The sequence below is a fragment of the Gavia stellata genome, chromosome 5, assembly GCF_030936135.1.
Source record: "Gavia stellata isolate bGavSte3 chromosome 5, bGavSte3.hap2, whole genome shotgun sequence".
Taxonomy (NCBI): domain Eukaryota; kingdom Metazoa; phylum Chordata; class Aves; order Gaviiformes; family Gaviidae; genus Gavia; species Gavia stellata.
This window is the reverse complement of record NC_082598.1, coordinates 55,473,737-55,762,094: the sequence shown is the minus strand read 5'-3', so window position 1 is coordinate 55,762,094 and position 288,358 is coordinate 55,473,737. Positions and strand designations below refer to the sequence as shown.

The 288,358-nt window shown below is 41.4% G+C and overlaps 1 protein-coding gene across 1 annotated transcript; it reads left to right on the top strand.

Moving 5' to 3' along the window:
* Positions 1–51,752: 51,752 nt before the first annotated feature.
* Positions 51,753–243,774, top strand: PPP3CA (protein phosphatase 3 catalytic subunit alpha). Its single transcript, XM_059817411.1, has 14 exons — positions 51,753–51,855; positions 130,966–131,166; positions 185,485–185,609; positions 194,634–194,745; positions 196,042–196,187; positions 198,461–198,600; positions 208,482–208,559; positions 210,799–210,893; positions 220,635–220,760; positions 223,408–223,482; positions 233,948–234,032; positions 237,368–237,465; positions 240,202–240,231; positions 243,462–243,774. Exons 1-14 carry the CDS (start codon positions 51,798–51,800, stop codon positions 243,653–243,655), a joined length of 1,563 nt encoding a protein of 520 aa, XP_059673394.1. The 5' UTR covers positions 51,753–51,797; the 3' UTR covers positions 243,656–243,774.
* Positions 243,775–288,358: the final 44,584 nt, after the last annotated feature.

Sequence of the window (288,358 nt, the reverse complement as noted above, 5' to 3'; positions counted from 1 at the left end):
GTATCTGTCTATAAAAGATCATCATTGCCTACTATAATGCAAAAATTAGAAGGAAAAAAATAGTTCCTTTTTTCTATATTTCATAAATATGAGCTAAAGGTTATGGATTTATGTTGTACCTATTGAAAACATTTTTCCAGAGTACCAGGATATCATTCTAAGCAGTTTAAACATGTGGCTACATAAATCTATGAAATTCTTCTGAGAGAAGATTAGATGTAACAATTTTTTACTTTTCAAATCTCATGTGCAGTCTTTCCAAGCAAAAGAGTTTATCTAAATCAATAGGACTTCTTGCATTACAGGCGTGCTCTGGAGAGAAATACATGAAGAACCTGAGGAGAACAGATGAAACAAATAACTACTTTCATTGCCAGCGCTAGGTCCAAATTCACATTGCAATAGTTTTGTAATCATCTAAAGGCTTCTATGATCATATGGAGAGCCTCTAGGCAGCTGCTGAACCTGAGATGTGTGACAGAGAGTTAGACCAGTGGGTGGACTCAGTCAGAAGAGTCTTTTTCTGGTGACATGTATAGTTTCCTAAAATATCTGCATCACAGCTTAGAGTCAACAAATCCTTAAGAGAGAAATTCTAATGTGTTCAGATAAAGAGAGAAAAAAGCAGACAATCTGTCCTAATGATATCTCATAATGATCAATAAAAGGCAGCCTTCGACCCTGACATTCATTTGCCTCTTTTTCTCATGAAGAGGGATTGATGGAAGAAATTACAGACCGGACTGAAGGTATTGACACCACCATGTTTTCTCTGCAAGGTCATATCCACAGATATCTGAAGGAAGAAAAAAGTTAATTAAAAAAATGAATATGAGAGAAGTCCTGAAGATGAAGCTAGGAAAGCCACTGAGGAATATAATGCAAAATTACAAAGAGAATACAGAAATATCCCATATTCTGCTTTGACTTGCACCCCAAAAAAGCAAAATGATTTAGCGGAACATGAGTGGCAGGTTTGTCCCTAGAAGTAAAATTTATTTCAGCTCAGAAAAACATGTATAAATATTATGTAAGAATTCAAGAAAGAATAGGAAGTTGTTTTGGGTTTTTTCTTTTTTCCTTAAGCTGCCATTTTGTGCTCTGTAGCAAAGGAGTACCTTCAAAAAAGAAACATGCTCTAACAAGCAGGAATCAGTTTAAAAATGAACTTAAGTCATAGCCTCAGTTTTAATAGGGTTCTGATTTAAAGTACTTTGACATTTGCTGTGTTTCCAGATGAAATATAAATACAAAATGTTATGAGATGCAAAAGAAGATTGACCATGGGTCCGTCAACCAGATCTGCTACATTTTTGAGGTTTCACAGTGCTCACCCAAATCCCACTTACAGCTGAGCAACACTTAGTACATGTATTCCTTAAAGTAACTTGCTAAATATTCAAACTCTCCCTTTGGTTTTCAAATGCTCTGTACTTCCTCCAACTTCTATGACCACTCCATCAGTTCTCAAATCCGTGTTTTCAGCCTTTTTGTACTTCCACTTTTCATCACTCTTTTTTGTGAATCAAATATTCACCAAGTCACCTGACTCTTGTCAGATGAGTTCATTACTTGTAGGATCAGTAGAGTATGGAAACTCCAAATGCCGACCATGGTACAGATCACAGAATCACAGAATCACTAAGGTTGGAAAAGATAAATTGAAAAACTTCAGAAGATGTGCATGACTGGGTGGATGACAATTGGAGAGGGTGCTGGGTTAGGAAAAGAGCATGGGAGAGCAATGGCCAGCAGATCCATCCTCTTATCTTTCTCCCATGACGGAATGCAAGACACTGCAGCTCAGAAGAGGTTCACATAGAGTATTTGATCATATAGAGTCATTGGTCATATAGAGTATTTGTGGCTCTACCAAGCCTCTAGGAAGATAATCCCTGATGGTTATACCACCAATCTTCTGCAGACCAAGCATTAATGGAGGAACATAAAATGCGTGGGGAAAAAAGGTGCATTATTGTGACAAAAGAATTGGAAAAATCTGAAGTAGATAAATATAGACTCAGCGCTGCAGTGGAATAATAAGTGTCATTCTAGGATGATGAACAGCTACGCGGGATGTTGCTTAAGCTCAGAAAAAGTAGAAGAAACTTGCATTGTGTTTGTCATATCCAAGAGGACATCAAAGTATGTGCTTGGATGTAATCCAATCAGCAATAAAATCATTACAGTTCTTTTTTAGCAAATCCAGTCAATATGTCGATCATACAGATTAACACTCCTACGACAGCAGATGACAAAGATGCAGTTGACGAGTTCTATCAACAGCTCAAAGAGACATTCATTAAAAATGAAGCAAAGCTATCACCCTTGCAACTGGGGACCTAACTGTGAAAGTTTGCCTGTTGCATGTATAAGCTCTCCAAAAGAAGTAATGGGAAATGACTACTCGTCTTGGTTTACTGAATGAAAGAGGCATCTGTTTGAACTTTGTTGCTTTCATGTTCATTCATTCTTCATTTAACACCTAAATTGAATGTCCAGGATATTTCTACAAATGGGTATGGCATCATGACTAAGAGCCAAGTGATGCTGAAGGTTGACCATATAGCAAGCAAAGAACACCCTGAGTCAGAAGAACAATTGTTGGCTTTTAGAACATCAAAAGACAGGTATTCAGCAGCATATTGCTTCTTGTCCATAGGCAGAAAAATCTATGGAATGTCTATCCAGAAGAGGTTGGTGGTATTGGCATGGAGGAGTAGTCAGTTAACCCAAATGGGCTATGGAGTAAAACTTGCCAAGTGCAAGCTACCAATAAACACATCCTGGTAAGTCAGTATTGGGCTCTGAATGTCTGTGAACAGCAGCAAGCAACCATAAATAGTGGGGTTTTTTCATTAGACAGTGTGTAAAACAGTAACATATGCTGCCCAGAATTTTTCAACGTGTATAGAGAATTTGCTTTGAGAGAAGCTCTGAAAGGATTTGCAAACTAAAAAGGAATGGCATGTCCCACCCCCCCACACCCCCCCACCCCCACGCCCCGGGGAACAAGTCAGATGTGCCGATGAGATAACAAGGCAAGCTGCAGTCCTAGGTAATAGGCAGCAAATGTTGGAGTTAGTGAAAACTACGAGTGAAGGACCTTAATGTGGGAGGGAATGAAATGCCTGTACACTGACTCAGTTACCACAGATAGGATGCAAGCAAGCATTACCTAGTGATCAACTGCAGAAGCAATAGAGAAATTCAGTTATCTGGAGACTTTTGTATCCAACCACAAAGATACTCAAAGGGAAGTGGAGGCAGAATTCCAATTCAGCTGTATCTTCTCACAGAGAAAAGCATGAGAAACCCTAGAAACATTTAGAAAAGTACAAAGGTTCAACAGGTGAAAAGCTTCATTTTTTCCAGTGCTGGCTTGTAGAAGCAAATTGTAGGAAACTAAGCCTGATCACAGAAAGAGAGCTGAGATGTGTAGGCTTTATGCATATTGTAAATAGAAAAGAATAAAAATGCTTGTTAGAAATACTGAACTATAGAAGTGATCTCCTGTAAGAAATCAGCAGGAGCAACTTAGATATCTTGGTGCTTAAGACATAAAGAAGAGAGAATGAGAGATTTACAAAGGAGGGAACGACTGTGCTTTGTACCAGATGGGAACAACTAGAATGATAGGGAAAGGTGGGGTGTACTGTACTGCACTCTGCATTTCAACAATGCATTCTCTCAAGAAGGCTTCTAAAAATTCTGTCAGAAATGTTCCCAGCCAAATCCATTGCTTTTTCTTTTACTGTTCAATCAGAGTTGACCGTCCTGAATTCTGTTGCATTTCTTGTGAGACCCTCAGTGGTTTACTTTAAATGTGACTTTAAGAACTGCTGTTTACAGTTGAGTGGTCTCTGAGCAAGGCACATAGGGAAATAGACCATATAGCGGTCTGTAAGCAAATGAATGTAAGAAAAGCAGCTTATTGTAACTTCAGTATTTTGGAACAATAAAAGGTTAGTGACTGTTCTACTTAAAATGTTTTTCAACACATTTTAAGTCCAAGGTAATGGAGAAAAGAAAAGCAGATAAAAGCTTATTCTTCACCTAATTTTCTTTCCATCGTACATGGATCAATACTTTGTTAGCTTAGCCTGTGTTCCAGGCATATCTTCTAAAACATCAGCAAAAGCATTGCCACCAGCAGTATCTGCACATAATTTATGTAGATCTCATTCCAAATTACTTAGGCTGGTACTAGAAGGAAGTATCAATGTCATTAGTGTGCAGTATCCACCTTTTGGCAACTGTCCTCCCTAAGAAGATCAAGTTAGTTATATGCTACATGACTCCAATGAAGTAATACTGAGAGACAAACAGTAGTTAGCCTTAATATGGATAAATCTTCTGTAATTTTAGATCTTTGAAATCCAGTTATTCTGTACTTTTTACCTCACTGCTTTCACAGCCTTTCTATATTGCCCACTTGTATTTTTCTGACTCATGCCTACAGTAATTGAAAACCAGTTTTGCTTACTTGATGAAAAATCTAGACAGATTGAAATACAGCACATTGTGTCTCTGCTTTCTGCTGCTCTTATGTCCAAACTTTGAACAACAGACACGCAGTTTATCATGCTCATTACATTTTATTGTGTCTACTGCCATTCAGTTCTTTTCTTCAAGACTTATTATTTTAGAAGAAAATGTAGGTTATCTAACAGTTTCCTGGACCATTTGCAAATACTAGGTTGCAAAACACTGTATGTAAGTGCAAGGAACCACAAAGATATCTGCACTCAGAACAACAGATTCAATAGGATAACTGGACTTTTTAGGCCTCTTTTCCCTTATTTTTCCCCCCCAAAATAAATCCCCCCAAATGCCTATCCTACTTCTGACTCCTGCAGTATCTCCATCCACCATTTCTATCTTTTATGTATTTAATTCTACCGTTTCTCTCCTTTTGATGCACAGAGCGATCAATTTAAACTGGTCAGTATGTAATCAAGATAATGCTGGACTTTTTTCTATATTTTTCAGTTAAAACAGACCCCACATTCATCATTTATGGTCTGTTTTAGATTGTTACTGTTATTTTTCTTTAATACAAACTGTGTTTTCATGCTGTGAGGAAGAAATTTGGAGATTGGCATTCTCCCTTCCAATCCTTGTTTTCTAGATTCTAAATTGCAAGTTTTGTGCTGATGTTACAGAAATAGTTGGAGAAGGCTTCATGGTATCCAGAACCTAATGCAGGAGATTAATTCTCTCCCCCTTCCTCTTCCATTTATAATTTTTGCAGTCTGTGAAATACAATGCAGCTTTGCAGTCATGCTGATACTGTTCAGCCTCCCCTCTTGTGTATTTTATAGGAAAAAAACCCAACTGCTTTTTCTGGATTTATTCTTAAACAATTAAGAACAATGTAAGACCAGAAAAGGGAAAAAAAGATGAAGTTTGATGAGCAGATCAAATGCACAAAATGATAACTTGGGGTTTATCCAAAGGACATTTTCTTTTACCCAGACATGCTTTTTCTCCTTGTTGCTGTCATGATTGATTAGTGAAGCACCAAACAATCCATGTAATTATTCACCAACTGCAGACCATCTGGAGTTAGGAATTTGCAGTCTCTTTCTAGAAATGTATCTGCGCTGGGTTTGCTGTACGTTTTTGAGCCTAGTACTTAATCACCACATGTGGGAGGTGTTAACTAGGGAATTGCCTTTCCAGTCTAACTACATTATCATTTATATTGTGCTGTAAATGTCTGTAACATTTAAGATGCTTTACAAAGGGTTAGAATTGCAACACACATAACAGCTTGTACCCCAAAGAGCATAGAGTTGAAGTGCGCAAATGGGTACCATAAAATAAAAGGCAAATGATGAGGGGAGAGTGGCTGCTAGAGAGGTAAAGGAACAGATGTCAGAAATTTTTTGGAGGAGGAGGTGAGTGAGGAGGAGGGAAGCTGTTCCCATGTGAAAGATGATCTAAAATGGGGAGTGGGCGAAGGAAACAATTTGGAGTTTCTTACAAGTATGTCTGCTGTCCTATCAAGAAGTGTTTGCGCTTTTCAAAGCATAGCTAAATTTGACAGGAAAAATAAACATTTTAAACATACTAGCGTAAAAAGAAACATAAAAATCCTGCCCATTGCATGTTCTAGACATACTATGCATTAAAAAAGTAACTCTGTCACCAAAATAATGCACGTCTTAAAACCAGAATCTCTCAAAAAATTTGTAAACTCGTCATGAACTGCATCTCTTCTCCTCCAGAGAGCAGGCAAAACAACCTGGCCTGAAGAAAGACCTGAAGGTCAACAACTTGGACAGCAAGGTCAACAGTCTGGCTTTGTGGACATGAGGCAGGAAGGCAGGAGGCTTGTTCCTCAGCTGGGGGTAATGCAATGGGTGCTGGACTCTGGCCGTCTTATAATTAAACCAGGCATTGCCCATATTTTTCACTGTGGTGCTTCACACATGCCCAGTGATGACTGGGAATGACACACCTTAGCGATATGGTCTTTTTGGTTGAGACTTCAGAAATGTATTGTTTCAAGATCCAGCAGAGACAGGTCTATCATTATTATGGAAGCTACAAATATGTGTTCATAAGGAATCATTAAATATGAAAAGACATCTGTGTTTGGGATAATGTTTCCTGGCTGGGGGAACATCCATACTGCTTCATGCACTAGTTAGTTTCTGCTGAGCTAGTTTCTACAGCTCTTATGACACATATAGTGAGGCTATTTTCTGTGTAGGCTGGAGTAACAAAAGCCAACTCATTTGTCAGTATTTCTGTACAATATCTGGCCCTCCTTCCAAGACACAACAACAACTTTATTTTAAAAAGAGGGGAAATTGATAGATTTGTTGCATATGCAGTTTTCCTCCAAAGGCATGCCACAATGCAAACATATGGGCTGCATATCTTTATGCTAGTAAACATTATAATGCCATGGCCTGTTCTCTGGCAGAGGCATGTCAGAGCTTATAACTGTATGACTAAGGTCTTCTCCTGGTATAATCTGTTCTTGCTACTTACAGAAAATGGACCTTGTCCTACTGCTGAGCCATGCTGTGGCATTGTCTGGGGGAGCACTAACTGGTATGGGTCAAATTCATGCCAGGCAGCATGCTAACAGTTAAACAATACAAATGGTCATGATCTGGTGCTGAAATTCAGGCCCTTTTTAGACACACGGTACACTTGTACAGACATAACAACAGCATCTAGCTAATTCAGAACCATTTTTAGGCAGCAGATAAGGACCAGAAAGCCTCCCTAACACACCTGACTTTCTCTGATTTCTCACAAACTGTACCTGAGGAATAGGAGCCACTGAGCAAGCTGGAATGCTCCATCTCCTATTGGGATGTCAGCTACTACACATATTTTGCCCCACTGATTGTGCCTGGTTCTCCTATTCATTCACTGTGATGCACTTTAATCTTATCCTTTAATAATTTGTCATCCCTTCCCAGCTTATAGCATCTTTAGTTTGTTCTCAACAATCTCCATCCTATACCAAATTAATTAAAAAGTCATTAATATTAATCTCAGATCCCTGTGGAATCAGTCTTGATGCTGGGCCACAGATAGTTACTTAGTGAGCTGATATTTGTAACCAGTTGCATACGGCAAATGAAGGGGCAGGAAAATTAGGTGAGGAATGATTCTCTCTACTGAGCCTGTAATTAAGAAAAGGTGAGAAGCAGTAAATATCACCAAAGTTGTCATCTAGACTTAGCAATGTTTTACATTCTATCACATCACACTTATTCCCATTCTGTCTCTCTGAGCAGGCAGCTGCTAGACTTAACTACAGTAAGATAATGTCAGAAAACAGACACAAAATATTTTGATCTGGGGACTGCAGAGCTGTGGGTGGTGTAAACTGTGGCCTCCTTGTAGATCAGAGACGAACCAGGAAGAACTTGTAGAAGAGTGAGAAGCTAAACTATGCTGTTACCAAATTAATGTGCTATCCTTGCTTAAGTCAATGGGACGTTCCTCATAGTCTCCAGTGGAGTCAGAATTTCCTTCTCAGTACTTAAAGCTCTACCAACTTAACAGAAAAAGACTCAAAAATCATTTGCTGTACAATTTTGGAGACTAGATACATATAGTTGGTGTTATCGCACTTAGCCACATCCCAGCTGCATATTGGTTAAGACTCAAGCATCCATTAGGATCTCCACTCCTTGGTGCCTTGATTTCTGCTAAGTAGGAATATTGGCATGTGGAATGGATAGAAATTCTGGTCTGCTCTGAGTTTGTCTCTAGTCTGGATGATCACAGGACACCTGAGAACATCACGGCATGTGTCCACACATCGCTTTAGATGCAGCCTAAGAAAATCTTTCCTAATGCAGTCTTCAGAATAAAAGAGATAGATACCAATACATGGAGAAGCCCATGTACTTCCAGTAACAATTCAGTCTTTTTACCTGGAGATACTGCTATTTTGTAAATGGTCTAATAATGTTCATTGTCTTAGATATCACAGGAAGGTATTAATTCAACACATTAGCAAAGTGCTTTAACCAAGCTGAAGAGTGAATTGTAGAATGATGTGCAGTAGAAGGATAGTGGGAACCATCTGGTGATACCTTGTCTGATTCAGACCATTCTTCCTTTGTAATTCATACTATTTTTTCATTAAATTAACACAGGTCCGCCATGAAAAGGAAAGAGGGGAAAGAGAAGGGGAAGTGGAAAGGGAGGAGAGTCTTTGCCTCAATCTGCCAGGTAAGAGTTCCACCTCTGTTACTTACCCCTCCAGGATGTTTCTTCCCTAACGCATTTAAAAGTCCCCTATGCCAGGGAAACAGACTGCTGTTGGTGCCATGTTCGGGTTGTGTATCTGCCAACTTGTAAGAAAAGGGATTTTATAACCAGCTCTACCAAAAACATGTTTTAGAGGAAATCTTCATTACAAGAAAATAAGGTAATGATGGGGAAATGTCCTCATGTTTTCCAGAAGCACACAGCACAGTCCTTAAAGCAAATCCCTCATTCATAAAGGATGATTTTTCTTCCCAGCACACAGTAGTATCCCTGGGAAGAAAGATGAGTTTGTAAGCTGACCTGAAGTCAGTAGGTCTATACCGCACCTTTTGTGTACCCACCTCGGCAAGCCATGATGAAGCTGTATGACCACTGACATTCTGTCTGTGCAGGCTCTTGCAGGAGTCTTGTAGTTTTCTGTGCCATGCTGATATTGACACATCAGAGATGATTTCATGAATAAGGGGGCAAGGAAGGCAAGGAAAGGTTTTTAAATTGGGTCATTTTCCTGCTACAGTCTAAATGAAGAGTAGTTATCAAGTTAATTCATACACACCACCAGCCCCTGGCAGTTCTTTGCTGCTTCCAGATTAAACAGAATTCAGACCAGTGATCAAGAGGCAAAGGGTCTCTCACTCATTAACAACCCCGTGAGCCATCAGTTTCCCAAGAGCACTAGGTTTTATAGGAATGTCAGGAAATATGCAGTAGTTGTGGCGTAGTGTATGCTTAAAATGTTAATGACCTTTCTAGCTTAAATGTGTTTGAGTTACTGTAATTAGACAGCAGAAGACTTTTTAAAGATGCGTTCCTGCAGCAAGTTAAGCACTGTTTCCGTTACATGTCATTATTCAAAGACAGCGTCAGAAATATGTATCTGAAATGTAGCATCTGAACACTGTTTAGTTTAACCCAGACTTTACTGTAGCAGTCTACCCTGGATTTAATCAGGCTGCATTAGAATGAGCAGTGCCCAGGGTAACCTGAGTCAATGAAAAGCAATTTAATTCAGTTTATGGAAGAGGCACATTGTGTCTCTCTCCTCCCTCCCCCCAGCCCCCCAAAGTACATTAAATGAAAATCTTTCTTAAGTATTGAATGAATGCTTTCAGGACTGTGTATGATATGGTGATCTTTATAAAATCTTGTGTAAATTTGTATATTTGGATCACTGTGTATTTGGTCTAAGATGCAAAGGTGAGCTGAGCATAAATGAATACACTTCTTTAAACATACATAAAGGCAACTATTTAATTCACTGAAATAAAAAAAATAGGAACAAAACAGATGAAGCACAACTGGTGTAAACAGGATGGCTATGATAGTCTATGTGTATACACTTTTATTCTTTGCAGTTCAGTAACACCTCCAATGCCATACATACAGGGCACACACTAGGAAATCCTGTCACTACTGCACAGAGTTTGGCTCTTTGGTGACATGGCACAGTGAAATATCCAGGGTTAGTGTCCAAAACTACAAAAGGGTTATGTCCCATGCCATGTGCTGATTTGAATTTCACACTGATGTCAAGGGCCAGTGAATGTGATGATACATTACATGTTGGTAATGTGGAAAGTGACGACATCCCAGAGACACCCTAACCTCTCAAGCTAAAGACTGACCTCATTAGGCCACAGAGGAAAACTTTGAAAAGACTTCTGCATCCAGGATCAGAGTCCAGATAGATACATGAGACATGTTATTTAACATAACAGTAAATACTGTCTTTGAAGACTGCATTAATAAAGACAATGAAGGGTGGGGCTGTACATCACCATACAGGCATATGGCACAGCACAAATTAGTGTTTACAGCAGAGGTCACTAACAGAAACCATCCTTTGCCACAGGTACAGAAGCTGTGTTTTAGTCTCCTTTGAACTGTAAATACTCAGAAATTGCACCAGGTTATATGTTGCACTTTTTAATTTCATGTTTGTATTTGATCTCATCTTTCATGTCTATTTCATATATTCTGGTTTTCATGTTAATGTTTTTGCTAGCAGTTTGAATCTTCTTGAGGTGTAGATGTTAAAATCAAATGCCTGAGTGTGGAGGTCAGCATTTGTTATTCTCTGCTTTGGACTGTATGTGTTAACATTTAACAGCAAAAGTTATGTGTACAGGATGCAGCATTATTAAGAGTTTTAGTTCTTCTGGCCTAGAGGGCATCTGTACTTCATTTTTCGCTACCGAGGCAACAGTTTAGCTTCAGGCAACAACTCATAAAGTAACTGTATAGGCTAATAAGAGATCAAGCTTCTTCAGAAAATAAAACTATGTCACCCTGTGATTAGTTGTAAGAATGAATTAATACCAGAATTGCAAAGCTAAACATAATCTCTGTAACACCAAATTTACTTCTGTCTCTAATAAACTGAGTTCATATTTGAGAGAGAAATTAAAAACCAACAAGCTTAATGTCTCTAGAAGTAGAAAAAAGGTCAGGAGGAAAGTGAGATTTATTCAAACAGATGTCCATACTTTTCTTGTAAGTAGGCTTAGAGGGACAATGTATCACAACTATATTCAATGTTTGATCATCAGAAATTATGTCACAATTCAGAGTACGTAATTCCAGGTGTTGTTAACATCTGTACATATTACAAACAACTAATATAACTAAATATATAGTTTAATGATACCTTCTGCTGTTTGGAATTGCTATGGATTGAGTTTGATCAGCCGTTTTGGAAGACATACAAGTTTCATGCATCAGATATGTTTGGCCTGATTCTCTGCTCCGCTGTGAAATTCACTTATAGAAAATGGCAAAAAAAATGTACAATGTGCTGGGAAAAGGTAAATGAGTTAAATAAGAAATAATGGGCTAGAATACTGCACTGTGTATGTGCATGAAAAAGATAGCACTACTTATCGGGGGAAACAGATCCCAGTAGCTATTTACTGATGAAATTGGTTTGTGAGTCGATCAGAGCTTTTATTGCTAGCATGCTGTACAGCCACACTGCTCTTGAGTCTCTGATATTTTTTTTTTCCATTTTGTTTGTGAAGATGACCTTCCAAACCAGTCCTATGTGTCCTGCGCAGGACTTGAGCAACGTTTGAGAGATGCTGTGGGCAGCCCTTAGGGAAGCCTGAGTACTGGGCGGGGCACAACAGTGTTGGTGTGTTTGGTGGTGGTGGTTTGGGGCTGCTTGTTGTGGGATGTGGCAGGATCCTGGTGCAGTGGCAAAACCCCAGGCAGTGTGCTGGTGGGGACTTGGAGCTAGTGCTGTGCGCTGGCTGGATTCTGGAGACAGGAGGCTGTAAGGCCAGGGCACGGCAGGGCTTTGGGCCATGCAAGTCACAGTGTAACATGGAGAGCTGCAGGGAGCACTGGGAGGCTGGACTGCAGGGAATGGGGAGATAAGACCGAGACATAGCCTTATGGTTGATCTGCAGAAAGGTACTTGAAATTCCTGTTTGGTCTCCACTGAGGAAAATATTTCCCAACCCTGCTTTAAAGAGTGTGTATTTCCATGGCTAGACGTAAGCATTAATGAAGAGGTTTCAAATTTCTGAAGCCTAGTTGTATCATTCTAATAGCCACCAAGGGTTATATTAGCAGCTATTCTGTGTGAAGAAGCGACTCTCAGTAAAAGAAGGCCATAGTACAAACAAACTCACATCCACCTCAAATTACACAGGAGCAGAGCAGTGACATCCTCTTAGGATTAGCAAGTACCTCAGAGTTGGAAGGCTTCTTGTGAGTGCAGATTTGGTAGAACTTCCCATGAAAAAGGCCTTTAAACCATCACACCAAATGTGATGGTACAGTCATTTCGTAAGTCAATGACTCCTTGGCCTCTTACACAAAAATTGCAGTGCCACTGCCTTCTCCTCTTTTACCCCCGCTGCTGCTTCCTTTTACATACTTCTGCCTGCATATCCCATGGAAGAAGGTCTTTGTGACTTGTATTTTTCATATGTTGTTTCAGGTAGAGCTAAGGCAAAGATAGCAGTCATAAAATGAAAGAACATTGCTGTATATATGCGTATATATACATATAGAATATGTTTTTCTTTTTAGACTCTCTGTATCGAGCTACTGTTGTCTAGAACTAGTACTCAGCTTAATGGCTCCCATCCTCTCTTACATTGCCCCATGTCTTCTGCGATGAAAGAGCAAATTCTTTCAGACACAAGCAATATTCCCATCAGTAAAACAATTGGGACAACTCTTCAGTATGCTGAATTCTTACCCTGGTTTACTGGCTACTAGAAAAAAACCAGGAAGACAACTCTGGGTCACCCCCTTTGGAGCTCTTTTCCCATTCTGTTTTGTCTAAGAAACCTAAGTAGAACTTTGTAGGAAGAGGTAGACAAATCTAATAAAACTTGATAGCACAGATACAACAGGGACAGATGATGCAGAGTGTGGGCTGAATGTTCATGCTCCCTTCCTTCTTTGTGGGAAAATCTGTAACAGTCACCAAATAGCAGAAAAGTACTAAGAAAGTTCAACAGCAAAATAGTGGCAACCAACTTTTGAAAATACACTTGAAATTTATAATTACGTTCAACTAGCATCTCAGTATACATACTCATCCTGGGAGCCATACCATATTACTTCCTGAATAAACATCCATCTCAGCCTGGCCTCTACAGAAGGATCCAAATGCTGAATAATTCCCTCCTCATTAAAGTTTGTGCTAATGTTTTCATCATGATGTTTATATGAGAACATCTGTATAGAAGATCCACTGCTCTCCTCATCTAGGATTTGCCGTGCAGAACCTTCTTTATTCAATTCAGCTTACAAACATATTTTCCAACTCAGAAGCCTATCCTAATTTGATTTGTGTTTCCTTCTGGTCAAAGAACAGTTCTAGGAGAGATATTCATTAAAGACTCTTTGCACCAAATGCTGTCTCCATTCCATCAGATGCAACTCTGTGGACCATACTATGCGACAATTTTTTTCAGATTCCTTCTGCTGTCCTTCCAACCTTTCCTTCTTTTTGGAGTGGAGTTTAAGCACCACCTTTCATAAGTACTCCATGAAGACCCGGACACTTTCAGTGTACTGTAGTAAACAGAAAGTATCCCACTTTTTAATCCCTGAAATGAATCCAGGATTCTTAGGTTTGATTCTTCTGAAAATTTTCATAGTCACTGAGTCCTACACAAAATTTTAACAGGAAGTGTGTGACTAGGATAATTTACAATGCCCTTTGGTCCTTGATAAAATGTGACTACAGTAGGAAGATCATCAAAACATTTGCCTGTGTTTTCTTCTGTTTTACCCCACAGTAACTAGATTAGAGGAATTTGTCTTTCTTATTAGATCCACCTTAGTAGCCAAATCAGTTGTTCCAGATACAGCTGCTCTGAGGATCATAAGCAATGATTCAATTAACCTTCCTTTGAAAAGTTTGTTGGTAGCATTTGAAATTAACCTATAACAGCTAAATTAGTATTTCTTTTCATCCTATTCTAGTTTTGACTTCTAATGAGTCAGAAGTGGCTCCTCTAAAATAAACCTATGGATTCTGGATGAAGAAAATACTAAAGTATTTATTTTTCCTCTTTTGGGGAAATACATATTTCACCTACCTTTTATGACAAATCCTTTGCTAAAGAAAATAATGCTTTCATTTCGGTAGAAAAAAGAAGATAGCTTCAGAGAGGGGACATGAAGTTGAATATCAGAAGAAAGCTAATTACTGAAATAAACAAAAAAAGTCCTCATTGAGAAGCCAATTTTTTTTTATAATATGTTCTATTGAGTAGGGTTGGCTTGGGGTTTTTTTGGTTGTTTACTCTGTCTTGATTCCAAGACTCTGGACACTATGTGTCTGTTACATACAATGTATTTATACCTAATTTTTTAACTGAGGGGGAGTGATTTTCCTCATTTGATTCTTTATGTATATATTCCTCTTAATATATGATAACATATCTGTTGTTGTTTTTTTTTTTTTCGAGAATTAAAATTTCCCATGATGTTAAGCAAGCGTCTTGTTTTTTGCATCATTGTCTGGTTCAGAATTGGACCAGCACTGAGTAGTCCTGTTTAGAGATGTGAAGAGTGTAGAATTCTGGACATGAAAGTTTTAGTAATTTCAGTTGCTACTGATTTGCATGCAGAGACAAGATTACTAGAGAAATGAAAATTTGACATTCATCTCCTCATATAAACAGAATGATTTATTCTTTAAATCAAAGTAACCTACTTTAGTTACTTTTAAAGCCTTTTTTTCATTTTTTTCAACATTTGATTGAGGTGTTTTTTTCTTTAGCAAAGGAATTTTACATTCAGTGAGTTCAAATTTACTCAGTCCTGACCTTAGAAACTGCAATTTCTGCCTAGAAAGTTATATTTCTGAAAATAAAGGTTGACTGCCAGTAGAAACCATGGGTAAATCTTAACAGATGGCAGTACATGCTGCAATTTTATGAAATTCCTGCCCATGACTGTGTATACAACTTATTCTGCATAGTTGGTGGGATCTGTGCAATTAGGTATGAATATGTATTATGTGGGATTAGTTCTGCCTAAAAAGAAGAGCTTTTGCGGACTGACATGGTGACACAAATGCATATTTTCTTACATGTGTCTGAACCTTGGACAAAATTCCATTAAGCCTGATATTCAATACAAGCAGTGTTAAGTGTACAATGCTCCCTGACATGGCCCTGGTGATAGGGGCTGACGTGTCTCTGAGATGATTCATGTACACATGTACATGAGCTAAGCCTGTTGCAAAGGTCATTTATACTGAGATATATATACAGATGGACAGAAGCATCTATGGAAAATTTGGTCAACAAGAGAGCAAGTAAAGACCAAGGGATAATTTGGTACCGAGTTATTTTCCCTTTTTAAGGAATGTGACTTGTTCTGTGCTGCTAGGATTCTGTTATATTCTGTGTCGCCAACACAAGGTTGGGGTAGTGTAAAATTACCTTATGTGGCCTCTGAAAAGATTCTTTTGCAACAGCTCTGCTACCTGATTCGTTGGCAAGATCCTACTCTACCTAGTATTGTGGTAGGTGGACCAGAACGACTGTGTTTCACTCGCTTTTGTTCTTTGGGAATGATTTCTATCTGGCCACGGAAGGAGTTGGATCTGACTTGCCAAGCTAAAATATAACCAGTCTTGAACTGCAGAGGAAGCTTGGGTGGATTTTCAGAATATTCTCAATTCAGCAGAGCCAACTTCTTTGTTTCGTGAAATATGAGGGAACACTGGATACAGAAAAACACATATTAGTTGAAAATAGCATGAAAATTCTAATGTGTACGGAGGATAAAAGGTTTGAAGTGTTTAAATAACCCCTCCGCAAACTAAATAGTTGATGGCTAGCATAAAAGAGTTAATTACAGCTTGCTTTCCAGTAAGTAAGACCTTTTTAATACCTGCAGGTGTCCAGTAGATTCTTTTGTATCAGCTAGCCATAAGGGGTAACATGATCCTCCACCATTTCCTTTTGAGTGGAAGTAGACACATTTTGTAAGGTAATAGAGAAGATGAATAGCTAGATCTTTATTGAAAAGAAAACGAACACCATGCTGAAATGCCTTTCAACTTTTTGGAAGTTCAAACTGGGCTCCAGCAGGGCTCTAATCTGCCTTTGAACTCAAACTGAAACACTCAAATCAGAGCTGCTTTATATGCTCGGATCATTGCTTTACAGCTGGGTTTCAGCCCCATCCTGTTGGAAATCCCCATGCCCCATTGCTCTCTGCCTGGCGAGGTCAGGCATGGGATCCTCACTGCCAGATACGGCAATCAACCTTTTCTTGGCAGCTCTCAGTAAAAGCTAGCTACCAGCTGTTTCCTGTGACTGAATGAAGCCAGTGCTTGCTGCTGCTGCTTTCTTTCGGGCTTTATTGCCTTTTATCAAAAGTTTTCTTTTTATTAAAAAGACTACTATAGCAGTGCACATAAAAAATTCAAAAAGCTTTAAGGAAGAGACTTCAAATATTTGGTGTCTCAGTGTCATAATGTGGACAACAATGGCCAATGCATTCAGAGGCTACTCTGAGGTAATGCTTTTCCTGTTCTGCTTGTGGGCCCATTAAATCAGTCGCAGGGGACTTCATTCCCTCTGCTGTATCCTCACTTACACTTTTGGAGAAAGAAGGGGTTGGGTGAAAGAGGCCCTCCTCCCCCTCAGTTACACTTTTTATACTGCGATATCTCTGAACAACCTTTCTGTTGTAGATATTTCTGACCACAAGAAACTCTTCTTGAGCCTTCAGATGCCCAGCGTTCTTAGAAAATGGGATAATAGCACTAAAATGCTGCCAGTACACTTTGATTCAAAGATATATTCAGATATAGCATTGCTAAATTGTACTATAAGACTCAGTTCGAGAGCCTTCTATCAGCAAATAGCTTGATGTAGAAATCATGGACCTAAAAGCTACAAAAAATAATTTTATCAGTCATTAAGCACTTCTAGGAAGTGATCACATAATGAAAAAACAGCAATGTTAGGATAGCCATCCTACATGACAGTGTGGAAAATTATTAAATTTATTCCTTATGAAAAGTGCAAACTGAAAGCCAAAAACAGAGGTGCTCTTTTACTTTGGGGGTCCGCTATCGTTCTGCATTGATTTTTTGGCCCTTGTTCAGACAAGATACTGTTAATTATCTTGTCTTATCTGAAAAGTATATACTGAAATACAGAAGCTCCCAGAAGCACTTTGTAAAATACAACGTTTTATGTCATTAATAAGCTAGACTTACTCATTCTAATGCTGTGTGTATACATATAGGCATTGCAAAACACTTCAATGAAAATGGGACCTATGTTCAATACCCCAGTGTGTTCTCTTTATTGACCTAAAAATCTACCATGAAAAGTCTCCAGACAAATCTACAGCAACTCTCCCCTTTTTGAATGTTGCAGTACCATTTAAAGACAGGAAACCTATGAGTAACCAGGACCTGACCCACAGAAGGCATCTAAACAAAGTGTCGTACCAAGATCTAGTTGATTCTTTAAGGTAAATACAATGATCTGTAGATTACATCAGAAGTGGTCACAGAGACTCCAGCTTGTCTTCTTCCATAACACTGGTCTTAGAATTTCCCCAAAATAATTGCTATTAGAACCAAAGCGTAACTCCTTTTTCAAAGACTGCCAGCCGTGTTCACCACAACCCTTGCCAAGTTGTTCCAGTGCTTAACTATCACCACTTACAGAAAAAGCACTTTCTTCCCCATCTAGACCGGTCTATCTGCACCTTTTAGCCAGTTACGCTCATGTCTGCTAATCCAAAGGGCCTTTTACGCCTCATGTTATCACTCAGAAAGAGAGGTTAAATTGGTTCTTAACCTTTTCCATTGTAAGCTAAACAGACTAAGCTTTTAGTTTTTCACTGATGCAGGACTTTTTGCCATCCTTTAAGCATACTCATGGCTCTTCTCTATATTTTTTGGATCATTTTCATTATCCTCTTTGAATTGTCAATACCAGTATAGGAAATATTCAGCCCATAACCGCAGCAGGAATGCCAAGTGAAAGGGTTATGCAAGCTTTCTGCTCCTACTAGGTTCTCCTTTTTATTTATCCATTATTTTGCACCGGGTGATGCTTTTTGACAGAGGGAAGTTAGAAATATGGAGCTTTGTGTTTCTGTCTGGAAGATGTCCCTCTTCCATGTATACTGAAAGCTCTCAACGTGCCTGAACCACTGCTACTTAGTGCTGCATGCTTTGCTCGTAAAATGAGGCAGGGAGTCACAGGCGCTTGCAAATGGAAGCCACCAACGCGGAATGTCCCATTTCTGGCATGTTTTAAAGAAACAGTTGTTTTAGGGACTGACGATTTATCTTTTTCTTTTCCTGTTAAAAAGCCTGATGACAAATATGTATTAGGCACCTAAGGATCTGATGGAGCTTTGATAAGGTCTCACACCAAGCAACGCTTGGATCGATGGGCTGAGGCCAACCGGATGAAGTTCAATAAGGCCAAGTGCCGGGTTCTACACTTCGGCCACAACAACCCCAGGCAACGCTACAGGCTTGGGGATGAGTGGCTGGAAAGTTCCCCTGCAGAAAAGGACCTGGGGGTGTTGATCGACACCCGGCTGAATATGAGCCAGCAGTGTGCCCAGGTGGCCAAGAAGGCCAACGGCATCCTGGCTTGCATCAGAAATGGTGTGGCCAGCAGGAGCAGGGAGGTGATCATGCCTCTGTACTCGGCTCTGGTGAGGCCGCACCTCGAATACTGTGTTCAGTTTTGGGCCCCTCACTACAAGAAGGACATTGAGGTGCTGGAGCGTGTCCAGAGAAGGGCGATGAAGCTGGTGAGGGGTCTGGAACACAAGTCTTATGAGGAGCGGCTGAGCGAGCTGGGGTTGTTTAGCCTGGAGAAGAGGAGGCTGAGGGGAGACCTCATCGCTCTCTACAACTACCTGAAAGGGGGTTGCAGAGAGGTGGGTGTTGGTCTCTTCTCCCAAGTGAATAGTGACAGGACTAGAGGAAATGGCCTCAAGTTGCGACAGGGGAGGTTCAGGCTAGACATTAGGAAAAAGTTCTTCACTGAGAGAGTGGTGAAACACTGGAATAGGCTGCCCAGGGAGGTGGTAGAGTCACCCTCCCTGGAGGTCTTCAAGGAGCGTGTGGATGTGGCATTGTGGGATGTAGCTTGATGGACATGGTGCTGTGTGGTGTTGGGTGGGTTGTGGCTTGTTATTGTTGTTGTGTGGCGTGGGTTTTGTGGTTGTGTTGTGGGTTTTTTTTTTTTTTTTTTTGTGGGTTTTTTGATGTTGTGTGTTGTGGGTTCCCCCCCCCACCCCCCCCCCCCCCCAAGGTTGGACTCGATGATCTTACAGGTCTTTTCCAACCGTACTGATTCTGTGATTCTGTGATTCTGTAACGCATTGCAATAATGTGAAAGGTCAAGCTTGAAAGCAGACAGTGAAGAACAAACGCTGGAGCCAGCCTTGGTTCACCCCACCATGCAGGGGGGCAGCCGGCCAGGCGTGCCAGACATGAACATCCAGTGTGCCTGCCGTGTAGGGAGCTTGCCACTAGACGGATTGTGGGGTCAGCTGGGGTTGCCTTTCAGCCTCAACTGGGCATGTGTCTCTCAAGGTTGTAAGTCAAACATAGATTCCTAAACATGTATCTCACATGCACAAGCTTGCAGGCCAGTAATGCTAACGAAAAGTCGACAGCTGTTAACAGATAAACCTCACACATTTAGAAACAGGGATAACAAACCCATACTGTGCACTGCCATGTTCTCATAATTAGGCTTGGAGATGGGCTGTACTATTATCCTGGAGCAGCCTATATACTGGTCTGTTTCAAATTGTGCTGATGCTTTGCGGATTCAGAGCTTTTGGAAACGTTCTTGAAGCTGGAGCAGAGCCTGTGTTTTGAAAGGAGGCAGTGGGAAACTAAACAAAAGATGGAATAAAGTAGATTTTTGGTTGAGTTAGCAGTTTGGGGGGTTTTTTTGTTGGTTGATTCACCCTTTTTTTTTGGAGCCCTTTTGCCTTAGTTAATTTTTTATGCCTCCTACAATGTGGCATCTTCACAAACATAAGAGAAATTGTTAAGCATAACACAGCAAAATTATGTGGCAGTTTAGACATCAGACAAGGCGTAGAAATTAAAAACTACTGAAATTACTCATTTTGTAGCACATATATGCATGTGTCAACAAGGGATATAAGTAAATGTGTGTGCGTGGTTTTAAACAAGTTCCAGAATCTTACTTTCAACTTCCCTTCTATCATTTTCTGTAGATGCATGATTGTTTTAGCAAGATTTGGGAAATGTTAACTTATGTTATTTGGGAAGAAGCCACGAAAATAATGTGATGCATCTAGAGCACAAATAGGAAGTCCAGTACTCCTCTGCAGTTAAACTGGGCTGAGGTGATGGTCTAAGAAAAAGAGTTTAAAAACCCTATGGAGATATAATAGGACATCTAATCCCTGCAGTAAAAGTGACTAACACTAAGTTTGGGGAATGAGGCTGAAATGAAAATCAAGAGGATAGGTTCAGTCTTCTAAGAGGATAGTACTCAGGAGTTGAAATTAATTCAAATAAACGGATCAGGTGGGAATTAATTAAAAAGAGAAACAGATACAGATCATACTTATGAAGGGTGATGGCTGTATAAGCAATTTAGAAGTTTCTATTTCTCTTTCTAATAGGGAGGGAATGGGTGAAACTGGCAAGAGAATTGCTAGAATGAAGCCATTTGGAAAGGGAGAGAGATACAAAAATAATTCTTCAGCCTTTATCACAGAAATTGGCAAAAAGTCTGGGAAAGTGTCATTGTAAATAACCTGAAAGCTCCAGAGTAGATTGTTTTTCTCATGGACTTATGGATTTTAGAATTTCCTTTCATACTTCCAGTTCTTGGTCATCCCATAAGCATTTTGGTTTCTGGTTTCCCTGTGATGACATTCACACCACGTCTGAGTAGGAGATTTTAATAATGAGTTTTCTCTTGAATTGTGCAAAGAGTCTTTGAAGAAATATTTAAAAAAATATCAATGTAGGTGTCTGACTGCAGTAAATTAAAGAAATTGTGATATGAGAGAGGCACAGAGGAAGCGTGTGGAGTAACCACCCTCCTTCTGTATGTCCGATTTGTCATTCTGATGCTAGATGTCTTTTAAGAAAGATGTTTATTAAGAATAAATTCCTTCTCCCTTTCCACATCCACAGCAAACCCAATGTGTTTACATTCTGTTGCTTGCATATATGTGCTGAATGTGCTTGAATGAGCATTACTGAACTAGTGCATAATCTTTGGGAGCTCTTGCTGTAAAGAGAGACAGGCCTTTAACTTCTACATTGCAAAGACAGCCTGAGTGTGAGTTCAGGGAGAGTTTCAGGAGGTGAGTTCTGCCGGCACAGAGCAGAAGCAGGCTCTGCAAAGGTGAGTGCAGGGAAAAGTCAAAGCAGCTACTGCTGCTGCTGCAGAAATCTTGAGGTGATCCATGTGCGTTGGATTCAGTCCATCGTGGAAGGGCCCCCAGTTCACCCCATTCCCTGTCTGTGGAGGAGGGCTCCTTAGACTCTCTTGCCACGTGGAAATCTTGCTGGACTTACCATTGAGGACTCTGCAGTCAACTTTTTTAAAAAAGTCCCTATTGAGCAAAAATGCAGACTGCGGGAGTAAGGCTGAGGAGACTGGGAAAAGAAGTCCTGAAATACCTTCAACATGTTAGTTTTTTATTTCTTCCGGTTCAAATCGCAGAAAAGCTGTTGCCATTTTTTTATTTAGAATTGGTTGTTCTTTTTTTAAAAATGAGTGAACTTCCACAGAAAACTACCTGCATGCATAAAACCCATTAGCACTGCTAATGTAGGTGCCTGTCGGCAGCCTCAGTGAGAGGGTCTAACGGCAGAGCTGCGGTCTCAGTCTGACCATGGTTCTTCCTCAGATGTTGTCTGTGCTGCTTGTGTTGTACCCACCTGATGAACAGCATTCTCCAATACTCTCAAACCAACCTCTGCCAAAAGCACTATGTTTAAGTCTAAAAATGACATGGAATTAAATACAACCAAATTCCAGCACTGTACAAAATATACGCTCTCACAGTTATAACCCAAACCATTCCAGATGTGTATAAAGTTTGATTTTAAGTGGCTATAAGTTCAAGAAAGTTGATATGGTTTGGTTTGTTATGTTATTTTAGAAAACAAATGCAAAATGTTTATTTAACTTTAAGCAGCTCTGAAACTTGCCTACTGGAACCCATAATCCTCTGATATTTTTAGAGAGAAGCTTTTAGACCAGACACCATAAATGCAACAGATTCTACATAGCCTTCTGTGGTTTCTTAGTGTAAAAATAATCTAGGACTAAACAAACAGTAAGGGAAAAAAAACAAAACCACAGAACAGAACTATTTCTACAACTTGAAGAATTGTGTCATGACGTTAAAAAAAGTTCATGCTTTCATTTTTATTTGTCATATGGAACTTTTCTTAGCAAGCATCGTCTAACACTAGAACTAATGTGCCATCTTGCCTGTATGATATTAAAATATCCCTGAGTAGATAAGTACAGCTGCTTCTCACAGAGATTCACAAAAATCCCCAAGTGTATCCTTTATCCACCTTACATTTTAAAAAGGCCGGACTTGCTCCCTTGAATAACAAGAAGAATATCTAGCAAAATAGGACAAAAATTTATGAAAACATTCTCATCGCTTATAATGCCAAAAATCTGGAGATGCCATCAATAACTCTGTCATCACTGACATGAATCAACAATTCAGAATATTAAAAGATACATTTTATACATTTCTGATCATCAGTGTTCTATGCCCTGTTATGTATTTTTCCTTTCTTGAAATTTCCATTCTTTTCCCCTCTGCTTCGCAGCTCTCAGAAATGATCCAGTCATCACAACATGCACCTTTTTTTTTTCTTTTCCTAAAACTTGCATTTCTACTACAAGTCTCCTGGATCCCTGTATCTATATAATTAGCTGGAAGTCTCATTTTTCATTTATGAAAACATCTTAAGAATATAAACCCCAAAGGCTATGAGTCCAAAAAGAATATTAAAAAAAAATTCCAAAGCTCAAGAATTCTCATGTTTTTAAGCCAACCTTTGTATGTTAGGCACCATTTACACACGTTTTGAACGTTCGTATTTAGTGGTACTGCACTTAGCAAAATTAAAGGTTATCAGAGGAGCAGCTCTATGAGTAAATGTGAAAAAAATGTAATACAGAAACATATAGCTAGGGTTATATTAATCCTGGGACCTGGAAAGGAGTTTCTTTTTCCCCTCTAGATTTCTGTTTGGGAATCTCCATCCTCCAGAAAAAACAGGTGTAGAAACAGAAGGCACTCTATGCAGAAAAAATTGCTTTCTAATCTAATACAACTATTTATCTTTTGTAAATTTAAAAGCTACCAAATATGTGGATCAGTACATACTAATACAAAAGAAAGTCCAATAATATATACTCCAAAAAGGGAGTGGAAAGTTTTCCTTTGAAAATAGAAAGTATGAACAACTTCATCAAGTATGTAAAACTGAGCAATTGTTTTATTACTGTCTCATCATAGCCTATCTGCATGGCATATTATGCATCTGTACATAACTGCACTTATACTGCTATTGTATATTGCCTATTTATGTTGAAATGTCCCTAGAATAGCCACACAGTTTTTCTGCTTCACTGTCTAAACCATGCATGATTTCATCTTTCAGTAACATCTACAGGAAACACACAATTTCAGTATAAAATGGGCCTAATGTACCTCTTCCATGCATGGAAGAAAAATATAATTACAGACTTCAGATCTATCATATAAAATACAGTAAAGCATTTTAATTTCAATTAAAATATATTGGAATGTAATTGTAAATTAGGTATAAATGCAAATTAAATGCATATAAGAAATCTTAGGTAGGATGATCATACAGTAGCATGTTCCAATTTTTATACGGTCAGGTATTCATGGTCTAGTTAGCAAAGACCTGTAACATGGTAGCTGATTAAGCTGCCAGTACTTCAGTACAGTGTCACGCATCCCAGAGAACTGTAAGGTACTTCACAAGCTACTCAGATGCAAAAACCTAATGAAATATACTTGCCCCTGGCAAAAGAGAAGGCAGTGAGTGACCATGCAGCACAGGCACGACCCTTCTTGTTCCAATGCTTACAATGTTGTGCACAACATCAAAAGGCTTTAATTTTGATTTCCCTGGCACAATTATTTTTCCTCATAATTAACTCCGCTGGCTATTTAAAAGTTTAGCTTGATTTACTCTGGCACAGATTCAACACAGATTACTCCCTTAGTTACCCATCTGGATTACAACAGTGTAAAACACCAGCTGAATATGGATCAATACTATACTCAAGTCTATTCTGATGCCCAGCCTGACGACACGATGTACTGATTGAGCAGAAAACATTGACAAAATAATGCAATATGTTAGTTTAAATCTTGGAATAAATTTTCCATTGTCTTTCCTCTCATCACTCCCAAACAACTCACTTGTGCGTCTTTGCTGTGGAATAGGCTCTGATTCTCCAAAGTGTTTAGGTGATAAAGTCATCGTAAGAAAATACAGAGGAGCTCTGGGCCCTGGAGCTCTTTCCTGAGCTCTTCCTATTCATAACCAAGCATCTACACATAAAATATTAGATACCCAAATAAAACACTTCCAGTAGTCATATTTTGATTATGCCTAACTGAAAATGTACCACTGTAAGTTTGATCTGTAGAACTAAAGTCCAGCTCTTGTCAGGTCAATGTTTGGTTTACTAGTTATTTTTTCAACAAAATGTTCACATGACATTCTTAGAATGGTTTTAGGCAGTAGAATAGGAATTCCAGTGTACTCTGAAATACTGGTGAGGCATGTAAATGCCATTAGTAATGCTCTTACACTTATGCAATGTATTAAACTTAAATTCAAAACAATACACAAATAAATCGTAAGATTGTTTATTATGAAATTACTTGTTGGCAAAGCATAGAATCATGTAATTTTTTACCTATTTTTTTCTCAGTTGACTGTGGAATTCACATCCTTTGAGTTTGAAGTGGCACACAAAATTGCCTCAAAGCATTTAACACTTTATAAGACAAGGGTAAGAAAAAAACCATGATACTTTCTAATATTTGTGCATCTTCCAAGAAACAAGGAAAATAATTATTCACAATTTGGAGAGGGTGATGGCAAAATCCACCCTCAGTATCTCTTAAGATTTGACCACATACTTTCAGTTCTACTAGCATTACCTTTTTTTGGCTGTGTTGGAGCAGGCTAGCTCCATGACATACCCTCCAGTCCTGCCTCTGTCACCAAGCTCCTTTTGGTTACTGCCTGCCACTTGCACCTAGGTTTCCTCTGCAGATAGTCAGGGTGTGAACGGCCAGGAAAAGGTTGTGAGTCTGAACATCATATTGGGTGAGCGCACTGTTAGCCCTTGCAGACGTGGTGGCTGGGGAATACCCTGGTTCCAACAGGAGAGAGGGAGACTTTAGTCCATTTATACAAAGGCTGACATTTTTAGGACAAAGTAGCATCAAATTAGGAAGGAGAGGGCTGCAGTGATACTAAGAGTCAAAGACTCAATGAATTACCAAAAAGCAATTAAGAAATGATGACAATTATTATCTCCTATTACTGAGAGACTATAATGGCCTAAAGACAAAGATTAAAAAAAATTTTCAGAGACATCTTTCCTCGGTGGGATGGTGATTTTGCTGCATAGATCTTACTGGCTCTAGTAGGAGTTAGGCAGCTCTGGGGTGTGGAGCTCTTTGAAGCAGTATTTCACAGTCTCTCTTGAAATGTGTATAGAAATGTATACTACAGAAATCTTGCTCTTGTTACATAATTTTAATGTAAAATTTAGCAGTTACCCTTCTCCCAAATGCAACGTGACTGACTGCTCTTTGATGCCTACAGACCATCAGGCAGACCAATGCACTCAGATGCTTTGTGTGAAGAATTCCTTGGCCACAGAGCCTTCTGTAATTACCGCCCTGCTGTAAAATGAGATTGTGCACACCTGTCTGACACGTGAACCACACACAGTCTTCTTAGACTTTTCTAGGCCCTGATGAAAAGAGAGACACATACTGCTCCAGTTCCCATATCTAAAGGATTAATGAGGTTATTTAGCAAGTGTTACACAAGTTATGATTGATCTGGAAAAGTAGCATAGAAGTATCACCTTATTTTGCAAGGAACAGGGTAGGGCAGGAGCTGGGCTTGCATTTACAAATATTATCTTTATTCTGTTGGAAATTGTCTTTCAGTTGGAAATATATCTCTATGATCAAAAAAAAAAGGGAAAACTGACCTCATCAACAGTTGTAGCTTGGTTGCCTTCATTATGAAAAGGAGGTGACTAAGGGAGGTATGACACAGGTCTCTAAAACAATAGATGGTTCGGAGGAAGCAGGTAGGCAGTGATTACTCATTATTTCTTACAGTACAAGGCTTCTTCTACACTCACACAATCAAGTGACTTCAAAACAAACAAGGTAGTTGTGCAGGCAATGCTGAGTGAATCGGTGCAGATTGTTGATTCATGACTTTGTGAAGACAAAGAACTAAGAGTGACAAAGAAAGGACTAGACATCCCTATGGGAGACAGGTCAGTCGATGGCTATCAAAAGTTCTTTCAGGTGCAGTTTTCAGCTTGGGAAGTTTTTTAACGACTGGTTAGGAAGGTAGTTGAGTATTTAAAAGAATAGGTAATTTCATAACTGTTCTTCTTGCATTTCTTCCCTAGATAAGTGCTAATAGCCACTGGCAAAGTGTGGAGCTGGAGGGATTTGCAGCTTAATGTAGCTGCCTTTATGTTCCATTTTCCTGAACTTTGTGGTTTTCCATAACATAAGCTGTTCATAACACTGAGAAATTACTAATTTTCGTGGCTTTTTCTTGGCTTTTACCATCTGATGGGATTCTCATTTAGACCAGCACATGGGTTCTCATTTTGCCTATGCGCTGGCATTTGTGATGAGGTAGAGGGACTGTCCTGTCAAAGTCACTCTTACCTTGAGCAACTGTTGGATACCTGCAGTTCTAGAGTAAGTCTTCTCATAGAGTGAGAGCTGTGTTTAGTAGCAGGAAACACTGACTCAGATTAAAAAAGCCCACCTGAAGTGGGCTTAAATACCAAACTTTCTGCAGACACCATGATTTTTAAATTTGTGGTATAAACTGGAGTCATTTTGTCATTAATTTTAATCTGGGAAGGACTTCACGATTCCTTCCTGTGATGGTGACCTGCTAGTGACGGATACATATTCTAGTGCTAACACTATGTTGCTAGAGTGGATGGAATATTTTTCCCCACTTCTAACGACTGCTCCATTTGCAGCTTAAAGAACTCTTTCAAAATGAACTGAATCACTTAGTAGTTAATAATAGCTTGGCAGTAGGTAGTAGTAGGTAGTAGTTTTTAGAATGAGCAATGGCAGAAAAACTGAAGGGAAACTTATTTTCACCTATAGGGCTTCTGCTCCCTGCTCCTTAATTTAGGTATAGAAAATTAAATGTTGACTGACCATGAAAATGTATGGTACAAGCTAAATATTGGGTGCAGGCTGGACAGAAGATATGTTAAGTACTTACTTCCTGGAAGGTCGATTTTTAGTAAGTATGCATGCTTAAATATGAAAGTTAATTCCTCAGCATCATACACTTTAATGCGTGGCTGACCTTCCTCAAAGCTCCAAAAGCCGCTCTGGGTAGCTTTATTAGGTACACATTCCCCAGCTTCAAGGTTTAACGTGAACCTAGCAAATGATAAATCTATGTAGTTACATCTATTTTGCATGGCCATTAAGCATTAAACGGGTACAAGTGACTATAAGTCATTTGCTGCCCAATTTATACACCCTGTATACAAAGTCTTTTACTGCATTTCTGTCACTACTGTATTTCTCCAAGCTTACGCTTACATTTCACCAATTTCAAAAACATGCCAATAGAACAGAGCAGAGTGGAATTCTATCTGATTTTGTGCCTGAGAGTCTGAAGACGCATTATATTAGAAAGCCATGGAAGAAAATCAATGCTGTGATTGGTAACTATACACCGTAGATTAATTAAGGCCAGAGGCAAGGGATTAAGCCTGGCACAATCCTTTATGCAGTTTGATTGCAAACATAGTTGTAAGCAAACTTCTTTAAGAGTGCTCAAAGTTGAAGGTCATGTTGTATGGCATTGACAAGCCTTTTTTTCCCCGGAATTTTAGAGAGGACTCAAATTTCTCTAAGTCTCTGTATGTAACAAGGTACCGGTGACGCTGTGGCCATGTGAATGAAACCTTCAATGTTCCTTCTGCTGCTGTGATGCAGAATGGCATGTCATTTGTTTGGTCATTTTCTCCAGATTGGCAATTACATTTCGCATTTTTTCCCCCCAGATTTATATCGTGATAAATCATTGTTATCAATGCACAGATTCCTTATGAGGTAACCTTTGCCTGTTTGACTAAGTTCTACATTATTACTTGTCTGTGTGACTTCCTATGATAATTAGAAGAATAGTGCTAATTAAGTAATACCAAAAGTGACAGAGGTATTGATTTGGTTCTGCCTTGGACTGTAATCAACATAATCTCTCCTTCTGCACCCTACATGGAGTGTCCTACTCTCATCATGTTGCTCAGATGTGGCAAAACTACTTGCAGCATTGTAGCCCAATGATCAATAATATTTTTAGTTAACATAGCAAACTTTTGAGGTTAGAAGCTTGAAGCTATTTTTTTAAATTAAAACCAAAAAAGACTTCAAGACTTTTCCCAACTTCAGTCCCTTTGAAGCAATGCTCCGTTGGCAGAGTGGCCAGAGTCACTAGAGTAAGGAAGAAAACATATGGTGAGAACATGAAAATTCTGATAAAGCAAGTAAAATCCCAGCTGCAAACACATAGCAAACCCTTCATTACTGACCAATCATCTTCATTTCATGGGAAACACCAATTGCTACATATCTAATGAATTATTGTTATGGCAAATCAAAGTGCGTAAAGTAATCTATTGTTATAATCCCAACACAATTAGGAGTAATTCTTCTTTGGTGCTCTGTGTATGTAACATATTCAATGTACCACTGAAAATGATGCATCTCAAAGCAAATGCAGTTCCTTAATGCTTGAAATGCAGCTTTCCAGAATTGTGTTCTCTGCTGAAGGTTTTCCTTAATCGTGGAACCAAGATCTCTGATTTGAAGAACTTTCTTTATCAGCACATCCCTGTGCAACTTTAGTGCATTGCTCATCCTCCATATAAAGTAGAAGCACTTCTATCTTTACACATCCCACACCTACAGTAGGTCCAAAATATCTCCCAATTTACAGAGTTTCTGTAACGATTACTCTTTGTACAGCGTTTTCCAGGTCAAACAGTTCTTTTTAAATAATTATTTAGCTCAGTTATGGTTAAACAATTATTCATGACCCAGTCTCACTGATTTTTTTCACTATTTGTAATGCTTACCCAGGTAGTCCCACTAAAAAACTATGGTTTGTTTGGGCATCACTCACCTTTGCTGTGCTTTTTTATGTTATCATGGCTAGTCACCTAAATGTTGGGGGATTATTTTTATTTTCTGATTAGGTAGTTGACACTTTTTATGCAAGTGTTTCACAAATGAGCTCTGCTGTGAAAGATGGGGATATAATTATGCTACTGTAACTATGGGGAGACTAATAGTCACAAGCATTTAATTAGCATCCAGAAGTAGCTTGAATGCTTCGAAATAAGTAATTATTGCACGGCTTACTCTAAACAAAATACATGCTTTTGCTAAAAATGCATTAGCAAATTGAGGATTAGATTTGTGCTGTCGGGGGGAGGTTAGGATTGTCAGTCAGACCTGTGACAGACACTGGTATCACAACATTACTGTGTTGCCCAGTGATGTCTGAGGACAACACAGAGAGTACTGAACAAATTGTACCTGCAGCACAGAAGGTGCCAGAAGCCACTCTCAGCGTAACTGAGTGCATAAAACCAGAAATTCTTGAATATATGGGAAAGAAGCAGCATAAATAAAATGTTATTTCCTAAGAGAGAAAGTGGAATACATCAAACAGACTTTGAGTGAGAAAGAAACAGTCATATTGTGGAATCTCCCAGGAAAAGAAAGGGAATTTAGCTTCCCAAGATTGTTCCAGTATGTAGTGTTAAACTTTTATTACGGTACATTGTTTTACCCAGCTCTCTTCACAAGTGAAGCAGTTCTATAGCTTCTTTGTATCCTGTCTGACTGATCTAGAAATACCCGTCTCTCACGCTCTGTCTTTTTTAATTACACGACATGCTTGGCAGTAGTCATCTTTGTTTACAATAGCTCACTGGAGATCAAGCACCATTAACATCCCTCCGTGGTTTGATTCCTGGAGCTTGTGTCTGTCAGTTTGGTTATATAGGCTTTGCTGTCACTTTTGCAGTTTTGTTGGGCTGTGGCTCCAGGAGCCCCTCCACCTCTCTGCCCCTTTGCCTTGCCAGTCTCCAGCCACTGAGGAGCCTCTGGACTTCAGAATTAACTTTGCTGTGCCCCATTAAATGCAGTTATTTTATCAGTCTTGTAATGTTTTTACTAAGTTTGTTTGCAGCTAATGTAGAAGGATCTCTTCAGATACTTGCTGATTATGTCCCTGTAGCTTTTGTTGGTTTGTTTAAGTCTTAATTGTAAAATCCTAATGTCGGGCCATGCAGATGGTGCAGGGCAGCTCAGGGATGCCTCAGGAAAGCAGGCTGCAGAGCCTGTGCCTGGCCAGGGTGGGGTGGCCTTTGCAGCCAGGGAGCACAGCTTTCTCCTGGGTCTGTCACCAGCCACAGTAACCAGTGCATGTGTGCACCTGGGTATCTCTGTGTAAGGCCTAAAGGGCATTTGCTTTTCCTAATAGAGTGAAGGGCCCTTTTATGCTATGGAAAACACAGATTTTGCAACATTAGGCACTTGTCAGAAGTGTGAGGATGAGACCCAGTTTGCATGTTCATGAACATAAATGTGCATGCATTTTCTACTTGCATGTACAATAATGGATACATTCAATTAAAGCTATTTAATGGCTTTCTTTGGAAGGTACCATCTGCTTCAATGTAATATTTAACATTCAGGACTCTATTTATAAACAGGAAGAGGTGTAGACTTCAAAGCGGAATTTGCTCATCCCAGCACTATGGCCACCTCACAAGCTATATATATATATATATTTAACATGATACAGATCTACATACCAAGCCCTGTATGTTTAAGTGAAGGAACAGAATGTGAAAGTGAAGGCTTATACACCCTCCTCCCCAAGCTTAAACTAGAAGCAATCAGTGGGCGACAATTCTTATTATTATTCTACTTTCATTAAATAATCAGCAGCATGTGAAAATATATTAGAGAAATAGAAATTGCATAACTGCTTTGCTATGATACAGATGTGTTTATAAATAGATACTGCAAAAGAATACCTATCATATTGATCTAACAGTATAGCTTTAGTCTTGCCACTAAAATTGTTCTTTACTAATCAAAAGATAAAATTGGTTGTCCATGATGTGTTTGCACATACGGTCTTTGGATTTGATCCAGTTTCTGCCTGAACCAAGTAGCCGAACCCAGGCATATGAAAGAGTGAAGGAACAGTCCAGAGAGGTTTGTGGCTATCTGTCTGAGCTAACCCATGAAGCAAAGAAAGCCAGGGTTTGTCTGTTTTCTACACGAAGGCAAGAGAGGAAACCAGTTAAAGCCAATACTTATCAGTTGAGTAGTTTTGGTTTTGTATTATGTCTTTGTATTCAAACGATAAATTGTTCTGTGAAGCAAGGACCTTTAGAGGACACAGTCATGGTGTTTGCTTTCCTACTTTGGGAAACAGCCTGCCAGGTTACAAAGTGGTTTACAATTAAAGGCAGGTTAACATACCCACTGAAATAGTTAGCAAATTCTTTATTTTTTTTAGTAATAATGATGATTTCTCAGAATCTACTTTTGCTTTTTAATATACTAGCTTTGAATTGGGAAACATAGCTATGAATTCATGTTTCAAATATGATCCAAAGAAAAATCAGTAACTTGCAAGATACGTTTACAAATAAAAAGTTGAATCTTTCATAACTGTGCTCTCATGGTTGCCAGCAGTATCAGCTGCCAGCAGTATTGATTTCAGCCATCTTTAGTCAGACAGAACTCCTGGATCCATTTGAAAAGTTTAAGCTGTCTTTATTATAAGTTCAAATGTGTTCCAGATGTGAGAAACCCCCTACCTTTTTGACACACCCACAAACAAACTTGAGATGAAATCTAAGTGCAAACAAATAGAGAACTTTTTGTGATAGAGAATATGAAAGCACAACTACCCGAATTGCAAATGGATTTATTTTCAGAACTTATGTTTGACATTCTGGGCTGACAATGAAAAGTCATTTTGACATTTCACATTGAAAAACTACATTCACTTCCTGTCCTGGTTGGCTTACACTGCCATCAATGTGTACTGTATTTTCCCTCAGGAGGCAAGGTACCGTGCAGACTTTCTGCTCCAAACCTCCCTTTCATTAGACCCAAGAATTTGGGCATTTATGTGGATTTGTGGAAATGATGTAGAACTTCTTTGTTAAAATATTATATTTTGATGGGTGTTTCATCAAAAACATTATATGGACATTTAATCAAAAGTTTAAAGGGGAGAGGAGGAGAAGGCTATAAACTTACTTACTCATGTGTGTGCTTGTTTTGAATGTCACTGGATTGCAAGCCAGAGAAGAACATATCTGTGTTCCTAGGAGTTCAGATGTCAAGTAATGCAGAATTTAATCATTAAGATGAGGTAGCCTCTCCACACTGCATATACTCTCTCTGCCCTGACTGAACCATGATATTTGACCAGGAACACATCCAGCTGTAAAAGTGATTTCCTTCAGCATGTTAATAAGATGTGTATCTTAAAGACAATTGTGACATAATTAAAGATGATAAAAACATTGCTAAATGCGAAGATAATTGCCACCAAGCTACAAGATAGAAATACTCATAGCCTGAAACACTTCAGACTTACTTTCCATACATTTGACAGCACAGGTTATTTATTTATCTCCTATTTTATATGCCAGAATCATGCATGTGCATATGTTTATAGGTATGTACTTATCTGTTTATGAAGAACGAAAGTTATTTATTGCCACTAAGATGTACATAAATAAAGATGAGATCCCTGCTCAGTGACTCATAGGTTTTATCCTGCAAGGTTTTGAATACACAGAAGAGATGATGAGTGTCTCAAAGTCCCTCCCATTGAATCAGTGGGAGGGGATTTTTTAACCTGTCTTGGAATTTGCTCAGGATGTTGCAGACGCTAATAGCAAAGACATTAAGATCCATTCAATTCCACAGGTGTATTAAGTCTGTAGATACACTGGCTGAGGAATAAACCTTTGCACAGGTTGTTTTTTATTTGTCTGGTGATAGACATTAGTGAGACAAGGTAGGTGGTTGACTGGATTATTACAAATAATTTCTGAAGGAGATTTGAGTCTGCTGAGTGACAACTGGGTACAGAAAATTTTTGAAAGAACGTTCTGCATACTATACAAAATTTTGGGGGAGGGTTAGAAATGTTCTTTTAATGAAAAAATAAAAAGCAACAAAGAAAATGTTGATTGCATTTGGGTAAGACATTTGTACTGCCTTTGCCTTGTCATTGCTAGAACCAGTGGAGAGGCAGAATGTTTAGACTTGAAACATTTATATTAGAGAGAAAACAAATGCATGGATGTGTAATTAAAAAAAAAGGTCTACAGAAGGCCGATAAAATAACTTCAATTAGCCTGGCCAAGGCATGAGCAGGGTTCATTGTAACTGAACAATTTTAAATGCAGAACTGATGGTAAGACTGTTCTTCCCATGTAAATATTTAGACTATTGGATTCAGTACTGGAAGCTACATTTGGGGTCAGCCTCTTTATCTGGGTACAGAAGAGAATCGTTTAAAGTACCTAGAAAACAAATATATCCAGAGTTGTAATATTAAATGCACAGAAAGTACATAATCAACTCTCAAGTTTCAGAGAACCAATGAATTTCAAATAATTGAATTTTGGGAGGAAATTTTTTCTGGAGACATATCTCAGAAAACTGTCCACTGTGTACTTTTGAGTCTGTATTAATAGCAAAATACTAGACTAGGTGGACAACAGTATTTCTTGATTTCTCATGGCCCAATGTTTTGAAGTAGATGTGTGCCTCAATGTTTCTAAGTACTTGGGAGTCTAAGACTCTGGTAAGATTTTCTGAACTGCTGGAGCATCCAGTTAATACCAAAATCAACAAAAATAAAAGGAATTGTTTTCTGCAGGTCTTAATGTTACACCTCTGGGAATACACAAAACCAGATTAAAAGCTGATGTAAATTACCAAAATACTATAAATTGGCCATGATTCCTGCTAGAGCTTGTAAATTACTATTGTTTGGTCATGGTCCTATTGTATCTAGATTTAAGCCTAAGGTATCCACATCCATACAAATGTCATACATCATTTTAGTCGATTCAGCCCTTTTCAAATGGTGCGTGAAATCCTTTCCCCTTTCTGAAGCCTAGGGAAAAACTCTGACGCCAGTAGACAAGGCATTTACCCAGTTCATCAGTGTAGGATTGCTACTGAATGTGTAAGTTCTATTAAAAAAAAAGTAACTAACTTAACTTTACCATGGAGAGCACTTAATTTGTCTCACCTGCAAACTTAAACCAGGGACTATCAGCTCAACTTCATGGGCAGAAAGCTCAGTTTCTTGAGGGCAGAAGGAAGAAATTGGTACCCAGATAAAATTCTGGGGTTAAGGGACTGTATCGATGCTGTGGTCTTCTCCAGTGCTACTGCCAGAGTAAGCCCCTGCTCCCTTCCAGACTTAGACATGCACATGCAGACATAAGTATCACACATAGGTAGAGATACATGCAAAAGGTTTTGTATAATTTGTTTGTATACCCAGCTTTTTCTCTTTTAATTGATACTTGATCATGAGGCAGATATTACAAAAGTTGTATGGTTGTAAATAATGATCAACTTATCTCAGTTCCACAATGATTAAACTTCTAGGGTCTACGTACAGAAAGCACGTATAATTTGTCTCCATAATCACTTCTCCTTGCATCCATAGCTATCCTTTTTACAAGTTTTGGCAGCTGGGTAGCTGAGAGTAATTTAAAATGAGGACTAAGAAGAGGTCCCATGTACAAAGAGACGTTGACAGAGATTTAAATCCGAAACACAAGCAGAACAATGGATAATTCTGGCCATCTATAATTCCTTATTTTAAAATTAAATCAGTTACTAATTCAGTTTGACACAATAGGCCCAATCTTACCTTCCTTATTTATCCCATAGATGTGAAATCTGAGTAGCAATGAATGGAGAAAGAATAAGTTCTAGGTGAGATATTGTGCAGTGGTTCAATCCACCTTTACCTGAGAGAGATGGTTATGGGTATTCTATGGAATAACACAGATTTATGAACACTGTACTTGAATTTATAAACTTATTCACATGTTTATAAACCATATTAGTCAATAAGCATATTTATGAACCATATTAATTGATAAAAATGTTTCCTTGGGACAATAATATTTGCTCCATCATGTAATATGTTCAGCTGTAGCTCATGGTTTCTTTGATCAGTTGACAGTCACTAGCATGGGAGTGGACTGTAGCAGATGCACATTTAATTTAGTTGTATAGCTGCACACTCTTTGATGTACAATTGGTGAATCTCCATTAAAAACTCCTGATTGCTAAAGTTGTAATACTATCTGATCCTGACAATTATTTTTGCAAACACTGGCCCTCAAAGCCAGTCAGCCTCCTCTGTCCTATCCTTTCTGGCTGCCAAGTCCCTGTTCTTTACAAAATGTTGACAAAACACTGGTGCTACTGAGTATCTATTTAATTTTTGACTGATTTTCCTGCTGCCTGAGATCACTGGCAACTGCTAGAACACACTCTTGCTTTCTAAAACTTTTGTGTTTATTTCCCTGAAGATCTTGCCATCTGCTGTGCTCAGCTGCCCACATAAGTACAATTTTCCATGTCTTATAATTTTTTTCCTGAAAACATTATCTGTTCTCTCAATGTTTCCAGTTTTCATCAGGTTCTTTATGATCAGTTCATCTTGAAATAACATGTATCATAACAGGCCATGTTACCACAAACAGGAGTATTGATTCTGGCAGCAGGACAGAGGTTGCTGAAGCAATGTTCAGTAAGTAGCATTCCAGATACTATCTAGAGGTCAGCCAACAGATCCGTGGAGAACAGATTCATGTATGATGCTCTTCATGCAGTGTATATTTTGTTGGCCTTACTTAGCATTTACACTTCATTTGTTCCAGCTTGCTTACTGTTGCCAACCCCAAGTGTTCAAAATCATGAAATTGGCTTGAAAGTGATAATGCTTTAAGCAATAATGCATTTAGAAGTTCTTAACCCAGAGTGCTTGCACTTTCAAGCATTTTCCCTAGCTAGCAGGAAATGTGCTTTCTTGCGGGGAGGGCAGAAGTGACAGTAGATGTTCACACAAAATATTGTGACCGCCTCAGAGCTGAGAAAACATCAGATATCTCATTTTTGAGAACTCCTTCTTGCTGGCTGAGTGACTGAGTTACTGTTGATTTATACTAGCATAAGTAAATGAGAATGCTGCATAAATAACTTATAAAATGATTGTGTGCAACAAAAATAATGTATTTTTTCGCCTTTTAGAACTTACATGATCACTGTCCCTCCCTACTGGTTCCATATAATTTCTCTTTAAGAATCAAGTAAACAAAAGCTCTTAGAGATGAAAGAGCATGCTGTGCAATTAAATACAGAACTGAAGCATTGAAGACATCCACGCTGCCAGACTGGTTAGTTCTCCTGTCAATCGGTTTATCTCTATCATCTGAACCGCTCTACAATATCACAAGAGCAGTCTGAACATACCTTGGGTCAGCCTGAGCCTCACCAGAAGTCGTTGCATTATCAAATAAGAATTGGGCTTGATTGCATGAAAGTACTCTCTTCCTTTGCCTTGAAACGTGTTCAGAAACAGAAATGTGGCAAGGGAAAAAAAAAAAAAAAAAAAGTTCCCAAAAGCTTGAATACCTTACAGTCAGCTGTTTGAAAACTAGAACTGGGACACAGAGCAGAGATTTCTTGTGAATTTTAACTCCAAATCTGTTTTGTCTATAGCTTCACCATTTATTTTTCTCTCTTAGGTGATTTATAGTGGCATGAGAGTTGGAAGTTGAGGAAAAGAGCAGAATGAAGAATGAATGAGTGTTGCTTGCATGTGGATCCTGGGGACTCCCATAAAATCTAAAAAGGAAACAGTGGAGGAGGATGTGGCTGGCTGCTGAAATGCTCTGTGGGCTACATCCTGCCTGTGGCTAGGCCAGAACTTGCACACCCTTTTTGTCTGTTTTTCCGTGTGTGCGCTAGGTCCTTAGACGACGCTTGCCACAATGGCGTATGTATCTAATATAAAAAGACACTGTGCCTTGGGACCATATCCTTACTGTCAGTATGCACATGCTGTGCACACTTGGTTTGTTAATTATCTGCTTTATACGGATAGGAAGCTGAGGTGAACTAGCGCAATGTTACAAGGACGAACTTTCACTATGGGAACCATGTTAGGGTTTTTTCTCCAACACAATCTGAATTTTTGTCCCACAGTGCAGTGTTTTTCCCCAGCTCTGTAAAACTTCTCTGAAATGTCTTTATATCACTTCATGTAGTTCAGCAGAGTGTAAAATAACCTCTTGGCATTTGCTTTAGTTCTGTCATACTCTGTTTACAAATTCAAAAGGACCTAACATAAATAGCTGTCAACACTTACATATTTCTGTGATTCACTGACTTCACCACAAGAATTTCGGTACAGCGGCAGAAAGAGCATCAGTATAAAAATCTTATCTTGAAAGCCATTGCAGTTGTTCATCTCTCTTTCAGTGAGTGTGCACAGTGAATCTAATTGTGCTACTTGAGATGCTACTTGAGATGTAATTGCACAGTTGCCAGAAAAGGACATCAAAATGGTACCTCAGCATTAGTGTGTGGGCCTGAACCACCTAGAGTGAAGGGCTTTCTTTTTCTTGTTCTGCTACAATAGGTACTGCTTTGATCATCAGATTTAAAACCTCATGTAAATAGGGGAAAGAGGGAGAAAAGAGAAAAAAGAGAAGAAAACAGTAAAATCAAAGCATGTATGTCTCTTCTTCTTCTGTAACTTTTGCTTATTCATAGGTTAAAATTTCCTAAAATTCTGTTGAATTTTGGGGGGAAGATAAACTCTGACAGAAACCTACTATGCAATTTACAGGCCTAAGGAGTTCAGCTTTATGGAAAGACTATTTGGGGTCTCTTGTTTCTTATAGCTATTTAATATCTAGCCATAGACTAGGAAAAACTTGCAGCACTAATATCTAGCTGCCTAACTGTGGTCCTGTGGCCTATGAAATCTCAAACCTTTCATGTGAAAAGCCATCAGCACATAGCAAACATTGCAGACTGGGATTTAAATCATGTCTGTTGTGCCATGGGAAAGGTGAAGCAAAGAGACTTGTTGACCGACTCCTACATAACCATGTGGTGGACAAATATGCGCCTGTCGTATAACATTTTGAAAAAGTACTAAGCTCCAGGCTTTCCTTCTCAATTCTCAATATCAAAAAAGCAGAAACACTAGAGGAGAGTTTGTGTTGCAAAATGACAAACAACTAACGCATTTGTGGCTACAGGAGGTCTATGCAGGCAAGACTGTGATGTCCCCAGCTGGTTCAGTTTAGCCTTACTGTCTGGAAATGCAGTCCTCGGGACCTCAGTTTGACATCTCACCACAGAGGCCTGATTTCTCTGAGATGACCATGTTACCTCGCTTTGGTGCTGGCTCAGGGGGCTCTGAATTGCACAAGGACTATTCTGGGCAGTAAAAATATCCTAGGAGACATATTTAGCTCTTGTGGAAGTTTGTGGAGCTTCACTGAAATAAATGGACTAATTGAGGAGTAAAGTAAAACCACTGGCTTTAGTGGTTTTCATACACAGGCTGAATGGACTGAGCGTTGTCTTCCTTTTTTTTTTTTTTTGATAAAATTGTAAACAAGGTGCATTTTAGGGCACAGTTCTGGCTAAAATGTTGCATCTAGCTAGTCCGGTTGATGAAATTCATCTGGCAATCAAATGGATAACTGGATAAAGTTGAGCAAAGTAATGATGGACTATGAGCAATAACTTGCACTAGTGTCACTAGAAAGGTGTCCAATTGTGTCAGTGCCATGAAGAAGTCAGGTAAGATACTTTATCACTGAGCTTCTAAGAAAAACAGTTTTGTGTTTTCACACATGGCATATTTTACTTGCCTACAGGTACTCAGTGTGGAGCATTTAGGAAAAAGACTCGCATAGTCAGCAGGCTGGATTGAATAAGTTTGCTGGCATAAAATGCCATAAAGAACGTTCTGAATTAATTGGAGGTGGCAGGATGACACAGGGCATCCAGCATTCAAATATGTGATTCCTAGGAATGAGAAGCTGCCATGGATTCTAGCTCTTTGGATAGAAACCAAATTTTTATGCAAACCAACAAGGCATGAGCTGTGGAAACAGCTTCACTGCTTTCTTTCTGCCTGGTCTGGGTGACCAGTGCTCCAAGGGAAAGCTCCATCAGTGGGGGCTGAAGTTTCTTTCTAGCAATAGCTGGTGAGAGCAGAGTGGAGTTTTTCCTTTTACTCTTTCCGACAAGGATTTTGCTTTGCAGGGGCTAAGACTGTCTAACAGAACTGTAATTATGCTCAGGTTTACTGGCTTATACAAATTAAATGATGAAGACATATAGGTGTATCAGAAGAAATCCAGACTGCAGTGCCTTGGGAGTCTCAGCAGCTCGGTCTTGGTCAACGCACAGTTAAGCGGTGTGACTTTGGTGAGCTGCTACCCTTTTGTTCTCTAGCTGTAGCCGGTCACTATGTTATTCTTACTGGAATACAGTTCTTCATTTTCAGGCTATTAAAAAGAACTGATTAAAAAAAAATAAATACATGAACAAAAATGTGCAAACACAGGGTTCACATTTTATGGGAATTTTGCTTCGGCTGCACTTGAAGCCACGCTCTCTTCCACTTCTACACATTCTGTTGTATATATCGCATGTTCCAGTAGGACTAGTACATACACAGAAAGCTAATTTTAAGTTCAAGTGCTTGATATTCTCAGCAAAAGTGAATTCGTAAATAGTGTGCATTACCAGCATTTGTGCGAATTGTTTTACACTGGGCTGTGTTTCTGAGTATATTTCCTAGCCACTAAAGCCCTTAGGACCATCTAGTCTGACTTTCTGCATAACAAGGTCAATGGTTTCCACACCAAGTTCAGTATCTTGCAATTGAAGCAGACAGCATCTTTTTATAGACATCCAGACTTGATTTAAAAGCTCCAAGTGTCACAGCATATTCCAGGGCAAGCAATTCCAATAGTTAGTTACCTGCACTGTTAAAAATGTGTGTCTTGTCTCCAGTTTGAATTTTGCTGAGTTCAGCTTCCAGGCTGTGCATCTTTGAATGTGAAACTCTCTTGTTGTTGATTACTTATACAGCTTATCTGCACAAGGAAAGGAAATGATTCTCTGTGGTTGATGAGTAGGGTGGACAGAAGGGTGTTAGCGTTCCTGCCCTTCTGCACAAGCAGTTATGAAAGATGCCAAGCAGTGGCTTTTAAAGCCCTAAAAGGATAAGCCCTAGCAGGAAGTGGCAGAAGCAATACGAGAGGCCTTGAATTAAAATAAATATATACTTTTAGTCTAGCATGAAGTAAGTGAAAGGCTAGGAAGCATCTGTCTACTGCTAAATACCAGGAGATTATAAACCTTCTCTCTTCTTCCTCCCTCATTTGGGAATTCAGCATACTCTTAGGAGAAAGTCAATGTAATTTTTTTAGCATTAATTCATACAAGTTTTCCTATATGATCTTCATATAATGTGAACATTATATATGAATGATACGCAAAATACGCAGAACTTCAGAGTAAAAGGCTAGTGTCTGTCCCTAGTGGGTCAGCAGCTTCTTCTTCCTCAGCTTTGTGCTAATATTTATTTCATTGGCCTGCCTGATTAACTTTATCCAACGTATCTGCAGTGTCTCCCCACCAATCCTTTGATTATTGCCAAAGCTTAGCAGTTTCTGGTGTGATATTGTACAGCTTGTCTGGGAAATCTCAATGCAGATGGAAGCTGGCTGCTATGTGTGTTACTGTTGGCAGTGACTATATATTTGAAAAGTATTAGCAATTTCTTTTTTTTTTTATGGGAAAACAATAGATTTACTAAGCTCACCTCTGTTTGAGTGACATAGTCAGATTTTACCCAAATGTGTTTAGGTAGATACTTCAAATAACGGTGGCCAGAGAAAGCTTGAAGTCATTCAAAGTACACACTCTGATGGGGAGAAATTGGAGACCACTTGCAATAATGGAGTTTAAGATTAAGAATCTCCAGAATACTTTGGAAAGTGTTTCTGGACACTATGACAGTATATTCTGGGAACGCTATGAAATGGCTCCTTCCTGGGAAAGAATCACTGGAAAATGTCGCAGCAGGGACTTATCCATCCCTCCCTATCACTGCTCACCATGGGCTACAACAGAGCTAAGAAGATGAGGGGAAAGAGAAAAAGGGAGGGAGGGAGGAAGGGAGGGAGAAAGAGAGAGAGAGAAGGGCTAGTAGCTCTAATTGGGTATTACAAAGGTTCTTCTAGGAGAAAGGAATGTGTATGGTACTGCAAGGTGCAATCTACGTCATTAAGAGGAAACATGGCGTTATAAAACTTTTCTGAAATATTATTACAGATACTTCTGAAATGAGGGGGTAGGGGGAATAAAAAATCCAGAATAAAAAGAGAGAAAAGAAGAAAGGAAAACAAAGGAGGAAAATTTTGAGGACACAGAAATGGAAGGAGGTGAACGAATCATTCCCCACTGCATATTCTCCATCTGAGCCCATGAATATGCAAATGAATATCTGAGCAAACATTATCACTGACACAAATTCCCTTCCACAGCGTATTTGTGTTGCCATGCGTATGAATAATTGCATTAGTAAGACAGAAGGTCTGGTTCCCATATTTTACATGCATCTATATTTTATCTGTGGCCATGCTTTGCACTCTAATTATATGGTGCTGGAAACATCCATTTGTCTTGTTTCTTTCCGATATGAACAAGACCTTTTTTTCTGGCTGACACAACGCCTAAAAGAAATTGGAGCAAGAATAAAAGGTGTCAGCTCAAGCTAAGTCTGGACAAGACAGAGGCAAAAGGGAAGCATTTTAGTGAAGTGACGGAGGTCAGGTCATCTGCCATCTGGTAGGATCTCAGTGTATCGGTAGACCACGTTTAGTGTATCTGCACAGCAGCGATCACTTTCTTCTGTCTTATCTCCTGCCCCTTTCTCTTTGATGAAGCTTCATTACTAAAATAGACGGATACATAGATGAGATGACTACATCCTCCGGCACCCTGTTTCCCACCTGGGGGGGAACATGACGCAAGCTTATGGTGCTGGCACTCTCTGTGACTCTTGTGTTTGGCACCAGTCATGGTGTCAGAGCTGCTCCCGGCCTTCAAGTCTCCAGGGACTGATGTATTGCAATGGCATCCAGATCCTCCACTGATGCAGTTGTGATCAGCTCTCTGCCAGCTGATGTATTTAAGTGGAAAACTCCTGAGAATCTGGCAGAATGTGCATCTCCTGGGCTACTCAGTTTCGGAAGTCTCACCAATCCCACTCTGAGGCCAGGATAAGCCCTTGTTAATTTTCAACTCAGAGCAAACCCATTTTTGCAGGTATTAGATGAATTCACTACTGAGCAGAAGGCCAGCACTGTAGTACTTAAATATTACTTAGCCTTATCTGAAGATTTTAATGGGACTTATTTGGTATATGATCTTGGCCTGGCCTCGGCACAAGGGTTATTTTCACCCGAAATGAACTACTGAGGGGCTGACAACATCCTTTGGAAGACAACCAGCAAGAAGTCATTACTCTTGGGATAGCTGTGAACTCCAGGAGAGTTAGAGAAATATTTCCTTCTTAGGCAGAAAGCAGTGTCATCTAAAGCAACTAACGCAAGTGCTGGGCTTATTTGCAATGCTAAGATAGCAAGAGTAACTGAAAAATATTTACTTACACTCAATAAGCAACATCTTCATAGTTTTGAATAATGTTAATGTCTGTTCCTTGCTTATGGTTTAAATTATTTTCACAAACCATTAAAGTCAGGATGATGAAATTGTCCCATCCTGTAGAGCACATCTATTTATAGAATGGATGTGCCCTGTACCAATAAGGATCTTTTAAAAGGAAAACACATTATCTGAGTGCTTTTCAACTGCGTTCTCCAGCCCTGTGCACTTGATTGTCATCATCTAGAGCCATACCAGCCTCTGGGTAGCACTTTTTAGCAATTCAGAGGATTCATATGTCTGTTGCTGTGCTGAATGCCGTTCTTTGAGGAAGCACAGAGCACTGAAACTTTCTTTTGAGGAGTGAGGGAGGAGGAGGAAGGATTAAAATGGCTCATGTGCTTCTTACATAAAACTTGAGAAGCTGAAAAGCACTTTGATTAAAATATGATTGAAAGAATGTTCTGTGGCATGTCTGAGGCTGATGTTTTTAAATGACATACATAGGTGCATGGGTGAGAAGGGGGGAGTTTGGTGGTTGATATTTCTGTTGGTTTTTTAAGGATATTAACACCTAATCTTGCAAGCTGCCCTGCAGGAAAGCCTTGTGGGACTAGTAGGGCATTGCTACAGTGAAGGAGTCCCTTTGCAGCAGTTGGTTAAGACGGCAGCCCTGAATTTGCATCCTTGGTTGAGAATGTTTGTAGTCAATTAGAAACCTGATTCTGCCTTACATTAGGGCTGCCTTTCATCACCCCGGCAATATAAAATGGATTTTAAGTGAGTGTAAGTGTAACTTATAATCATTATAAAGCAGCTTTGCATCTTACAGCAGTTTAAAGCCTTGGGGTAAGTGAGAATCTGGATTCCCAATGTATAAATTATGACCAGTCTGACTGAAAATTAATTGAAGATTTTTATATTTTGTAATGTTACCATTAAGCCAACTTGAATAAGTTAGTTACATTTAATTCAATATAGCAATTGTATTCATTAGAGCTCCTTAAACTGTATGGTAATCTCCAGGTTTCAGTGTTTTGCTTTGTAAATGTTTGGGAATTTTACAGACACACATTCAGAGATCAGGTTGTTCTGTCCTTTTTTTCCATTCCAAAGTTCCTAGAAAAAAACATAGCACAGGATGTCAGTATGGAAAACACATTCTAGTCTATTGTTTCTTTTCATATTCACTATGCTTCTTTAAATAATACATCACAAGACACTTTATATTCTGAGAGTTTTTGGCAATTAAAGTTTTCAGTGTTTGTTCCTTGGGTATTAACTTATTGTGATTAATTATCTCACCCCTAACACCAGTTATGGTCTGTTTGTTACTATTGAGCTCTCAGTTGGCACTGATGGCACTTGAATAAATCATTTACTTCAGGATATGTTCCACGCATGTTACCTTTAAAGTAGCAGGGATTTAATCTATACTGTTTTCTGGACGTAAAGGCAGGAAAAATAATTAATAAATCATGGCATCTTTATGAAAACAAATAAGGCTCCACCTTTGCAAAAACAATTACACACATTCCTCTTTGTTCTTGTGTCTCTGACAACAGCATTGCTCCTGAAAAAGGAGACAGAAAAGCATCCTGGGTATTAAACATACTAAGCACCACATCTTACTTTAGGATCTCTTCAGCTGCTCCTGCCACTAGTAGTTTTTAATACCACACCATAAATTAGCTATATATTAGATACTTATAATACAAAATGATCATGTATCTTGTTATTTTGCTGTTCCCATTTCCTTCAAATATTGTTCCTTTCTCTTTAAACAGGCATCAGTCCGTCATGACATTTGCTACTGCAAGAACATCTTAAAAAAGGAGTGAACTTCCCTTCCATTCCTTTCTTAATTTATATTTTCTGGAAGATTTTAATATTCACTGGGATAACATCTTAAGGCCCGTTGTGAAATCTGTATTCTGTAGTCTCCCATTAAAAGCAATGTCTAATTAAGAACCAAAGCCTGCAGGATAAACTCTCTGGGAGCAAATGACTAATTCTTGATAGCAGGACTGTGGTTTTAAGCTGTTGCCAGCATCTTGAGAACAGTTCGATGCTGGAAGCTGCTCCCAAGGGTCCTTTTTTGCAGTTTCACACAGTACTGGCACAGGGGAAGCGGACGAGGTAGATGCTCCTCGTCACTCTGCAGAGGCTCGAGGATGTGCACACCAGTAGCGGGGGATGAGGGGATTTCTTTCCACTTCTGGGAACCTTGGCACTGTTGCCTGCCTTCAGATACATCCATTTCTTCTACACTAAGGCATTTCCACTGCACAAACTTGCAGTGCTTAATTAAAGCTGTAATTTTAAACACATTTAAGCAAATCAGCGCAGTGCTCTACTGGATATGTAAGTTGAGTTAAATTTGCTGCTTGCACCAGTAAATTTACAGGGACAAGCTACTCCTGCAGGTTCGAGTTTTAAACCAACGCACATTTATCCACACTGTTGGGCTCTGCCTGGGCTACTGGCCCTGCAGCTGGATGCAATAGGGCAACTGGGACTGTGGCCCAGCTGTGCAGGAGCTAAGGCTTGGCTAATTTCCTCTAATAGCAGATGTGTCAGGCAACTCCACCAGTTGCTCTTGGCAGTCTGCAGTGCCATTTGGCTGTAGTTTTGCTTCTGACTCTCTTGCTTTTCATTCTTGTTTGCTTAGTCTTGATCCCTGGTTCCTGTCTCCTTTGTGTTATGCTCCTATACCTCACCTTGTTCCAGCCCTGACTTCTCTTATAATAGGGACTCTTTGGTTTTCAAACTTCTGGCTCTATGACTTTCTGACTATGGTGTTCAGTTTCATATGACTCTTCGAATCTCTGTGTCTTGATTTATTCTTATGCTGGCTTCAGTACTTGTCTCCAAACTTAATTCTAACCTGGTCTTCACCTTTGGGCTTACTAGGGTAGTCCGGTGAAAGCACGCGCCTCTTAAGAGATCTGAAACTGCCGTGTAGGAAACTTGCATTACCTGGCTTCTCGGCAGTATTGGAAAGGGGGCAGATGTGGAAATCCCTGGCATGATTACTTTTGAGTCTGCATGGTGCTAGGGATTACAGGCATGACTTGTGGATCAGTTTTCCACCAGAGGCTTAATCTGAATGCAAACATTCATTCACAGCCTTAGATGACCATAGTTATGCTTCTTTTATATTGAAACCTGTTGTAAGCAGGCCAGTTTTGGCAGAGGGTATAGCTATTTCCAGGGTTCAAGGTTATTTTCTTTCACCTTGTTCTTTTCTTCTACTATCTGTTAACTTTTCAAATGTCAGTCAAGCTCTGTATAATGGCACCATTTGTTACTGTTTTCCATGTTGATTCAGCACCTTGGAATTTGGAGCTAACCTGCTTTTCCTCTCCAGTATTCCTGATGCCATTGCTTGCATTTTATTCCAACGCAATTCATTTTGGTATCATCCATTACTCTCTGTAGAATTATCTATTTTGCTTTGCTTTCTAAACCAGGCACAGTGTCATTAACAGTATGTATAAATTCTGCTAAAAGCTTCAGGACCAAATCCAGAACCTGTATAAATAGCTGAGCCAAAAGCCTAACAGATGTATGCAGGGGGAAAACATGCAAAGCTCCAGAGAGGCTGACGATGCAACAGGTTAAGTGCCCACCGTGGATGCATGAGGATCACACGTGGGGAAAGGAGAGTATACATTTGGTTATGGATTATGTAGCTATGTTTTGCCATCTGAACTTTCCATCCCTTTGCAAGCATAGCCAGAAAGCATTTGGATGATACAAAGAATTGTTACCTACTACAGGCCCTTTATCTAGCTCCCTCTTGTGTACTGAGGTAGAATAAGTGTGGGAAACCATTTGTCAAGAAAATCCTCAGACAGTGCCCTTTAATGGTGATTTAAATTGGTACATGGTCCTTTGTATAGGCTCTCTACGCTGGGGTGAATTTCCTCTCTTGGGTATGATGGAACCAAATGGCATGTGGAGTACTGATAAACTATATTGGCTTTCCAAGGCTAGTATACAGCAACTTGCTATCAAATTTATTTTGGTCAGATGTAGATGAATGCAGTTCTTCTGGAAGTTTTAGGTGCTTGTAGTCAGCACTGTGAGTGTGGGCTGTAACAGAACATTGATTCCACTATGAGCATCTCCTGAAGATGCACTGACAACATAGACTTGTACGTAGTGGTTTTAATCTTGTAGACAACTACGTTACAGAGATTATGGCCTAGGCAATGGGCTTGGATACAGAGATGTGTAGAATCCCCATTATTTTTTATATTGAAGGGAAGTAAACTGAAACAATTACAAATCTGTCTTAAAAGAAAAATCAGGAAAAGAATCAGTTAAGGCAGCACCTAGATCCAGACTAACCTCGTTGCACATATTTTCCATGCAGCCATCAAAATGCTCAAGAGCATTCTCTAACTCCCCTTTACTTCCAAGATACTGTCAAACTTACATTTATTACATGTGAAGCCAGAAATTCCAGGGGCTGAAAGCTAATGCGTGAAGGACAGACTCCCTGTAGTTAAAACTGTTTTTCTCTAATAATAATGATAAAAATTTTAAATGCTATCTCTTAAAATCAATACTTTAAAACAGTATCTTAATTGGTTGAGTCAGTGTGCAAACATATGGTTACTTTTCTAGAAGATAATCTTCATCTTGTTGCTGAAATACAGTCCAGGCAACTTAATAGCTAATTTTTCATGGGACCTGCAACAAAGTTTGGAATCCATTAGTCTGTATGTCTTTATGAAACTCTGGCTTAAAATTACGGCCTTATTGTATGGGCATTTATTCTTTCTTCCACTTCAGCTGGATGCTGCTGCTTTCTGGAGCTGCTGTGTGCTTAAAAGAATTGTCATGTCTCAGCTAAAATGGAAAAGAATTGCTCATCTGAGGCAAAGAGGTGGGGACTGACTTATTTCAGACTTGAAAAAATTCTCTCTCCCCCAGCTCTCGCAGACCTTGTCTCCAAAATCTGTGATCAGAAGTGACTGCTCTTCAGAAGATCAGAGCTTCCAATGTGTCATGCTGGGATTCTATTCTACTAGGGGATGAAATGTCTAACGACGCTACTAGGGATTGGTGATGCAAGAGGTCAAGTGTGTTAGAATTTTCCGAGAATCCATGGACTGTGTTCTTTCCATTCAAAGATGGGATCTTCATGTTCTCCTCCTACTGTTAAATGAGAAAAAGGAATCTAATAGGATTCAGAGCCTATGAAAAAGAAATCCCTCTATGGTAAAGGAAGTCTTTGTGAGAAAAAGCTGAAGAACCACCTGTGTAGATGGGGGAAAAGGACAGATTTAAGTAATAAGGAATGGTTTTACAACCTTTACTATTAACATAGATCTGAAATACAGAATTTTTCTAGTCTGTTACCACTACGAGAGAACAAAGAAGGTGTTCGGTGATTTCTCTCTTTTCCTTTCCCTCCCTTGTAGCAAGGATAAGGGTTTTGCAAACGCTCCTGAAACAAGTCATGGGGCTAAGATTGCACCACACCACGACACAGTAGTCATGAGGTCTTACACCTGCGATATAAATCTTGGCTGTAGCACGCCTTGTAGAAGCGGCAATGATACATGGTATTTGGCAGTGGTACTCACCTTTGTCTTACGAAAGCTTATCTGAAAACTCCTGAAGAAGAAATTACCTGAAATGGGGATTCTACCTTGGAAGGGAAGACTAAATGCATTCAAAAGATGCATAATCAAGACCCTCCACAAGATAAAATGAAAGAACTTTACCTAGCCTGGATGGCATACAATAATCAAAAACTTAGAAGCAAAGAAAAACTGTTAAAAAAAAGTCCTAGATTGCTTTCAGAATTAATACAAACATCCTGGAGTTGTAACACTGAATGTCCTTATACAGCAGCAAGAATAATCATACTTTCCTGTTAAAAAATCAGAGCTGAAGTCTTGTCCTGTGACTAACGGGGGAGTAAGTGTAAGCTGGAGGGACCCAGAGCCTCTGTTATTGCAGCCTATCAAGAAGAATCCAGATGACTCATGCAAACAGCCTGCAGTCACAGAAGAACGGATCCAAACTGGTCCTCCACGTCTCACGAAGTTGCAGCCCACAAGGTGTGGGCAATACCTGAATTTACTGGCCATACTGCATTCCTAACATGCTGCTTCTCCTTCCATCTCCAAGCACCGAGTGCCGCTAAGCAGCGCTTCCCGGCAGTGGGGATGAAGATGTAGGGTTTTCTCTGTCCAAATTCTTGTGTGCACTTGATGCTTCTTGAAGTATGCCTAACATATGGGGAGCCTTCTGCATACTTGTCATGGGCTTCAGGATTTCTTCGGGCATGTATAAAATGCCCTTGCTTGAGCACTAGCTCTGTTTCATATTCTTGTGTTACCATCGTGATAGGAATCTCAGATGGGAACTTTATTACCCAGCTAGTTTGTGCTCATGGGACAAAAGGATGGTCACACCACATGGAGCGCACCACGGTTGTCGGAACAAGCTGAGAACTCATGCTGTTGTACTGAATGTCAGTCGCATACAATGTCTTCCCCTGTTCAGTGAAAATACCGCAAGGACAGCCAACAAAATGTCCCCTAAAAATGTCAGGCAAATCAAAGCAGAGAGTATGTGTCATAACTGCCATCTTATTTTCTTTGTGGCTTTCTAAAGCAATAGTATCTGCTAAGCGAGCAACTTGTACATCACCCTGGGGGGAAATGGGAAGCCGGGTTAGGTGTCTGTTAATTCTTGGCTCATCTACACAGAACTTATTCAACAACAACTCTGTAAACATCCCTTTTCCAGAATAGGTGTGCCCTGTTTTCTCTTTAATTAAAACTCAGGGTGTTAAACTAAACCGGAACAGCTGAGCCTTATTCTGGAAATTAGTCACGAAATTAGTCAGGAATAGCTCCTCCTGAACGACTACATGTATAAACAAGCCCTAAACAATATTTATGCTGTCTGGAACTACAAGGGACACCATCACAGATGTAAATTACTTTCTGATCCCCAAAGAAACATGAAGTAAGAGTTGTCATCTTCCAACGGGGGACGACGAACACTTCACACCCCACATTTGACCATTGCGTTTGTCCTTGCTGGACAGCTTGAAGAGACGGTGGGGCCGGACGGGCCCCAGCAGCAAGGCCGAACGCTGCAACATGTGCCAGCCCTTTTGGCAAGCTGACCTGTGCCGGGCAAGAGACACAGTTAGGGGAGACGGGTATTTTTCTTCGTTCAGCTGTAATGGAGAGGCTCTTACCCGGCGGGTATATTAGCAAGCCCCCAGCCTGAAGGATGCTATTGAAGCGGTTTCCCCTTCGTGCAGGCCAGCCCCAGCTGCGCTGTGTGCGTGCCTGTGCCTGCGTGTGGCCGAGCCGGGGACGCCCCCCCTCGGGTCAGGCCCCGCCGCGGGGCAGACGGCTGGAGCCGCCGGGGCTCGGCGGCTGCCCGCGCCCCCCGCACCAGCGCGGGCGCGGCCCGGCACGCAGGCGCGGCCACCGGGCGCCGTTCCCCGGCGTGCGGCCACCGCAGCTACCGTGAGTGACAAGTGGCGGCCGCCCCCGCGGCCACACACGGGCTCCCCCGCTCCGCCCACGGCCCCGCGGTACCTCCGCGGCTGCCGAGCCGCGGCCCCGCGGGCAACCGCGGCGGGGCGCTGCGCGGTGCGGCCCCGCCGGTCCCCACGGCGCGGGTGGGCGCAGGCGGTGCACCTGGGCGGTGCGGCGGCGCGGAGCCGGCGGGGCGGGGCTACCTGACAGTGATTGGCAGCTCGGCGGCAGCCAATGGCGGCGCGGCGGAGCGGGAGCAGGGAGGGCGAGCGAGGAGGGCGGGGCCGGGGGGCTGCGCCGCGGAGCGTGTGCAGCGCCGCGGGGCCGCGGCCGGTGTCGGTGCGAGTGAGGGGAGAGACCCTGCGGGGGACGGGGAGGGGGGAGAGACGGATCCGGATCCCGGTCCAGTGCGGCGGCCGGCGGCAGGAGGAGCCGGAGCAGCCGGCGGCACGCCGCGGAGGAAGGAAGCGCAGGGCTGTCCGCTGCGTGTGCAACCTGGCTGTTCCTGCTGCCCGCGTCCACTCGCGGCTTTTCCTGCCGGCGCTGCCTGACAGCCGCCCGCCGCGGGTGTTGTCGCCGGGGTCTTTGGCGGGGGGGGGGAAGAGCGAGCCGTCCTAAACAACCCGGAGGCGTGATTGAAAGCGAGCAATAATTAACTGGAGAAGGAAGAGGAGGAGGAGGAGGACGGGGGTGGAGGAAGACGAAGGAGGAAGGCACCGCGCGGCAGAGCCCAGCCGAGCCAGCGAGCGGCGGCGGGACGCGGCAACTTCGGCCGCAGCGGAGGAGCCGGAGCCCTGACCGCAGCGGCGGCCGCCGCCTCAGCCCGCGCCTGCCCTGCCCGAGGGGGGGAGAGCCCCGCCGCCTCCCCGGCCGCCGGACATGTCGGAGCATAAGGCCGTTGATCCCAAGTTATCGACGACGGACAGGGTGGTGAAAGGTGGGTGCTGCGCCCCCGCCGCCTGCTCCCCGCCGCCCTTTCGGCCGGGTCGTCCCGCCGTGCCCCCGGCTGGGGTCGCGTCCGCTCCCACCTTCCCCGCCCCGGGCAGGTACCGCGGCGCTGCTGGCGGCGCGGCCGCTGGAAGCGGCGGGCTCGGCCCGGGGGCTTGCGCCGGGCCCCGGTGGAGGGTTTGCGGCTTCCCTCGCCTGCCCGCCCGGCGCTACATTGCAGCATTTCCCCCCCTTCTTCCCCCCCGCCGCCTCCCCCTCTCCGCCTTGAAGGCGCTGCACAGGGCTGGCGTGAGAGAGAGGGGGAGCCCCAGCTTCCTCACCCGCCCCAGCGCCTGGGGGAGAGGGGGGCAGGGCTCGGCTCCCTCCCCCAGCCCGCCTGCTCCTCCGGGCATCCCCCCTTCCTCCTCCTCCGGACTGCGCCCCCCGGAGCCCCCCCTCCCCCGCAGGCTGCGCCGCCGCTTGTCACTGCCGTTCAGCTCCCCGCATGCAGCAGGATGCCTGGAAACCTCCCCGCGCTGACAGCCGGGGCTCCGCTCCCCCCCAAACCAAACCCTCCCGCCGGGGGACCGGCTGCGCTGCCCGGCTCCCCCCCCCCCCCCCCCCGCGTCCGCCCCGCTCCCTGCAGGGCCGCCCCCGCGGCACCCGCGGCGGGGATGCCGGGGCGGGGGGGGGGAACGTGGCCGTGGGCGCAGGGGGGGGCGGCGGGCCGCGGGCGCTGTGGGAGGCGGCGAAGGCTGCTGCTTCCTCCTCCTCCTTCTCCGTTGCCGTCTCGTACTGACGGCCCGGCCTGCGTGGCTGTGAAGTTATCCGGCAGGCGTACCGTGGCCGTGCACCCGCGTGTGCGTGCAGATGTGCGTGGGGGTGCTCGGCACAAACACGTATCGGCTCCATGATTTTTGCTCCGTTTCGAAGGTATGCGTGTGCTGCGAGCCTCGGCCGTATAAACAAATTAGAGTTTGGATTAACAACACATTGCGCCCTGCAGTACAGACCAAGGTCTTATTTTCTGGGGTAGTGCCTGATTTAAATTGCACATGTGTATTTCTCTGTACGTATGAAGTGCGTGTGTGTTTAGTGGTTTGGGTTTTTGTTGGTGTTTCCCACCCACACCCCCCCCCCCCGCCCCTTACACCAGCCATACAGCTGGATACACTCGGATACAGTGTATTTCATCCAGTTAGGATATAACCCGTATACCAATACAGAATGCTATGGTGGAAAACACAAACCCTAGATGCAGTATGCATCCTTCCAGAATCCAGGAGGCTGGAAATTGAAAAGGCCTGGGAATATATACACTTTTGTATTTACATGAGTGTACACCAAAACTAAACACTCAATGTAAATGCTATTCCAAACGGCACATTGTTTATATTTTTGTATTTACACGTACCTCCTTATGCCTTTCCCCCTCTTAACTTCTTTTTCCCTCCAAATGAAACTGTAGTTCTTCAGATGTTGTAAGATGTAATTAGAAGCACGATAAGAATTCTTAAAAAATGACTTGGGAATTCACCTTTACCTTCTAATATATGGAATATTTCCTGCTTGTTTAAATAGTCAGTCTGTTATATCATGACCAAATGTCCTGATCTTTGCTGTGGTAGAACTTCCATTGGCTTTAGTTGATGTTCATCATGAATGGCAATTATGTCTCTATTTACAAAAGCCTCAATGGTTTCAGTGCATTTTCATGAGTTTTGTTAGTAATTGCTCTTTGCGGTTTTCACACGTGTAACATCTCAAACGTCTGAGAGCACCATTTCTAAAAAGAACTTATCAGTATGTATAGTTAGATATTTTTAGAATGCAACTAAAACAGAAATCAACTTTGTTAAACTGAGTTAAGGTATCGAACAAAAAGAACAAAACATACATGCTGCTTAGGTGTCCATCTCACCTGGTAACTGTTGTCTCATAATGTCAGTGTTTCACTGGAGACATGAAGATTTGTTTAACTGGTTCAGTCCTGTATTAAACATTGAAATCATTTTAAGGTTTTAAAATAGCATCTGAAGAGAGTCGTACACAGTAAACCGATTCTTAATAGGATTATTCTTTGCTGTATCATAGGCACTTCACACTGCCTTTATACAGACTGTAAGGAAATCCAGTAAGAAAACAATTGGTGGTAATAATAATAATAGAGATAGGAAAAGATTACTTTGTTTCTTTCCTATAGGACATGATTTGTACCTTCTTGAGATGAACAGCTGAAATAGGCTTGCAATGCTAAAGGAATAGGGAATAATTAAAAAATTGAAAGGGCACCTTGCAAGCATCTATGCAAGTAGTTGGAGAGCTTTGGTATTTTAGAGAGGAAAAACAGATATACTGATGTTGGTGAGATATAACCTGTGAAAACAACTTCTTATTTTTTTAAGTTAGAATATCACATAAAACCTTACTTGGAAAGGAAATGTTTTTAGCATATGGATGTAGGCTCTGGATGAAACTTTCTCTCCTGTTTGCATGCGTGGAGTTTTTTTTGCTTGTTTTTATTGTGTTGGGTTGGCAGATTTTTTTTAAACCCTTTCGATTTGCTGGTGCATGACAGGAGATGTCTCCTTCTAACAAGAATTCTGCGCTGGCCGGTGAAAATCCTGGCTCGGCACCGTTACATAACAGTGGAGTGGGTTTGGGGAGGTTAGGGCTCCAGCAGCTTCATGCAGATTGCTTGTGGCTGAGAGCTGCCTCTTCGGGGGATTGGTGTGGGCTGCTTTTTTTGTCTTCTTGTGCTTCAAATCCTCAAATATACTGAGAAGTGAGGTATTTCCATAGGCGAGGGCTTCATCTTACACTCATTTTGCTTAGCTTATTTAATTGTCTGAACTGTGCTTAAACTGATTTGGATCAAAAATAAAACATGGTTTTGGGAGAAGTGGAAAAAGGCTCAGGAGCCCCTAATGCTTATAAGGTACTGGTCTTCTCCCACCTCTGTTATGCAGCCTGTGCACAACTGCATTTGACAGTTGGAGTGAAGTTTTTGGAACTGACACTGTCATGCAATGAGCAATGTAAAGAAGAAATTCAAGTCTATGTGTAATGTTAAGTTTTCAGAAGCAAATTAACTCTTAGTAAAGTTGACAAAATTGTGTTCTGTTGAGTTAAAGGGAAAGAAGATCCTGTATGTGAATCCAGAGGATGCAGTTACAGTTTGAGAAGTACTTTTTTGATTTACTTTTGTGCTCTCCTTATGATGGTATGTATGTTATGATGCAAATTAGACAATTCACCTTTACTCTCTGGATTTTGTGATCCTGTAGAGGAGCAACGCTGTGAATGGTCTGTTGACTGCAAATAGGATAACCTGTGCATTCAGAGGTTTGCAGGATCAAGGCTCAGGACAACAGACTGTTGCAGCAAATGCTGGCTTGATGTATTTACACATTGAAATTCCCTGCTTTTTTGTTAGAGGTATGATGCAGCCTTCAGCTGGACAGAACTATCTCTAAGTTCTTGTTCTCCTTCAGGACTGAGAAAGCCACTCATTACCCACGCTGCTTTTAACTCCTGCCAGCCAGAGTGTGGACTTGGTTGTTCTTGTGAAGGTAGGAATACCTGTCCAGGAAAAACTGGACTGAGGATACTAGCTCATTCCTCATGGGTCATGTAACAGCTGTCTGATGTCAACAGCTTTTGGTCACTACTGACATTAGCAAGATTTGAACCCCACTGACCTGGAGGGAAAAGCTGTGTATCGTGTTACTTGACCGCCTCAAAATATTCAGTGTTGCATTACTGCCTTCTAGAAATACTGCTCTAAAGCAGAGTAATCCTAAATAAAAACTTCAAGAATGAACTGGAGTAGTCATACAAAGAAGTAAAGGCAGTATTTCTTGGAAATCTTGCTGTTAGCTAGGTACAATGATCGTTTTGATTTTTCTGGGCAGGTCAGATGGTTATGTGCTTTTGAGTGGTTTGTTTGTGCTTTTTTTTATCTTTTTCCTTTGAAGGAAAGTGGAGTTTTAATGAAATTCTTCCATCTCAGCTGTTTAGATAGGCTGCTGTCATGGCTCCTGAACCTTGGTGTTGGCAATCTCCTTTGCTTTTGTGTGTTGCGTGCAGAGGTGTACATAGTTATATCAACAATTGACAACACCCAAAAAAACCTAGACGCTGGTCTCTGCTGTCTCTGAATTTCAAACCATGTCATTGTTAATGGTCTTCTAATGTCCAGGCTGTCGGTTGTTGGTAATACAATATGAATGCCAGCTCACAATCAATATGTTAGCCATCAGTGTTAATTTCAGATTCATGAAAGGTAAAATTGCTGTCAATAAGAGGAATTAGCAATGAAGTTTAGCGTTTCCATTAGTTCAGGGAGACTTGTGTGTACTCGCCAAAGGCTTGTGCTCCAGGCTGGAATCCAGCATCAGTGTATTGCAGAAGCCTGCCTCTGTCTTTCTGTGAATCAAATGCAATTTTTCCAGCATAGAGATATACTGCAAGTGCTGGGCTGCCCTTCTGTGGTTTTTGAGTAATTGTATAATGACCTGAATGTACTGACATTGGTGAATTGGGTATATATTTTGGTGTAAATTTGAGTGTTAGGAAATGCATGACAAGGACCTTGGATTGTTACTTGGATAGTTATAGCTGTCTAATGACAGTTGATTAAATGGTTGCGTGCCCCTCTTCTGAGGGTGCTGAAGATTCCGTCTCTGCCTGATCCTCTAGAAGGAAAGGAGGGAGTTGCTTTGTAGCTGTTCCTATTGGCATAGGAAAGCTGACTCTATTTTTCTTTTAATTAACTTATCCTTGTGGTACTTGGGAATGTACTTGCTTGCTCTGGGAAAGCCTGCATCTGGGTTTAAGGAGTGTTATTAACTAGAGAATCCACCTTCAGCTATGTCAAAAAGGTGGCACTGGTACAGCTGGGGATTATCTGTTCTCCTCCATCCACTTTTACCTTCATGGAAGGGATGGGTGTTCTTCCACCTCAGCTTTGGTAACTCTGTAATCACAGATCCCCTGGTACCTTCATGAAGCAAGCCATATGAGATGCAGCTGAGAGCAGAAAACAGCTGAATATGCTTGCATAGGCTTTATGGTTACTTAAGAAAGAAAATGAGGCTGGCTTGTTATTTTCTTATGTGTAACCGCTTTGTTCTTATCTCATGGTCAAAACTAAGTGAGTACTTATAAGACCAGTGGATTCTGTTAGCTGGATGCTGCTTGGATATTGCAGTCTGTGTGTTTTACACTGCATAAACAGTATATATGTGTGATGGGTGTATAACACTTGTAAAGGATTTTGAATGTAGTAATGAGAAATTGAAACAAAACCTAAGTACAGTGCTCGACAGTTATGCTTGTGTAATAAAGCTGGTGATATATTTTGATTTGTGAACTCACTGAGCCTCTTAGTCATTAAGGTAATTTGAAAATAAGGCCTTTAGCAAAACAAGTCTTTTGCTACATAAGCATAGGGAAAAAATCGTGTTCATGCTGAAGGGCGCCTTTCTAATGTAGTTATTGCTGCAGTGCATAGGTGGGAGGCTTTTCTCATGCTCTGTATTATGAGAGCGTCTTGCTGAGCCTGCTGACTCAGGACTGATATAAGGTGAGGGACAAAATTGCCTTATTTGTGTGTTAAAAAACTTTTATGTGCTTCTGAATTCCACATTGGCTAAAGCTGTCTTCTCTTACTTGCTCTTTTGGGCTGAGCCTAGCAAAAAAGCTGGTGCTTTTGATACCATTGGTGGTGGTGAGAAACTTGAAAGAGGAGCTGATGCTGGATGTTATCAGCATTTAACTTAATTGGAAAATATGAGCCAGTTGAGGTCATTTTCCATAGGGGGATGTTGTAGAGAACAGTTGTTTCCTCTCTGCTATCCATTCCCAGACTGAATGCTATCTACTTCCATTGCATGAATTCCACCTAGAGATGATAGATGCTGCATGGTTATGCTTGCTTTTCTGTGCAGGTCGTGACAGGAAGATCAAATGCAAAATATATTTACCTTTGATTACATAAGTTGATATTTTAAATAATTTTTCTGTAGGTCTGACTTCCAGAACTCTCACATACCTTCCCGTGTGGTATTTCTAAAGGATTTTCTGTTAAAAGTAATTTTGGGTAATGTCAATAAATAAGTACCTGTAGCTTGGATTCTCCAAACTCATAATCCTTTTTTTTTTTTTTTTTTTTTTGCCTAGTAGCTCCTACTTAAAGTACAAAAGCAGGACTATAATTTACATTTGGTACTCCATTTAAACATGAATATTAATTCATTCAAGGCTTCCCAGTAATGTTGAAGCAGCATGTTGTGGGGGATAGTTCCCTCTTTATAGCTTTAAAGCCTGTGGAGAAAAGTACTTCCTTAAGAGTATTTTAAGATACAAAGATACTGCTTAACACTTTTCTCAAGCGTGCCATAAAAGAAGCCACAAGTTTCTGAAGTAAAAGCCACTTCAAATCATCTTCATGAAAAGGTGCCTTCTTATATTCTTCTGTATGTGGTTTCACGAGTCAAATGCAAGTTACAATTGCATAATGGTTCTTCAGCTGAACACTTTAAATTATTTCCTGTTCTGATAATCGGTCATTTACCTTGACTTTCCCCCATAAAAGATCACTTTATGGCTACTCAATCAATAATGGTGGAAAGTATCATCCCAGTTCTGAAAAATATTATAGCATATGTGCAGCCTAGTTCATTTAAGTGCGCGATCATTGAGCTATCTGCCACTCGGGTTGTAGATTCAGAAGTATTATTGCTGGAGGTTGTACCCCAGGTATGTTCTTGTTGTTTTCCTTTAATTATTGAATGAAGGAAGAGACAGAAGATCCTATGTGGAGAAACAGGGAGACAATAAGTGCTGTGATGGTAAATTTTTCTTTTAAAGAAAGAACTACGTATTCCTACCCTACTTACTCCTCCACCAGAAAGCCGCTACTGTTGAAATAACACCTCCAGAGTAGTACCTCCTTGACAGTCATTTACGTGCATTTTAAACTGACTATGATATCTATATTTATAAGCAGGGTTAGGCATGTTAACGTTGATATGGCAACACTGATGTATGAGGAGAACAGGACTGTCTTATTTAAGATTGAGTTATGATACCACCACAATCTGTAACTAATTTCCAACTAATACCATTTATGTTTGGAGCTGGAGAGGGCAAGGACCGGAGTGGAAAGGCACCAGCGGTCAAAAATGGTGTCTTTAGTTAGAAGTTAATTCCTGGGTGCTGCATGTGCTTAAGGTGTAGAAGGCATTCTTTCCTTTTAGGGTATACTCCATGAAGTTTTTGAAAACATTTAGTTCGAGGATTGTGTACCGCTCAAACTTCTTTCTACTTAGAAATAAAGCTGTGCTGTACTGAACTTCTGTAGCAGCTTCCTTTTGTTTTTGGCAAGTTGATTTTTTTAATACTTTCTCCCTCTTGTGTTTCAATATGCCCTTTTTCTGTCTGTTTCTTTCCTACATTTCTGCAAACTTCTCTCCTTACTGCTCTCATAACTAAGTACGTCGAGCAGCCTAAGTGCTGCCTGGTAGTTGTGATTTGGGTGCGTGTACCTAATGCAAGAGGTTCACTGAACATGGTGTCTTTCCTTTGGTGCATCTGTAGGTGCCTGGGGAAGCACGTGAGAATAGAGGAAGTATATTCTGCCCCTTCCTTGGACTTCTGTTGTAATTCTGCAGTCAACTGCTGACTCTGTAGCTTTCTTTTCGGTGAATAGCTTGACTATCAGTGTGCTGCTCAAGCTCTACCCCACTTGCGACAGAAGGATATCTCTATTTTGCAGTTCAGCTGCTGCTTGCAGGTTGCTTAGCAGTAATGTTGAAAACTCACAGCGTGACTGTTAGTTTTAACTCGTGTAGTCTGCAAAAAGCTCTGAGGGCTAGTGTAGATGGTGGTGTTTTTTTGGTTAACTTGAGAGGTGGTATAAGCAGTCATGCTTTGGTGTCTTTGCAATCAGACACAAGTTAATTAGCAATGGAAGGGAAGATTTGGTGAAGCTGGTAATACTCGCTTGAAAAAAACTTGAAGTTCACCACCGATGAGTGAACTTTAAAACCCCCACCTTAAACTCCAAACATGAAAAGTACAGAACCTAGTCTGCATAGAGATTGTACAAAATCTTTGTGGTAAAGAAAGGTAAAACTATGCTAAAATATGGTTGCATTAAATCTTCCAACAGTAATAGCTATATTTTTCCATCTTTTGGATAGGCATATTTGGCTTAATAAAATAGTTGAAGTCTGATGCATTACAGGGCTTTCAAAATTGAGAAGTGCTCTAATGGGATTAAACATGTACTGATGGAGACAGGTATTGGTATAACAATGCCAGTATTCTACACCGTATTCGTTTTCCCCATTCTGTCTTTGAGACGTGTGCAGCTTAGGCATTTTATTGCATCAGATTCATGTTGGCCAAAATACTTTTCCTGAGTCGTCCTGACTGTTGCACAATGTAGAACTGAGGGAGTGGAGCAAAAAGTATAACTAACCTGGTATGGAGCAAATTCTGCTATAATGTTGGCTCTGATACTTGCTAATTATATGAAAATATCAAGCCTGCACAGTGTTGCCACAAGAAAGGAAATGCACTTTGAACTTACGATTGGAATGGTGGAAATAACATGTGTTAATAATGGATTACGCAGATGTGATGCTGCAGACAGTCTTTAACACTCACTCTGGGCATTGTTCAATAGGCTTAATTAATAGAATCCAAACTACAGGTTTTTGGCCTAATTCAGTGTGTGATTAGATTTGAGTTTTTAATTTAAGCTTTTGTGAGTGTCTTTGAAGGTGGGTTGTATGATTTTTGTTTTTAATTTTTTTTACTTGCTGATAGTGACAGCTCAGTAATTGTGTGGCTGGATAAAGCAAAGTTCCTGAGTTGTTCATGTTTTGAAGTAACCATCATGTGGAAAGAAATCCTTTGCAGTCTAGATAGAAGGCCCAAAGTGAGAAAAAGAGGCTCAGCTTCTAACATGTTTTCCATTGCTGTGTTTGGTTATAAATACATGTTCAACAATTATTTCTCTCTTTCTTTGAATAGGAATGCTTCACTTTTATCGTTCTTTTGCTGTGGCTGTATTTGTTACTTGAGTCCCAGACTGGTTCTTATGAAGATGGGTGTATGCTGTGTGTGATTAGGTGGTAGTCTCTCTGAAGTGTTTGGAATTCCTCTGGAAGTGTTTTTCTGTCCTGAAGTGGAGAAACTGGTAAATTGAATGGTAGATTTCTTAATAAAATAGTGATTTCTTTGGTTACTAGATTAAAAAAAAAAAGGCCGCGCAGGAGCTTGTGACTTCTTTCTGGTCTATAATTTTATATGGGTGAGTTTGGAGGGGGAAGGCACATGGCTAGAGAGGAACATACATTCCTGTATTTTCTCTAGAAATGACATGAAATTACTTGATGTAGTATGCTCCAGGTTCTGTGGAGATTTTCTGTGGGAATACATGCTAGCTTTTTCTCCATCTGTCAAGGAGTAATGCTCCACTAAAGAGAGTTGTATCTGAAATTCTTTCTGCATCTATATATGTGGGTTTTTTCTACTTTAACCTTTTCTTTGTATTTGTGTATTTGAATCCTTATGAAAAATCTGATTTAGTTCATATATAGTACAGTCAACAAAACAATTAAAAGCTTCTAGGTGGGGAAGCCCACCCTGTTGTTTGCTCCAGAGGAAAGATGTTTCATCATCCACTTTGGACCTGAGATAGTTTTACTCAGCACACCCCTTTTCAACAACAAATTTATGATTTCTTGGCTGAATTCTGCTTTTATTACTGGAAAAGACACTTTTAGTAATTTAATACCTTTATTTACCATAAATTTTTTAAGCAGTTTAACATAATTGACAATTTGAATGTGGAACCATTCACACAAAATCCCTTCCTATCCCCCCAAACACAAAAACCAACCCATGAACAGAAATTAAAAAAAAAAAAAAATCAAACAATTTAAATAATTTTTTAGTCTCTTTTCCATGACGCTTGCCAAGTTTCGGTTTGATGTAGATTACAATGGTCATACTGTGTTACAATCTTTGAAAAAGTGCAACTGGTCATTAGCTGCAATGACACGAACAGCTGTAGTATTTTATGATAACAGCTGGGAACAATCTAGTTCTCTTCAATAACTTTCTTTTATTGTTCCTTTCATGCCATTTTTAAAATGAGAAAGCGAGATTGTTGTATTTGTTCTCTATTTACACCAGGGATTTCTTCATAGGCAGTGGTGGCAATTAGGTATCAAAATACGGCGTTGCTGTTTGTGACTTGGAACATTTCCCTCTGCAGGACCTGTTTCATAACCCGCTGAAATCTGCAGGAGTTGGAGTCTTTTCATTAACTTGAGTAAACTGTGAATCAACTCGTCATCCTAGGACTTACAATTTTGGCCTTCCTTTTCAGTGCATGATTTCTTCTTGGTTTAAACTGCTTTGTTATATCTGATCTTACGCAGCTCAGGACAGGACAGCATTAACTCTTATTTTAACACTGAGCAAAGTGCACTTCTACTTTGCAATGCTCTCATTTCCCAAGAAGTAGTTTGCTCTTTTGTTGCTGTGTCTTTGGAAGTGTAGTCTAAGAAGTTTCCCATGTACGTATGGTTGCTTTTTATCATTGGAAAAACAAGTAGGATCCTTTCTCATGTATACATTTTTTTTTTCCTGTGTCCCCTTACAGATGAGTTTTCTTCGGTAATGAACACATCTGGGCTGCCTTAAATACAATCTGTTTAACTTATTCTGGTGTAATAGAGTAAGTCTTAATATTAAAATCACACTGGCAGTACTCAAGATGTACATACCAGATCTGCCTAGGAGCGTTATTTTTTCCAAGAGACCTGCTGTTCTGTCACACAGGTGGTGGTGTCTGTGGTTACTAGAGGGGAGCCTAATGGCATAACAAGGTATACTGGGTGTACAGCTGGGGAGTTTGGGAAGAAGAAATGAAGAGCACAGGGGGCAAAGGTATGTGTTTTCAGTGCAGTAAAGTGTTGCTTCGGGAATCCTATCTAGTTCAGAAATCAAAAGCAGAAAGCTGTTTTAAGAGTGCTTTGCCTAATGACTTGTATTGGCTCAGGTGGGTATCGCAGAGGTGTCTGTGCAGCAGGGCGGGAGGCTATATGCTGTAGCTACAGGGGAGCTTGACTCTATCAACAAGCAGAGAACTGGCAAAGGCAGTTGGTGAAATTTTTAGTCACTCATATACTCTGTGTGTATAACCCTAAGTTTGGTTTAGATTATCAGTGAATGATCTTTCTGCATTTTTTTAAGAAAAGCTTCCTGAGATAAAGTGCTTATAGTTTCTGTTAACCGTACAACTTTTAAGCTGTTTGTCCTTACGTTATCAGTAATAAGGAGGGGAAAATGCCTTTAAGATGCTATCTTTTGAGCATACTGAGGTGAGGTTACTTTTGGCAGAGGAAGGAAAGGAGGAGTGAACTCAAAAAAACCATATCTGTACTACAAAAGGGGATGAACTTGCATTCATTTCAGTTGAGAGATTAGTTTTAGCTTCTGGGCTGTTGACTACCTTATGGGGTAGTATGGGGTTTTTTCTTTATCATTTAAACTTCTGCTCACTGCTCCACTGGAAAAATAGTGTATCCTTAATTTTTATGAATGATGCGTCAAAGTCCCTTTCTCAATCACTCACAACTAAAAAAGTATGAGCTCAGACAACTTCACAGAAGCACAGAATGGTTGAGGCTGGAAGGGACCTTTGGAGGTCATTTGGTCCAGCCCCAGCTCTCTCAGCCTTTTCTCACAGGAGAGATACCTCAGTCCCTTAAATCATCTTAGTGGCCTTTTGCTGGACTCTGCAGTTGCTCCATATCTCACAGTTCCTATGTGAAATCTAAATGTAAATAAAAGTTAATTTCTACATATAAAGAACTTGCACATTAGGGAGTAGCACACTCTTACCCTTTTTAACAAGATACTGGTTCTTCCCTGGAGCTCTGAATCTCAGGTGACACCTACCTTACACGTAAATGCTGTCTGTTTACCACATATAAGATGAGGCATATCACTGTCATTAACGGAAGTCTTAAATATGTGTGAATTTTTTGTATAATATTAACCTCACATCTTGTATCCCAGTGTCACAGACAATACTTCACTGTAGGATATTGTTTGTATAACCTAGGCTAATCTTAGAAGTACTGCCAGTCAGAAAGTTACTCTGCAGATATCTTTTTGGTTATAATCCAGTTGCCACGGCTTCTGAATATGCATTAGACTCTTCCCCTCCCACCCCCCGCCCCAGATTTATGGGAGTTGAAGGAGACGGAGGTTTTTGTAGGTCATCTTGGAGAATTTGCCAACAGCTTCCTGGGCTGCATAAGGAGGAGTGTTGCCAGCAGGTTGAGGGAGGGGATCCTTCTCTTCTCAGCACTGGTGAGACCATACCTGGAGTGCTGGGTCCAGTTCTGGGCTCCCCAGTATGAGAAAGACATGGACATACTGGAACGAGTCCAGTGCAGGGAGACAAAGATGATTATGGGACTGGAGCATCTTTCATACGAGGAGAGGCTGAGAGAGCTGGGGTTGTTCAGTCAGGAGAAGACAAGGCTCGGGGGATCTCATCCATGTGTATACATACCCGGTGGGAGGAAGTAAAGAAGGGGGAGCCAGGCTTTTCTCAGTAGTGACGGGACAAGAGGTAATGGGCACAAATTGATAGCTCTCACAGTAAGCGAAATTTCTGGTTTTCAAAAACTGGCACAGTTTGCCCAGGGAGGTTGTGGAGTCTCCATCCTCGGAGACATTCAGAAGCTGTCTGGATGGGGCCCTGCTTGAGCAGGGGTGTTGGACCAGATGACCTCCAGAAGTCCCCTTCCAACCTCAACCATTCTGTGATCATCTTTTACTGAACTCTTTAAATGGATAATTAAAATGCTTGTTATAAATTCAAACTTTTGTCCAAACATGAAATACAGAAATCTCACTTCAAAAATAAAAGGTTATGTCTGCTAATTAGGTATTCTACAGGAAGAATGCTTTGTGGGATTATGAGGATCCACCATACAAATACTTATTCTGAAATAGCATCAAGATGTGTTGCATTGGGAAATTATATATGTTTTTTAATTGACGCATCCATATGTAGCTGGTAGTGTTGCTGGCAAAACATTTGCACAAATCACTCTTGACACGTTTCAGAATCTCCTGAGCGTGTATAGTTCTGGAGTTTGGTGTACCTTGAAAGCAGGGACAGATAGCATGCCCACTGTACTTTGCTTTGAGCAACTGTGAGAAAAATGGAAAAAAAGCTTTTGTATAAAATCTCTCATTGTTATTACCAACACTTCTGCCGTGACTATCAGAAGGGTCCGTTTTCTAATTACTGGAAGGAAGTGGTTATCTTTTACTAGTCATTGGTTCATCTGATTTTTTTCCATAGGGGCCTGACAATTAAAACTGAGGGTGATGGCAATTGTCTTTCAGCTCTAATACTCTCTGGCATATTTTCTTCTTTGCTGCTTTCTCATGCTTCTTTATTTCCCTCTGAAGATGCACATTGCCCTGTAAAGCTGACTAGGAAGTATCTGAAGATTGCACGTGTGAAAGTTAAATCAAACCTGTGATGAGGGAGTCTCTTGATGTGGGTGACACAGAATGAAAATAAGCACTTGGAAGAGTTTGAGTGTGACAAAAGTATGCTGACTCCTTCAGAAAAGTTAGCAGAGCTACCACACTAGAAGTTTTGAGCAAGTTCTCTAGGTGGGATCACCTTCATGGATAATTAATCTGGATAATGGAGATAATTTTTTTAGTAAAAATGCAGCTTCCAGGGTTGCTCAGCTGACTAGATACATCTGAGGAAAATGATAGACAGATACTGTAATTTAAAGTGTGAATTGCCTCGGTGGTCATATAGATCACACTCTATAATAAAAACCTGGGGCAACATGCATCCCTATGGAAGAAGTTTAAATGCATTTGCTGTCTTTGCAACATTTTGAACAACAACTGGGAAGAGGACTTGCTAGTGCAGTCAATAAATCTTTGGCCTAATTATTTGTAATTAGAAAAGTGTATGTCAAAAGATCCTGTGTTCCGGAGAACTTCTGGTTGCAAAAAGGCAAGTAGAGTGTTGAAGAGTTGCCTTAAAGACACTTTAAAAAAAGGTAAGAAAGAGACAGGTTGAACATAGCTATCATGACCTGGAAGGATGATCCTGGCAGATAAACGTGCCAAAGGAGCTGAAGAGGTGCTTTGAATAGATGCAAATGAAGAGCAAATGAGAAAGCCCAACAACCTGCAGGTGCTGTTAATAGCATATGCTTACCTACCTGAAGTATGAATGGCTATTTCAGGAATACCTCTTCTAGCCGTGCTGCAAGGCATTTCTTCCTAAGTGGCTCTGATGGTTATGCCATCACCTGCTCAGGTGCAGGCCATGCGGAGAGAAGGCTTTTTAGCACAGTGGGCACCTCTCATAGTCACAAATAAGTCACCAGAGGAAATCGTTTCTATGGATTATATTCATGGAAAACTTCTTGAGTGACCTTGGAGGAAAAGTTATTGTATAGCTATTAAAATATGGCTTTATTAATGAGGGAAGGTATATGATGCTGGATTTGTTGTTGAGAATCTACTGTATCCTGATGCTCTGATATATTGGGCAAGATTAAAAGCTGACTTCAGTTTGTGCCATGTTTTATCTGAACTGATGATGCAAGCTGCTTCTAATAAATAATTTTATCAGCAAATATTAATAAGTTACCATGGTTTTGTGAGGCTTCTAAATTTTTTGCCTCAAGTCTTAATATAACAACACTGGTAAAACTAAACCCTGGTTCTATCATGATTCCCAGAAAATAAAGGGCTTTGTGAGGGCAGTGGATTCTTCCCATACCTTGATGCAGGGCCAGAACTTTAACTGCCTCCCTAAAGGTTTAGCAGAAACATTTTTGGCTTCAAAAATGGAGGTTTTATCTTTGTTCAAAGATAACTGGTGGCAGTAATAATACTTTTTCGAACGTGCAGAGCAGCTGAGTGAACTTGAAGAGTCAGTGAGATCAGATGGCCTGTCTAGCCAGCGAATGCTACAAAATCCTTTCACAGCTGTATTTTAACTGAGTGAATGACCTTTGCCTGAGTTTATGTTAATCCAGTACCATGGATTATTTTGGTGAAAACCATTCCTTTCAAAGTGTTCCCCCTTCCCTCCTGAGCGTCAGTCTTTTAGAAAAGCTACCTTTTTCTAAAAAGCATAGCAGAGCATTTATAAACAATAGTCTATAAACATGGGAATAATACATGGCAACTATTTCATTGCTGGAGTCCTCGTTGAAAGCAATGCTTTTTTTTTTTATTCACTTCTGGACATGCAAAATCATATTTCTTGATGACTATCTGCCAAGCTTTGTCAGATTTGTTTTAAGAAAGGTGAGTCTTCTGAAGGTTTCAGGGTAGTAGGGACCTAGGGAGGAGCAGGCTGCGTTAGCTCTGAAACTTTTCGTGTTGTAGGAGGCTGAGAAAGTAACAGGCTGAAGTCATTACCGGTGCAGTACACAACAGCAGTCAGAAAGGATGGGAGCTGGAAAGCTAGGGAGCTGGGAGCTAGGGAAAAACACAAGTGGAGTTTGAATTACTTTTCTTTTTCTGAATCAGCACCTGTATGAAGCTTGTCCTTATGCCTTCTGTCTGCTTTGCTGCCATACTACTAACAATGTAAATATTTTCTACAAACCTAGGAGGCTCTGCTTTTGCTTTTTTGAGTTAAAGAAGAAAGTGACTTTTGTACTAGCTCGCCCTGGAATTCTACTTGGGAATTGTGCTATTTAGCGTAAACTTTACATTTAAGTACTTCAAAGGAGGCAACCTCTCATTTAGTATTAACTTTCACTAGTGAGGAGTGCCAAGTACGATAAATGGACCAAAGAGGATAGTTAGTTATTTATCCATGCTTGTGTATCTGCTGCACTGTAGGCATCTCCATTGAGGGGCTGGTTTCTCTTGAAAGAAACCACCAGAAGAAAACAGGTCCATATAGGTGATGTGTTTCTATATGGCAGGACTGTAACAGCCTACAAGCCTCTTACTGAGATCAACAGGTGCTTCCAACCTTTACTGCAGAACTGGAAATAGAAGTAGTTTGGAAGTTTGCTATTGAACAGTAAATACCAGCCATGCTACTAGTTTGTTTCTGATGGAGCAGCATCCCCAGTCCATGTATGTGTACCCGTTTCTCGTTCACTGGCATTGCAGCAGAAGAGGCGGTATTCAAACCAGAACCAGTATATAATGGAAAGGTAAATGTTAAAAACTTTCTACTTGAAACTCCACCAATTCTCTTTTCAGCCTTTAATTTCCCGTTTAGACGGGGAAATAACTGTGGGTAGTTATGTGGCCAGGTAGGTCTTACAGAGGCAGTAATAATATAATATTTTGTGCTATGTACTAGCTAGATTTTGGTGCTTTAGAAAACTTTTTGCTTTTTTTCACCTCAGAGAAGTCATAGGTCCCAGGTTGCTAAATCTTACTGAAAATGAATGAATCTGTTCCTGAGTTAACCCAAATAAATGCCTTTCAATTTTTTTTAAATAAAAAAAAAGGCAACAACAAAAAATCAGCAAACACCTTAGAAAAATGTATGCATCTGTACATGACTTTTTTCTTTATATGCAAATTTGGACTCTTTATGAAAAAGAGTATGTTTTCTTGCTTTGGTGACCTAGCTGTTATAAAACCTATGTTAATATGGCCTGTCTAATATCATACCCTTCTTGTATACCAAGAAAATTGTGATAACTGGAATGCGTGTCATCAACTTCTGTAATCAGGGTACTTGAAATATTTACAATACTGTGATTACTGTAAAACTTTTTATACGCACGCACACTGTAGCTGCCTTACATATTTTTGCCTTTCAAGTTTACGTCCTAGTGTGTCTTTTATTCTTGTTTTTTGTTTTTTAACCTAAGGTGTTTGGCAAAATTGAATAAAATACAAACTTCTTTATCTTCCATCTGAGGCTTGCCATGTAGACACTTATAAAATATCCTAGTGAAATGAGCAGGAGGAAGGAGCAATTGTGCAAAGTTTGAAGGTTTTCACAGGCCAAAACAAACTGTCAAGCAGCTACTGGAGCAGCCAAATTCTGTATTGGGGGTTGTCTGTTAAGAGACTCAAACCTTCTCGTGTGTCCAGCAAATGGAATCGAGCAGCAGGAGGATAAATCCTGGAAAGGATTTGCTGGAAAGGCCTCTGTCTTTGGAAGGCCATCTCAAATGGCCGGGACCAACCTACGAATAACCACCCACCTGCGCTACTTTCAGTAGGTACGAGGTGCAGAGGAGTTCCAGTGCAAGACTCTGCAGCCCGATATGGTTCTTTTCTATTGTGGGCAAGAGCTGTGAACAGTTGGTGCTATCCTCTGTTGAAAAAGCCAGTGCTTTGTAGAAGCGACTTCTACTTCTTGTTTCAAACCCTGATAGTCAGTCCAATGGGAAATAATAAGGTAGCCCGAAACTATTACAGACGTAATATTTCCTGCCTGATGGGTAAAGTTCACAGAAAACCTTCTACATCCTGACTCCAGACTAATTTAATTGAATCTCATATTTTAAACTGGGCACACCTTGGACTGAGTCCAGGGCATGAAACCAGAGAGGATTTGGTGGCACTAATAGATGATGTTCTCCTGTAACTGGATTGCCAGGCATCTGTTGCCTGCCAAGGAAGAGGCAGCATGAAAGAACGTGCCACCCAGCAATAGGCAAAGAAACTTCCCTCTTGGATTGCTCCTTGCTGAGAATCTCATAGAATCTTTTATGCTGGAGCCTTGAGCTCCAAAATGAGGCTTTTGTAGGTGGCTTTGCTCCTCTGGCATAAGGGAAATACTCACAGCAAGATGATATGGATTTTACTTTATTGCTAGACTGAAATAGTGGAATCAAGTCCCTCTTTTTCCACTGGGATAAAGGGTTGGTCCTAGGTCTTATGCTCCGTGCACCTGTGTAAGACATATTTCTCTTTGACCTTTCCTTTTCTCATGCAGTCTATTATTTGTTTAAAATCTGGGTGGTTTGGTGAAACTCCTACTAAAGTGAAGCTCTCTTTTCGCTCGTCCCTCTCTCTATGGAAAGGCGAAGAGTGCAGGCCTCTCATGTTGCAGATGTTGATTGTTGTTGTTTAATTCGGTTCAGGTTCTCTGGCAAGAAGGATGATGTAAGAACAAGAAGTGAAAACAAATATTGATAGAAACAAATCATGCCTGCATATGTGGCCACGTAGCTTTTGTCTTCCTTCAGAGCTGAGGGCTTCTCTGTTCGTGCCTCTCTTACTCACCTGGCCTGCACTGTGGGTCTGTGCAGTCTGTCTTCCCTAACAGGTTTTAACAGGTTTTTTTTTTCACCTCTGTCTCAGAATTTTCCGTTTTGCAGGCTTTTTTTAGGAGTCCTGTCCCCTCCTTCAAAGGTCGTCTCTTGCATGTTGATGTACATAAACTACCTCAAGGTTTTCTTGAAGAATAGTGGAAGCAAGCCCACTAGTCCTCCCAGGAGGAAAGCACAGTGAGGTCAGTCGTATTCCTTTTGTTTCCCTTTCGGTTTTGTTCACTCCTATGCCTTGTAAAACAGCCAGGAAGATTTGTCATGAATCACCTTTAATTTCCTCTTGTGCAGAATATAATCCAATATGGACTTTTATCTTTCTTACAGTAAATCTACCAGAAATTGTTCGGGTTTTTTAAAGTCTTAAAACAAAATACATAACCAGAAAATCACCCCAAAACCCCACCCAGTTGTTACATATCTTGGGCGTAACTTCACTCAGACCATTTCATTGTTGGTGTCTCATTTGTTTGATCCCCATGTAGTTAATGGTTATTGACTCACGGGATGCATAACTAAGGTTCACCTTGCCCGTTCTTTACCTACTTCTTTTCTTCCCTGATGGCCTTCACTTGAGCCCAGGCCAAGAAGGGGGAATGTTACTTTTTTTTTTTTCTGGTTACTGTTGTGTGTTAGCATCCTCCTTCTGTTCTCAATGCGAGTTACTGAAAGGACAAATGGATCAGGTGGCCCCAGGGGGAGTTAACACACATGCTGAGACCCACAGCAAATTTTCTCTCTGAAAATGCTCTGTGAGTTACTGGAGTTAGTTAGCTGACATTAAACACCAAAGTAAATGACAATAAATATGGTATTTTGCTGTGCTGGTACTCTTGTTAACATGCAAGCTGTGGGCTTTTTCCACCCTTTGAGAGACACGGAAGAACTTAACTTGCCTCTCTGAGTCCACAGCTGCTCAGTGACTTTCCCATGGTCTTGCAGGAACCCAGCAGGAGAGTCAGGAATGGCATTTGAGTCTCCTCATTTGGAATCCGATGTCCCAATCTGTTATATGAACATTGCTCTCAAAATAGTGCCATCTGGTGCTACCTGTGTGATGGAAGCATTTGGTTGGGCATACATAGCTGTGTTCTCCTTGTACTGCTTTGCCTTTTGCTTAAGTTAGAGCATGTATAGTCCCCGCCCTGCCCCCCTCCCCCAGGTACATGATCCTTCTCTCCACAATTGGGATTCCAGAACAAAAGCAAGGATTAATCTTTAAATGAGAATATGAATCATTACTGTGAATCCTGGACTTCAAATACAGTCAGTTGTCCTTGTGTTTTCAGTAGCAAATCTCTTCTGTCTTCTCCAGAGCGGTCACAGCTTCTTCTTTCCCTAATTTTTTAACTGGAATATTTGCTACCTTTTAATAACTTTACTAGAATTGTTATTGATGAAAGTAGTCAAGCTGCTCGCAGCACAATATTTGAAGGTTTAGAGTGTATATTAAGACTCTCTGCTTTCACAGCACCTTTTGTTTTTGATTCCTCTCTCTGATCTAACTTCATCAACATCCAGAGTCTCTCTGGCACTGGGAAGTAAATGTGAAAGGCCGAAATATCTCATTTGGGCAACAATTCAGGTGTGCGGTCACTTAACTTCCCAAAGACTTTGCTGTATCTTAAAACAGTGCGTGCATCACGCTGGTATATCCTCAGACCATGAGGATGTTCTTGGGCACTCAGCCAAACACAGATTATCAGGACCCTTGAAAACTGGTTGGATCCCAGTATAGTTTGCAGTACTTTGTTTTTTATATAGCAATGACTAATTAAGACAAATACCCTCTGAAAAGCCTTTTAAAATTTTAGAAAGAAAAGGTCTTATTTTCTCGAATACATACTTTCCTAAGGCAAAGTGATTATTCTATAAAATCTGAATCTCCTGTGGTTTTTCTCCCCCAAGAAAATCTATGTGAAATTCATAGAATAGCTGGTATAGAGAATATATTACTCTCAGCTTCTCAGAGGGAGGAAGTGTTGTTACAAATTGAAAGCATAATAAATTTACAGCATTAGGGAGGGCAACTAAGAAGTAATTTTTGATGTTTTTACCTTGAGCGGGTGGCAACAATTAAGAAAACAGTTTTGTGATTCAAGCAGAAATTGACATTGCTATTCATAATGGCTTGCGACTTGGGTGTTTAATGAAAAGAAGGACCGTGAAGATTCATCCTGTCTGTTTGCAGAACAGCTCATTCTGTGGGCTAGAGATGCTGGCTTGCTAGGGGGGTGGGTGTGGGGTGGTGGTGTTGTCTGGGGAAGAAACCCTGTCCCATTTTATCTTTCCTTCCATTTTTCTCCCTTGTTTCTTTCTTTTCCCTCTTTTTTTCTTTTTAACTGAACTGTGTTGATTTGTGACACGATCTGAAAGACAATGAAAACAAAGTGTGTTGACAGGTTGGCATTCTTTGAGATCTGGTGCCAGAAGGCTTTTGGAAAAATACCTAATTCCAGCACGTACAGAAAGTCATATCAAATATTATATGGAAGACTGCTTTAATTTTGGTCATTACAAAAGAGGAATGAATAACAGTGTTCTAGCTCAGGTGGGCTGTCAGGAATATTGTCTTTCTGGGAACATTTGTATACAAAAGAAAAAAGGCAGGTTGTGTAGTTCTAGGATAGGATTCCCTATATATACATCACTTTTAATTTATGGTTATTTTTATACATCAACTGACTTTCTAGCTAAACTCACAATCAGCTGAAAGCAAGCTGAAGGAGATGTTTGTGGATATTTGTCTAAATCAGTCCTAGTCATATCAAAGTTTTTCAGTATTTCGTACTGGAGCTGCATTCATAAGCCTTCATGTACTGGACTGGCCATGAGTGGAAATGGACCACTCTCTTCAGTCTTGGCTAATAAAGTTGAAGTATTTGCTTTAGCTGTATGGAGACTATGATTTGCCTTTAATTCAACTAATGTAATAGCCAGTGACAGCTATCAGGTGGATGGATACCTGGGCAAGAAGCAGTGGTCTGGCTGCTGAGCGTGCAGAGCAGTTGCTAGGTAGGATGGCTTAGCACAGCGCTGGTGCCTCACCTGTGCTTCTTGCAAGGAAGCCCCTTCAGGAAAGGGTGACGAGCTTGCAGCCGAGTCTTCTCAGTTCAGAGGCTTATTATCGAGCCAGCTTATTAAAGTGGCAAATGCAGCCCTTTGGTTATTTGCTCGCAGTGGTTTGCCGTAGGACTGAAGAGCCAGTTCCTTATAATGCGTAGCATGCGAGTCAGCTGCAGCGCTCCCTGTATCGGCAGTCAGTGCTGTCTTAATGTATCAGATAAGCACAACAGTTTATAGAGGGCTGAGGAAATTGACTTAAGGACTGGTAAATACTGTTTGCCTTATCTCTATTAACCTAAACAGTTTCTCTAAATGGCTGGCAGTAAATGATCTTGACTAAGTTCTATCAAAATAAAGTATTTAATTTTAAATAAGTTCAAGAGGCCAGCCAGAGTTTGCTTGTCTGTGATGGTAAGTTCTCAAATACATCACAAAATCGTGTATGGGTGGTCTTGAGACAGGCTAATTAAATATATTAGGAATCTTAAACTCAAATTGAAATACCAAGACTTTTCTTCTTTATTTTTTTTGTTCTTAAAAGTTAAATTTTTTTCCCCTCAGAATTACATGATCTGGTGTCTTACAGAAGTTACCAGAAATTGTGAAAGTCGCAGCATCCCCTCAGAACTATTAGAAGACCAATTGAAGTGCAGTGCTTTTGCAAACATCTGTAAGAGGCTGGAGTTTGTTACTTTGTCATTCTGTAGAAGTGTGAATGGATCAAAAGGCTTTTTCCTGCTGACATCTCATTTGCTGCTGCATGGTCAGCTGAAAGGATAATGAAGAGGCATTGTCTCTTGGCTGTGAGAGAGAGATAACCCTTGATGTTTTCTTGCAAAGGCTAGAAGATGGCCTGTTTTCTCAGAGTCTTGCCTAAAGCCAAGTGCGGAGCACTTACTTGTTCAGTAACGTAATGATGCCTTTTTGATAGTGTTGCCAGGTCTTGTTCAGCTCATGATGTCTTGCTGATTAATATAAAAGTTACAGTTCTTCTTAAACTTTGTCATCCTCTTGCTTTACCTTTGTGGTATGAAACACTAGGAAAATCTCTGAAATCTATTTTCTCTTGCTTTGCTTGACCTGTCAAATCCTTTTGATTTTACAATTTGTAAAAGAAGTATGTTTTAAACAAATTCTGCTGCCACCTATCCTTCTGGAGGGGATGGAGGGTGGCTGCCCAGGGTTTCTGAATGACTCAATACCAGTCACCTCTGCTTGCCGAGGATTTCTTGGTTGCTGTTGCTCTCCATGTAAGAGGAGGAGATGCTGCTGGTGGCCTGCTTCCTTCTGTAGCCGCCCACCACCGAGACAGAGCAGCTTCAGCATTTTTGGTGCTGTTGCCATGATCCCTGTAACGTAATGCAGGTCAGGGGACTTCTCACCTAAGGGTGGGAAGGGCCTGTGATCCTCTGTGTGGTGTAGGATTCATCAAAACCTCCACGCCAGTTTAAAATGTTTCTCTCTCTGTAGAAGGAGAAAAGAAAAGAGAAGCTGAGAGTCTCCTGATTCTCCTTTTTCCTTTCCAACATGAAAAAGCTCATTAGCTGATTGCTGAAACTTACAGCAGTTTCATCTGTGATGCAAGGCAAAAGTCACAATAACTAATTAACTATATAACTAACTAAAGTCAATCTTAAATATCTATTCTAAAATAAAGAATCATAAGACCATTTTGAAGAACATCTGAGATCACATCTGGAAGTCATAAAGTATAGCTATCGATGCGCTTGTCCCTTTTTAGTGGCTTTTGTGTATTTGAAAAACTGCAGTAACTTCGTTAAAAGGTTTCTTTGGGTTGAACACTTCAGCTTTTTAAATGACCAAACACAGTATATGAACTATGATATTCTCCAAAGATGAAGTGTAAGAAAGAAGACATCAGCATTTTCTTAAATCAGTAAAGGAGTAAGTAGACTTGCTATAATCTAAATTTGCTTTTCAGATCAATATTCTGTATTTTTTGTATTCGTACAGAAATCTCTCCCCTATCCTGGAAAGTCCTGAAGTGATGCGGAGCTGCGCTTGCACGGGAACATTTGTCCCTGGGTAGGGAAGTTTCCTTGCAAATCTCCTTACCAGTGTTGTTCTAGCAGAACTTTTCTCTAGCTGTGTGCAGAGCATAGGCTCTTGTGACTTTTAAAAATAATCCTTACTGTTTATGAATGCAGCAGTGAAAATGAGGCCTCTGGAAATAGATCCAAATCCATATTTGTGGGTGGGAGCATGTGAGGTTTTATGGTGGTTTTTTTATCTGATGTCTTGAGACAAGCAGCTGCGGTGCCTCTAGGATCACTCAAAGGGCTGCAAAATTGAATTAATCAGACATGCTTCTTTTATTGATATTTAGAAACCAGTGGCAACCCTGCTACTGGACATGGTCAACTGAATTTCACCTAGTTGGAAATTCCAGTGCTGTTCTCTCAGCGGAGAAAGCTGAGCCACTGGCCAGACCATTCATTGCCTGTTGACATTCTGTGGTGATTTCCACTTTCATTGGGGAAGGCTTTCCTGCTCCTTGAGGGCTTAAGGATTTGGTCCCTTTGTTCGCAGGAATCTTCTGTAATCCTGAACATCCTGACTTAGAGGTTAGAGTGGAAGAATATAGACCTGGGCTTCCAGGTTGAGCTTTTTTGCATCCATCTCTCTTTTTTGGGACCCAAATAATGCAGGCTGAACAAAAGTTACATTAGGCCTAATCATTTGTGCCTCATTAGAATTGTCATCGTTTTAATGTAGAGTCTGCACATAATTCATACGTTGGAAATACAGCAAGGGAAACTATAGAACTTCTAAGTGGAAGAACAAAAAATGAAAATATTTAGCTATTCACAAAACAGCTGACCAAAGCTGTTTTCTACTGGAATTACAATGCCAGGAAAACTTCTCATAGTCTGTGTTTTCAGTCACTGACTCTCTTTCCTTTGAAGTCCATAAAAAAAAAATAATGACAGTACTTGTATGTCTACAGGTGCAGCATGAATACTTTTCATATAATATTTTAAAATCTGCTAGGTTTTCTGTGGTAACGTGTCAGGTGGGTTTTTTGACACTGTATATAAAGACAATTAGAGAGCTGATTGCTAGAGCTTAAAAGACATGAGTCTGGTGGGTAAAATGCCTGTCTTACTCCTTTACTTATTTCTGTATCTAATTATTTAAAGATCCATTGGGGTGTGCTAACAGCAAACCAGAAATAAATATATCTATCCCAGGCTAATGTAGCATCAGCTAAATATACAATATATTGTAATCTTCCAGACTAGCATGAAAAGTGCAAAACTCCTCAAAGGCTGGAGGATGTATGGCAAGCGCAGGATGGCAGCCACCTTCCTCTGCATCCCAGCACTCCCTGCCAGTCCCACAGCGGGGTGGGAAGCTCCTCCAGGAACGGTGTATTGGCTGTCGTACACCGCTGAGCTGGTCCGAGGCGTCTTCCACCGTTCTGTAGAGACCGGGGTGTGCGTTGGTACCTAGCCAGATATTATTTCGGGCTCATGAAGTCAGAAGGCTAGGCAGAGGCTTTTTCCACGTCTGGGTGTGGATGGTGCCTCAGTAGACTTCCTCGCTTGTTTTTCTTTCAAATGTGGAGATACTTTCCCAGGTCACAGGGTTGAAACTAGACCATGTCTCTTGGTACACGGCCCCATGTCGTCTTGAGCTGCGGCTGTGCAGCTTTAATTATGGTACGGAAGCAGAAGTAAGGGAGGGAGAGTTGGTGCTCGCATGCAGTGTAACGTAGCATACTGGTCATCAGTGGTGCCAGTACGGTAGGTGCGTTTTGCCTTTGGTATTGATGCCAGGAAGCGTCAGGCTGAAGGTCGTACCACCCCAGGGGAGGGAGCAGGATGAGGACAGTGGTGTGTGGCTCTGCTGGCAACACAACAGAAGGCTTTTACTGCTCTTGAGGATATTTCCAGTTACCTGATCTGCTGAACGTTTTGTCTTTTGGCTTCTCAGATTAGCACAGATGCTAACCTGCTCTCAGAGCAGTTTTGAGTATTACTAGGTTCAGATTTGTGAGACCTTTCTGCTTGATAGATTTTTACTATGTGCATTTTGCACCTGGGGTGTAAAGACCAGGCTCCAATAGTGACAGCCTGAGGGAGCCTTGCCACGAAGCATGTAATGAATGAAAAACTTGGCTTGATCCAAAAGGTGGGGTTTGCGTTTCTTTTGGGATGGCTCTTTTGTTCAGTTTGCATAAAGATCAGATCTCACTTTTACCATGCTCAATAAAACCTGAATAATTCATGCAACTCTGACTAGTCGTTGACAAGAAGAAGAAGAAGAAGCAGTGCTCTTGCAATCTTTGTGATTGCTGAGGTGGCTACTTGCTAAGAATTAAAATGAAGTTCCTAAAAACTGAGAGTAGAAAAACTTTCAACTGGAAGCATGCTATTGTTAGATATTTTTTCTATTTTGCAAGTGGACTTGCAAACCTTGTTAAACAGAAATGTAGTGATAAGAAATAGAAACCATTGAAAAGGAAGACGGTATTAATATGTTTCCTGTTTTATCATTATTTTGTGTTTAACTTAATTTGGCAGTGGCAAGATTCACATGACCTAAAACATCCTTTTGAAGCAAATTTGCCAACTTGTATGACTGTGCTTATTAGTTCTGCATTTTGAAGAAATCTTGAGTACATTCATGAAGCAGCTTGCTTTCATTATGATACAATATATTGTGAATTATCAAATACTGCTTTATTTTATTTCACTTGTGGGAAATGAAGTATGGATGACCTTAAGTTATTTAGTTAGTAGTAAGTAGTCCTTGTACTTTTTGGTAGTTAATTTATAGAAAAAATGTATGTATGAACCGAGTGTGGGAAATGTACATTTCTCTTTTTGTATGAATAAAGAACAAGGTTTTAATTGCTATCCTAAGGAGTAGGATTTAGTTTATAAATGTATCCCTCCTTTTAGAATGTAACAGATGTATTACTATTCTCCCTTGGTCACTCTTGCATGAAACAGGAAAAAAGATGCAGAGCTTTCCTTGAAACTACAAAATAGCTACACTGTATAAAAGCTGTCAAAAGCACCCATGTGACTTGTAGGTTGATGTTTTCTGTTGAGGACACTTCTGTTGAGTAGTCTCCAAAACTACAGAGAAGGTCTAGTGGTGAGGTAGAAGAAGGAGATGAATTGTGCTGGGACTCCTCCAAAGCGGTGGGATCAAGGCAGCTTCCCAGGCTGACTACATGTCCCAGTTTACACCATGACTCTGTCTCAGGATGAGAGGTGATGCCTAGAATCCTTTTCCCTTTCCCAGGCTCTCTTCCGTTGTATTTTCCAACACGAGGAAGCTTGAAGCTTGTGAGTGGCCTTTGGCAAGGGTGCCTGGGTGCCATGCAGCCTTGCTCTGGCTGGGGGTGCTGGACCCTGGGTGGGCTGCAGAAGGCACCTGCTTCTGGGCTCCTGTGTGGGCTTTCCTCGTTGAAGAAGAGGTGCCCAAATGTGTCCCGTGCAGGAAATGAAGGGCATGAGGGGGTTTCCAGGTAACGTGTTGAGCTAGGGGAAGGGATATTCATCATCATCTTGTTTTAAACATAGAAGTGAATCTAGGAGTTGCAGAAGTAAGAAATGGTACCAATAATGGGCATTAGAAAGAAGAGCTGAGTGTTTGTGTGCAGAACAGAGCAACAGGAAGATATGCACAGCTCCTGAAAAGGCTGGCGCTCGCCCTACTGATGCGATCTGTATAATGTTACAGTAGACTGCTGACACTACAGAATTTTGATAGCTTAAACTGCAGTTTGTTTATATAAATTTTTCTGTAAGTGTCAGTAATTTGAGTTGAAGGTGTAGGTCTTTAATTAAATAAAATTATTTTCATCTCTGTTTATAAAGCTTGCATGGTGTTCAGGCTGAAGAGTAGTTGCTATTTTGGGACTTAAACAGTAAGTTGTTTTTTTGTATAACTTTACAAACATGAAATAGCTCCACAGTCAAGTCTTGTAATCTACATAGATGTGTTCCTGCTTTATTTGAAGTACGTGGATAATATAGCATGGTTTTATTACCTGTGACTTTTATGTGCTTGGGAAGGGTGGGTTTTGGTTTAGGGTTTTTTCTCCATTTAGGGGAGCACATGGTTTTGGGAGAGTTGCCTTACATCTGAAAACCTGGCGAGGAGTCTGCAGCTCATATAGTTAGTTCCATTCCTAAATAGTGACTTCTCTTCCAGGTATCTTTTTGGTTCCTGCTTTAATTACATACTTTTGGCAATGAGAATGTTTGTTAGGACAGTAAATAGGTGTATGCATATGAAAATAGGCCCTGTTCAAACTCTGACTAGCAAACTGAATGTTAGTATTTAAAACTATCAACAAACTCGGCGAGGAAAGAAGTGTTCACAGTGACAAGATGAGATTAGCTTGGTTAAAGCAGATGCTGAAGAAATTATTTCTTTCCATTGCCTGGATGATGATAGGCAACACTGCTGTCCACTAAGAAATTAGGCTGAAATGTTGAGCTAGGCTCGGTTGTTTGCTGTCAGACCATTAAGCTGATTCCTGGAGGAGTCTGGCTTAAGTTGTTTACTAGTCGATATTCTCATTATTCATCATCCATTTTTTACTGTCGAAGAGGATAATTTGAGCATTTTTGGAAGACAAAGCAGGAAGGGATTATAAACAGTTAGTAGGACAGATTTAGAATTTCAGATGATGAATTGGGAAAATGGTCTGAAATCGATGAGGTGAAATTTAATAAAGACAACTGTAAAGTGTTACACTTAGGAGAAATCAAATGCACAAATATAAATGGGCTAGGCGGCATGCTGGCTGGGAAGGACCCAGAAATTGCAGTGGATTGCAAACTGAATTTGTCAGGGGTGGTGTGCATAACACTGAGATTTCATTAGGGCTGCGTAGGTGATGAAACATGTCAGATAAATAACAGAGGAGGTAATTATTCTTCTGTGCTTCTAGCCTCTGTTTTAGACTTCTTATTAAAGAAGGATGTGGTAGATAAAGGGGGCAGGGTCTCAATGGCACCAACAAGGCTAGGACATGAGGTTTGAAAAACTCAGCCTTTTGGGGAAAATCTGAAGGCTTTGTGTTTCTTTAGCCTAGAAAACAAAGATTGGGGAATGCCTAAATCTTCAATAATATGAAAAGATGGTATAAGGAAGAGAGAGATCAACTATTCTTCATTTCTGCTGAGGCTAAAATAAATTATTTTAATTTGCAGTGGTGGAGCTTTAGAGATTACACAGGATGGAAATTTTCCAGTACAGAACATGTTTTAAGGGCTGAAAGAAGTTCTCCAGAGACTTTCAAGAGAGAGATGAAGCATTGACACCATTGCAAGATGTGCAAATAAAACCTCACCTAAGTAGGTAACCCCCTTGGTCCCCTAGTCATGGTGTGCAGCATAGGAAAGGAGATCGTAGCTGGACTCTGAAAGCAACAGAGCAGCAAGTTAACCCCGTTGAGAGCCTGTCAGCTCAGCCTTAGAGTTGCACTGACGTAGCCAGGGATATCTGGTTCTGTTCATGTAGCTGCCTGGGATGCTTCTGCAGAGAAATTACGCTGTGTGTGGTAGAGATGGCCTAAAGATGCCAGAGTCTGTCCTGGAGGCAGGGACTGCTATTAGTCAGGGCTTCTCAGCTTTTCTAGTCTATATCCAACTTCTCCTATTAAAAGCTTTTCCTATTAAAAATTCTTGTCTCATTATAGTATGTCGTTCTTCATGCCTCGCTTGTTTTCTGCAGTGTTTCAATTGTAGGTTACACCTCACACGTTGGTAAGAACAGGCTTAGGTGATTGCCAGGGGCTATTTTTTGAGTTCTGGTTTTCTGTCATTCACTGTTAAAATGATCAGCTCTTTGTGTAATTCAAGACTGTTTGTAATTGATTGAGCCTGAAACCTTATATCTATCTCATTCAGTTTCTTTTCTCTGTACACTAGCTTCTCTCAGGACACCATCTTTCATCTACCTAGCATTAACACTAATAATATTGCTTTTAGGATGCTGTTAACATTTACTTATACTCTTGCATACAAGGATTATGTTCACTTTTATCTCCAGTACCCTCTGAACTGTGTTTGATAAGCTAATGTGATACATACTTAGAACTATACTCATTGAGGTCAATCTTGTGTTGAAGTTACCCAGGAAAAAATATGCTTCTTTATTTCTTTCTAATTATCCAGATTCTTTAGTCTTGGGATTTCAGGTTGTTGGGATTTGTGTCGTCTTTTTAGCTTTGGTAAAGCTGCATGCAGCTATGCAATGAATTGATGTTCTGTAGCGAGTGGTAGTTTTATTGCCTCCCTTTTTATTTCTGAAAAGTACAGCGTGTACTTCTGGATTCCCTCTGTGTGTGTGTGTGAATACTTTAATTGGATAGTTTTCATGTTCTCTAAATAGTACCAAGTGATTATTTCTTGGATGTTTTTCAGTTTTATCTAAAGGTGCATTTCAAAGTTAGGAAAATGAATATATGAGGATTAGCTTGCAACTTTAAAACGAGTCTCAGATTCATAAGAAGCCTTTAGTTTAGCAGGCTCAGAAGCAGGTAAAATAACAGAGCAGGCTGTAGCGTACACATCTGAATCAATGCAGGGTTAGCTTCTCAGATGAGTAAATTTGCCTACAAGAGACTCTGCTACGAGGGCTAAATTGGTTCTTGTGCTTGAGCTAATGCGTTGAGAAGCGGCTTGGGAGTCTCTGCAGTGCTGACCTACCTGAGTCTCGGGCATGTTCTCCAGCCCCGTAGCTGTGGTACAGGGAAAAGCAGTCTGTCTTTTGCTCTGTATTTGGCAGAACTATGTTAACTAGTGTGTTTGGAGAATTATTAGGTGGTAGCTAGAGTCAAAATGTTTTTCTTTTCCTGTCCGGATCTATCCAGCTGCACGGAGCACTGGACTCGGATAAATTGTTTACTTGCCTTTTGCTGTGACTTTTAGGAGGAGCTGCTTGCACTGATGAATAAGAGATGATTTTTTTTTTTCCTTTCTTTTTTTCCACCCTCCACTGGCCTTAAACAACAGAATGGTAGATTAAAGAATTAGTTATGCTTGAACATCGGGGGGAAATTCTGATTACAGATCCTAATGACTTTTTTGCTTTTTCAATGTGCTTTCTATTTTTGAAATTTATGTCCTCTCTCATCCCCCCTTTTGTGTGCAAGAGTTAATTTCAGGGAAAAGGAAATGAACAGTTTTTTTAGAAGTTGTGGGGCTCTAGCTCGGGACTTTACTGGAGATTGGCTTTTAAGCTCAGTGAAGTCACTTTTTAACTTAGGTGCTATTGCAAATGCGAAGAATGCTTATTTTTGTCAGTTAAGGAAGGAAGATCAATCTGGGCCTTCTGTGAAGTGATTTTATTCTTGAGGGTGGAGGCAAGTGCATAAAAGTGAAATGATGATACTTACTCAGACAACAAATAGGCTTTTTAACTCTGATTATGTAACTTGCAGCAGCTAAAATCTTGAAACATGGATATTCATGTAAGTTTGTCACCTTATAAGGGCCTGATTTTCAAAGTCCTACAAACATGAAATTTGTGCCTTTCTATACTGTTTTATTTTGGTTAAGTGAAAGTGTACAAAACCAAAACATTGGCTTTCAATGTTGAGGCCATTGACCATTTGTATCCGTCTCAGGGAAGTCGAATTAAAATGTCACATACAGAAGGGGCACATGTTCCAGATGATTTACAGGAGATGATTATTATAATTTAGCACAGTGTAATTTCCAGGCCGCTGCTGTTAACTCCTCATTCAGGTGCTTCTTGAGGAGATGGGAGCATTTAATTTGGAAAACGTTGTCCTTTGGGCAACTGCACTTGGTGGTATTTAGACTTTGTGACTTCTGTCATGAAATGAAGACTAGTCTTAATCCCTACAGTTTCTCCTTGTTGGGGTCTGTGTATCTCCATTGCAGATCTGATGCAACGCTTGATGCAGTTGCCTGTTCAGCTGGTTAAGGACTGTGTTGGAGGTCCATCTTATTGCTCAGAGTAAAATTAATAGTGTAAAGATTTTCCCAGGCAGTCCCTAGATCTGTTTTGTGGCAGTTGTTGAGATGCAAGTTAAATGATAAAGTGACGGTAGTCTTCCAGTGAGCTCTTTGCACTTTCCAGTGAGCAAATGTGCGCTTTGTCAGCAGTGAGGCTGGTTTCACTTGAGCTGACTCCTTCATTTAGCAGCTTGCGTTAGCCTAGCCTGTTTTAATTTCCTTTGCTTCCTTGACAGAATATCTACAGAAGTTTCTCATGCAGTTTTTTCTCAAGTGAAAACAGCGTTGTTAATTGGCTAACACCACCATTAGGGTTCCCTTTGCTTCTGGTCAGTTCTTTTTTTCTTCCGTGTGTGAAAATATTAGCTTCGCTGTTCACCATAATATAGAAATGTTTTTTCAGAAAAACTCAAATATTTAGACAGCTGTTTCCTTTATTCAGTACAGCACTAAAGAGGATATTTTTACTACCCTGACACTGTGTTCTTAAACTAACTCATTAATTCATTTGGCTTGTTGTTTTGCCTTCTCTGTGCTAAGACAATTGGTTTATGATAGTCTGTTCTCTTATTTCTCTGTGGCGCTTTCTGCTCTAACTGTACAAGGTACAGCAGGTATTTCATCAAGGGATTTGGCACATGTAATATCAAATGGTGTCGGAGATGGGACTCGACTTCCCTGAAAACCTACAGTAATAATTTGCAGTGTTGTAAATTCAGGCTTTGTAAATACTTTATACCTATCTGAAATAGGCTTGTTGCACTCAAGTGATACTAATGTTCCCCTACCAGCCTAGGCAGAGCTCACCGTGGGTTTCTGCACACCAGCACTTCAGAAAATCCCACCCCCCAAACACACCGAATGCTTTCCATGCCAAGTGAAAGGCATTTGTTACTTATCTGGTAGGATTTTACGTACCAGTAATACCTGCTACTTTTGCAGGATGTAAATATTAAATATGCCACATACTTTAATGTACTGATTTAAACTTAATACTTACTTCAGACATGCTTTGTGTTTTCAGCTGGTGCATCTTTGAGCATCCTAGAGTTAGGCAAATCTGAGGCAACTCCTGGCAGAGGTTTGCTGAACTCCTTTGCAAGTGGCGTTTACTGTCAGTCCTGCTTTGGACATCACGTACGTAATGACAATTTGTAGTTGCTTTGGAGGGTTTTTTTTACCTGTAGTTCTACGTGGGCTAAATAATTCTCCGCAGCATGTAGTCTAGGCTTTCTGAATTACTAGAACTTTCCATTTTTTGAGAGAAATTTCCCCATGTTTACGATTCTGTAGAACTTCCATAATACTCTTTATGGCACGCAGAGCTAGCATTTGAAATGTATGCAATGCTGGGAAAACAGTACAGCGCTCCCCAAAATGAGGCTGTTGCGGTTTACAGCTTTGAGTTGCGAGTCTGTGAAGCATGGAGTGATGTTACTCAGCATGCAGTATCTGTGTTTGCCAGAGGTTGTTCCGAATAGCGGATGCGTATGACAGAAGTGCATTTATATGAATATAACCTTGTATATGTTCGTATTCTTTTCCATTTCTTGGATAATTTTAGGAGCAGTGGCAAATTTGGATAATGGGCTTTGTAGAGTTTCCACGTGGCAGACGTGTTGTCCCAGTGGTTCTCTCCTTTTTGTAGGAATTTTAACTATTGATGTCCAAAGATGAAGAAATAGTATCTTTTAAAATGATTTTTAAAGTCTTCCTCATTTCTTGTTTTCCTCAGAATTCCTCAGCTACCCTGGTTTTTCCCAGGTAACTATTTATAGCCAGTATCTCTGTTACTGGGAGGACTCAGCTGGCAGGGCTTGGGGGGATTCCTGGAGGTGACATCATCTTGTCTGCACCGCAGTCTCCTGCTGGCATGGCAAGGAGGGAAAAACCCTTCGCTACAGATGAGATAAGAGAGCTTGCAAAATGCCTTTTATAGACAATATCTGCAAAGACGTAGTATCTTACCTGCTTCTTACTGCCTAAAGAAATCATGTCTCAAAACTCTTTTTGTAGGCTCGGTCTTGAATTTTTAAACTGTCCACCCACTCTTCTCTGTCCTGAAGACTCTTTGTATTTCTTTTCAAGTGGAACTTAAAAGCTTTTTGAAGCAAACAGAGGAGAGAGATTTTAATTTCCTTGTCTTCTGAGTGGTGTGACACGAATTGGATAGAACTTGAAGCTTCATTCTGACAATAAATGTGCCCTCAGTGGCAGGTAGGGCTAAGGGGGATGCGTGTTTTATTGTCTTTTTGTCTTCTTCGATACTCAGCATCCCTCCTTTTACATATCCAATGATTAGATAATATCTTCAGGAGAAGTGAATGTACATGGGGCACATATGTAGTTTATTTGCCAGCTATATTTTTTTTATATGAGGAAGAAAAAGGGAAATCAACATTTTCTCGTATTCATGGTATGCAATAAAACATTTTTTGACAAGAGGTGCTTATGAACCTCATCATCGGGAAGGTCCAAGTACCTGAGGAGGGAGGATAAACCTTCTTGTCCCATTTTGCAGATAAGGATTTGGACTGGACATGGGCTTTCTTATTCTTTTTTTTAAGGCGGGGGGAAATAATTCAAAACCGCCAAATGGCATGGGATCCAGCTTTCTGCATTTGAGGTTTGCTTTTGCTGCAGCCCTGAGCCCAGGTAAGAGAGCTAAGCGGAGAGGCAGTGACCATGTACCAAAAGCAGCACTCGGGCTCCCCAGAATGATTTTTCATTTGCAGCATGGCAGGGCTGGAGCGGCAGCTGATGAGCTGTTGAAACTTGAGCAACTCTATTCGCACTTCACTTGCCTGAATGCCAGAACACTTGAACTCCAACCCACCTTCCCCTTCCTTGTCCCCCCGTGGTCCAGCAAACAAACATTTAAGGTAGTGCTTGCTTTAGAGATTTTAGTCATGGTGAACGAGGTTAGGGATAAAGCTGTAGCAAAAATGCAGAGGAAATAAGTCCTTTTTAAAATAATATACCTATGGTGATCTGTGCATTTTGGGAATGTTTGTGTGAGAAGAAAGTAGTTTGGAAGAGGTGCTTTTTAAAAACAACCTTTTCATTTATACGATTGATGTTACGACATGTATTGTTGCTGGCAGGACCAGAAGAGTATAGATATGTATCAAATGGAGGTATTCAGGAAATTACTTAAAATGGCAAGTGTGACTCCCTGCTTCCCTCCCCAGTTTGGTTCCGTTTTGAGGCACGAAGTGATCTCCTTAGCTAGCCGAAAAAAGTAAATGTTTGTTATCAGGATGTTTTTGCAAACTTGAAAATACTGGGTATATTAGTTTCTGTTTACTTTAAAATGACTGATTCTTGCATCTTGATTCTTGTGCAAGTCTCCAAAGCAGACAGCTAAAGGTGTCTAGGGGAAGAGGTGGTCAACGCAGCAGCTGGAGGGCTCCTCCTGCTCTTGTCTTGCCCTTACAAAACCAAGGGGGGAAGAAAGCCGATTTTTTGGCTGAAAAATACACTGGGGTTTCTAAAGGCAAAAAGATTTCAGCCTCAGCTGTCGAAAACTGATCCTGAGATACCGCTGATAATGTGCTGTTCTGTGCGAAGCTTGAACCCTGTTGCAGGTGACAGTTGACCTACTTACTCAAGCCTGGTTGAAGAGCCGTGGCCAGCCCCGGTGCCCGCAAGGGACGGGGACGTGCAGCCGCCCCGTGGGGACCCTGCCCCGGCCGTCTGCCCTACAAGAAATCTTCTGTCTCCTCCGTGTAATTAGTGGCAGTGTTTAAACCAGCACACTGGCAACAGCTTGGCACTTTGATTAAAAGCCCTTACCGAAGGGAGGAGAGATAAAAGGGGCACGGCTTGCAAAATGCCTTGGTGGTTTAAGCTTGTGTAAAAGGAAGGTGTCTGGTGGCTGGGTGGTTGTAGAAGGAAGGGAAGCTTACTGTGCAGATGATACCACTTAACAGTGACTTGCATACCCTTTAAAATATATACATATTTTTAAAATGTCAGAAGAAAAGACTCGCTTTGCTTCATCCCTTTTTAAACTCTTCAAAATAAGATTTTGCTTAAGGTGAAGTGTGTTCAGACTCTTGCACTACCAGTCATGATTAACTCTCCTCTCTTACCTTGCTAATTGCTTCAAAGAATGTATTAATTCCCATCAGATGTTAGCAGAGACCTATCACTCTGGGATCCTAATTTACTTGTTTTTGGAATTGCAGTGAGAGGGAGGGCCCAAAGTGCGCACAGCAGTAGGAGTTTTGTTATTGCTACTTGTATGCTGGTCGTTTAAGTCAAGTGAAATTGGAAATATATTGCACGCCTTGCACTCTCTCTGGCAGCCATCCTGAGGAAGGAAAACAATGAGTTCCTCTTCATGTCACTGGGTGAGTGTGTGCTTGGGGCTGAGTGCACGTTGGAGTGCTTTCTTCAGCCAGGGCCATTAGTCATACCGTGCGGTTCACTCATTTTCTCTGTGAAGAACTGATGTTCATATGAACCTTAAAATAAAAGCAATAAAGGCTGCGTACAGTGCAGCTTCTTAGAATTTTTTCGGTTAGGCTTTCATGCTATTTTTGCGAGACAAGGTAAAGATATAAAGAGAGAAGAGACAAATGCAACTGCCCAAAGCACAGCTTTTACTGGAGCAAAGACCAGCATTCCCTAGCTGGGGCTTTTGAACGTGTGGGAACCAGGTAATATTGCTTTCCAGTAAAACAAAGATCTCTCCCTGTGCATCTCTCTCTCTATTTATTTTTAAAATAGACTCCAATGTGTATATGCGAATAGATCTGAAATCTTTGCTTCATTAAAAAATTCTGCTAGGGGCCCTTTTGTCCTTGATGGCAATTTTGTGGGTTTGCCCAACTTGAAAACAATATCAACATAAGGCAGAAGTGAAACATATTTGTCAATTGGAAAAGAAAGAGGGATGAATATTTTCAACACCCATTAAAGGCAGCTCTTCACAGTAGTTGCTTGAGTTAATGAAGACATTGTGTTGTGTAAAGCAGTTTATGTTGGTGTCCGGGTGCAAGCTGCTGATCTGGACTCCTCCTAATTCAGACCTGATATGGCATATTCATTTCTGACTGTTCAAAGGGTAGATCCCAAGTTTGGAGATAGTACATAGGAGGATTTAAATTTCCCAGTTATTAAAGTAATGGCATGGGGTTTTTTGTTTGCTTTTTTTAGCATGATGTTGGGGATTGAATAATGATGGGAAAACCAGAATAAAACAGATAGTAATGGTCAACTTACCTGAGAATTGAGGTTGCTTTTCCATTGCCATATCAGTTTTGGTGTGAAAGTTCATGTTTTGCTTTTGTTTTAAAACAAATATCTGCATGTTGTATCAGGACTTCAGGATCGTATTCTGTGGATGATAAGTACATCACAGGCAGCAGCAGCTCAGATGTGATGCTTGTTTGGTAGTACCGCTTCCTTTATTTTGGTTGGCTTGCCCGTTTAGCTGCCAGGCTCTGACAACATGGGAATGAACTGAGAAATGTTCGCACTGTGGGTTAACTTAACGCTGACAGTCCTCTGTTTCCCCGGGTTGCCATGACTCCGGTAAGTGCCTTAGGTCTCCTGAATGCCGAGATGCTCAAACGTCCAATGCTGAGGTAGAATTTGCTTTAAGCATCAGAAAGTGGTCAGTTACAGAATAATTCTTGAGGATTAATTTGTTTGCGATGGGTTCCCAGTGGGTCCACACCCCATGGCCTCAAGCCGTCCTGGTACCAGAAGCCACTGGCATTGTGGTAGGTGCGACAGGCCATATACTCCTGGTTCAAGATCAGTTAAAGATGGTAAGTTGGTGGTTGCATCTACGAGTTCCTTCCCAGCAGCTCTGACTTGTCTCAACCCCCAAAGCAAAATGCAGGAATAGAAAGCAGTGGAGCTGGTGAGGTGAAGAACAAAGTCCTAACCAGTCCTGTCTCATTCAGTCCCCCAGAAGCTGCCATTTTCTTCTGTGGAAGTTGAATGCCATGAGTAATTATATACATATATAGGTGGGGGAGGAATCCCTCGGTAACCCAGGCTGTTGCATCCACATCGTTTGCATCTCTAATATCCCTCTTCACAGTGGCGGTGTGTCATGAGGTCTGTATGGCTCTGAATTCAGTGTTTGACTATTCCAAATTCCTTGAACACGGTGCAGCATTGAAAACCCATAAGCTCTAAAATTGTTATATCTTAACATCATTTTTCAACCTTCTTCCCTTACTTTTCAAAGAAGTAGGATGGGAGGATATTTTTTCAGTAAAGCTGTTGATTATGTATAATGTCGATTATGTATTGTATAATGCGGATGCAAATAGTTAACAGTACCAAGTAAGGATTTGAATACTATTCCTACGTGTCACTGTACCATCTGCAATATTGAAACACAGTAGCTAACTTCTGACCCTCACACATCTTTGTAGAGTTGGAAATTTTTTTTTGGTGTATGTGAGTCAAGCCTGCTTTTAGTCGAATAATAGCTATATTTGAAGTCCTGTAGTCATTGTCAAGGCGCTGGCTTCTAATTTTCTATATCCTGTAATAGTGCGTCCTGTAATATTACATCAACCTTGCAATTTGTGCTGGAAGGTGAAGAACCTACATGAAATTTCTGGTAATTATTAGCCCAGGCATTTCCAGCCATCAGGAGTAGCCTTCCCACCTTTCAAGTAAGTATCTTACTGCATATTGCTGAGCATATACTAATCTGTAAAGAATAAAAAATAATAAAGAATAATATTCTAATTGCAACTAAGCTACCTGTATTTAAGAAGTTAATTATTATTCTTTAATGAGTTTTGTTTTGGCTTTAGCGTCTTGCCGAATTCAATAACTAGCAGTTGACAGTGCCTTAAAGAGCAGAGCAATACTCTTTAAGTATTTTCTCTCTAGTTGGTCAAAATTGGACTTCTGAGTGCAGACAGGGCGAGGTTGGGAGCACCTCTGTAACAGTGCTAGTGCATGTGGCCCCCCTGAGATTAGGTTTTGGGATCGTTACGACAGTGGCTTCATTGACAGTAAAAACAACTGTAGGGAATGATGTTGGAGTTTTAGTGCAACTACTTTGTATTTGAGGATTTGCAAATATAGCACTGTACACCTACAGTATTCAAGGAAATAGTTCTTTCTGGAATTTTTGCAAAGCACCAGGTTTTATTTCCCCGAGGAGCAAGCGCTGGTTTGGAGTGCGTTGTAGTGGGAAAGGGGAGGTCGGAGAGCAACACTGCTGCTGCTTGCAACAGCATCCTTGGAAAACCTGCACCGCTGAACTACCAGCAGTTAAAGATTGGCAGAGGTGGGGGGAGAGAGAGGATATTGCTTACCTTGACAAGGACATGAATATTGTCTAACAGTGCCACCCAGTGATGTCTGCCATAACAGCACGGGAGAGCAAGGCACTCTGTGCCTGGGGGAAGGGGGACAGGCTGGGGGGCCAAGCCCTGTGGGCGCGAAGCACTAAGCCCCATGCAGTATTAGTTTTGCTGGTGCTTAAGCTATCTTCTATGAGTTGCATATTTGCAATGAGGGAAGTAAGCTACCTGTTGACAAGATCCATCTACTTCCAGCTTGAGGGGGTGCCTTATTTAAATATGCATATGTGGGATTAAGCTTTGTAGCTAGGTCTCAGGAGAGATGATTTTTGGAGCGTACAAAATGCATTTAGTTTCATATGCCTTGTTCATGTGCAGTAGTATTAAACTGACAGTGCAGTCCTGTTGCTGTAAGTGTGCTAAGGGCTCGGTGTAGCTCTTTGGTGTGTTTGTGGTCCATGTGTAGTAAGAACACAATCATTGAGTCCAGGCTCAGTGGCCCAATTTGGCAGTAATTGAGCATAACCGGGCTGTAGAATCAAATCACCACTGAGTATTTCTTACTGATCTAAACTATAGATCAGTCTTTTGCAAACATGCTTATCTTTTGTGTTTAAAAAACCCAAACAACCAAGGTAATTTCTGAAGTGCTATGAGAAAGAAGAGAGACTGTATAATAACAGCTTTAACTGGCATCAGTCCTTCTCTGTCTTCTGCTGTGTCTTCCCAGATACTACACTGGAGAACAGCAAAATCAAGAAAGCTGGCGTTCAACAAGCAAGTGCTAAGTCCAGCGTTGGCATTAGGCAGAATTGTAATTTTTAAGCTCGGAAAGCCTCCCGGAGAGGTGGAAAGGTGACCGGGCTCTGCACAGGGAGGCGTAGCATTTTAAGACTGTAACAGCAGCTATCGCATTTTTTAGGAAGGTAATACAGACAAATCAGAGCGTTTTCACAAATAAACCGTTTGTATTCAAAACTGTGTGGAGTGTAACTGTAATGTGTATTTAAAAGAAAAAGGCACTTGACAGTGTGGTTGTGGTCTGAAACTATAAAGGATGGTTTTCATTATTATTCAGCACTTCTTTAATTTCAAGCCAGATATAGTCAATAAAAGTCATTGCAAAGCTACCGAAAGATGAGCAGCCTTCTTCTATAGTTTACGCTTTTTAATAGTATTTGGCTCCGAAGCATTTTTGAAAAAATGGAAGAAAGCGTTCTGAGTACTGATAATAATCACTGGCTAACTTCTATTGTTTTGTATACTTTAATATATGAAATTAATTTGTTATTGCTTCAAACTGTATAAGGTTAACATGCATTTTAACATCACAAGTGGGAGTTGAATGTCCACGTATCATGCTTCCTATTAAATACTTTGAGGAAAAGAGAGATAAAATGGATACTTACCTTTCTCCAGCGGTCAGTGGTAAAGTTGCCAATAAGTACGTAAGCTAGCAGTGCTATTTCAGAAGAATGTTTTTGATTTTTGGGAGTGTGTGTGTTGATAATGTTAAAACAGATAAAACACTCTTGAAAAAGGGAGTGATTTTTCTTTTTTTTTCTTTTTTTTTTTTTTCCCCTTGATGATATATAGAGAGTTCTTTGAAAACTTTCAAAACTGGAGTCTGAAGGCAGGTGCCTTTATGTAGATCAGGCTTTTCTGCTTCCAATAAAATGTCGGCACTGGCACCTGATCTCTAAAAACTGCTTCTTTATAAGACAGGACTAAATCCTCAGTTTTGTTTCATAAGCTATGCAGAGTGAAAATAAAAATTGCTTGTAGGCCTTTTTAAACTCTCCCACCTTTTGAATTTCTGGATGGTGGTCAAGACCTAAAGGGATGTCTTTTCTACTCTTGTCTTTGAAAATTTGTAAGCCGAGTTTGGCTTTTGTGCTGTCTGGTTGGAATTAGCTGAGTCCATTGATAAGTAGAGTGTCACTCTATGATTTTATTATCCTACCTTGGGACTAATGAGGTTGGGGCATGCATGTGCATGAACTCCTCTTGTGTTCATAGGGAGTAGGGGTACCACAGAGGAAGCTCTCCATCTGAAAGTGTTCAAAGCACTGTCTGAATGTGAGGCTGCCTAACCTACTGGAAGTGTGCGAGGAGACTGACACTGTTTGACTTGCAGAGAACTGCTGTGAGCCATCATATACTCCAATAAACAGAATTTGATAATTTTCATTTAGTGCTTTTCTCTTGCCTGCAGTTGTGTTAGGGTGGAAGAGAAGGAAGAGCGTTAAAGCTCTGTATTATTTGGAAATCCAAAGCGATAACTGGGAGTGGCTCTCCAGTTTGGGCCTTGGCTATCAAGTTTTTCCTTTATGAAATAAAATCTTCAACTGAGTAAGTGCTAATTGTATTGTTGTCCATATAAGCCATTTTATTGGGGTTGAAATTAAGTCAGGCAATTACTACTTTAGATGTTAAAACTTTCAGATTGATTATTCACTCTTTTAACTTGGGCAATATAACTTGATGTAACGAGCAGTATTGCTGCTAAACTTCCCCATTTGACCTCATTTTGATAGCAGCACTGTTTCTAACCCCTATTAGCTGTGACTCCAAGAGCTGGTTTTTGTGGTTTTTTTTTTACTTAAAGTTAATGAAAAAGTGTCATGACTTTTGCATTTCAATAATCAACTTCCAAAAAAAACCACTGCTGAGCCTTTTGCGATGATGGGATCTCCTCTAGACCACCACTGGTTCCTCTTGACTTAAACATTTGTTTCTAGTGATAGTTGATGTTGAATCTTTGGTGTGTGGATGTTCTGTGGCATTTTGCGTTAGTATAGTCTGAAAAACGCACCATATGGGACATATTGGCAGTCCACTCTTTCATGTCAAAATACTTGGACCTGTTGCTTGTAAAGGAAGATGTACTGAGCCATCTACGTTCAGGGATGCATTATAACTACTGTTCCCATGTGATGGTCAAGATCTAGTACTGGTTTCTCCATCACAGGGCTGTTACTCTGTCTGTTTCCTGGAGTCCAGTATTAATGTGCAAACATAATGAGTGCTTCCCTGCAGTGAAGGCAGTTGTTCTTCCCTTTCTTTTTCTTAATGAAATGTGCACAATGATGTATTAAAATTTAAAAGTATTTCCCCAGGTCACACAAATGATTGCTCTTTCTGCTGGAAGAAAAAAAAGATACAAGTGATCTCTTAGTAATGGATTTTTTCAGAATAGTCTTTCACAGAATCAAACATTCAGATTTTGCTTAGTCTCACTGTCTGAATTCTGGTGCTTAGCTTTATTTTGGTATTTGTTCTAATATGTTCCGTAACTGAAGTTAACCAAAACTTTTTTCCCCCTTGGTTTTTTAACGTCAGATTTGCAGTAACATGCTGTGTATGTACCGGGACATGAGTGTGTGTAGGTGTTTTGGTCTGTGTTAGTTCTTTATTCAGATAACTGTTAGCACTATTTAAGTATTTACTTTCCTAGCTTAGATTTGCTTCTTCCTGTTGGGTTTGAAAAGAGTTGTCTGGTGCCATCTTAGTTTCAGATTGCTGTATAGCTTGACCTTTGTCATCCTTCTCAGATGTAGCACAACGCTGCCTTTGCTGGGACGTATTTCACACGGGAGGCTGCTTCTCCTCCCTACCCATTTAAAAACAAACCTGGCTGATTTCACTGTTCTGTGGGCTTTAATTATTATTGTATGTTTTGCAAAGGCTTTTCCCACGGAAGAGGCTTGATCCAGTGTATAGGCTCCAAAATTGTCTCTGTTTGCTGCTGCATGCAGGTCATCACTTCCGTCTGTCATTTCCTTTACTTCACAGGACTGTTCAATATATAAGAATGTATAGGAAACTTGTTCAGTTTGTTCTGTACAAGTATAGTTTGTTTTCCTTAAATTGGTAAACCACTAACCCTTTAACCCTCAACCCAAAACATGGAAAATCTTTCATTAAAAGTCTGTGTGCAGTTTTCCTACTGCAAAGTGAAGGGGGGAAAAAAAGGCACTACAGGAATATGTGAATTGTGTAAACACAAAAATTCTCAATTTTAAGCAATTTCTGTTTTCTGTATTGCAGTCTTGCTAAGGGACTAATCTCACTCTTATTGAAAAGGTCCATTAAAATTTCAGTTCAGAAAGTGAACTCTCAAATCAGAAGTCTGTGATGCAGATTCAAATATATGCTACCATTTAAAACTTAGTTACACTTAGAATTAATTCTGATATTTATGATAATGAAACTACAGTAGCTAAAGAAAAAAACAAGTAGAAAAGTCCAGCAGAAGAAAGGAGTCCTAAGATGCCTGTATTTTCAAATAGGATGTGTTTGTATATGGGACAAAACCATTGGCATTCATAGTCTTTAAATTCTTGATAGTGCTCTTCCCTCAACCAAAATTGTTCAGCGTGCTTCAAACTATTTAATGTATCTTAGTGATAAAAAAGGAAGATTGCAACAAAACAAAGCAAAAAACCAACAAGCCCCAACCCTAAACCAACTGCTCTCTCAGAAACATAGTTGTACATTTTTCTGTCCAATTCAGAGCTTTTTATCTTTTCCAGTCAAATAGTGGAACATTGGATATGTTTTTTGTTTATTAAGATTTTTAAGCTCACATCTGTTAAAATGTTCTTTGTTTTCATAGCTAAATTTTCTCTTTTTTTCCCAATATGTTTTAAATTATCACATTTCTTTCAGTAATTGAGCTGGGAATTAGCAAGACTCACAGTTAATTGTGCATTTCTAAGCAAATGTGTAAGCCTCTGACTAGTACTTAATCTTTTACCATTAGTTTATTTTTGAGAAATTATGTTGAGAGAAATGGTATGGTAATTTTTCTTCCTGAACTGCTTTTCAGAAATGTGTTGACCTGTGTATTAGTTCAATTAATTTGCCCAGAAATTTGATTAAGTTAATGAATAATAATAATTTAGAAAGTCTTATGCATCAAGCATTTCATGTCTTAATGGCATTTGAGACATGTCTAGATGCATGAAACTGTCTATAGGCAGTTTCATATAGGCCTGAAGAGTATCGTGCCTATGGGGATCAACCAAGGTGATGTTTACATCATGGGGATCAACCAAGGTGATGTATAAATGTGTATCAGTGGAAGAAGAGAGCAGTTCCAAAATGTAGACTTAAATACAAGTTGGAAGCAGTCTAGTTTTATGGATAAATATCTGTACAAAAATGCTGGTCTTAAGATGATAAACCCTCCCTGCATCTGCATGCTAAACCGTAGAAATAACTTGCGTGATAAAATAAAAGTAGCAATAATTGTCCTCCTCTTAAGCCAAATGAGTTTTGTGACGTGGAAGTGCCTAATGCATAGCAGCGTTTCATAATGGAAACAGCTGCAAGAGTATCTCTGAGGATAATATATTATCAATAGAAAAAAAAGACAATGATTAGAAAAATTATTCTGGCTTTTTGATCCAGAAGAGACCTGCTGGCTCAAAAAGCAAGAGCCTCACTCGACAAAATGGATTCCTTTACTGGAAGCACTGTAAGGCAGGTGATGTGGGAAGGTACACGGGGCATAATGTTATAAACCACATTGTAAAATTATTCATACTTTTATTCATGCTTTTGTACCTGATATTAGAACATTTATGTTTTTCAGTGAAACTGTATATGAACAGCCTTCAGCCATGTCTTTAGGAGAGAGGTTACTGTGCAATAATACTTCCCTAAATATTTATCTGAAGTAACTTTTGGGTAGGAATGCTATCTATATATAAAAATACATAGATAAAGTCTATTGTGTGTGTATGCACACTATAAAGTATTAAAATCATATATATGAAATACATATAAAATTACATAAAATATAAAGACTTTTTTTTATATAGTGGCCACTGAGTAATGCTGATACAGTGACCGCTGGGCAGGAGTTGCCTGTGCTGGGCAGTATTGCCGAAACCCAAACCATAATTGCGAACGTTGATCTCCGAAGGAAGTCTTGCCTACAAGTCAGGAGCGGATAGCAGCACTGCCTTATCGCTGTTAGGGCTCTTCCCTGTGTTTCTGCATATGTAAATACTTGGTCGATAACAAACTAGCAGTTGCTAGTCCCCTGGGAAGCTGTGTATGTGAGCTCTGTGGCTTGATGGCGAAAGCAGAGCACTGTACGCGTGGCACCACCGCCAAAATTAGCAAAGCAGTAATGGCAACTGACCGGGAATCTGGAGGGATTATTTTAAAATCACAAAAGGAGGAATCCCAGGACCAGGAAGGACCTCTCCTGGAGCACTGAATCCACTCATCTGTCACCTCCAGCGCTCTTGCAACCCTCTCCAGAAACGGTTCAAACTCCACTTTAACACTGTTGAGATTTGTTTCTCTCTCTACCTGGATTCAAAGTCTGTGAGACCTTTTCAGCACTCATGTCTGGCAAGCTTCTTATTTATGACCCAATTTATACTCTGGCCAGCACTGTCCACCGGTTTCTCTCCAGCCCATCTTTCCCCTTTACTGCTCTGATGTGTCTACAACAGGCAACCATCTCCCTCCCTTCTCCCCACTTTCATTTTGCAGAGCAGAAGGAGGCAAGCTCTTCTAGCTTCTCATAAAACAGACCCAGGGCTTCTGTGATCATCTTCACAGCTAGCTCTGCCCTGCACCTGTTAAAGTGTGAATTTATTTCTTGATCGCGGCTGGCCAGAGCTGGATAATGGTGCTCCCGGGGATCGCTCACCAGAGCCTTCCCCAGTTACTGTGTCGCGAACTTGCCTCATATGTTCCGCGGTTGTACATATTAAATAATTTGTGCTGTTTACTGCATTTCTTTCCTCTCTCTTAAATGTATTTAGAAACAGAAAGACTGAACATATGTAGCTTATTTAAGCAAGGAGTAACCTGATGGTGAGGATCTGGAACCAGGGCACATTTTGAAATACAGAGATTGAGGAATAGAAATATAAAACTTGGACTAATAAAATGAAAAATTTTTGTGGAATCTTTCAGGAAGAAAGCAGAAGACCCTCAAACCTCTGCTGGTAAATAGGTATCAGTGACAAGAAGAGTTTAAAAAGTTATTGCTTGATATTTTTCAAGTTGGACTGTGCAAAACATCCTAAATGGGAACAAAATCCTGCCCTGTCAGAAGAATGCTCTGGGTGATGCAATCAGCATTTCTTTTTTTAACCTCAATATTTCTGTAATATACCATTGATACTCACTTCAGAAAATAATGTACAGAGGCAGCCTAAAATAAATAGATTGCAGTGGAAACACAGCCTAAAAATGGTCTTGGATGGATACACTAGGTCTCTAAGTGCAGTAACCAGCTTGAGGGGAATCATCAGCTGGTTCTCTGCACATCAAAAAAATGCTGTGTTGCGATTTTGGTGTTCAGAATATAGTACTGGAGACCTTGAGTACTTGCCTTGTGTTCCTGTGGGAACACACACCTCAATTTTTTTGTCCAGCTTTTGTTTCCCCATCCTTTTTTGGGGGGAGGGGGGCATATTTGGAAAGCAAACAAAACTTTCTATTTTAAATACCTACTGTTGTCATGACAGAACAAAAATGATGACATTCAAAATAATTCTTACCTGCTGAATGCCTAGCCTAGCAAAGACTACGGAAATGTTACCTCTAGACTATGGAATTGCTATCACTGTGGATGTGATGCATTTACTTTTACATCAAACAAGTTGGTTTTTTTACCCCATTTAACTCAAAAACTCCATGTGTTTTCTGCAGTAATGGTAGTGACAAGTGTTGTTTACAAAAATCTTTTGAACATGGCGTGAACTCTTAGAGGTGAAGGGGAAACATTTAACAGCAAGGCAAATGCTTGCAAAATAACACCCGAAGTTATACAGGTAGGAATTAGATAGAGATTCCTAGCACGAGAATATGCTGAACCCTGATCTTGAAACTTGTTGTGGGCGCGCTGGATTGCTCATGGATGGTTGTAGATGCTTGCGTAGGGATGGCACTATAAAAACCTGCTTCAAACTACGTGATTGGAAATGGCAATCTCAAACCTTCTAAGACCGTCACGCTGGTTGTGTGGACTGTGTGTGCTGGGAGCTGCAGCATGTGGCTCAGAGTAATTCTCTGCAGTGAAAAGGTAAAATGCAATAGTATCTTCCTACTCCATTTCTGAAGAAACACTTTAGATATACGAACTGGAAAATGACCTAATGTTTTCTGTCCATCTAAGTTATCATACACTGAGACCTTGTGATTTCAACACAGAATTTACAGTGGCAGGAATTCTACTTCATAAATGGTGACAAATCTCCTTTTAATTAATCTAGATATTTTTCTCTGAGGGTTAGTAAGTAATTTCTAGTTAGTCTAGTAGACAGTTTGCTTGACAAAGTTTCTGTTCTTTGCAGAATATTGTGCCCACAACAAATACTTCATGCAAACTTCTCTGGTGTAGCGGCCAAATGTAATGTACAGAACCAAAGATTGTATTGCGCGTGTAAATTCAGTTCAGTTTTGCAGTTAGGAGCTGTGAGTCCACAATTTGCTCATGTAATGTCTACTTTCAACAGGTAATACCCTTCATCGAGGGAATAATTTTTAAAGAAATCAGAGAGATTCTTGCAGCTTCTTGCAGGTTTTTGTCATGAGTGAGTCATTCTGGTGGTGTGGTTCCTTTCCATCAGAGGGCCAGTGAAAATCTTGGTTTTGGTCTAAACCTGCAATGAGATGTGTCAAAACAAGTTCCTTCCTTTTCCTCTTTGCCCCAGAAACTCTAAGCTCAACACCAACACATGAACTGGGCAGAATTTTCAGTTGGTGTTTATGGCAGACAGTGCAATTTTAGAAACACTAAAGTATTTCTGGATTTGTTTTGATTCTATGCAGTTGTTTATCTCTTGCAGAAAGATAATATTTCAAAAGTTGAGGAGAACTTAATTTTGGCATTTAGAAAAAAATTAAATATTTTGACATAAAATGTCCATTGGTTCAAGTTTTCTTAGTCTAAACAAAATGTTATTTAACCCAAATCAGGCTCCATAAATTCCTAGTTTGCCCAGTTTCCTATGTTACACTCTCATAGGAGGTAAGCTTCAATGAAGTGCTGGTGAACCAGAGCTCGTTTGCTGCCATGACGCTCTCACAGCCAGTTCGGAAGATTTTTACTCCTGGGAAAATGAGCAGGAGAAAGCAAGACGACTGATATTTGATGGCTTTTAATTTAAAAAAAAAAAAAATAAAATTGTTGGCAATCTACAGAAGTAATCTGTTTCTCGTATAATTACTCTTCAGTAATTATCTCTCAACCCATCACCAGCTTCTGTTTTGATGGGGGGAGGACAGAGTTTGCCTTTTTTCAGCTCATAGCCCTTTCCTGCTCTCTCCCCACAGCATCCTCTGAGCTGGCTCCCCATCCTCGAATAACTTCCATATCTGTGCATCCCACAGCTGTGCAGTCATGATGTTTTTATCGATCGCTCTCCGGCTGGCCAAGGAGCCCTGAGCAGCAGGCAGGGGCAGCTGGCAACTGGCGTCTCGGGGAGCTCAACTCCACTGGCATTGCTCTTACTGGCAGCTGGCCACAGTGAACTGCTGTGCAGCAGCCCGGTGCTGCTTTCAGACTTGGCACGGTGCGGCTGTGGTCTCAGGTAGCAGAGGAAGCAGAGTGGTGCTTTCAGACTCGTTAGGAAAGAGCAAACTCTGGGTACTGCTCTTCAGAGTTGAGCAGAAACCTTTGCTTCATACACCTGAATCAGCATCTTGGGAGGACTTGTTGCACCCATTCCGCTTTTGCATCTTTTTGTTGCTCCTTCCCAGCCCTGACAGAAGAGGTGCAGTGAAGGGGGGAGGCAACTGAAGTAAAGCTGCAGAGGAGAGGGTCTGGGAGCGCAGAGGAGGAAGAGTGGTATTCTAACATGGGCTGGTTCTTGCAGCAGCGGCGTAGGAGGTGTAGACTGGAAGACAAGGAGGTAGCCTGCTGTCAAGGTGTAGTAAAGAAAGGGAACTGTCAGGATCATCTCATTCTTCATTCACCCTTAATTAAATATTGCTTGTTTAAATATGTATGTAATAGAAGGTGAAAGTTGTTGCAAGCTGACTAAAAATTCTTTCTCTAGCTAGGATTTTCTATAAGACCTTCTACAAGAGGTTGTCAGTTATAATTTGTGTTTCTTATAGTGGTAGAAGTGTTATACTTCTTTCCTGAATAGGGCTTTGGGTAGCCTGTTGTGATTGTGGCATTCTAATAAAGCTGATGCGATTTTAGTATCTTTTTGTTAATTAAAATAGAAGATGTACAGGTATATCACAAATACAAGTTGTGTCGTCCTTACGATGTTGCAGATTTACGATTGTATTGGAGTGAGTGGGAACAAGCTACCAAAGTTATTTATTTACGGTCATAACAGGAAAGAAGATGGCTCTTCGCTTCAACAGTAGCGGTCCCTGTCTTTAATCTTGTCTTTAATTAACTCTCTGAATTTGACTAGATCTCCAAATAGCAGATGGTGAAGTGTTGCCAAATTGCCACTCATCATCTGCTTCTCACATACATAATTTGTAAGAATGTAAGTATAAAGAAAATATACCAAAAGTCCTCAGTATAGTATTCCCTGATAGCAGGGGGTTGTGTTCGTTTTTCTTTTGGCTATTAAGTTTTACAGTGAGCAAGAGATTAAATAAAGCATTCATACAAAAGAACACTTGATTGATTTTTGAGAACAAGCGGATGTGCAGCTATTCCACAACTTTTCATTGTACTAAACCAAATGAATAATTGATCTTTAACTGTGTGATGTTCAAATGAAATGGATAGTGGTCTACAGATTAAGTATTTTGCTTATTTCTTGTGCTAATAAATTATGCCTTTTGTTACTTGCAGTGGTGCTTCTGAACTCTGACTGGGTTGTAGTAGTTGAACACAAAAAGGGAAAGAAGGGTTCATGAAATGCAAGAGTCTCTTCTGGGTTTGGGGGGGGAGCACAGTGATTCTAATTTTACCTGGTAGAAATACACAAAATTGCTTCTGTCAGCTCTGAGGAAAGCTGGAATTGTAGACTATTGTCTTGACAGCATCTATAAAAGCTGCTCTTGGTTACTGAATATCTGTTATTACCTTTGAAAGAAAAAATATAAACACAAATTTAAAAGTAAAATAGAAATATTGAGAAAACTTGCTGCTTGGCCAGTCACTTGTCTTCTGATTTGAAGGCATTTCATATGCAAGGCTGGTTTTGTGTTATGTTTTCAAGACATTAGTCTGTAGATGGTACAATCCTCAACTTAATATTACACTTGCAGTAATGCAAATAGGATTGCAGCTGTGGGGTTGCATCAGCAGATCTTTTTAAGGCAGTGATTTGAAGCTTAATGGTGTGGGCTTGACCATATTGCTTCTAAAGAGGGCCTCACCATCCTCTTACTTAGGGGTCATTTAGAGTCCTGCAACTGGGAGATGCGTATGTGAAAACTTGCAAGGTGGGGGAGGAAATTGCTTCTGTCCTTTAAGAATTTATTTGGCTGTAGAAGCTTTTTATACAAGAAGAAGAAGAAATCAGCCCGCATTTTTATTCCAGGAGCAGAGCCTTACAGCACTCAAACAGTTTAACAAGCGCACAACTGAGCGACAGACTTCAGGGAAAGAGTTGGGGGAAGGAGGGGGGAGAAGAGTCGGGTTTTTTATCCATTATCTGTACTCTTTGGCAATATTTTGTTAATGGTTTTTTATGGCTTCTTAACTTTTCAATTCCATTATAATTAAGTTTGCATTTAGAGTGTACCCATTACCTCTCACTGATATTTGTCATACTGTCAGAGTTCTATACTTATTTTTGCTGTCTAGTAACAGACATGTGGAAAGCTACATCTTGAGTATATGGGTTGAAAATGAAGGCATTAATTTTGCCTTCTTCACAGATCAGTCTGTCATTTCACTTAAAAAAATCTGTTCCTAAAAGAGCTAGTCACTCTGAGCAATGTTCTAACGTGCTTGTAGTGGGGGGAAGAAGGGATTCCTGAAGGGGAAAAAGTAAAATATGTTTTGCTGAGCCTGGTTCAGGAGGTTGGTTGACTTGAATCAGATTAAACCTCAGAGCTCAGATGGTGGCAGTTGTGTTGGTGAGAGGCTGGTGGAAGTTGACAGTTTCTCCTGCTGTAGGTATTATGCATGTGGGTAGTGCCATCTTCAAAAGAAATTCACAGAAAGAGCTGTAGACAGGAGAAAAAGCTTCTCATTTCTGATTACTGTCATGTAAGCATTCAAACCAAATAGGTGGACAGCACAGCTTTTATGTTTAGAGGTTTACATGTAGTCCTATCACGTTGTATGTAGCCAGAGGATGGGCTGTGACCGGTGGGGGGGTTTGGTTTGGTTTTTTGCTCTGCTGACTCAAATCTTTCAACTGACTATATTGCTGAAACTGTGTGATGGTAGCAGCTAGAGGCCCTAGCTGAAAAGGAGAGGGCATTTTATGAGGTATGTATAGAGACTTGGCGCTGGATTCGTCTTGCCCTGTGCCTCCACCTCCGCTAATTGCCTTCATCTCCTTTTCTAAGCAGTGGAGAGCAACATGCATGTGGGGCACAAATCATCCAACCTATTTAAGATTTGTACTTTAGAACGAGCTCAATCATGCTGTCAAACTGCTGGTAAAAGGAATCTAAATATACTAGGTTAGTCACCCACATCTGTAGGTCTTGCAGTTGAAGGCTCTGTTCCAGGAGCATGTTCCATTTTAGGACAGCGTCTCAGCATTTGTCACATCAACGGAAAAGTTAAGGGGACTTGAAAAGGTGTTTAATGTAGTTCTGTCTGGGATGGTCACTGGGGTGGTTTCATGATCCGGGTTCTGGTTTGCCTGGGTTCTCAGATAAAATGCAGAGTAAGCGAGCAAAGAGTACGGCAAAGTGGTGAAATTTGCTTGCAGTCATGGAGCAGGTGCATGACAGAGCCAGAAATGTTTCGATTGTATGAGCGCCAGTCCTCTGGACTCAACTAACTTTCAGGTTCATCTAACAAAGCATAAAGAAATAGGTTGGTCTTGCTTTGATGTTCAGTATATTGGGTCATCTCTGGAAGTCTAAATAGGACCTGACTATAATTGTATAACTAGGTCAGGCAGAGCTAGAGGAGTTCTCTTTTCATCCTGGTTTTAGTGTACTGAATGTCAAGAGGTCTTCAGTAAAATAAGTGAGGTCCAACATGTTGAGAAAAGACCCTGACTGCATCCCCCTAGTCTTCTTTCCTAAGCGAAAGGACTCACACCAAAACATTGCTTCCTCCATTTTGTATTTTACTTGGAAATGAACATATCTGATATATTCATCTGAGTTTCAGCTGCTTTCTCCTGAGTGCCATGAAAAGATGGTTATGCTTCTTATGCTAATCTATAGATTAGATGCATAATGTCCTATATTTTGTCTCCCAACAGAGAAAACAGAGAACTCTTGCAACTGTTAGACATAAACCAAAACCAGAAACCCGCTTTTGCAAGAAAATAATGGGGACAGCAACAAGCTCAACGGATTTACAGTGACGAAAGCTTGTTGAAACCAATGTGCAACTGTAATTTTTAAAACCTGGCATTTAATTTCTGCTTTGTAAATCCCTGCCCTTAACAGGGGATAACAAGAGATTTAAGAGATAGGAAGACTTCTTGGTTGCAAATTCAGGCATAGTTGGGGTTTGGGCTAAAACCTCATTTTCTTTTAGCCTGCCTTTCATCCCAGTTCCAAAAAATCTGACAAGGAAAAATGAAAGTGAGAAAGAACATGGCTGGAATTAACATAATGTGGATGAAGTACGTTGTTTATGCTTTTGTGATTTGTTACATGATCTAAAGCTGATTTTGAATGATAATGATCAGCAAGAGTTGCTGGTAGAAGTTGGTTGTCGTAATGCCTTGTATGTGGGAGTGCTACAGAAGCACATAGGAGGGGAAGAGAGCCCCTGGCAAAGTCAAGCCCTGTTGTCAGGGTGCAGGAGGTAGCAGACAGCGTCCTCTGGACAGCAGAATCGTATAAGAAACCAGAGACTACCCACTTCTTTTTCTCTTTATCCCTTGCCTTCAAACCGGCCTGCATGTCTTTGACTCCAATATAGTCTTATAATGGCAGGAGAGAGGTGGGTAGTAGTTTATTGCTATTCCTGTTACCTGTTAAGTTTGCCATTGTGTGTTTGTAAACCTGCTGCGTTGCGCACAATGGCTTTATCTTGGCAACGGCTTTGTTTGCTGTAAAGCAGATAAAAAGCTCTGTAATCCTCATGGCTGGCACTTGCAGGAGATTTTAAAAGTAGATGTGAAGTTGCTGCCCGAGCGAGTGCTGCCATCGCTTGACGTTCCCCCAGGCAGCGCATTCTCCCCTGCCCCGGCTGCTGCGTTCGGAGGGGAAGGTGGGCATGCCGTACCTCAGTCTTGCACTGATTTCCAGCAGTGGCAACATGAAGGGCATATGCAGGGATTCATTTTGTTGATTGTGAACAAGTAATATAAGTTGGAATGTGTTCTTCCTTCTTGCTCCCTTTTCCAGTGACAGTAATGTCAATGCTCAAAGGAGTGAAGTTTCTGCTGGGTTCTTGCAGCTGTCTCTTCCATTTAGAGAGATGCTTGTGGCATATGGACAGCAATATTAAATATGACTAGGAAGGGCAGTGATTGTAACTATTGAGGAGCAAGGATATCAGAGGGACCAAGTATGTAAAGGCTAAGTATCCAAGTGGTGAAGCTCTTCCATCATGCTTGTCTGAGTTTGTGTCTTCCCATTTTGGGAATATAGTGTTAAAGTGAAAGGTTTTGGAAGACCATGTCTTATCCTCTTGATAACTTCCCGAAATCAAAACGTTTGGAAATTAGGACGGTAGGGAATACAGCTCTGAAATGGTATCATACATCTTTTTGTTCTTGCTGTAATTGATTGCAAAAGATATATTAAAACAGAGAATGAGAAATCCTGACTGGCCTTCTTATTCTGGAAGCAGTAGTATCACACCTGAAACCTGTCACTAGCTAATTTTAATTTCCAAGAACATGCTTGTGGGTTTCTTAATATAGAAATATAGACATTTTAAGAATAATATTCCCCCCTCTCCATTCTTCTGTAGGTATATTTAAATCAGAACTTTTTTCTTTTTACAAGAGTGAAGGCAGTTTATAATGTTTCTAGGGAAATCTACAAATTGATTTCTCCCTCTCCATCATATTCTAGACATAAGAAGTTATTGTAGGTATTGATAGCCAACTGATCAACCTACTGAGTGTGCCCTGTCTAGTTTGGCTGTTGATATTATGCTAGGTTTTTTTTGTCCTCCTGGAATGAGAGCATGGTGGGCTCTAACCAACCTTTGCTGGTGTTTCCTTTTGTTGCGAGTTATTAGAAGAATAATGGCACAGTCACAACTGAGAGTCGCACAAACCAAGTGCAGCTTCTTGGTAAGGTTTGCTTAAGTGGTAGGTAGCCCTGTGTTGGTTAAATCCCAATAAAACATTAGGTTTTTTGCAAGTTGTACCATAAAAGAATTACCTGGTTAGCTTCTGATAGGATCAGGCCTATGCTGCAGCTTTTGTGTAGTTGCACTATGTGATGGGGTAGATAATCTCTTTCAATACATTTTGTTCCAGTTTCTAACAGATTAATGGTTGACTGTGGGGTTTTTTTTTTATTTTTGTGTGTTTGTTTTTTCAGTGGGTGTTGGTATTGCTTTTCCTGCTTCTTTTAAGATTGTTTCCTGTTGTCTAATATGTAGTGAGGACAAAGCAGTTCTATGTTTATTGTTAAGTTAGTGTGTGTGTGTTATTTAATGTTTTTACTATGTGCTGAAAATGACAACTGGGAGACTGAGTCTGTATCTTTGTTTTAGCCCTTAGTGATTTTAATTAATATTTTTTGTGACAAAAGAGAATTTTTGGTGCTTAGAGGTGAGATTTTTTTTTTCTAACTAATGTCAGAGAACTTTATTTGCAACAGTACATCAACAGATGCTTTTTAAAGCATGATTGATCATGATTGAGTTACGCTATCTTTTAAGAGACTCTCCAGAACAAACTTGCTCAGTCTGCAGGTGAAAATAAGATTTTGTTTGTATGTTTGTTTTTCTCAGCTTGTAACTGCCAGTTTTTCAGTCACAGCCCAGAGCATGAACATGAAAAAATACACATATAATACATATTTTTAGTACATACATTATTCCTGTTATATAGAGGTTCTGCAATTAAATTTAAACAGCTCTTTTAATGATGCATGAGTCAGAAGAGAATCCAGCACCTATTCCTATAGGTTTCAGCTGCTGGGTCTGCATTGTTAGTAAGGATAGTGGGACACAGGCTTGTCACAAAGCACGTGTCGTAAAGTCAATACCAAACACTAGAGCTTACAGACCAAGCATTCCTGAAGTGTGAATACCTCTTCAGCTGCTGTTTACACATGCATCATGGTACCGCTGTCAGTTGTGTGATCACAGCTGAAATCTCCCCTGAGAGCTTCTGTTTAATTTGCCCTGGCCTCCCAGTTTCTCATGGCCTTTGTAATATGCTTTCCCTTTGCCTCTGAATTTTAGCTTCTATTTCTGTGCCAGAATTCCATGTGGTGAGTAAGGAAGGGACTGTTTTGCACAGTTGACTTTCTTCTTGTAGCGACTCTTCTTTTTATTAAGAAAATATAAATGTTCCCCATTGCCAGATTTCCTTTGGTGAGCAGTTCTCAATGTCAGAATATCTGTATTTCTGTGTCAGAATGAGAGTTGAGTGTGTATAAATACCTCATGGGGGGCAATAAAGACAACAGAGCCAGGCTCCTCTCAGTGGTGCCCACTGACAGGACAAGAGGCAGTGGGCACAAACTGAAATATGGAGAGCTTCGTTTAAACATAAGAAGAAACGATTTTACTGTGAGGGTTGTCAAACACTGGCACAGGTTGCCCAGAGCAGTGGTAGAGTCTCTGTCCTTGGAGATGCTCAAAACCTGACTGGACACAGTCCTCAGCTTCAGCACTTCTCCTGTTTGTAAGAATCTAAAGATATAAATGGAAAACAATGCAGGATTAATGAAAATGGTAAAAAGACTAAGATTAGAAATTAATATAGGACAGTTTTTTGCTTTAGATGAAGCCATTTAGTCACATGTATCAGTTCATGCTGTTGTGCTGGATTGTCTGCAGCCGCTTTATTTGGAGTGACAGGAGACTCCAGAGCACAGGCTGCCGCCTCTTCTGGTTTTGTCTTCCCTCCTGTTTGACCTCCTTGCATCCTCCACTGCAGCTTCCCTTTGCTGATCTTCCCCTCCCTGCTGGACTAAAGCAACAAAATCGTGCAAGCGAACCAACTGTTGGAAGCCGTGTACTTTCAGAGCGAACAGGGAGAGAACCGTGCAGGCACTGGACCTCTGATAAGCCAAGATGCAGATACCCAGTGCTCCTAGTATTCTTCATGCCACGTGCTTACAGTTCTCAGATAATTTCTTCTCCCCTCCTCCTAGTACTGAAGTGCTGAAAATATACTAGGAGAATGCCCTACCAGTGAAAGACTGTAGAAGTGTGATGTGTGATGAGGTTATTAATGATTCCATGATGAACATGTTTTAATGGGTTGAAAAGTCATTAAAATAAATATTTTGGCAGCCAAACGTTTTATACAGGCCGCTGAAATGTGCATGAGTAGGAGTCTGAACAGTAAGTGCAATTAGGCACTCAGAAGTATGGCACCAGTTCTCCCTTTCTGTAATTGGAGGGCTGGGGTCTCCCTCACCTCTGCTCATCACACCTAATAGCTAGGAACTAGCTTAAATGCAGAAACATGAATTTCTGTTCTTAATACCATCTCTGTATGGTAGCCCTCCAATGCTGGCCTCTCCTATTTTCTTGTGAAATGTTTGATAATGTCTATAATGTTGTAGTGTCGGAGACTGGTGTAACATAGTAGCAGCAGGAACAGTTAGGATACGTCCTGTAAGCTTTATAATAATTGCATCCAGATTTGTGTTTGTACCTCTTCTTTATTACATTGAAAAACTATCATCTGCTGAAACTGATGGGCACAGAGGAAAAATCCATTATTGTCTTTTACTGTATCTATATATTGCATGAAACCAAGATATGCTGAGTAGAAGGTTTATTACTGACTTCCGTGGCTGTCGATTTCGTCTTTCAGCTGTTAGGTCTTAGACATTAATCTAAGATTCATCCATGTATGTCAAATTTATGAGACACTCCTCCTTTATTAATTTTCAGTAACTTAATTGCAAGCCCTGCACCGTCTCCTTGTTAGGCATAAGCTGCTGAGTTAGATTCCCTTTCAAGTGTAAGCACCCAACTGTGATGGCTTTCCCTCTCTCCTCTTATCTACTACCTTGCTCAAACGTGTGAAGTCTCACCAGGTCTGCCAATCTATGTTTTGTTAACTCTTTTCAAAATAAATCCCTGTCCTTTAGAGGTCATCGGAGCAGAAGGCCCACTGGATTGTTAGTTCATCTTGCAGTGAGACTGCAGTAGCTAGTAGACTTGAAATTTTATGAAATGGGATGGAAGATCTGTTGGCAAAAGCCAAAATATTTATTGTAAGCATGGAAAAAGCTTTTTCTTGCTTATAAATAACATTTAAACAATTGTACTCTAGTTTTCTAAGTAGTGTGGCTTAGTCCTTACCCTGAAGTCGGAGTTCCTTATTTTGCATTCCCTTTGAGCCAAGTCCCTGATAATAGATCAAACTGTCGTTCTTAATGGAGTCAAGAGCAATAAAATAAGGACAAAGTGTGATGTGTTGTAACAGTGTGAAACTGGAATTAGGTCTGTTACTGCAAGAGACATAATGGCACATAGCTCATTCCTGCACGCAGGCTGCATCATCTCAGGATAATGATCTCTGTGATGAGACAAAGTGTTTCTGAGAGAGACTGCCAAAAATGAAGAGTATGAGTAAGACAGTGGGATTTTTTTTTTTTCCCCCTGCAGAAAAGCACTGTGTTCCATAGCCCTAAATGTCAAATTAAACAGTAACTTCCAAGTATAGATACACTTTGGAATAGGCAGTATCAACTGTGGAAAGCTGGAAACCTTGTAATATGTACTGGAAAAATAAGATGAGCTTTCTGCTCCCTGTTGTGTTGGCTGTATAAATGACCTGGAAGAGCAAATGAACAGTGAGGTAATGAAGTACTAATTTATGCAGGGTAGCTCAGGGCCAGCTCTAAAGAATTGTGCAACTACCTTACAATCCTGCTTAACTAAGCCACAAAATTGTAAATGAAGTTCGATGTAAAGAAATGTGAGTGCACACATGGGAATGGGAAACATGAGAAAATTACAGTTCTACCATGCTAGGCTCTGACCTGGCTCTTGTCACTTAGTTGTTGCTCCAGGATCATCTTCCCATGGGTCACTCTGGGAAGGCAGGAGCGTGATGCTCAGTAGGGCTAAGTAGTGCACAGCAAATCGAATGGCGGGTATCGCTAGGGGAAAGATAAAGAACAAGGCGTAAGTCATCGTTGTACGGTGGTGTGCCTACACCTTAAATGTTCGGAGCAGCTCTGGACTACCACGCGGCATAGTTAAGCTATAGGACTGTCTACTACAAGCTGTTCTGAATGCTGTGGTAAGCTAGGATGAAAGGTTACAAGAATTCAAAAAGTGAATTAAAAAATTGAGAGGAAGAAATCCATTGAGAGCAAGTACAAAAACCATATCTGGCTCAGAAAGTTCCTCAACTCCAGGTGTTTCCATTCCTCTATGTTTAAAAGTAGGAGTTAATCCTAATCTAACAAAAAGCTTGATTGTATTATGATGCTGCTGCTTGTTTATATAAACATAGTGAGATGTTAGATATCTGTTTTGATAACATTAGCACGAAAAAACCCACAAACCAAAAAACCAAACCCCAAACCCGAAGTGTCCCCATACCATGAGAGCTATAAAGCCCTGCAGACTGACATGCGATGTTACAAATACTTCTTCCGAAGAGGAAGAGAAGTATTCTAATTGGAAATTTTTGTATTAGGGGGAAAAAATTGTTAGGAATTTTCTTGGCGGAGTCTCGGAGGGTGAATGTTGCCTGACTTCTGTGGCAAACCTTGGAGAGCTGAGCTAATGCAAGCTACCAGATGTTCAGAGGTTATTTTCAATTCTGGAAAAGAGTAAGCCTTTCCTTGGCCCTAAGGCTCCGTGAAAAGGAAGTAAGGGAGGGGAAAAACATCAATAGTGTAGAGGCAAAGGCAGGCAATACAGCCTCCTGTTTGAAAGAAGGCTTGTCTATGCATTATATAGAAACTTATCTTTAAAGAGCTGCTCAGTATTTACACCAAAATGACTGTTTGGAAGTAGTCTGTTGCCTGTTACTGCTGCAGGAGAGGTTATTTGTTATTTCTGGATGTGGTTTTATTTTGTCTTATTTGTATTTTGAATTAACTATACCAGCCTATTATTCAGAGAAACATGCGTGCCCCTGTTCTGTCCTTGCCTCATAGATGCATTTATTCTGTGCTTGTGATTTGCCACTGGGGTTTTTCCAGTATGTGCTTCTGAACACCGGAAGATGAGGGAGAGACTGTGTTTCAAGTATTGCGTTTGAAATGTCATTTCTCAAGTAACCAGGTAGAGTTAAATGGTGTGGATGGCACACTTTATTTCTTAGCGCTGGAAAAAAGAAAACAAAATGCAGTGTGATTGCATGTCCTGGTTCATTCTGAATTCCAGAGGAGAGGATTTTAAGCTCTCTCCATTAACATATGTATGTATTAGTATATATTTTTGCTTTTTGATTTTTTTTTTTTTCCCTGTGGCAAAATTTTTTGCAATGACTACATCTTCAGCATGCTTCTGTATTGTGTCTTGCTGGAAAATCTATGAAGTTAGTTCAACTCGGTGAACTGGTAGTGTTTTACACAATACAGCTCGCTCACCCAGTGTAAGTAATGCGTTATTACTAGTTCATAGCCCTGGTGCGCTGGGAAGCAGGCCTTGTGCCGAAACGTCTATCTGTAACGCAAATCAGTTGGATCTAACTTATTTTGAAGTTGCTGTATGTGATCATTGCTGGAGGTGTGATTTCAGTATGTTCAGCTCGTTACCGGGGAATCCCACGGCGCAGAGCGAATTTGGACGCAGACCAATGTGCATCCCAAAAACTGCAGGGTGAAGTTAGAGGAAAGAGGGACTGCTGTGGAAACTAGATCAGTTCTGTTTTGCAGGATCTCTGCCAAGGCCCTTCATTTGTAGAGGAAGGCATAATATATTTTATCTACATTGTGGCATTATAAAATAGAGCGCAGTCCCTCATATGGAAAAGATGGATATGTAATGTTTTCTTTCCATTCTCTGGGACTCTGTGAACGTCAGAAAACCCGTTCATCAGCCCCTGCCTTGCATTTGCTGTGAGCAACAACATTTTCTTCTTGCCTGCTGGATTAGCCCAAACAAATTTTTTTTTCCCCTCTTGAAAACACGGCTTCATACATAGCTTCTAGCCAGGAAATGTTCTGGGATTCCATTTGGAAGGTTTTAAGCATGGAGGGGGGGAATAGACAAACAACTTAGCTTGCTTGACATCTGCTGCTAAAATTGATGTGCGTAAATATGTCAGATCATTTTGGCTGCCTGCAGAAGAGGGAAATACTAAAACCATAAATTGAGTACTGTTTTGTTTGTCCTGTCAGCTGAGGTTGCCAATTCAAGTGATAATTACTGGTTAAGAGTTTCTGATTCGATTTCACAGAACTCCCTGCGTATCTGCCCCTGACTACAGGCAGGGTAGATTCTGACAGTGATACTACCAACAAATAAAGTTTAAGCGTAGGACTTGAGTAATTTAGAAATAGCATTTTTGTAAGACTGAGAATTTAGTAAGTAGGGTTTTTTCCCCCTAAAGGAGTTAAATCAGAAGCTCTTAAGTTTGACCATAAAGCTTTAAACGTAGAGTTTATCCTTCTGAATTTGCCATTAAGTATTCAATTTAATATTTAAATATCTTTAAATGATTAGGACAGTGACACGGGGTTTAAGATCTTCAGATAATGAAAAAAGACTGGGTATCCATGTACTGTGATTCTTTAATACATCCCACAGGGCACAACCATAAAACAGGTTTAAGTTTGAACTCAAAGGCCTTAAAAGTGGGATGACTGCCCTCATACAGCTGAGTCTCGTGGTTTTCAGGTTGATAGGCTTTCTATAAGGTTAAGTTTATAAAAGGTAACATCAAAGCAGGGGTCTGAAGGAGCCTCGTGATGATGCAGGTTTTGCCAAAGCACTTTGTGTGATGGTGCCTCAGGTAGAAAATGGCAGCAATGCAAGAGTCAAAAATTAATATTACTAAAAATTAGTATGATTATTTAGCTTAGAAGGTTTAATTCCAGCACGCTATACAGAACGAGCATGAGGAAGGGTGGAAACTATAACATTATTTGCATCTAGGGGAGCAGGGGATAGTTTGGCACAAATCTTTCAGACCCATGTTGCTGCTTTTTGGATGACAGTGCAATTAGTCCAGCTATCTTTGAGATTATTGTTAGTCTAATCTTTAAACAAAGAAAAATGTGAAAGTTATTCTGTGACAACATGATCGGCAATGATAATACTTGAGAATGTGGAGTTTGAGCTTGCTGTCTTGCCTGCATCTGGATAAGGGATGGATTCTTTGCTGCTTTGGGAAATTCCCAGAGGCGGTCTTGGACTTTGTTAATACATGTTCAAGAAATTAAGCACAAAGGATTTTGTTTCTTGTGTGCTAAATCCTACTTAGTAAATATTAGTATCTTTATGTTCTTAATGCTAAGATAATATTAATCTTAGAAAAGCCTTTGTGTCATATGAATGTAATATATAATATATTTATACTTGCCTTTCACTTGCATGACAGAAGGGCAGGATTTTCTACTCTTTATCAAGTTGCCGAGCAATTTGAGACTGCTTGATTCTGCAGAAAACTATTCAGTTGAAGTGCACTTAATTTAATCTCCTCTGTTTCACTGAGTATTTGATAAAAGATAACTGAAAATGCCTGAACTTGTGCTACAGAAAGTTGTACTTGTAGTTAAACCAGACTTGAGTTTGCTCTTTTTTTTTCTGCTCCCTCTTAAAGGTCAATGAATCTTATTTGTAATGTGAATTATGCTGGAAAGCAAGCCATTTATGGACTCAGTCCAGAGCTGATGGAGCAGCCAGTTAAATGGGCACCTAAAACGTAGTTGTTGCATTATTCTCTGTCTTACAGTGGGAACGCTGAATTGGTAATCCAAGCAAGTTATTGCTGGCTGCAAGGTGGCCAATAAATGATTCAGTATCTGATGAGTTCTAGATCTTTCTAGTAAGTCTCTTTGTGTTCATTTGTGAAAGTAACTCAGAAAGGCTGAGGGGAACGCGTGAAACATTGGGGTTGGTTTTGCTGCTTATTTCACAGACAGTAGTTTGCTGGAAGGCTGATCAGGGTGCTGGTTCTGTAAGGTGAGTTCCTTACCAGTTATCATCCCAATCATTACAATCACCTTGATAGTGACAAGAGTAAAAAAGGCAACTCTTTCTGTCTCACTTGCATGTCCTCAATATTTCTTTTTAAATAAAGGGAAAAATGGTCTCTTCTTCATTTTTTGTTCTCAGTGCTTTTTTACTGGCTCTCTAATTCAGTGTAGGGTGTTCTGCATTTTCCCCCAGAAGACAACACTAGAAATACTACCCTGTCTTCAACAGAGCAAATTTCTTCCCTGTCTTTCACCATCCTTTTTGTTAGAAAATAAAGTTGTCTCTTTCTCATCTAACAAAATAGTGATGATTTTTTTGAAGTCTGTTCTTTAAGGCTATTCAGGAGAACAAATTGTCTCTTAAAAAAGAAAAGTCAGATATGAGCAAAACAGTCAAAGAGATTAACAAAGTTTGAAGGAAATAGATAGGGGAAGGAAAAACTTTTAAGCAAATAATGACTGTAATTAAATCTATTTTGTAGTTTAAACATAATCTAAAAGAACTTGCCAGTTGTGAGGTGAAAGATAATCTTACCACAATCTGTGCGATATTGCTGCTGCTGTGCATTACTTCTTGGGGCATTAATGAAGAAGTAATGTAGTAGATAATTGTGGGGTTTCACTTCATACCTTAAAAAGAGGCAGAGTGAAGTCTGTGGCTGTATGGTATAAACCCTTGTTAATTCAAGCATTCAATAAAATTATTTGGAAAATGGTTCAAGAAGCTGAAGCCTACCAATTCTAGTCTGGAACTTGAGATGGAGTGCACTGATGAGTTTCTGTGCCAAGGAGTTTCCACAGCTCTTGGCAGGTCTCTGGCAAAGCAAATGGAGTAACGATTGTGTGGCCCAGATAGGGCTGAAATTATTCTAACAGTAGCTTCTCTTCACCTGATGTACCAAGTCAGGAGATGATGTAACATCATCACTGTATTTCATGAGAGTGGCAGGGCAAGCACGTTGGAAAATAAACATTGCATAGTTATGTTGGAAGAAGACTAATGGACAAGCTTTTGCCACGATTTGTAGCACCAAAATATCTTCTTTTTAGCGTAGTAACCTTTCCTAGCAGGGAGGTAATATAAACAAAGGCTCTGTGCATGTGGTGTGAGACTTGCATGGTTAAATGAGCTACTCTGAGCTGAAGTACACTGTGCTGTTCCTTGTTTGCTTTGACGGAAACCTCCTTACTGGTTCTGCAGGCTGTGGTAGAAGGAAATCAGCTGTGCTGAAATGAAGAGCAAAAACCTAAATTCTCCAGAGATTGAATATACATTGAACTGAATTGCAATACTTATGTATTCAAAGATGGATTAATTCTTGGGTATGCTTCTCCAAACAGGGAAAATAACAACAAAAACCCCCCCACCAACTTTTTTTCATAGACTCCAACAGATCAGATGGCCACCAATGGGTGGTAGGCAGAATGCATAGAACTAGTTACACTTGGAGTGCTAGCTGGATTTTGGAGAGTAATAACTCCCCCTGCCCCTCCCGCCCAAGCCACAGTAGTTTATTGCGTTGTAATAAAAAGATGTAAATTAGACTTCAGTGTTCAGAAGATATACAGTGACATGTTTTCAAAACCAAATTAGATGCAAATCACTTAGGCCTTTGCAGCTCCCGTTGAGATTTTGCACATGTTGGATGACAGGAATTAGTTCTGTTAAGTAAGTCTTATGTAATACAGTCTAAGCATTGTGAAAAAATGCAGTTTTCTTTTATGGTAAAGTACAACGGAGACGGTTAATCATATTTTTGGTATGTTTTAGTATATGACAGAGAAGGGGGAAAAGCAGAGTAAGAGAGGCAGATTCTGCAGTCTTTTGAGACACATGCTACTGGAAAAGTGTGAAGTGAATGGTAAAAGATATGATTTCCTCCATGTCAGAACTGGAACCAGATTAATGACCGGGAGCATTCTGGTCTGAAATAGAGCCTTTTTTGTTCCGAGATCTACAACACAGCCTACAAGGAGCTGGTTTTCACAAGTATAGAAAAATGCTTTTGTGTATCCAGTTGTAACAGGCTCTAGGGGAAAACCCAAAGTTACTGATCTCCATTGACTCTATTTATAAATTTTTTTAATCTTTACATTATTTTCTTTTTATACTGGAATGTTTTATCTTTTTGGTGATGCCTATGTGATGTATTAATAATGCAACTCTCAGCTGCATTTACAAGGAAATAGTGGAGGCCATTCTGGAAAGCTGTAGTTAAGTCAGGAAAAGCAGTCATTCCACTCTGCTTAGTATCTGTTGGGTTACAGATATGAAAAGACTATAAAAAACTGTGGAAGCAAGTTTAAATATTGTTTCAGCTCTCCAGTGGTATTCCAGAGGAACAGTTAGCAGACTGGGAGGGCTGGGAACTGCTGTCATCTTTCTAATTTGTTCTGTGCGGGAAAAGTTATTTAAAATAATAGATTATTAAATTGGAAACGAAGGTATTCTGCACCTTTTTGATTGTGTTTTGGAGACCTTCATAATAGGGCAAACATTTTATACCTGATCAAAAATTACTCCTTAGGGTAAGGAGGAGACAAGCATCTGTCCCTCAGTTGAGCACTTACCTGCAGTGTCTGCCTGGGTTTAATTTGTTTGTACCGTCACATCTTGTTAAACGGGGTGGGCTTTTGAAAGGCTCACCTTCTCCCTCGAGTTTTCTGGTGATAAAAGAGGGTACTTCAATACTTCAAACCTGGACCCACTGGCTGCCCATAGAACATGACAGACTCTTTTGTGTTCTCCTCGCAGAGCAATATTGTTTCTGGAGATAACGGCTTTGCTGAAGATACTCTTTGAACAGAGGCAAGGTTGCTGGAGTGATTTGGGTCAAAACAAAAGTAGCCTGTACTGAGGAGTTTCTTTTGGTATGCATTTCGGGTATGGTACACATTATTTTAGAAGGATCTGAAGGATCCAAATTGCCTGGGGTACTTGCAGCCCCAAGATGTATTTCTTTTTACCTATTACCTCAAAAACTTCTTCAAATGGAATAGATATTTCTGGTGTTAATATGCTTTTGGGGGTTTGCGCTTGAATTTGTATGGATTGAGAGATAGTATAGTTTAGAAGCCTTGCAGCTATTCAGTGTGTTTCCCAGATATGATCCTTGAGGCTTTTGGGAGCATGTGGATTAGTGTCCATTACCCTTTGAGTTCCCGTGGAATCTCTCATTTGAGGTGATGAGACTTGAAGATGTATACTTCCCCCAAACTTTGACAAAATTGGTTTAATTTCTTAGGGCGGCACTCTCAGAAGTGACCGATTGTTCACATCTGCACAGTGTAACGTTACCTGGCAGCAAACCTAGAGAAGCACTTTAAATTTCTCAGCTGTGCGTGACGTAGGGGTTTTTTGTGTGAAAAGGAAATAGAAGTTGGTACAGCCTTTGGTGCTTCTCTCTTGTTCTGTATGGCTTTAACAGGTAAAATCTGTAATCTGTATAGGTTTTACTTGTGTGCATGAACACGCATGCAAACACAGGCACTCGGGTATATAAATTCATTACAATTCCTGTAATTGTGATTCACTCCTTTACTATTAAATGGGTCTCTGCCTACAGGTACTTCTGCATTCGCTGCAGATGGTGCAGGGCAACAGAAATTAAAAATCACTTCAAGAAGCATAATCATTGTAATTTTTGCAATTCTTTTTAATTGTGCCAAGCTGAAGGTATTTAAAAAAACCCCAAACCAAAATTTGTAGGGCAAATTGCTTGGTTTGGGATACCTCTGTACATTTTAAAGGTGCTTCCTTTTCTTACACTGTTCCCTGTGGTAACTGTTGCCTTGGTCATGGTATATCCAGAGAAGTGGTGATGAGGTACTGGCTATACAAATCTTCACATACCTTTCAGGTCAGTAAAGCATATATTTCAACTTCAGTTAATGATATTATGTACCCTTTTTTAATGTCATTCTTGCATATGGTCAAAGCTAGGCGAGCTTTGCCCCTCCTCTGGACAACAAACCACTTTACTAAGGCATTCATCTCTTACCAAGGAGACAACCACAGCAAGCCTTGACAGAGATGGTTCGAAGTACTTGTCTTGTAAGTAAATACCAGGCATCTGCAGGATCCCCGCTGGACTATCAGCTGAGATGTAGCAAATATTTTGCTCCATCTGTGATGTTTTCACCCAGCCTAGTCAGGGCTGCATCAGGGCGTTAGCACGCAGCGTCGCCTCAGAGGTTTTGCCGCACGTGTATTATCAAATCACAGGTTGAGCTTACAACCCCGTGAGGCCATGCCAGGGGTTTCGAATATTTGGTACATCAGAAGTTTGCCTTTAAAAGAGGGTGAAAGAAGGGACAATTCCAAAACCTATATATTTCAAAATTTTGGATGCCTTGGGGGAATTACTAAATTTTATGTTGGTCTTTTATCGCCATTTGATTTTAGAGGCCAGCTGTACACCAGAGGTCTTGGAGATTGTTCTGTGTAGGAGAAATAAAAAGTGTATGAGGGGTAATTGTGGTGATTATTGTTTCCTAAGGCATTATTAAAACTGCATGGGTACATACAAATGTAGAAGAGTTGAATCAAACAGCAGAAAGTGTTCTGTGTGTGGTTACGGATCTGTTTCAGGAGGTGTTGAGCACCCAGACTCTTTTCCCTACTTTTTTTTTCCTGCTTGTTTTCCCACTGCTTGTTCAGGCTGTGAAGTTGTCCTTCACGACGAGCTTCTCTGACCTTCCTGCTGCCTCTCTTGCACTGGTGGGGAGATCTACATGAAGCAAGAACCAGGGAATTCTCTGGCCTTGTGCCCCCTTGTTTGAGTTGTGAAGTATGCCTTTTATCTGCAGGTCTTTATTATACGCTTAATGCAAACTTATTGTTCAGCGTGAGAGGTAACTGCAGGCTTGGAAAGATGCTTCTTTCATTTACAAGTAGCAGGAACTAGCCCCTTGGTATTTGAATAAAAGCACTAACAACCCCATGTTCCACTTAAGTCAGAGTTGTTTTCCTTGACTCAAGATGATACGCAGAAATGAAGTAATGCATCTAGTAAAAAAGAACAGTGCGGCACTCTCTCCAAGAGGAAAAAAAAACCCAACAAACTGGCACGTTCATGGATTGTGTATGCTGGATGGCTTCTCGGTGCTAGGTTGTGATTATGGCTTGCTTCTCTAGGTCCTGCTTTGCCTTATGCTGGTTTGCTTCATTATGATAATAATGTAGAAGGCCAGCTGTATTAGTTAGATCAGTAATGTTGGTGTAATGATATTTCAGATAGAGAAATCCCTGTTTCTTGCGAAGGTCATTTAATCAAAAAACTCTGAACCTTACAGATAAACTCATCTGTTGGTTAATACAGTGAACAAGTGGTCTGGAGAGATTAAGAACCAGTGAAGATGTGTAGGCTAGTTTTATCATTTGCAATCCATTGGTGACTAGATCTGTTTTGATATGTCCATGAGAAATAGCATCTGTGGCTTCTCCTCTGTCTAATGGTGCTTACTTTCGTGTATAAACAGAAATCTTACAGAAAACCTGACTTGGAATCTTTGCTAGAGCACTTGAGTCCTGTTTGCCACTTTTGTTTTTTACTGTTCTTTATGTGGAAAACATCTTAATTTTATTTGTCCTAACATCCATTATTAATAGTAATAAATATTAATAAATGTATGCACACTGCAATCCTGCCATGCTGCAGCAGTAACTTGCACAGTTGTCCCTCCATTCTTCTCCCCCCTTAATCTTGTAGCCATACCTGCATCCCAGGCTAATTAAAACTTTTCAGTTCAAGGAGGAGTAAAATTCCTCACCTTCTGGGAAGGTGCAGTAACACTCTATTCTTCCTGGAGGAAAAGACAATTTCCTCAGCTTCTCTTGAAAACTTAACAGCTTAGCATAAAAAATTTTTTGGACTCCTTAGGACCAGAGAAAAGTTGCTTATGCAGGAAAGGAATGCTGCCATCAAAATTCCTGACCTTAGGACAGATGAGGCCATTTTTTATGCCCAGCAACCACTGAATGTCAAATGTGTAAGCGGTCTTTGGAGCAGAAGACATGAGTTTAGTTTCCCTGGTGCCTGTATCTGCCTAGGTTGCAGCGTCACACTTCCTCTCCATCTGTGTGATCCGGGGCTTTTGAGTCGTCTTTGGAAAACTATTTTGGGCTTCGTCAGGGTGGGGGAGAGGACCTCCAAAGCTCAGCTTGGACTGGTCTATAGCTGAAACGTTCACCAAGAGAAGAGGAGGTGGTATTGAGCCTAAGGTCTCAGGCACAGCAATTCACTGAGTGGAGTGAGCGCTGGCTGATTGAAATCTCCTTTGATCTTGGTATGAAATAATATTCACCTGTTCTGCACTAAGGGATTTGAGACCTGAGGTTGTGACCGAAAGGGCCTCCCTCCACGTCGCTGTTAGCAGATGAGAGTCCTCTCTTCTTGGTTTCTCTCTGGTAACTGTGCTCGTTCGCTGGCCTTTTTGGAAAGGGTGCTAGAAGTCCTGTTGTGCCGTGCTGGTCTCCATGCAGGGGTCCTTCACAGAGCCGCCGGGACCAGCACACGCCGGTGGATAACAGAACTGAGCGCCCCAGTGCTGTGGTCTCTCTGTGGGTGTAGTCATCGGCAAGTGAAGATTAAACTGCTTCTGCACAACAGACCTGGGAATAAAGCACAGGTCTCTGATTCTCTCATAGGCTCATAAAGCTGCTTTTTTAAACTCCAGTGTTCTGCTTAAGAACAGGATGTTTCAGTCAGTATCAGCAAAATGGTAAGTTTAGACAGATTTATTTTTATCCAACACGTTTATTATGCAGCAATTGAGATTTGAGGGAAGATACAGTTTACAAAAAATATAAAAGCATCTATAACAAATAAAAGGAGGATTTGGATTAAATATCCTTTTAAATACAGGGCTAGAAGCTTATACTGAGGGCTTTGAAACTCTAGTGCTGCCACGTATAGTCAGATAAAATCCAGAACAACAATTAAAAAAAAAAATCTATTAAAGTACATGATGGTACAATCAACAAAAACTTGCCTTTTAAAGTTTTTTCAATTTTTTTTTTTATAACCCTGCATGTGTTATTTTTAAAATAAAAACAACTTTCTACAGCAGTCCAGCTTAGTTGATGGAAATAAATATACTTTGGAGATGAATCCAAGGCAGAATTTCCATGCGGACGCTCTGTGGTGTAAGCGCTGGTAGAGGCGAGCCATGAAAAGCGAACAAAAATACCAGGGCTGATTCACAGCCACGTTGCTTCAGAGTAATGCCAGTGTCACTGGGTTCGGTTTGGTATGTTTTATTTAGACATCGCGAGCAGGCTGAACCCCATTTCAAAGCTCACCGTGTGAGCCGTTAATGCTGGATTAGAAAGAACATTTGTTTAATGGCATTACAGCGGCATAGCGCGGTGGTGAATGTGGTCCGTAATCTTTAGCATTGATCTATGCAAACTGTAATAACATCACAAGAAAATTAGTTCTTTAAGCACGTTGGAAGAACAAGTTGTTGTTGGGAATCCGTTCATACAATGAACGAGAAAGTCAGAAGAAAATGGTGCCATTAATCTGTATTGACACCTGAAGGTTATTTGAGTCCTAGAATCAATTATTTTTTTTCCCAATAGATTGAAATAATTTCACATGCGATCACATCCTGATTGCTTCCAATTAGGAACAATAGTGAAGTCTTACTGTAGAAAAGAAATTATCCATCACTCAAGTATTTCGGGGGATGGAGGAGTGTGCCTGATTCCTTATCTAAGTCTTGGAAGACCTTTGGTATTTTCCATTGTTACAAGGTTTTTTCCCCATGACTTTGTTTTCTCCAAATGAATTGTTCCCATAAAGGAATTTAAACTCTGTATAATTATTGTTCTCTGTTCCAAAAGCTAATAAAAACAAAACTCAACAGTATGCAGTTGGAGGCCTATGGAAAAACTTGGGTGTAACACACAAAGTAGAAAAACAAACTTTGCTGATGAGGCCAGGAAGCTACGATCACATTTTCCAGTTTTAACTGTATGTGTTGGTCCAAACTGGGAATGTTTCCTGTTAAACTGAATTTTTTCCTCTCTATTTTATTTTGTAGTTGTTTTTTTATCCATAAACTGTGGACAGGAGGGGATAATAAATGTCAAAGGTACTTGGTATGATCTCGAACACAGGGAAAGGATATATTGTTGTAATATTTTATAGGGACACATGTTGCCTTGTGCTCTATAAGACTGGTAGGATTTGTTTGCTTATTCCACTAGTTGGCCAAAAGATACAATGGGAATGCTGTTAGTAAATAACCACATACCCTACAATTTGATATTTCAGATAGACCTGTTTCTTTGAATTCTGAGACTTTTCTTTCAGGCAACTCTTTTAAAGTGCACCTCCTTCCTTTCCCCTTTCCAACCTGTTCGTCTTCCTAGGTTCTCAGGGAATGCTTTTTGATGTCTCTGTTGCCTGTAAATGTTCTTCTGTAAAGGTTTTAATGTCATTTTTTTCAGGTTTTTTTGAGAAACTGGAAAACATTTTTATTGCTGATTGTTTGATAATGATTGAAGATTAGAGTTAGATTTGGCTGGTTATGGAAATCCAAATTTATGTATGTTGCTGATAGCAATGCTTTAATTTATTATGAAAGTGTTAAGAGTGGTTGGGATGGGGACGGGTCAATCAATTCCCCAGATGAAAATCAAACCACCCAGGGAGTCTTGTGTGTTTATTTAGGCCTTTGTGTGTTTTATTACTCTTCATTTGAGCCCAGAGTAAGAATAATGTGTCACTGCTCTAACCCTTTCGAAGAACTCCTTTATATGAATTCTTCTTTAGGGTTTTTAAGGTTTCCTGTGGGAAATATGAAGAACATCAAATCCTATATTGGTGGGTGTTCTTTTGTTTTTTTAATGGATTTCTTTTTTTTGTGTGGTGACTTAAGGTGGCATAGCTACTTATGGTTGTTCTTTTCAAGTAGAATTTGACCTGCGTTTGAGGAGACTGGTTATGTTCTTTTAAAGAGTTGAAGAAAAGTGTTGCTATATACTTTTCTTATAGTTAAGTACTTACATTCTGGAGAAGGCCAGTAATGTAATGAAAAGACCATACCAATTCCTGAAGTGGTGGGAAGGGATAATACTGTAACCTTTAATCCTCTGGGAATGGGTAACTTTGTTGGAAAGACACCATTAGGAATTCAGATTTGAGGACCTTGAAATACTCTTACCTCAGTGGGGTAATTCGACAGAAATGACAGGATTTCAGCCCCATTCTGTGGTTCCAAGTTAACGGTGACTTTCGGTGCCCTTCCTCTCTGCTGTGCCACTCACCTGTTTGCAAAAAGGTCCCTGTGTGCCCATTGAAATGACGGAGGCAGTTGAGACAAGATTATCCTGTCAAAAATGTATCCACATTGTTGAGAGGTAACGAAATAGCTGCCGGCACAATGTGCAGTCCCTGGTAGGCAGCCGGTCAGATGCAGCCTTCTCCTGTGAAGTGGCAGAGTGCTACAGGGGGGTGAGACTTAATCTCTCCCTTGCAAGTTTGAGGCTCAAATCCTGCGGAAGCGTTTTGTGGGAAGAATTTTCTTCCCATAGGTATCACAGAGTTATGCTTCATGAGGACTGCTTGTGTTGTGCTCAAACGAGTTGTCTGTGTCCTTCACAGCATCCTTCTGGACAAGTTGTCCAACCGTGGGGTGAGCGGGTTTACAGTGCGCTGGGTGAAGAACCGTCTGAAAAGCAGAGCTCAAAGGGTTGTAGTGAATGGGGCTACATCTGGCTGGTGACCGGTCACCAGTGGTGTTCCTCAGGGTTCCATTCTAGGGCCAGTTCTGTTCAATACATTTACCAACAGTCTGGATGCAGGAGTTGAATGCACCATTAGCAAGTTTGCTGCTGATACCAAGTTGGGAGATGCTGTTGACTCTCTTGAGGGACAGGAGGCCTTGCGGAGGGATCTGGATAGACTGGAGCACTGGGCTGTGATTAATGGGATGAAATTTAACAAGTCGAAATGCTGGATTCGGCACCTAGGATTGAGTAACACCAGGCACGAGTATAAATTGGGAGAGGAGTGGCTGGAGAGCAGCCCTGCGGAAAGGGATCTGGGGGTGCTGGTCAACAGCAGGGTCAACATGAGTCAGCAGTGGGCCCTGGCAGCCAAGAGGGCAAACCACATCCTGGGGTGCATCCAACACAGTAGAACCAGGAGGTCAAAAGAGGTGATTATCCTGCCGGTGCGGCCTCACGTTGAATATTGTGTGCGGTTCTGGGCCCAACAATTTAAGAAGGATGCGAAGGTCCTTGAATGCGTCCAGAGGAGGGCAACAAAGCTGGTGACAGGGCTGGAAGGCATGTCCTGTGAGGAATGGCTAAGGACTTTGGGCTTGTCTAGTTTGGCGAAGAGAAGGCTGAGGGGTGACCTCATTGCTCTCTACAGCTTCCTGAGGAGGGGAAGTGGAGAGGGAGGTGCTGAGCTCTTCTCCGTGGTATCCAGTGGTCGGATGCATGGGAATGGTTCAAAGCTGCACAAGGGGAGGTTTAGACTGGACATGAGGAAACATTTCTTTACTGGGAGGGTGGTCAAACACTGCAACAGGCTCCCTAGAGAGGTGGTCGATGCCCCAAGCCTGGCAGCGTTTAAGAGGCATTTGGACAATGCCCTTAACAACGTGCTTTAACTTGGTCAGCCCTGAATTGGTCAGGTGGTTGAACTAGATGATTGTTGTAGGTTCCTTCCAACTGAAATAGTCTGTTCTATTCTAGTCTATTATTTTCCTCCATATTTCTCTTCAGCTTCAGGTGGAGTATTTCATGCGAGTAGTGAGAGGGTGAATTAGAAGGACTGATTAGAAGGCCAGACCAAGTGCCTTAGTGCCTGGAAACAACTTGGCAATATGTTGGGGACACTACATGACTAACATATCCCTTCCTTTTACAAACACCTTCCTAGCATAGCCTCTGACCAAAGTTGGGCGACCTTCTCTAAGGCAATTCAGTCTTTGCTGTTGTGTTCTCTAGTTATGATTGAAATGTCAGAATATATTAAAAGTAGTCATCAGAGCTGGGGTATTTGATGAAGTCTCTGTGTTATTTTCTTTTTTTTTTTTTTTATTTCAAGCCTTCATACATCAAGAAATGATGCTAGCAAGGCTCATCTCAGTCTTCTGTGAGGCAGTTTCCTTGCCAACCTGTAGTACCTTCCGGTGATGACATCAAGGACCAGAATTGGTTAACAACTTCAACAGCAATTAAGCAGCTTTGTTGTGGTGGGTTTTATTGCCCCCAACTATTCTTTGAGAAAAACGTTCCCCCTGACATGTTACGTAAAGAGGAGTCAGTGATCTTGGGTAAATCCTGACCATTTTTACCACAGCTGACTGCCAAGTCTATTGATAATGATTATTTCTGGGCTGCAGGTGTTATTGCCTCTTCTCAAGTGGCCTGTTTTCTATGCTGAGATATCTGTCAAAGGAACTCTTTTCTTTCTGTTTTCTCTCTAAATTTGGTATATGTGGGCTTTGTTGAGGAATGACCCTCTTGTCTGTTCTCGATTTGGTTTACAGGTGCTGTTACTCTAATGTGACTTAATGCAACAGCACCTTCTTTTTGATGGACTGTTTCTTTATGCAGTACTGACTAGCTTGCCCAGTGTAGCCCTCAGCTTTCTGTGAGGCAACATACCTTGTTCCTACGTGATGTTGATTTAATTATATCTTTAAGCAAATACAACTGTGTTGAGCGCTTCTGATTATACTGCAAGAACTTCTTGGCCACGGGGAAAAAGTAATGTTAAATTTCTACAGGAATACGCCTAGTTTCTTATTATATTATACTGTACATTTATTTTTCAGATTTTAGTTTCCAACACTTTAACCATATCAGCAATTATTGAGTTTTGTCAAATTGTTTAGTGAAAATCCGGTAAGCAGATTTAGTAACAAAAAAAAAAAAGTCCTCAAATACGTAATGTCTTAAAATGGCACATGGAAGTTGGATTGTTTAGAAAGGGGTTACTAATTCCAGTGATGTTTCCAAATCAGGAATAGCTGCCAGGCAGGCTTTACGTTGTGTGTGCTTACTCTTAATGAAAGGCACTAACATAAAATGAAACATGATAGTTTTTGTTAGAAAATAAAAGAATATGAGTTCCACTGAGGAAAATTTTGGTTTGAGTCTTACGCTGTCATGTAAATAGTTGAATTTTTTTTTAACCAGGTAGAGATGTATTTTCCTGTCTAAAATTCAAGTGGACAAAAAACCAGTAAGAAATCGCACACATTATGAATGCTATAGTACAATTTTTTATATAGAAAAGAAATTTTGTCTTCTGAATAACTGACCCTTCTGCATACTACTCCTAAAAAATACCTGCTATGAAAAAAAGGTGTAGCTTAAAGAAAAGATCCCAGTGATCCATCACGTTTGAATGGCAAATCTGTCGCCAGATAACTTGTGCGTGGAGCTGAAAGCATTGTCCGCGTGCCGCCTCAGGAAGTCTGTGGAGGGGGATGTTTGTCCCGTGAGAGCTCGCTGTCCTGCGCGGCTGAGCAGCCTTTCCCTTTCCCCCTGCTGTGGCGAGCCCTGCGCTGCCTGGGAGGTTTCGCTCTCTTCCCTCTAGCAGCCGGGGACGGCGGTGACTCGCCCTCTTGTCCCTGCCTGTCACCTGCAGTAAGTAGTGTTCTTGGAAAAAAAGGTCATCGTTCTTTCCCTTTTGGTTCATAGTAACCCTGTAAGCCAGAAATTCGTAGGCAACTGTACAGGAACATGCTCAGAATTCCGTAGCGTTAAACTATCGCCATTAGGTCAAAAAGTTGATGCTTGGCTGCTACTTTATATACTGGACTGTCGCTTTGGTCAGACGCACATGGTTGGGAAATGCAGAACTCTGATTAAATAGTAAACACTCTGGTATGGATGTTGTTATTGTTCAGCAGGAATGCCCAAGAATATGCCATGTGTTGAACCACATTGTAAATTGGGGGTAGATTTTCAAAGTCAGCCAGCTAACACTTTTTGCAGGCTATTATAAAAATGTTCCTGGCTTCCGAAAACACAGTTTTGTTGGAGTTTCTGAGATGGGGAAAAATATTATGTATCCTGAATCTGAAGATTATGAATAAGTAGGTGTAACAAAACAAAGCTGCAGAGTGACCTGACTTTCTTGCATGTGTAGAGTTAAGTGTCGACCTGTTGAATAACTTTTGCTCTAGCCACTGCTGTAGTGCGAATGTTTCTCAAAAGGCAGAATTGCAAACTGCCATCAGACAAATGCAATGCGTTGGGTTATTGAGATGATGACAGTTATTGGTGTGTTTTCCCTACAAATGAAGAGGAAAGCCTTTATTTTTTCATGAAAGTATGGTGTGCTATAAACATAGTTATATACAGCGTAAGTTATATGAAATTACAGGACAAGCATTACAGAGGGAGATAATTTGCAAGGAACTTGAATATTGATGAAAGAGTTTTTCTTATGGGCAGCCTCCTCTGAGAATATTAATTTTGTGTACAGCTTCATTTTAAAATGAATAATATATATAAAAAAATTATGCTTGCTTTGCCGCATGCTTGTATTCTATTTATGTGTGTGCACGTGGTACACTCTAAGCACAGCTCTTTATTGTTTATTTATTTGTTCTAGAGAGGCTGCTTAATATTTGAGAGAAACAGTAAGGATGCGTCTGACCTTTGCAGGCTGTGTTATCAGTAAGGTGGGTTTTGCAGGAGCCTGCAAGAACAGTAAAATAGCAGGTTGATCTTTTTCTTCATTTGCTGGAACATGCTCAAGAGACCTGATAGCACAAGAATTAAAAAAAGAACACAGTAAGTGGTTAAAGAGTATTTTCTTGTGTTTTCAGATCTTGGGAGGATGCTACTGACAGGCTGAGGTCAAGGGTTAAAAACTTTTGTTTCTTTGCTTTTTGTTGTGGTCCCTGTTTTATTACCAACCCACCAGGGTAGTATTTCCCATGGGGAATAGTTGGTTGGTTTTTCTTTTAAGACAAAGAAATAAATGTAAATGGAGGTGGAGCCCAATCCAGGTTTTGATTTTGACAGAGTATGGATAAGCGTGCATGACTTTCTCGTGTGGTCGTCTTGTAGTGGCATTTGTCACAAAACTTCCTGAAAATACATGTGGTACGTACACAGAAATTTTATCACCTCTCCCTTTTTTGACCTTCGCTCGAGACAGATTCCCACCTCTTTTTCCGACAATACGCCCTAGGCCTGTGGTGTGGTGAGGAGCTGGGTGCTGGCAGCTCAACCCGCCGCTCCTTCCTCCTCCCACCTCTCCCTGGTGAGCTCCTCTCCCAGCTCCCTGCCCTTCCCCGCTGTGCCTGCTGCGGGCACAGTTGCTGTCGGGTGAGGCTCTCTGGTTTATTTCTGATAAAAGCAAAACCACTGTGGGAGAAAGTTATTTGTTGCGAGTGCTAATAGCGTAGGTTGAAAAAAAGCAGAACAAAGCAGGTATGGAGAAGCTGATGGATACCCGTGTATTCAGATGGTAACATTGCTATATATAAAGCAATGGAAATTAAATGTTTGTTATATTTATAAAAGGATTTTGGTTGATCCAGGCATTTGTGGGTGATACCAGAAAAGAACATTGGTCCACGGACTTCCATGTGAACATGACCGTTTCTTACGTTGTTCTTATGTGGAAGCTTCGTGTATGCATACATACAAAATTAATGTTCTCATAATGGAAGATGCAATTTGTGCTCTATTCAGTCGCTCATGTTTTTTGCTAATTAATCATTAATCATCTGCTATGGGAACAGTATCTTTTTTCTTTAATTAGCCACTGGTACATGTTTGTTAGAAATCTGCCTGCAGAGCTCTTACAGTGCTGCAGTGTATGCCATATTTTTCTCTTAATCCGTAGGTAACATTTCATAGCTTTTGCTTGCTTATCTGTTTTGCTCTATCTTTATAAATGTAAAAACCTCCTTTCAGCATACATGTATATATGGTAGTTAACTCAAAGTAATAGTATGCTGCGTAAGTTTTTGCACCGTGATACCTTTGGGGAAGAACAGAGGCAGTTGTCTTGCAAAGGAATGCAAGTGAATAGTACGTGCTTCTTCCAGCCAAAGTGACTGGAGATAAATAACGACTTTTCTCTCTCCTCCTTCCTCCACTCAGGAAATCCAGGATCATTAAGACTGGCTGGCCTTCTGGATTTTTGGTTTTGTTTTTTGTTTTTCTTTTTTTTAAGAAGGAGGATGGAGGCTTGGAGAAGTGCTGAGTTCTCATTACCTTCCTTTTTCTTGCAATGATTATTCTTTTTCTGTGTTGCATAATGAATTGTTTATAGCTCATGTATATAGCCATCTTGCTTTCGAGGGTCTGCTGCAGATAGGTGTGAAGATTGACAAAGCGTACAACCTCATTTTTGTCAGCGTCACGGGATAGGCTTAACTGCAGTAGCTGCGAAAAGCAAGGTGAGGTTTTGGGCTTTAACAGCCTACCTCTCATCATAGAAGTACCACTCAAAACACAAACTAATTTAAAGCAGTCTAGGAGTTCTTGTCGATTGAGTGAGAAAACCATCACAGATCTGTGGCAGGGCTTGCCAGAACTGAAGGCTGTATTTTAACTTCATTGTTGGTTGTAGGTGTCGTTGCTTCAGGAGAATCCTGGTGGCGTTAGGGATGTCACAAACTTTCACCTTCTCCCCCTTTTGTCCTGCATTTTAAGTCTGAGAGCAGTTGGGCTTCAGTGTATTGCAAAGACCCACATTTATTAGTCCCCACCAGACTATTTTAATGAATGAAGTGCTGGAGCTGGGGCAGCAAAAAGGGAGGTGGGGGGGAATTGAGGGGGGAAAAAAAAAGCATGTTTTCTGAAGATGTTTGTGTTTAAAATATCTTTGGAAAATAATGGCACAAAGTGAAATTGTTTATTATCTGCTCTGTTATTTCTGGTAGTGTATGTGAAGAGTTCTTGGCTTGGGCTTTAAATGATATGTATGATTTGTGGGCTGTTTCTGAAGTACACTGATTGTGAAATGAGAAGAAAATTGAAGCTAACGGATACGTTGATGTGCTGCGTTAGGGTTTTGTGTCTCACGATGTGGCGGAGCTGCCAGTAAGACGCTGGGCGGGAGACAAGGCCCTTCGGCAGGGACGGGGTGGCGCAGCGGATGCGGCCAGCCGAGACCAGCCCTGCGGCCACCTCCTCTCCCTGCTCGAGCTCCCAAATAACCTGACCCTCCCGCAGCTGTGGCAGGGATCAGTATAATCACCCTGTGGCTGGCGAGGCAGGCGGTGCCTGGTTGAACTGCGAGGGAAAGGGGGTTAAGCTGGGATAACGCTCCAGCCTCGTCCTGGCAGCTGACAGCATCGCCTCCCAGCCTTCTCGCCCCAGCTGGCTCCAGGAGAGCGAGAGCAGGAGCATCTGAAGTTTACTGTACGCCTCAAACCTTATGTGACGGCAGTACGCAGCTCGCTAGCCGCTGCCATGTTGCTAGGGCAACCCGCCTATTTATTCATTTATTTCCAACTTCAGTCTGATCCATCCTCTGCCCTGCCTTTGCTGGAGTGGTCTGTTTGGCACACAGGCGCGCTTTGATGGGCTTCGCATGTATCTTGCGTAGCTAACTATTACTTACACAGGGAAGACATCTTCCATCCCCCTGCCCCAAGTCGTTAGAGAGAGGTCTGTCTTGGATTTTAGCTTTTTAGTTGGAGTGTATCTATACATGTCCATGCATGGAAATTGCATATTGCACTTGTTTGTGCATTTTTTGCTCTTAATGGAAGGGAGCGTTATATCAATGTTCTCTAGTGCTACTAGAGCAGTTTAAGCTCCATTCCCTCCTTTCCCTGATATTCCCCTGCCTTTTGGGGGGCTTGTTTGAATGTATCTACCTGTCAATATGGCCTAAATCTTCCTCTCAATTTTTTATAAGCAAGAATTATTTGTTTTTGCATGCGTGAATAATGTAGCCTGCAGAATACCTGTGCTTTAATGGTATCTTTGATAATCCTATGTACAGTTTAAACCACAAATTATAAGAGGCAGTAGAAAATTCATCTTAACACTGTTTTGCAGCAGAGATGTCTTTTGAAATGTGTCATTATCAATAATAGAGGCTTTACTGTAAAAAGTGACCAGGTATTTTTGTTTTTTTCCACTCAGCTGTACCATTTCCTCCAAGTCACCGGCTCACAGCTAAGGAAGTGTTTGATAATGATGGAAAACCCCGTGTGGATATCTTAAAGGCCCACCTTATGAAAGAAGGGAGACTGGAAGAGAGCGTTGCTTTGAGAATAATAACAGAGGGAGCTTCAATCCTCCGCCAGGAAAAAAATTTGCTGGACATAGATGCACCAGTCACAGGTTAGTATGGAGTTATGATGATGGAGGGGATGGTTGCTGGTTTGGGACATGTTAAGTAATGCATTAGTGTATGTGGCTTCCTAAGGAGCTGAAAGGCAGCTTGAAAATAATTTGTTCTCTGCAATGCTTGATTCTCTCTTTGTCTGCTACTACTAGGATAATGGAGGCCATCAAGCAGCTTGTAAATTAGAGGAAAGGATCACATCTGGTGCGCCCTTTCTGTTTCTAAGGCAGAGAACATTTTTAGTCTTTAGGAGATCAGAAGAACTTTCTTAAACTTGAAAAGTTATCTGGCCTTTCGCACCAGGTATTAATTCAGTAATTTTATAGATGTCATTTACCATAGTAGCACTGTTCAGACATACAGACAGCATTGGGCTCTGAAGGAACAATGGTGTCAGAGTAAATGGAAATTTTAATTAAATGCTAAGGAAAATAACAAGTGCAGCAAAAAGGAAAAAAATGAGCGGAATCCTAGTTTGTGTTGCCTGGGGGATTAATGAATTGTTCTGGTTGCGGATCCCATCCTGCCCTTGACTATCAAACACTACCACCCACTCATTAATCCTCAGGAAATGCCTTACACTTTGAATTTCCTTCTCTAATTGTCTCCTGCCTCTGACTGCATTCTGAGCGTATGAATGCATTTATTTGCTCTAATGTGCCTCCTCCCCTGTTTTGTTGTTGTTACTGGATATGAATGCATTTTTTGCAAGAAATAGGTCTGTGGCATAGAAAGTTAGCTGTGGGGCAAAAGATAACTAATTCCAGCCATCTTAAACTATGAAACCAAACTATAAAACTTGGTTTAAGAAGGCAGGTCCTTTTGTCACTTTTGTTTCTGGAGAGCCCTGACAAAAGTAAAAGAAATAGATGCATCTGCTGCAGAAGAAGGGTAACCAGTCTTTATTATCAGTACTGGTAGCATTCACCAAAAACTACATTGAAGTAGCAAAACCTTCATTTTCGAGAAAACTTCTCTGAAACTGAAGAGAATAGTGTCTGGACTAGAATGGTGCACAAGTTATTAAAGATTGTAATTTTAAAAATGACATCCAAATAGGGGGTTGTAGCTTGACCTGGAGAGGTAATGTGTATCATCCTTTACGTAATAATTAGCTTGTCATGCTGCTGTACAATTCTGATGGAAAACATGTAAATCATGTTGCTGCTCGTGGATTAATAAAGAAAATAGGATGAATAAAAGGATCCCCCAAGTAGACTGAGAATCAAGTTCTACAGATATTTTCTTTGACACTTCAAGATAAATGGCAGTTGTAGAGGTGCAATGCCGTTGTCCATAACTGAGTGGCAGACATGCAGAAATTCTATCTGTCTGGAGATTTTCTCTTTTTTTTTGAGTGTGATTTTTTAAAATTTATTTTTGTATGTATTTTTAATCCATTGAGAGATGTAGACTGTAGGAGGACAGGTCTGGCATGTTGTGTCCCGAGTGATTTCCGTAAGTCCATGTTTAATGTCCTCTCTACCTTTTAAATTTTTCTCTTTAAAAAATGCTTTGAAGGTATCGGAATTTTTCTGAATTATATTTTGGAGATTAATCTCCTGAAGGTTACACAATTGTATAACACTGGTATAATTTAAGATTGTGATTCTTTTTTCAGTTGAGCCTACATCTTGTTTTGTTCCTGCTTTTGAAATTATTCTCACGCAGTGATTGTGATACTGGAGCATTCTTCAGGGTGGCTGGTAGCTACTCTCTTTTAAGCTAGTGTAGGAAAGCTGAGCTCCTAATGCTTGTTAGTGGGGTAGCTGAGAAGTGCTAATGTTCTGTATGAACAAACATGAAAGCTGGAGTTATGAAAGGGATCATCAAAAGAAGGAAAAAAATAAATTGTGAGAGGAAGGTTGGGAAAGCTTGTGAGGCATGTTGTTGTGGGCCTGACAATTTTCTTTATATGAGTAGTGTAACAGCAGGTGACTGGATAAAGAGAATATCAATTGACCGGTGATGTGGTGGAAGTGCAAGGTATAGAGGCAGTCAAGAAATAACTATGGAGTAGAGGAAAGCTTTTTTCAAATGTATGGAAGAACAAACAAACCCACTAATAGTGGAGAAGAAAATAAATTTTAGATTTTAGACATGGCAAGCAGTCTTGTTGAAGAGTGACAGTCATAAATCATTAATATGGGATCCTTTGTGGGAGATGCATTCATCTTTCAGAAACATACCCCTGTAGCTGTTTAATGAGATGGCGATCATCAAAAAGAAGAGCATAACTGTTGAAGTAAGAGCACTGTGGATTAGTACAGTGATATACTTGATAAATGTTAAAGAACATGAAAAGTTTTTTCTTAAAGCCTTGTGCAGCCATCCCTCAGTTTGAAATTTCTCTTTTGTTCTGTTAATATCAGAGTTCTGTTTATAAGCAAAGTCATGTGAAATAAAGTGGGTACATAGACCTGGATTTGAGGGAAAAGGTGATTTGTATGTTGGGGGGCGGGGGGGAGTAATGCAAACAGTTAATGTGGGATGCACAATCCATTACTTTACACTTATTTATAAAACTTACTCTGTGTCTGTGGTTAGCTGGAAGCACTGATGTGATTGTCATTTTGAGTTAATACATTTTGTTTTCAAATTTGGCAAGGTTATAAGCCTTTTGAAGGATTGATGATGAATTCATTGCAACCTTAGCTCAAATTCTCATTGTTTGCTACCTACATATGTACATGCAAGTATAGTTTGCTACAATTCTGGCTTACAACCAAGGTGAGCTATTCCTGCAGTTGTTACACAGGGCTGCTGTTCTCTGGGTATGAATCTGAACAGAGCCGGAGCTAAGAGGACTCTCCAAGTTCTCTGCTACCCAGACTCTTCTTACTTTTGGGAAGCGTTGAGGCAACTTTGTCTTGACTTGTGAATGTGAGTTGGGAAGGATGGAGAGAGTTGGGTCAAAAAAAGTGTATTGAGGGGAAGACTGAAAGTAGGGAAGAAAAGTGGTGACAGGGGCTGCTCAAAAGATGACAAGGAGGTGGTTGAGACTGGCCACTTGACTTGAAGACAAGAATGTGATACCGGTGAGAAGCTTGGGAGACAAGGAAATGGCCAACTGGCTGAGTCAGAGGTTGACCAAGAATGGCTGGGCAGGGAAAGTAGGAAGATGAGCAAGAGGTTGCCAGGGTATTGGGACTAGCTGGGCAAGGCACCCCGTCTGGGAGGTGGAGGGGCACGTGGTGGAGTGGGCCTGGTGCAGTGACAGCTGTGGTAGAAGCAGTTACCAGTACAGACCTGGCTCATGACTGGCAGCAGTGAGGGGCTGGCACAAGGGTTGTGGGGTCAGCCGGGTTTCCAGTGTGGGGAAGAAACGAGCCAGGCACCCTGGGCTACTGGGATGCTTTCCAGTTGCCTGCAGCACCATGGGGAGTGTCCATGCCAGCCTTCACTCACCAGGGAATGGGCGGACAGCAGGAGAACAGGGAGCCACCTTCCACAGATAGATTGTTCCCGACTTCTTCATCTGTACCCTCTTCTCTCGGCAGCATGTGGTCTTTGTCTTAAGCTTGTGGGTTTGATGAGGTTGATCTACCACTAGACTACAGCTGTTCAGTGTTCAGAGGAAAGATGTCTCTATGGCAGCCTTAGCATTCCCAGTCCTGTTTTATGTTCATAACAGTATAATGACACATGGAGAAATTGGCTCATTTTTAATTGTATTTTCTAGAAGGCTAAGGAAGTATATCTCTGAACCTCCCTGATGGCAATATTTACTGAAGTCATGCTCCAAAGAACAGTTGGGAATGCCAGATTTCAAATTGCCTGGGTAGCTTTATGTGGCCTTATTGTATAGGTTCATTACTATACAGAGAGATTCTGGGCAAGTGATGTACGCTACTATTTGCATGATGACTGACTAATTACCTGCTTGTTTTTATGGGCCCTCACTTTCAGATCTAAAATCTGCTGTTCTTAAGTACTGAACACTCTTACTTGCATACCAAGCATGTGTCCTTTTGACTTCAGTGCATGGGTAACTTTCTCTATGCATGAGTATACTTGTATATCTCTGTATATTATAGAATTATCTATAAAATGATAAATTCTTTGGGGTTTTGAATGTGTTATGTCAGAAAAACAATTTTAGGTAAAGCCTTTGATGGCAATGTTGCCTTGCTTGGCTCCCAGTGTGTAAACTAGACCCTGTAGCTCACCTGTGTTTTGAAGACAGTAATTCACACGTCTTTTGAAGTGATGACATACTGCTATACTGAGTGGTGTTGAAAGTATGTGAGCAAGCTGATCATGCTGTCTTCAGAGTAAGGTTTGTAGAAGTTTTGTAACTAAAGCATACTTCACACAACTCACTGTCGTGTTGTTGAAGTTACTCACTGCATGAGTATGGTTCATTCTGTCCACTGCATGGAAAAGAGCAGAAAGTGCCTTTCTAATTAAGGAATTTGTAGCATCATGCATATGCAAGAGAGGTTGTAATTGAAACCTTAATTCTGTCACATCCTAAATATGGAGTTCTTTTTTTGCCAACATTTGTGGTGTTCATTTTAATTACTAGGTGTATGATTTATTGACGTTAATGGGCCTCAGTTCACTGGTCTTTTTCAAAGTAACCAAACCTGCACTTTTGGAACACGATAAATTAGCAGCTACAAGAGGGGTTGGGATTAAAATACAAGAACCCAAAGGTCATATTGCAGAATTAGATTTCAACAGCAAAGTAGTTGATGACAACAGCCAATTCCAGCTTCGCAGCTAGATCTAATTTTGAAGTTGGCCCTGTTTTGAGCAGAGCAGGTTGTGCTAGATGACCTTCCCACCTTAACTTTTCTGTGGTTTTAATTTATACCTCCTTAAATGACATACTTAACTACAGGGTAGACCCGTAACTCTAAGTGGTATGTTTGTCTAGTATCTATCATTGTATGTCTTTGCTTTTACCTTTTGGATTATGTTTCTTGAGGATATTGTTAGATTTACAGATACTGAAGGAAAATAGCATGATATCTCTTGCACATATGACTGCACAAGTGAATAAGCTTTTAAGAGATGTGTGTTGGTATTTTTAAGGTAAGTCTTTTTTCCTTGTTGATATCCATTTTAAAAGTAATTAACATGTGCTCTGTTTTTTCTTGTAACATATGACAGCTCTCATTTTGTGTACTCAGCGTGCACTCCTTTTGGTTAGTCTCTGCACATCATTATTAACAAGAGTTTCCCCTAGTAAACTAAGAACACAAAAGCCTAAGTCTTTATAAATCTGTGCTTTTTTGCATATGGTACTTATATGTAACGTATGAACATTACCCAGGCAGCTGCCTGCGTACAGGTGTTCTCAATTCTGTTTGCGTGGGTGCCTCCACCAGCAGTGGCAATGACAATAGTTTCTGGCCTGGTGACAATAGCCAGGCCATGTGCAGGCACAGGGAGCAGCATCTGCCAGTCCCTCATTTAGAAAAAATGGAAAACAGGTAAAACAAGCATACATTCCAGTTTTAAACCTTCACAAGCTTCATTGAGAAAGCCCTGACTGTGCTATCCTGTGTTCAAAGCTTTCTGAAATGCCAGGTGCTTGCAGCTTGGTTTGTGAAGATGAGCACTGGATGAAGACAGAATAAAAGCTTATTGTTACAGCGTAGGAACTTTTATAAAAAGAAAGTCAAAGTGTCTCAGTGTCTGCAGGTCTTTCTTTGGCCACATTGTTTTTATTTGCTAGTCCTGGTTTTTGCAGCTCCCACATTTACAGATGTGGTAGATGCAAGGAATGTGTGCTTGCAGAGCCTTCCTTGCTATTCCCTTTGCATTGCATAATGTAAGGTGGGGGGGTGTATTTCCAATAGCTATGTAAGTACTAACCTTGTGCATGCTGAGGGGGAATACTCCCACTTGCAGTTTCATTGTAGTGTCTTTGGGTAAAGAAAATTCCATTGGCTTGGTTGAATGTCGCAGTGGTATGGAAGTTTAACTTAAAGACTTGAATTGCTTGTAGTATTTGTATTGTAGTGAGCACGCTGAGAGTTTTTGCAATTTGAACTCTAAATTGATGGGGGGGAGAGGTTGTAGGCATCTGGGGATAGCCTGTGTGGGAGCAACCGTGGCAAGTCTGGTGACCTTTGGAAACCTTGGGTGCATTATAGGTCCATAAAACCTATAGGGGGAAAGCCCTTTCCCATCAGCATGTGCCTTTATGATCTTTGAGGCTTCCAGATACTCTCTGGGTACGTTATTCCATGGGATGGTAGGGTCTCCTGGGCCTGAATGTTTCCTCATATTCCACATACATTTTTCCTTTGCCCAATTTCTCTCATTTGGTAGCATAAAATAATATTAGTAGGTTGCTCATGCTGTGCAAGTTAAAACTTTGTAAACATCGAGAATTTCTAGCTAAAGTGATCAATGCTAAGGCCAGCTAATAAAAGTATTTATGCCCGCATTATAGTAAAAAGGCAATAATGTTTAAAAGTGCATCGAACTGTAGCACACGTGTAAATGATCTGATGCAATTGGAGAGCCAAACTAAAACAGTTTTTTCTGATTTTTTTACCTTTGAAGCAGTTTAAGATAGAATTCCAGCATGGAAAATAAACAGCATTACTTATTAGGGGCCTATAAGTATTGTAAGATCTATCTATATTAGCACAACATCAAAGTTTGTCTGAAATTAACATTTCAGTAAAAGCAATTTTAGTTAAGACTTCTCTATTTCACACTTAAGTAATTTAATTTATACTCTAAACCTAATGTACTGTGATTACTGTTGAGGAAACAAGAATTTCCAGCACACTGTTATAATATAAATATAAAATATTTACTTATGTGTTGTGAAAAAAGCATTTACATGATCAAATTGTAAAACTTCATCCTGAGTGGCTGGTGTCTCCAGACTCCCAAGTCGAAAAGCTTTAATGCTGGTTTGAAGTTTAGATGCCTGCAGCTTCTGCGAGTAAGTGTTAAACAGAAGAATTATTCTTTTCCCTTCTTTGCCATAATGCATTCATTAAAGTTATCTTTAAAAAGCAGCTTTAATATTGTGTGTGATACTAAAAGTAAGTGATGGGGTCTGCCCTCCGAACAGGGTGCTGGTTATGGTACGACACTTCTTTCTGTATCTCGGCCAGATAGTGGTATCTTTCAGTTGTGAGTAACTTCTGTAGCTGCTTTAACTGTACTGCTAGTCATTCTGAAAACATGCTGGTATTTTGTTCATTCTAGCCTTAAAATGCATGAGAGTCCCAAATGTTCCTGGTATAACTACATCAGTTTGAGTTTCTGCATTATACTGGTATACATTCCCTGTGGGGACCAGTAACACCTGAGAACTGGACACATTTCAGCAAATTATTCTCACTCTCAGAATACATTGCCTGCAGTTAATTCTCCTTCATCATAGGAAAATAAACTTTGGCTACAGTGCGGTAAATGTTAGTTTGAAATAAACTTTGACTTGCTTCTTTCTTAAATACCAATTCACAATCTCATTTGCGTAAATAATATGATGGTTCAACAGAACAGGAGGAGGAAAGGGAAAGTGTCAACAGCACCATCTACTCTTGCATCCTTCTTGAAAACAAATGATAGTCCAATTCTTTTTACATGCCAGTATAAGGCAGGTGTGTTCTCTGACTTAATAAATGAATTAGACTTTATGAAGAAATATTGGCCATAATTTTTTAAAAAAAATCTTAGATATACGCTTTTCTCAATGTATGCGTGAGTGCAGTTTGCTGTTGCAACAATTATTTCCCTTTACATATCACTGTGGAATATGTTATTAAAATATAGACAACCTGCTGTTTTAACAGAACTCCTGTTAAAAATAATTTATGATATAAACATACTGTTGAACAGCTAAAGTGAACTTGATTGGATCCTTTAATTGGATTGCTGATTAAAACTGACACTGCTCCAGCTATTTTGCATGCTTTATTGAGAACTCATAATACATCAAATCACTTGTGGCTTAAAAACTGGGACTTCTGAAAGAAGGGGAAGATGTAAGGCTGTATGTATTAAAATTTTTTTGATCTGTTCCTTCCATAAATGCTTCTGTCGGTTCTAGATATGGATTGAAATATGCCTGCCTGCATCCCTGGGAGAACAAAGTGATTGCATCTTGTAGCTTAATTGAGCTGCTTCAAGACATTAGCATCTGACATTTTGGCAGAGCTGATGTTTTCTGGTAGCAGCTGCTTAAGCCTATCATTATTGCCAAGACAGTGGATACTACAGACTGTATTCTTTACAACTACCTCACTTGTTCTTACAAATAATCCATCTATAGTTAACTTGCTTTGGTGCAAAAATCATAGTCAAATAAGCCAAAGTGAAATGGTGGAATCTGAGATGCCTTCATATAGGGAGCTTAATTCGATGCTGTGAAATGATCAAATATGCATTGGGCTTCAAGTCAGCACAGAAATTGCATTGATTAAAAAATAACCACCAGCAAAAATACAAAAACAACTGCTTGCAAATACTTAAGTCTTTAGGACTTCGTTCTTATGACCTTTTATTTAGCGTGTGCATGCTGCTTCATCATGTAAATACTGACGGCGCGGTATAGCATGTTAGCATTTCTTCTAGGGCTATTCCAAGAAAACGTAGTACATCATAGCAGTGGTGTTTATTGTAGCTTCTCAAAGATTTTTTTAAAACTTGTAAATCAGGTTTTTTCATTTGCTTTGCAATTCTGTGGTCAGTGGCACAACTTGAGTTAGAACTGGCTAGTTCTGGGTCTTTGACACTTGGATTCTTTATTGAAAAAAACCATGATGTTTGCACTGTGTAATCCTCATTAGAAAGAAAGAGATCCTTTGTTCTTGCCTTTCGTGTTCTCTTAGCTTTGCCTAGTTATTCCTCCTTTTGATTCTGGCCTCAGGTTAATTTAACTCAATCTTAGGTCGTAGTTTATATTGGCAAGGGGTGTGGGAATGCAGTGGGATCTCTGCTGAAATCGCAGCCACCCACATTCCTTCCTCCCCCGTTTTGGATGGAAGAGCTACTGAAATGAGTAAGACATAGAAGGGGGCCGGGGGAAATTCCAGTGTGTGTTTGCCTTCCCCCCCGGCAAAACAAAGATCTACCAGTCATGCACGAACCGGCATTCCCCGCTTTATATGTGTGTGTGAAATAATAGAGGATCGTGATTTATATGTGCGTGAGGCTGGAAGGGGGATTGATTCTGTCTTAATCACGCTGTACCTGCAAAAGCTGTAGAGCAGCCACAGTGTGGAAATCCAGCCGGGAACAGCTATGGGAGAGAAGAAAAGGAGCTGGAGGAGTGCGAGGGGGCAGACTAATAGCAAGACAGAGCCAAGCAGCGTTTTGTGGCAGCTGATCACTGCCTCTTGGAGGTACCACTGCCTTCATCTGATCTGGGAGTCGCTGTGCAGATGTGCGCCCCTGTTGTTTAGAGTCCGGTTGTGCTTTTGGAGCTGACACCAGCTGTCTCTTGCCTTCCTCGGTGCTGGACGTTTGTGTCTCTAGCCTTTCACCAAAACCTGACTGTGAAGCACTGGCAAGTGCAAAGGAGATAACTAGCAGGTTCGTTCTTAAGTGGTATTATAAACATTACCTGTCATCACTTAAAAGCATAACTCAGAGAGCATTAGAAGTTGGAAATGATGCATATAGAAGGAGGTTATTCTGGGATGGGTTCTTCTACTTCTTCCTGCCTTTAGATGCTTTTTCATTAGCATTTTAATTATTCTAAAAAATGCTACTGGACCTGAGACAGATACTTTATCTATTTGGTTTTCTGTGGTTTATTTAGATAAAACATTTATAGAATAATTTCCAAGTGTATATAATATCCTCTGTGAAGATTTTGCCTTTTTAAATGAAAAAAAAATCTGCTATAGTTCAAAACATTTTAATTAGTTAAAAAAAACCTCATAGTTTTAAATTGTGTTTAAACTCTATAAAATCCATGCTTTCTAAATAAATGCACCGATTTTGAAGATTAATTGTGCTAGGAGTGCTCCTGTGTTAACAGGAGCATGTTTTCAATCTGCAGTTGATTTTGGAAATCTTGGTAAGTGTCACAGGGGATTGTGGCAATAGTGTACATGACTTATACTGGTAGTGTGTCAAGCCATAACATTTTCTTCATTACATCATTATGTGTCTTTTTTAGGGCATCGAATCATTAAATGGAGAGTTTCAAATTGTTCCTTGGTGCTGTGTCCAGAATGACTGTGTTGGCTTCTGCTTCTCTCTTGTCTTAGGTTTGGGCATCTAAATCTAGTTGAAATTCATGTATTGTTACCACTTGGGATGCTAATTAGTTCCTGAGAAAACATCCTTGATAAGTGAGGAGGATCTTGCTTCTCATTCTCTGACGAAGTTTCAGCAAGAATTAAATTTTCGAGAAGAATCTAAGTCCTATGCCGTTTTGTCATTACCTTTCTTCATTGCGTAAATAACCCCCTGAGCTCAGCAGTTGTGTTGAACCTTGTGGATTGCTTGGTTTAAGTCAGTGTTGTTCCTTTTTGTGAGTTTTCTTGGATCTGGCTACTTCATCATCTTTAAAGCAGGCAACCCAAGGACAAAATGGCACTGGATTAAGCTCCAATTGAAGAGCCTGTGGGTAAGAATCAAAACCAGTCTTTTGGTGCTCAGCACAAGGGAGAAGGCGCTGCAGAGAATCATTCTGGCTCATTAGGTATGTCAGCATCATTGCTTTCAGATGTTATTTTTGAAAGTTCCTGTGTTGAATATTTGACAGTCACTCTTACTCCCCCTTCTTCCAAATCTGCCTCTGCAAGAAATTCTACCTTTACAAATGGAAAAGACTACAAAAGGATTGCTTCAATCAAAATAGTTTGAATTCAGAAATCAAAATGAACTGCTTGTGAGAGTTCATTGCAGGAGTTTATCCAGCCAGACCAAAAATATTTTTTTCCTGAAGAATCAAGGAGATAAAATTGAGTGAACTGTGTCAGATTTATTCTTTATTGACCTATATTAATAAAGAACACTTTTAAGTATCACTTTTAATCTATAACCTTCAAAAACAAACAAAGAAAACAACCCACAACACATTTCAGCTCATCTTTCATGCATGTTCTCTTCTGTGTTGAGTGCCCTCTGTAAATACAGCCCAAGATCTACAGGGTGGCAACGTGGGTTGGGGGCACTGCTGGTGGCCATAGAAATCAATGCTGTGACTTCAGCCTTTGATGAAGTGGCAGTGCAAGAACACTTCCATTTTCTTTCTGCTTGGCTTGCTTTCTGTCATGGGCAATAGTCGGAGTTGTCTAGAACAATAAATTATGAAAGCTAATGTTGCTTCTTTGTTCCACTTCATTTCCTTTGGTTCTTATCAGACTTAAGAGGGGAAAAAGCTAGCCTCAGTGCAGATACACAATTAAAAGTAAAGAGAAGTAGACCTAAGAGCTGTCTGTGAGATCAGCCTACATACTTAAAACTAGGTTATATTGTTTTTTCCCCAAACAATCTCAAAAACTCCAGTTGAAAGGGTAAAACTCCTTTGAGGAGAAACTCTTCTTTAGATTCTGAACAAATAAGAAAATATGTGACTGTAAATTGCACTTAATTATTAGAGTACGACAGGTGATAGCCATTTCACCAAAATTTTACTTGAAATGAGATTAGCATGGTAAGCCAGTGTTGAGGCGAGACTAGGTTGCTCTCTAAGTACCATAAAGCAAGCATTGCTAAGGATTTGAGGGTAGTTTGTATGTTATACTTGCTATGTTAATGATTGATTGCAGCAGATTAAAAATAGGTTTGTAGTCTACTGATTATCTTAAAATTACTTGGGGTTTGCAGGTTTTCGGTCTGCTTTTTTTCTGGCTTGTTTTTATTAAGGTATCTGCTGCTGGAGATAATTTGCTCATTATAGTGGAAAAACTTAATTTCCAAACACACATAGAGATTATTTATGGCTAAACCCACCTCTTCATATAGAGGGCTACCATCGAATGTAATTAAATCCTGTGTAAATCAGTAGTCCCTCTGTGGAAATCCAATGGCATTGCATCTAGATCTTATTGTAAAATTAGAGAAGAAGCATTAAGGAGATGTGTGGGGAGAGGACACCAAGCATGGTGCAGACTACTTCTGTGGCTCCTTGAATCCTTTTTGAGGGAACAAATATATGCTCAGTAAACTGATGATTTTAGCAACACAAAATGACTTTCAGATCATTGGCACCAATCTAGGTGTTCAAAAGTGCTTCTGCTTTTCGTAATGTAGAGGCTTGCGGCTTCAGAATATGAAGACTATGTCAAATGCACCATCTCCTTCTGAAGGCATGAGCTGTTCAAAATGTCCCTGGTTGGGGATGGAAGATGCCATCTGGTGGTATGCGTTCGGTATGTCTGGCTGCTTCCTGATGCACCTGCCGTCAAGGCTATATATTCTTTAATGTGCAAGAGAGAAAGAATAACTATTATGGTAAGGCCAGAATGCAAAAGTGTCTCCAGTTGTTGCTATAGGCACGGGCCAGAAGACTGCCCCAACTGTGGGAGAGAAGATAAGCATAAGCATGAAATGATAGTCTGCCACCTTTGCTTGGTGCAGATTTTTATGGCAGAAGGAAACATGTTTCAATTGCATGAGCAAAAATTCTGTTTTTACGTTAGTTGATCAAACCTTGTTCTGTGTGTGTTCTAAAACCTCAAGGCCTGTATTTTTTTTAAAATATGTAAAAATATCAGGAATATTAATATCATCTTTCCTAGCTTTTATGTAAAGCCTTTTTCTTTGAGAAGAGCTTTTAAGATATAACATTAATTGAATGGGTAAAGGTTAAAACTTCATAACAATAGCAGTTATTCACTGTGCTATTGAAGCTAAATTACTCACTTAAGCTAGTTTAAACAAAATCAAAGCATTAGTCTGCCAAAAGACATCTATCTTCTCTTACATTTGCAGGTTCTTTTGCTCTTATTTCATCACATGCTTTCCCTAGGCATCAGTGACTTATTCTCCAAACTAAAGCTTTTTTCCCCAGCATAGGGTTTCATTCAGTAATGAAGATAATGTCTTTTTTGTTATGTTCTTCCTACATTAAGCCCTTTCCTTAAAATCACGGAATAATTTAGGTTGGCTGGTACCTTTGGAAGTTGCATGGCCCTGCTCCTTGTTCCAAAGCAGGCCCAGCTTCAATGATAGATCAGGGCTAAATTCTGCTGCTTCTTTCTCAACTAATCCATCTTCTTCCTTCCAACTTGCACATGTTCCTCCTTCCCTCTTAACACCGTGTTTCTGAACAGACCTCCTACTGTTCCAACTGTGTAGTGAGGGAGGGAGGTTAACTCCTCGCAAAAGCCATCATATTCTTCAAGCATCAAGACTATTCGTCTTAATGTCTGCCCCACGTTATCAATTAACCACATCGTCTGTTTTGCTCCAAGAACCCCAGTGACTCATCTGAGCTCAGACCGTTTCACACGGAGCCTCTGAAACAGTTCTTTGACCCTTTGTAGTAGGAGTACCATATGCAGTTTCTTTTCTCGGTTTCATTTTTTTTCCTTGGTGACTTTATTCTTTAAAAAATCTGGCCTTGGAAGAGTTGTTCTCTGAGCACTGAGTTGTCTGTCTTTTCTCAAGACCAAGTCTTTTCACAGGTGCTTCCTGGGACAGACAGTGTTGACATTTGAGCTATCATTAATAGCTATTACTCTGCAGGGCCCGAGTGATGATTATTCCCCATTAAGCTTACCAAAGTGTATAGAGGAGAGCGTGGTATCCGCAGAGGCCGTTATGAGTGCCTGCAGCTGTCTCATCTGTACCCTCCTTGACCACCGACCTCTGCCTGCCTTTGGACTCACAAAGTATTGCTTATACAAGACTTTGAAGAAAAAGTAAAAATGAAGAGGATCCATCCACCTGATGTGTCATTGTCCCAACTGAAAACTTGGCCTCAGTGATAGATAATATTTAAAATATGATTTTTGTGTCCTCAGGAGTACCTGGGCGCAGAATCTGACTGCAAAACATCTGACTGGTACCTTTATTCCATTCTGAGGTGGCCCAAATATTTTCAAACTTTTGGAAGTGAAGTGTTTGGTTCAACTTTTGTTAGTATTTTGGGGTATGGGGGTATAAAAACGACCTTTTCAAAGTATCTATCTACAGGGAAAGCATGGGGAAAGGTATTTCAGTAAGAAGGGTATGTTTCTAGTTGCAAGAAATTAATTCATATTGTCAAGAATTTTGTGGAAAACACAGATGCTAATGGTTAGAATTTTTGATTCGGTGTCTGTTCTGCTGCGTTTTCCACTTTCTTATGAACTAGAAACCTTTTCCAGTAAACAAGTATTTATATCTAGAGAGTATACCATATGTGATCTCAAAGCACAATTGTTACAGCTGATAGATGTGCTGTGTGGGTGCTGTATCAGTTGTGAGGCTCCGGTGTATCTGCATGCATACAGGGAATCGTGTAATTAACCACATTAAACTGAGTAACATACAGCCTCCCCATTGTTCCTCTTTATGGGTGTAATTAGATGCTGAGAGAACTATAGCAGGAAATAGGAACAGTTTCCTCCTGCCACCCCTCAAACAAGTTTTCGGTTCCAATTAAAATAAATTACATTTTCAACCAGAAGAGATTACTCACATGATATCTATGTCATTTAGAAACAGGCACGGATAGCCTGGTGTAAAGGTAAATATTAGAAAGGAGAAAGCAGAGGAGAGTAATTTAGAAATCCTAACCGAGAAGAATTCAAAAGCTGATTCTTTGAACTGCTCTGTTACGCTCCAGTGAGAAATTTCTACTAGAGGTTGAGTAACGGGGGGCGGGGGGAAGCCTCTTCACAAGATTCTGGGTACTAGAGATTTCTTTAGTTAAACTATATCATATGCTTTGACAATTTGACTGAAGAGTAAAGTTTTATAGTCTTCTATGTTTTTAAAAAGACCTTTATCTTATGAGACTACTTGAGGAAGAAGTAATATATGATACTTTCTGCCCAACACCTTCCTATTTTGATCCATCAGATGTTCCAAGAGTGCATCCTCTCCTGCACTGCTGTGGCAACAGGACTTGTAAAACAAATAGAGAAGAAAATCCTTCATTATGATACAGTTAGGTGGAAGGATAGGAATAATAATAATAATAATAATAATAATTATTATTATTATTATTATTATTATTATTGAAACACCATGTGTTTCATGTCACAAATAAAACAGTTGTTTGGTTTTGAAAGTATCAATAAGAAATGAGAAGAAAAAACCACATACTGAAAATCACATGAAAAAGGAAAAGCCTAGTCTTTTGGGCTATGATGAGGTTTAAAACTAAGATTATATTTGCATTCTTAATTAATAAACTATGTAAGGGAAACCAGCAATCTACTTAGTAAACTTTGTCCAGGATAGGAGCCTTTTGTCCTCTTCATGAGGATAAAATGATGGGTAAGGTGGTGTGAGAAAGAAATTCCTCATCTCAAATAATCTAATCCTCTATTATCATCATACACTTCCAGTGACTTTTAAATCTTTTGATAGACATTATGGTAAATGATGGCTCTCCTTTTAGCTTAATCATGCAGAAAAACTTATGCTACATTGCAAGAAAAAATGCTGTGTCCTGTCCTTTCCTTAAGTACTGTTGCTGTTTAAGACGGTTTAAAGATAGTTGTGAAGAAACGTATAATTAGTATATAAATATCACTGCTTTCCATGTGTGGAAAGTCTTCATTTCAGTGGCTCCTTAATCTGGGTCTCCATGGTACCTGCTACGTACATTACTTCAATACACTAATCAAACAGTGAGGGGGATGTGGGCTGGGGAAGATTCTTGGATCAAACAGAAGGGAGCAGGTATATTTTTAAAATATCGCACAGGTGTATGTTTTTCGGTAGTTTCTTATTCTGCAGATGCAGTCAAGCTGTGTGTGTCTAGGGGAAGAGGCTTTTGACAATGCCAATGCCTGATGGTCTTTCATGGTTATTTCTCCTTGCTTTCTTCTTCTCTAGTGCGTAAATATGCTTCTGAAGCCATTTGTGCAACGCTTCTTTGAGTCCAAATTCAGTAGTGGTTGATACTTTTTGCAGGAGACAGAACCCCATCCTCCAAAAAATAACACGTGATCTGTTGCCTGACAAGTACAATATTTCGAAGGTTATGGCTGAGTATCTTAATTTAAGATACAGAAAAGCAAGACATTTTAATGTCACCCAATTTTTGGATAGAAAAAGCAGAGAGTTGGAGAAACTAACTGATCGATCCATGCTTGTAACATTGGGGTTTGGAGCAACCTTACCTTTCTGTGAGTTTTCAGAATGGCTTATTTAGTGAAGTTTAGTATAAGGATGGTAATGTAGTTCTGGACTGAAAATCTGAGCTTCATTTGGAAGGTTTGATAGCAGTTCATGTCTCTGCAATTGTGTGCTAAACTTTGAAGTAAAAGCATTGCGATGACAATTCAATTGGAAAATTAACTACACAACATGGAAGATAGCTCATTCTCCTCCCACTTCTTCCCCATCTTTTCATCTACAAAAATAGTGTAATTCCTGGCAATCTTCTTATTTTCTCTGCAATTTTCCAGTGTCCTTGATGATATTGGAAAAAGTACAAGTCGTAATTGCTTCCTTTTTTGAGTTATATGAAGAGATTGCTCTTCATATTATTATTTTTTTTAAATATGTGCTGTTGCTTTTTTGGGTTTAAAGTTAAAATGCTGAGACAGTTTTGTGAAATTGGCTGTATTGCGAAATTCAGCTCATTACATAAAGAATTTAGAGCATGTTCTTGTACTGTCACTGCTGTTAGCTTGCCAGCCGCGTAACTGCAAATATCCTTTTTGGCCTGATGCAATCACTGAATTATTATTGTGATACCATTATACGTATTGTCGGTTGAAGAGAGCGAAACAAGTCCTGCAGATGTTTCCTCAGGTGGGCGGAACTGGACATCGAGGTCCTCCATTGTCCTTTCACCTCCTGAAACGCTGAGCCAGCGCAAGTGACCCTTTCCTCCAGCGTGGCTGTTGACCTCAAGCGGCGTTCGTGGTCGGCTTGGCTAGCTGGGGCTGTTCCGTGGCAGCAGCCTGTCCTGTCCTGGCTCCCTGTCCTGTCCTGGCTCCCTGGGCTCAAGAGCTCCCCTGGACCCGTGTTCAGCTGTTCCAGCACGCCAAGCCCACTGAAATCTAACCTGGCAAAAATTGTGTAATTAGATACAGTGCTTGGCTTTTTGCCGCTTTAGTACGCTGAAGCAGTTCATTGTGCTTGAGGGTATCTGAGACCAGGAGCCGGAGCAAGGGAGCGAGGCGGACTGCAATGGCCAGGAGCATGAATAGCTGAGACTGCCATGAACCCTCAGGCTGAAATTACGTTTGCTTATTAGGGAAGCTGAAGGTACTCTGCCATTTCTTTGAAATAAAGTATTTTCCTGAATGCTCAGGAAAGAATAAATACCAGTACCTGGTCAAGTAAAGTCAAATGTATAATTTGGTCGTGTTTAATACTCATAGCCAAAGCAGGTAATGCTTTTTTCATTTTCTTATGGCGTGGTATTTAAATTATAGAAGAAATGCAACATTCCTTGAAAAGTAATTTGCTATAGTACTTTTATTGCTACTATATGGAAAATCTGCTGATATTTTTCTGAGTATTGCAGAATAATCCTAGACTCAATATTTGAGTCATCCTGTGTCAAATGAGCTGTGATGCTTTAGTCATCAAGAAATTCAGTACAGCATGACACTTCTTCGCCATGATTTCTATCTGGTAAATATGCCTAAATTATACTTGTGAAATTTGCTCAAAAGATGAAAAGGTTGTATTTATTTTCTTTGGAATAATTCTCTGTGGAACCAGTGTAAGGGAGGTCAAATGTTCACTTCTAGGCTTAAAGAAAACCTGCAATCGGTATGTATGTATGAACACACAAGATACAAAGCTTATGCTTATTTTGAGCTGGGTTTCATGCACTTGTGTGTATATGTGCACATATACTGCACTCTATCCTGGCAAAGCATTAGACAGTGTATACATTTGACCTAGATTTTAAAGATATTTGAGGTGTTTACAGTAAATAAGGTAACATTGTTCTTCAAATGTAGCAACATTGCTTGTGCCAGTGCTCAAAATTATGGCTTGGTTTGCAATTGTGTTTGTTACTTGTATACTAAATAGTAGCTGATTATATGGTAGATGTATCCCTTGATGAGGGATGCCTGTACTCTGTTTTGCTGCAGTCCTCACAGAGTTTTGAATACTATCCTTTCAAGTTTCATTTTCTTGTACTCCAAGGAATATCAGTTAAAAAGTAATTTTTGAGGCCTTAGCATCCATTTGCTACTTTTTCTCCTTTTCAATCATAAAGTCTGTTTATAAAGATTTTTCATCTCTGGTGATAAAAGATCTCCTGCTTGCTCTTGGTTGTGTCCCCTTTATGCCATCCTTGAAGAAGCCAGCTAACCTCGTATAAGGAATGCCAACACATATTTAACTTTGCATTTACTTCTGGTGGGGAGCTTTTAGCTGTATTCCTCATCTAGGCTGTGGAGACGTGAAGTGGTGATTTTTTTTTTTTTTGGTGTTGTCTCCTCCTCCCTCTGTATTTTCCTTTTGCAGAATCTTAAGCGGTTGAAGTGGTGTTGCCAGCCTTCCTGGGACAGGCACCCAGCATTATCTCTGCTTCTGTTTCATGATAGGGTGAAGACTGCTTGAATACTGGGGCTGAGAACTATTTAAGTCTGCTTAATTATTTTTTTTAAATCCCATTTTGTTTCACCAGAACCTCTTGCTAAAAGTATGGTGGGGGCAGGGGAGTTAAACTTCTCGTTCTGGGGAGAACTAGCCCCGTTCTCGCAGGTGTTCTCTTCTTAGATTAGAAAACAGTCACTCTCAAACAAGAGAATCTAAATCGCTCAGAAATTTGTTTCTTAAAGCATCATGCCATATGTTTTTGGAGCAATCTGGGTTGTGCTAAGTCATCTCATACTGAAAGCACAGCAGCACCTTTGCCTTGTCAAAAGCCCCGTGCAAGTCCTCATCCAGTCATCTTCCTCTGCGTCTCTCTCCTGCATGAGCTTTCAAAGCTCTCCATGACCTTCTGTTTGCTCCTCTCTCTGCTTTCTCGACGCATCTGTCCTTGGCCCTTCCCATTGCTTCTCTTTGCTCTCTCTGGAGCTCCCTGCCTCTCTTGGTCACTTCCTTTCCTCTGAAACACATGGAATCAGTGCAAGTTTTGGCTTTATCTTGGCTGTCCTTTAAATGCTGTGTCTAAGGGCTGATGTATGGATAATGCAGAACTTCCTTTGAAGTTAATCCAGATCCAGATTCCTCCTTTAATCCCGATCACTTCAGTAGGCTCGTTTACAGTGAATCTCACCGACTTGCCTTAGCACCTGTTGAATATCCATCTGCACGAAGGGAACACAAAGTTTTGGTTTGAAAACAAGCTATTTAAATTGACTCTTGGCATGTGAGGAAATGTGAAGATGCATTAGTTAATCTCAAGTATGTTTGTTAAAAGATCTTAATAAATTCTGGAGAAAGATGCAGCATTGCTTTAAAAAAAAAAAAGGTAAAATCTTAATGTAAGGAAGAATATCTGTCTCTTCCCTCAAGGAAAATGGGGTCTGCTTTAGATGTCTCTGAGTTGGGGGTGATTGTGGAGGGGTTTTTTTTCAAAAAAAAAAGTTCATTAAAACTGCTTCTGTTCACAAAGGACCTTAAATTTATTACAGTTCTCATCTCAGACTTTTCTTATGAGTTGTGCAGCTTTGGAATTTAAACAGATAAACTACATTAGCCCCTGGTTGGACTTGAAGCTTTTAGGTCTTTTTTTGCTTCTTGTATCCCATAGTATGAAATACAGTTTGTCTGCCTTTGGTAACGCCAGTAGTAATATTACAGCAAGTGCTGGAATACTGCTAGGTAGTGATTTTCGACACTACATCCAGGGTAGACTGCAGTAACGGATGTGACACTACTGAAGTACCTAGGATAATATCTCATTTAAAGGGATATTAAATGGCCTTTTTTTTCTCTGGAATTGAATATTAAAAGACCTTTTGCTCTGAAATTGGTCACGTGTGTTCTCTGCTCCCAATTTAGGAAGAATCAATTTCTAGTTCATTTAGTGAGGATGGCTTTTGAAATAAGAATGGCAGCAAGCACCGTTTGCTGCCGTTCTCAAAGGAAATGTAAAGCTTGGCCCTCTGCTTAACGGATGGCTGCTGTTAATCCTGAGTGATGCTTCTCGCTGTAATTAGTACATCATAACTAGGCAGAGTGTTTGCTGAAGGGAGTTTTAATACAGTAGGCTCTGGTCTCGGGAACAGCTTAAGGGCTCTGTACCCATGTGCGCTCTGACAGAGGGGAGCACAAATCTTCTCTCCTCTCTGTCACCGCTTACGTTTGCGGAGCTTTCAGCTGTGCTTTTATTTGCTTATTAACATTTTGTTCCAAATATTTTGTCCAGCAAGCACCTTCTAGGTGTCTCCTAATTTTGTAATAGCACACATGCAAGTAAGGTTGAAGTAGGTATTCTTTAGGTTACTTGTTGTCCCAAGGTACTGTACAGCCTTCCTGCTTTGGTGTTCCTAGAAGTCAGAGAAAGTTTTACTGAGTTCTGTTTAATCTTTTATTCCGTGAGGTGGCTACATTATATAGCAATAAATATCACAGAGAACTAGGTGTTAACTGTTTTGGTTCCTACATTAGTAGCAACTTTTTCTCTAATCTGATGTGCCTTTTCCATTCCTTATTGTATTTGTTAGCTCATTCTGTACTGCTTGGGCATACCAATTGCTCTTGGCAGCTGTTTGCTGTTCTTAGCATAAGCAGCTCATAGGCAGCCACAGGTTTTTTTTTGCTTTGCAATAATATTGACTATGGAAGTGACCACTTGTATTGGTTCCTAATGCAATTCAGGGTGGCTGTAGTTCTATAGTACTGAACATCTTGCTTGTAATGATGTTTTTGTCACTGGATTGTCTCCAGAAGGAGAAGAAAACAGTTATTTCTCCTAGGCTGACTTAAGCCTGTGGTAGCTGGATTGAGCTGTAAGCCGGGAGCTCCAGAGGTTGCAGGGGGTACGATGGATGATCACTGTTGTGACTGTGCCAGTGACACTGCATCTTCATACAACAATTTCTGGGGAAGGGCAAAAGGGTGGGTACGTAGTAACCACTGGGAAACTTAATTTATTGGTTAATAAACTAATTGGAGGTTCTCTAAGGAAAGCTACTTCTAAAGAGCAAAACATTATTTTATTTGTGCGCTGGACCTGGGAAGAACACAGGTCAATGTGTTCATTCCTTAGTCTAAATGTGTCTAGTGGCATTGCTCTTTGGCGTGTTGCTTCCTTCATGTTAGGGTCAAGCACAGTCAGAGATTGCAAACGCTATTTTACAATGTTCAGTATAGTCACTTCAGAACAGATGAACTCTCACTGGTGTTTAACTGCTGCTTTTGATTGTGTGTGTTATAGTACGTATGCATCTCTCTCTCCATATATTTTATTAGCTCCATTCATGTGGGCTGCTGTTTCTTACCAGTAGAGATGAGGAAGAGCTAAAGAACAACCTGGTTCAGATGCTGTGATGGAAATGAATTTGAAAGAAATGCCCACTTTGGGAACAGCAGGACACGTTTGCTCTACAGGGTGGCTAGATACCTTGCTCTAATCTTTGTGACTTTAAAAAACCCCATATTTTAAAAAACCTTGAAAGTTGCGTGGTATGGCCTTTTGTATTCTCTTGGAGCATGTGGAGGTTTGATGCTTTATTCTTTGGAAAGGTATATTAATTTGATGTTTGTCAGAAAGGTTTTGGCAGTCGCTGGCTCACATGGAGTCCTCTGTAAAGGTGTAAGGGAACAGGACATGGATGAAATGTGTAGTTTGCTTATTTACTATTCAGAGGAGCACAGTGTCAAACAAGCGATAACAAACAATAACGGTAGCGTTCCAGACAACAAGATTTCAGGGGTTAAAAAGATAAATTGGAATGGATTATGAACTCCCAGGAAACAACACCCAAGCAAATGGTAGGATTTGAAGACTGAGTTCATTTCCTTGTACCCTTTTTTTCTTTCCCCCTGAGGATTTGTGTATAATGGCTGTCTGTAGCCAAAGGCTTTTAGAAAGTACTCTGCCTAGGTCTTTGTTTCACCCTACTGAAATGGAAAAGGATTTCCAAGGGACAGAATCAGGCAGATGTAAAAGATTTTGAAAAGCTCCCCGTTCATATATGCTGACTGGATTAATGAGGCACTTCCCAGCTCAGAACATAGTTTTTATATGCTGTTTATGTTTTTCAACTAAAAAAAAAAGTTAGTTCCCTTTTTAATTCCTTCTCTTTGATATAACTATTCTGTCTACCTCTTCAAACTTCACTATTGACTATTCCTTATGAATTTTAAGTTAATTTAGAGCCTTCATATATATTTCTAGGTACCTGCTCCAACGAGAAGTAGTGGTGGTGATGTGAAAAGATCCATCAAATTTCTGCAGATATTTAAGGCACTGCAGAAAAATACACTAAATTGAAACAAAATAATAAACCCAAGAACTCCTTCGTTACTAGATACTGTAGTAACTAGAAAGTGTATATGTAATGTATTTTTAAAAACACAGAGTATATTTTTGTTATACATGTACATCCTAAGTAAGTAGAAATTCTGTGCAAAAGTGCTTTTTTTAAAAAAAAAAAAAAAAAAAAAATATGAAGTTGCTTCCACCCAGGTGGTCAGCATCTAAAACCTGTAGAGCAGATGGTTCTCTCCAGGAGAGCGAAACACAGAATTGCAGAGTGCGATCTAATGGTGCCAGACCATGCAGGACAATCTGCTGCCTGAGCTTGCCTTAAAAGCAGAACAGGAACAACCCAGAGAAAAATAGTCACAGGTCAAAGTGGAGCAGAACATAATTTACTGGATTATTTCTTGGGGAACACAATGAAGTGCTTGAATAGCAGCAGGCAAGAATGGATTTTAAATATATAATTGTGCTTGAGGTTAATTCCCTGCTTTTACGTATTGAGTTGCTAAACAGTGCAGTGAGGAAGGACGACTGCTTTTAAAAGCCGTGGCCCCTTTCCTGTGATAAACCCATAAATACATGGTTTGCTGAGCATCTGGTATGTGAATAGATGTAGAAGGAATACTTCTGTTCGTGGCCTTACAGCAAGCCCTGTAAATCTTGTGTTCTCTGCTTTCTCCCCTTCTCTGAAGGCTGTGTCCAGTCACTTTTGCAGTCACACATTCATTTATTTGTGGGATTTCTTTCCTCTCCTTTCTGTTGTGCTCTTCAAACTGCAGAATTTCCTGCAGGTAACGTAACTGTACCTGGTATCAAAATGGTGGTGGTTCCCTTCTCAATGCGGAAGCATCTTTTTCTTTGGCCTTTGAGGAAATTTCCTGTCTTTAGCAGACATACAAGCACAGCTTGAAAGGCCTCTCCGTAAGAAATTTGGGCTTGCTTGCATGAGCTGCTTCTTTCCTATCCTTCAGAACATCGTGATCTTGTTTACCCTTGGGAGGCTTACGATGTCATGTCTGAGAGGAGGGATGGGTTTGTGTCCCAGAGAATAGGCTGCAAAGGTAGGCAAGTGTTAATTGAATACCTCTGTAGCAAGTAGCTAGGTTTGATGAAAGTCTGGCAGCAGATGGAAACTCAACTAGGAATGAAAGCGAGAAGGAATGTGTCTTGCAGCATCCCTGGCTGGAGAGGATTCTTGAAGGGGTGTATTATATCAGTTCTTCACATGATGTTGGTCCATCCTAAAATTTAAGAAAGTGAGGTGTTTTGCCTTTTGAATTGATTCTGTTTGCATCAATAAAAATTCAGGTGTGCAACAGAGTGCTTTGATCTATGCAGTTGTCCTTTCCAAGCAGCCAATGGTTGAAAGAATATAATTAATTTATAAGTGCATGTTGCCTTCTACTTAGGGCGTTTTTTCATATTTTGCTTTTGTGCTTCCTTTTGTTCATGTACGTGTGAGACTGTCAGGAAGAAATCCACGTTTTTATTGTCTTGTTTAGAATAAGATTCTTCCCTTGCTCCCATGCTGAAACATCCGCGAGAGAGCAGGTACCAATATATGTTCTTCCAGGGTTGAACTGGGGGCCTTCCCCGCTAGCTGTCAACGTTACGTGGCACTCTCGTCAAAGCTCTGCTGATGGTGTCCTGTTTATCTGACTGAAGATGACTCTGGCAAAAGGCAGGTGTTTGTGGGGCTAAACGCAGTGCCAAAACAGAAGCCTCTTCCTTGGGGGCTTCTTGTGCGTGCGCTGAGATGACCTGTTTCTCCTTTTGAAAAGATCTTTGACTTCTGCACTGGAGCGGGGCTCCATGGTGCCCAGCCTCTCTGGCTGCGTGTGAAGGAGAGGAGGGCTTGGGCTGATGAGTGGGCTTCATTTTATCTGTATATCCACTACAGAGGAAGGTTGTTGCTAGGTGTTTGGATGTGTCACGATGTCAGCTAGATAGCAGAAATGGAGATGAAGCAATAGGGGTTAGTGTCCCTGATGGGATGTATACACTCAGCTGACATGGAGCAGTTAATTCGGAGAAGGACAGTCCTGATGATCAGTTAGCATACATGCTAGAATCTCTTCTAAGAATTAAATTTGGTCATGTATTTAGTACCACCTGAATTTACTGTAATATTGAATTATCTTAATCTATATCATATGAGGGTTCATTATTGTAAATTATTATTTAATAAAAGAAGTAGTGAGCCATGCTAATCAGATTGCAGTACCATTATGCCAAGCTCTCTGCAGTCATCTAGTAAGAGACAGTTTCTGCTTCACAAATCAGCCTGTCCTACTAGTTCTTATCCCCTCTGTTGTAGTTTTTTGTTGGTGGTGGTGTGTTTTTTTGCTTATGTATGATAACTGATGCTAAGTAATCAATGCGAGAATTTGAGCTAAACAGCATTTGGGGCAAAATTCTTTTTGTACTACATTACCCATCAAATTTTGGTGCAGGTGCATTGGATAAAAGGAAACGACAGTGTTAATATATAGTAGTTTTTGTTACCTGCCCAAAGTGAAGATACCCATTTTTTAAATCCTTCTAAAGAAAGGATTATGAAGTCTTCCCTTTTACTATGCGTTTCTCTTGCTCTTGACTGTGTTTTTAAAGTGACTTTGGCCTTTGCTTTGAACTTATGATTGTGTGGGCATTGGGGAAGTAGTATTGTACAGTCTGGCTTTGCTTGTTCCAAAGGACAGTAGGAGTGTTTGTCATTTCATATGACTTGATGTCTTTTCTCAGGGTATAAAGAGAGGAAGAGAGGAGGAGAATGGAAGATGGGAAGAGGTAGCATGCGTACCTGATAAACGTTTGTCAACATTTCTTGAGAAGTAACAGAAATTGTGCTTTGAAAGTCACTAAGGACAAGAAAAGGGTGTTCAAGCCTTCATGCTTTCTGTGTCTTTCATTTGTGTTAAATAACAGTTGTTGGTGATGGTGCACTTGTATAACAAAATAAAGTCCATGTGTCACTTAATGAGTCCAGTCTCAGGAAGACCCTTGACCCTGTCTCCCACCCCTCTGAAAGAGTGGCCCTTGTGTCAGCTGAGTCCTGGGAACTTTGAGTTTCTACCTGAGTTGGGATGTTGATGCCCAGATGTTCAGATAGAACAGTGATGGGTGGTTTGGTTTGGGTGGGTGTATTGGGTTTGCATCATGCTAAATATGCTTCTGAAGCGGTAATAGTTCAGCAGTTTTTTTCAGGTTCGGCTGCGAGACTGTAGTAATGTGTGGAGCTGATCATGTCACAGAAGAAGAAACTCTGCTTTCAGATTGTTACATGAAAGAGAAGGATAAACATGCCATAGTATGGAGCCAGCAAAAAGACAGATATTTAGCATATATGTGACAATTTAATTTCATGTTTTCTATAAAATCTTTTTTAAGCACTTTTGCTGTGATATTTGCAACTTTTTTTGATTTACAAATGTTTCCACTGTCTCAATCAGATTTTAGATCTAGAGGTGCAATATGGGCAGTATCATGAAGATGATGTGAAGATTATAGTATGGACTTATGACCATTTTGGTTCTAAAGGATGCATGAGGCAACTTTTGCAAGGTAGGCTGGTACAGCCAAGGAAGTGAAGAAAAAGAAATGTGAAGGGAGACTAGGTCAAAGAACTATATATGCAGATTATAGAAATGTAAAAGATTGGAATTAAAGGAGAAATTAGTTCCAGCTCTTTATCCCCAGACACATACTGTAGTAGGAAGCTACTGGAATGACTAACAGTGCATAACTGAGCCTCCCAGTTTTAATGTGCATCTTCAAACAACCTTTTTTTTTTAAAGAGGTCTTTACTGAAGATGGTGATTTTTACTTGCATCCAAATAGGTTAAATTTCTGTAGGGAAATTGAGCATCTGCAAACTAGGTTGAGAGAAACAAACGAATAGAGCAAGTTTAGTTTTATTTCTACATAAAATGTAATGTAATATAAAACTAAGTATATATGAAGAAAAAGGGATGAGGATGTGGTTTTTTTAAATTCATGTTTTCATTATCTAAAATGGGATTCTTGATATAAACTAAGACTGTTCTTTTAATTGGGTTTGGTTCTTTTTGAAGAAAGGGAGGAGTCGGGAGCCTAACAATGATCTCTCTCAACAAAATGCATGTATTTAAAATTGACTTGAGGGATTTCTCAATGTGATGGAAAAATAGGCTTGCTTTTCCTAGACTATTGGTTTACATTGTTCTCTCATTCTAATTGCTAGTGCACACTGTGTTATTGCGTTAGGATATGTACACCAAATATTTATGACTAGTCTCTTGAAACTGAAACAATAAAACATGCTGTTCTTGGAAAACTATCTAAGGAGCATACAAATGGGTGATTGGCCATTGCTAACACATGCTTTGAGGAGTATGATTTAGATCCTAGATGTCTAGCTGAGATTGCAGGGATGCCCCAGAATATCAGTAGCTTGTCGCTAGGTCAGGATGCCCCTTCACCTGGTACAGCTATAGGTGAGGGTTTTTTGAAAGACAGGCATGATAACTGAAAACAGTAACTGAAATGCCAGCAGAAGAATCCCTTGTCCACGACTTTACCTGTGGTAAAGGGCCAGTATGCCTAATTGCACATTCCCCAGCAAGTCTAACCAAGCAATGGGGTTTAAAATAGCATTGTGTTAGCTATTGAAAGTATTTGTTTTTTTTTTTTTTTTACAAGAGTATTGCTATGTCTTTGTACTAAATGGTGTGGAGCAGGTGCCTCTTGTAAGTTCTGTATTACAGTGTGAGCTTGTTTCTAGAAGGATTAAACTTCTTTTAAGGCGTGAGCTCAGCGGTGTGGGTGGATGGCCCGTGCCGCTTACCGCTGCTAAGAGATTGCTGCTGAGAGATCATCTGTGCTGTGGGGTGGCTCTCGCTGTGGAGTGGAGGTGAAGAGAAAGTCTCTGCAATTCCTTGCCTGGGTGTCAATGTCAAGAAAAACAAACCAACCCGTAATTCCTCTCTCAAATTGCCTACAGAGGTGTCTGACTCATGTTGCGTAGCTAGTGCTTTTGTCAAATAGGTAACAGATCGTTGCTGGCAAAGGGTACTCTCCCCCGCCATGCTAGTTGTGGCCAGTATTGGCTGTTGTGCAGATGTTTGCCCTGTTTCTGTGTGGTGGCCGTGTCATGCCAGGCGGCTGATGTGCTGCTACGGAGCTTGACCTGCAGCTTTGGCAGTGATGTCTGCAGCAATGTCTCTTGTCTGAAGTTGCATCAAAAAGAAAATAAGGTTAAAAGGGACAACCAGCTGTTGAGAGTTGTAGTCATCTTCCTGGGCAAAGCCTCTCCCCTGTGATAAATGCTGATTGGCAGGATCAGAGTATGTGTCAAACCTGGGGTGATCTGGAACACATGGGTTACAAACAGTTGGGATGACCTGGGACTTTCCTCTGCAGATATTAAAAGAGCCTGCCCGAGGCATTGCAGCAGTGTGCAAACAGGAGACCAACGTGCAGGGTATTTGGAAGAGGTATGTGGCTTTTGCTGTCCATCTGGACTTTTGCCAGCTGAACTTTGGCCATCCTAATGAACCATTAGCAACCAACTAGATGCAGGCATGTTGGGTCTTTGGGTAGGAGCTTTGCCCTACTGCTAAGAGGGTACCGTCAGTGGACCTTTGAGACCTTGCCAGTCTTCAAGGTACAATCAATGATTTTTCATGTGGTTTCTATCAGTAAAACTAAGGAAAAGCAAGCTGTTAGGATTTTCTGGGAGCATGTATATGTATAACTCATGGCAGGCATATAAGAAAAAAGAGGAACTTCTTTATTGTGCTTCATTGTAGCTGCTGTGGTTCACCAGAATTAATGCATGCTGATAAAGTTTTCCTGAGGCTGGCTTTGTTCTTTATTTTTCGTTTTTCTTGAAAGTATAGTACTCAGTCTGTAGTACTATAGCTAGTAAAGCTTTTTATTGAGCCAAAGCTGTGATGACAGTAGCATGCTCTTTTCAGAGACAAAGGGAACTGATGGTCAGTAATTAGAAGGCTTGTGGCTGCCACTTGTTATGCACCTGAGATATTACAGCTATAGGATGTTTCTAGAGCAAATGGGAGGAGAGCTTTTCTAAGGGCTTGAGAGGCAAAATTTTAGGGCTTTCTAAGATGTTTAGAGCATCCTGTGAAAAATGCTTTCTTTTAAATGACACTCACTGAGGACATGTTATCACAGAAGGGTTGAGGTTGGAAGGGACCTCTGAAGGTTATCTGGTCCAATCCCCCTGCTCAAGCAGGTCCACCTAGAGCCAGTTGTCCAGGACCACGTCCAGACAGCTTTTGAATATCTCCAAGGTTGGAGACACCACAACCTCCCTGGGCAACCTGTGCCAGTGCTTGGTCACACTCGCAGGGAAAATGTGTTCCCTGGCATTCAGAGGGAATGTCCTGTGTTTCAGTTTGTGTCCGTTGCCTCTTGTCCTGTCACTGGGCACCGCTGAAAGGAGCCTTCTCTTCTCCAGGTTGAAGAGTCCCAGCTCTCTCAACCTTTCCTCATAGGAGAAATGCTCAGCCCCTTAATGAGCTTTGCAGCCCTTTGCTGGACTCTCTCCAGTATGTCCACGTCTATCTTGTAGTGGGGAGCCCAGAACTGGAGATAGCACTCCAGGTGTGGCCTCACCAGTGCTGAGTGGAGGGGAAGGATCCCCTCCCTCAACCAGGGAACCATTAGCTTTCATTGCAGCAAGGGCACATTGCTGGTTTATGACAGCCTCTGTGGAGAGTGATTGAATCCTCTGCCATTTTAGAAAGTGTTTATTTGCAGTTTTAATTTATATCATGATGTGTAGTTGTTCTTCCTGGTTCTATTCACACTTGTGGATCTAAGGCTGTAACTTAAGGGATGGTGTTTGATTACTAAATGTATTGGCAGTTCTGCAGGCAGTGCGACATTGACTCCTACAGTCCTGACCCGTGGGACCAAACAGTGTGTATGGAAGAAAGCTAAACGAAGCCAAGTTATTCACAGCCACATAGCCGTGGGCAGTCGGCTGTGTTGTGTTGTGTCGTGTGACTGGGAGAGCCTTGGCACCTGAAAGGAATGAGGGAGAGGGCAAACCTGTCTCATACTGCCCTGTAAAAGCAATTTATGCATCTGCAATTGCACCTTCTATTCCCTACAGTATGATTAAAGTTTGCTGTGCATAGATGATTTTTCATGGTGACATTAGGTACTGGAGGTTAACCACTTTTGTGGCTTGTAAATAGCTGTGTGAATTACAGGTTTCTTACCTAGAGTTTCAGAATTGATGCTCTTACAGGCTTTATCCTGATGATAAGTCCTTGTTAAGGCATGTGTGGAGGGGAGGATAACCCAGCAATTTTGCACTGACTGCTTGATTGTATTGTCTGCTTTCAGTGAACACATTTCTGTGATCTGATTTTTTTCTTTTATTGTTTGGACACAGTTGGCATCTCAACCAAGGATGGGATGCTGAGGGCAGCGTTGGTCACAGATTACGGAGTTAGGGAGGAAAGGTGTGTAAGTAGGAGTTTGGCCGTTGGCTTGGTCCATTACAAAGCTGGCTACAGCATTCCTGCTAAGTATGAAATGATTGCCCTTTAAACATGTAGCGGGGGAGAAGCAAGGAGGTTGATCAGAAAGACGAGGGGAGCCAGGCAATAAAAGTGCGCAGGCGTAGTGGCTGATAGATTACATTTTGCAAATTGTCCACTCCATTCTCTCCAGATGCAAGTGCAGCTGCTGGTCTGCGTGTGCAGATGTTGGAGATGGGAGATAGCCCTGAGGAAGGGCAACAGCAGTAGAAAAGGCTGCTGGCTCACATCCTTCCAAGCTGGAACTTAGCACTGGGGATAACAATTGATTCCAGAAGAATGTCACAGGATACCATAATTTAGGATAAAGATATTATCTTTGTAGTATTGCAGCCAGTTTGTTCTAGGGCTGACTGGCTGCATGAGAGCTTGGGTGTAGGCTGGGCATCTGGGTAATGTGGTCATCACTGAGGTCACCAGGCTTGACATTCTCACCAAAACTCTGTCAACCTTGTAATGCTACGATGAGCTGGCCTGAGCACTGCTGAAGGAAGTGCCTCTTTCCAGAAGGCTTGGAGGTTGATCAGGAGACAAATTGTATATAATATTTTCATTAATTATCTTGGCATAAGAGAGCAGGCATGTGCTAATAAATTTTGCTGAGAACACTCTGTGGGAGGCACTGTTGAACGGAGAAGGACTGGAAATGAGGGAAGGACTGGAATGTATTAAAGGTTGCAGTAGTAGAAATGGGATTGAAATCCTTAGTTTTATATGTGAAGCAGAGAGTTTCTGTTGCGAGCAGGTTGCTCATCAGCTTGTCTGTGGAGGAGAAATTCTTGGCTTTGACAGTTAATTGCAGAATAGCTGTAAGTGTGAAAAAGACAAATTCCATCCTATCCGAAAAGGCATTTCTAATAAACACAGAATTGTTGAGCTGATTTTCATCGGTGTGTGGTTCAAAGCCTGGGTGAAACTTGTCTGGAATAACACATGGATTTCTGATTGATTGTATTCAAGATGACACTAAACAGAAGCAGGTATAGAGAAAATGCCCCAAGGATAAAGGGTGCAGAAGTGGTGGAACGGGGCAGTCTGAAAACAAAAGGTTGAGGGGAAAAAGCTGGAGGGAAAATTACCTATTTACTTTAAAAGTCAGTGTTGGTACAAGAATGGATGGTCATTTATTAATAAAGATAAGAAGGCAGCTGGGATTTAGGAGAAAAGTTCCTCATCTTCAGAGCAAAAATGTTCTGGAAAGTTTCCACTAGAATTAGTAAGGACAAAGAATGAATTCACTTAAAATTGAACTGGGTTTTTTTGGTTGTTGTTGTTGGTTTTTTTTTTTTTTAAAGCATTCATAAGAAGAGTTATCAGGATATGAGGACTGTGGGCTTTGATCCCCTTCAATCCTCTATTGCAGTGCCTCTGAATCATTATTGAGTGTTTATATGTTTGTTTAACATGATGTCTTCACTGATTCAAGGTGGGGGGATTTTTTTTATTTTAAAATATTTAATCTCTATATGTGCCTGTGGCTTGAACTGGTACTGCTGTATGAAAAAGCATCTGAATTCTGACGAGAGGCACAGATCATCGACTAAACTGTTCTCAGTGCAAGAATGAATTATTCCTGTAGTACACTGGAAGGTCTTTAGTTTTTTTTTCCTCTGAGGGCTTCAGAAAGCAATTTTGAGGCAGAAGTAGCCACATGTGTTTTTTATTAACGCATCAGCCAGAATTCTAGTTGGTGGTTTCTTTTAAGATTTCATATTGCAGTATAAAAATGGAAGTGTACGCAGATTATGAAAAATAAATTCAAAAGCCCGTCTTTAAAGTAGCCCTAAAATAGCTTTAGAGTAGGGTGAGGAAAGGACCTATTGAAGAACAACAACAAATCTTGAAAGCAAAGAAAATTTGATTCAGTATCTTGAAAATTTAGAAGCAAAAGTCTGTTGTTGTAAACACTTCCAGCTGTAGGTGCTGGTGGGAGTCGGTGCTTCTGCCTGATTTACAGGGGTTCACTGGACACAGAGCAGAATTAAGAAGAAGAACAGAAGAGGCGAAGAGCTATCTTTTTCATTAAATAGTATTTTCTTTTCAAAACACTGCTGGCATGCTTACAGGTTTGAAATTTTATTGTATTGTAAATTGTAGTTTAAGCCATTGGAGATATTATGGGAGAAGTCCAAAAGGAATTTTGTCAGGTTTTGCAGCGTGGAGGCTGTAAAGATCAGACCAGACTTCTCTTGCTACACTTAATCTCTGCAGTACAGCATTGGTACAAGTGACAGGGACATTAACTTATGGCATCTGGGATAACTTTAGCCATAGAGTCATCTTTAGGCTTTGTTATCTCATTCCAATTTCACTTGTGTGGTACGAACTTGGGAGCCCCCACTAATGCTGTTAAAATTGCAGCGTAGACAAGGTACGCACCCATGCCTGAGCCTGATGCGACTTAAAGTCAGATAGCCCCAAAAAAGGACACAAGCACACCAACTAGTTGTAACTTTATCGTTCCTCTGCTGTTCCTGAAATCTTGCTGCCTGTCCAGGCCTCTCCCCCTGGCAGAGCCAGCAGCTTCTCAGTGCCACCCAGACGTTTTACAGCTGCCTCTTCGTTGGGTTTGTCTCATTATACGAGCTCTTGAGTTGAAACCCTGGCTTATGATTTTGCTGAATTGCTGATTACGTAGTTCAGCACATGAAGTTGCTGGGGACTGTGCTTGAATTCATCGCGTGTGGAATGTTTTGGTGTGTGTTTTTTTTTTTTTCCTTGAGAGTTTGCGTTAGCCTTGTGTATCTCAAACTGATAGGCAGAGTTCATGGGCATTTAACGGGAATCCAGCTCCTGTGAAAAGATTGCCATGATGTCCCACATGAAGCCCCTTGTGCTTGGTGCTGCATGCCTTGGAAGAACCCCCAGGGAAAGTAAGCGGCTCTGTGTTTCAATCCTGGTGTGAGAGAGAGAGAGTCCAAGGCTTCAGCGTGGAGCCATATGTTGAAGTAGGAGAAAACCAGAATATTGCTCTCTGAAAATCTCTACAGTCCATCCTTTGCACTGCACATGGCAAGATTCCTGGGGAGAAAGTAGGTGATACTGTGGTCTCTAATTGAAGATGGTGATACCACATATGGAAAGAAGGCTGAATTCTGGTACTGAATACTTGACTTTGTAACCTTAAAGTGTTCTTTTAACTCTTCTACCATTACAATTTAGTACTGTTGTTTGGGTTCATGTAGACAAGGATAGATATTTTTTTTTTTTATTTTGATGGGGTAAAAAAAATAATCATGAAGTTCTATACTTTCACTTCAAATGGAAGGGGAAAAGCTAATATTAAAAGATGAGGTCAACTGCATTATTTTTATTTACTTTTGTATCTTTTGGCAATACATATCCAGTGAAGGAATATTAGTGCATTGTCAGCAGAAAAGGAGAGCATCCTGAATGTCATAAGTCACCAATATTTGGCACCTACGACATGGCTGAGCGGGCCAGATAACTGGTGTGGGCACTCTGCAAATTGAGCACGTGGATAGTAGTGCTGGCAGCCAAACCTCTCGCCCATCACTTAAGAATATCGAGTATGCTGGGAAGAGGAGGCTGGGCTGGGGGGACAGGGAGACCCTGTTGGGAATGTCCATCTGTTCTCCCTGCTGATGAGGTTACATGCCTGTGATTTCTTGGCCAGAGAAACTTGAGTAAATAAATAAATAAAAAAAAGCTTCTGTGACTAACAACAACAACTGGTGCCAGAAGAGGATGCTATCAATTTGGGCGTTAAAAAAAGGAAAAAAAGATATTTTTCCTGTGGATCATTCAACATCAGTGTGAAACGATTTTTGCTTTTTCCCATTAAGATCTTTTAACACTTTGGGATCTTATTCAAACCAATAATTGCATGTTTTGGATTTGCTAATGCACTTGTTCTTACAGCTACTCTTCCCATGTGGGAAATGCAGTGCTATTAACATAACCTCCCGCTGAGGATATAAACCTTGCTATTACGTGACGGAGGACTGAATTGCAGGGAGCTGATTTGAAGGAGATGTAGATTCATTTCTGCAAAAGCGTGCTGTGCGCTTTTTTTTATTTTAGTGCCATGTGTCTGTCATGAACCAGAAAGATGCAGAGTGGTCATAGCTGGAAAGGTAGCCAGCTTTCTGCAACCCAGGCAGTAGTGTGTACGGAGTAAATTACAGTTCTGGTAGCTAATTTGGCAAGTGAGTTCAGTAAGATGGAAAATAGAGGACAAATTCCATTATAAGATTGCTTACTCTTCATTAAGAGTAATTACTTTTAACTAAGAGTAGTAAGAAGATGGACACTGATATTTCTGAAGCATTTTCATTAGTTTTGTAAGGTTTTCAAAGTCATTGCATGTTTCTAGACGCTGTCTGAAAGTTAATGAAAACAGGTTTAAGTTATTTTCTCCTCTTCTGACTCTCAGCATTGTGAGATCACAGAGTCTTTTTTTTTTACACTAGTATTAGGGAAGAAGAAATGGTTTTTTGGTACATACACTTTTCTCGTTGCTTACGGTTGCCTGTCTAGTTATCTGTTTGGAGTCATGAGGCAACGTGCTGTCTTTTGTGACCTTTTGTTGACTCTTCTAACTTCTGTTCCGGAAAGTCAGCATAGCCTACCCAGCCCTCTTTACGAGTCCATCCAGAAGTGATTTGTTGCATTGTGAAGACATGGGTTAAGTCTTAGAAGTGAACAAGGAATTGCTGAAATTTCTTTACGCTTCTGGGGATTTATAGCTAGGGAATATCATCAGGTGAGGAATTGCTCTATTTATTTACAGATCTCTTTTAGTTTAGTATATGCTAACTTACGTTGTGTGAATGCCTTTATGTTTTGGCATGATCCTGATGATGGAGAAATATCAGTATCTGTTGCATCTGGCGACTTAATAATTTTCTTTCCTGAGAGAGAGTACATAAGGAATACTCTTGAAGAATAAACCCTGCTGCAGCATACCATATAGTTATTTTACTCATATGTAAGTGCAAAGAAATGAATGCCTCCAGAAACATGTGGAGGCATTTAATTATCAGAACCATTTGTTATTATTATTTCATTTGCTGTTAAGGAAAATAGCAAGGAAAAAAAAAAGCCAAAACCCTCCTGGGAAACCAAAAGCTTTTTAGATGTGTTTTGTGGTTGATGTTTCATGCTTGTTAACGCCAGGATTTGGTTTCAAAACCCTTTTAATAGAGATGCTAATGGGGTTCTTCTCTATCTTACAGAATGTGTGATAAAAGATTTTTATGTGAGAGCAATGTGAGCTGCACAGGGCAGCAACACATTTAGTAACACTGGCCAGATTTCCATAAAGCTGGTGTTGCAGGGATAGTGTTTCATAAGACAGGGGAATGAGTCTTCTCCAGGCATTGCTTATATGCTTGTTTGGTGCTTGCCAGTTTGCTGGCAGCCTGCTTTGGACCAAGCGATTAAACTTGTGTTTGCTCTTTAAAAGCCGAAGTAGAGCTAGGAATGAAACCAGAACCTCCCCCCCCGCCCCCAAGCTGGGTGCCTCCCTCAGCGCGGCCCTCCTCACCTGCTGAGCGAAGGCTCGCACCTGGAAACCTGTTTCTTCCCACCCGCGGTTGCAGTCATCTGCTGTAGAGAAACCAGAAGTCATTTGCTAAATAGATTAGCATGGACACCCTGTTAGCTTGATTGCACAGCCTGGAGCTTCATGTGGGCTAATTTACCTTGGTTTTCTAGGAGTTTCCCTGTTCCTGCAGGTCAGCTGCTGTTGATCTGTAATATGGCTTGGATGTCCATCCATGGGCTAGAGAGTCTGAGGCACAATGGCCAAACAAAGGAGGTTTACGGCAGAGGAGGAGGTTACTTCCTATGAACTCTCCATTGAGTTGTACAGTCTCCTGGTCCCTCTTCGGTTTGTAACAGCTCATCTTGGTTAGTGTTTAATCCACATACTTAATCCTATGTGGGTTATGCCACTGATGATGCTAAGGCTTTACTTTATGAAAAAAAAGTCTTACCTTATGGGTCTTTCATTTTCTTTATGTCAAATCTACAGATGTTTTTTCTTGTAGCATCTCAGGTCCTTCTGGGAGTTTGTCATCCCCAGTGTAATCGTTACAATTCCAAGTAAAATAATGCTGCTGTTCTAAAGTCAGTTTATTATGCTACACAGTAGATTTTATTTTGAGCTGTGGACTTCTGCTTTCTAAACAAAAGTTGGCTTAAGTGACTGTAATCTTGGATTTGGTGGATTTTTTTTCTTCTTCGTTGTGTTCTCTTTTGCTGTCACCCTGCCAAAGGTAAACCCTTGAAATGAACAGGTGCGGTGAAGGATAAAGATCTAATGACACTTGTCAGAAATTAGTTGTAAAAATAGGTTGTACTCGATGTCTTCCTTAATTCTTGTTCATGCCCAGGCAGCTTGACAACAGCTGTTTAGATTTTGTGATTTCTGGTTTACGTTGTTTCTTTTCAACTGGGAATGCTATAAATCCTTTTCAGATAATGTGTCTGACTATCAGATGTGTTCCCATGCCTGTAGTATTAACATCAGGTACGCCTTCTCTGTACCTAATTCAGCAGGAACTGTTTCCCCTGAAGGTGCAGAGAAAAAGAATTAGGTTTGAATGGAAAAATCAAATAAAGCCGAATTGAGAAGGAGAGAGAACTGGCATGAGTTTCTGAGGTGAGGGTTGAGCGTATTGTATTGTCGGCTGTAAAACTGCTTAATTTAGTGACTAATGTAACTGTGACTATGCCACATAGCATGGTGCCTACCCCTGCGCTCTACTGACACTCCTTAAAAATGAATTTGAAGTGCCGCCAGCAGATATCACCTTTATTGTAGAATATCCACCTAACGTTTGACAGCTGTTCTGCATTGTGAGTACTATGCATTGAGAAACTAAGGGCACAAAATCTTTCTAAAGAAGTATTTTTATTTTTTTAAACAAAAAATAAAGGAGATGCAGCTAGTTCCTGGGAAGGCATACCACCTACTGTAAGCCGTCAGCTCTTTAGCGGTACCTGAACCTGCTGGCCGTCCGGTCTGGTCCTTGCTCAGCCCGGCAGCACGGGGCGGGATGACCTGGCTCCACACCGGTCGGTGCAGGGCCATCGTTAATGTATCGCCCATGACGCTAACGTTGCAGAAGCAGGCTGCGGCGTAAGGCCAGTGAAAGTGGGGATGATGCCTTCGTGCTGGTGAAGCCTTCATATTGGCTCTTATACAGGATGCCTGATTCATACCAAATCAGAGTCTGAGCTGATGCAGCTCTTCTTGATAGGTAAAGTACTAAAATTGGAGGGCCCCAGCAGAGTTTAAAGGCTTGGGGAGATGATGAAACTTTAATGATGTTTTGCAGCCTCCTATGCATTTTTTTGTGTGTGTGCTGAAGCTGCTATTTTCCACTTTGTTTTCCTGATGGTTCTCAATGGAAACAATGACATGCTTCTCTTTTGTCTTCTGTTGAAATAAACTTCTCTCTAATAATATGAAGAAAGCAATGAGGGAGAATTTTTTTATCTGGGATGCAAAGTCTGTATATGACTCATGCTTACAGGTAGCATTAGACAGATGATTACTGAGGACATATTTTCTGTAAAAAATGCATTGAACTAAGCGTGAAAGTTGATTCTAAATTTGAATATACACTGGTTTTGTTTACTCATTTCTTTCAGAATGGCAGATTTTTTTCTGGCTTACATCATTTCAAAACTAAAGCACGGTAGTGGATTATGAGATGACAGCTGTTGTCTCAGAATTCTCTTCAGGAATTAATTTTTTTCACATCTGCACTTCATTTATTCTTGGCCTGTCACTTAAGTACGTACCTGTTCCTGCCTTGGGACTGAGACTCGGTACTGTGAGTCCCAGATTTTGGTGCAGTCCAAGTTTCAGGACAGGCAGGGGCCTCGAAAGCCATGCTCCCTTCCCTCCCTCCTGCCGTAGTTGTGCCAGCTTTGTCCTGATGTATTGAAAAATAGGGTGAAAGAAAGCACTAGGGAAAGAGCAAAATAAAAGTAGGAATTAAGACAGTTGTAAAACATGTATTTAGAGCAATTTTAACAGTGTGCCTGTACTATATTTCAGAAGTGTATCGATACTTCTGCATGATCGTATTTTTTTTTTCCTTAGTGTTGTTCTTCCTGTAATTCCTCGTAAAGTTTGTATCTGCCACGCTGAACCCCTCACTGTCTCCATTCCTGAACAGTCAGGTCAATAACAGACAACTAAACTGTGTGATTAAATCAATGTATTTTCCCTTCATTTGTATTCAGACAGCCCTTTTCCCCCTGTAATGATTACCTAAGTAGCAGAAGGAAACCTTTTTGCTTGTGTTATTTTATATGTATTTCACTCAGGATACACATGGCCTTGGAAGAAAAATGTAGTCTTTTTTTTTTTTCTTTTTTCTCATGAATGCAGAAAATTACCATTTTGCGTGCAGAATGATCACTCTGTTTGTAACAGAAGTTTGGGAGACAGGTAAAATGACCTCCTCCAGCTCATAAGGTGCTCCTCTTGCACCTTGCACTTTCCTCTCTTCTCCCACCACTTACACCATTTCTCTGGTTTGAGGAATGTATCCTTCAGCAATTCCAAATGTGAATTTTTAGTTCCTAGAGGTTCACTGAATTAAAATACATTTTTAAAAACCAAGATGCATGCTTGTATGAAATAGCTTTCTATTTTTTACAAATGCTAACAAAATGACTTCATGCTGGTTAGCAACTCAAAAACAGTGTCAGCCAATAATGAATATTACAATACTGTACATAAGAATGATGAAAAACTAAAGCGAGGCCACAGGGAATAGAAATGACCTTTTAAGTTACCCAATAAACTCTTTGACTGTTGCGATTTACAACGGAGAAATATTTCTGATTTCCCAGCAAACTAAAGTAACAAAAGAGGCTGGTGCTGATTCTTCTACTAAATTTTTTGATTCAACAGAAAAGTCGAGTTTTGCAGCCTACCACTTGCTGCATTGTCACTAATTGAGTTTTAAATGTTGCAGTCTGGTTCCTGCTGTAATAAAGATTTATATCTTTCTAGTTAATGAGCCTAGATCATTAGAGCATCCATGTTCAAGGGCTGCCTTGAAAAGCACAGCAGTCCTGCAGTCCACTGAAAAGTTATCTTAAATAATGGTTCTTTACCCTTTTACTTAAAAAGGAACTTCCCAGAAATACTGTTCTTGCAGGTAGCAAATAAAAACCTCTGATAGAGACAGAACCTTAATCTGAAAAAGTATTTTGGCTAGTCGGGTAAGAAATATCCCACAAATCATTCATATGAATGATCTACAGAAGGAAGACAGGGTTAGTCCAGTTCTTAATGACTATATCTTGTCATGCCTCTTCAGGGGTGTGAGACTCTCTTGACATTTCACAACATCATCCTCTATGCCTGAAAGGAAACCATAATTAAAGGCAAGTGAGATAATCATATTTACTAACTTTGAGTACCAAACCTACCCAGAAAACAAGCAGTAAGTGTTTATTTGGGTATTTTTTTTTCTCTTTTGCAAATATTTCTGGAGGTGTGTTTTTCTGAAAAGAGACAATAGTCTGTAAATGAGATCAATGTGAGTCAGTTTCTAAGTGAATAAAGATTTCCTTGTGAAGGGACTGCTGAATGCTAATGAGTTTCTTGCTTATAAACTGCCCACCAATTTCTTTAAATGGCAAAAGTCATGTTCTTTAGTTGAGATAATTTTATATAAGATAGCTATTTGTATTCAGTTATATACAACAAGCCAGCCAAGGAACAATCTTGAGACAAGAAGTACAGTGAATATTAAGAATAGTTGATCCAATGCAAATCACACCTGATCCTTAGCATTGACCCACGCTACTGGTGGCTCGTTAAGAATGTGCAATTTAAACAGTTTGGATTTCACAGAGAGATGAATACCTGTGGTAGAACTTTTTTCTAACAATTTTTACAGCAAAAAGAGTGAAAACTGCTATCTTGATTTTTGCAAGACTTGTGCTTGGTGCAGAAGCCTTGCTAGACTGCAGAAGCGTGTTCCAGCTTTGTTCTTTCGATTGCCTTATTGCTGCTGTTTGTTTGTGAGGGTAGATCAACGAAAGGGGCTCAGAAAGGCCTGAGTCCTTCCCTGCTGAAGCTCAGGGCTGGAAGCTGCTCCTTGCTCAGCTTGGGAGGGACAGCGCAGACTCTCCTGATGTTAAGGAGGATCTTCTAGACCCTGCCCAGATCCTGGGATCCCCTGCAGCTGCGTACTAGGTTTGTCAGTCCTTGATGGAATAGATGACAGTAATGTTGTCCACGGCAAGTTTCTAATCCTCCGTCCTCTAAGAGAAATTGTCCAAACAGCTCCAGCCTTTTAGATCTTTTTTATGTGGTCCGGTTTGAGTCAGTCTTTTAAATAAGACTTTAGACAAAGCTGAACGGGTGTTTGAAATGAACCAAGACGACTTTTTTCATGCATTTAGTTCTTAGAATAGTCTTGTAGACTTTAATAATTCTTAAACAAAGTTCTAACATTTATGAAAGGTGACGCTGTCTGTTCGTAGCAATAGTTGTAGAGATTAATTTCATCTTTTGTAGTCTTGATAAGATGCTATTCCAGAGAATGTATACTTATTCTCCCTATCAATATTTTCATACCCAACTGGCTTTTTTGTGCATAACTTTTTACTTTCTTTGATGGAAAAACTCCAATATTTCCTAGCTCTACATGCATTCTTTTGAGTTAAGAGAATTAATATTTTTTGATTGTATGTTAGAATTGTGTGTTGTCCAAGACTGCATAAAGAAAGGAGAAAAATGGGTTGAAAGCCCATTCTTTTTGACTTGTGTTTTTTTCATAGCAGATTCATCAGCTCTACTTCCTTTGATGCATAGATACCCCTGCTTCTCTTGGCCACCAAAAAGACAGACCCACAATTTCTTTTGTGGGTGATGATCTTCTGAAACCTGATTACCTTACTTGTATGTTTTCTGAAGATAAGATCCTATCTGTACTGACTCATATTTTTAGTCATGATGATGTGTCTTCCTTTTTTATAAGAAGCTTCTGTAGATTTGGCTTTTTTTTACTTTTGGTCACAAGCTTTTCAGCTTTCTAGCTTGCTATTTACGGTAGATAGACTGTTGTCAGTTGAAGGTCTTTAGTGAATTTTCTCTGCGAAGTTCAGTAACATAAATATTTCAGTTTGAAATATATATATACACACAAGAAAATCCTATAAAATTTTCAATGAAAATATAGGATATAAAACTTTTAGAGTACATGAAAACTTTTGGGTGTAATAAATACAGGTTTATGATCCAAGAGGTATTTTTTTATTACTTGGCCAGATACAAGAGGCTAAAAAAGAGACTGCCAAGCAATTTCTACAGTTTCAGTTAAGCACAGGCAAGCTTTAATAAATGTATGAATACATTAGGATTTTTTTATTTTTATGTGCCTGTAAGGTTTCTGCCTCGCAATCACTTCAAATAACTGTGCTATTGCAATCCAGGGGGGAGTAGCAAGCAGCCTGAAAAGTCACCCAAGTGCAAATCGTGCATTTTTTTCTTAGCACGCATTTTTCACTTGACAGTAACAAACCCATGAGAGAGCTGTTTCCCTTGAATTGCCAGACTGTTGAGAGCCAAATTTGACCAATCAGTTGTACTAACCAATACGAGGCAGAAGCAGCAGCAGAAATCTGTGCTTCATAAAGGAATTTATAACGAGGGCAAAAGATTTTGTTTCATAAAATCAAGGCAGCATGTTCTTGGGAATAAGACTGCTTGCTTGCTTGCAAGCAAGGAATAGAATAGCCAGAAATATGCTGGCTATATAATATAAATTCTATCATGAGAATGTGTCTTCAATGTAGAAGATAGCAGGTGAGCTATTCTTCTTCAGTAAAGGACCCAGTTAGTTACACTACCTACACATTATAGAACATAAAGGGAATTAGACATAAATAAAGGAATGAATGAAATAGTAAATAAAGCAAGGCTGAGTAGACCCACTTTTGGTAGTGAATGTCTATTGAACTCAGGTTGGAGTTATGATTTCTTGCCAGGTGCTGGGGACCAAACTTTCTGGCTGACCCCATGTGAGTGGTGGTAGTATCAGCTCTCTCAGACAATAACTACCAATTTTGAGTCTCTTTAAAACATCTCTTAAGTTTTTCTTTAATTAGCAACAATGTAAAATTTAAGCATTTGGAAGTATTGAATGACCCATAAAGGCTTATAAATCCAGGGCAGATACAGACAAAAACATCATTGCTCAAAAAAGACAATGGAGTCTTGTGTGTTGGCTGCTTTCCTTACCAGTGACAGCAATTTTATTGCAATAAAATTTGTAGAAATCCTGGGGTTTGTGCATTTGCCCTGAAAGTGTGAGAAAGTTGACTCTCTGCATTTTGCATCTGTGGGGTTTTTTTGTAGTACTAGTTTTTGTTTTGCTTTAGTGAATGTTCAGCTTCCCGTGATGATTCACTGTTTTAGTAGATGATTTCATTGTTCTAGCAAAGGATTACGGTCAGCATGATTCCTGTAGTTGCCTTGATAAGGGCCTGTGGTTTTGAGCACTTCCTTGGGTTTTTGCTTGGCATTGACCAGAGCGTGCACAGCTTTGTTGAGTGGAATCATGTGCTGTGGAGGTCAGCTTGTCACCAGCCCGCGTGGGATGGAACCTCACATCCTGTAAGAGGTGGTAGAAAGTGGCATTTCTCTCTGAAATCTAGTGATAATGAGGAGTCACAAACACCCCACAGATTAATAACACTCCAGATAGTTTCAAGTAAAAGAAATACACTGTAGCTGTGAGCAGCATTTCCTTTTGCCAAATAATTTTTCACCATAAACGTTTTCGTGGGCCTTATTTTCTACAGCTGTGAGCTAAATTCAAAGCTGCAGGAAGTGCATGCTAAAGAAATGGAGAGATGAGAAAAATAAATGCAATTGTTTTAATGTCGTGAAAAGGGTATTTTTTTTTTGTGCAGGACAAAAGTAAAGTAAACTATGGCTGGATTTGGGGTTAGTATTGTAGTAGTTGTAGTTGCAAAGAACATTTTCTGGAATGAATTAAACTGATAATGTATTTGATCTTAGCCAAAAGTAGACAATGTTCTTTCTGAAAAATGAGTCATTCTGCAGAGCAAGAGAGTTAAAGAGGAAAGTTCTTCTCAAGGAAGGGCTTAACTACTTCAGTCACTGCATAAACATAGGGTTGTTTTTAAAAAAAAAAAAAATCACCAGTACCCAACTTGCATGGAATAGAAACAGGGAAACGATCATCTTTTAGTGCCCCATTAAAGCATTAATTTGCTGTATGCTCTGACAGGATAGTGTTTCATATAATATTCAAAGGAGTAAGTGCATTGTTACCTAAAATAATGATCACAGCTCTGGTTATCCCAGTGTGTTGTGGAAGTACAGCTGATACTAGCCTGGTAAGGTTCTGAACAATAAGTGTCTCCTGCTAAAATACAGATTTGCCTTTTTGCACTGGAGGTAGTAGTCATTTAACAGTACTCTGCTCCTTAAATGCATAATGTCTTACAGAGCTGGAGTATTATGCTTGTCTCTAGTAGTAGTTCACACACCAGCCTCCCAAGACGAGCAAGCACAAGGGACTTTGTTTCAGAAGTGACTTCAGTTATTTGAAAAAAAGAAAGTTTTTTTCCCTTGTCTGTCGTATTTTTGATTTTTCTGTCACCTCATGATTAAAACTAACAGATGTAAGAGATTGGACTTTCTCCCTGAACTAGGAGGACTTGAAGTTTAGACTGTTTATACTCTCCCAATGCTGAGAGAAGAGTATGAGCTATGGCGTTAATACAGACAGGTAAACCTGGAGAAAGAGAGTTCAATAGGTATTGCCCAGTCTTTTGAGAATAGCCAAGAAACTGTTCTTGCAACTCAGATGAAATAACAATTTGCTTACCAAATAGCTTTTTCTTGGTTAGTATAACTTCACAAAATGCAAATTTAGGAAGTAACTTGTTTATCTACTTCAGAGCAGTTTGGAAATCCCTGTAACAGAAGGCCCATAACAACAGAAGACAAGGTTGTGTTAATTGAGAGGAGCAGAACCAAATTTGGCCTAAGCAACTAATTGAAGTCAATGCCAGTAGCTACGCAGTGAAGCTGTCTGTCTTCGTATCTTTGACGTCAAGGACTAAGTAAGCAGGAAGAAAATGGACATTGTGTAGCAGTAAGTTGGCCCAAACACATTCTGCTTTGAGTATTACAGCAGTCAGCAGAGCAGTAGTGTGCAAAGCAAGGCACTTCTCTTTAAAGTCACATCAGATACAAAGCTTTGTTTCCTACTGGGACGGCGGTCTTTTGGTACAGCCATAGAGGCATGGCTCCTCCGCCATCAGTAATGCACGCCTATAGCTGCAGTACTGTATTTTGGAAAAAACTGTATTTGAGGGGTTCTGTGCAACTTTTTTGTCAGAAACTTTGCCCGCTTTTGCATTAAAGGATAGTAATTGTTTCTTCTGGTGTGTGGCACCGTTACATCCTGCTGATGGGATCTGCTCCTTTTACATTTAGGATAGAACGACGCTCTCAGAAAAGATCTGGTCTTTGAGGGAATCAGTTGCTGGTCTCACCTCTTGTATTTTCTGTTAAAAGCACATCCTTATTAATGTTATTGCTTTAAGGGGAAATGCATTGTATTTTCCGATACTTCCTTTATTATACATGCTGCATTTAAATGGATATACGTTACATTTTAAAATGAAATTTCACAAGCTCACATATACACAGTTTCATATTTAGATTATGTATGTGTCCAGGATTGTGGTGGTCCATATTCTTTGAAACCAGATAATCTGGGAAGTGCTGTGGAAGAAGTAATTGCATCGCTCCCATCAGAATTAATGAACTCTGTAGCTAGATCCTCTGACCTTCCTGGAAATCTTCTCCTTGCAATATAAAAAGCTGACTCAGGAGTTTATGTGATATCTGTACATGTAACTTTTTATTAAAATCCCAAGTCTGTGAGATTATTTTTCTCATCTGGAACTGTAGCTGGGGGTGTTTTCAGGCTGGGTATTTTCTGATTGCATGATTTACGTTTGTATGATCTGTTCGGCTGAGGCTGAGCCAGGCAGTGGAGGCCTGTATCCTGCAAGTGCAAACAATAAGGTGGTGGAGACCCTTGGACGGAGATACTTAATTCACGTATCAAATTTAACCTAATCAAATGCCAACGAAATCCTGTTTGGCTGATTGGTAAGATTAAACATTTATTTACCTCCCCTTGGAATATTTGGGCTGTAATTATTAGAAATGTATCTGATAACTCTATATTAGAAACCTGAAAGGATGTCATATTGGAGATTACTGACAGACTACACACCAGTAAAGTGCCATAAATGCCAATTCATCGTAATAGATTTTTTCCATTTTTTTCACCTGATATTGTGTTTGCAAGCTGTTTTTTGATCGTGACCTTTTCTTCTTACCTCTGTTTCTGAATAGCAGTACTCTGTTACCTCCCAGAACAACTTACTGCATGTGTTGTGGTTGGCGGCTGTCTGCCAAAAGAATATTCTTTCCCTGTCCCTCCCCTTCTCCGACTTTGTTTTTGGGCTTTTTCCCTCCTCAACCAGCCATTGGGAAAACAATTCTCAATATAGTGGGAGAGACTGGTTAGTTTGCTTGAGGAGCATTGTGCAGGAGCTAGCCCAAATCTGCCCGGGTGCCACCCCTAATGCTACCCAGAGTCCTGTCTAAATTGCATGCACTCCTTATATGCCTAATAGCAAGGTTATACAAAAGAAACTTAATTAAGGCTATTCTTTTCATCAGTGTGACTTCTTTGTGTTCATTTTCATAATTGTCATTAAGTGATAGCAGTTTTTTTCTGGAACTAGATGATCTTTAAGGTCCCTTCCAACCCAAACCATTCGATGATTCTATAATCCGTGTTAATTTAGGATCAGCATATGAATTTAACCACCTACTCAAGATCATGTTTAGGTATACATTTTCAGCAAGAGGAAATTAATGTGGTCAACTCCTCCTTGCATTGGCTCCCCTGACTAATTGTCATATGAGCTTTTACCAGGACATAAATTACTATGGAGAGCTTTCTCTTAAAAGCACTTTCCTCAAAGTTTAATCATTTTTCACTGAGAATTGATTTGTATAAGACTTTGGTTCTGGAATTTAGAGTCTATAATTTTAAGAAGTCATTTTATGTTGCTTGATCTAGAATTCGGAAACATGCACGTTATTTGCTTTCCTTAACCCTATACCCACATACTAGCACATGAACTCCTGTAGTACAGAAAGGTTAGATTAAAATAATAGCTCAAGCCCATTAAAGACATGGGTGCAAAAGCTGAGGTTAAAGCTCAGTAGGTCTTCACTGCTGGTTCTTTTCGCTCACGACTCTGAATATAGCCCATTAAGCCCAAATGCTGAACTTCACAGAATTTCTTTGAAGCTAATTGTGCTGGTACCTTCCACCCAGGGTGCAGGCAAGTATCCCTGTTGATACTGCTGGTTGCTTATTAAGAGTCCAGGAATTTGAGAAATAGTACTTTTATTTTCCCTTAGCATCTGTTTCTGGGCAATACAGACAGAGTGCTATAGATCCAAAGGTAATGAACAAATGCATTTGTGTTGAGCAAATGTTTGAATTCCACTGATAAGACAAATTGTTGTGCTGAAGGAAGGAGGATGCTTTTTGTCATAGAGTAATGCTTCTGATTCTTAATAAAACGCCGAGTGGGGGTGGGATGGCGCGTAAAGCAGGTCTGCGATGACACAGAATGAGGAAACTGGGACAATAAATGTTATCCTCAGGTGAAAATGGAAAATAAATATTACAAGCCAACATGAACGTCCATTTTTTGTGGTTAGGTTTTTAGATGCTAGGCATTCATATACTGAAGCTTGACATGCTAATGCTGCTACCCATAAAACCTTGTAAATTGTTGGGTGCTTGCAAGGTAACTGGATTGCAGTCTGTTAGGGTAATACTGCTCTAAAATTCTACAGTAGGAAGAGCAAACAAGGATACTATCCATCAAGCCCTTGTAAATATCAAGGGCTTCTTTGGGCTTTAAATTGTTGCTATATCCATGTAATACCAGTGCCTTTCTTTTAACTTTACTGGAGTTGGGATTTATCCTGCTGAGAGAAATGCTGACTGTAAAGAAACCTCATCCTAAGAGTTGAATTATATCATCAACAAAAAAAATTATCACATTAAATTGTGAAGGACCGGCTACAAACTACTGCTAATGGCAAATTGCTGACTCTGGAAAAATATTGTATAGCAAAAAACTAATGGAGGTCTCTTCAACCAGATTAGTGAGAAATATGTAACACTGAGTAATTCTAATAATGAACCTGTATGTTACAGATGGACAATAGTATGCTCCAATCTATGCAAATAAAAGCTATTCCCAGGATAAAACACAGCATTGAATTTTACGCTTATTTTTTCTGAGCTGAGCATATTGTAGCTTCTCCTCTTCAAAAGCCCTTTCCCCATTTTACCTTGTTTCACCTTCCCTAAATTTCATTTGGAGCACCGTGTGTAAAGCCAGGCTGTGCCTGCTTCTTGTGCAAGAGCTTTCTTCCTCATTGAAAGGACTCTCTTCTTCTGGTGCGCTGAATTGGATGGAGCAGTATGAGGATGTGTTGTTCCCTCTCTGGCTATCCCTGCCCTCCCACTGACCGAACTCATGACCTTATAAATTATTAAACTTCCCTAGGCCTTTGTTTTTTACATCTGTAAAACTGAGGATAAGAGAATGTCCCTATTGCTATAAATAACCTTGATCTAAGGATATGAGCTGGAAATCCTGACCCATACACCAATGAAGCACTTCCCTCACAAGTAATCCTTCTGATGGGGTTGTTTGTGGAATAAGCATTGCTCCCTGATACTGAGGGTGCATTAACAGGAGATAATGATGGTGCGTTTGCTTTTCCATTTGCTACAGAGGGTGCTCAGGGCCAGTGCTGACCTTGGAGGGTGGCAGAGGAAGAGCTGTTTGTTTCTTTGATGTGTATGGAAGTGAATGCTGTTTTACTCCCATCCCCTTTTGTTTGTCTCCCCCTGTGACCTGATTCAGCATCCTCTGGTATATGTGATGAGAGCACCTTTCCCTGTTGATCTTGGAAAAATTCTGTAAAATATTCACTAGATCACCACCCCCTTTCTACTACAACTCTGCTATGTTGCTTTGTCCTGGAATTGCAAGTTTTCGTTTGGCACCTCGCTGCTTTGATACCCACTTACTCTCCTGAAAAATTCCCCTTGGGTAGGGGTGTGGAGGGAAGGGATTTTTCTCTGCCAGGGTAGGTTTTGCAGTACTTGGTAGAGGCTGTTTCCTAAGACTCTGTTGCTTCTGGTATCTCTTATATATACGAAGGACAGGTTTATGAACATGTTTTTTATTTTGTTTTGAGACACTGCAACTAATTTTGTGAGACAAAAAGTAATCTTGTGGAGCTATTTTTTTTCAAAACTTTGTGCTGAAGTTATTTTTGTATCCTTAACATCTTGAACGGCTTGCTGCTGCATGGTTTAGGGGTTTTTTTGCTTCCTCCTTCACCAGAGAATATTAATGACTGTTGTCCTGAAGGTCTCTTTCTGATGTGATGTTTTCCCTTCCCCACTCTTTTTCACTCTACCTCTTCAAATCAAGTGTCATTAATTTGTTCTAGCCTTCAGGGGATGGTGGGAGAAAACTAACTCCTGTTACAAGGAGTGAGCGTGGGTTGGTCTTTAGAGACACTAGCGTTTCAGGTGTTGGCAGAGCAGAACACAGTATAGTGTCCTCGTGTGTTGCACAGAAAACAGGCTTTCCCAAGGTGCTTTTTTTTTTTTTCCCCTCAAAGAAGGAAAGTCAGCAATCAACCAACATTGCCAGATGTGGCATTGATGGTCCCTTTACCTTCAGCAATTTAAAAAAAAAAAAAAAATTTAAAAAAATGCATGGAACAAAACTGTGGTGTTTCAAACATTTCATACTGCTGTGGCAATATATAATGTTCCTCAGAAACACGTACACTTGGAAACAAAGCTCATTCAAGCTCACAGATTGTGTAATCAAAGGCACGTGACTCTTATATGTGACTTTGTTCTTAAATCTTGGGGAAAACAAGAGCCTTCTGGTTAATAGTTGAGCCCTTCCAGAACAATGCAGTAGTTTTTCTTGAGGCATCTGAGAATTTCATGTATTTAGCTCTTGTGGGTGTTTTCCCTCGTGTTTATCGGTTGGCTAAGGAAGCCCAGTCTTTGAGTCCTCAGCTACAGAAGTTTGTCTAGTTGTTTTTTGCTTTGCCTTTGTGTGTCCACTGTTGCTTGTAAGTACTCCTTCCTCACTTGGCTTCTTCATTCAGCCTTTGGTAACATAATGCTCCAAACTACTTCCCTGGAGAAATGGTTGGGACGTACTTCTCGTTGGGGTATGCAGCCTCTTTGCCATCTCATCCTGTACACCTGGACAAATGAGCACCCATGAGTCAGCTCAGGCACGTGCAGGTTTACACGGTGTGCTCATCCCTGTGCCAGGAAGGCTTTGTAAGTACCAGGTGTCCTTGGAAAACGGTAAGGTCTTGGAAGCATGTGCAAAGTAGCGGAGTGGTAAGCAGCTAAACACTTCCTAAACGTTGTACAAAGCAAACCCCTTTGCAATTCGCAGTCTGCGTTCTGCAGTGTAACTCAATAGGGTTTTTCTCCCTTAGGTTTTGCACTATTGCATGCTGGTTTGCTGAAGCACAATCTCGTGGAGCTCAGTGCAAAGACATCCCTAGCTCAGTGAATGTAAAAACAAGTTGTCAAGTAATGGATAATATTCCCTACACAGTGTTAGTTTCTTCTTTAAAAGGTGTCTTTGCTTCATTATTGTTAATTGTCATACATATATGAGTTTGCAGATGTTGCTTCTGAAGCTGATGATGGAGTGTTGTGTATCTGCTCCTAATCCCTGATGACATTTGAAGATGGGAATATAATCTTGTGAAATATGGAATGTAAATTCACTTGAAACATTAAGGGTATTTTGCTATCAGACTATAATGTTACACCAATTAACTATATACATGATAAATGAGAAAATAAGTGTAGCATATCCAAACTGTTGCAGATAGAAAATTTTTGAATTGCCAGTGTTTAATGTACTATGAATATAAATTTTTTTTTTTTTTTTAATATCCATCTGGAGTGGGAAACCACACAGAATAATTTCTGGACTGAGTTTGTACGTAATGTGAAGAGCATTTAGTTATCTGAAGGAAGGTATCTGAAGAGCATTTTCAGACTTTTTACTTGTGCCAATAATCATTGCAATCTAAATCACTGCTCTACTGCTTTGTCTTCTCAAAATAGGCTGACAATACCACTGCTAAGCTTTGGGTTTCCTTCACTGCTAGTGCAACTTGAACTTAATGGTTCCTGTTGAATGGTTCTTTTGACAGAAATCAGAGGGAGATCCTAGCAGTGAAGCCATCAGAAACACAAATTAACTTGTATTAGGATGACAATTTCTAAAAACAAATAAAAAAATTTCCCCCATCTCTCCCATGGGCAACAAGTTTGGTGCAGGAACTGATCCCTGGAAATGGTAAGTCAGCGGAAACACTGTTTTGTTGTGGCCCAGCTGGCAATTTAAGGCTCTAAAGGAAGCTGAAAAGCACTGGGTAAATTAAGCAGTCTTTTTAGGGGGAAAAAAAATGTGCTGTCAGATTATTTCATTGTCATGAAGTGATGAGTGTAAAAAGGCCATGACCTGATGGCACCTTTGGGAAACCAGTGATATAGGAAAATATGTGACTTTCTAATAGAAGACATACCACCTGCTATTCCTCCTTTTGATAAGTTTGTTTTGTACAAACGCAGCTGCCTTTAACGTTAATCCCACACACATACAAACTGTGTTTTATGTTCCCTGTGTTCATACTTCAAATCCATAAGAACGTTGATCCTGGAGATCTTCATTAAGCATTGAATTTCCTGCCTCACTTGTGCTGAGTTTTATTTTGTTGTTATGTGATTGGAAAAATGTTCCTATCTCATTGAATGCATTGTTTGAAAGCGAGTGCTCCAGTATCAAAAGAGGGCCTGCACAAGTACAAAAAAGGACATTTTTGGCAAAATTAAAAGGAGCGACAGATCCAGTGCTAATACTTGTACAAGAGTAAACATGAACATATAATTAGTATGCTTTCAAGTTTTTTTTTCTGAAACATGAAGGGGGAAGGTAGTGAACTTAAAGAGCTTTGTAGAGGTACCGTGCAGTGGACATGGAACCCCTCCTGGGGGCTCTTGGTGGGAAAGTGCTGCAAGGCTCTTTGTTAGTGATGGGAAGCTGGAAGACAAGACGTGAAGGGTATGGCAGAGTTATTGGCTGATGGATGTTTCTGCCTTTATGAATGGAAATACAATGCTGGATCTCTTCAGCCCCCACCTAATGAAAGATAAAGCATTGATCCAGCTGCCTGGGAAGTCTTCCAGTTTTGAGATTCCTAAGAGCTGGAAAAGAAAGGTGGCAGAACTATACCTTTAGAAGCAGTTGCTTTCAAACTACAAATGAAGTATAGTACTGTATACATAGAAAATTGCCCTTTGATTTATTTGTAAACAAGGCCATCCATCAGAATGTGAGTACACAGGCTTTATGTTGTGAGCACATTTCAGGTCTCTACATGCAAACCTGGAAAGTAGAAGATGCCTAAGCTCTTCATGCTATTCCAGACAAAATATTAGTTGGATTAACCATATGTAACATTGTGGTCTTTCAGTAGTAGTGGTCTTTCAGTCTTCCTCCCACTGCTTTTACCTGCTGATTTTAAGCTTCTCTTTTGGAACTACTTTAATTGCTTGGCAAGGATGGGTCTGAGGGCTTTTTAGCTTTCCACTTTTTTTTCTTTTTTTCCTGGATAAGTTTCTGCATCTGTTGTCAAGTATAAAAAGAGGAGGCCGCTGCGTGTGGAGTGCCTGGAACATCCATCAAGTATTGATTCTCAAACCCAGTTCAGAATTTTGCAAGTCATGGGATTACGGGTCTCTGCACTTCTTATTTCTGTCCCCTTCCCTGGTTTGCTCTCTGCTTTTCTGACTTGTGACAACTTCATGGGCATACAGCTACTTGGAGAAAGCTCTCTAACCTTCTTGGGGTCTCTGTAACGGCCTCAATGTATTTACCTATTCACGCACGTCTGTGTAACAAAAGAAGTTTTTAAAAATCTTGTTTCTTTGTGTTTTAGCGAAAGAGCAAAAGTTAAATGCATTTAAAATCTTTCAGTCTTGTTCAACTTCAGGTTTTTGCAGTTGGAGCAAATGGGGGCGGGCGATAATTGGTAGAGCTGTACAGTTATATAACTAAAAGCTTTTCTGCTGGAAGTTAGGAGAGCAGATTGCTTGGCCATCAATATGCGACACGTGTTCTTAATCTTCCCACAGTGTCCGTGCAGAGGAGTACAGTCAAGCAGTGTGTATTGGTTTGGTAGATTAACACATTCAAATAAAAATGCTATCAAAAAATTTCCTTCGGGGTACAAATTTTTTTTTTTAGAGAAATAGAGGTGGTGTTATACCACTTGAGGATTTAAATACTATTTATTTTGCATAATTAATGGCAGATATTATTCTTAGAGAGAAATTGCAACCGTTGATGGCTTTCAATGTGAGGGTTGTCATCTAAAACTCTTGGGGGGGGATCAATTGGAAAAAGAGTTTATACAATGTAACACAGCAGTGATAAGAGTACTATATGCTATTTTATGGGGAAAATACCTGTTACTATCACAAAAGAATGCTTAGCTAGCTGGCACTCATGAATTGTGTCACCAATTTCACATAAATATTAATGAAAGCAGTGACTGGGACATCAGTGGGGGTTTTTTCTGTACCCGGAGTGGGATGATTTGGTTGATTTTTGGTTTGGGTGGGTTTGTGTTTTGATTTTAGTTTTTGGAAGGAATGACAATATTATGTTGATCCTATTATTAGTGTATACATTCAGAGGAAAGGGATACAAGTAAGAAATGTAATGTGACACTGGACTGAGATGAAAGACAATAACATGAACACTGCAGTGTGAGTTTGTTGGGTTTTGTGTTACAGCTGTTCTATATAGTCCTTTTGTAACTATGTGGAGACATGACTTCAGCTTCTCCACGGCATGCAATAAATGTGAGGTTTGTTTATCTGTGATGGAACAAGACCATTACATCAGAGAGAGCATCTGAAGTCTACTGAATTTAGTGTTAGTAGTTAATAAGATGCTGTGCTGCTGTTGCAAGACAAGGTCTATATTGGACCCTTGGTTTATTCAGTTTCTTCATAATCACCCTTCCAGTTTGAAAATCAGATTTTTATTTTTTTTTGGGTCATTGAAGGGAGAACCAGTCTAAACTGACCTCAGTAACAGTCAAGGCTGTTAAAATTTTCTTTGTTAAGGATCATTGCCAGAAAACGCCTGGTCTTGGCCCTAAACTAGGGGGGAGAGTTCTACTCCTCCCTTGGGTAGAGGAGACAAAGCAAGGCAAAACGAAGCAGGTTTTGACACAGCACTGTTAGTTAAGCTTCCATGGGGGCCTCCAAAGCATTGCCTGCCTTCCTGCAGATGCTTAAAATCGCCCACCACGGAGTTCACTGACCCAATCTCTTAACTCTAAGGCGCAGAAAGAGGCATCCCCAGGTAGCCATGGCTGCACATCGCTTGTGCCCTGTCTGTCATGTTTATTGGGGCAGCTTTTTCTAGGGAAGCTGCTTGTTGGATTGACTTCATTGCCATGAAGTGAAACAAATCATAATTATACAAGGTTAAATAATGTGGTAAAGGTTAAAGCATGAAAAATCAGTGTCCTCTTGTGTAAGATATGCTTTGGGAAAGCAAGTAGGCCATTTTTCTATACAGAAACCAGAAGTCAGAAATTTGTCGGTTTAACCAGTGGCATCCACAGGACAGACATGCTTTGCATTTTCCAGAAAGCCTGTTGGTGTTTGTCCGGGTTTAAGACTAGGAGAAATAGAGGAGTGATGTCGAAAGAGTAACCTTGCTTGAACATGTTCTCATGTTCAGGACGACTTTGGTTTGTCTTGCTACTATTGCCAGTGTTGTGTGCTCTGCTGGGCAGTAGGAGGAATGGGCAGATACCTATGAAAAGAATGATAGGTCAAATTTGCCTGATGGCTCTCCCTTAATTAGTTGGTAGCCTTTTCCACGCACATACATAGATGCACATCATAGAAAAAGAGCTTCTGCTGAGTGGCTGCCAGCTCTCACTGGTTGTTTAACTAGAGGATGATGCACAAAATTGTCATAACACATTTCTTATAAGACGGTGACTTCAGAATACATGTGCCTAAGATGATCTTCGCGTGGTGAATCTAAATATTGCTCTTTTCCTCTTCTAGTTTGTGGAGACATCCATGGTCAGTTCTTTGACTTGATGAAACTGTTCGAAGTGGGAGGTTCTCCAGCTAACACACGGTATCTCTTCCTGGGGGACTACGTGGACAGAGGGTACTTCAGCATTGAAGTAAGTTTCTTATTTCTGTTTTTGGCTGTGAAACTGCTTGCAGCCTATTGTGCATATTTAGCATCATAATTTAACCAGTTCAGGAATACTGAAGCACTTTGCAGATGCCACTTGTGAGAAAAAATCCACATTAATGTCGCTGTTGGTGTTTTCATAAAGGTTGCTTGGTATCCAGCCAAATCCCACTATTTCTGTGCTGGAAAGCTGGTGGAGAATGGACTTTGGTGATAACTGGTGGCCATCCAAATATAGCACAGAAGGCAGTCTGCTCCGCAGCTTGCGTAAGCTAAATAGGATGAATAGACACGAGCTATTAGAAAAGAGACGTAACAGAAAAACTAAATGAACAACTCATAGTTTAGTCTGACTTTTAGGTTTATTTGATCTGAGTCTCCTGGATGGGAAATTTTATGAAAATGGAAGGACTAGATGGGGGGGTAAATGGGACAAAAAGCCAGCAGATAACATGCTGTGCTGGAGAGAATGAGTGAGTTCTGTTTAGATATGGCATGCAGGAGTGCGTGACCTCTGGCTTTTGATGCAGCACTTGAACCCATAGAAAAGTGATGCACATGTGCCCTGTTGAAGGTGCTGAGACCTGGTGCAGACTCCAGTATCAGGTTGTAGAATGTGGAGGTCAAATGACAGCATCTTTAGCGGGCTTGCGAAGGAAACGGTGTCCTGTCCAACCTGCCCACCTTTGACTAGAAGCGAATCAAATATCAAGCACAAATCCTTTGTTCCAGTGCTCATGAAACAAACTGGATTTTTTCTTCTGTACTGTGTTGCTGCTTGGTTATACAAACTGACAGATGAGGTGCACAATTATCAAATAAAACCTAATCTGGATTTGTTCATCCAGGTCACGGTTGATTTAGTCACTGAACGGTCGGTCAGAAACCCTTGCAGCAGCTTTTGAGCTACAGCTTGACTCCTTTCTCTGAAAAGTTCAGACTTCAACTCCCTCTGAGTCAAGGGAGAAGACCCATTATCTGTTAGAAGCAGTATACGTCCTATGATACATGGCTGTGCGTCTGTGACTAGATAAGGTGGCAGCATGAGATAACACATACACTGCTGTTTCATTCTACATACCACATCTTAGTACACTGTTGCCATATTGATATAAAAATATGTAATCCCAAACAGCTGAGTTATTTATAATGTGTTTGTAAAATGGATCATCTTGCCAGTTTTATATTTATAGTATGGAGAGAAGTTTCTTTAAAATAAAATTCTGTAAAACTACTTTTGCTTTATTAGTTCACTTTAAAACTTAAATTGTTAACAGAATCTTTGGGAGGTGGCACACTTTACAAAAAGAAATATGCTGTTCCAAGTGCAAATGCTCTAAAAACTTCAGAATTGCAAGGCTCTTTCCCCCCACCTGCCAAAAATCAGTATAGTTAGGTTTTAGTCTCATAATGAAGTCAGCACTTTGATCATGATTTTTCTGAGCCACGGGTGCCTGCTTCCTCCCTTCTCTGATCCACGGAGAGCTGTGGCCTAAGTCATCACTGTGTGGATTACTGTGCTGGATAGCTTGGGGAAGGTCGGGAATGGGGGGGCGGCTTCACAGGCTCAAACTGTTGTGCAGCTCAGTCTTGAACTGCGTGCGATAACCTAGTTCCTATCTCCCGTAGACTTCAACCGAGCCAAGCTGTATCTGGAAGAGGAGGGTTTTGTCTTCATTTATTTCTGTATATGTTTTTAATATAAGAAATAGAACAAGTGGACTTGCTTCAGCTTTCAGGTGCTTGTCTGACCATTTGCCAAAATCTACTCCAGGGCTACTACCAATTAAAGACAAGAACAAGTCATATAAAACAAAGCAAAATAGCTGATGGGTGTGGAATAAGCCCCTTAAAATTACTCATTTAGCAACCTGCACATGCCTATTTAGCAAATCATATTCTGAATTTAGCTTTTCCATTCTGGAACCCTACTTTTTCACTGCAAGCAGTACTACTGGCTTCTGCCAGCGCCAAGGAAATATCTGAGCTGTTGCTTCTGTTATTCCTTTTGACATGTAAGGTTCTCAAATTACCACTTTTTTAGTCACATAACTGATTCTCCCCACCTGTCACCTTGATTAAAGAACGCCTTTGAAAGGAAAGGCAGGTTTCTGTTTTGTAAGTGTATTTGGATGCAGAGCTATGCATTCAGGCAGGAACTCAGCACAATAAGTAGCGACAAGGAAAGGAAAATGGTGAAGAATGCAACTTGGCATGTGGGGGGGATGCTTTTGGTGGAGAAGGGGCCCTGAGCATGTCTAGCAGGCACCAGCTCTTGCCAGTGCTTTGTGCTGGAGAAGTCATGGTGGTAAACAGTCCTAGCCTGATCTCAATACATATTTCTACCACGTCAGTCACACCCTAATCTGTTCCATCGATCTGTTGGCTCCCCTTTCTGCTATGTAGACACGAGACTATTGCAGTTCTGGGGTCTTTCCAAAAGAATTAAGTAGCTGGTCCAAGGTACTAATCACAAGTAACATAAGCTTTAAAAAAAATCCCTTTGATTGCTGTGTGATATCTAGCGTAAAAGTGACACCATTGAGCCTAGACCTAGCTGAGTTCTGGTAGTGGGCGAGATAATCCTTGTCTGTGGGCTGCAAAGCATTTGGGATTCTTCTGGATGAAAGGTACTATATAATGTAAGCTATTATCATTAAGAACAGGGAAGAAATTGCATAAGGTAGGTGGAAGGCATTTGATAATGCAGAGGGAAAAAGAGAAAAGTATTTGTATAAGGCACTCAGCAGAAATGAGAGTCCTTGCCCCACAGAGCTTTTGATCTAGGGGCTCAATCCGTCACGTGTGTGCTCTGTTCTTACCGGAGTTAGCTCCGCTGTTTGCAAGGGGGGTGTTTTGTGTCTTTAAAATTAGTTCTAAGCAAGGTGTCGCAGGGTGAGAGACTAATAAAGGAATTACAACAGGTAAAACAGAATAAATCAAAATTGTAGGTAAGATGAGACGAGGTTTCTCGGTACAGACCAAATCTTTTTCCCATAGCTGCACTCTCTTTTCCATTTGATCTTTTGGCAGAGCCTGAGCATTTCTTCACTTAGAATAACAAATTTCTGCAAGTTGCAATATCTGATACGGTGCACTTGTTTCCTCAGTTCTGTAACTGATAACGTTTCCCTGTTGTGCTTGTGCACCGTTCCAGGGTTTTGACTCCAGAGTAGAAACCCCTCAGTTCTCGCTTTCAAACAAGTTTTACGGTCATGGAGAAAAGAAACCCAAATGATCAAAACAGAGGGCTATTTTTAAATCCAAAGAATAGTTAGAGCATAAGTGGTTCTGCAGGAATGGGCTGTAAGGAAGAATGACTAATCTCTACCTGAGTCTGAAAACTCCCTTTTGAAAGGCAAGCATAAATGCCGTGCGGTGTCGGGGGGAGCATACATATAGACTGCTTTTCATCACCGTCTTGGAAAAATTACAATCAGAGTAAATACCAACTACAATGCATTAATAATATGTAAATTAGCGGTTGGAATTATTTTCCTGCTCAATCCCACATAAAAACATACAGGCTTAAATGTCAATTGAATATCATAAGGTACGTACTGATCCTTTTTTGACAGAGCAGATAGTTAAGAAATGGAGAATTAAACCAATGTTCAAAATGAACAAAACTGGAGTTGTTTTAACATTCAAAACATTCGTACATCTTCATTTCCTGAATGCAAAGACTGAAATTTCAGAAGGAGAAACTGGTTTTGTGGTATTTCTAGCAAGAACAAAGTGAGGTGTTTGGCATGAGTCTGGAATTTGACCATCAGACCCTGCATCAATTAAAAAAGCATCTGGCGCTTGAGATGCTTCTGAACTCAGTGAATTGTTCAAAATTACTAACTGGTGTCTCACAAGAAAAGAATTACATGTAAATAAATCTGTGTTAGTAAACTGTGGGTGAAGTGAATGCTGGTGAAGCCGTGTGTTTGCCATCTCTCACGTCTCCATGCACATTCTAGGACTTTACTGGAAGAATAAGCACCTTTCAGTTTCCTCCATTGCTCTCGTGTGTTATTGTTTCCCAAAAAACAGCTTGATTTAAAATAGTTTTGGCTGGTCAGGAATGGTTTACTGGTGAAGTCAATTGGTTATTTTCACTTCTCTTGGAGCAAAGAAAATCCTAATACCTTAATTATCCTAAATTTCCTTGCCCTTTTCTTCTATGTAACAGTAGCAAATATGTTTCTCTGTAGCAAGTATTTGCATCTTGTAAGATCTCATTTTTGCTGGGCAGTGCTCCTCAGAGCTGTGAATATTCAGTAATTCAGCAAATTCAGATTACTTTTGTATATATTCGATTCCCAGACCGGAACATCTGTTTGTGTCAGGGCTGTCCTTGCAGCTTGCCTGCTCCTGTGCCAGCGAGTCCCCAACATGCCAAGAACCCCTCTTGGCTGCAGGGAGAGAACACGGGATGGTGTCTGGAGGTCGCTCACACCATTTCCCCTGCACTGCTTCCATCTCTCTGTGGGACCCATCTCCACCGAAACCAGCTGGGGCCAAGACATGAGGTCCAACGTGGAGAGCTAGGAGCCAGCCCTTGGATACCTTTTTTGAAAGTACTAGCTATAAGGAGTAGAGGAACATTTAAGAAAAAGAATTTTCTAGTCGCTTTTTGGTTGAAAAAGAGGTCCGTCCTTTTCTGGACATTTTGAAGTCCTTTCAAGGGCTGAAACAGGACTAATATGGTCTAAACACTAGAAATTAGTATAAGGCAAGTAGCAATGTTTTGCAGGTGATCGCTTTTAATAAAATCATCTAGGAGACTAGCTAGAAGTGTCTTGCAATAACTGAAGTCTAGAGGTAATGAAGTACCATGCAGGTGTCAAAACAAGATCCTAAAGCAGTTTGGGAATATTCAATAACTGTTTAAAAAAATAAAAAAATTAAAAAAGTTGAGTGATCAGAATGAGATTCTTGAACAACATTTTAGAAAGAGCTGAGACCCTGACCACGAAGGATGGATTCACTGTTACTCCATGAGAAGTCTATTTCCAGAGCAGTAGCCTTTTTTATTTTTAAATATGCAACATGTACATACATGAGCACTGGTTTAGGAAACACGAAAACCAGGTAAAATAAGAGCACGTTGGCAAAACAGTTGTGGCAAAGACTGTAAGTTTTCACTGAAGGTCTGGTTGATGCAAGTAGCACTACCTTGTTGTCCCTGTTCTGCAGCAAAGCTTTACAAGAAGAGATCATCTTTTATGCCCTGAAAGTTGGGGAAAAAAAGAGTGAAATCCTGGTTGTAGTGAAGACAATACAATTTTTTCTTTATTTTCAGAGTTTTCTTTCCCTGTACTCAAGGGATGGTAGTTCAGAAATGTCAGTAACTTGCATCTCTTTTGCGTATTTTGGTTACAGATGCAATGTATCTTTATTTGTCTCTGAAATAAAGCCCTAATGAACAGTCATACCAGTAGTGTGAATGCAGTTATAGGTGTAAAAAGGTACATGGTTTCTATTGGGATAGTTATTCCATTTTAGAAAACTCTACCTGTACTAGGTACTGTGATGGTATAATTATTTCAATGCAGTTAAAGTAATGCAATTTTTTATTTAGGTGAGGTGTCAGTTAGAGTGAAGGAGCTATGCCAATATACTGTTCCACAGTTCACAGAGCATCAGTAGGGACCTTAGCAACGCGTGGCTCAAATTATCCTTTCAAGTATGAATTACCTTGCATTTATTCACACTTAATTCCATCTGCTGGGGGAGTGCCCAATGCCATCAGTCATTTGGAGGGAGAGTTCATCTTTTGTTACCCGTACAAAGGCACACAGCTAACCGAGCAGGCTGCATCTCTTTCTCCCTGCCATGATCCATGCAAGAGCAGCCAGAAGTAAGAGCGGTGTGATACAGCAGTTGCTGTGGTTGCAATCTAGTGGCAATGGTAATGATTTTTCAAGGTTCCTTGTTTTGAGCCCATAACTCGAGATGCGTGCAAGAGGTCTGGGGCTTTTGGTTTTCCTTTTCAGGAGGAGCTGAGATGTCAAATTATGCAACGGCTCAAATTCAGCATGCAACAGTGGAGTTAAATCCCAAGTCTGTTTTGAAAATACGTGTACTCTTGGCTTACACAGCACTTAATTGCATGGACCTCTCTTTTCCTGACGGTGAGGCTGCCAGAGCCTCAGCAGGAAAACAGCTTGACTATAGGAGCTGGGAGGTGGGCAGACTACCTCTTTGTTATAAATGTAACATATCTGCTATTTCAACAGCTGAAAGATACTAAGCAAGGAAGCAGGGGTGCAGTTTGGGGGGGGGCATTTAAGAGATGTAACCTTTTTTTTTTGTTAGTATGAAATGAGACTGGCCAAAAATACCTTAGACATGTCCAGGTTGCAAGGTCACTGCTGTACATTTTATGAAGAGTTACAGCAGAGCTGATGTGTAGTCTACTCTTGATGAAAAAGTTGGAGGAGAAAAAAAAAAAAAAGAGATTTTAAAATTTTGGTTTTGGGAAGCAGTGTTACCGAACAGTTGAAGATTGTAAGCTCAGATTTTCAAAAAGGGCAAATTATCGTAAATCTTTTGACTTTACTAAGAATTACGATATGCAAAGCCTAGTTAAAAAAAAAAAAACCAGAATGTTTGCTCATGATATGTTGTTTGGAGATACTTTTTTTGTATGTAAATGACTGTGTAAGTTGAAAAGCCATGAAAAATTGTCACCCTCATATTTGTTGTTTAGTTTGCATGGAAAAAAAATCTGCTAATTAGTTCTTGTTTACTGTTATGGTACTATATCACTGGACTTCTGAACAGAAAAGGGAGAAAATTAAAGGAATTATCTAAATACAATAAGCCTTTGATAGGGTATCACTAAAAACAACACACAATGTGAATGGTGGGCTTATGTTACTTGAATAGCCGCAGGGAAACACAGAACTTTCTGGACTGCATTCATTCTCTGTTATCTTCTCAGTCTGGTTCTCATGAGTGCTCCAAAGGAAGCATCAAAAAAAAATAAAAAATCTATGATAGGCAAATGTAAATCTACCTGTAAGCAAGTACCAAATGCCAAAAAGATAAAACTTCCAGCTTTCCTTATTTCCCTTGCTTCCCAAATCTGGATGATATTTTAAGTACCTACTGCTCATTTCAGTCTTGCCAAGGCTTTATGAAAATGAAAAACTTAGTTGTAAGGGAAATGTAAACCACTCCTTTTTTTTTTTTTTAATAAAGCACTTCATCTAAGCACTAATCATTGTGCTTTTCTAAATTATAAGGTGCTTTGGCAGAATTAGAAGCTCTAAGGTAGCTTAGATACAACTTTAAAAGCTGGAACTTTCCTTGCATGGATGGAGGTGTCACTTTAAACTTCTTGTTTCACAACAGTTACATCAATTTTTTGCATTAGCCAGTAAGTTCAAAGAAATAAAAGGTTCTGGGACTCCTTGGAGGAATGAAGAAGTCCTCATCAAAGAGGCAGAGAATTGTGCTGGTGATGTGGAGAAGTGCCGGCTTCCTTCCCCACCGAAGTGAAATCCCCAAACCCAAGTCTTCTCTCTCTGTGCAAACTCCAGCAAGCTTTTCCCAGGCACACCCTTTGTGGTTGTTTCGAGCCACAGCAGTGACCTGGAATCCATAATCCAGGAATTACGGAGTGCAGGCGGAGCAGCCGGATGTTTACATGTAATAAATTCAAGACAAAGAGTAGTAGTACAAACCCCTGCTGCTAGGTCATTATCTATGGATAGTGTGAGGTTTAGCACACACACAAAAATGTTGCATCCTTTTTCCTTTTTTTTTTTTTAAGATGAGGACTGTGTAGCAAATGAGGGAGCAGAAATCAAAATGTTGAGACATGATTAACATAATTATTCTGCTTATCGAGATATTCTGAATTGTAGAAGGGAATTCATAGTGTACAAATTTTCGAGGCATTACACTGACAAAAATGCTGATTTTCCTCTAAGCAGCAACCGTGGTTAGGGGTACATTCTTAATTTCCAATCTATTGATTATTAAGGTAAATAAAGTAAATAATATTTGTCAACAGAACGAAGGGGAGTGTTAGGAGGTAGTTGCAAATGAAAGTGGGGGTTTTTTTGACACCTTTTCTTTCTCGTGCAACAGTTCTGTAGTTCATGGATATTTAAGAAAGGAAGGGTTGGAGGAGAAATGATTCAGACAGTTTTCTAGCTCGTGTTTTTTGAGATGCCACTGTGGTCTGTACAGCATTCTTGCAGATGGTGGGCTCACCTTATGGGGTGAATGGGTCTTATTTTCATCAGCTTCCTTGGAGCTGTGAGTTTGGCAGCCAGGTACCTGCGCGGGGTCATCCTGCACAAGGGACAAATCTTCCATGACGTTGGCGAATCTACTCATTTGTCAAGAGTCTCGTAATGCTTTGGCATCGTTGCTGTGTCAGTTCTGTTTTCAGAACAACTATTGTCATCGGCTGGTTTTGAGAGGTCTGAGCAGAGGTTAGCCTCTCAAGTCGTCTTTTTTTTATCTTTAAGAACATGTCTAGGAGAAATGTCATCTCAAATAGAAATCTTCTGGAAAGATAAAAGGCTTTATAGAAGCTTTGTAGTAACTTCATTTAAGGCAAGAGCTTTGTGGATTTTTTTTTTTCTCGGTTGTTTGTACAGAACAATGTTAAGTGAAAAATAAACAAGCGTTCATGTAAAAACTGTGTCATACTGGAAGCTGAGGTATTTCCTGAAGTGTGGGTTAAATTATTCTAGGGCAACTTTTCCTTAAGCCAGGAAATGCGGATCTTCTGGTGAAATTGTTTCCACAGGGAGATACCACTTAGCAACAGTGTAAAACTTTATCGGAATATACTGATGCTAATTTCAGCCAGTCTGGGTTGAAGTGCAGAGGAATGTTTGCATGTAATGTATGAAGAGTGAAGTTAACCGGTTGAAAAGAAATGTTCCACACAGAATACTTTTTCTTCTGCTAGTTTTTTTGGTGGAGGGGAGCATAAGTGGCTGAATTACGTTGTTAATTATGAATTATATTTTTCTTTCTTGTTTCTGATTCGCAGTGTGTGCTGTACTTGTGGGCCTTGAAAATCCTTTACCCCAAAACACTGTTTTTACTTCGTGGGAATCATGAATGTAGACATTTAACAGAGTATTTCACATTTAAGCAAGAATGTAAGTCTACCTTGACCTTTCTCCTCCTAACTCCCTTTTCAACAACTTGATTTGTTAGTTTGTGAGTGTTTGGTACTGGTTTACCATCAGTGATTTTAAATGTACTTTTCATGTTAACTATTGGTAATTTTGAATTGTAATCCCTGAGAGGGCAGTCGGGGGGCTGGAGAGGGTGTCTGGGGGGGGGAAAGGAAGGGGTTAGACCCCCACAGTGGGTAGTGACCGACCACCCGTACAAACCCGGGGGTCGTCACTTGGTGCTGCGGGTGTCGAGACACTTCAGCTTGCCAACCTGGCCGGGAAGCAGCCCGGGGCTACTGCGGGGCCATCTGGGCCTGGATGCTCTCGGTGAACCCGCGCTGCTGCCGCTTTCTGCAGCGGCGGCCCATTTGCTGCCCCACGCAGCAGCCCGGCAGTCCAAACCTGCCGGCACACCGGCTCTGGCACCTCTGCGACAGCTCCCGGATGGCTGCTGGAGGAGGTGGCATCTCACCAGGTCTCATCTGCAGCAGGAGAAAAACGCAAGGAATTTTATGGGGTTTTTTTTTCTTTTAAGTATAGCATTTTTACATTTACCTTGTAAGTAGGCTTAAACTTTTTGATATGCTCTTTTTATAAGAATTCCTTTCTGTGTTGCAAGAAAGGAGACAGTGACACATAAAAGCTCATTAGATGTAGACCTTCACCTGCATAAAGAAGCTTTTTTTTTTCTGTGGCACTGTAAGCTGAAGCTATTGCCATAAGTCTGTGTTCCCTTTTTAGCATCAGGGATAAAGGAAATGTTAATTGGCTCAAAGGCTTCATGGTTTACTGAGTTTAATATGCATATTGGTAAATTAACATTTCAGCTTCATTGTACCACCTCGTTCATTTCATAATGGCATTTCTGTAAGTAATTAATTATAAGGGACTGGGCTAAAGTTCTGATTGCTTCATAGAGAGTATATTGAGTGATAATGTAGTAGATGATAACTATCTAGGAGACTTTTTTAAGGCTTGCTCTATAGATTTCATGGCAGACTATAATGGTATATTAAATTGTTTATTTGCAGTTTTTTAGAGAAATATAATAAACTTGGCAGAACTTTTATTAATTTCACCTCCGAACCTGAAGAATTTTTCCAGCAGTGAATAACAATAATCCTAAAGAATTTTTTGCATGAGGCAAGCTTTGGTCCAGTCCTCAGTGCAAGAGACAGCAGTGAGGGCAAGACTGAGAGATTAAGCAGCATCCATATTTCTTTTTTGCTCTTAAATATTAATGGCACTTTCTGATACCATCTTAATCTTTAAAAGGTAAAATCAAATATTCAGAACGTGTATATGATGCCTGCATGGATGCCTTCGACTGCCTTCCCTTGGCTGCTCTGATGAACCAACAATTCCTGTGTGTACACGGTGGCTTGTCTCCAGAGATCAACACCTTAGATGACATCAGAAAAGTAAGTCTGAATAGCATCAGGTCTAATAAGTGACCAGTTATTCGCCAGCAACTAAAACTTGAATCCCTTCTCACTGTCCTTCATTTGTGTAAGATGCTTGTATGTCATTTTGACATTCATGTCAAAATTATCGCCTTTTAAAGGTCTTTTTAAATAGAACATAAAAGGAATCGCTGCAATTAGCGGTATTTTATTGAGGTGAGGAAATCGCCAGCATCCAGTAAAACAAAGGATTTATCGTGTGTTAGGTATATAAGTATTTAGGAGCCAATGAATACATAGCATTAATTTCTTTTAAGTATTATCTACTAGCACAATGTAAGCACACCATCTGATGATTCCTTGCGCCTTGTTAGGCATTCTGCGCTTTCTTGGAGAAGAGATAAAAATAGCTCAAGAAAAACCTCACAATACTTAAAACATAATAAAGTTTGGCATGATTGCAATGATTACAGTCAAAACAACATGATCATTTTAAAACAAGTCAAGAGCTTCATTCTCGATAGGTCCTGCCACACTTTAATCGTACTGCACTTGAGTGCCTAGCAAATTGTTGAAGCGAGGCTTAGTAAGTTGATGCTTGTGTGGTACTCCTGTGTTCTGAGAAGTTTCTTATAAATCTCATGAAAGTTCAGAGAACAATGTCAAACAGTTTCTTCACACAATCCAGTGTTACTGCATGTTATCAAGGATTAGTTATTTTTCAGGTGTTTTGTAGAAGAGATCTCAGTTGATATATCTAAAAGGAGGTATTTAAACCATTCATTCTTAGTGTTTCCAGCAGAAAAGATTTTCTTATTTCTTGCTTGCAGTTTGAGACTTGCAAACATGGTTATATACTTCTGAGTTTAACTCAGTAACTTTAAACTTACTAGAAGATAAATTATATTCTGAGTTTAATTTGTAGCCTACTAAGAAATTAATATGGTTTTAAAAAAAACCCACACTTGAGCTGGTAATTACATGTTTTGATTTAAAAGCAATTAGATTAAGATATTAACTGCACTTTTAAAAATTACTGAATGTAAAGTTTTGTTTCTGAAGTAAAGGTTCACTATCTCATTAAGCAAAAATATTCTTTGCCTAAAAATTAGCTGGCTTTGCAACAATGTAATGGCAGAGTAAAGCTATTTAGCTCTCAGATTCTGGATTTAGGGTCATTAACATCTTCAGTCCCCCTGCCCTCCTCTCCCTCAGCAGGGTTATTCATCTTTGGCAAGCAGCAGGAATTGGTTTTGCATATTTATGAATTGTTATTTAATTTAAATGAATTATAGTTACAAAAGCATTAATTGGTAGAGGACTGAAATAAGTTAGAAGTGTAGGTATGCTATGAATATTTCATGACGAGGACACAAAGGTAAAATTGTAGAGTTCTCTTATTACAACTTTTTAACTGAGTGTTGACAACATATAAAACCACTTCTTTCTCTTTCCTTTTTTTTTTTTTTTTTTTTGGAGGGGAAAAAAGAAAGCTGTGTTAGGTGTGTTACTAAATCATTACTTGTTCTTTCTGGTCAGAGTAGGCAATGTTTTGGACTGCAAGCCTGATTCATACACCCATCTTAACAAGGGGTGTTATATGAAAGAGGTCTTGCAAAGGAATACTGATTTTTAATATTTCCCTATTTTGCTATACTTTGTCTTATTTGCAGTACGATTCTATAGAATTTGAATTTTTTAATACCAATAGTCAGGCAGAAAAAGGAGTTTTTAGCTACTTAATTGGGGTTAAGGTTGTGAGAGCAACAAGAATGTCATGGCAAGATGCTGTAATACAGCGATGTTGTCTTGATATTTAAATACAATTCTTTTGTGAAAATGTATTTAAATCAACATGGGAACTTGCTTTGAAATAACTATTGTATTTTTTCTTGAGGTGCCTCACTCATGTAAATCGAGTGCCATGATGACTGAAAAATCATGAAATACAGAAATACTGTCTTCTGCCTTGTCCACTGAAATGCTTGTAAAAACCAGTAGAAAAAAGAAAAAAATTGCACACAAAAATTCACATCAAATGGGAATCCACCGTATCTCTTAATTTTTGGTTATACCTGTTCCTTCTCCTCTTTGTCAATGTTGGCAAGGAGTGTTTTACTGTTAGTCAAAATCCACTGCTTTAAAGCTGAGAGCAACCCAAAGCTGAAAAATAGATTGCTTTGGGTCTTTGTTTGCCAACCCATGGAATGAAAAATAGTAACTTTGCTTCAGCGTTTCTGTGATACATAGTTGAAAGAAGTTAGTATTTCTTTGTCTCCTATTTTTCTTAGTTAGATCGATTCAAGGAACCACCTGCATACGGCCCTATGTGTGACATCCTGTGGTCCGACCCGTTGGAGGACTTTGGAAATGAGAAGACTCAGGAACACTTCACTCACAACACAGTCAGGGGGTGCTCGTACTTCTACAGGTGAATATTACTACTTCGAATGGCTTTCTCTACGCAAACTTATTCTGGTTTTGCAGTATCAATGTTTGCTTGAAGTTCGTGGCACTGCTTAGATAACTGGGCCTTTTTTTCTGCAGCCTTCCCTTGTTTTCAGGTAAATTCATGTTTGGCTTGCTTGTATCTTGCTTTCACCCACAACTGGGAAACCCTAAAATGACTAAATTTTATTCACTAAAGCCTGTGTGTTTTGCTTATTTCTGTTCTTGTAAGTTAGGGAATGAAGGTGTCACTTTTAAGAAGGGGTAGGTAACTACATTTCTAGTTTGAAAATTAGAACTTAATTTTAAATGAAAGATGCCAGCATTGGAAAACTCACTACCTATTGCTCTGCAGGGTAAGTAAAAATTGTGATTTCCCACACACAGGTACTTTTTTTTTTTCTTCTCTCAGTCTTATCAAACTTTTGTTTACGTTTGGGTGTAGTTCGTCCCAAGAAATTCAGGATTTGAACAGCATTGGTTAAATGGGACTTGCTAAGAGCTGAAATGCAGACAAGTCCCTGTAACATTCTTGCAGAAACATGTATGGACTTAAATGCAGATATCAAGTTGTAATTCATCTTTGAAATTATTTCTGTCGATTAACGTTTGTTAGTAAAATATAACTCTGAGAATATTCCTGAAAAAAGTAACAGTAATGGGGATAGAAGGACATCTAAAGCAAATCTGTGGGCTAGTTGGTGACTATTTAAGGGAAGCTTTCTTCCCTGTTTCTTCTCTGCTTAGTGGTAATTGTCCTTTTTTGTGTCTGTGTAAAGAGTCAGAAGACTCTCTCTCCTGTACATTAAAGGAGCGGATTTCCTTGGGTGCCGGGGAATGTCCCACTGTCCCCTCTTTGGCAATGCACGGGGAGACCAGAGCAAGCAGTGAACGGTTCCCTTTTCCCAGTTCTGCCTGGGTGCTGACTGCTGCCTTTCTCCGTCTCGGGGGTAAGCGGCTCGGTTTGTAGACCCAGCCCTGCGGACACCAGGCAGCACACCCCCTGTTAGGTGCGCTTGAGCTGTGATGAAGAACCTCTCAAGCACTACTTGCATTCTCTCTTCAGCAAAGGACGGGTCTGTGTTACCTCGTGAACAGCAGTGGTGGTTATGTTGTATCCTCCTCTGACAGCATGGGGATTTTTGAGGGACTTTGGCTGCTTTTGTTGTTGTTGTTATGGTAGTTAACAACAACTTAAAGGACACCAGAGTAACAAAACTGGCAGGGGAGGAGGTTAAATGGCAAAATGAGCAATATATCCAGTGAAATCTTAATTAAAAAATTAATTTTTGTTCAGGAGAAACGTGAAGACACTATTGAAATGTTGAGAGGTTGTTGAACCTTTTGAAGGGAGCAGTTCGGCTTCAGCCCATGCTGGCGACACGCAAGTCTAAGTTTTCCCAAGAAGCTCAGCAGAAGTGAGGAATCCAGCTCTTTTAGTTATCTTAGAAAATCTCACCTTGAACGTAGCTGACCCATAGCTGTTTAGTAACATGTCAAAAGTAAATCAATGGCTTCCACCAGTTACCTGGACACAGAGCTGCTAGAATCAACCTCCTCGTTGGTAACGTTAGCAGGAAGGTAACAGATGGTTTGCCTTTTAGAAATTAGTTTTCCTAGTCCTTTCTTCGAGCTGTAATTGCTGCAGCACGGGGACGGGCTGAGAGCAAAGCGGTTTGCGCTGCAGCCCGGGCTGACGGCACGCACCTTTTGTGGGCCAGTCATACCTTTGGATCGATAACGTCTGGAAGGTGCTCGATAAATGTGTTTGGTCTCATTATGAGAGAAGGTGTCAAACGGTTGCAAACAATTGATCTGTGTAGAAATGGGCTTATGATTCTGAGGGCTAAAATCATTCTTCTTCCTCTCGGCAGCACCAAACGCTGGAGCGTGCCTGGGACTCCCAGGCACTGCTCGCTGCAAACAGTGAGTAATAACAGTTTCCCTGTGTGAACCTCTCTTAGAAAAGTGAAAAGCCTTGCAAACATGCCTTGTGCTTAGATACAGGGCTTATTAGATACTGGAACAACTTTTGGATTTCAGGTGTTTTTTTTCCAGAACTCTGTTTCTTACAATTACCATAAAGTTTCCCTAAAATACATCGTATTCCTCATGAAAATATATTTCATCTAGTCTGTGTCCTGACTCATATTCAGAAAAGTGCGTATTTCAGGAAAAGAGAAAATATTTGGAAGATACCTAATTGTCAGGTGATGTGTGAGGGACATGTAACTGCTTAATGACACGAGCAGACGACTAGCTTGGAGTTACATTATCTGAGATTATGTAAAGGCAAATGTAACTCTTAGAAGAAGTGCCTAGTTGCTCTGGAAAGTCACTAGGTGCTTACCTAATGATAGTCCCTGGCAAAAAAAAGTATCCATCAGTGTGGAACATCTAATTTTGCTTGCCTTTTCTAGTTACTTCCTGAGGAAAGGAGCAAATTTCCCTAAACAGCCAGCTCAGCTTGTACAGAAAGGACTGAATTATGCAGTCCTCCTTCAAGAATGTCTCTTGATAGGATGGACTTTGTGTATTCTTCAATAAATAAAACTTCTTCAGTCATTTCTAGAAAGGAAAGTTAAAAGATAGCAGTGGGCAATTTAAAGGAAGGTCAGGAAGATTTCAGGCACACGCATGAGCCAAGGAAATGATTTCTAGATCTCTTAATCAACTGCAGGAAATAAAATGAAAGTTATTTATTACAGTTATTGGATATGTTCATTATAATGGCAAGTTTCAAGGGCCTGTTCTCTGATTTAAAGTTATCTCCTATAACAAAATGCTATGAGGAAAATAAGTAATGTGGCTTTCTAACTGTGTACATGCAACATGTTAACAGGACTTTCCAGCTCAGTAGTACATGAAATCTTCCCCATTCACCCAAAATTCATTTGTGAAATGTTGAGCCATTTGTATGAGGTGAATACACATGAGAAAGTATAAAGACTGTAGGTTACAGCAGTCTGACAAGCTTCCCACTGTTACCAGGAGGTGTGCTTTTCACATTATAATGAGGCAGGTCAACCTTACAACACTACTTTGGCACTCTATTCTGTTTTTCTAGAATTCGTCCTTGTGTTAATCGTTATTGTTAGTTAGTGGAGACAGTTTTTATCTTTAATATGTCTAAATACCAGGTGCCTTCATTACAAAGTATCTTCTTTACATTCTTTCCATTCTTTTTCACTTATTTTTGACCTTGTGTTTCAAGACGTTCTATAACACCACTGCATTTCTTAGGTGATCACTCACGTACAGCCTACTGAATTTCAAACTGATGAAGAAATTTCCTTTTGTATAAGAGTTCTTGAAACTGTTATGGCTAGCACTGTAAAATGTCAGATCTTGAAACCACAGGCCTAACCTGTCATTTAGAGACGTAAAGAATAGCCAGCTTAATTTTCCAGGGTGCTAAGAGTCAAGGCTTAATGCACACCTTTTGCATCCAGCAGCATTTCGCAGTGTGGATTGTCAAAATTTATGGATCCTTGGAAATAGCAATAGCACAATACCACAGTGAAAAGTAACTGTGAAATTTAAGTAATTCTTGGAAATCTATCAAAGTTCTCTATACCTTAAAGTGAACGAAGAGCAATAGTGACGAGATTTCATTTTCCCTTTCTGAAATTTCAGTTTGTATGTCCTTCGCAGTCGTGGTCATGTTTGATGCAATTTCATGAAAAAGTAGAAATAATTAATGGAGTGCTAGTTGTGTAAATTATTTTTTAATTATGAGTTAAGTGAAGCTTTTGTTTCATCCTTACCCAAAATAACGTTGTATTCAGGGAACGTTATGAACAAGAGGGAATTAATTTGTCCCCAAGTGATGTTTCCCCCTCCACTCTGCCCCCCCATTTTTCAGCTGATCCAGCCGGTAAAGAAGTTTTCCTCTTTGTTTATCAGATTATCTAGTTTTGCCTTGAATTTATTTAGTGAATATTTATTTGCACTTAGCTGGTTGTACTGATCTTGCCAATGACCCATTCCACTTATTTCGTGGACAAGTGGTACAAAAACTCTCAGGCATTTCTGTAAGAAAAGGTATCTGACTTGGCAAGATACACTGCTGCTTATCGTCTTGAGAATGGCTTCTTTTAGTGATCAAAAAACTTGGAGAAGTCAGCTGGACTTTTTTTCCTTCTGAAAATAATATTAACTTACAGAGAGGCAGGCACTAAGTGGGTTTAGGCAATTGTTGAGTTGTGGGGAAAACTCCCTCCTTTCTAAGCCACGCTAGGATGGGGAATGCCATCATTCCCATAAGATTTACTGGATGGGTGAAGGATTAAAATGTTCTTTCATCGCATTCAGGCAAAGTTACTATGAGTATGCACGGTCCTAACTGTGAAAAACTGCAATTGGATCCGCGCCCAGCTTGTTTCATTTCCTTTGTGTCAAAGCTCTGGGAAAGAACATCAGGAGTTTGGTTGCACAGTTAATTAGCGGCGTCTTATCCTATGTAAAGTATATCAAGGCCTTCCTATCAGGGTGAGCACATGTGCAAGCTTAACACTCCCTTTCTGGCATCGTTTATGTGTATGAGACTTGGTTACTTACTGAGTGTTAACAGGAGCATGAGAGTGGCGTGAGCGTGGCCAAAGTCAAGGGATGGCCTCAGAAGTAGAGCAGATGCTCAGAAGCTTTCTGTAGGCATGGTGCTCCAGCCTCTTGGGTATAATATCACTTCTTGAGGAATGTTGAGTGTTATAAAGCTGTTTGGTGTTATATTTTTCAAAAGCAACAAAAAGCCAAAGGCAGGAATGGTTAGCAGTGGCAAGAGTGACTAGCATTGCAGACACCTCCAAGAACTTCATTTGCCAGCCTTGGCTAGCAGTGAAATGGTTTGGCCTTACAGATGCTCTGGGGCAGAATAATAATTTTGGCCCTCCCAGCACCTCATTTCAGTGGTTTACTTTACATGCACGTTAAGTTTGTGAGTATGCAAGGACTAGAGAAATGTCTGCTAAAAGCTTTTGCAGACTGTAGTGTGTTTCACCTCAGGTGTGAGGCATAGTTGTATGAGTGGTTTTTTTGGTTTTGGGGGTTTTTTTCAGTAGCAGCATTTTAAACAGATTCTTTTGCCCACTTTTCCTTCTCCAGGCCAGAAGCTGTTTGCTGCATTCACATTATCTGCCCAGCTGTATTGGTAGAATTGCTCATGTGCTCCATCAGACCTGGGAACACATCCAATTTTATAAAAAATGACTCTGCAAAAAAGATATGTGTTTATTTGTTCTAATCCCATGCAGCTCCCTGCACCGCTTCTCAGTGCAGCTCTGCAGACAGCACAGCTACGGGCAAGAGAAAGCAGATGGAAAGAGATGTGCTGGGAGCTGCCTGGGACAGCAGAGCCGCAAAAGCATTTGCCTTTGGCCTTTGGAGGCTGAAGTGTGAGGGCAATGGCTTTTGCTGAAAGCCTGTTTTTATATGCGCATGCAGTCTTAGAGACGCTGTTGGGCTAAAATTGGATGTCGTCTTTCTTACAAGCTCTGCGTTAATGGTATGATGAAGGATATGGAAAAAAAAAAAGAGTAAATCCATCCAGTTTTTCCAGTTATTGTTGGAAGAACAATTTGAAAACATCTGCCATTTTGGTTCATGTCAGCAAAGTATCGCTTCTCCTTCAAAACTGGGTAGAAGTAATCAGTGATCATGCAAAAGAGACTTCAGAATTAGTAAACTATGCAGGAGGCATTTTAATGTAAAAAGGGTGCCGAAGTAGGGAATGTCACAGTCACGTACTCCACGGAGAATAACATCTCTCTAGCCTTAGCGGTGGGGTATTTTGTTTTCTCCATGAGTCACCGCTCTTCCGTGATTCAGCATGACACATGCAGCGCGGGCAGAAGGCTGGGTCATGCTGGCAAAGCCTGTTGGGGGGGGGGGGTCTGTTTGTTTGTTTTCCCTCTTGGCCAACTGCTTTATTTCTGGCTCAGCTGAATTACAGTCTGGACTCTGCAAAGCAGGTCAAGGAGGAGAGTGTTTCTGGAAGGGTAGCGATCAGAGAAACTAGTAGGGAATTTGATTGCAAGATGATAGATTTCATTAGAAAGATTAGAAAAAAAATTTCCAAGCAGAAGTCTTCTCTGTAAAACCTTGTTTCTGGTAACTTTTGCCATAATCTCTTTTTTGCAGGTGTTTTGCAGGACTTGCTGCTGTTTACCTGGAAGGGCGTGTATTTTTGTGTTGAGGAATATCATTTAATATGGAACTGCATTTGGGCAGGAGCAAACTGATGTTAAGAAAGTGCTGGAAGTTAAATCCCTGTATTTATTGTCACAACTGGTATAATAGCTGCATATAGTGAAAACTTTGCTTCTCCCCAGCCTGCGCTTCAACAAGTAGCTGAAGAAAACTGAGAGTTGCTTTGCCTTTTTCAAACTACAATAGCCCGATAGACTGCTCGTGGGTTGTAGTGGTCTGGGTAATACGAGTGCTTATTACAGATACCATGCTATTCACTTAGAAGAAAAATGGCAGCTGGATTTTTATTTTTTGTGTGCATTTACATGGAGCACTCGGTGGCATCTCTGCCTTTCTAGGTGTGGGTCCTGTAGAATCAGCCAAATTCTGCTAGTAGAAGTCTATTTTCCACAGATTTATGAAGACTAAGATAATTAAGGAATAAAAAACCCCAACTTTTGTACTTTGAAATGGAAAGAAGAACCTATCATGTCTATTTAGGAGCGTTTTTTACCACTTCATTATATCTTCTTTAAAAGCCGTACTTAACACTGGATGAAAAGAATACTATGGAAAAAAAAGTAATAGGCTAGACATTTTGAGCAGCTGCAGTGATAATGAACATAATCAACTGTCTATCAGATTTTTCATTATAGACCCCAGTTTTCAGAAGTTAATGTAAAAATTTCTAAACAAAATGTACCATAAGTCTACATTTAGTCACAATTAATTATGAAAAGAAATGTATGCAAATTAGTTCTCATTTGCCAGGGGTTTGAATGGCAGCCTGTCAGCATTTGAGATCACTGCAGTTGCCAAAACGATACCCCACATAATTTGGGAATTAATTTATTTTATAATGGCAATCTATTAGACAACTCCAAATACCAAACCTGCAACTGAGAACATATGCTAGATGGGTCAAGTCCAAAACCAGCAATATACCATTCTACTGGGTTTGTAGCCTCTAGCTGCAAAGGACGTTTCAGCTTCAAAATATCCAGGAAGGTTGGAAGCAAGCAGTAGCGTTTCTTTGGATGAACTGAAAGAAGGTGATGCATTAGATTTTGCACTAATTTTTGTTTCATGAATTTTCACCTCTTTCATGCATGAAGTTAGAAACTGATGGGGCTATTAAGTGATTGCAAGTAGCTCTGAAGGTGGTCCATGAAATCATAGCTGGAACAGCAGGTCTTTTGTATAATGTTTAGTTGAGATTTTTTTCTTTTTTAACTTGCTCAGTATGTTTAGCAATAGCTTTTACTTATGTATTTTGCGTGACAGTTCTACTGTATGACTGCATCTTGCCCCTAAGGTGCTGCAAAACAGTGTGCTCTTTGCCAGGGTCTTTGGTAATACGTACAGTCCCATAACGTAATACCTGTATGTGAGTTACGCTTGGAGATTCAGAGACTCTGCGTGTTTGTTTGCGCTATTCCCAGGCACGCTGCGAGCCCGTCGTGCTGCAGAACCAGCACAGAAGTGAACATGGAGATGCCTTAGTGTCTTCCCCAACACCTTGTATTTCCTTCTTTAAACCTTTCTGGCTGTTCTATTAGTTGAACTATGGGAGAGTTGAATCGATAGTGGAAAATAAACATTGTGAATGGATGTTAATGCAGGGTCTATTTTGCTTTTTCTCCAACTGTCAAGTGATGTTTCAGAGCTGCTATGTGCAGTTTACACCTTTTGCCACCGTTTTTGATTTTTTTTTTTTTTTTTGAGCAACAATTTGGATTGTTGCTTTCCAACTTGCCCAGCAATGAGAAGAGGGAATTACAACATCTACATGTCACATCCTGGGCCTCGAATCCAGGAAAATCTGTCTCCTGGTCCCAGTCTCTGGTCAGACGTTGCTCTGGGGCAGGCTGCATTTAGAAGGCAACCCAACTCTCCGCCCGTGCCTGACCTGCCTCTCCACCACGTCGGCTTCGGAGCTAGGGTGCTTGGAGCTGCTCAGGCTGCAGTCAGATGGAGGGGCAGCTCCAAGAGAGTAACAGCTCCAGCTTCTCTGCCCGGCCAGCTTGTCTTGCTGCCGATGTCCAGGCAACCTCCAGTGCTGGAAGTATATTCAGATAGTGACAGGTGCTGGCAACACTTGGTTTCTCCCCAGGTTTAACGTTTTAAATGCAACTTCTTTAAGCTGCTAGGGAGAACGGAACCAGTACCATGCTGCATCCTTGCTAGTGAGGAACATGAAATTCAGAAGTGCCTTTCAGACGTAGGGTCACCAGGCTGCAGGGATGTGGATGAGGCCACCCGCTACCTTGCGGGGTGCCCACTTCCCACCGTGGTGAAAGGTCATGAAATACAAAGCAGTCAGCCAAACAATTGCTTGGTTTCAGGGGTGGGAAATAAATCTGGACAAGGCAAAACAAATAGAACAGGACTGGTCCGAAGAGGGAGAAACGGGAAGAGCTCTAGGTGTCATCTGAATAAAGACTCTTTCCCACCCCTTAAATGTTTTTAAGGGGAACTGGTAAGGTTTTGCCAGATCTGTGAAGTCATTTTTATTCCACTGCCACTTCTCCTTTATCCTCTTCCATGCGTGTTCTTTGTCCTGTTTTGCTCTTGCTACAGTTGGCTTTTGGCAGGGGAAGCCAGGAAGTTTTGGCTTTCTTGGGTTCTCTGTTAAATTGCTAACAGGAGAAGAGAGGTTTTGCTTCCTGTCTTGAAGTGATAGATGGCCATCGTGCTTGTTATCCTTCAATACAGGCATGGACAGTCATCAGCGGTTTAAAAGCAAGAAGAAAACAGTCATTACAGAAAAAGCAAAAATTATTTTTGAAAGCAGCAAAATGGAGTCATTTTAAGTTCTGTAACACTTACTTAGGTGTAATTTTAAATAGCTTTTCTCTAACATATTTCCCACTTGTGCTGTCAAAACTGCATACAGGTTTTGTTTTTCTTGTATGTGTTTTTTCATACGTGTTCAGTGTCTTAAACAGAATGGGTTTCAGGGTGCTGAGGTTGTAAGAAACAGCTCCTCTGTTCTCCTTGAAAGCAACGCTGTCCATGTGCAGTGAAAAATATGATAGAGAAATTCTCACCATTTTCACCTAATGATTTTGTTTTCACTCATACAGTAGAACACGTCTCAGAAAGATATGTTCAGTGGGCACACTTTTGGGATTTCAGAAGTCACAGATTTTACATTTTAAGTTGTCAAGGGGAAGGCTAATTCTTCTTTACCAAGGAGATGAAGTTGAGAAGATCAAACATCTTCGGCTTGGAGATTGATTTGCCTTTCTTCTTTCTGTCTTTCTTCCTCTCTTTCCGCACACCAGCTTGTTATCCGGTGTCCATAAACAGCCTGTGCATACTGTAGTTAGTGGGCGAGGAGGTTTTCTATTGCGAGCAACCATTATATTACATTTTTCTTTTTCTGAGTACATTGAATCTGAAAGTATAATAAAAGAAATTACTTCCTTTCTGACAAGCAATAAGGTGATTATTGTCATGCAATGAATTGCAACTTTCCAGCGTTCCTCTCCACGCGGTAATGGGGTGGGAGAAAAAAAGGTGCTGCTTCTAGTGTTGTCTCTACCCAAATCTGCCTGCAGAGGAGGGGCTGATTTCATGAACGATGCATGTTGGATGAAACATTTTTTGAAAGCTAGAGCTAAATGTGGCGCTTCTGATAATGCCGTAACAGGTGCTATTATTTTCTTCCAACAGTTACCCTGCTGTTTGTGAGTTCCTACAGCACAATAACTTGTTATCTATACTCCGAGCTCATGAAGCCCAGGATGCTGGGTAAGTATGTGTGGAGAGGGGCCACTAATAATGAGTAAACGCTTACCATTGTCAAATAGAGCAAAGAAAGAATGAAAAACTGAGTGAGAATAAACAGGAAAACTTAAAATTAAGTTGCAACACCTCTCACTTTTTATTAATGCTATAAAAACATACACTGGCATTTAGAATGTCTTGTACATGATTATTACTGAGTTACAGGGTTTAATGAATCCTCATGTTATCCCACTTGCTTAGCCTAGTGATTTTAAGTGGCATAAAATGACCAGAAGTTACTTGGATGCCAACCTTGGGAAGGAAAACAAGTTCAGCTCAGAAAAAGAAGTTTTGCACATGTGCCTGAGACTTCTGGCACACTGATTGCCACGATGCCTGGGAAGTGGTCTAGCTCACGAAGGCCAGAACTGTCCTAAGTCTTTCACGCTTACCTGAAACTTCTGGGCCTACTGGTTTTACACTTTATCAAGAAAATGAAACTTGTGGAACTCGATAGCCAAAAATGATTTTATGCAGGAGTATCGTTAATGAATTTAAGGAGTTTATTAAGACACCGTGTGCAAACATAATCCAGGTCAAGCACCGGGTGGTGTTGATGGTTCCCTCATGAAACTATTCCCCGTGTAAAGATAGAATTTTTTAGCCTGCTTAAAAAAATTATTAAAAATTACCTGTTCATTGAAATGTACCATACTTGTGAGAATTTAATGAAGGATTGGTATCGGAATAAATAGCTTTGCATATATTGCGTAAATTATTAACGTGTTTATTTGGAGGTAGAAACTTTACCCAACCTGAATAGTAATAAAAGATAAAGTAGCAAGATTGTAGGAATGAGGTTGATATTCATTATGCATATAAATGCTATTCTGAATGTTTGAATTATCACATACTTAAAAACCTCAATGCAATTAAAAGCAAGCTATTACTCTGCCAAAAATAACTTGCATGAAATACCCAAGGGTAATGAAATTTCAATTTTATTGTATTGCTTTCCAATATAGGGTGAAAAATAAAATTTTGTCAAAGAAATCGCATTGAAACTATGCAATGGTTTCAGTGCAACTACTGTGGATGTTTGCCAAATTCTTCAGTTTCTTGTAGCTGAAGACTAAAGAGCAGCATTTGTTGTTACTTGTGTCTTAGTAAGACAAAAGCACTGTTTGGTTGGTTTACTTCCAATTACTTGCAGGTTTAATGCTTGATTGATTATATGTTGGTCCAGTAAGCCTTTTATTTTTCATAAGGCAGCAAGGTTAGGTAATGAAAGCATGCAAGCATTAATAAATTGGCTAATAGACTGGATGAGGGTAGACACAGCACTGAAAATATTGGACCCCCTGTTTCCCCTCCCCTTCTTATACTTTCCAACTCCCCTGGCCTTGCCATCACTTGCATGCCCAGAGAGGGCAGGCAGCTGGAGGGTCATGGATGACATGCCCTTCTCTTCTGAAGGCAGTACCGTGTGTCTCCAAAGCACGTGCTGGTGCTTGTCTTCACCCGCGCTCCCATGGAGGGAAAGTCTGGGAACGCGCCTGGGGTGCACACACATGGAGGCCACCTGGCTCCATGGACGGGCACTGAGCGAATTCGTAACAAAAACTGCCTCTGGGTCACTAAATTTCAGACGGAGACACAGCTTTCGAGCATGGTGTGGATCCCTGGCCATCCCAAATGGATATAATGAATAAGCCTGCAGGAAATATTTTTTTCCATGGCTTTCAAAAGCATATATGCATGGTTTCAGCCTGGAGAAGAGGAGGCTGAGGAGAGACCTTATCGTTCTCTACAACTACCTGAAAGGGGGTTGCAGAGAGGTGGGTGTTGGTCTCTTCTCCCAAGTGACGAGTGACAGGACAAGAGGGAATGGCCTCAAGTTGCGCCAGGGGAGGTTCAGGCTGGATATTAGGAAAAAGTTCTTTACTGAGAGAGTGGTGAAGCACTGGAATAAGCTGCCCAGGGAGGTGGTAGAGTCACCATCACTGGAGGTGTTCAAGGAATATGTGGATGTGGCACTGCGGGACGTGGTTTAATGGTCATGGTGGGGTTGGGGTGATGGTTGGACTTGATGATCTTACAGGTCTTTTCCAACCTTAGTGATTCTGTGATTCTGTGATTTTCTGTCTTGGCATTTGTTAACAGCCAGTGCAGTAATGTACTAGGGGTTTTTGCACTATATTTGGTCAGTGACAAATAGATGTACAACACTGGGCAATAATTAGTATATTCTCTTTCCTTTTAGGTATCGTATGTACAGGAAAAGCCAAACAACAGGCTTCCCTTCACTAATCACAATTTTTTCAGCACCAAACTATCTAGATGTATACAATAACAAAGGTAAGATTTTAATTCCTGTTAATATACAGTAGACTGTACTTCTCATTACTCAAATATATTACGTCGGTTTTCTTTTTCACTCCTTTCTCTATTTATCAGTTCATGCCCATTTTCTTCCTCTATTTATTAGTTCATGCCCATTCCATGTATTACATAATACAAATCTAATTAAATTTATTACAGGCAGATGTATGCCTCTGAACATAACTGTAGATTCTAATATGCCTTAGGATATTTCTGTATTTTGGCTGAAGTTATTAAGTAAATATTATACAGGAAGCAAAACTGAAAACAGCTCTCTTAGTTAAGAGAAGTATATTAAGAAATGCTGTGGGTGAGACGTTCAAAGCCCAGTGTTCCTTATAATGAATTATTTGTCCCTTTGCTCCTTTCCAATAAAATTAATGGAGTTTGTACATGCAAACCCTCTAGCCAGCTAACAAACTTTGACAGATCATCAGTGGATAAAGCATGGGATAGATATTGTCTGAGTTCCTTTATGTTTTGGTTTTATTAATCACTGGAAAACTATTATGTAGGAAATGAAATATCATTAGCTAAAAAAAAAAAAAAGGTACTGCACAAATAAGCAGTCACTGGTCACTCTATAAAGACTACACCGAATACAAGTGTTTGCAGCTTCTCTGAGTTTATTAGTTTCTTGCATTCCCTGAAATCTCCTCTAATGAACTCGGGGGGAAAAAAATCATGTTTCTAAAAATAAAGCATTCTAGTATACCTGTCTTCCTATATCTTGAAATGAGCAGTCATGTTTACTTTCTCCTATTCCCAGTAAAGCTAAAGTTATTTGTGTTCCTCTGTGAGCAAAACAAAGCAATTTTTTTCTCAATTATATTCTTGAAAGTAGCTCCATTGCAGAGAGATAATCTTTCTTGAGAAGAGACATTTTTAATTTGGATGCTTGCCTGCAAAGGAAGGAAGCAATTTTTAATTTTTTTTTTCAACTTGCAAAAGAAAGCTTCTTCAAGCATCATTTCATATTATAAAACTTATAATCTAAAAGCTGTTATGCCATGAACTGTATGCAAGGGAAGGAAATACTTCACTGTTAGATAATGGGGTTTGTACACTTCGGTGTTCTCAATATATGTGATAACTTCTGGAAACATTAATAAAAGCGTTCTGCAAAAAACATGCAAGCAGAGCTGTCAGTAGCTACTTCTGTAAAAGTGAATAACATAGGGACTCTGCTAGCAACCCAGAAAGCGCAGGATGAAACACGGAATGTGTTAATTGTCTTGGCAGCACTGTTGCTGTTGGTGGAAAAGTGTGTTTACTCTCTGGGTTGGCTGCTTTGGGTAGAAGGCAGACCGATGACGGGTCTGTACAAGCAAGGCGACAGAAAGCGGTCACCTTTTGTTTCTCAATGCATGGAGGCAGTTCTGTGCACGTGAAGGCAATGGGTGAACAATGTGAGATTTTTGTCCTGAAGGCAAACGTTAAATGTAAAGCAAAGATTTACACTATTGAAAATCTTGAATTTGAAACCACAGAGTTTGGGTGGTGAAGAGAAGTGCCCCTCCGTTATCTCACTTTGGGAAGAGGGGGGCATTTCCCTTGTTCCAGGATGCTCCGCTGTGGCAGGCAGGTCTTAAAGCTGGTGAAAGGCTGTAGGGCAGCTGCCGAGAGGCACTGGTGATCTGCCGTCACCGCTGAAGTTTGGGTGCGCTGCTGGCGATGTCTGCTCTGAGCGAGCTCAGGCAAATCAGCAGTGGTGCGAGATCGGCACTGGTTTGCCACTCTTTAATGTATGACTTGTAAATTTAGAGGCTGACCTTTAGCAGCTTTGTAATGAATTTCTGTTCAGTTTAACTGCCTCCTTTTCTCTCATTAGAGGTTTTGACGCATTATTTCATGTGACTGATTGCACTGGCTTTTGGCATTTAAAGTACATCATGCATAGTTTTTCATGCTGCATTGCTCATACATCTTCATCTGGGTAGCGTTTGGGTGCTTGCTTCCCTCTTCAAGAAAGAAAAACACCATCATCCTCAGCTAGTCCAAAACATGGCTACTTGGTGGCTTCCTTGATTTGCAGCAGATGAATTAACTAAGAACACAGGGCTTCTGACTGACTGATATCAGGAGGTGAAGGAAAGCTTTTCCATCCCGAGGTGTTACGGGATAGTTGCTCTAGCCGACTCATTGTGCACTGGTGCAGAACCTGATTGATTTTTACAGATCATTTGGGGTTTTGGTTACTGTCAGTCCTTGGAAAAGGAGTTACTCTCCTACTAGTAAGTGCCTTCCTTTCTAGTACGCATTCTTAGTATGATTCTGGTTGTCACTTAGCTAATAAAGTCATGCTAAATAAATTCCTGAGAGTCTCCATCTCGCACTGACATGAATGGGTCATTTTTAAATGCAGTGTTGTTTAAGATAAATACATTTTTTTTTAAAAGCTGCAAGGGGCTAGGAATGCTGATTTTCTACCCCAGGCTGATAGTTGTCATACCCATTAAAGCAGATGTACTTCTTTGTACTTCTTCAAAGCACTTCAGAAGGAGTGGGCTTGGCTGCCAACTTTATCCGAGGGCTTATTCAGTCCCCGCTGGAGAGCAGCCACTGGGATCTGGTATGTCCTCAAAGAGCAGGAGGGAGGCAACATTCCCAGAACAAGAGGCAGTTCGGCAGGAGTAGCTGAAGATAAGCTACCCAAACAAGACCGTGTTTGGCATATCTGCTGTTACTAATGCTGCTGCGGACCCTCTGCATGGGCTGTCTCAAAGTACCAACCCGCCGTGGGAATCTCTTTTGGCTTTGCTCCGCTGGATTCTGGCACCGAAGGGAGTTTTCCGCATCCTTTTGGTTACTAGCCGTTGCCTCGTGAAGGCTGCATGTGTAAGTCGCCTGTCATGTGTCGCAACCCCCAGCCCGCACACATGCACACTTCGGGTGCCAAAGTTAGGTTTTTCAATTAGGAGGCTCCTGTCAGGGGTTCCCAGTGTAGGTAATGGAGACAGAGAGATATGCTTTCAGGGGGTGATTCAGAGATGCAGAAACTGCCTAGATATGGGGATCCTAGTGTCCCTCCTCTTTCCAAGACTATCCTTCTTCATTATTGTTATAAATGCCTTCCATATTCATTATAATGGAGAGCGTTGGCAAAGGGAAGGAATTTATACGTATGGTTTTTGGCAAATTCTGAGCTTCTGTTCAGTGTCTTTGTAGCTTTCTCAAACATTTCTGCTCTCATTTGTATTATTAAAAGGCATAAAGAAAAGGATACTTTAAGATTATTATTAAAACTTGTTACAAGAAATACCAGCGCATTGATAATTTTCTAAGACTGCTCCGTCTGGAGAGGATCAAAACTCCTCATGCAAGAAGATAAATGTTAATTGGATTGTGATAGTTACCTGTGACTTCAGGGCCTTGGAGGAAGGCTGTACTGATCAAGAAACTCTGAGAAAGTTCTGTAAGTACAGGGTTACCCCTGGATTCAATGGTGCCCATCACCAGGAGAAATTCTCTATAGCAACAGAATAAGAGGATGCCAAAAATTACCGCATTGTATGATGTGCTGGCCTTGTACTGCGTCTAAACTTTCATTCCCGCATTTAATATTTCTTAATGCCTTCATTAGGGCTTGCCGTAATGCTCTTCGTGCCACAACAAAAAAAAAAAAAAATCAAGTGAGAGATTTTACAGAAGTTCTACAGAGGCAGGCAATTTATTTGTAAATCATTGGCAACGCTTCATATTTTAGTGTCTGGTTGCCACTTCAGTAAGTGCATGCTTTTTGGCTGAGTGAACAATTTTAACTAGCTGTCTAAAGACAGACTATTATCTTTTGAATGTTTTTAAAAGATTAGGTTTCGTAGTGGTGGGATAACCACCAGAGAATCCAAAGCTACCGGAAAAAAATAACGTGATGTCTCTTCCAACATGCTGCAACGTACATGTGGTGTTGCTGAAAGGAAAAGCAGGTGATGAAGGAAAGAAGCAAAGAAAGTATGCAGGGGAGCTTGGGATACTAGAAAAATCAAAACCAGCTGTACATTGGTATGCTTGTTAACGTATCAGATAAGTAATATAACAATGAAGCGTGTACAAAGTATCAACATGTGGTATACCATAGATACACATTAAGAAATGCACCTGATCCAAATGGATCTAGCAGGAAAATTATTTTCATATTGGAAAAAGGCAGAGTAACATACCTGGAAGACAGGGATGAGCTTTAAGAAATAATAGGCCTTTGGGAGACAGAAAAGAGGCGTAACCTTCTGTTTGCCCTATCAGTTCTCTTTAATGCTTTATCTCTGCTGTTGTGACGAGGCCTTGTCATGGAAACAAAAGCTTTTCGAGAGGAGCTGTCAGGGTATCTAGGCCATCTCATTGCCGACGCAGAGAAGTTTGCCAGAAGTGATTTTTGCTGTCTGTTGATAAAATCTCGCGCTGTTCCTTTGGAAGACGCAATTGCACATGTAAAATAAAAACCTTCAGAATTCTGTACGGGAAGATTTTTCCCAACTGCAATTAGCCCTGCTTCTGTACTGGATTATTTACATCATTACCTTGTAGAGTAAATAATTTTTTCCTTTGATAATGTTTAAACTCCTTAAGCATTTTACTAACCCTTATCCCTGACCTGTCTTGGGCAGAAAACCCTGTGGTTACTTAGCAACTCTGCTGGAGGAGAAGGCACTGTTCCCATTTGCACAGTTAATGCTGAAGTTAATTTGGCATTAAATCAGAAATTGAAATTCTTTCTTAGGTATGAAGAATTTGAGAGACCTTTCATGGCATTTATTTTCTAAATGCAGAATGAGTTTTCTGAAAAAAATTACAAGAAAATTAGTTAACTTGTTTGCTAAAATTATTTTGAGGTTGTTTATCTGAAAACATGTAGTTCATTCTGGGCTGGTGTTTCTACCATGCTCATTATTTTTTTCCTCTGATGGAAATGTTATCAATTAATTTGTACTGAAAAATGATTCAGCAGATCTTGAAGCGGGATATGTAACATCTTTGGGTAATTCTGAACTATCGGTCACACAGTTTAATGTTCACATTGCTTAAGGCCTTAATCGTCCTTCCAACATATAGGCTTTTAAAGCACCATTTGAGATACCAGAGGGGTCTGAGACATCCACTCGGATCTGACAGGTATGACACAGGAGACAGGGGAGCGATTTGCGGCCGTCTTTAACCGAGGGAGACCAGGGAGATACCCCAGGGGGTCTCAGATGGCACTAGGTGCTTATATTTGACCCTGAGAAGGTTAGAAGAGCTGTCTCCATTTCTAGCTGAAGGAAGGAGGTTTCTTACCTGTGCATTTTTCACCACCCGTATTTCTAGCCTTAGGTACCTATCTATATTAAATGCTTAAGGCTAAACGGTATGAATGACCTTTCCCTGCTGCATTAGTGTTTCTTTTCACTCTAATGTGATTTCAGCATCCGATATCTCAGTTTACTAGCATCGGAAAGAAGTATAATGTCATTTGGGATATCTGCACATCTTCACTTTACAAAACATTAGCTTCTAAAACTCATTTACAACAGCAAGTACCAAAATGAGGTTAAAATGTGTGTGGCTGTTAAGAATAATAAGATTCTTGCTCTGGTTGGTGATTATACACGATAAAACTGTGGCTGGTGCCTTGGTCTGCTAGCATCTGTCTAAGTATACATTTGGAAAGAAAGGTATAGAGGTTGCAGCCTGGAATAATAAGCAAATGTTGGAGACAGTCAAGTTTTCCTCAGTTACGGGTTTCATAACCAAAGGAATGCATCCCACTTTCTTCTGGCTCCTCCATCAGCGACGGCGTGGCCTGTGGTCATGTAACCTTCGACAGATTCCTGCTCTTTTAGGGCAGCTGGGGTCTCCTGTAGCTACTTAGGCATCAAGTTAATGTGAACTAAGAAACAAAGCAGAGGTGAAACCCCCAAATCTTTTCTGAGCCAACAGAGGGGAAAAAAAGAGCTATGACCGACAGCCAGCAAGGGGCCAGAATAGCTCAGGGGAACTCCTGCCGTCATCTGAGAAGCATTTTCTTCTTCATCCAGGTGAAGTTTTCTTCTTCTGACTACTAAGCGGTAGTCAGAACTGCACAATCATAACCAGAGCCAGTTTATTTAATGTTAAATAGCATCTTCATTAGTTACCTAATAAACATATTTTGTGTACATTGTGCTTGCAAATAAAGGATTTAAAATTAAAAATTCAGAACAGTATTTGTGATACTGGTAACTAACCTACTCTATTTTATTCTTGTAAGAGCAGGGTTATTTTAGAAGAATTCTGTCTCTGTTATGACACTATACAACAGAGCAGGGTAATTTTTCTTCAAGTGGCTTTTGAAGTAATTTGTGGGGGAGCTGTGCAGGTCATTTACAGAGGAGAATAGTCTTTAAAATACTGTTATCGGAACTTGCTTTTGTAAGATATTCAGGTATATATATTAATAAGGTGGTGTGAAGATTTTTTTTTTACAGTAATCTCAAGATAAATTATCTTCCTTTTAAAAAAAAAAACAAACCCAACTAAAGCCATTTAATTTGATGTTTTCCAACTGTTCTGCTTATGGTTCAGGCTTTTTTAGAGGCCAGTTTTGAAAGTTCCTTGTAAAAATGATTTGTTCAACTTTCACAGAATTTAGAAATAGACTTCAGGGATAAATTGAAGAAATAGGGGGAAGGGCAACTACCTCAGCTCACTAAGATGATGAATTGGAAGTTTTAGTCCTTCTAAATGAATCTTCACAACCATTAAGTGGCCCTTTTTGTGTGGTTTTGACTCATTTTTGCTGTAAAGCCACAAACTATTTATTTTTATTATGCAATTGTGTCACTCTAATAGGAGGAGAATGAATTTCGATCTGCCATATGTAATTTCAGCCAAAAAGTGATGGAAATATGAAGAGCATCGATACTAGTTTTCTCATTTTTGCTAATAGCAGTATTAAGCCATTTTTATTTTACTGAGCAGCAGAATGGCTGCCGAATGTCAGACTAGGGTGGGCAAGAGTCAACTGTGGTTTATTTAAATGGAGGGTGTCTGCCTGGCAAAAGTTCATGTAAATGTTAGCGAGCTGTTTTCTGCGTCTGTCAGTGAGTAGACTTCAGAAACTCCCAGGTCACTCTAAGACATTTAGCAACCTATTAAATTTTTGTGGGAAGCAACAGTCTAGCGCATCAAAAAAAGTTTCTTGTCTGATTGACGCACACTTTAGTCAATGGAAGGAGATGAATAATCAGAAGAAATCGTTCGCCCTCTTCAGCCAGCTTTGCAATACACTGCATTTCCTACGGTGCTGTGCCATATTGCAGTCGTGCGACTTCATTGCTGGCTGTTCAGTGATAACCAGCCCCTGGAACTATGTCCTCCCTGGGAAGCCACAGCTGGGAAGGCTGGAGGAAAGGGAAAACAAAGTATGATATACCTCCTTCTCTATGTGTCCTTGTCGTGGTATATTTCTGACATACTTTTGATTCGTGCTGTTTCATCATTTATGAAGGCCTTATCGTGTGTGTTGCTTCCTTGATTCATTTTTTCTTTGACTAAAGCTGAGGAGGACCATTCTGAAGGTCATAGGTTACTAGATCTCATCAGGATGGCTTAATTCCTAGCTTAAAAAGGCAAATTGAAGATGATTTATGTAAAGTTACATACATGTCTACCAGTATGTGCAGTATATTGTCGCTAGTGTAAAAAGTATTTGATGACAGCTCATCTACAGCTACAGAACTAGAACTGCTACAGGATCAGGTGATGACCAGCAGGACGTGGTGAAGTCAGTGCTGTCTACATGAGAATAAGCATCTGAGCGGCGATTGCGTTCAGAGCTATATGTAAATGCTAGTAGTGAGATGACCAGCAAACTTCATGTAAAGTTCACTGAGCTGTCTTTTTAAAAACTGAAACCCCACCCTTATTTCTCCAGTGATAAAAATGTGAAGTGCCAGCACCTTTTACAGTGGATGGAAGCTTCAGCTTGTGGTGACTGTCTTAGTCCCATGTTGATTACAGATCCTGTCTGCAGTCTCCTGTAACTGTATTGTTTAAAAATTTTTATGTCTTTCTGTTCAGGATAGTTATGGGTCCCTTTGCTTTTAGGTGGCCATCTCAAAATTACCTTTTTCTCCATGAGCAAAGAAATACTTGCTTTTTTATTTCATAAATGGCTCTGTTCACATCCCACAGCACATGTATTCTGTGCCTGTGCAACTTAGAAATTACTGAATTTCAGGAAACAGATTCTGTAAATTAAAATATACCCTACGTAGGTTAGAGATACTGTTACCCAGTTGAGTCTTCAACTGCATTAGTAAGATTTTACATTACATGTGTCTTTGCAAGAAGACAGAAAAGGAAAAAAAGGAGAAAGGAAGGGGTGAGATTTAGTTTTACTGTTTCCCAAGCTGAGGTAGTTGGCTCATAAAGTGAACAATAGAAATCCAGCACTGGGTGATTTTTATTGAAAGACTGTGTTATTGAAAGCTGTCCCTCAATACATTCTTCTAAAGCCAACAAATAGACCCATGATCCGAACAGCTGCTGAACCCACCCCCATTCTGTGTTCTTCCAGGCGATCTCAATGACTGGCCCGAGGTTTGAGTAATCTACAGCACCCTAATAACCACTTACTGCTATAAACATTTTAAAAGTGCATACAAGTCTAGATTTGCTCTGGAATGTCGTGTTAGCATAGCGTTGGGCAAACTTCATGCTTTGGAAAATGTGTTTTGATAAGGGCAGTTATCTAGGTTTATTGTACAGTTCATTTTATTTCATCTGCCGCATTTTAAACATGATTACTTTGCTCCTCCCTAACCAAATTGCTGTTGTCCCTTTCTCTGCCACCTATGCTCTCTGCCCTCTCTACCCAAGCCTCATTCAGCAGTTTCCTCTTTCATCTGACTTTTGACTGCACTGGGCCTGGGTACAGCTATGGTCTGTTGTAGAAATAAATAGCTGTTTCTTACTGGTATGCTTTGTAATACCTTGATTTATTTTGTTCTATTAATATTGCAAAACCAGCTTAAAGTTAAGCAGATCCTGTTTCAGATACGAACCTGAAGTCCATTAACAGAAGTTAACACTGAATTTGACTTGGTGCTTTAAAAAGTGGCAATGGCATAAATATCTGTATTTCTGCCCATTAGCAAATGTTTTTTTGCGCGCATGTGTGTTGACAAGAATGTTACAAATTTTAAATGGTGCAAGACAAATCATATTATCATTCATTCATACTATTGGGAGCACAGTCTCGTGTGCCTAGAGTTTGAAAAATGTGGCAAGAAAATATCATCTGTTGTACAATACTATGAATGAAATATGTTGAAAACGTTCATTGGAAGAGCAGTATTCAAATTCTGAGTGATAAATGCTTTTCTTTGTTGTCTCCAAAGTGTGGTTGTGAGGAGCTCAGGTAATTGTGTGAAATGGGTGGTTGCGGGTAGTTTGCCTTGTTCCCTGCTGGTGGCAGATCCCAGAGCCTACTTTCCTGACTACTCAGAGTTATTAATTCACTTACCCAACCCATCTTAGTGCCAGGGAAAGCTGACACCACTTTCAGACTGGAAATGGCTTGCAACTTCTTTGAGGCTGTATCCTATTATAACTAGCAGTCAAGTGCTGCTGCTGGGTCAAGTGGTTGAAGGATGGTGAGCAGCTCTGCAGGCTGTGCACGCTGGGGGCGTTACTGGTCTGGTGGCCACTCACGTGCGCGTGACTGCCATCTCTCTTGTTTCTTTCCTTTCTCCCTTCTAGCTGCAGTATTGAAATACGAGAACAACGTTATGAATATCAGACAGTTCAACTGCTCCCCTCATCCGTACTGGCTTCCAAACTTCATGGATGTGTTTACCTGGTCCTTGCCGTTTGTGGGTGAGAAAGGTATGTAAATTAGCTCTGTTTGTAGAAACTGCAAAATGGTTTCTTAGCCACTGTGCATGTGGCCTCATTTATTTGAAATGGCAAGCGTAATTTGAAGACAGATAACTTGCTTTCAAGGACGAATTTGAAGAAACAGGCTTCAGAGGGGCAAGCAATTACCAATGGTTAATCACACTTCTCATATGTTTTTATAATTTCCACTCTTTCCAGGCTATGATGCCATTATGTTTCTGCTGTAGAAATAGATTTTACGGCATTGCAGGCCAGAGGTGCATTCACTGAGTAAAATTCTTACTAGTTGTTCCTTTATAAGCTCTTGGGCATTCTCTTGGATATTGCTTGCTGCTTAAGGGACATCACAACAGACTTCACTACATCATGGTTGCATCTTACCCGGCTGACCTTTCTGATAAGACCATGATGGGTTGCTTTTTCACCAGCAAACACAGACCTGGTGATGCTAAGACCCAGTCCGGTTAACTGTTCCTGGAGAAAGTAGAGAGACGGCAGGAAGAAGAAAAACCTGCTCCTCAGCCCCTTTGCTGCCCGGGGCGTACGGTGCCTCATCGCTGGCGAGAAGACTCTAAAGATCATAAATGATGTTTTATTGAAACACGATGCTGTTGATGTTGCCTGAAGACAACCTCATGCTATGAATGGCAAGCACACAAAAGGCATGAAAACACTTTGGTCTAACATATTAAATGAATGCATAATGCAAACTGCTTAAACCCCAAGTCATTTTATTCAGGGCCTGAGATGAAGCTTGCTTTGATCCATCCATTATAGTATATTGCTGCAACAGCAATTACTGCCAGAAAACTATAATAAACTCTTACAAGCTGCTTAGAATAACAGTTCTCTCTTAATAAGCAACTGGAAATACAGCCAGTGGTGACTCTTACCTGCAGTCATGGCCAGCTTTGTTTTCAGCTACTCTTTTGTATGAGGAAAGCCGCTGGTGGGATGCCTGAGGTCTCTGTGAACAAAGCAGATAGACAATGAAATAGGGATTAACAAAGAATAGTCAGCTGTTTCCGCTAACGGAGACATTACATAACCTGACACACTGACATGTGTTGCAGACTCTTGTGAAGCAGATAAGATGCTTTTATTTTCTTTGGCCGTAAACTCAGCCAGGCCATTCTTAGGATGGGCCTGTTCACACATGTTGCAGTCATCTAAGATGTCCTGCAAGGTCATTTTTATCAGAGGCTTCCCATCGGTGGCCTCCTCAGGTGGGGCTGCAGGATGCTCGGTCAGATTTGTTAAGGTTCTGAGACCGTGGACGCTCCTCCTTCTTTTTTCTTGGTTTTTTTTTTCTTCCCCTCCTTCACATCTTCCCAGTGGTCACTCTTACCAATTGCTTGGAAATTTTAGAGCCCCAAGAAGTGAAATCAATGTTTTCCCTTTCTCTGCTAAACAAAATTCATGGATGTAAGAGTTGATGTTCTACACAGCATTTTATTTATTTCCTTTTTTTTTATAGATTTTTCCCCTCAAAGGCCAACCAAGGTAGGAAGCTGCTAGTTTCACTGGTCATCGTTAATGTGGAAAGTCTTTCCACTAATCCTATCAAAGGAAAATATTAAATCCTTCAGTAATGTAGGAAAAATGTAGCTTTGTCCCACCCTTCTAATGCTCCACGCCATCATAGTTGTCACAGAAGAGGATTTTAATAACCACTTAATTAAAAATTTTGAAGTTTCAACCTGTGTAGCTAGTGCAAGACTAGACATGCCTGGTAACCCTTTTAATGATGCTTACTACATGTAGATGTAGTGGAGTTTTTCTCAATCTGCTAATGAATTCACATTTTGCCTCATAACTTTGGCTTTTTTGATCTCTGAATTACATTTCCTTGGGTGTGATTTTTGCTGGGGTTTTTTTGGCTGTTCTTACAGCCAACAGTGTCTCGCTCTTGCCTTTCCAGAAAGAGCTGGGACCAGGTTAGAGGTAGCCTGAGGCTGACCCTTCTGTGTTGCGAAGTACGCAAGCTGAATATATTCTGAATTCATCTATAATGATGTTCCTGTTGAATATAGAATAATTCTGGCTGGACGGCACCTACAACGATCATCTGGTCTGTCTATCCTGGATTTCAAGGGACACTGCCCCTTTGTCGACATCTTACAAGGGTTAATGTTCTATTGAACTGAAAGTACAGTGTCCTAAAACTGGATAAATAAATAAATATTCTGTGATCCCTCTTGTTGTAACTTTTTCAATTGGAACATCATTCCATTTGCTGAGCAGGGAAATAAAATCCTACTGCAACGTAGCAGCAAGAGGAGAGTGGTCAGCTCGGTTGTCCAAGTTGAGTGAAAGGCAAAAATGTATTGAGGGGGAGAAAACAAAAGTTACCTAGTTCATTGATAATTACAAAAAGAGAGATTGTAAACATACTATTTTTTTTAAGATCTATTTGTTATATTTGGAAAAAATTTTATAGAAACCTGTACTACTTATTAACTACACAAGACACTTCAAGCTTATATTACTACATGCGTAAAACAAGGTCATGTTGTTTAAAAGGTGGGTGCCGTTTCTGTACTGAATTTTCATTAACACTACTACAGCTAGACTTCGCTCTCTGACAGACCGTGGAAGCTATATATCAACATTTTGCATTTGTTTTTCATTTTAGTGACAGAGATGCTGGTAAACGTGCTGAACATCTGCTCAGATGATGAATTGGGGACAGAGGAAGATGGGTTTGATGGTAAGAGTCTCCTGCCCTTGGTTGAGATTGTTTGCCTTGACACTACTTTAAAAGTTTATTTACTAACCCTGGGATAATTTTCTGAGTCCCATTTAAGTTCTGTGCTGCTGACAGCAACTGTTGTACTAGACTCCAGTGGATTTGCTTACTGCATGCTTTGGAAGGAATTAATGGATCTTCTGCCCTGTTCTAACCCTTTCCTTGGTCTCATTCTTTTTGGGTTTTTTTTTGTTTGTTTGTTTTTTTTTTAAAAAAAAAAAAAGCATTTCCCTCCATGAAATCTGGGTTTTGTTCTCATGAAGGGGTCAGATGTTGACTTCATGCATAAGATCGCAGGGATTCCCATAGAAAGTTTAATTATATTAATGAAATGATCTTCCTACAATGAAATAAGCTTCCTGCAAAGCTCCTTCCAAAACATCAGTACCGCAACTTGGGAAGACTTGTACTGGAAATATTTCATTAGTTGCATCTTTTAATCTAAAAGGCTTTGAGAAGCAATAGAATGAATGAAAATAAATGTGCAAACACACATAGAGAATGTTCTGACTTGACATTTCTGCTAAGAAGAGAGGAATGGTCGCTTCTGTTGTCATTTGGGTTGGAGTTTTTATGATGATAAGTTGCCTTGTACCTGTTGGTTTGACTGTAAATGATACTTTATATCTTACAATTTGGGGATTCTTAGAAGTTAATTTATTTTATTAGACATTATTTTCTGTTAGGCTGTGCAAGAGTAAATTGCTGGTCTCCAGAATGTCCCTTCTCAATTGACTAAAACTGAAAAAAAATCCTATGCATCCCTTTCGGTGTTTAAAAAAAAAATAATCTAGGAAAAGAACAGCAATACTAAAAAATTAAAAAAGAACCTGGAAAAATCTAGCACTGCCAAATCTTCTCAAGATGTTTGTAGGTAGAATGAATGAACAGGGAGAATGAAGAACTTTCAAATAAGACAAATATTTAATGAAGCTGTGATTAATAATTAAACTTCTCTCTCAAAGTCTTTATTTTTAATCTTTGGAAGAGGAAGCTAGATCACGGGTTTTGACAAATGTTTCCTTTGCGATGGAGAAGGGTATGGATGGTAGCGCTTTGATTTTACTCCGAAAAGCCAGATGGAATTCCCTGTTCTGCATCCGCCACAGAGTGTGAACGTGAACAATTATCTTGCAGGACTTGGGACAAAGACTGAATTTACTGAAACCAGTAATCACTGGAGAGAAGAAAACACCTGTTTGAATATTGTGCCCAATTTTTTTCTCATGAAATTTAAATAAGTAGCTACTGTGTAATTAAAGCAGTGTGTGAAACAGTACGGAGGCATACAATGAGTAAAAACTGTCAAATTAAATACAGTAGCAACAAAACCATGTGCTTAAAATCATTGGCTCAAGAAAGCACTTAAGCACAGGCTGAAATCCCCGTGAATGCAATGCCAAAGCAAAGGCTTTATGGGAAGGATTTTTAAATTAATTCAGCATTGGCCTAATGCTTTCTTTTAAAGTTGTACGATAAACTTCCATTGAGCTTAGGTTGTCCAATGCCTGTAGTCCTTTTCTAAAATTTTACTGCGTCGGCGGTCCCATGCCGTAGTTACAGTTGAGGAGCACGTTTTCAAAAGCGGAGTCAGAAATGACGAGGCGTCGGGTCTTCAGAGACAGCAGCCCTCTCTGGCTGCCGGAGGGCTCTGCATCTACTGCGTTTTTTCCGGGAGGAGGGTGAACCCCCCCGCCTTCTCCCCGGGAGTTTTTCCACGGCACTCCTCCAGACATGGAGTTTGCAGCATTGCAGGTGTCTAAGCAGGGAGGCAGGCTGAAATCCTCTGGGCTTGCATGTGTGTCTACTGCATAACGATATCTAACAGTGTTAACATTTCCAGATGAGGAATAATTAAACCATTCCTGGTACCGGAATGCTAATACTCTTGTCTAAATCTGCTTTCAGATTTTTTCTGTATGAATGCTTTCTCTGTGTAAAACATTATGTTAAGGAAGATATTAGACATGTTGTCTTTTTTAGCATGTGTGGTTAAAACCAGAGCTGGCATATGTTCGTGTCTGCTTTCCTGGATAATCCCCTTAGAGCTGTAAAATGGGATCTGTTGCGCTGGTGCTGCTGCTTGCCATGGGTGCACGCTCTTACCTCCAGCCCACTGGAAGCAGTGGGCTCGTGGGGATCGTACACATGGAAGAGACTCTGAAGGATCCAAGCATAAAAGTAAATTTGTGGGTTGATTTAAATGTAAATAGAGGCTGATACCTTTAATGATTTCGTGGTGCATTCTGGTTTATTATCTGTACAACAAAGGAAAATCCTCTTTCTCTCAGAGATAGTTGAGTCCCCTCTCTTTTCTTTTTTTTTTTTTTTCCTTAGAGCCTTGCCTTTTGGGGGAGAAACTGCAAGATATATTTCATTTGTGTTCTCGATCAAGCAGACTGGAATGATTATCAGCTTAAAACTGTTTCTGTAAGGGCTGTATATTGACAGTCTTGTAGTGGTTCAACGTTTTCACTATTCTTCTTCAGTAATTTCTGTCCATCTTCCTTGGAGGACTGCAGTAGTACAGTCCTATTCACCCACTGACATTTTTCTTTAGCAGTATTTCCCATAGAAGGAAATGCCTGATATCTGCAAGAGCAGATGCATTTTGTTTGATGGAATGATTCTTTAAAATCATCGCTTATTTTTGCATCATCAGTAATTTTCAGGGCTTGCTGCTGATTTCCTTTCTCTCCTTGCAGTTTGAACATGCCCTGACCTGGGTTCCCACATGTAATGAGAATGATCCATCACTATGGTTTGCGCTGATCATTCATTTGTTATCTTCTCTTACACTTTCTTGCCTTCTGCCTTCCCCTCTCACTTCCCCCTTCAAAACAAAGCCCCATCAGTATTGCCTGACGTCACTGCATGGTGTTCCTGTGAGCCCTTTTAGTATTATCGTTATTTGTTCCGAGCCATGCATGTTGCATCTAGCCATGAGCAGGATGCTGAACAGCATGTATTCCTGGGGCTTTTTCCCCCCTCCTTTTTTTGTTTTTTTTTTTTAAGGAGACACATCATGGGGAGCTGATCAATTTGTTGTAGGCAGTTTCTGTGTATGCTTGGTGGGAGAAAGCCTAAATAGCAATTGTAGTGCCCTTTAGCCCATATCTCCCTCCCAAAAGGCCTGTATTGGCCTTTTGATTTCGCTTGCTTTAAAAATGAGAGGGTATGATAAGTCAAGTTTTCTTCTCTCTGATAGTTTCCTCTTGCTGTACTTTCTCTTCCCTGTTTGCTATGGTGGTTGCAATATAATCTGACCCAGCAAAAAATGTCTTGGGTGAATATTAGCTTGTGTGCTGTATGGTTTGTGCATCAAACATATCGCTTAGCAACAGGAGCTGCAAATACTTCTACCCAGCCAGCATATAGTCAGAGTCCTGTTTTGTTTTAATTAGTAACGTTTCTGGCCTCATGCATTTGATTGAAAAACTAAGCTGCTAATTTAAAGGCTGCAGTAATGTAATACACAACTTCACACAAATGCACTACTTGCTTTGTCTGCATCTCTATCATGGTTTGGCATAAAGACACTCCTAAATTACCTGCATTAATTTGTGCATTACCTTCCACATTGTAGCTCACAGCCTTCTCCTGGAAAAGCTGCTGTCGCAGTGCTAGCTGCAGCATTTATTCCTCGGTTCAAGTACAGCTTCCCCAGTACAGTGCTGTAGTCTGAGCCTAAAGAGAATTACCAAGTCAAATGTCTCCTGCTGATCAAACCCCAGTTCTGCTGTGAACAGGGGCATCCGGAATTTGCCACAGCTCTTCAGTGCAATGACTGCCCCTGGGGCAAGCTCTGCACCAACTAACACAGAGACTGAGCAAAAGCAAAGGCCCCGTCATTAGGTCTCAGTTACTTACTTACCAATGCCTCGATAAGGGTGTTCATAATACTGCCTGGGTGGATGAGAGAGTCTTAGCTTTTCAGTGAGTTAACTTTTAACTAGGAGAGAAATGGAGGGGTTTTCCCACTGTTTTGTGTTTGTTCTTCCTCCAAACCAGCAAGGTTGGGCTGCAATGCGTACGTATCTCTGTGAGTTGGTGGCAGAGGGGCATTTTAATGTGATCTTTTTATTTATTTATTCATTTATTTGGCCAGGTATGGCTGTTTCCATGCCCCAAGCATTTTTCGTGTGAGCCATACTACGGCATGTTGGTGTGCTCTGCCTCTGGACCAACCTAGCAGCATGCAGTAGGTAACCAGTGCCCCCAAAACACGGGTCACGGTGCAGTTGTGCCTGGGCACCGAGTGCTGCACTTGTCTTGCTCTCAAAATAGAGCTGATTTTAAAATGCAGTACCTTGTACCATGGTGGTGTTTGGGTTTGATAACTGTAATCCGCTGGACTATTTTAACAAATGCATGCGTGTGGTAGATAGCACACATTTTGGTAGAAGCAGCAGACATGTCTACGATAGTAAGCTATTCTTTCAGATATCAGACGTAAATAAACTGGAAGAATTGTCTTGATTTCTCTGAGAAAAGAGGTGTCATCAGGCAGGCACACCCCAAATAAATGGGGGGGGGCTGCTTTTGAGAAATGGTTGAGCTTTATCAAAGCAGCTGTAATAATGTAGGAGAAAATGTGCGTTCAAGAGGTGGTAACACCGAGGCTGAGCTTCGCTGCTGGTCTTCTGCCTGCATGTTGGTTTCCTGCAAAACCTACTAACAAGGCTTTAAGCTGAAAACGTTTTTTCCTTTTTTCACCATTGTTCTCAATCTGTTTCTTTCCTTTTGGATGTTCCCTGCCTAATTTGTTTCTTTTCTGTTTTCCAGACTTTACTTAAACATTGCGTTTCCATTGATGTTTTCAAATGTTCTGTATTATTTTTTATTTTCATTCTACAAACATCACTGATCTTTTTCTTTCCCCCCCTTTGGAATTCATAAGAAGATCCCATTTGTGCACAGAAGAAAGGTATTCAATAAGTTGGAAGGTTTAAGTTTCATTAATTTTCCTAATGCTTAATTAGATAATATATAATACATTAGGATATTAGTGAGAGATTTGTGTTCGGCTTTTTTACTCAGTATTGTTTTTCTGTCTGTTCAATCCTACATCTCAGAATATTTTCAGAGTTTATAGTCTTTTTTTTCATTGTTCTGCTTCTTAATCTGAAAGTCTAAATTACATTTCACGTAAGTGCTACATATCCAGCTTGCAAAATCTGTGTTTGGATGGTACAAATCCAAAATCCAAAAGAACTTGTTAAATTACTGGAGTAAGATTCAATGCTTTTATTTTACCTCCCAAATAATTTTTCCACTCCAATTTTAAACTTGGCTGTATTCATGATTTTTTTTTAAGTTCCTTCATGCACATAGGGTTTGTTTAGATATTGAAAGAAAAGTAAAAACTTAAGAGGCTATCAGGCAATGTTTGCAAAGGCTAAAATTAACCCTTTTACCCAAAGACAGTTCTCAGGTTATGACTCATTTACTTTCACATAAGTGTATGCTTAAGTGTAGCTGAATTAATTCATAAGGATTTGCAGTAATGACTTTCAGAATGCTAAACTGGAGTATTCACATGTGAAATGTGAGTCTAAGATTTATGTATAAATAGTTAGGGAATCCAAATACTATATCAGGTTTGTAGTATTCAGTCAAAACTAACACGGCAATAAAACATTGTGAATATCAGGTACATTATTTAGCAAATAATGTTTTAAAAAATAAATAGGATAAATAAAATCATTACTAATATTTAGTAAACAGAGACTACTTTAAGTCATTTTCGCAGCTCTGTTACAAGTTAGGAAATCTTTTAAGTGTGTTTTTAGTAACCTTTTATGTGTATTGATGAGAAGCAAAATACTCCCTTTGAGCCTGTTGTGTTTTATGATTAAGATTTTTTTCCTTTCTTATTTTATATTTAAGTGTAGGGCATTGTATTTCACTTTGGTCATAAATTATATTTCCAGTTTTCAGTTCTCAACTCTTCTGGAAGTTAAACAGTGACTGAAAAAGGTCAAATATACGAACAACTAGAACAGTGTGGGTTTGCATAAACAAGTAGCAATAGTGACACTTGGGGGGAAAAAAAGAAGACAAATTGTGTTTAAGTGCTTTCAGGGTAAAAAAGGATGAAAACCATGTCTTGTGTATCTTGAGAGTACAACTCTGAGATCACAGTAATTGAGGCAGGAATGTACCCCTCTACTTCCTGAAGAACCCAGCTGAATCATTACTGTTTAATTTAAATCTTTTATTAAGCTGTTACAAATAGATTTAATTCCGTTAGAGCTGAATTACAGCCATTTCTCCCACTCTTTGTTGTCAAGAATTAGACATTTATGCCTAAGACTATATCTTTATATTTTTTATATCTTTTCTTTATATTTTTATCTTTATATTTTTATCTTTATATGTGGGAGACTTGAAAGCCATCATTCTGAGCATAGTTTCTTTCAGTTTGTACTTCAAGATACAGGCTCATCATTTCAAGACAGTCTAGGAGGACAGTTAGAAATGCCTGGAAATAATGCATTTAATAGGTGTCCCAAACGACGGATGAGTTCAAAAGTAGCACGCATGATTGTAAGACATCTAGTTTATGCTCCTCAGCAGACGTATGAACATATCCCAGTATGTAAGCATACAGTTATCAACATTTGTTGATAACAAACCTGTTATCAATCTGTTGGAGTGAGTCCAGAGGAGGGCCATGAAGATGATCAGAGGGCTGGGACTCCTCTCCCATGAAGACAGGCTGAGAGATTTGGGGTTGTTCAGCCTGGAGTAGAAGTCTCAGGGGAGACCTTCTAGCAGCCTTCCAGTACCCGAAGGGGACCTACAAGAAAGCCGGAGAGGGACTTTTTACAAGGGCATTGTGGTGGGTTGACCCTGGCTGGACACCAGGTGCCCACCAAAGCTGCTCCATCACTCCCCTTCCTCAACTGGACAGGGATAGAAAATATAACAAAAGGCTTATGGGTCGAGATAAGGACAGGGAGATCCCTCACCATTACTGTCACAGGCAAAACAGACTCGACTTGGGGAAATTAATTTATTACCAATCAAAATCAGAGTAGGATAATGAGAAATAAAACCAAATATTAAAAAACACCTTCCCCCACCCCTCCCTTCTTCCCAGGCTCAACTTCACTCCCGATTTTTCTCTACTTCCTCCCCCCAAGTGGCACAGGGGTACAGGTAATGGGGGTTGCGGTCAGTTCATCACACGTTGTTTCTGCTACTCCTTCCTCCTCACACTCTTCCCCTGCTCCAGCGTGGGGTCCTTCCCATGGGAGACAGTTCTCCACGAATTTTTCCAACGTGGGTCCTTCCCATGGGCTACAATTCTTCACAAACTGCCCCAGCACGGGTCCCTTCCACGGGGTGCAGTCCTTCAGGAACAGACTGCTCCAGTGTGGGTCTCCCACGGGGTCACAAGTCCTGCCAGCAAACCTGCTCCAGCGTGGGCTCCTCTCTCCGTGGGACCACAGGTCCTGCCAGGAGCCTGCTCCAGCATGGGCTTCCCATGGGGTCACAGCCTCCTTCAGGCATCCACCTGCTCCTGCATGGGGTCCTCCATGGGCTGCAGGTGGATATCTGCTCCACCGTGGACCTCCCTGGGCTGCAGGGCACAGCCTGCCTCACCATGGTCTTCACCAGGGGCTGCCGGGGAATCTCTGCTCTGGTGCCTGGAGCACCTCCTCCCCCTCCTTCTTCACTGACCTTGGGGTCTGCAGAGTTGCTTTTCTCACATATTCGTACTCCTCTCTTCTCCGGCTGCCATTGCGCAGTTGTTTTTCCCCTTTCTTAAATACTTTATCCCAGAGGCGCTACCACTGTCGCTGATGGGCTCGGCCTTGGCCAGCAGCGGGTCCGACTTGGAGCCGGCTGGCATTGGCTCTGTCAGACATGGGGGAAGCTTCTAGAAGCTTCTCACAGAAGCCACCCCTGTAGCCCCCCCACTACCAAAACCTTGTCACGCAAACCCAATACAGGCATGAAGTGATAGGACAAGGGGTAATGGCTTTAAGCTGAAAGAGGGTAGATTTAGATTAGGTATTAGGATGGTGGTGAGGCAGTGGAACAGGTTGCCCAGAGAAGCTGTGGGTGCCCCAACCCTGGCAGTGTCCAAGGCCGGGTTGGACGGGGCTTTGAGCAGCCTGGTCTGGTGGAAGGTGTCCCTGCCCATGGCAGCCGTGTTGGCACTAGATGATCTTTAAGGTCCCTTCCAACCCAAACCATTCCATGATTCTGTGATTTGGGCATGCAGATTGTTAGCTGTGGGCACGTACGAGGTGGCTCGTGTGGACCGGTTTGTACACGGGCTGGTCAGGGACACACGACCCCACAAGCAGCTCTGCAGGATTCCCTGTGCGTGGCTGTCAAGCTCCCACTTTATCAAACTCACCCCTTGTACTGTTTGGGGTTAAACTTGATCTTGACCACAGTGTTTGAAGTTGCAGTGAAATTCATCGTCAGTTTTAATGTCGTCATCTGTGATATTTGTTCCTATGGTTACTTAGCTTTCTTTTGAACAGCTCTAGGACTTATGTGTTGAGTTTATTTTCAGTTTTGAAATGTTTTTTGCAAAGGGTGGCTATTTGTTTTGAAATTCAAGTACAGGCAAAAAAATGTACATCCTTTTCACCTCAAATGCCAGGGTATCAGCCAGGCCACCTAGTCATCTAGTAAATAACACGAAGCAATGCTTGTGTTTCCAGCTGTAATCCCAAACTGTTGCGAGTTTAATTGTAGTTGATAAATCTGCAGTAGGAAAGGTGACAGTGCCTGATAGTAGAGTCATGGGGCTGCCATCAGCAGAGATGCCTGGAGAAAACAGAAACTGAGAATTATCTGAGAGTCGGCTCCGAGAAGTACCCAGCAAATCTCCTGCGTGGCAGCACTGGACGTCTGTAGCACTGCCCAGAGCAGCTGGGACCGCAGAGGGGAGGAGCAGCCTGTGAAATGCTGGCACCGCTGAAGCAGATGGGACTTTCACCATTGGGTTCAGCAGAGCCTGCGTTTGGTTATGAGCCTGTTTGGCTGAAGTCACTTTGCGCTCCTAATACAGCGAAGGAAGGGCTGCATGGCAAGGCCCCGTGGCTGTCTTCTGCAGGTTTTCACCTCTTGCATCCATCACCCACATTCGGCAATGCCTTGGTCCTCTGCCCAGTGCTCTACCGCTGCCTCGGCTCCCCGGGGCTGTCCCCTCTGCTGCCAGAGCCAACTCCCTCATTTTTGACCCTTTCTGCTATTTTAGCTTCCGTGATGGACTCCACTTTATGAAATGGATTGATTTGCTAGGAATTGAAAATAGAAATTTTCATTTTTGACCTTGAATTCTGGAGGAGCAAAGAAGGAAGCATTATCTTAATGTAGCGGTTTGCAGGTCGCACTCTTGAACCTCCGAGGCAGGAGTTGCCAGGCAGCATCCATAGAGCCAAGATTACCTTTCATTCAGAAACCTTTGGGAGAAATCTTCATGATGTATGTGGTTATGATTGTGAGAATTAAGTGAAACTGGTTTACTTGGTATAACGTGGCATTTTCTTGGGGACGTGGGTGGTCCTTATTAAAAAAAATTCCTCGTTCTGATAACTTAGTGCTATTTGCTTTTCCCATTCAGGTGGTTCTCTCTTGGATGGACAGATAATATTCTAGGTTTTGATGACATCCAAGTAACGAGTACACATGCAAACTTATCTGAACTGTAGTCTCTGTTCCAGCATATGTTTTTTAAGGCAGATTATTGTGTGAGTTCACAAATTTCAAAGTAATTGTAATTTTGAGCAGGCCATAGCAGTGATGAGAATAAAGTTGCATCTGTGGAACTCTCTTAACCGCTGCCAGCCAATAGAATCCCCACCATTTCACGCTGGTTTTCAGGACTCTGCCTTTAGGTTTTATAGCTGTTTAAATACTTTTTAACTAGGGATGGGAAAACCCTAACCGGACCCACTTGACCTTAAGCTTAACCCAATCACTTTTTTTAGAAAATTGAATGAAACGTGACTGTTTTTCAATTAAAATGATAGGATTATGAAATAGATTTTAACTCCATTGTTGTTTAACTTTTCACTCTTTTTTTCGTGGTTTGGGCACTGTTCATGTTGAATATCTTTTTGGCATTTTGACTATTTTCTAAGAAACGTGTTTTTAAAAGAGTGTGGTCTCTGAAAATGTTTTTGAAATGGAAAAGAAGCATATGTTGATGGAAAAACATGCAGCTTTAATGTGTAGCAGGAAAAGGATTACATCTCTAAAGGTACTAATAACTAGATTTTTCAAAAATGATCAGTCTTGAGCTGTAAATAACAAAAAAGTATTTTTTGTTTTGACTACAAATGTGGCTTAGTTTGGCAAACTGTGGCATTAATATGGTGGGTTTTGTATTTAGAGTTCAGAATAGTGATGTATTGTTCACAAATCCCTGTAACTGTTTTTAATGTATTTTGCATAGGAGCAACAGCTGCTGCTCGAAAGGAGGTTATAAGGAACAAGATAAGAGCAATAGGAAAAATGGCAAGAGTTTTCTCAGTGTTAAGGTAAGGTTTTTTGTTGTTTCAGATTTTTTTCATGTTAAAGGACATCTTTGAATGGTTACTTAGAGCACTCTACTGTTAATCAAACAGCAAATTTGATATTTTAATATACCATCCAACTGAGTTTTACTGGAACCTTTTAAAGATTGTTTTATTTATACAATATTGCTGTTTATTATGGCTCTGAATAATCTTCTTCCTCAGGGCTTTTGCTGAACATAAAACTGACAAACAAACAAAAGACATCAGCAAAGAAAATTGCAATTACCCTTTTTTAAAGACTTCTGCTCCCCAGGTGTACTAATTAACTCTTAGCCACTGCGAGGCAAGAGTTAACTGTGGAGAAAGGGTTTGTTCCACATCATGTCTTATTAAAAAGGAAGCCAACTGTCCCACTTTGTCACCCACAGTTGTTGCTACAGCCGTGAGTAAAGATGATTAAAGATGAAAGCTTTAGGGTCATTTAACTAAAAATCCAGGAAATCATTGTGCAGACAACGGCAACTTGGGCTGCGCTCCCCCAAACACATGAACACGAGTAACTAATTGCTACCCCATGTTTAGGACTCTCCGTTTGATATCTCTGAGCAGAAGAGAAAACATGCTGTGCTGTGCTGAAGTCTAAATATAGGAAATACAGTTCTCCCTACTTTCAGCAGAGGGATTTTTTTCTCAGGCAATTGTATGTTACTCTGCTGTAGTCAGTTTATGGCTGTTATGGGTAGTGGAAAATCAAGGCATTTTTAAAAACTGTATTGGTATGATTGTGCGATTGGTATAAAAAGAGGAAATAAAAATAGTTACTTGAAGAATACATTCAATTTCAGATGAAACTCAAACATGCTTGATTTGAGGCTTCTGCAGCGTGCAGGCAGTGGGCAGCTTGTCAGTGGGGCTTCGTATGGGCACAGCAGTTCGCCCACGTGCTGCAGATTGTAGCAGCATAGCTTTAAATAGCATACTGAGATGGAGAACTTTGTACCTGGGGTTCCCAAAGTGTTACATGTGAATTACTAGTGATGCTCAAGCTACTTCAAAGTGGTACCCATAAAAAAAAAGAAAAGTTGGCATCATGCCTTTTCCCTAAACAAGACGGGGGAGCAATGAAATGCTTCCACCTGCTCCTTTGTACCAAGTCTGGCAGAGAGCCTGAAGCTGACATTGCCACCACCTTCATAAAACAGCACGATTATTTTTCTCTGATGATAGTTGAGCAAACAAAGTTTGGGAAACCTGGCTTTCTCCCATAACCTTCAACTGCAGCTTCTGGGTCTGCTGTATTTTGTTGCAGAGCACCTTTTGAAGTATAGGATTAATATAACAGAAACCCGGAGTTAAATATATAGAAAGGCCTGAAATTGGATGCTCAGCTGATATATTTGGGCTTTGATAACCTGCAGATGATTGACATCACCCATACGTCAATGACTTTTGCAGAGGGAACTCGGAGACAGGAGCCTTTCAATGGTTTCAGGGATGGAAGAAGGGTACAGTGTAATTCTTGCGTGTGCCCTGTTTAAAGGGATATGCATGAGCCTCATAGCTTAGGATTTCAGCAGTCATTGCTGTTTCATGAAAATTATTTCACTAATTCTTGAAAAGCATTTCCGAATGATCAGCTCCTGGTCTGAGCACCTTCAAAGGACTCAGTCAAACATCTCTTCTCTGAGCTGGAGTGGCCACTTCCCTTAAGGATGTAACCTGAATGTAAAACCAAGATCATTTCAGCTGCTTTAGTCTCAAATTTAGATATCAAAATAGTGCTGTACTGAGTTTCAAAGGTTCTAAATGAGCTTTGCTAAGAAGAGCCATCATAGAGAGATTGGCTTAAGCTCAGCGGAAGACCTCACAATTCCCTGTCATTGCCTCTCTCTGAGTTTGTTTCCCAAGTCTGACTTTTCTTTGGATACATTTAGACAGGAGGGAGGTAAATAAAATATTTGATCAGTTATTTTCCTTTTTTAAAAAATGGAAGTAAAGGACGTCAAAAAGAAAATAAGGAACACTGAAGGCTAAAAAATCTCAAAATTTGTGATACAGAGGTTTCTTGGGAATATGCGGTTTAAAGATAATAAAAATACAGTGAATAAACTTATCCTATGAAGGTGAAGCTAAAAGTGCCATTGCGGTTTAATTAAAAAAAAACAAAAAGAGATTAAATGGACTGAATTGAAAATGCAGATTATGCATTTGCTTGCAGAGGTAAATTGTCGAGAGAAAGCAAAAACTTAAGTGTGTAACTCCTGATGATGAAAATACTGTGTTAATTCTGGAAATATTTGCCTGTTGCATTAGTTCTAATTGCTTATGAAACTTGCAAGGTATACGGTCACAATTTTAATTTTGACTATTACACAAAGGAAAGTGTGTACAAGGAGAATAATTTTCAAACTAAAAATAGAACTTGAAGAGTATATATAGTAGGTAAACAAGAGTTGTTTGAAATAAGTAATTCAGGGCACGTAGGTCTAAAGAAAATTGTTAGTAGTAGAATTGCTGAGAGACAGTTTTGATAGACAAAACCACATTATCCTCAAGTGAATGTGGAATTAAATTCTGTCTTCGTGCTTGCTTCCTCCAGCTTAATGTCATTATCTATTTCAAAGTAAAGATCTTCAAAATAGGTTTTTCTTAAAGAATTGGGGTCAATTTTGCTGCTGAGAAAGTATGTCATCACAGACAGTATTACAGTGCTCACAGAAAGCTGTATTTAACGGCTTGTCTGGATAGAGGTGTTGTATTCCTCTTGCCATATATTAAAAACTGTAAGTATTTGGAGACCGACAAAACATATTTAGGTTTCCTAAAACATTTTTCTTTAATCCATTATCGTTTTTAGCATACAAAACTATTAAGAACAGTGCTAGTAAGGGTGAAAGTGTTTATTAATTTTAATGAGCTTTTAGCTGCCTTTTTTTTAAGCGGCTGATGATAATTAATAAATAATGCACCTGACTGCTAGTGTAGACAAAAGCAAAACAACAATTTCTGTTGATTTTGGACCACACAGTGTAAGACACTTAAATGTATTGTTGGCAATAACTGCTCCTTTGGTCCTCCTCCTGTCAAGTTTGTGGTTTTATGTATATATATTCAAACGTATGTCATAGGTTGTTTCATAGATGTAGGTTATAGTTTTAACTATAGTGAGAGTCTGGGTATGGTGTGGTGCAAAGGAGAACAGACACAGCAGGGAGGGGACCTGCACTGGGGCTGGTGTTATCACTGGGTTCAGTCTGTCCTGGTAAGGAGATTGGAGGTAACCAAATCATTGCAGGGCAGGTGGAGCTTAAGGTGTCTAAAATGTCTTCTGGGTTTTTTTTTTTTTCCTTCTGCAGAGAAGAGAGTGAAAGCGTGCTGACGCTGAAAGGTTTGACTCCAACAGGAATGCTGCCCAGTGGTGTGCTCTCTGGAGGAAAACAAACACTGCAAAGCGGTAAGCATGTTTGCCTGTGTGTGTCATTATGTGTAAAAAACCCAGCTGGCTTTCAACTGCCGAACCCAAGAAAAGTAACTGCAGTCTTCTCAGAAAAAAATAAAGGACAGAATAAAACAGGTGGTTTGTTGTACTGGAGCATTGGTGAGCAGTTCACGTAAGGCCGCTTCTCAAGTCTTATAACGTACCACTGATTTGCAAAGAAAGAGGAGGACAAAAACTCCCTGAAAATCAACTGTTCAGAATGGTAGATCAGCATTGCATGTGAAGTGCGCTCTTTCCACAGTTTACAGCATCTTTTTGTTTTTGTTTTTTTGTTTTTTAAGAGCAGCCTTTGATACACAGAGTGCTGAAGGTTCAGCTTAGATAATGACACTCAAACTCTTATTTTATCTGATTTGTTCTTCCTCATAGAGACTCACCAATGGGAAATAGCTCTAGAATTAGATTTTCTCTCCTAGCAATTCTAGGTGACAGCATGAGAACAATTTTGCTCTGATTTAAGCCCAAGTGAAGGGAGGCTCTTACAGACACCGCGTTTGCCTTGTACACTAACACAATACAAATTGTCAGTTCAGTTTGATTCCAAGTGCTTCTTGTTGCAGCAAATCTGTAAGTCTATAGTAGGGCTGCCTTTGATGAAATATTCCTTTTGGAATAAGGAGCTGCAAAGTATTTAATTTACTACTGTAAGCTCTCCTTTTTTTCTGTCTGTATTGCTGTAGAGTATATTGCAGGCACACAAGAATGTCTCTCACTTATTGAGGTTCTGTTGGCAGTAGATGTAAGAAATAGAAATGCTTTATAACCTTAACACAGTCTCAGCCTCTTGTTTTCCTGTTTCTTTCCTGGAGCATTCTTTCTCCGTATTTTTCCCTTTACTGTCTCTTTTACCCAGAAGATTCAGGTATACGGTGGTAAACCTTTTCCCCTTTTTTCCCTTCCCTTTTTTCTTTTTGATGACTTGTGTGTTACGGACATAGTAACGTTCTGCTTTGAAAATGCTGCAATATGATTCCACAGGATGCCTTTCTTAATGGGGTTGTGGTCTTTACCTAGGCTTTTCTCCATATAGTTGCTTTACATTTGTCAGAAAATTTGGTCCAAAGAAACTGTTATTGTTGCCCTTGCAAAATATTAGGAACTGAAATGAATTTGAGAAAGTTGCCTGAAGTTCTTGTTATGATGGCTAAAAGGAAATTCTCCTCATACTGCAGTATTCTGGCTTAGTAAAACATTACTATACACAAACTTCTGCATTAGTTAACACGTAGTACCCCATTCACCAAATAATCTGAAGTTTACATAGTTTCTGTTAAGCGCACATTCATATTACCATCTGTATTAACAGAAAATATGAGTAGTATGTTCTGTTGTGGAAGTATACATTTTAGTCGTCATTTTTTTCTAATGTGTCAGTGCTGGTTTGGATCTGGTTATTCATTTTAATTTCTCATCCTAGTTATCATGTTTTCTTTTCTTTTAAGTTTGTATTGGTTTCGTTCCTTGATCTTTGCCATCTCTCTTGCTGGGTAGCTTGAGAGGCATAGGCTTACCTTGGTGCGTGCGGGTTAGCTCCTCTCATTTCCCCACGCAGCAAGATAATAGTATACATATTTCAGTATTGATCTCAATCCATATATAACATCCCAACTACAAAAAAAAAATGTTTGGGTTTTATGGAGGACAAAAAAAAGCTTTTACATAGGGGAAAATAAGACAAAAAAGAAGAGAGGAATTCCTAAGAACTTGGCTTCTTGAGCTGTTCTTTAAACCAGAGAAGTTCTTGAAAATCAAAATTTCTTTTTAAATATTTGAGCTGTACCATTGCTATATTGGACTGCATTTGCTGATTTGCATCAGCTTCTAAATCTCTGACTGTAGAACCAAATTCATGCCAAAGCTGATGGGTAGAAGTCAAATGAAATTGTCTTTAAGAACAATGAATGGTTTCAAAACAGTGGTAACATGGTATTCATAACACTGCAGCAACCTCCTGGTTACAAACTTTTCTCTCTCTAACCAGGCTTTGCAATTTTGGAGGCCCAACAGCTTTCAATCTTGTATCTATGTGCATTGATGTAAATAAAATATTAGAAGAAAGCTGTTTTCAGAGACTGGGTTGACAAAAAGGACGCTTACAGATGGAGCAGACTGGGCGAGATTGCAAGCAAAGGCAAAGCTGTCTGCGCAAACTCCGTCCCATGCTGTGGGGAGGTTTCTTTTAGTCAGGAGAGAGAAAAAAATCCTTCTGAGAAGTTGTGTATGTGGCTCTCTTGCCTTGTACTGGCAGCTAATACCTTTCAAGCTGACATCGTAAGTGGTACGAATTTTGCGCGATGGCTTTATGCCATTTTTCGTTCTCTTTTGACAGGGCAAATCAAACTGCTCTTATTCAAAGCCGGGAGAATTATACCATGACCTTTTCAGGTCAGATGCGCAATATGGAAGACATTTTCATTTTGCAGTTCTTTTGAGTCAAAAGAAAACTACTCAAATGTGTCTTGAAAAACTTTTAGTTTGTGAAACTTCTGCTTCAAAACAAACTATAGCTTAAGTCAATCTGCAAATTATTGTTTCTGTGTAAGCATTGCTCTGTGTGTCTGTTTTGCCAAAATCCAGCACTTACAGTAACATTAGTGTTGTAGCTCCTTTGCTATTCACTGACTTGTTCTTAGAGTTAAAATCCTCTGCTCATTTTTCTCATTCGTTTTGCTACCCCTTTCTTCTCTTCAGCTACTGTTGAGGCTATTGAGGCTGATGAAGGTAAATTGGCCAGTCCCCTTTCTGTTGGTGCCACAACAGATAAGGGCTCTGCTGGGTGTATTCATTTTGCTGTAGCTTGTACAGATTGTGTGGGTGTTGGGCTAACAATCGTGGCTCGGTATTAACCAAAATGTAATTGCTTTAAAGGGGAAAATGTTTTTCCTTTTTTTTCTGTTGCTGTCGTTGTGGTTTTTTTCTTTCTGAAAGTTACAGTCACGCTGGAATTGCTGTATGTTGAACTAAGCACTGAGTAATGCCACAGGAGGAGATCAGGGGACTTGGATTTCACAGGACATAACTCGGCAGCAGCTCGTAAATGCTCTGTGACACATAGCTCAAAAGCTGTGCGCTGGAGGCTGGGTCTTGCCTCTGCCCCAAGCCATCCTCAGCAATCTGTGGTCGAGGAAAACACACAGCATTTATAAATATTCTCTCTTTTTGTTGCCTTTTTTTCCCCCCTTTTTCTTTTTTGCTTCAGTTTGTTTCCTTTCTTTTAGGTCACTAGTAAAAAAAAAATTATTGGTCTTTTGTTACAGTTCAGCATGTTTCTGTTTCTCTTTAAAAGTAAAGCAACATGAGACATTTGTCTGCAAGATGTCTGCTTCCTCTGGTAGTGGCAGTTTACACACTGGATATTTACATTAGAGCAACCATTAACACCAGCACCATTTTAGCTACAAATATAAAGTGACTGGCTGCCTCAGAGATTTCTGAATGTTTAGCATTGAAAACGATGGTGCTTTATTGACAGACCTCTAATTTAACCCTTAAGCAATTTTTATCACTACGGTTAAAACCTGAGCAATCATGTATTGCAATGTAGATGTGCAATATTCATTCAGCATTATAAAGTTTTGGAAGAAGACTTTTCAGAATTCCCCTTTAAAACAAAATTCTTCAGTTGTATTTTGTTCTTGCCCCTCTCAAATTTTCTGTGGGTATTTTTTTTTTAGTTGATTTAAAAAAAAATCTGATGATTGCTGTCTGTTGGTAAGATGTGCCCTTTTGGCCAGTTGAATTTGTTTTTGATTTTTGTAAAGCAGTGAATAAAATTACAGAACAAACAAGTAAGAGAAAATACAACTGCTTTCTAAATAGCAGTGAGTAAGCTGCTATTTATGTTGGAATTATCTATTCCTATTGGCAATCTCTAATCTGCAGTGTGCATTCTCGTTGACAGTTTGGCTGTTTTCTGTGATTTTCTGTGACTGTGTTGTGTTTTAGTATACTCTCAATGTAAACTGCTAATACTCGTTGTCTGACCAGCAACTACAGCAGAGCACCTTCCTCAGTATTCCAGACGATAATGTGTCTGCTTGAAACACGATCGATTGAATGTGCCCCCATTCCAACAGTATGCACCCTTCGAGTTAATTCTTGATTTGCCATCCTCGCTAGTTAGACGCTGTAACCATAGTCGTTAATGACTACTCTACGTAGACGAAGCTAACGATGGAGAAAATGTTTCGTCCTTTCCCAGTTGTCCCTCTGCAGTTTGATTCAGGGCCGGATGCCACAACTGGGCTGTGCTACTGGCAAGCTCCAGGACACAGCAAGTGTTTCAGCTTCAACACGGCTATCCATTAAACTATTGCTTTAAGGGATTGGCCTGGGTGCTTGTTAGACATCTTCATTTTTGTGGTAGAAGATAAAAAAAAAAAAAAGAGAAAAACCAACCTTGAAAAAACTCAGTGTAGGGCCCGTTCTGTTTTCACAGCTCCATCCCTGCTCACTTGACTAATCACCATTATGTTGTTGTTGGTTTTTTGAGTTGAAGTATATAATATGTGTTAAAACCCATGCACTTCACAAAGTTCCAATACAACGTTTGTGAAACTGGCTAAGGAACTAAATCCTGAGGCAAAGAGGATCTATCCATTTTCACAGGAATGGTTGGCAAAAATACCAGCATGAAAACGCTTTTCTCACTCCCCCTAAAATGCAAGGAGTGGTAGATTGGTACCAGGGATGTTCTGGGGGTTGGGGTTTGTTCGCTTTTTTTTTCCCCACAGAAGTTACCAGCTTGTCCAGAATCGGGACTGCATATTGGAAAGAGGGCAGGAGTACTTTGGGGTAAAGAGAAGGGAGGGAAGGAATATTGAATTTGATCTTTGAAACTCCCTTACCATTTTCTCCCCAGGGAGTTTGCAGTTTCCTGGTACTAACACACCATTTCTGCTCTATGGCATGTTAAGATAGAGGCATAGCAAAAGTGCCAGTTCTGGAAGTGCAGTGCATTGATTTGGTGCAGATAAGAGAAAAACACACAGAAGGCTATGACAAATGATCTAAAGAGCTGTGACCTGCTGTTTGCCTACGGTGCTTTTTTCTCTTTTGCTTTAAATCTAAAGATCTTCAACTCTTCAATTAAAGAGAGGAAAAAAAATGAAATAAAATAAAAATCACACTCTACAAATACATTCCCCAGCCTGTGGCTGCCTTCTGAGGTCGCTGTGGCCTCATCAACGTCGCTGCTGAAGGGCAGATCAAAAGTCCTCAGGTTCAGTTGGAACTTTGGTCCTTTGTCAGTGCGTTTCCAAAGTGAAATTGTACGAATGCGCCAAAATGACGATATCCCTGGTCCGTGTCGCACAGCGTTACCGCTGTTTGACTCAAGCTGCTTTCTAGAAGTCCGGGGACGTGTTGGGGAGAGTAACAGCTCCGAGCGATCAACAAGCAGCTCGCCTGTGTTGAGAACATAAGGCAACCTGTTGTAGGGTCGCCCCAGATCTCCCATAGCTTTAATGTGTATCCTGCAAACTGGCCTCACCGTGTCATCACCATCTGTAACCGGCCAGTGCTTTTTCCCCTGGTCTTTGAAAAGTCAAATGGGAGTTTTGCCTGATTAAGGATGTTACGGCGAGGCACGGAGTCTTTAAGGCTGTAAGTGATGATGACAAATGCTAACTCCCCGGCTCACAGCTGCGCCCCGAGCCTGGTTCCTAATTGCAAACTGTAGTTTCATGTCAGCTTCTTAGCGTTTTAAGCTGAGCCCCAGCGGACAACAAAATATTGGCATTTGACCTTGTTGAAAAAAATAGTTGTGTTGCAAGAGACGGTGGTGGTTAACCCCCAGCTCTTTCTGAGTACGGTAAGGAGTCGGTCATGTTGTCAGATCTTCTCATTGCCGCCTTCACAACGAAGGACTTTTGCACTCATTGCTAAGTTGGGGGAAAAGCTGCCGAGAGTTTTACCTTGCTAATTTTACTTTTTAATAATCCTTTATTTAGCTATCAAAGGATTTTCACCCCAGCATAAGATCACTAGCTTCGAAGAGGCCAAAGGCTTAGATCGAATTAATGAGCGAATGCCTCCGCGCAGAGACGTGCCATCCGATGCCAACCTTAACTCCATCAACAAGGCAATCTCCACAGAGACTAATGGCACGGACAGCAACGGCAGTAATAGCAGCAATATTCAGTGACCACTGTCTGGGAGGGGGGTTGAGCTGCAGGGCGCGATGGGGTTGCTGCACATCAGCAGTGGGATGTTCTTGCCTCTGATAATAGCTTACTTGCTCTGGGGGCCAGGTGTTGGATCCAGTTTACAAAAATCATCTACGAAGAGATCGTCAACTTTTAATTTGGTGGGAGGGGGGGTGGGGGAGAGACACCTCCTTTGGATATGCCTTTAAAATGCTTGTAGAAAAATGAAAGCTCATGCTGGTATATATTGCAAAGTTAGGGGAATGAACATGTTTTCCTACTGCATTGGGAACGTCTAGATATGTTACTGAAAGGCCTTTTATTATGTTACTGGACATGAAAACTTTGTTTAATTTCTTACTAACTATTGTACGTTTACAGTTGCAGCACTAAACATGGACAACATCGAAACATTTTTAACAAAATGTACAAACTAAATAAGGACTATTTATTGAAAATGTTTTGCTACTCTTGTCAGACAATGGCTATGAAATAAATTAGGCAGTCTTTAAAAATATAGAGAAAAAAAGAAAAAAAAAAGAATGTTGGAAATTTGTTTAAAATGCCAAAAAAAAAAGAGAAAGAGAGAGAGAGTGAGAGCGCGAGCGAGAGCGACAGTTTAATTTTGTACAGATTATGCTTACCTCAGGTTTCTTTAGTGTGCTTCAATGCCCTTCTTTAAATATAACACTTATCTTACTAATTTGGCAGCAATTATCCTTTTCTTTGTTTTAAAAAAAAAAAAACTGGAATAATGATAACATTTATCTTTTTTTGCTGTTTATATTTAGGGGGGTTTGGTTTGGGGGGTTTTCTGGGTTTTTTTGGTAAATCAAGTCTTGGTTGTGGCTTGCTGAATTTAAATATTTATGAGTGGTGCATTTTTAAGTATAGTGAACAAGACACCATATTAAGTGCAGTGAAAAGCATCTATATTCTGTAAAAATCTGCCTATGCATGTTTTTTAAGAAAAAATGGCTGTATAGGCCTGTATGGGACTGTAATGCGCTTAGTGGTCTGACTTATACTGGAAATGTATGTATACGGCGTACTTTATATTCTCTAAAAAAAAATGCTTAATGCCTTTGAAATTTTGTAATCAAAAAAAAAGCTTTGAAAAATCTAAGGGGAGAGTATTCTTAAAGTTTTTAACATAAGCTTGTCAGTGCACATATAGATGGGTAGCATGTTTAGCAAACCTTGTGAAATTTAAATAAGTTTGTAGTTACATGTGAAATTCTAAATGCATGATAACTGTTAATGTCATAATGGTTTAGTCATTTTGTTTTGTTCTGTCATGTGCCACAAAATGTGTAATTTTTTCACTTTTTTCCCTTTGTATATCAGTTACGGGTTTCAACTGGTTCATTCTAAAAAAGAAAAAGAAACAAAACAAAACAGTCCATTGATATTTTTTAACAATTGTATAAGTGCCCAAGTAATTCACTACAGCCTACAGCCTTGCCTTTGTAATTTGACTTCGAAATGTTGGCAATCAAAGCATGCACTTGTAACAATGAAAGAAGCATTTTATATTACTACTCAATAAAAATGTGCATGAACTTACGCACTCTTCCCTTTCTTGCTGGCTCAGTCGCAGCAGCGCATGCAGGCACACGCACGTGTGCGCTTGTTGCTCTCTTTTGCTTTGGACAGGAGAAGACCGTCGGTGTAAGAGAAGAATGACTCGTTTCACGATTCAAGGTCAGTTCTTTACCAAGAAAAAAGTTCATTTATTACCCAACTGTTTTAGGCTACTGAACATCTGCAGACTTCCCCCAAGTTCTGGTTGGAGAGTTGGGTTTTCACTAAAATGAGTAGGATGTATCCCACAAGTAGAGTGCAGAAGAAAACATGTGTCCTCTGTGTGCTCCCCCCCCATCTGGAGTGTTTGAAAAGGTCGATTAGTATCATTTACAACCTTCCTTTAAGGAAAAAAAAAATTCAACCATTTCAGATTTCAGATGCTCTCTCTTTTAGTCAGAGGTGAACTGTCAAAACTCCGCCGTGTTCTCATTTTCTCCCTACCTGCGCTCAGCATCCTTCCACAGTCCGTCACCCTGCAAAGAACTGATGGACGATGCCAAATGGTGCAAAGTTGTGGGTATTGCTTTAGTCCTCCTTTCAGGTAGCGTTATTAAATGTTGGCTTGGTGCCTGCTTTCTTACGTGTTTTTCCCACTTTAGCTCTTGCTAATTTTGGCAAAATATGACAGGCGGCAAAAATAAACAATTCCTAGTAGACGGGACTAGGAAGCTGGATCAATTTTAGATTTAAGGTGGTTTTTTTTTCAGATGGTGTAGAAATATAGCACAGGGGAGAGACATGCGGAGTCTAACTATTCATCTGATCAGTGAAGCTGTTCATCTGGTTAATGAGCACGGTCTCTGCAAAAAGCCATGGTGAAAGTTTGAGTGACCGCTTTACTTGCCGGTGCGGCCCTGCGTATGTGCTAGCGGAACCGCTGTAGGTTACCTCAGGTAAGGTTTGCTGCGGCGGCGCCTGAGCTAGTGCTCGGCGGGCACGTTGTGCAACAGAGAGCAGTACTGTTGGGCAGTGCAACGTGTGCTGTCTGCTTTCATTTAAGTTGGGCCCTGGCAGTTGCCCAAACCAATTTAACAGCAAAAAAAGGGTTTTTTCCTCTCAGCAGTGACAGCGTGGCGTAAGACCTCTCAGTTGGGAGACTTAACCCAAAAGATCCATGCTACAAATCAGTGGGTTTGCAAATGCCTGCTGCGATTGCTGAAGAGCTTATGGGTGAGCGAGGTAGCCCAGGCTGAGTAACGCATTAGGAAATGCACAAAGTCTGTCTCGTCAGTAAGGAGATTTTTGAACCTTTTGTATCTTAGAAGAATGAAAAATGTCCCGAGCATGCAAAATAGCAGTGTCCCGTGTGTCCAGGTAAGATGGCCTGGCTCTTTTCTGGGTGAGCCCTACCTACCATCCTACCATGGGGCAGGTTCTGGACTGGCTCTGAGGGATAGTCTCGGCTATACTCAAATGTTCCTAAAAGGACAAAAAAAAATTTCCAAAGGTTATCTCGTTCCAGGACATCCCATCTCTTCCATCTGTCCGTCCTTTTTTCCTGCTGCAGAAGGAGCCGTAGATGAATTTGAAGAAAAACCCACTGAAGGCTGAGTTTTGGATTTCGTGGCCTCACTCAGTGACGTGCCATGCTCTGGAGTATGTCTCCCAGTTACAGGTTTCTTCCTTCTTACCAAATATGCTGCTTTACTGCCAAAAATATCATTAGTGCCTACATCAGGATTTACTGTATTTTTTTAACCACTTTATTCCCACTGTGTGAGATAGTATATTGGATACATGTATTATATTTTCTGCACTATCATAATTTTCCTTTTCAACAGCTATTAAACATGAAGTGTATCAGCTCTTGGCATACATTTTCTGAAGAAGACAACATGCAAATTTTGTCCAGGGTTTCCCTCCAAATTGCAGTAGGTTTAACCCTGCTTAAGCTTGTGCCAGAGTTGCCAACTGTCAGGCACAGATATAAATTCTTTCAGCATTTTTCTTGACACCCTTTTTTATTGCCAGAGGAGGATCGTCTGGAGCCTCTAGAGAAGCTTGGGTATAATTTGGCTTTCTCCTGAGAACCTGGTCAGCAAAACTGAAGTCAGAAAGCAGGGCTGAAAACAAGCACCAAAAGATGCTGCTTGTTAGCACGGACCTGATCTGTCCTCTCTCACTTTAGCTTTGGTTCTTAGTGAAACAGTGGAGTTCAGAGTGTCAAAAATGAACATGTAGGGACACTTTCTAGGTTCAAACTGAATTAACAATTTTAGTCCTTAGAAATCAGTTTCCCTTCTTTTTTCAAGGTACTGTTGCTCAGATTAGTCAGATCCGTGAATCTTCCCACTTCCTTCACAAAGAGAGGGATGTGAGAATCAGCTATTTCAAACGTTAAAAAACCACAAGCACCAAAGCAACCACTTGGAAAATAGTGCGCAGATCACTTTCTTAGCTGCTTTTGGGAGGATGTTTGATTCTGCTAAAAATAGCCATTTTTGGCATGCAAAAGGATGAACTTTCTGGTTCTTCAGTGATTTAGGAAAAAATCTATCCAAGTTCACATGTGTTCATATGTGTATGTTCGTACATATCTGAAAACACAGAGGACTTGCAGCCACCTCCATGGGAGTCACAAAAAGGAGGAGTTGATGGAGCTAGAGGTAGGGGATTTTTTTTTTTCTTGTCTTGCTGAGCTGACTTTGTGGTATCAAGCCTGGTAAGCATTATAAAATGTATGTTTTATGAGGCTTTGAATTTTTTTTTTTTAATTTTTTAAATAACTTGAGGGCAGTTTCAGTTTTATATGCGACACCGTGTTTCATCAAGCTGACAGACAGCTGTGTGCTCTGGGCAGTATTCTGCCGTGGCACGCGATTGCAAAGGGAAGGGCTGCCTTGGCTCTGTCATCCCTGTCAAAAGCTTGTTTTAGGTCAAGTAACTTGGCAAAGAACGTGCTAACGGACTGCTTTTGCCGCCGGTGGGAAGTCTGCAGGCATGGTGGCAGGCATGACAGCGTCCGCCCTTTGTGGAGTCCACTAGTGGCCATCACCAGTTGCTCTGGGGTTCAGCAAGGCCCCCTCTCCCTTTTGGGCGAAGCCTTGCGTGTTTGCTGGAGGTTTGGGTCTGGGCACCCAGTTAGGTGATTCTTACAGCACCAAGACTCAAGCAAGCGGTGGTTGGTTGTTTCATACCTTAGTTATGCCAACTGCCAACCCTGAGGCAGTTGATGTAAACAACCATGGTGCGATTGAGCAAGCCCATTTCTCTCAACATCTGGCTATTTAGTCATCTCTTTTGCTTTAAGTGAGCAGTTGAAAGCTGTGACTTGGACCAATTTCACAGCATTTTAGGCCAGAGGAGTCTGTTAGGTTGCAGAACCAAGACTCGCTGAGCCTGACAGGCACCGGTGAGATCAGCTCCTCCAACCCAACTGCTCACGCAGGGTCAGCTGGAGCAGGTTGCTCGGGGCCGTGTCCAGCCAGGGTTTGAGTATCTGCAAGGATGGAGACTCTACGACTTCTCTGGGCAACCTGTGCCAGTGCTTGCTCTTACAGTAAAAAAGATTTTTCTTATACTTAAAAATTTCCTGTATTTCAGTGTGTGCCCACTGCCTCTTGTCCTGTCGCTCCGCCTCACTAAGAGGAGCCTGGCTTCATCTTTTTTACTCCACCGTCAAGTACTTACGTACCTCTTCTCCAGGCTGAGCAGTCCCAGCTCTCTCCATCTCTCCTCGTAGGTCAGGTGTTCCAGTCCCTTAACCACCTTCATGGTCCTTTGCTGAGCTCACTCCAGTAAGTCCATGTCTGTCTTGTGCTGGGGAGCCCAGACCTGGACACAGTACTCCAGGTGAGCCTCAGCAGTGCTGAGTAGACGGAGGGGAAAGTTAAATTACCTGCCTTGGTTTCCTCTATATACCATTAAATTTCTACAGCATATATTGATGCCAATAAATTAAGACAAGTGAAGATATTTCTGACCTGGCAAGTCGAAGAGATGGGAGCCATACCTCCGAAAAGAGAGGAAGCAGAGGTACGTTGCAGTCACAGACCTGAGATGTACTAAGAGAGATCCAAGAAGGTAAGAGAAAATGAACGCCTCACCAGTCTGAAAGGACAGTGGAAGACTGGAATAGTATTTATTGCCAAATTCAGTAATAAATCTGGTCAGCAAATTATCCAGATCGGTCCTCCCTCTTTCAACTGGTACTTTCTTCACTGTCTGTCCTGTACTCCTGATCCTTGGTGCTTCAGAAGGAGGCAAAGAAGTCATCAAAAAAGTCTGGCCAATCTTGCACTAAGGGAAACAGTCCCTTCCTGGATTCAGCAGGCAAGTGGCTGAAGCCCTGAAGCATGCGATTTGTATTATTGTCATTATTGTAGCGCAGAGCTGCGCGTGTTATCAGGACATCACATAAATGAGAGATCTTGTGCTTCCCAGGGGAGGGAGAAGTAACCTTCCGAGGAGGTTGCCTGAGGAGAAGGTAATTTGTTTATCTGTCACTTGGTGGTTTATTGGTTTCGGTACATATTTAATAAGCTTTGCAACTTGGACTGCATTTTTCTAAAATGAGAAGAAAGTGCACTCTGAAGGGAATATGAGGCTGCAGCTGAGCTTAACTAAGGCTGCAGGGCTGTTGTATAGGCAAAAGACTGAGGAAGCACTGCAGCCATGGACCAGGGCGGCAGAGAAAGGAAAGGAATGAGAAATGGGTCTGGCAGGAGAGCTTGGGGTATTTATGTCATTCCTTTCTCAAGGGTAGATAGGAGAAGATGTGGTGGTGGCAGTGCTGGAGGAGTCCTGAGCACTTACGCTGCAAGACTGAGATGACGAGATACAGAAGCTGTACCTTGGCTTTGGGTAGGCAATGACAGAAACTATTTAGGCTGATAAAATTCACCTTAGACTAGATGTGCACTTAAAGATGACGGTAGAGTTCAGGCTGTGACCTGAAGGCAGTCTTGCATAAAAGGAGAGTAGGGAATGGCATGGGAGATAAAGCTTTGGAGAGCAGACCCGTGATAAGGAGCGGGCTGAGGCTCACAGCCCTGGCAGAGGAAGAAGCACAGATTGCAGGGTTGAACGCTGTATTGCATGCTGAAAAGTTGAATCAGTTCAGCTTAAATGCAAGGATGCCTGTAACTAAGGGGTTTGGAGCTGATACAAGGGAGTTGCCATGAAGTCAGCTGGGATGACTAGCCAAAACCTGGGCTCTCTACAGGATAAGAGGGCAGGAATTATGAGGACCTTAAATCTCAACTAAACTTGTAAGGCAGGGCTTGCAAACTAACCAGGTAATGGACGCCTCAAACAAACAGAGAAAAATAAAAAGCTAACAAGGAATGGAAAAATGACCTGTCAGCCAAGTAAGATGGGGATGGCCAGTGAAGTCTAGGAATACAGTGAAAATCAGCACGAGTCCAGCTAAGTTGTCTTTGCTGATCATGGTCGAAAAGCAGCAGAAAACTTTTCCAGGCACTTGAATAGGAAGAGCAAGGTATAAATAAGTGGGAAATGATGCAATGAGGGTAAGGGAGAGATCTGAAGTAGATGTATTGGCTAAAGGACCATGGAAGGAAAGCCAAGAATGAGATTTAGGGTATGGAAACAATAACTACAGGAATCGAGACAGAAGCAAATTCAGAGTTTAACGCACTTGTTCTAGGAAAATGCAATAGTTTCTTTCCTCCAGTTGCAACAGAAAATGCCACGTTTGCTTACTCGTCAGATAGCAATGCTCTTTAACCGCTCGGGTAGTGTGTTTTGAAAATATACTTGGAGAATATATAAGTACAGAAGTATATATAAATAAGGAGCAACCACAAGGCCCTTGGTCTGAGCGTAATCATATGCAAAGATTTAAAGTAAATCTTGAAGGAACCACTGACCAAAACGTGTGTGAGAGGGGCTGTTTGCTACAGTGCTGTGTGGCAAATAGAAACAAGTTATGGATGTCAGGAATCTGTACATGAAAGTTAAGGTGGAAAGGAGCCAGCCGAAGGGAAGACCACAACTGTCGGTGTTGGGAGAGGAAGTTCTGGGCGGTGAAAAGATTCCTCAGAGGTAGCAGATAGAAATTGAGCTAAGCAAGGAATGCTTGTGGTGTCGTCAGTTGTTCCCCCCTTCCCTTTTGCATCCGTCTCTCTGTGCACCCTCACCAACTTTCAGTGGGAGACTTGGCAGGAGAATAAGACAATTACTTTTTTGTTTTAGGAGATGAAAGCTTTTACATATGTAGTGAAAAGCGCTGACGTTGCCCCAGAAGTAAGTTGGCATCAATAAGTGACAGCACTGGTCCTTCCTGAGGAGCTGGTGGGGAAAAGCAGCGGAGGGATCAGCTTTGGATGGGGGGAAAGGGGGCTTCTCCTGGTCTTTTCCGCCTCCGTGTGGCTATGTTAGTTACAGTGGAGAAAAAAATAATGGTCAGTTTTGCCTTCGCTATCTCCCAGCAGAGAGTTTCTCTGGGCCCTTTCTCCTCCACAGCTTTTTCTTATAAGGAGTGATTCATTCGTGCGCTTTCGTATGGAAATAGATGTGCAAGACTTGCCAAACAACGCACCTCTTAAAAGCACAGCTGGGTGCTGACACGGCAGTGTTTCCCTCAGTCCAGAAAGTTAAATCCAGAAATAACCTCCCGTCTCTTACAGCTTGGTGACTCAGGCGGGCTTTGGGGAGGGTGCAGGGATTCCCGTCCCCAGAAAGCCCCGCTGCTGCCGGGGGGGCTTGGGGAGGGCTCAGCTGCTGGGGAAGCAGCGCTGAGCTGTCAGAGCCCGCGTGGGGAGATGCCGTCCAGCTCCTGAGTCAGAGCAAACGGCTTCTGTGGGGGCTAAGGGTTAGAGGAGACGGGCAACGAGGGACTGGGGCAGGGCCCTGAGGAGGGGGACTGAAGCTATGCTCGTGGGGCTGCCCCCCGCCCTGAGCGCTGAACACACCCTTTCTCCCCCAAAGCTGGGGGAAGATGCCCCGGCTGTGCCCACGGAGCGGGCTTTCCACTTCCCGTGGCCGGGAAGGGCTGGGGCACCAGTCTGCAAAACTCCCTGCCAGAAACACTGGGCGAGAGCTGCCCGGCCCTCCCGAAGGGCTGTAAAAGCAGGCACGGCCAGCTCGGGCTCCCTGGGGATGCGACTCTTCCGCTTCCCGAAGGGAAAAGGGGGGAAAGACATCTGTGCTCGCGGTCCTCATTCACCCAGCTTCCCAGCCACGGTTCCCACAGCGGCCGGGCTGGCGGCTCCTAAATGACGTGTTTTCTGTGAAACCATCTAAGCCATCACATGGCTTGCCCGAAACTCAAAGGGGTTCATCCTTGTGAAAGAGTACCTCTGTGGCGGTCTTCCGTAATGAGTGAAAACATGTGCTATGAGAGCTGCAGTAAATTATTCTGACTATGAAGATATAGATAGCTGTTAAGATAAACATACGTACGCAGTGGTTACAGAGCACACGGTTAGTCTGCACTGCCCAGGATTTCTTGCTGGACTAGTCTTTGGCATCTTTGCTCCTCTGCCAGTCCTAGAGTATGAAGATTTAGGTAAAACTATCCATGGAAGTACTTTATCTTCTTCCTCTTCCTATGGGTTGTGCTTTTAGAGTTGTCTTTAAACATAGTTAACCCGACTTAACCTTTGTATCTAGTGTGTCGAAATTACTCCCAGCTCCTTACGGCTTAATCCGGAGTATAAATGTAGCATCAGCACAGGCTCTGCCTGCAAGGAGATATATATGTATATATATGTTAACTAACACAGGTGTTTTGGGGAGACAATATGATCTTTTCTTCAGCATTTCAGATTGGACCTGCCTCGTTACCCCACATTCATCGAGAGACAAGATACAAAAGTGGGATGCTGACATGTCTGCCTTCCCCCCACCCCATGTCCGCATGTCTAATCTGACCCTTCCTCTGGGTTTCTTCACTGTGCTTTCCTAGAAAGACAGAGGGACCGTCTACCCCCTCCCTGGAAGCACAGAGGGGACCGAGCTATGGCTTAAAACCAGCAGTGAAAACCTCTCAGCCTGGGTGTGCAAGCACCAGCACCGACAGCACCCGTAGCCCATCCCCGCTGCTGGCACCAGCGCATGCAAACCCCATGGGACTGGGGCTGGGAGGGATAGTCTGCGGCTCACTAAGCCAAAATTTCTCAGGAACCAGAGCACAGCCCAGCAAACAGCATTTTTGAGCTAAAAAGTGTGTGTCAGGGTAACATTATTGTTCTTTTTCTTGCTGTTCCTGGCCTGGCAGCCTGTCTGTACCCCGCTTCCTTCGGCTGAAGCAATGGGCTAGAGATGACTCGGTATATGTGGGGGTTGTTTAGCCTGGAGAAGAGGAGGCTGAGGGGAGACCTTATCGCTCTCTACAACTACCTGAAAGGGGGTTGCAGAGAGGTGGGTGTTGGTCTCTTCTCCCAAGTGACGAGTGACAGGACTAGAGGAAATGGCCTCAAGTTGCGCCAGGGGAGGTTCAGGCTGGATATTAGGAAAAAGTTCTTTACTGAGAGAGTAGTGAAACATTGGAATAGGCTGCCCAGGGAGGTGGTAGAGTCACCCTCCCTGGAGGTATTCAAGGAGCATGTGGATGTGGCATTGTGGGATGTGGCTTGATGGGCATGGAGCTGTGTGGTGTTGGGTGGGTTGGTTTTTGGTGTGTGTGTGGTTTTTTTTTTTGTGGGTTGTTTTTTTTGGTGTGGTTTTTTTTTTTTTGGTTTTTTTTTAAGGTTGGACTTGATGATCTTACAGGTCTTTTCCAACCTTAGTGATTCTGTGATTCTGGGATGTGCTATGGAGGAGCTGACGCCAGCAGCCGGGCCGGGAACTCGCCTGCTCGGAGCATGCTGCACGTATTTGCAGAAAATCCAGACCAGCAGGAGCCTGGCAGAGCTGCTGCCCAGTCAGTCGCTGGGATTTACAGCAGGGTGACTACAGCACGTTTATTAGGGTGAAAATATTCTACCCAGTTCGGCACACTTTGCCAAACCGTTCTTAGGAGGAGAGAGCGATACAGCCTGGAGCAGCAGGACAAAAGGATATCTGGGCCATTTAGAGCTGGTAGAGAGTTTTAGGTAATATTATTAACTGTGTAATGCTTTTTTAGTGAAGCTTGTGGAGGAAAACCTTTGTGTCTAATGGAATAACTGTCATTATTTCCTGGCTCAGAAATATTTCCAGTCTCCTGTGGTATCACATGTACTGGAGAGGTCTCGGGTAGTGCCTGCTTGCAAGGGCAGTGAAAGGCCAAGGCTGGGGGAGTGGAGGGAAAGGAGAGAGGAATGGGAGAAAGTATGATTTTAATAGCAGCAAATAAATTTTTTCCAAAACTCCATTTTATTTTTTCTTATTATTGCCGAGATTAATTAAAGATAAAAATCCCTGAAATATGAATCAGTGGAAAGAGATCAGCTGGGAACGACGCTTTAGCAAAACAGTCTAAAGACGAAACACATCATTTATCTCTGCGCCACAGCTGAGGTGCAACGAAAAATATATTCTGCTGAGCACTGAAAATTAAATTAAGTTATGCTCGTGTGAGCATTTGTATGTTGTTAGAATAAAACCCTGGGGTTTTGTAATTGGCATGGGCACTAAACCCTTTGGGATGGCTGTTGCGGGGTGGGCTTGCCCCGTTATAGGCAGGCTGCTGCTCCGTCAGTGGATCACAGTGGCTGCACTCGAATGGCTGCTGGGGACCGTGGGAGGCAATGGCTTGAAAATTACGGATGACAAGCTCGGCGGGAAGCTGCGTGTTGCTGTTGGACATGACCCTTTCCTAGAGCCGGCAGCATGCCTCACCGCTTCCCCAGGCAGCTCTCTTGCCTTCCCTCCTTTCCTGCCGGTTCCCTGGTGGGATACATGAGTCCTCCTCAAAGCAAAGAAAACAAGGGAAAAAAAACCCAGCGTGAAACACGTGTGACCTCTCTTTCCATCCTGTGAAACTACTTGATGTTACTCAGCGTGGCACCGGCAGTCAGGAGCGACGGATGATGCGGGGAATAATTTATTTAAGAGATATAAGTCATGCTTTAAATTCAGCCCTGCTCTTTTCCAGCCTATCCAAAGTCTTCTGCTGGTGCCCCAGCCTCCCAGACCGTCGGTGAGGACCTCATCCTCTTGGAAAGCTGCCGCCATCCTGAGTGATGCGTGGGGTGGTTTGCGGCTGCATGGCTGCTTGCCACCTCCCACAGCCCTCCCCCCTTTCCCTCCTGGAAAGCTGCAGTTTTGGGGAGCTCAGCTCGGAATGATGGAGGCTTGCCAGGCACGTCCTTCAAGGGGGTCTCTACGGGCGCCTTCCCTGAACTGAATTGCACCTCCTGGGAAGAAAGAGAGAATGGGAACGCCTTTCTTCTCCTCCATTTCCATGCCAGGCCATTCATTTGAACGTTCAGCAAAAGCATTCAGGAAGGCCAAACTATTTACGCTCACAGCCCTTAACCTGCTGTGTGGCAGGCAGGGGCACAGCCCCCGGCGAGGAGCTCGCGGTGTGGTTGCCTTCCTCCGTGCGCGGGTTTGGAGCACGCGCGCCTGTGCATCGCTATGTGTAAGTGAAACCCGTTGCCATGGTGACAGCAAGGCTTTCTAAATATGGCCTGTGATGCCCAAAATCGCACGGGCGTTAACCGCTGAGGTGTGTGCGGGGTCCCTGCCGACACTAGAAACCCGCTGTTGGGGCTCACCAGAAGAGAAAGCGTTTGCCCCGGTGGGTGAACCCCCTGAGCCGGTGGCGGCGTTCATTACGGGCTGCTGATTTTTATCTTCCGCAGCACCCTGGGTGCTGCCCAGCACGTGCGGGCTGGCTCTGGGACCCTGCGCGCTGCAGCTGATAAGAAGCTGGACTGTACTTATCTTACAAGCCCAGGGAGGGATTTGCAGGTTTTTGCTACTTGGGGTGACTGGGTTCCTTCACGCTTAAAGCGACGTAGCTGTTCCAATGCTTATCTGTGTGGGGCTCAATGGAGGTAGGGCGAGATTACACCTGATACAATTATCAGTCTTGTAAGTACGTTGAAAAGCCCCAGATGCCCTCCTGGGTTTAGCGTACGAGTCTAATCAGAGTCAGGCACAGGAGTATTACAGGCTAAGGAAACCTGTGTTTGCCAGACCTTTGCCTGCACCTTTCGGTGAGAGCTGTGGCGTGAAATGCAGCGATGCGCTTGAAGCCGCAGCGCTTGCCATGCACGTGTCCATCGGTCTGTGTGAGGTAGTGTCCCGCTGGGGAGAGGTGTGAGGTTCGCAGGCCGGGCACCCCGCCGTCCCCGTGATGCTCATCCCCCCCGAGCAGGGGTGCGGCATTCGCTCGCTGGAGGTGAGAGCTTTCCTGCACCGCTCTCCTCGGTGCGGGCAGCTTCTGGGCTCCCCCCCAAGACTGACTTCAGTGTGATGCTCACCACAGCGTGGGGCAGGATATCAGGGTCCGTCCCCCACCGACAAAAAGCTCCCCTCAAGTTTCGGAGCCGGCGAGGCAGCTCAGCGGGAGCCCCACAGGTGTCTTTGCAAGCTGTGGGAGATGCACGTGGGACGGGACGGAGCTGGAGCGCAGAGGGAGAGGGTGCGAGGTGAGGGTCCCCCTTGGCCTCGCAGCAGGAGGAGAAGGGAATACTGCAGAGGTCACAGCTCCTGCTCGACCTGCCTCCCGGAGCTTCCCTGCCTCTTGGAGCAACCGAGACCTTCCTAATAGCAGATTTCCTGAAAAAGGACAAATAGCTCATATTTGAAGTATGAGGTATGGGGGGGAAAGGCAAGGGGTGAGAAATACGACGCTGCAAAGCCTCCAGAAGCCGCTGCAGCTAATACACGACAAACCTAGAAGCAAAGGCGGAGAGGGAGGAAGGAAGCGTGTGGGGCAGCCCCGCAACGGGCAGCCCCTCGTTGGAAAAGCAGGGAGGGGGAAGGGGGGGCAGGCACACCAACTGTGCAGACGTAAAGCCATGTCTGTGTAGAGAGAGGCCAACAACAGGGATTATTCAGATGGTATAAGGCCACTGGGGCCATCCTCCCTCGGCAGGTGCCCCCATGCAGGACCGCCAGCTTCTGCGCAGAGCCTGGTCTCCGGGTCCATCCGAGGTGCGCAGCCAAGCCTGGGGCCGGGGCTGAGCTGTAGCCGGTGGCATCCAAGGGGGCAGAGAGGAATTTGGTGGGTGGGAGGGAGGCTGGAGAATGGCACTGAGACTGCAACACCGCCTGGGAGCCACGCATCGCCCTGGTTTCCATTTCACAATGGAGGTGAGGAGGTGTCTTTTGGAGCTTGGAGGTGGTTGTACTTTTTAAATACTGAGTGAAATGTGAAAAGTAAAATTGTTCCCGGTCCTACACCCTCGGAATGATTTATGTTGGTATTTAATCCTGCTTGTGTTTCCCTGCCCACCGCGCTCTGGTTTTCTCTGTGCTTTTGTGAGTGGTGGGAAAGCAGGCGCTGCTAATTACAAACCAGGGCTGCTTGGACACAGAACAGGGGAGGGAGGTGAAGAGAAATAAATAAATGGAAAGTCTCATCGTGACTGTAAATCTGGGTCCCACTCTTTGCAAAGCCCACCAGTGTGTTTCCACGGAGACTGCAAGTTATCGGTAGCGATCTGCCGAAGCCCGGCTGGCTCGGGCTTTGGCTGGCGGTGGTGCTTGCTCTCCGCCACTCGCACTACTGAAACGAGCCAAAATCTGCTGCGTTGGGCGTCTCGCTGCCGTACTTTCAAGGGACACCTGCCTGGCCAAGGTGTCATGTCCGCCCCAGCCCCGTGGGTGCAAAAGCAGGTTTTGGGGGCTGGCGCTGGCTGCGGGGCAGGACAGGTGGCTGCTGCCGCGACGCCTGGCCAAGCGTGGTGCAGCGCACAGTGCGTGCACCGTCAGAGATGTTTGCTTTCATGATGACCATTTCTTAAAAACTCATGTTTAAGCTTCCAGGCTGTGTTTGCGGTCACGTACTGATGGACTGCACAGTTCTGTCCTTCGTTAAAAACAAATACAAAGGCACCTGCGTTGCCTCCGGGCGGGGGATGCAGGCCTCGATAAAGGGAGTGTGAGGAGCGGGGAAGCAGCAGCGGATATGTGCATCGCTGGGACGCTCCTTTTCCCTCCTCCCTGTGCCGCCTTGGCCCATGGGGTGGGCGGGAGGGAGCCGGCAGCGGATGCAGGCAGGGGCTGGTGCTGCCTGTGTGGTTCCTGCTACCAGTCAATGAATTGATAAAGCTTTCTGGCGTCTTATTTGAGCCACCATTTCAGTCAGTTTGTGCTCCCGGCGGCAAGTCGTCCGTGACTGTTTCTATTCACTTTGCTTTCTGGCTCAAGGTCCCTCAGCACGCTGCCTCAGCCCAACAAAAAAACATGCAAACTATGCACAAAATGGGGCCACGAGTGTTTCCCCTGCCCAATGCTCCGGCTTGCGAATTTGGCCGGCCGAGCTCTCTGCATCATCTCCCCGAGCCCATTGTCCTGGCGTCGTTCAAAGCCATTGCGTGATGGCTGGCTGCCAGCGGGTTTCTCCTCCTGGGGTGGGTTTTTTTGCTCTGCTTCAGGTTTTGTGGGGATTTTGGGGGGTTTTTGGTTGGGTTGTTTTTTTGACAGCCCAAAGGGCAGGAGATGGTTTCAAATGAAAGCGAAGCTTTGTGGCGTGGCTCTTCGGGCAGAGGCGGGTGGCCCGGCAAACCCTGCAGCGGCAGAGCAGCCCCTTGGGGGATGAATTAGGTAACGATGCCCAGAGGCAGCTCCGAGGCAGGAAGGCTGATGTCCTTAACTCAGTCCTGCAAGCTCCCCTGTCTTTCCTCAGGAGGCCCGCTATGTAGAGCAGCCGTATGTCTGTCCATCCCGCCGGGGCTCTGCCCCTGGCCCCTCCGCAGCCCCCGTCCCCCCACGCCCTCCCCAGCTGGGACACCCGAGAGGGAGCTGATTTCATTTAGCTGTTGAGCAGCTAGACCTCATGCCGGTGAAACCCATGAATTTATTAATAAGAAAGCAGATCTTCGTTAGGACACCCGCAGCCGCGCCGCTGTGGCCTTTCCAAGATGAAGTTAATTTCCGCAAAAATTTATGCGGGATTTTTGGCTCCCCGGGTCCCATCATGCCGTGCTCACTTCTCCTGGTTCCCCCCTTCGGCTGGCAATGGCTTAATGTAGTAACCAGAGAAATGCCTAAGGATTAATTAATTTAATCCAACCTCTGCCGAGACGGAACCCTGGTGACTGCTCACAGCACTTGTGCACAACGTAGCATCGGCAAAGGGTGGCCGGTGGATCATTTTAGTGACTGCCAGGGACCTCCCGGCACACGGGTGGAGGAAGCGGGTGCTTCCTATCAACTGTCTCAAGGTTTTGCCTGGGAGCATTTCCCTGCAGAAACATGGAGGGACCAACCTGTAGCCCTAAGGCATCCTCCCCATCCCTCTGCATGGGAAGGGAAATCTGTTGCCTTCAGTGCATCCGTTTGGTTCGTAACAGCAGCGTTTCCGCTTCTGATCTCTCTTCATGTCAGCCTCTCCCTGCAGCCACCGGCACGGTGCCGTCGGGAGCTGCCGCCCGAGCCCGGGCAGCCAGGGCTGGCTGCTGCCGCGTTCCCGCTGCCAGGAACCGTGCCGCCACCCTGACAGCCCGAGGTGAAGCCGAAAGTGAAGTTTCTGAGTGCCATACAACGAGTAAAACGTGAAGAGTCAAAAAAAAAAAATCAGCCTGTGTTTGAAAATGAAGGTATCCCCTTGTTCTTTTTTTTTAATCTTCACAAGGAAGACCATCGGGAAGTATTGGATCGTTGCTTCTTCATCAGCCTTTGTCTTTTCAGAGAAGAAAGGTGTTAGTGCAGAGAAATGAAGGTCGGTGCTTGGATTTTTCAGCTGGAGGCGGAGGAGCAAAGAGCCCAAATCCCTCCAGTCTTTGACACATGCAATTATCCTTTCCGCAGCAGAAAATCTTGGAGGGCTGAAAATACCAACATTTATGCTCATTAACATTCTTACTAATTACTTGTCTTCCATTAGGTATTAAAAATGTACTCGTGGTTCGCCCTTCTGCAGTGTTCAACACAAGAAAATGTCACTTCTTGCTTTCCAGGCCCCTTCTTTTCCCATTGCCCGGCAGTGCAGACGAGGTTGCCCTCGCCTCAGCTGTGCCACTACCGGATCTGGTTTGAAGGGTTTCCACGTGGCCACATGCACTGCAAACCCAACATCTCTTCTTCTGCTGCCTTCATCCTCCCTCCATCTTGTCCCTCTTCCTCATCCTCCTATCTCTGATCATCTGGTCCTGCAGGTCTTGCCGTGCAGGACAGACCACACACACACATCCAGCAACATGATCTTGGCATTTCCAAGGAGTTAAATATTCCTGGATTTACGTCCAAGAGAGACTTAATGTTTAAAAGAAAATAAATTTGCCTTGAAACCTGCAGATTTATATTCTAGGGCATATGAAGAAACTCGGGGATTTAGCTAACGTGCGTGAAAAAAACCAAGAAAAAAACCCCTGCTGCAAGCACTATTAGCTGCCAAAGCCATAATTGTGCAAAACTGGAAATCCCTTGCTCAGCTGAACCTAGCACATTGGTATAGCATCTTAAGTGAATTAGCTGGCATTGGAAAGCTAGCATTTCTTATAAATAATAAACCAAACATTCTTTTTCAAGTCATCCTGACAGTTTTCTTGGAAATCTGCAAATACATTCATTACTTATGTTACCCAGCTGTGTCATCTGGATCAGCATTTTGGTTTTCTGATGGGGAATTAGAAAAGGTAACAGCTGTAAAGCAGTACAATTCCTATAGATTATAAAACACTGTCTCTAATGCAGAAACAAATCAGCTATGAAGTGATAATTTAAAAAACATTGTACCTGTAATTTATGGATATGTTAATATTACATAGTAATTGATTCTGTTATTTTGCTGCTTTTCTTGTTGTTTTTTGGGTTTTATTTTTCCTTGTTAGTCTTCTATGCATAGAAAGGTTATTTAGCTGTGTGCCTGAGAGCCAGGGTGCTGGTCCCTGCCATGGGTGGGACTGCCTGGTCTGTGCTGTGGGGATGATCCCGATTGCCCCCGTAGGCATGGGTGCATTTGTAAATGTTAAGATTAGATCAAAAAAGGAGGCATGGCAGTGTGATCATCATGTTTACTGAAGGAAAACTGTCTGCTATTCTTGTTCTTCCAAGTCTTTTTAGGCTGCAGTAGATAAGGAGCGAGGCCATTCTGTTAGCATGACTTTTCTTAATGGAGATCCCTCTGTTCTACCACCCAGACCTTTGGTACTCTCAGGACCCACCCGCAATCACTGGGGGTTTCAAATTTCGACACATTGGGTAGCCACAAACTTGCCTAAACCACCTGCTTTTGTATGAGCCTCGTGAAACCTAGAGAAAGACCTTTGTAGCAACTGGGTAGTCAACTGACGCCCATCCAACAGGCACGAAGGGATGACTGTGCACACAAACGGGTAAGTGCTGATCAAAGCTGTTTGGGAATATGTAACATCATTCCTGGCCTGGGCGTGGGAGGATTGGGCATTACATTGGGTGAATAGTTATGCCCTGGGAGCGATTTCTCATGAGTATGACTGTTTTCTGGACTCTGTGGTTAAAAGGTTTTATGTACAGTATGCCATTATGAAGCCACTTTGCATCGGCATCAAAGACGGAGGCCACTGATGGTTTGATTCCCCTTCTCTGTCTGGTAGAAGTGTCCTCCAGGACGTGCCCCATCCTGAGTAACTCCATCAACCCATCTCTCGTGTCTGCATGTCAACCACAGATAACAGGGCTGAAGAAGGAGGCACAGTAGAAAAACATCAAAAAGACCCATGGGGTGGCTTGGTCGGGCTCGCCAGCTGGCTCTCTGATCTCTGATCTTCTAATCAAGAGCAGTCCCATGGCCAGATAAAGAGGTCCCAGGGTGATGTGTGGGGGACTATGGTTTCCAGAGCCTGGCTAGAAGAACTGGTGAGGTTCAGGCTCTGGGATCGCTTTTAGATCTTGAGATGGGAAAAGCTAGCCGTGGAAAGGGAGGCCCCAGAGCAAAGCATCAGGATTACCCTGTGCAGGTAATCCTGTGGGGAAAGCTTGGGAGGACAGGCCTGGGACACTCTGAGGGAAGAGGCAATGCCTGGGAAACAGCAAGACTCTGCTAAGCAGCATGGCTTTTGATCCCCAGAAGTACATAAAATAAGGGATATATAAAAGCAAACACCCAAGAAACGCTGGAAAGATTGATGTCTGTCTTCTGTGTTGTATTTATTTCAAGGGGTGGCAGATAACACAGTGTGTTGAGGACCGGAGGATCCGTAAGCATGTCGGTGAAGATCTGGAAGCTCCTGTAGACTTCTAATGAGCAACACTGAATATGGCAAAGCTATGAGATTACTAAATCTCAAGGCGTCTGTCCCCTCAAATAACATCGTAAAAAGTAAGTACAGTTGGTGGCCATTTAACACAGATCTGACCACAAAATTCTTGTATGAGAAAATCCTTTGGGGTCTTAAAGTGGTATCCAAGCGTAGATGCTGAAGATGGGTATGTTTGCCCAACATACCAGCCAGGAACCTGAAAAGGAAACAGAAATTTCAGTGGTATTCTCCACACGGATAAATTCCAGTGTTGTTTTGGGTGACTGGAGGGATTTGGAGTATTGTTGTCACTTTTCACCGTTTTGCTAAAGAGAAGAAGGAAAATCAAGACTATACGTACTGAGGAAGCCAGCCACCGGAGGATCCTGAGGACAGACCCGTTCAGCTGTCACTGCTGGCAAACAAAGCATCCCACTGGTTTGCCAAAGCTTGTGGAGAGAATAAGAAAAGAAAATGAGTTCAGTGACGAGTATTATTGGGTCTGTCTTAGCTGTGTCAGGAGGGAAGTTGGTCTAGTGCTGGGATCTGCCTCAGCTCCTCTACATCCCCGACAGAAGAGGCAACAGGTTACTCGACTTGCTACTCTATGCCTTAAACTTAACTACCGTTCTCTTGTGTAGTGCCCGAGAAGAAAATGAGGGGTAGAAGAAGTGGAGGAGCAGGTCTCCCGCTGGAGGAGATTGTACAGGGCCCTTTACTTTGCTAGAAGAGCTTAACGATAGCTGTTAGCAACAGTGAAGGGTTTAAATTTAATTCCATACCCACGTACATTGTCACCACTCAAATTAGAACAGCTATCCCACAGGGATGTGTGAAATCACAGGTTTTTAAAAATACACGGTAATTAAAACTATTAGGAAAATTAAGCATTTTTATAAGCTTGGTTTCCCAGTCCTCCGGTGGGATTGTGGCGTTGGTAATTTAAGGTTGGGGCGGGGAGGGGGGGAGAGAAGATGCACGTATCTTGGAAAGTTAATTTGGGGCTGAAGTGAAGGAATCCATCCTGTGTTATGAAAATTGTCAGCAGCTGCAGCTGAAGGAAGCAGAAACAGCTCTATCCCACTTGCCATACAACTGTCCATATGGAAAAACTTCTTTGGGAAGCAGTAATTGAGAGCCTTAATACGAAAATCATTTCAGATTTGCCTCTGAATCAAAAGGTCTTTCTCCTTCAAGATTAACATTAAATATGAACAAAAGAAGGAAAGCCATTTCTGCCGAGTGTTTGCAGCGTGCCTGTGAAGCCATCGGGAAAGCGTTTGCAAGGATTTGCAGTCGCGGGAGGGCGTGCGTCCAGGGCAGGGGGCTCCCGGCCTCGTGGGAGGCAGTCGGAACCTTGCAGGGCTGAGATCTCAGCCGCAAAGTCGGCCTGTCTCAAATGATTTGAAAGTGAAAAATCAGTTTCCAGAGCAAAGAACAAAAGAAAACCGGTTCGCCTCCTCGGACGTTTGCCATTAAAACAAAGCATTTTGGGATTGAGCTCTCTGCACTGCTGAAAACCTCTGTGTGCTTATCATTTTGCGCAGGGTCGATGCAGAGTTATGTCCGTGTCAGGATTCAGTCTCCTTTCCTCCTCCTCCTACTGCTTTGACGAATAGGCAATTGTAAATAATTTAAGACTGCAAATTGTCCAAGTCAGTGACTGCCTTTTGAGATAAAAAGTCTTTAAGTGCACTATGTAATCCGTACAGTGGTTTGAAGTTCTGGATAACAGATACCAGGTATGATTTTATTTCAGGGTGTTTCTGGCCAGAGTGGCCTGGCTACTGGAAAAAGTTAAAAAACCTATATTTCTACCTCTGCCTAGTTTTAGGGATGGCTGGATCTGGATTCGGTCCCTCTTCCTCTCTAGGTGCTCTTTGCCTATAAAATGCTCCCTGTGCGAGGGTGTTCCCCCGGCTCACGGGTGCTGGAACGCTGCCCTGGGTGGTCCCACCACTTTCCTGCCTGCCCCCTCTCCCCTTAAACCTGTGCGTAGGCAGGGAGGACGATGCGCTTGAAAAACCGAAGCGAAGGGCAAAAAAAAAATCCAAGCACGCCGTCTGCCTAACACCTGGAGCAGAGCCAGGCTTTCAGGTATTTAGAGCAAGGGGTAGAAGCAAGTATTTATTTATTGATTGAGAAACAACGCAGTGTTTTTCTGACTCGCTATCGGTTTCCAAATCTGATTTAAATAAACTCTTCCAGTGCATAAATCCAGACAAAATGTCATTCACCATATGTTTATTACTAAAACTTGGCGCTTACTTGCATCAAAGTAGTTTTCACACGCAGGCTGTTTGTTACAAAACCTCGGCGAAGCAGGTATAATTAGCATTAGTGCTTGAGGGGGAAAACTGGGGCTGAGAACAGAGAAAATAATTTCCTCGCTGCTGCAGAGGGAGTCAGCGCAGGGATTTGGATTAGAAACAGCCTTTCCTAGCTTCCCGTTGTCTTCGTGCAGATGACTAGATTTGCATCTTTTATTAATTTTTCTAACAATAGGACAAATAGTACCTTGCTCATTTCTTAAAGAAAGTGCTTAAAATGCTTGTAAGACTAACCTAGAAATATCCAGATAAATGGTCTGCCTACCTGAATGGCGATAACTACCTTGCAAGGAAGATACATGATGAGTTGCTGTATGCCATTTTGCATACAATTAACTTTTATCAACCAGAAGATGAAACACTTTCTGAATGCATCATTTATACAAGCTTTATAAATGATCCACTCTTGTACTGCTGGCGTAAGTTGCCCTGATGAAGCCACGCAATGAGCCTCACAGGGATACACTGGCACAAGATGGTTTTGTACAAAACTTCTCCAACCATTTACATATCACCTCTAGGATTATTACCAAGTACTCAGAGATTTCGGACTTTCAAACGAAGTTTGAGAGCTCTAAGGAGGTAAAGATAACTGATCTTTTTCCTTTTTTTTCACTTTAGTGTTTATACATGAGCAAATCAAATTATAGGCTGATTTTGATATTTTCTTGGCTGCAAAACAGACCTATCAAAAGATTAAATTCACGGGCAGGTATCCCCTTTTTGGTTAAATTCCTAATAAATATGAACTTGAAATTTTGTGTGAAAGTGGCAAAAGTAAAAATTAAAAAAAATATGAGTTCTTTCTCCTAACACGTGGAATCTGATTTTCCTTTCCTCTTAGAAAACTGCTTTATGCATGCTAATGGGTCTTTCCAGCAAATCCAAAGAGTGATTCTCTCAAAAGAGCATAATTACGCATGAAAGGTCTTTGTCTTTCTATTTAATTAAATATTACTTTTTAATTTACTTTCTCCTATTGTAAAGTCCTTCAAGTCCTTCTCTAGTAGAAGGGTGAGAGAGAGGGGCTGGGTAAGAGATCAATGGAAAAATAAAATACTTCCTGAGAACTGGACTGTGCCCCTCCTCTGGGAAGCTTCGTTGGCTCTGGGTGTTTCATCTGCCGTTGCTGTTTTCATGGCTCACAAGTCCATGTTACCCTTGTCTCCCAGCTCAGCTGGTCTCCTCGACCTTTCTCTCCAAATCTCCAGCTCCCGAGTACTGTATCAATCACTCTGAAAGTCTTTTCCCTCCCCAAATGCCCACAACCTTCTCCGACACGAGAACTACTCTGCCATCCTCCGTGTTGCGTTTCCAAAGCATCTCCTAAATTAAAGACCGGCATTTCTGGTTGTATGGCGGGAGACACCAAGTGGCCTAACTTCAAGGAGGCTCCCTCATTCTTAACTTCCCGGTGAATATCACAGGTCTTGCCTGCCGCTCCACGTGGCCGACTCCAGACCCCTTCATGCTGGGAACCCCGGATCCCCGTTCATCTCTCTGCTCACCTGGCCCATAGGGATGTTGGCTTCTTCCATGGCCTCTCACAATCTCAAATCTCCTTCCTTCACCCACAGCTGAGCCCTTCCAGCCAGTTCATGTGATGGCCCCATCAAAGCGAGACGGGACTCAGTAGGGAGCTCCTCAATACCTCATATTGCCACTTTCCCCATCCCCAATTGAAAAATGCAACGGCTGACTACCAGGGGTCTCTGCGCCCTATGGCAACCAGAAAGTGAAGTTCCTGGAGGCGCTGAGTACAGCATCTAGGAACATGTTTAATTTCTAGGGACTTCAGTGGGATGGAAGGGAAATCAGTTAAAGGTGGCTCCGTAAAAACAGAAACAGGAGTGGGAGCGACAGCAGGGTGAAAGGAAATGTTGGCCTCCCAGTGGCTACTTTTAATTTTACAAAGAAATGACATGTTTTATGTAATCCGTAAAAGTAGTTGGTTTTGAGGGAGCATGATGAGGCAAAATAAAATAGCATAATCCTCCACCTATTGTACGTCCGCTTTAGAGGCACTCAAACAAGGCGTAAAATAAGCAAATGCCATCTGCGGCACATACTTTAGCTGTCCTTCAGCATGTATTCAGGGAATTAGAGCTCCTGCTCTTTGGTTTCAAAACATGTACCTGCACGATGCAATACCCACCTTGTGATATACTTCATGTCTTTAAATGTTGCCATCATGTATTGGCTGCTCCCGTTGAATCTAGTGAGATGGCTCTTCAGATAATGCTCAGGCGGACCAGAGGTATCGCAGCCCGGGGTGAATTGGTAGAGACGGGGAGTGCAGGAGGACGGTGGTGCAGAAGGTGTGAAACATATGCACACAACGTCACTCAGTCAGGCATTTCCCTGGGTCTTAGTACAGTACCAGAGACAAATTAAACCAATTTTTCTAGTCCCCAAATTGTGCTGGAAGCTGGATGGATATGGGTAAATGTTCAGAATGTTACACACGCTGCTACTGTAATTTGGTGACAGAGCGTACTATTTTAAAAACCCTTCTGGTACTAACTCTTCCACAAAAGCATTTTTAGTGTATCCAAAGAGCTATGTGTACCTTCAAAGAAAGCACGTTATCAGTCTTATTTTCATCATCACGCAAAAAAGAAGAAATAAAAGCTGGATAAATGGTATTTTCATAGGGTTTGTTTCCCCATCATTTTGCACATGCTCCCTGGGGAATTTTCTGCAGCCTAGAAATAAACATCCTCGAAGGGCTGAAATTGAGCAGCGTGTACAGCTTGCACGGCAAAGGGATCCGATGCTTTTCGGCTTAGCCCATTGCTATGGCTGGTTTCCACGCAGCATTTTCTGGGCTCGGTTATCTTTGCTTTGGACTGATCCTACAATCACATGGGGAAGAGGCCGGACTCATCCCGTGAAATGCACACTGTTTGCCCCAAACGTTTCACCAGACAGGGAAAAGGGGTGCTGCCGCAGGCGTCCCGCAGCGAGCTGGTTACCTCTGGGCTGTGTAGCGGGGCTCTCCCCCGGGCGGGCGCAGCAGTGGCCAGGCAGCTGGTGCCTCTCCGCGCCTGCTCCAGATGCACTTCTGCAGAGGCAGCTGAGGTTATTCATCACCCCCAGTCTCTTCTTTCCACCCTCTGGGCGTTTGATTTGTTTTGGGGTTCTTTTTTTCCCCTCTGAGGTATTGAAAGTGGCAAAGCTTTCACTGGCACATTAGTGCTGCTTCAAGTGAGTGGTTAGCAGGTTAAAAAAAAACACCTAAGTGCATGGGGAGGCACCTGGGACACGGGTTGTGCTGTCAGCACGGAGGCAGGTAATGGAAAACCGGAGAGAAAAGACCATTAACCACCTTCCTCTGTGTCGGGCCCCGAGGGGGGGAACGGGCTGCTCTGCTTTCGCCTGCGCAGCCACCTCCTGCCACGTTGGTTCGGTGTCTTCAGCAGGAGCAGCCTGCGGAGGCTCCAGCTCGGGCATGAGTTTTGCAGGGTGGTTTATACCCTCCCACCCGCAGCTCTGGCGCGGCGATAGACCGAGCCCCCAGCCATCGTCACCGACTCCTCGTGCAGGTGCGAGGTGCTGCGTCAACCAGCCGCTGGGACCTGAAATCTCGAGTGCTCGTCCCTGTACAAAGGCAAATCTCCGCGGGCTGGTGCTTCCCGTGCATACCCATCACGCGAGGGCATCCGGGAGAGAGCCTGGGGTGTGTTGGGACACGCAGGCTGTTTGTGCGAGCGCAAGGCACAAACAGGGTTTCAAAGCCAGCAGAGAAAAGAAGGTCGGAATAGACCGACCTCCGATGCTCCAGATTTTGGGGCTGGTCTGCAACCGTCAAGCCTCAAGAAAACATATCCACTGGACTCAGCTTTTGGGGTGACGGAGAGGGCAGCACACTGAACGTGCCTTGAAAACGCCACCGCTGAAAGCTGGCTCTGCGTTAGCCGAAGCAGTAGCTGTACAGCTAAATAACCTTAACAAATGAGAGGAATAGCCTAAGGCAGGGCAGGCTGGCAACCTGTCGGTGTGAAAAGCGGATCCGGTTGAACAAGCCTCCTCTAAGCCAGCTTGCACTGCCCCCAAATGCTACTTTGGGATGAAGGGGTCGGGTGTGAGCCTCAGAGAAGCTGCCAGGGCATGCCGTGCGCTGGCTGCTGATCTCGGTATTGGCTCTAACTTCTCTAGGAGGAGGAAAATAGCGTTACCTGCAGCTATCTTCAGCTACGGGAGATGCATGTGTATGTTTTCATACACAGGTATCTTTGGAGAGAAAGACAGCTGAAGAGGTTGGGGAAGGGGGAAGAGAGAATTTAGAAAACACACAAACCCTTAAACCCTTAAAAACAGAGGCATCAGTTTAAATATTGTTTCTTTCTGAATCACTTCAAAAATAACAGCTCAGAAATGAACCAGAGAATAAAAGCCTGATCCAGAAAACAATTAGTTCCCCACGTAAGCCCACTGGGACTATTACAGAAGATGGGCTGATTGCAGGATGGCACTCTATGGAAATTAGAGTTTTATTCAGTCTCAAAGGGGAGGAATTGAAAGATGTGGAAAATGTTTTTTTAAAAGTGTGTCTTGTGATAAGAATTGGGAGTTTGGGAGCAAGGCAATTGATTTTCTTGAGAAAATGGCCACTGTTTTGGTAGGTGTAAGCTGAAATCGGTGAGAGGGTGCCAGACTCGGCCAGGGCGGGTGAGGCTGTAGCATCTGATCGTGGTGTGACCCCCTTGGGTGGCTTTCTTCTCCTGGCTGCCACCAGCGTGGCTGAGCTGATGGGTCATCCTCGCTCAGGCTGTGGTCAGGTACCTTCATCTCTTGGGAGTGCTGTTGTGGTTATTCGTCAAGACCTGGGCGGGGGCAGCGGGCAGAGAGTTAAATCCTGACACCTTTGGACAGCATTTCCCCAAGCAACAAAGTTGTTCAGAAAGGAAAATTAAATAAGACCAGGTTACAGATGATGCATTGAAATGCAAATCTCTGTTGATTCTATCAAACATGCAGGGACGAAATAACAATTTTACATCACCAGGGTCAAAGAAAAGAAAGTTGAAAACAAAATAGAAAGTAGGTCGGGCAGGAGCAGGGTAAAGGCCATGAAAACAAGACCTAACAACAGCCCTGTAGTAAGGATGAATGAATGGAGATGGTGGTAAACTGAATGGGATTAATTAGAAATGTAACTTTGCATACAATTAGGTTATTGGTTTGAAATGCTGGATACACGCATTTCATCTTATTTCAGTTGCCATACCAACCCGATACAAGCATCGCATAATCTTTTATCGCATTATTTTGGCTATGATTACATTATTTTACAACTTTGGTTGCTAGGAGAGCACAGTACCTTTCCGCACGCTTCAAACAATTCTCACTTTGCAGAGACATCAGCTTCTTGTTGCTGGCCTCTGAGATAGCTTATGGAATCATTAGCCAGGCAAGAAACCAAATTACACATGTAGGAGTGAGTTGCACTGGGAAAACTCTCTGTGAGAGGATGGCTGGGATTTTCTCCTGCTGCGGGGCTGGCAGAGGTGGCTCTTGTCGGAGAAGGTCTGGGAAGGGAGGAGTCGGCAGTCTGGGGGGCAGCCTTGGAGGGAGCTTCATTCGAGAGGTAGCTTAAGCTGAGGAGCTTCTCATGCTCTTGTTTTGATGAGTTCATATTATAGAGTACAAGTTGCATTTCATGCTATCAGATTCCTTTCCTGGAAAGGCTAACAAATGTGGAGTTATAACTCTAAAGTTGTTTCTAACATAACAGCATAAGCTGATCCCCTGTCATTGAATCGCGCTTTTGCCCACAGAATAATCTAATACGCCCAGAGCAAAGACAGCGGATAAACTGTGGGGCAGCTGGCTGCCCTGTGCTTTACAGCACCAGGGCATTGCAGAAAAGGAGTGGCTTCTATTTAGAATATAATGACGGGCATTTCGTGGGGCGCAACACCCAGCAGAAGGCAGTGGGAGGCAAGGCTCAATGGGATGGCTCGTGTGTTGGAGGTAGGGGTGCATCACATCGAGGAGGCATTGTTCTGGCACGTGGCCGTACCAGATGCATTTGGGCCCCGTGTCGACGGCTTGCAATGACAACTCCGGACAGGGGGGAATACAGGAGAGAACGTGATTTCCTGCAAATACTGACTGCTGAAGAAGGCAGTGCCGGGAGAGAGGGGGCAAGGCTAGAGGGAGGTGTTCCTCCGCCGGGAAAAAGGACCAGCAGTACTTCCCTACCTCTGATATCTCTGGACGCTTTAATGCTTTGCAGCTTCTGGAGGAAAAGGCATTATAGGTCTGTGGGTGGATTGTGGTTACAACAGGTAATATGGAGATCTGAAATGCATAGGAATACGAGAAGAACACTGACATATTTCTAAAGTGTGTTTAAAAGCCAGGAGCTGTTAGTAGGAGCAGGGCTTTTCTTTTCTTTTTGCTTTTAGATTTAATTATGATTACAGGGGCTCTCTGGGAAGATTTTGTTCTTATACCACACCTGGTAGTGTGAAAGGGAAGCAAATTAGTTTGGGTTTTTCCTCCTCAATCTTCTTCCCTCCTGTGCCTTAAATTGAGATTGCAATTAAAACAAAAGCCCAGTTGCCCAAGAAACAAAACAAAAATTCGTGGGACGGCCTAAATATCAGCCTCATCTTGTTTTCCTTTAGTCCTCTCCTTTGAGAATTACAGAGACTGGACAATACTGGCAGCAGTGCCAAGCCAGGAATTTTAATAACAGCGTGCATGTCTTACAATGAAAACATGGAAGTGGTGTGTTCATCGCTCCTTGTGACGGCCGCGGATCTCCTCGGAGGAGTGGAGGGACACAGATTATGGGCATGGATGCGCAGGAAGAGGCATTTGATCTCCCAGACCATGCTCTGCTTGGAAAAGCTGCCAAACTAACATTTCTCAGCGGTGCGGGACCCCCTCCCTCTGCTACGGAATGTCAGGCTTTGGCATCTGCGGGGTACCTCTCTGCTTTGAAATGACAGCCTGGCTCTCCCAAGTGTCACCAGCGATCCAGTCCCCAATTAACGGCGTGAGTTTGTGGGTTTCTGACGCTGTTCTCAAAGCTCCTGTGGGCTGCTGCAGCTTACAAGCCAGGGATTGTTTCTTCTTTGCAAGACTCAAAGGAGAGGAAGGGAAAAGAGCTGGGAAGGAAAAGCTACGGTTTCATTATTCCATGCTAGCAGGATAACAGAATACATTCCCTTTAGTACTAAAATGTGTCATTTGAGAAAAGATCCTGCTGTCTGATCAAGCTCTCCATTAGTTATTTTTGCATGTGCATGCACAAATCCAGCAGCTAAGCCAACAGCACTGCTGTATATTGGAAACCAGAAAATGCTGCAGGGTGTTTCTAAAGAATGGCAATTTGGAGGTTGTGGGTGGTTTGTGGGTGTAATAAAAAAGGCTGCATACTGAGGCATCTGAATTAGGCTTCTCCTTAGGCTGCTTACAGCCTCTCTCAAGATTGTTAAGAACCTGGTTCTGCCATCCTTATCCTCACCTACAAGCATTTGCTCCTGTGAGCAATTTTATTCACGTGCCACCCGTTGTATCCAGGGCCCTAACCCAGAAGCTGAGCACCAGCGTAGCTGAACGCAAGCACAAACCCACTGAGCTTTACTGTACATACCAATGCTCCCCGTATGTGTAGCAACTGCTGAAAGCTGAGATCCGTTGGTCACCAAACCACAGCCCATGGGCGACACGCCGCCTGTGTCATCCCTCCACGTTGCCCACCATCTGGAAGCAGCCAAGACCACCACGGTCAGCATCAACAGAGGGTGCAAACCACGCAGTTGCTCTCTGCACGCCACCGACTCGCGCCGTCCCCCTCCCCGCTGTAACGGAGCATCAGATCCATGCTCTGCCACCCCCAGGGGCTCCCCCCAACTCACACCCATGGTGGTCAGCCCCAGCCAGCACCGTCTAGGGACCCTCAGTAGCTCTTATCTTCCTGGTTGGGTTTTTTTTTGGTTTTGTTTTATTTTGGGGGGTTTCTTTGTTGGGCTGGGGAGGTTGTTTTGCAAAACTCCCTCCTCTTCCACCTGAGGCTCCTTGTTCTTGCTCAGCTTGAGGGATGCTGCGGGACGTCGTCTGAGCTCCTTGTGCCTCGGGGAGGTAGACCATTGCCAGGCTGCCGGCTCGTGCCCCATGGGCAGCCAGCCCGACACACAGGCAGCTGATTCCAGTCTTGCCTAATCTGGTTGATCGGTTACTGCAGAGGAAAAAAAAACAACCCAGTCTTTGTGCTCCCTTGAGCTAACGTTTCACCTGGCTTTTAACTGCAGTAACAGCGAGCTTTATAGCCTCCATGCTCCCACTATGCATCAGCACCGGAGTGGCGCAGAAGCCAGCTCAACCCGAACCGTTATTTCACGAGCACGCCTAGCAAGCTCCCCCGGTCCTTTACAGCCCTTATTTTGCTAATGGAAAGTTAATCATTGGCTTGAAACTGTGCAAAAATGTTAAGGGAAAGAATCACAAGATCACAGGAAGAACTCTAATGTGTTTCCTAGTACGTCCCTTTCATTTGCCTCCGCAGATCGCAGCTCTAAATACCTCAGGGTGAAATGTGTCTGAGCATTTCAACACCTAGCAAATATTAACCACCTCAGAGCAGGCTCGAACAAGCAGGCTTGGGGGTGCCTTTGCACCACAGCCTGCAAAGTTGGGAACCTGAGGTCTGTGGAAATAGTCATTTTCAAATTCTGCCCTTCGTTTCTCTAATTTTGTGAAAGACCAGCACTGGATGGAGTAACACCACAAAAGCACTCACGACAGCCAAGGACCTTCCAGTGCTCGACAAACTTTACTTCATTAAGCTTTTTGGTGCCCTTCCAAGGTAATTATGGCATTGTTACCCCTTCCTGCTTTTAGAAATGGCGAAATTAGGGATTCTCAGAGAGTAATGCAGAGCCAACTGACTCGTGATGTCCATCAGTTCTCTGCAGATCCTCTCATCGCTACTCAGCACTTCTGACCTGTGGTACGGAGGAGCCCACCTGCATCCTCTAGCTCAGGAAGCTAAACACGCTGCCAGCTGAGCTGTTTGTAAAAACAGAGGGGGAAAAAATCCAAAAAAGACTCTCTGTGCAATAACGCTGAACACTTTTCTTCCCGAAATCTACTTTTGCTGCTCAGAAGCAATATTGCATTGACTGCCCATCAGAAGCAAACACGGTAACGTGAATGTCAGCCCCCACATGAGGAAGCTGAACAGGTAGGATTACTTACAGGTATGCGCCTTCTTATTTCCTTTCGGTCCTTCCCCAGCCCTCATTACTGTCCTTCCCAGGGGAAGAGTGGATAGTGGGCTGGATGGACTTCATCAGTTTGTACTGATTTTAGTGACATATTTGGCCAAAGGAAATATGAAAACAAATCTGCAAAGACTTGAAATGTCCTTCTCAGTGGACCAAGGGAACTAGGCCTGCGGATCACACCTGATAATGTATTTGTCCTGCAGTAAAAAGCAAAGTCTCTTTGCAGCCTCTTTTTTCCCAAGTGACACTGTCTGAAGTGGGAGTGATACGCAGCTGGTTAAAAATGCATATGGCAAAGAAAGAGAAAAATAAAATTCTGGTGTTTATGTAGAACGAGCAAGTGGAGAGTGTGGAAGTGCTACATGCCTGTTGGTGATTTATCTGTGAGGTTAGGAGGGGGGGGGCGGGTTGGTGTTTGTTAGAGAATATAATCTGGCCACCCATAGAGAACAAGCTCGAACCCCGGTGGGTGGGCTTGTTTGCCTCACAGCAATGCAGCTGCGCTCTTTAAGGAGCAGCATCCCATAGGAATATAGCCCGCAAAGCAAAACAGGCTGGCCTTTTTTGTTCCTCAGATTTGAACTGCTTGAACAAGTGGGGGAAAAATAATACGGAAGGAAGAAAATATACCAGAGATGGTATTACGCACCGCTATTCAATGTCCAGAGCCATGGGTCGGTGTACGTCTCAGGCTGCGGGTGGTGGAGCTCCTGCCCACAGCTTCCCTGCGTCACCGCTGCAGCCCCTGTTCTGTAGTCATACACCTGCCCGCGACTCCCCTCGGTATGAGTCCAGCGAGACGTTTGTCAGTGAAACAGCACAGCCTCAGCGGCCTCGCCAGCCCTCCCTCCCTCAAGCAGCCAGTTTTCTGTCGGCGGCAACGTGCAACATGGAAGTGAGAGTGGCTCATTATGTTTGTATTTCAGCTTGCTTGCTTTACTGATTTAGTATAAATTACACTGATTTCTAGCAAACCCGAATGCTTACAAAATTAATGAGGCAAGAGAAGAGCACTATACATAAATGCCAGGGAGCAACCTGTGCTTCTGCCATTTATGGTTGTATTTTACGGTATTAAGAAAGCTCCCATTGAGGTACAAACTTCTCCATGCTGTACAATTTTTAAGTCCCTAATAAAAATAAGATTGAATACAATGGCCAAGAACTAGACACTTAAACAAACTGAAACCAGGCACATACTCACAAAAGAGTAATTATCTTCTCTGTACCGCTGCGCTCCTGTCTCTCTTGTGAGTCACACAAGGTGGCATGAGAGCAATCGTCTTGCTCTCTTGCTGGATTTCATGGCAGCCTCCCCAGATATGACTTCAAAGAAACAGTTAATGGGAAGCTTACCCCTGAGAAGGCTTTATTTGTTGCTGAGCACCAGGCACTGTCACTGCTCTAAGTCAACGGTGCCTCTCCCAGGACATGATGACATGGTTAGGTGCAGGCGCATGGGCCACTGCCCATGTCCTGAGCCAGATGGAGCGGAGCCAGCTGCAATTCAGAAGCTGCATTAACTTGGGTCCCAGCCCTATAAAGTACCTGATTTGTCAGCCAGCTGTTTTTCAGGACCTCGACTAGTGTCCTTATGTGGTGCTGAGGGTACCACATCGGAGGTTCACAGGTAATCCTTGTGCTCTAGTGCTCTGTATACCCCTCCAAAAATTGTTCCTGGAGAACTGCAGTATCTTTCTGCAACACACCTTCTGTTGTTCAAGTACTGACGAAGGCAGATGTCTACAATCCCATCTGCCCATGCAAAACACTGACAGACATGTGAAGTACCTGCTGGGTTGTTCCTGTCATACTTACTCTTTCCATAGGTCATGAATAATTATGTCAAGGGAGCTTTTGTCTTAGACCTATGCAGTAAATGAGAAAATGCTTTCCCTCACTTCTAAGATCAGTACAAAGTCACAATCATGACTCCAGAAACCATTTCTCTGACTGAGAGGTGCCAAAATCTATGACTGGTGCAAAAATCTATGAGTGGTGCAAATGCGTGGCAGCCTCTCAAAAGAAGTCCCTAAGAAGTCGGCAGCCCAGATGTGCTGGCCCTGGGAATGACCAGCCAAGACGGTACACCAGCATGGCAAAATATCTCCTGGTTCACAGCTTTATCTCATGGTTTTTTCCCAGCTGCTGTGGTGCTGGCTGAAGAGGCTGCTCTCCCTCACACACCATGACTGCCATCTCCAACCCACCAGCGCAAGGGATCAGGTAGGTCCTCTCAAACCTCTTTCCATCCAAAGGAGCCAAAGTAGCAAGAGCTGCCAGGCAGAGTGATCAGCTGGTGGTATTTCCAACCTTAGTGATTCTGTGATAAGGAAGAAATTCTCACCATGAGGGTGGTGAGGCAGTGGAACAGGTTGCCCAGAGAAGCTGTGGGTGCCCCAACCCTGGAAGTGTTCAAGGCCGGGTTGGACGGGGCTTTGAGCAACCTGGTCTAGCGGAAGGTGTCCCTGCCCATGGCAGCCGTGTTGGCACGAGATGATCTTTAAGGTCTCTTCCAACCCAAACCATTCTATGATTCTATGCTGAGAGGCTGCTGCTCTGGGAGGGCTGTCTGGCAGGGGTCAGCATGGAGCACAGCTGCTGTGGGAGTTACCAAGCTATGTGGATGCACCAAATAAAACTCCGGTGTCTGTGGGACCGTGTTTTTCAGCTGAGAAATGTGCCAGGCCCAAGGTAGCTCTTTATACTCTGCCTCAGTGTTGGCAAAAAGACTCTTGGATCAAGTAGGGCTTGGGTCTAAAGAAACCTGTTTTTGACGAATCATGGCTACTTTTTAATTACGTCCTCCTCATCCCATCTTTTATGGTAGAGTGTCAATATTGCTGTGCAGGTGGTGCACCTACCTCTGAATTTAATTTGTTCTCATCTCATAATTGCATCCCAGAGGAAACGCTGAGCGTACTACAGACAAACACAAGAGTATACTCTTCCAGGTCTGCCATGCGCTCTGGTGGAAAGAGGACTCTGTGGGTGCTCAGTCACCCCCAGAGCCCAGATTGCCCCTCTGATCTGATCACAGTTCCAAGCCCTTCTGTTTGAAGACACCTGACTGTATTTCTGGCACATGGAACAAGCTCAAGGGGAGGCAGGTGCTTTAGACTGAGACTAGGTAGTTACACTACACAGATAGATGAGCTGCTCAAATGCTGCCAGAGGTTTCTTGCGGACTTTTTGCTAACGTCTGCCCTGCTGCCCGGATTCAGCCAGGAGGAGGTGTTTGCAGAGGCGGGTGGTGGTTGCCTCCTTGGGTTTAGGTGATGAGCTGAGGTGTTTAGCTCTTCTGGCAGGTCTATGCCCAGGTGTTCTGAAGTAGAGAACCATTAATTGCTCAACGAGGGAGGTGTTAATTGCTGTACTGTTCCAGCTGCAGCTGACTATTTCAGGCTGTAGGCAAACTGTCACATGGTAATTTCTGCCCCCAAGATGGTTTCCAGGGTCTATGCAGACTGCTACAGCAAAGAAACCTTCGTCATGGCAAAAAATCCATCGAAAGTACCGGTGGGACAGAAGGAGAGCGAACTTCCCTTCAGGTTTGCTGGACTTGCTTTGGCAAGCGGTGGCTAGCCAGCCAGAAGGTAGGTGAGCCGCAGGGGAGCAAGCTGCACAGGCACCCGCCGCGTCGGTATGCTGCAGCCTGAAGGACACACCTCTCCTCTTTCTCGGTTATTCCTTAGCCTTGTTGTTTAAAGATGCAATGCTTCTAGTAATGAGCTTTGGGGGCCTCCGTGTTGTTAGGAGGCTGTGCTTTCTTGTGCAGGTGTCAGTTTTGCTTAGGTGGGACAGGACTACGGCAGCACACGTGCACAGGGCTTGCTGCTCGGCCCTGCCGTGGCAGCCCCGGCCGTCTTCTGGCCGCAAAGTAACCCGCAAGTGCGGCTTTTGGTGTGTCTTCCTTTCCCCGCCGCTGCGACCGCAAAGCTGTAACAAGCGGAGCGTATCTGAAGCGTTCATTTTGGCCTAATGGTTTCTTAATCCTTAGCAGGCGGGGAGTGCAGGGGGTGGGGGCGATGCACTGACATTATATGAGCAGCAGACAGCTCTGTCCTCAATACCTCAAGGTACTCTAAATTAATGCTGATAAAGCTGGCAGCTATGCTAATCCTCAACTAAATGCATGAAAACTGATTAATAAAACAAAGCTTCAAGCTCCAGCAGCTCTTGCATTCAGGTCACTGACCCTATTTTAAGGAACAGGCTTTTGTGCTCGTACATGGTTCCCAGGGCAGGGAGTCAGAAGTAACAATCAGGGCCACGCGCTGGTCCCTGGGAGAAACCATGCCATGCCAAGCTGTTTTTTCCTGGACAGAAAAAAAATTGCCATTACGTAGTCTTTTTACTAAACCCTCTGCTTATGTACTATTAAATGTTTCCTGATGTTTTGTACTAATGTTCTCATTATTTAGTAGTGACAAAAGAATATATTTTCTTTCCAGGAGAGCAAAAGCCTTATTATTTTCTAACCGTGTTTATCTCACTTGGGAGTTTATTCTAAATGCAGTGCTATTAAGACTGCATAAATTTAAGCCAAGAGTGGTTTATGACATGCTTAAAGTGTATCTCTAATTTGTTTATACTGGTGAATTGGGCAGGAGGTAAAATGCATATTACTTCTCCTGGACACAGTCCGAGGGCTTAGCTATATCTAATTCAGCTGAAGCTAATGAAATATTTCAGTCCCAGAAGCAGAGACCTCTGCCCTAAGGAACTGCCCTCAATGAGGGGGCAATGGGACTCCTTCCACTAATGCCTTCAATGTGTCTTGCTGCCACCACCATGGTCTTGCACTCACAGAGCAGCCAGGAAATAAGAAATAGCTGTAGGTTTGCTGTATTGCAAGGCCAGCACGTTCAGCACATAACCTTTAGGAACTACCCTCACGGCCGACTGCTTTGCTGTGATTAAGCTGTGAAGAATTAGGAGATCCTACCAACCTCAGTGCTGGGATTTGCCTTTATCCTCTTGAGAGAGCTGCTGTTATTATTATCATGCTCTTTGCCAGGACAAATTCGGTCAGAAGATTGCGGGCTGCTTTCCCATCCCAAACAATTCAAGTTTGTAACCCGTCAATGTGGGCTCCCTCCATCTGCGCCTTGGCTCTTGCCCGCGCCTGTCTCCCTCGGGGTCAACAGGAGCTCGCAAGCAGACATGGCACAGAGGACTCTCCAAGGGTTAAACACAAAATTTGCTGGCCAGAGCTTATATCAGCTGAAGGCTGAGCCTGCCTTCATGAGCTGTTGCCTCAGCAGAGACGCCCTACCTTCTCGAAATGTTTGAAGGCGTGCGTTATTCCTGAGCTGCTCGAGCATGGGAATTCACAGCCCTTTTTTTCAGCCTTTGCAGGGAACTGTAAGCTGTAATTTGGATTCCGCGCAAAGTCCTCTGAGCGCAAAGCCTCGCACGGCTAAAGCTCACTCCCGCTGCAGACTGAAGGGTACATTTGTGAGCAACAAAGGCACAGAAAGCATTCATCTCCTATGCAGTTTAGAGACTCCACTTAGCATCCTAGGCTCCGACTTCCGAGCGCGTTCTTGCTTCAGTGCAAAACCTGTGACAGAAAATTGGATTTCACTGAAGTACGAGGTGTTCAAAACACTCATTGTTTCTGTCTCACTTGAAAAACAGCTCTCTCTCAGCCCCAAGATATATTAATATCCTTCCCCTGTCGCTTCCCCCAAGTTCAGCTACAATAGGAATGAAATTCAGTGGAAGTTGCAAGTACCAGATCATCTTTGTCAAGAGATGGCAACAAATCATTACAGAGCAAGTTATATTTAATCAGCATTTTTCAGAGACTCACAGGCTGTTCCCCCCCCCCCCCCTTCCCTTCTCTCTCTAAAGTAAAATTAAGTTCATTTCATTTCAAAACTGGGTGAACCTTCTGTGTTTGCTTAGTCTAGTTTTGACAGGGGAGCCTAAGCTAAAATAAGGCTGTGCTGGTCCTGAGCTTGAACAAAGAAAACTGAGAGACCCGAGGGGTCTGTGCAAGAGAGTGAGCGCATCTCCCTCCGACGCGGCGTATAGCTTGTCCCCCACTCTCCTGGGCGCTGGAGATTTCACGCTGGTTCACGGGGACCAGCACGCAGCCCCTTGAAGAAGCTGTGGTGCATCTCGTGTTGCTCCCTCAGAAGTAAAATCTAAATTAAGAGGGAGGAGGTGGTGGGTTTCTAGCCAAGGAGAGGAACAGAAAGCTTGCCTCTAAGAGGAATATAACCAGCAGGGCTCTGTAGAAGGATTGTAGGATTTGCTAGACATTTCTTTTTTAAACCTACAAAATCTGAAAAGCAAATTAATAGGCTCTTTGAGTCATTCTGTGAAACCCATAGCAAGCTGTGAAATTTTACTCAATGGCTAAACTTCTGTGCAAGTTGTTTGGGCTATTTTTCCCCCATAAAGAGAGAGCGGGAAGCTACAAACTTGGAAGGACTAATGCCGAAAGACAGAGATTCTCTGCCAGCGTTTAATTTCGCTCCTCTGCAGCATTTCAGTGGGAAACCCCTGAATAGCTTCAGTCCCAGAAGGTTTAAGTGGGGGGCTGTACATAATGCAGCAGTTTTGCACTGGGCAGCTACGCGGGGTGGTGAAGGTCATCTTGCAGAGCTGACGCCTGGCACAAGGGGTACAATGACAAGGACGTACATCTGTGCTTGTGTGCTGCGTCCTCTGAGAAAATCAGGGCGGTGAAAAAGGGGGCTCTGGGTAAAGAAATATTAAGTGATTCATGAGTGGGTTGTCTCTGTTTTATGCTACTTTAGATCAAATCACCACTGTAATATTTGGGCTATTTTATCAGATCAAAATTTTGAGTGTCGTATACCACAAGTCACTTTGCTGACATGATAAAACTTTTGCTAGAATGAGAAATAATGAGGCGTGATACGGAGTGCCAGTTCCTTACATCATCTCTGTCTCTACACCCTTCTTCACTTTCAGGAAATCAGGCTTATCTGAGGGTCACTCAGGCATCCTTAGCTAGAGCTCTCACAACTGACAAGCTGCCCCCGTTTTATCATTTCTTTCCTTTCCCCAGACCCTTCTTCCACCTTAAATTCACTGCAGGACCAAAGAAACCTCATGTTCTTCAGCAATGTTTTGTGTGGTTGTTTTTGGGCTAGCACTGACAGCAAGCCTGCAGTCTTCAAAACCTCCCAAGGGGCCTGGATGATATTGCATGGGGAATCTCTATTACTAAGGCTCTGAAATATCCCAGCCCAAGACCGCCACGGTTTTTTTTTTTTTTTAGGAAAGGAAACTATTTTCAGGCAGAAAAAAAAATAAATTTATCATTTACTGAAGAGACAAAGCAACATCATCTGGGCTCGGGGCAAATTTCTCCTCCCAGATCAGCATGACAGATTGCATCTTGGGTTGGGAGCAGCTCAGACATATGGGGAGTAGGGTGGGGATGTGTTTTCCATGCAGCGCACGTGTAACCCTATAACTCTGGTGTTAGTGTGGCAAACCAGTAGTCACCCCCTTGAAGTTTAAGCTGAATAAGAATTCAGCAACTCTGGTGATTATTTGAAGTGCTTGAACTGGCAAGATTAATCTGGTATTTCAGCCTCCAGACCCCCAAGTTCATGCATGGGATTTCTAGTACTCGTTATATCCTATACCGAATGAATGCAGCAAATAGGCAAAGCCCAGTCGTTCTGCCGTGGTAAGGTCACAGAAATCCGAGACGAAACAAGATTTGTTCCACACTTTTATTTAAGTAAAATTCAAATTTAGTTTAAAAAAAGAGCAAGGGTTGGAGAATGCCTCTGTTTTTCTCTCTTGTTTGTCCCATTATACTCATTATTCTGCTTTCCTACATGACATCTGTAGGAGTCCAGCTCCTATCCCAGGGGCACAACAAATCTTTCCTGGCATGATAGAGAAATATAGTATTGGAGGACTCTCTAAGCCAGATGGAACTGGTTCAGTTTTAAATAAGCCTGAGGAATAATGCTGTTCAGTTAACATAAAAAAACTTTTGCCCTTTGCTATCAACAGCTTTGTCCCTTTCTCATATAGCATTATAGCATTTCTATGCTGTATGTAAGGCTCACCCTTACACGTGGAAAAAAAAAATTCTTCTAGTAAAAAATGTATCCTTCAACTTACTCTAATAAGAAGTATTAAAGTCATGAACATTTATATACCGTGGAGTTCAAGCAGTCAGCATGAAATGCCACATAAGCATAGGTAATTGGTTCCAGCGCTCTGACAACCACGCTGGTGGCTGCTGAGAACCTGAAGGATGCTTTGCCTCCAACACTCACCCCTTCTGGAGGTCCCCTTGTGTCACACAGGCACTAGAAAGGAGAAGGGTTTCCCTGCTTGGTTTAATGAGAACATGCAGTTCAGGGCTAGTGCTTTCCACCTAAGGTTCTACCAGAAGCTGTGGCAGATCTCCCTTCAGCCCCTCCTGGCTGTCAGCCCCGGCTTTGCCCTTCTCCCAGGGGTGGGGGAAGAAAACGTACCTACATTTCGGGCACCGCCAACATAGTATAAAACCACCGATCGCTGGTTTGCATCGCGTCAGGAGTGTGAACCAGGGTGGCTAAAGGATGGTGGTGCAGCTTGGTCTGCTGCCTTTCCTGCAAGAAAAAGAATGTTTGCTAGGATGGCAGCTGGGGAGGGAATACCTCTAAGCCCCTCAGACTTGGGCTTTAATCTCTTCTCCAAGGGGCTGAGTAGGAAGTTAAAACAGCTGGAGCCACAATTTCAGTGGTATTCCTGAAGGTGATTAGTCTCTCATTTGTAGGATTTTCTAAAGTACCTAACTATATCCTGTGATAATTAAAAAATTTAGCCATGGTGTCCATTACAGACAAGGGAAAACATTTTTTATTTTTTTTTCCAAAAACCCAGCTGAGCCTTAAATCAGAGCAACCAATGGGACACGTTTACATCTGAGGAGGGGAAAAAAAAAAGCATAATTATTGCAAGAAAATACTGTCTTGGCACCACTCCCTTCCGCTGCAAAACTTAGCACCTGAAAGGCCCCGGAGCTGCTCTCGTGCAGGGCAGGTGCTGCCATGCTGATGAGCTATGGCTTGTGGGGAAACAAGTCCAAGAGGGAAGTCTTCAAATTACCCTGAGTCTTGTCTTAAGAAAACCAAAAGTGGCCTCAGGTATTTCTGCAAAAAAAGGATGGAAATGTAGTTATAGGGAAAGTGGGAGCGGGGGGAGATGAGAGCTCTGAAATGCATTTATTTCAATTTTGTGAAGTACCACAGCATATCGAAGCACTTCAGTGAAAATCAGGAGCGATGGATTTTGACACAAATGTGTCTTCTGAATCAGCTAGATGCACGTCTCCCTGCCAACATTATTCATAGGTGAACTTTGAGAAGTGCTAGCCTCATCAAAATGAAAAACCAGATCACTTCTTCCCATCTCCAGACAAGTTAAGCTCTGAAGGAAAATATATCGTTAGGTGCAGGAATATGAACTTTGAGCATATAGGACTGGATGGACCTCCAGAGATCAGCAACTGACTTTTTTTTTTTCCTGAGAGTCAGTGTAGCTCTACAAGGAAAATGTAATTTTGTGTTACTGAAATATAATAAATTTCTTATTTCTTCCTATTTCACAAAAGCCCTTACTTTACCAGCTACTGTTGCAAATATAACTAGAGTGTTCATAACTGAGAATTTAAATGGCATATGAGGTGCTATAATCCATCAGCACGCTCAGCTTTTCTTGCATGCAGTGCAGGAGGCTTATCTGGAGTAGGGGCAGAACTTCTCTTCTAACACCACCCCGGGATCCATCGTGCTGTTGTAAAGCTAAGTTATCTCAAACAAACGAACTACGCAGTTCCTAGCAGTGTCAGGCAAAACTTCCAGCTCATTATTTTTTCTCCTCCAGTTTTCCAAATGGGTATTTTCTGAGGAGCTACTACCAAACATAACCTACAACCACACTGGTCAAAATGCTGCTGCGCTGCTCGAGCCGTGCAGAGAGCTGTGTTAGTAGTGTGAAAGAAGATCAGGCGGGGAACTGGGGAGATGGAGATCAAATCATCAGGAGCTTGAACTCCATCCAGAGCTACTCCGTCCTGAGGGGATTGCCACCTAGATGAAAGGAAAGCGTGCTCTATCTTCACCTTTCTGTATTACGTTGTGTTGTTGGCAAGATTTGTGTCTATCTGTTTGTCTGCACTTACAACGCTTTTATTTTTCAAATGTTGCTCTGGAAGGATTATAATAGGGAAAAATATGAGGAAATACAGGATTATCTTTTGAACTCAGTCCTCAGATCAACAAAGGAATATATTTGAAAATTATTTAGGTAGATTTTCAGTCTGCAAAATAACCTATTTTGCCATGAAAAATGCCGTGTAGCATTTCCTGAATACTTAAATTTGATTCAAAACCCCACAAAACTGTGCTCTGATATGGTGCATGGGAAGGTTTTTAAGATTCTCTTCTCTGACGCTCGCATCTGAAGTGGACCCATAAGTAGCTAACGTTTACACAAACAGCCAAGCTTCGTGGCTAGCTGTTGCCCCGTGGGCACGCTCTAACCTCCGGCGAGGCTCTCCCAGCCCTCCGGTGCACAACCTCCCAGTCAAACCCGGACCCTAAGTCTGAAATTTAGGAAACTTCAGGCTCTTTCACCAAACCTAAAGAAAAGCCATGTTAGTTGCTGGTACCGATGAACCTCTGTTCCTTCAAAACCGTGTCGAGGAGCAATGCCCCTGCCTCTGCTGACACTCACAGTGAAAAAGAAAAACATTTTTCTGTTGACATCAGCGAGGAAAGGAGTGGGCCCAGCTTCATTCACACCCACACGGTATGCTTAATTAGAAACTATTTTCCTCCAAAAGCAGGCATCTGAATTTCTCGAGATGTTGCAAAGAGCTTCAAGAGGGAGTTGCTGAGGGATGGGGGTGTTTTAGGTAGGAGGAGGCAAATAATGGCTGGAAAAAAAAAAAAATCAGGGTCTTGGATCAGGGTAGTTTTGTAATGATCCATAATCAAAGGCTGTTTGCGTGTTCTTCAGATTTTTCAGAAGTTTTTTCCATCCCTTCCAGGATAAATTTGACCATAATCTAGCTAAACCTATTTTCTAACCAGTTAACATGGGCCAGGATCGCCCTGCGTAAGGGAAGATACAGCAGCCGTGAGGAACAACCACCTTGTGCCGAAACTTGCTTTCCTTTAGATATGTCCTCTTCTAGCCTGCCATGAACCTTCTCCATCTTGTGCTTTCAGTCCTGTTCCCAGGGAAATAGTTATTTATTACTGTCATAAAGAGAAGGTTTGTGCTCGACTTAATTAGCAGAGTCTGTGTCCATAGTCTGCTTACTGCTTGGCCGTCGGGATTTATGAAGGAGCCGTTAACCGTTCACCTTGTATGTACAGTTAGATGAAATGACTGCAGATTACAGCCCGTGTGCGACAGTTCAATGGCACTGGTAAAATGTAGTTGAAGTCAGAGATTTCATGAGAGCTGTCCTAACTCATGCCCTAATGACATGCTTGGAAGTTTGCATCTGTAAGTACTCTCATGGCTTGCACAATGTGCAAAGCGCAGGATTTGGGGCTGAAAGTCGATCTCTGACCACAGGGAGGTCTTAGACATTAATAAAAAGCCTCTCTTTATTGCAGCCGATAATATCCAATCCCTCCATATGTGAAGGCTGCAACTGAGATAACCTCTGAGGCCAAATCCTTTGAAAGCTGCTACTAATTTTTTGAGAAGTACAAACACAGAGTGAAGTGTGTGTGAGGCTGCTCCTTTCCTCTGGGATGTACAAAGGAGAAATTGCCTTTGGCCTTGCAAAGAGACCACACGTCTCGCCGTGTCTGTCGCAGCTGGTGGAGCACAGGAGGGATCGGCAGCGCTGACCAAGCGCAAGCGCCGCTCTCAGTTAAAGGTGCGAGAGGGACTTGCTGGGAGTTAATAACAATTTCAAGCCGCCTTATTAGACTCTTCAAAGCAGTTAGGGACAGGCGGGCACACATGCATAACCATCTTGCGGAGACAAGCTGGACTGACTGCTGTTTCTGAAACCCAGTGATAGGTGTGGCAGGAGGAGCTGGTTCTCTGGAGGGCTGGAGATGCGGTCTGATGGCTGCGGTGGGGAACCCACAGTGGCAATGAAAAGAAGGAGATGCGCGGTGACTGCCCGAAGCACTCCAGTGCCCACCGCTTTATTAGATCCTGGTGCAGTCCTTCCTTCTGCTGCTTAATTCATTCTGATTACTCCATAGCTGACTAAAATTGAGTAAAGCTGTCACTACCAGCGGTGAAGATTAAGATGTGCTGTGCTACTCTTGTTTATTTTCCCTTCAATTTGGAGGATAATGCGGTGCTGAGGCACAGCAGGGCTATGCCTGCACCACAGCACTCTGTTTCACCGTGGCTCTCCCCTGGCTTCGCTCAGCCAAGGAGGGAAGAGGAGGAGGAGGAGGAATGGGTGGGGTGGCACAAGGAGATACCCTGGGAGCATCTCCGTCCCGGGGCACCGGATGCTCAAACGAGCTGCTGTAGGTGATGCGCTGCATGCAGCTCGTCAAGTGGAAAAATACTGCTTCACGCTCCAGGGTGGAGGCTACTTTTTGCCGGCTAGAAAAGATGACGTTGTTATTTAGTCTCAGCACGCCGACTGCGAGGTCCTCTGTAAGAGCGATGCAGCGCCAGGGGAGAGTGATGTCACTGGGGATGTCTGGGAAAGCCAAGGAGGGTCTTAAGGAGTGTGAGTATTTCAAGGGAAAGAGGTTCACTTGGAGGAAAAAAAATCTTTATTTTACAAAGGAGGGGCTGCGCAAGGACTGTGAGCCGGTACCACCTCGCTCCACTGGCTGCCATCAGTTTAGCCCACTTGTACTCAACATTATGGTTCCGACTATGAAAAATTGCTGTTACTGGATATTTTAACAGCTGAGTAGCAGCTACTAGGCTCACCCAGTCCTGTCATTTGCTTGCAAGTGCTGTTCTTTAGGAATTTCATGTTGAAATGTAGTTCTTCCACGACCAAACTTTTACAAAGGAAGAGTTCTGGGTTTCCAGAAAGGAAAATGCAAACCAAATCTTTCATTTGCTGTGGGGTTAGCACAGACTGAAACATTCACGCTTGTAGCTCAGAACCAAAATACTGTATTTTGAGTGAGTTCAGCATTGACCTGTACCACTCCTAAAATGCTTTCCGAGCGACGCGTTTTGTGTGCCCAGCTCCCCGCCGCATTGTAGCTCCCCAAACCATGCCGTACCTGTACTTCTTGAAACAAAAGGGTGCATGTAGCAGGCTGGTTTACCTGTATCCTGCAGTCCTATGAGTGCCCTCATTTTGGGGGGGGGCTGGGAAGCCTCCTGGTGAGAACTAGCCTACCATAAGTTTTATCTGAGGCCTAAGCTGCACCATAGGAAATACATTTTGCATGGGAAGCGCCACTGAGGGAGAGGACACGGAGAACATGGAAACCACAACTCAGGGAGGCACTGTTAGGCCATGCAGAAATGCTATTTCACTTTGAAGGGAGCTAAAGCAGCATATTTTGATTTGCCCCAACATACACAACTGAAGCATTTTGCTTCAGTCAAAATTAACATGTTGAAAAAATGTTGACTTTGCATTAGAATTTCTATTTTAAAATCATTTTAACCAAACATATGGAAATTCCCTTTTGCGTAGGAATCCAGGTTTTTGCTCAGGTGCAACTGTAATCATTGATGATTAGTTTGAGATACATAAAAATAGCGATTGTCAGAATGTAGTAGCTGTGGCTAATTACAGTATGTTTCACAAACAACTCGCTTTCAGGGAGATAACTTTTAAGTGAGGAGAGATAGTTTAGTGCTATGTTCTGGCTGAAAACAGTGACCCGCATATGAGCTAACTGTGGCTTTCTGGCCTGCTCTAATGTTTTCTTCTGGCTTGACCCAGAATTGTTCCTTTCCTCCTGATGACTTCTTAGACTGTATTTTTTTTATGTTTTTGTATAACTACCACTTAAGAAAGGGCATTATCTCTCCATTATAGGGCTTCTGGCACAAGGGGAAGCTGAGCATGATTGCAGCTTTAATATGCGATCATATTATAATAAGAGTTTTGTAATCAGGAGCCCATTATAGATAGATTTTTTTTTTTTTTTCCCCCCAAGATACAGTTACAAACGTCCTGGTTTCAAAGAAGCTTAAAAAGCAGTGTTAAGGTGATCTGCTAGAACCGTAATTTGGCTAATATTAATCTCCAAAATCCCACAGCCAAGATCTACAGGCTCTTTTCATTTTTGGGAACCATGTAATAAAGGCTGTAGTAGCTCATGTGCTGTAGGAGTGAGTTATGTGTCCTCCGCGGTGGC

Bases quoted from the DNA above. Each gene is read 5' to 3' on its own strand.
- PPP3CA (XM_059817411.1), top strand. From the start codon at position 51,798: ATGTCGGAGCATAAGGCCGTTGATCCCAAGTTATCGACGACGGACAGG. The intron at 198,601-208,481 runs GTGAATATTACT...TTCTTCCAACAG, and splicing joins GGGTGCTCGTACTTCTACAG to TTACCCTGCTGTTTGTGAGT. The intron at 208,560-210,798 runs GTAAGTATGTGT...CTTTCCTTTTAG, and splicing joins CATGAAGCCCAGGATGCTGG to GTATCGTATGTACAGGAAAA.